Source organism: Ranitomeya variabilis, chromosome 1, assembly GCF_051348905.1.
Source record: "Ranitomeya variabilis isolate aRanVar5 chromosome 1, aRanVar5.hap1, whole genome shotgun sequence".
NCBI lineage: Eukaryota > Metazoa > Chordata > Amphibia > Anura > Dendrobatidae > Ranitomeya > Ranitomeya variabilis.
Genome location: NC_135232.1, coordinates 459,965,795 through 460,254,152, shown reverse-complemented (window position 1 = coordinate 460,254,152; position 288,358 = coordinate 459,965,795). Strand labels below are relative to the sequence as shown.

At 42.9% G+C, this 288,358-nt stretch overlaps 1 protein-coding gene across 3 annotated transcripts; it reads right to left on the bottom strand.

The window, feature by feature from the left end:
• Positions 1-87,143: 87,143 nt before the first annotated feature.
• Positions 87,144-250,480, bottom strand: LPAR1 (lysophosphatidic acid receptor 1). Of its 3 annotated transcripts, XM_077250441.1 has the most exons (5): positions 249,998-250,480; positions 182,440-182,506; positions 140,729-140,860; positions 123,570-124,317; positions 87,144-88,224 (listed from the first exon to the last, which is right to left on the bottom strand). In XM_077250441.1, exons 3-5 carry the CDS (start codon positions 140,783-140,785, stop codon positions 87,923-87,925), a joined length of 1,107 nt encoding a protein of 368 aa, XP_077106556.1. In that variant the 5' UTR covers positions 140,786-140,860; positions 182,440-182,506; positions 249,998-250,480; the 3' UTR covers positions 87,144-87,922. The 3 variants fall into 3 exon arrangements, with proteins under 3 accessions (XP_077106556.1, XP_077106572.1, XP_077106565.1); XM_077250457.1 differs by lacking the exon at positions 182,440-182,506 and having other exon boundaries at positions 249,998-250,453; XM_077250450.1 differs by lacking the exons at positions 182,440-182,506; positions 249,998-250,480 and adding an exon at positions 143,824-144,207.
• Between the last annotated feature and the right edge of the window lie 37,878 nt (positions 250,481-288,358).

Below are 288,358 nucleotides of genomic sequence, written 5' to 3'. Positions count from 1 at the left end.
ATAATTAGGGGCTCTGTATATGGAGTCCGCAAACTGTTCTAGGAAAATCTGCACTCCATGAGGCAAATAGGGCTCCGCCCCACCCGAGTCTCGTCATGTAGCTTAAAGCAGTACTGTAAAGCCACATATGAGGTATTTCAGGTTCAGTAAAAGTTGTGGGACAAATTTTGGTGGCAGTTTTACTCACTTCTTGAGTGAAAATGTAAAATCTGGGGCTAAAGCAACATTTTGGTGGTAAAAATTTAATTATTTTTTCTTCACAGCACAATGGTATAAAACTCTGTAGCACCCCTAGATGAATTCACTGAGAGGTGCAGTTTCTTAAAATAGGGTCACTTATGTGGGGTTCTGCTGTTCTTGCACCTCAGAGGCTCTCCCAGTGGGTCATGGTACTCGCAAACAATAACATTCAAATCTGCTGTGTACTACGGTGCTAATTCTGAGCTTTGCACTGTGCTTGAAAAGTATTTTGCCGATTACATGTAGGGTATTGGCACACTTAGGAAAAAATGAACCTCAGTTTGCTGTAAAAATTTCTCCAACTAGCCCTTAGAAAAATTAAAAACTTGGGGCTAAAACAACATTTTAGTGGTAAAAATTTAATTTATTCTTTCTTCACTGCTCAATGGTATAAAATACTGTGAGACACATGTGGTGTCAATATGATCGCTGTATCCCTAAAAGAATTTATTGGGGGGTGTAGTTTGTAAAATTAGTTCACGTATGGGGGGTTTCTGTTGTTCTGGCAACTCAGGGGCTCTGCCAATGTGACATGGCATCTTGAAACCATTCCAGCAAAATCTAAACTCCAATATGGCGCTTCTTCCCTTTTGAGCTTTGCACTATGCCTCAAAAGTAGATTTCCTCCACATATAGTAACATAATAACATAGTGAGCAAGGTCAAAAAAAGACATTTGTCCAGCCTATATTCCGTCAGAATAAACCTCCATATCTATGTCCTTCTAAAGAACCTAACAACTGTAAGATACAATATTGTTATGCTCCAGGAAGACATCCAGGCCTCTCTTGAAACCCTCAACTGAGTTTGCCATCACCATCTCCTCAGGCAAGGAATTCCAGATTCTCACTGCCCTAACAGTAAAGAATTATCTTCTATGTTGGTGGAAAAACATTCTCTCCTCCAGACGCAGAAAATGTCCCCCTGTGACCATCACCTTCTTTGGTATAAACAGATCCTCGGAGAGATATTTTTATTGTCCCCTTATATACTTATACATGGTTATTAGATCACCCCTCTGTCATCTTTTTTCTAGACTAAATAACCCTAATTTTGCCAATCTCTCTAGGTATTGTAGTTCCCCTATCCCCTTTATTAATTTTGTTGCCCACCTTTAGACTCGCTCTAGTTCCATTATATCCTTCCTGAGCACCGGTGCCAAAAACTGTACACAGTACTCCATGTGCTGTCTAACCAGGGATTTGTACAGAGGCAGTATAATGTTCTCATCATGTGTATCCAGACCTCTATTAACCCCTTCCCGACCTTTGACGCCATGCGTCATGAAAGTCGGTGCCAATCAGACCCATGACGCCTATGTGGCGTCATGGAATGATCGCGTCCCTGCAGATCGAGTGAAAGGGTTAACTCCTATTTCACCCGATCTGCAGGGACAGGGGGAGTTGTACTTCAGCCCAGGGGGGGTGGCTTTGCCCCCACGTGGCTACGATCGCTCTGATTGGCTGTTGAAAGTGCAACAGCCAATCAGAGCAATTTGCAATATTTCACCTATGAAAATGGTGAAATATTGCAATCCAGCCATGGCCAATGCTGCAATAGCATCTGCCATGGCTGGAAATCATGTTCTGCCCCCCCCACCACCCCCGATCTCCTCCCCAGTCCTCCGTTCTGTCCGGTACCCCCCTCCATCCCCCTATCCGCTCCCCCGTGCTCCTGTCCGCTCCCCCCGTCCTCCGATCCCCCCCCTGTGCTCCGATCCACCCCCCCACCACCCCCTCATACTTACTGAGCCTCCCGAAGTCGGTCCGTCTTCTCCCTGGGCGCCGCCATCTTCCAAAATGGCGGGCGCATGCGCAGTGCGCCCGCCGAATCTGCCGCCCGGCAGATTCATTACAAAGTACATTTTGATCGTTGTGGTAGGTTCTATCACAGCAATCAAAATAAAAAAGTAATAAATAAACCCCCCCTTTAATACCCCCATAGGTAGGGACAATAATAAAATAAAGAAAATATTTTTTTTTTCTTTTTCCACTAGGGTTAGGGTTAGAACTAGGGTTAGAACTAGGGTTAGGGTTAGGGTTAGGGGTAGGGTTAGGGTTAGGGGTAGGGTTAGGGTTATGGCATGTGCACACAGTGCGGATTTGGCCGCGGATCTGCAGCGGATTGGCCGCGGATCCGCAGCAGATTGGCCGCTGCGAATTCATAGCAGTTTTCCATCAGGTTTACAGTACCATGTACACCTATGGAAAACCAAATCCGCTGTGCCCATGGTGCGGAAAATTCCGTGCAGAAACGCTGCGTTGTACTTTCCGCAGCATGTCAATTCTTTGTGAGGATTCCGCAGCGTTTTACACCTGTTCCTCAATAGGAATCCGCAGGTGAAATCCGCACAAAAAAACACTGGAAATCTGCTGTAAATCCGCAGGTAAAACGCAGTGCCTTTTACCTGCAGATTTTTCAAAAATCGTGCGGAAAAATCTCACACGAATCCGCAACGTGGGCACATAGCCTTAGGGTTAGGGTTGGAATTAGAGTTAGGGTTGGAATTAGGGCTAGGTTTGGAAATAGGGTTAAGATTAGGCTTGTGGTTAGGGTTACGGATAGGGTTAGGGGTGTGTTGGGGTTACAGTTGTGGTTAGGGTTGGGATTAGGGTTAGGGTTGGGATTAGGGTTAGGATTAGGGTTAGGGTTGGAATTAGGGTTACGGGTGTGTTGGGGTTAGGGTTGTGGTTAGGGGTGTGTTGGGGTTAGGGTTGTGATTAGGGTTATGGCTACAGTTGGGATTAGGATTAGGGGTGTGTTGGGGTTAGTGTTGAAGTTAGAATTGAGGGGTTTCCACTGTTTAGGCACATCAGGGGTCTCCAAACGCAACATGGCGCCACCATTGATTCCAGCCAATCTTGCGTTCAAAAAGTCAAATGGTGCTCCCTCCCTTCCAAGCCCTGACGTGCGCCCAAACAGTGGTGTACCCCCACATTTGGGGTACCAGCGTACTCAGGACAAACTGGGCAACAACTGTTGGGGTCTAATTTCTCCTGTTACCCTTGCAAAAATAAAAAATTACTTGCTAAAACATAATTTTTGAGGAAAGAACAATTATTTTTTATTTTCACGGCTCTGCGTTACTAACTTCTGTGAAGCACTTGGGGGTTAAAAGTGCTCACCTTACATCTAGATAAGTTCCTTCGGGGGTCTAGTTTCCAAAATGGGGTCACTTGTGGGGTGTTTCTACTATTTAGGCACATCAGGGGCTCTGCAAATGCAACGTGATGCCCGCAGACCATTCCATCAAAGTCTGCATTTCAAATGTCACTACTTCCCTTCCGAGCCCTGACGTGCGCCCAAACAGTGGTTTACCCCCACATATGGGGTACTAGCACACTCACAACAAACTGTGCAACAAATATGGGGGCCCAATTTCTCCTGTTACCCTTGTGAAAATAAAAAATTGCTTGCTAAAACATCTTTTTTGAGGAAAGAAAAATGATTTTTTATTTTCACGGCCCTGCGTTGTAAACTTCTGTGAAGCTCTTGGGGGTTGAACGTGCTCACCACACATCTAGATAAGTTCCTTGGGGGGTCTAGTTTCCAAAATGGGGTCACTTGTGGGGCGTTTCTACTGTTTAGGCATATCAGGGGCTCTGCAGACTTAACATGATGCCCGCAGACCATTCCATCAAAGTCTGCATTCCAAAACGTCACTACTTCCATTCCGAGCCCTGGCATGTGCCCAAACAGTGGTTTACCCCCACATATGGGGTATCAGCATATTCAGGAGAAACTGGACAACAACTTTTGGGGTCTAATTTCTCCTATTACCCTTGCAAAAATAAAAAATTCTGGGCTAAAAAAATATTTTTGAGGAAAGGAAACACATTTATTATTTTCACGGCTCTGCGTTATAAACTTCTGTGAAGCACTTGGGGGTTCAAAGTGCTCACCACACATCTAGATAAGTTCCCTTGGGGGTCTAGTTTCCAAAATGGAGTCACTTGTGGGGAGTTCCTACTGTTTAGGCACATCAGGGGCTCTGCAAATGCAACCTGACGCCCGCAGAGCATTCCATCAAAGTCTGCATTTCAAAACGTCACTACTTCCCTTCCAAACCCCGACGTGTGCCAAAACAGTGGTTCACCCCCACATATGGGGTATCTGCGTACTCAGGAGAAACTGGACAACAACTTTTGTGGTCCAATTTCTCCTGTTACCCTTGGGAAAATAAAAAATTGTGGGCTAAAAAATCATTTTTGAGAAAAGAAAAAATATTTTTTATTTTCATGGCTCTGCATTATAAACTTCTGTGAAGCACTTGGGGATTCAAAGTGCTCACTATGCTTCTAGATAAGTTCCTTGGGGGGGTCTAGTTTCCAAAATGGGGTCACTTGTGCGGGAGCTCCAATGTTTAGGCACACAGGGGCTCTCCAAACGCGACATGGTGTCCGCTAATGATTGGAGCTAATTTTCCATTCAAAAAGCCAAATGGCGTGCCTTCCCTTCTGAGCCCTGCGGTGCGCCCAAACAGTGGTTTACCCCCACATATGGGGTATCATCATACTCAAGACAAACTGGACAACAACATTTGGGGTCCAATTTCTCCTATTACCCTTGGGAAAATAAAAAATTCTGGGCTAAAAATCATTTTTGAGGAAAGAAAAATTATTTTTTATTTTGACGGCTCTGCGTTATAAACTTCTGTGAAGCACCTGGGGGATATAAGTGCTCACTATGCATCTAGATAAGTTCCTTGGGGGGTCTAGTTTCCAAAATGGGGTCACTTGTAGGGGAGCTCCAATGTTTAGGCACACAGGGGCTCTCCAAATGTGACATGGTGTCCGCTAACGATTGGAGCTAATTTTCCATTCAAAAAGTCAAATGGCACGCCTCCCCTTCCAAGCCTTGCCGTGCACCCAAACAGTGGTTTACCCCCACATATGAGGTATCGGCGTACTCAGGAGAAATTGCCCAACAAATTTTAGGATCCATTTTATCCTATTGCCCAAGTGAAAATGAAAAAATTGAGGCTAAAATAAATTTTGTGTGAAAAAAAGTACTTTTTCTTTTTTACAGATCAATTTGTGAAGCACCTGGGGGTTTAAAGTGCTCACTATGCTTCTAGATAAGTTCCTTGGGGGTCTAGTTTCCAAAATGGGGTCACTTGTGGGGGAGCTCCAATGTTTAGGCACACAGGGGCTCTCCAAACGTGACATGGTGTCTGCTAGCGATGGAGATAATTTTTCATTCAAAAAGTCAAATGGCGCTCCTTCCCTTCCGAGCCTTACCATGTGCCCAAACAGTGGTTTACCCCCACATGTGAGGTATCAGTGTACTCAGGAGAAATTGTCCAACAAATTTTAGGATCCATTTTATCCTGTTGCCCATGAGAAAATGAAAAAACTGAGGCTAAAATAATTTTTTTGTGAAAAAAAAGTACTGTTTCATTTTTACGGATCAATTTGTGAAGCACCTGGGGGTTTAAAGTGCTCACTATGCTTCTAGATAAGTTCCTTGGGGGGTCTAGTTTTCAAAATGGGGTCACTTGTGGGGGAGCTCCAATGTTTAGGCACACAGGGGCTCTCCAAACGCGACATGGTGTCCGCTAAAGATTGGAGCCAAGTTTTCATTGAAAAAGTCAAATGGCGCTCCTTCCCTTCCGAGCCCTGCCGTGCACCCAAACAGTGGTTTACCCCCACATATGAGGTATCAGCGTACTCAGGACAAATTGGACAACAACGTTCGTTGTCCAGTTTCTCCTTTTACCCTTGGGAAAATAAAAAAAATTTCGCTAAAAGATCATTTTTGTGACTAAAAAGTTAAATGTTCATTTTTTAGTTCCATGTTGCTTCTGCTGCTGTGAAACACCTGAAGGGTTAATAAACTTCTTGAATGTGGTTTTGAGCACCTTGAGGGGTGCAGTTTTTAGAATGGTGTCACTTTTGGGTATTTTCAGCCATATAGAACCCTCAAACTGACTTCAAATGTGATGTGGTCCCTAAAAAAAATGGTTTTGTAAATTTTGTTGTGAAAATGAGAAATCACTGGTCAAATTTTAACCCTTATAACTTCCTAGCAAAAAAAAAAATTGTTTCCAAAATTGTGCTGATGTAAAGTAGACATGTGGGAAATGTTATTTATTAACTATTTTGTATCACATAACTCTCTGGTTTAACAGATTAAAAATTAAAAATGTGAAAATTGCTAAATTTTCAAAATTTTTGCCAAATTTCCGTTTTTTTTCACAAATAAACTCAGAAATTATCGACCTAAATTTACCACTAACATGAAGCCCAATATGTCACGAAAAAAAAATCTCAGAATCGCTAGGATCCGTTGAAGCGTTCCTGAGTTATTACCTCATAAACGGACACTGGTCAGAATTGCAAAAAACGGCAAGGTCATTAAGGCCAAAATAGGCTGGGTCATGAAGGGGTTAATACAGCCCATGATCCTGTTAGCCTTGGCAGCTGCTGCCTGGCACTGGCTGCTCCAGGTAAGTTTATCATAACTAGGATCCCCAAGTCCGTCTCCATGTCAGATTTACCCAGTGGTTTCCCGTTCAGTGTGTAATGGTGACATTGACTCCTTCTTCCCATGTGTTTAACCTTACATTTATCATTGTTAAACTGCATCTGCCACCTTTCGACCCAAGTTTCCAAATTAACAAGATGCATCGGTTGCAGAATACTATCTTCTTTTGTATTGACTGCTTTAGGCTGGTTTCACATTTGCGTTCAGGAGGGATGCGGATGGCTGAGTACTTCATCCCTTCTTCCTCCCTGAAGCTCCACCTACTTCTGTATGCATCCTGCATTTCCCTGCGCACCTATCTTTAACATTGGGTACGCAGGGACATGATTTGTATGCGGATGGTTCCGCATGCGGTGATTTGACGTGTGCGGCGACCGCATGAAAACGCAAGATATTACTTTTGTCAGTTTCAAGTTATTTCTGTGACCATTGTGGGTTTTTCTGTTATTAAACGAGGGGTACCAACAATTTTGACCACGTGTGTATCTACTTAAACTTAGCCTAATAAGGAAAATACAAATTAATAATAAAGCAAACTGTGCTGTGGTGCCGCTGTAAATAAATCTCTACATATATCAGGAGGATAAAAATTACAAAAAGTTAGTTTCTAATGTGACAGATGAAAGTCTGCAACTGTAGCATATTTGATGATCCGGAACTGCAGGTAACAACAGCGTGATGTTGCTGTAAATCAATAGCTTGAGTAATGGATCTGTACAGTACTAGATCAAAGTCCTTCGGTAAGGCTGGTTTCACACTTGCGTTTTTATCTGCATGCGTTTTTTAAAAAAACGCATGTGTGAAAAACGCATGTAAACGCGGTAAAACGTATGCGTTTTTTAGACGCATGCGTTTTTATAGAAAAACACAAGAAAACACAAGAAAACACAAGAAAAAACAAGAAAACCCTAACCCTACCCCTACCCCTAACCCTAACCCTAAACGTGACTGAAATACGTGGCACTGAAATACGTGCAACTGAAATACGTGGTACTTAAATACGTGGCACTTAAATACGTGACACGTGGCACTTAAATACGTGGCATGTGGCACTTAAATACGTGGCACGTGGCACTTAAATACGTGGCATGTGGCACTTAAATACGTGGCATGTGGCACTTAAATACGTGGCACGTGGCACTTATATACGTGGCACGTGGCACTTAAATATGTGGTACTTAAATACGTGGCACTTAAATACGTGGCACTTTAATACGTGGCACGTGGCACTTAAATATGTGGCACGTGGCACTTAAATATGTGGCACGTGGCACTTAAATATGTGGCACGTGGCACTTAAATATGTGGCACGTGGCACTTAAATATGTGGTACTTAAATACGTGGCACGTGGCACTTTAATACGTGGCACGTGGCACTTAAATATGTGGCACGTGGCACTTAAATACGTGGCACGTGGCATACGTGGCACTGAAATACGTGATACGTGGCACTTAAATGCGTGGCAATATGACTGTCAGAAAATGTTCATTAAACGGTTAGGGGTGAGGTTAGGGGTAGAGTTAGGGTTAGGGTTTGGATCCCTTTATCACCTTGATGGTGGTGGGTGGCTCTTCAGTGTGTTTTCTGGTTTTTTTCTATAAAAACGCATGCGTTTTTAGCGCAAACAAACGCATGTGCTTAAAAACGCATGCGTTTACATAGACAGCAATGCATTTTTTTGCCGCGAAAAAACGCATGCGTTTTTTCGCGGCAAAAAAACGCGCAAGAAAATACTGCAGGTAGCATTTTTTAAAATGAACGCATGCAGACAAAAAACGCATGCGTTTGAAAACGCGACCAAACGCATGTGCAAAAAAACGCATGCGTTTTCAATGTTAAATATAGGAAAAAAAACGCATGCGTTTTTTGTGCAAAAAACGCTGCAGACAAAAACGCAAGTGTGAAACCAGCCTAATGGATATGATCCGACTTGAGAGCCTCCTTCACTCTGACTTCCGACAGTCCATGTGGAAGTTCTGCAATATCTATTAGTCTTTCCTTGCAGTACTCCATCAGGTAGCACAGTGGTCAGCAGTTTGCCGATGAGCAAGCTGTTTTGTGCACTGTGAAGTAACTTGGGTATGGTGGGTCTGTGAAGCAACAGAGAAAATAGCTGAGCGTACATGTTTCGAAAGTAGCTTCCTTCTTCTTCCTTGAGGAAGTTTGCATTATTTGCTTCAAATACCTGTTTTCGCCTTTGTAATGGTATTTTAGCACCTGCTCTTGCTCTCTTAGGCTACAGTCACACTATCAGTATTCGGGCCATATTTCACATCAGTATTTGTAAGACAAAATCAAGAATGGGTCAGATATGCAGAAGTGGTGCACGTGTTTCCATTATACTTTTTCTCTGACCTGGTTTTGGCTTTCAGATACTGATGCAAAATACTGACCAAATACTGATAGTGTGACCGGAGCCTTAATCCAATGAATTTGTCTGGCAGAAACCATCCTCATTATGCCTTTATTTGCTTGAACCCATCTGTGTTTTGTATCAGCCATAAATCTTTCCACAGTACGATGATCAGGCTTAAGTTTTCGTGAAATATCTGAGGCTCTTCACACTTTGTCCAAGGCATTGCACTATTTGATGCTTTTCTGCAGCAGAGAGATTCTTTTTCTTTCCCATATTGCTTGAAACGTAATAATGTGGAATGTCCTTCTTATGTACGCTCAACTGGCAAACTAATTATCACAGGTGTTTGAGATTGATTTTAGTGATCCAAAGAGCCCTGAGAAATAATACCAACCATGAGATTATTTGAATAAAAACAAAGAATTACATTTTTATGACACTTAATTCCAAATTGTAAAACAATTTGGAATGGGGTATAGTATTGAACTATTGCCTAAAGGGAGTATGCAAGAAAAAAGAAATACAACACAGTTACATTAAACAGAGAAAAACTAGTGTGTTTCATTTTCTGTGCTGTGGATATTATTCTTTTGTAGTAAAAAAAATATAAATATCCACAAAGCACCCTTTCTGTGACACATAAGCCTTGGTTTCAATAATTTTCTATAGTAGCAAAATTAGAAAAGAGGGGTTTAAAACTGTTTCTTGTTTCTGTAATGAAAGTTCTGTAATGAAGGTGCTGTTACTTAAGAAGATCTCGGATCATTCAATTCACAGGTACACGTACTCTACAGGTTCAGCACCTCCCTGTCACTTAACACTTTGGATTATTATTCATAGATCGAGACTACCGCTCCTATTTCCTACTTCAGAACTTCAGTCGTGCACCAGAGTCATGTTAGGCCTTTTTCTATCCTTATGTGTAATGGCAGAAATAGTATTATTTCTCATGAACACAAACTTGACAACTTATTCTGAAAAGTCACCTGAACGTGTAGTCACACTTTGTTGACCTAGCAAGTGTTTTTGCTTATTTATGACCATAAAATAACAGATCTCAATTCTTGTTCTGTGTTCCTATTCAATATTGAATAACAGATGCAATATTCTCCTTCTTTTCAACAATCTATTTTATTTTTTCACTCCATCTTTCAAATCATATTGAATTTCCTCTAATGCAATAAGGCCAGATGTATGATTTTCTCATGCAATGTTGCAATCATTCTCACAGTCCTCTCAATTCCCTATTGTATATTGAATACAAAACATTTCATTCAAAATGGCTGGGAGAACAAGTGATTTTCACAGATGCCAGTAACTGTTTATGTCTAAACATTCAGATAATATCTTGGCTAAAACCACATTTTGTGAATTTGAAGAATCCATTTTTGTATATTTCCATAGTTACGTAATACTACAGCATGAGGATGTTCATAATGCTAGAAAAAAATAACAATTTGTGATATCAGATTAAATCTATTCAACATGAGTATCATTTTTCCAGTAAAATGGAAAACAACCAGGAAAACAATTCTTGGTCTTCAATTTAAAATATCGTGTGGAAGATGGGGCAATGATAAATTTTATAAAATTCTTTATGACTCCTTGAGAAAGCCAAGGTGAAACGAACATCTGAGTCTTGTGGTCTTAATAACTGTGTTGGTCCCTCTTTAACTCATGATATGTTTGCAAATTGACTTTTCTGTATTATCTATGCTACTTTCAATCCACCTGGTGAACATACAGTATATATACATAGCACTCCCTATTCTTATGCTCTATTATTTCAATATCATATCTTTTACATACTGTCGTTTCAATTATTAGAGAATTATAAAATATACTATTTCCATACCTGTTGCGCTTGTCATAAACATTCTTTTGTGTATTGTCCACATATTTTTAATGTAGATTTTAATATTTGTATGTATCAATCAAATTATGTTCATGGATATATTTTTTGTGGCTATTCACTTTTTGTAGGTTTATATCTACAGTATATATATAAAGCTGAGTGCATGTATGTGTGTGCATGTATCAAGCTATGCCCACTCCACATAGCCCCGCCCACTCCACATAGCCTCGCCCACTCCACATAGCCACACTCATTCCACATGCAAAGCCCCATCCACACGGCCCATGTTGTTAGCACACACGGGCGGAGACACGTTCACCTCGAAAGCCACCCTGCAAAACTCATCGACTGTGAAGTGCCAGCCACTGCAATCTACAATCAGAGTATCAGTACATGGCAGGCACAGGCCACATCTAGCTCTGTCGTTTCTAGAATGGAGTTGCTCCTGTGAGGCATGATGGAAAGGGAGGAGCCTCATGGATTACACCGCTGTGCTCATAACAGGAAGTTGCTGTGCATGTGTGAGAGGAAGAGAGGAGTGAGGTGAAAATGAGAGGAGTAAGGTGAAAATGAGAGGCATGATGGGAAAATGAGAGAGTGAGGGGAAAATGAGAGGAGTGAGGGGAAAATAGTGGAGTGAGGGGAAAATAGTGGCGTGAGGGGAAAATGAGAAGTGTGAGGGGAAAATGAAAGGTGTGAGGTGAAAATGAAGAGGTGTGAGTGGAAAATGAGAGGAGTGAGGGAAAAATAGTGGAGTGATCGGAAAATGACAGGTGTGAGGCAAAAATGACAGGTTTGAGGGGGAAAATGAGAGAAGTGAGGGGGAAAATGAGAGGAGTGAGGAGAAAAATGAGAGGTGTGAGGGGGAAAATGAGAGGTCAGTATTTAATCACAGTATTTATAAGCCAAAACCAAGAGTGGGAGAAAAATACAGAAGTGGTGACATGTTTCTAATATACCTTCCCTGTGATTGTTATACTCCAAGTTTTAGCTTACAAATATTGAGGTTAAAATACTGACCAAATAACATATGAATGAGGTCTAAAGGAGAAATGTGTGGTGCTGCAGAAGAAGTAGGCTGTGTATACGATACGCTTTATTGCAATTAGTGCAATTTCTCTTGGGAACAAGTGTTTCCAATTGTATATGGAAGAGGAGTGTGTGGTGTTGCCGGAGGAGTCGACTAAAAAGCAGAAAAGCTGTGCTGCAAAAAAATGCTGTGTATAAATGAGGAACGTGAGGTGCAGGAGGAGGCTGTGTAAAAAGAAGGAGCATGAGGTGCAGGAGGAATAAGTCCCCTTAACTGCCACCGTTAAAAGTCATATTGGCAGTCATTAAGGGGTTAATAATGTATTTAAAAAACCTTTTGCTTCAACAAAATGGCGCCAGTTGTGTTCCGTGTACCAGAGCAGGTGCGTTGCTATGTTCAATGGCAACAATTTATTTTTCTTGTGTACGTTCCCACACTGGTCCTCGGAACACAGTGGGCTGCGCATGTGCAGATTGAGAGCATTGCCTGCCGATAGATGCTATTGCGCATGCACCAGCACTGTTTTGTTGAAGCACAATTTTTCTTTCTTAAAGACCACAATATTACACTGTGTTTCAAATTATTATGCAAATAATATTTCCTCATATTTTCTCTAAATTACCTATCTGAATTGCAGTCATTGTTATTTTCCAGTCATCTACTATTCTAGTATAATTGCAATGTTTTGGAACAAACTGCCTATGAAAACAGTATCTTTTAAAAAAAAATAAACACTCAAAATGCATGTTCCAAATTATTATGCACAGCAGAGTTTTCAACCTTTTTTTTTTATTTTGAACAAAAAAATGGTCAATTGTGAAGTTATAAGCATTATCAGCTTATTGCAAAATGAAATCAAACAGTTTTCAAGTGAAAACTTTATTCTAAGTGATGTTATATTTGCACATAGGACCCCTTGTTCAAAAGAAGCTTCTGAACTCTCTCGTCCATTGAATTTGTCAGTTTTTGGATGGTTTCTGCTTCAATTGTTTTGCATGTGGACAGAATACCCTCCCAGAGCTGTTGCTTAGATGTGAACTGCCTCCCGCCATCATAGACACTGCTTTTGATGATGCTCCAGAGGTTCTCAATGGGGTTGAGGTCAGGGGAAGATGGTGGCCACACCATAAGTTTGTCCTCTTTTATGCCCATAGCAGCCAGAGATGCAGATGTGTTTTTTGCAGAATGAGACGGTGCATTATCATGCATGAAAATGATCTTGCTGCGGAAAGCACGGTTCTTCCTTTGAACCATGGCAGGAAGTGTTGTTTTAGAAACTCCACATAGAATATGGAGTTCATCTTTACCCCTTCAGGGATCATAAAGGGGCCGACAATCTCTCCATGATTCCAGCCCAAAACATTACTCCACCTCCTCCTTGTTGGCACCTTAACTGTGTTTTCATGGGATGTCCATCAACCAGCCATCCTCCACTCCATCCATCTGGGCCATCGAGCGTTGCACGGCACTCATCGGTGAACAAAACAGTTTGGAAGTCAGTCTTCATGTATCGTTTGGCCCAATGGAGCCGTTTCTGCTTGTGTGCAGTGGCTAGAGGTGGTCGACAGGATGGCTTACGCACAGCTGCAAACCTCTGTAGGACCCTGCATCTTGTTGTTCTGGGGACGTTGGAGGCACCAGCAGCTTCAAAAACTTATCTGCTGCTATGACAAGGCATTTTTGCAGCTGCTCTTTTAACCTTATGCAATTGCCTGTTGGAAAGAGTCCTCAATTTTTCCTTATGAGCATGCACACATGTGTGCTGGGAATCAGCTACATACTTCTTGATTGTGCGATGATCACGATGAAGTGTCTTGGCAATGTTGATTGTAGTCATGCCTTGACCTAAATACTCCACAAATTGTTGCCTCTCAGCAGCCGACACATCCTTTATCTTTACCATTTTGGCAAAAAATGTCAGCTGCTTAATAATGTGGAACAGTCTTCTTAAGTAGTAGGTATCTGCAATTGCTTTCAGTGATATAAAGAGCCCTGACACACATCACCATCAATGAGTTTAAATGACAAACAAAAAAAATCTAACCTTATCTAAACTCTTTGTGCTTAATAATTTGGAACACAGTGTAAATGCACAGGCGCAGTATTTAAAATAGGGAGCATGTCACTGAAGGTTCAGTGACCTGTCATTCAAGCCCAGAATGATCATAATGAGGCCAGATCACCAAAAAAGATCCACATACCAGTACGCCCCTAGCATCTCATTAACTTAAAACTTCAAACACAGATTAAAAAAAGAAACATAAGACAGATTTCTCCAACCCAGGTATCATTTAAATCTGTGTAACAATGGCAATCTAACAATGCCTGTAGTTTACTTAGCAAAATCCTGATGACAGGTTGTGATCTACCAAAGTGCTACACTTGGAAACCATCCAGAAAAACATTGGAATGGAGGAAACGGGCTTGATGTTGAAGGCCATCCAGGGGTCAAAGGAAATGGTGGATGGCCATGCAACAAGGAGGTGGAATAAGATTCTGCAGGTGAACAACTGGCTACGCCGATGGTGCCGTCAGCAAGGATTTGGATTTCTGGATCACGGAGTGAATTATCTATACGATGGACTACTTGCTTGAGATGAGGTGCACCTTACGAAGACTGGAAAACATGTATTTGGAAGTCGCCTTGCTACACTCATCAGGAGAGCTTTAAACTAGAACAAAGTGGGAAGGGAAGCAAAAGGCCAGAAAAAGCCATACACCTGAGAAATACTATTGAGAACTCCACTGTTAGAAGTGGAAAGGAAGAACAAAGACAAAACAATCTAAATAATAAAAATATTGGAGGAAGAGAAACCAATCACAAACCAAAATGTTTCTATACGAATGCACAAAGCATGGGCAACAAACAAGGAGAATTGGAACTACTAACGCAGTAAAAGAAATATGATGTCATTGGAATTACTGAAACATGGTGGGACGATACACATGATTGGAATACAAGGCTAGAAGGATATAACTTATTTGCAAGAAACAGACTTGATAAACGAGGAGGAAAAGTGTATATCTGCACAGAGATTGAGATTGAAGCTTCAGAGACTGGGAGTTCTGTGGAAACTGTTTGGGTAAGAATACAAGGACAGAACAATGGAAAGGACACAATTGTAGGCATTTACTACAGGCCGCCTGTGCAAGCTGAGGATACTCTTTATGCATCAAATGGCCAAGTTCTCCAAAAAACATGACATAGTTGTCATGGGAGATTTCAACTATCCAGACATTTGTTGGGAATCACTCTCAGGCAAAACTAACAGGTCAAGCATATTCTTATCCTTTCTTGCTGACAATTTTATCTTCCAAAAGGTAGGAGAGAAAACAAGGGAATCTGCTACTTTGGATTTAATCCTTATAAACAGGGAGGAAATAATTGAGGAGGTAAGAGTGGCTGAGACCCTAGGAGGCAGCGACCATGATTTTTTAGAATTTTGGATAACTAGAGGAGGAAGACCTATGAAGACTCAGACATCAAGGTTAGATTTCAGAAAGGCAGATTTTAGGGGATTCCGAAAGTGAATCGGAAGGATCCAATGGCTGGATATCCTTAAGGGCAAAAATGTCCAGGAAGGATGGGAAATCTTGAAAAATGAGATTCTCAAAGCACAATCATTAACAATTCTGAAGAGAGGGAAGAATGGGAAGCATTTAAGGAAACCAGGATGGATGAACACAGAACTTAAACACATGCTAAAAAGGAATAAAGAAATGTTTATCAAATGGAAAAAGGGAGGCATATCTAAAGAAGAATATAATGCTGTCTGCAGAACGTGCAGGGCACAAATCAGATTTTCTACTCTTTAGACTTAGGCTTGCAAAAGACATCAAAAGCAATTTTTGAACCACTTTCCGTAATCTTTGAAAATTCTTGGAGAACAGGAGAAGTCCCAGAAGCCTGGAGAAGATAAAATGTTGTTCCTATCTTCAAAAAGGGGAAGAAGGTAGACCCAGGGAACTATAGGCCGGTGAGTCTGACTTCTATACCAGGAAAGATATTTGAACAAATTATTAAACAACATGTATGTAAGTACCTGGATAAGAATTAAGTGATTAAATGGAGTCAGCATGGGTTTGTAACTAATAAGCCATGTCAGACTAACTTAATTTCCTTCTATGACAGAATCACTGACTGGGTGGATCAGGGAAATGCTGTAGATATAGCATATCTTGACTTCAGCAAAGCATTTGACAAAGTATCTCACACAATCCTTATTGAAAAAATGACTAAGTATGGAATGGACAAGGCAACTGTTAGGTGGATTTATAACTGGCTTAGTGATCGGACCCAAAGAGTGATCGTAAATGGCTGCACATCCAGTTGGAAGAATGTCTCAAGTGGGGTACCACATAGCTCTGTCCTGGGCCCTGTATTGTTCAACATCTTTATCAATGATTTAGATGAAGGAATTGAGGGTACACTGATTAAATTTGATGATGACACAAAGCTAGGAGGGATAGCTAATACTAAAGAAGAGAGAGAGGATTCAAAAATATATAAACTGGAGTAGTGGGCAGCAACTAACAAAATGGTTTTTAGCAAGGAAAAATGCAAAGTACTACATCTGGGCAATAAAAAGGAAAAAAGCATATACAGAATGGGAGGAATAGGGCTAAGCAACAGCACATGTGAAAAAGACTTGGGTATACTAATTGATCACAGACAGAACATGAGTCAACAGTGTGATGTAGCAGCAAAAAAGGCAAATTCAATTCTGGGATGCATTAACAGAAGCATACAGTCTAGATCATGTGAAGTCATTATTGCCCTCTACTCCTCTTTGGTCAGACCTCATCTGGAATACTGTGTCCAGTTTTGGGCACCGCATTTTAAAAAATACATCAACAAACTGGAGCAAGTTCAGAGAAGAGCGACCAGAATGGTGACCAGTCTGCAAACCATGTCCTATGAGGAACGTTTACAGGATTTGGGATTGTTTAGCTTGTAAAAAAGAAGACTGAGAGGAGACTTAATAGCTGTTTCCAAATATCTCAATGGCTGTCACATTCTAGAAGGATCATCTTTATTCTCATTTGCACAAGGAAAGACTAGAAGCAATGGGATGAAACTGAATGGGAGGAGACACAGATTGGACATTAGAAAAAACTTTTTGACAGTTAGGGTGATCAATGAGTGGAACAGGCTGCCACGAGAGGTGGTGAGTTCTCCTTCAATGGAAGTCTTCAAACAGAGGCTGGACTGACATCTGTCTGAGATGATTTAGTGAATCCTGCTTTGAGCAGGGGGTTGGACCAGATGACCCAGGAAGTCCCTTCCAACTCTACTATTCTGATTCTATGATTCTAAATGATACTCTTGATCACGTTTACACTATTCATCCGTCATATGTAGAGTCCAATTGTAGCATTTTGGTTCTACCTGCGCATGTTACTTCATGCTGTCAAGGGTCCAACATCATTTTCTGAATTGAAGACTGACGGAGGCCATGTTTGTGAAACATACAGGGAAGCTTGCCAAATAGGAGGACTTCTGGAAAATGATGCACACTGGCACATGACTCTCAGTGAAGCAGCAGCCACACAAACCCCGAAGCAACTAAGGCTGGTTTCACATTTGCGGTTGTGTCCACAGCATTTTGGGCGCATACATACGCATACGTCTTGATTTCATATCTTTAACATTGTAGATGCAGGTACATGCGTTTGCATGCGTTAGGCCGCGTTTGCTTACACATGCGTATTTTGGAGGAGTGCGGCCGGGCACGGCACGGCTGACGCACCATGTTAGAATTTTTGTGGCTGCAAATTTCTGCCGCCATATGCATGCAGACGCTTTAGGAAGGAAATCGAAAAATGCATTACAGTTTATGGGAACACATGGGAACACATGCGTAAGCAAGTGCTTGCGTTCACTTGCTTTTGTGTACGCATGCGTTCTTTCGAGTAAACATGTCTAGGAACTTGTTTGAAGCCACCCCCCAAACAAACCTTATAAAAGTAGATGTGGGCAGTGGAAGTCCATTACTCTCAAGACTCCTGAAGCGAGAAAGGCATTGCAGCCTGATGTGTGGAAGACTCTAGCAAAATGTGAGTATACAAGCTATATGTCTGCCTGTCTGTTTTTCTCCCTGCAGTCTGTAATCATTTCTATCTTTCTTGCAGCATTCCTCATTATGTCCTCCAGTGCAGAGCAGATTTCACAGAGTGGACAGGAAACTGAAGTGAGTACATTTGCTGCTGATTGGTAAGTATTCACTGTCACTATTATACACATGTGGCAAAATATTTATTTTTATTTCTACAGAACCCTTCCTGTGCAGATGAACAGGAGCAGCAGACTCAGACCCAAGCTCCGGTGGCAAGACGGCGTGTAAGTATTTTTATTTATTTTTGACTGATGTTGGTACTCTTGCCTTCTTGACTGTTTTTGGGATGCTTGACTTTTTTTTATTTTTGACTGTTTTTGTTTTAAGGGCAAAGACTCACTGCTGTATTCCTCTTGCGATAATCGCATCACACTGCATGGACTGGCTGGCACCTCTCCTGACCCAAGCATGACAGCATGATGGATTACCATGCAGCTGTCAAGCTCAGGTCAGGAGTTTTACAATTGCAATTTTCGCACGAGAAATACGGCAGTGTGTCTCTGCCCTAGTGTTTTATCTTTCTAACATTTTTTTTTTCATCTCTAGGTCCCACAATGTGAGGAGGACTTTACTGACAATGACCTCCTCATCACCTTGGTGCAGGAGCGAGTTGCGTTGTGGGACACCCGGGAGCAGCAGCACTCAGACGCTGTGGTGATTTGGCGGCTGTGGAATGAGGTGGCCCAAGTGCTGTTGGATGAGAGGGACGATGACACGTCACGTGTTAGAAAGACTTTTCATAAGTATTGCAGTGTGGTCTGTTGCGGCAGTGAACCTGAATGCTGGGTTAGCGTTCGATGAAGGATCGCTTCAACAAGGACCTGAGATAGAAGATCAAAGTTTGCAGTCGTGCTGCAGCAAGGATCGGGAAATACAAATGCCACCGGGTGCTGGATTTCCTGAGGCCTGTCCTTGCTCAGAGAACGTAAGTATTTTTGTGTGAAAATCAACGAAAGAAAGAAAAAAAAGGGGTCAGACGCACTATCAGCACCGCTGCACCTGTGCTCCACCTCCAGGTTACTGCGTGTTTATTTTAGCCACTGCAGAATGGGGTGCTCGTGAAAACAGATGAAAGTCTGTGACAACAAAAATAAACAAGAGAACGAGCACTCACCATCTGTGCAAACAAAGTCTTCCTTTTATTGAGGCTTCATGTTTAAAAAAGCAGGATATTTACAGGGAGAACCTACGGTTCCAAATGTCGACGATCGTTTCGCTCTTCTGAGCTTCAACGGGTCTGCTAGTGACGTCAAAAAGGAGGGGTTATATAGCATATCTGTCTCAGCAGCACACCCACTCCTGTGAACGTCACCGAACTATGGAAATCCTACCTATTAAAACTTCTTAAAAACAAATGAGAATGGAACAATAATAATAGAGACACATTTTACAATAAATATCTAACAAAAGTTACTATAAGAAAACTGACATGTCGGTCCGATCATTAAGACCTAGAGGGCCTGTTGCTTTTAATTTCAGTATCCATCTCTCTTCTTTCCTTAATAATAATCTATGAAGATTACCCCCTTGTTCCGGCAATGTAACCTGCTCCAGACCCGCAAACCGCAAACAAGCCGCATCTCCTGCATGACAGGTACGGATGTGGCTAATGAGTCTAGGAGCACCCTTGCCTGTACTGATGGACTTGAAATGTTCTCTGATTCGAATGAATAGAGGATGTATAGTCTTACCCACATAGTAAAAACCGCATGGGCAAAGCAATACATATACGACAAACTTCGTTCTACATGATATAAAATCTTTGACCATGTGTCTGACCGGACCAACTTGGATCATTTTACCCACCAAGTGAAAAGAACAAAAATTACAATGTCTGCATTTTACATTACCTTGGGGGATGCTGGCTGTCAACCAGTCAGTCTTTTTAGAAACCACCCTGTTGCGTACCAATACATCTTTCAAGTTTTTGCCACGGCGACTTGCAAATAACGGACCCTTACTGACTGGACCGGCTAAACCGGGATCTCTCTCCAAGATATGCCAGTTATGTCTTATAGCTGACCTTATACTTTGATCCATGGGGCCAAATTTAAAACTAAAGACAAATCTTTTATGCGCCGGTTCCATATAACCCGATTTTTTGCCCCACTTGTTAGTACCTCCCATTCTGGCTTGTATTAAAGCCTCATCCAATACTTTAGGGGGATATCCCCTTTCTCTGAATCTTGTATATAACTCCTGTGATTGTCAAGTAGAACCTGCTTGGCTACTATTTACTCTCAAAACTCTAAGGAATTGACTGTAAGGGAGGGATTTTTTGGTATAATTTGGGTGGGCGCTCTGGTAATGTAACAATGAATTCGTTGCCGTGGGTTTACGAAATACTTCAGTTTGTAATGATCCCTGCTTTTTTAAACATGAAGCCTCAATAAAAGGAAGACTTTGTTTGCACAGATGGTGAGTGCTCGTTCTCTTTTTGTAAGTATTTTTGTGTTGTCTTCCATTGTGTTGTATTCCCTAATCTGAATTTTTCTATTCCACAGGAGTTGGTTCTTTTACAATTGTTATTTTTTGGTAGCAATGTTTATCTTTTCTTTTCACAGAACCTGTAGGAGCATCCTCGAACCTGGATCTTCCTCTGGAGTGGTCCCTCATCGAACTGCCAAGGACCAGTCCCAGCCATCCACCAGCGAAGCAGCAAGTGGGTCGGTGTCACAGGCTGGAGAACAGGCAGTTGGTCCTTCAGGTGTTTCCCTGTCCCAGTCTTCTTGCTCCTGCTCCAGAAGGCCTCGGACAGGTCACTCATGCCTGAGTTTATTCACTTGAGCTCGGACTTCCAGAATGGCTTAAAGGCGCAGGGAGATAGACCGGAAAGTGGTCTGACTCATATTAACACACTTTTCCAGGATGTCAACCAGTGCCTTAACCATCTGGAAGCCGACCTTCAGAGACCAGCACACCATTTTTTTTAACAAGATAGAGCAGGGCATGTCGGAAAACCTTGCGCCTGAACTCCAGCTCAATGTGATGCAGGCCTGCAAAGCTGCTTACGTTCAGGCTATGCAGCAGACTCGGTACTACCACCAGGCACAGGTTGTATTTCCACCTGTGCCACCAATTACACATTTAACCTTTAGACTGAGTCCTGCTGCATACCACTGTATGGCCACCACCATGCCCAGTCCTGACTCAAACCACTACACCGACACCACCAGCCGGGTGCTGCTCAAAGCTACTCCACCACCACCACCATACCGAGTCCTGCTCCTGCACAGCCGTCCACCTCCACCACCATGCCCGGTCCAGATACTGCATGGCCATCTGCCTCCACCAACAGGTCGGGTCTAGAACCTGCATGGCCGTTCACTGCCTCAACCAGGCCGGGTCCAGATCCTGCACGGCTGTCCACTCCCAAGCTCCCAAGGAGAAACAAAACAAGGAGGATCTCACAAAAAAGTGGACATAAATTAAAACAAACTAAAGCCAGCAAAAGTGTCGTGCTACCTCCACCCTCACCTCCCAATGTGTCTGTGTTGTCCAGTTTTTCTCTCCCTTCCAATGTGTCTCTCCCTTCCCATATTTCCACTCCTAATGTGTCTACTTCCATCCTTAACCTTCCAGACCCCACAAGTTTAGATACATCTTCCCCTGGAATCCCTTCTTCGTCCACCCATAGCCAATCCTCCCAGCTCCACACACCCCAGGTCCATAACATTTCTCCCTCAGTACGTAAAAGTAAAAAAATTTTTTAACCCCTTCACCACCAAGGGTGGTTTGCACGTTAATGACCGGGCCAATTTTTACAATTCTGACCACTGTCCCTTTATGAGGTTATAACTCTGGAACGCTTCAACGGATCTTGGCGATTCTGACATTGTTTTCTCGCGACATATTGTACTTCATGATAGTGGTAAAATTTCTTCGATATAACTTGCGTTTATTTGTGAAAAAAACGAATATTTGGCGAAAATTTTGAAAATTTCGCAATTTTCCAACTTTTAATTTTTATGCCCTTAAATCACAGACATATGTCACGCAAAATACTTAATAAGTGACATTTCCCACATGTCTACTTTACATCAGCACAATTTTGGAACCAAAATTTTTTTTTGTGCCGGAGTTATAAGGGTTAAAAGTTGACCAGCAATTTCTCATTTTTACAACACCATTTTTTTTTAGGGACCACATCTCATTTGAAGTCATTTTGAGGGGTCTATATTATAGAAAATACCCAAGTGTGACACCATTCTAAAAACTGCACCCCTCAAGGTGCTCAAAACCACTTTCAAGAAGTTTATTAACCCTTCAGGTGTTTCACAGGAATTTTTGGAATGTTTAAATAAAAATGAACATTTAACTTTTTTTCACACAAAATTTATTTCAGATCCAATTTGTTTTATTTTACCAAGGGTAACAGGAGAAAATAGACCCCAAAATTTGTTGTACAATTTGTCCTGAGTACGCTGATACCCCATATGTGGGGGTAATCCACTGTTTGGGCGCATGGCAGAGCTCGGAAGGAAAGGAGCGCCATTTGACTTTTCAATGCAAAATTGACTGGAATTGAGATGGGACGCCAAGTTGCATTTGGAGAGCCCCTGATGTGCCTAAACATTGAAACCCCCCACAAGTGACACCATTTTGGAAAGTAGACCCCCTAAGGAACTTATCTAGATGTGTGGTGAGCACTTTGACCCAACAAGTGCTTCACAGAAGTTTATAATGCAGAGCCAAAAAAATAAAAAATCATATTTTTTCACAAAAATGATCTTTTCGCCCCCATTTTTTTATTTCCCCAAGGGTAAGAGAAGAAATTAGACCACAAAAGTTGTTGTGCAATTTGTCCTGAGTACGACGATACCCCATATGTGGGGGTAAACCACTGTTTGGGCGCATAGCAGAGCTCGGAAGGGAAGGAGCGCTATTTTACTTTTCAATGCAAAATTGACTGGAATTAAGATGGGATGCCATGTTGCGTTTGCAGAGCCCCTGATGTGCCTAAACATTGAAACCCCCCACAAGTGACACCATTTTGGAAAGTAGACCCCCTAAGGAACTTATCTAGATGTGTGGTGAGCACTTTGACCCAACAAGTGCTTCACAGAAGTTTATAATGCAGAGCCGTAAAAATAAAAATTCTTTTTTTTTTCACAAAAATGATTTTTTAGCCCCCAGTTTTGTATTTTCACAAGGGTATAAGGATAAATTGGACCTCAAAAGTTGTTGTCCAATTTGTCCTGAGTATGCTGATACCCCATATGTGGGGGGGAACCACTGTTTGGGCGCATGACAGAGCTCAGAAGGGAAGGAGCGCCATTTGGAATGCAGACTTAAATGGATTGGTCTGCAGGCGTCACGTTGCATTTGCAGAGCCCCTGATGTACCCAAACAGTACAAACCCCCCACAAGTGACCCCATATTGGAAACTAGACCCCCCAAGGAACTTATCTAGATGTGTTGTGAGAACTTTGAACCCCCAAGTGTTTCACTACAGTTTATAACGCAGAGCCGTGAAAATAAAAATTCTTTTTTTTTTTCACAAAAATGATTTTTTAGCCCCCAGTTTTGTATTTTTACAAGGGTATCAGGATAAATTGGACCCCAAAAGTTGTTGTCCAATTTGTCCTGAGTATGCTGATACCCCATATGTGGGGGGGAACCACTGTTTGGGCGCATGACAGAGTTCGGAAGGGAAGGAGCGCCATTTGGAATGCAGACTTAAATGGATTGGTCTGCAGGCGTCACGTTGCATTTGCAGAGCCCCTGATGTACCCAAACAGTACAAACCCCCCACAAGTGACCCCATATCGGAAAGTAGACCCCCCAAGGAACTTATCTAGATGTGTTGTGAGAACTTTGATCCCCCAAGTGTTTCACTACAGTTTACAACGCAGAGCCGTGAAAATAAAAAATCTTTTTTTTTCCCACAAAACTTATTTTTTGGCCCACAGTTTTGTATTTTTCCAAGGGTAGCATGAGAAATTGGACCCCAAAAGTTGTTGTACAATTTGTCCTGAGTACGCTGATACCCCATATGTGGGGGTAAACCACTGTTTGGGCGCATGGGAGAGCTCGGAAAGGAAGTAGCACCGTTTGACTTTTCAATGCAAAATTGACAGGAATTGAGATGGGACGCCATGTTGCGTTTGGAGAGCCACTGATGTGCCTAAACATTGAAACCCCCCACAAGTGACACCATTTTGGAAAGTAGACCCCCTAAGGAACTTATCTAGATGTGTTTTGAGCACTTTGACCCACCAAGGGCTTCACAGAAGTTAATAATGCAGAGCCGTAAAAATAAAACAAAAATTTTTTCCCACAAAAATTATTTTTTTAGCCCCCAGTTTTGTATTTTCCCGAGGGTAGCAGGAGAAATTGGACCCCAAAATTTGTTGTCCAAGTTGTCCTGAGTGCGATGATACACCATATGTGGGGAGAACCACTGTTTGGGCGCATGGGAGGGCTCGGAAAGGAAGGAGCGCCATTTGGAATGCAGACTTAGATGGAATGGTCTGCAGGCGTCACATTGCATTTGCAGAGCCCCTAATGTACCTAAACAGTAGAAACCCCCCACAAGTGACACCATGTTGGAAAGTAGACCCCCTAAGGAACTTATCTAGATGTGTGGTGAGCACTTTGACCCACCAAGGGCTTCACAGAAGTTTATAATGCAGAGCCATAAAAATAAAACAAAAATTTTTTCCCACAAAAATTATTTTTTAGCCCCCAGTTTTGTATTTTCCCGAGGGTAACAGGAGAAATTGGACCCCAAATGTTGTTGTCCAATTTGTCCTGAGTGCGCTGATACCCCATATGTGGGGGGGAACCACCGTTTGGACGCATGGAAGGGCTCGGAAGTGAAGGAGCGCCATTTGGAATGCAGACTTAGATGGAATGGTCTGCAGGCGTCACATTGCGTTTGCAGAGCCCCTAATGTATCTAAACAGTAGAAACCCCCCACAAGTGACACCATGTTGAAAAGTAGACCGCCTAAGGAACTTATCTAGATGTGTGGTGAGCGCTTTGACCCACCAAGGGCTTCACAGAAGTTTATAATGCAGAGCCGTAAAAATAAAACTAAAAATTTTTCCCACATAAAATATTTTTCAGCCCCCGGTTTTGTATTTTCCCTAGGGTAACAGGAGAAATTGGACCCCAAAAGTTGTTGTCCAATTTGTCCTGAGTGCGCTGATACCCCATATGTGGGGGGAACCACCGTTTGGATGCATGGGAGGGCTCGGAAGGGAAGGAGCGCCATTTGGAATGCAGACTTAGATGGAATGGTCTGCAGGCGTCACATTGCGTTTGCAGAGCCCCTAATGTACCAAAACAGTAGAAGCCCCACACAAGTGACCCCATTTTGGAAACTAGACCCCCCAAGGAACTTATCTAGATGTGTTTGAACTTTGAACCCCCAAGTGTTTCACTACAGTTTATAACGCAGGGCCGTGAAAATAAAAAATCTTTGTTTTTCCCACAAAAATTATTTTTTAGCCCCCAGTTTTGTATTTTCCCAGGGGTAACAGGAGAAATTGGACCCCAAAGGTTGTTGTCCTATTTGTCCTGAGTACGCTGATACCCCATATGTTGGGGTAAACCCCTGTTTGGGCACACGGGAGAGCTCGGAAGGGAAGGAGCACTGTTTTACTTTTTCAACGCAGAATTGGCTGGAATTGAGATCGGACGCCATGTCGCGTTTGGAGAGCCCCTGATGTGCCGAAACAGTGGAAACCCCCCAATTATAACTGAAACCCTAATCCAAACACACCCCTAACCCTAATCCCAACAGTAACCCTAACCACACCTCTAACCCTGACACACCCCTAACCCTAATCCCAACCCTATTCCCAACCGTAAATGTAATCCAAACCCTAACCCTAACTTTAGCCCCAACCCTAACTGTAGCCTTAACCCTAGCCCCAACCCTAGCCCTAATGGGAAAATGGAAATAAATACTTTTTTTTTATTTTTCCCTAACTAAGGGGGTGATGAAGGGGTGTTTGATTTACTTTTATAGCGGGTTTTTTAGCGGATTTTTATGATTGGCAGCCGTCACACACTGAAAGACGATTTTTATTGCAAAAAATATTTTTTGCGTTACCACATTTTGAGAGCTATAAATTTTCCATATTTTGGTACACAGTCATGTGAGGTCTTGTTTTTTGCGGGACGAGTTGACGTTTTTATTGGTAACATTTTTGGGCACGTCACATTTTTGATCGCTTTTTATTCCGATTTTTGTGAGGCAAGATGACGCTTTCAGCGGTAACATGGTTATTTATATCTGTCTTTTTGATCGTGTGTTATTCCACTTTTTGTTCGGCGGTATGATAATAAAGCGTTGTTTTTTGCCTCGTTTTTTTTTTTTTTTTCTTACTGTGTTTACTGAAGGGGTTAACTAGTGGGCCAGTTTTATAGGTCGGGTCGTTACAGACGCGGCGATACTAAATATGTGTATCATGTTTGATCGCGGCGTGCCGGGGGTTAATGTGCCGGGGGCGGTCCGTGACCGCTCCTGGCACATAGTGCCGGATGTCAGCTGCGATATGCAGCCGACACCCGGCCGCGATCGGCCGCGCTCCCCCCGTGAGCGCGGCCGATCGCGTATGACGTACTATCCCATCCGTGGTCATGGGGGCCCACCCCACCTCGACGGGATAGTACGTCAAATGTCGGGAAGGGGTTAAATAAATTTGTGTTTTCCCCCAATCACTGCTTGATCTTTGTCTCTTTTGTCACTGTGTGCCATCAACACAGATGTCGCCGTATACACACACTGTGTTTTTGCCACCTCATATCTCCATGACACACAATATACAGCTCCTCTTTTTTATTTGCTTTACCAGCAGCATTGCTTCTTGTTTGTGTAATGGAGCTATGAGGTGGCAAAAAGACAAAGAGGAATGAAAATCCTCCAAAAATAAATATATTAATACAGCAAAAAAGGTCAGGGGTCAACAATGCTCACCTGCCCAGGTGTCAGCACTAGTGCACTCAGGATGCAGTGTTTTCTGCATCCTGAGTGCGCTAGTTCTGACACATGGGCAGGTGAGTAAAGACATGAGGTGGATTAGCTCCATCATCTCTTCAGTCTGCAGAAATATATAGAAATAGAGAAATGCAGACTGAAGAGACTATGGAGCTAATCCAATGTCACCTACCATAGCACTGACCTCAGAAAGAAGAAGTGTAGTGTAAAGCATGGGTTACATAACCCAATTTGGTTATAATCCAATCCCTGTATCATGCGATCTGCATGATAAAGAGAGTGAACTATATAAAAACTGTAGTTGTAAACCGGTGATCACCTTATTAACCTTTAATAATTATTATTCTAATAGAAAGGACACTTGGAACAGATGTTTAACTATAGGTGTTTTATTGTCAGCAAACAGTAAAGTAAATTTTAAAAATTACAGGTACATAACATTGCATAACATTACAAGAACACTAAACCATGTCACCTTGCCAGGACAGATGTCCATTCTCAGAAACAAAAGTAGGACGGAAATGTATCCCTCATTTGGGCAACTTCAACAGTTGTCCCGAAAGGGTGATGATGGTAATCTGGCAATGGGTTAGAAACAGGTTCATCAACTTCAATGTTGGTTCGCTCTTTAGCCATTAAGTAGCTGTGTAGAACCACACACGCCTTGACCACCTCATCAACTGTCTCAATTTTTAGATTCAAAAGATACGATGGCTGGCACTCAACTTCAAGATTAGAATGACGGTGCTAGTGAAAGGGGCCAATGGTCCCATAAACAATAGTTCAAAAAACTCACTGCACACATACGAGTTGAAAATTATGCTTCAAGTGAGAATTTATTAATAGTGATTGCTGAAGCGACAGGCAAAATGATGTTTCGGTCAGTTAATAGCCTTGATCACATAGTCGCCCATCTTAGATCAAGGATTCAAAGGTAATTACCTGTTGTGAATTTGCTTTTTGCTCCCTCTAGTGGTTACTAGTTTTTTGACTCTGGTTTTTCTGTCATTCCTTTTATCCGCACCTGGGTCGTTAGTTAGGGGTGTTGCTATATAAGCTCCCTAGACCTTCAGTTCAATGCCTGGCAACGTAGTTATCAGAGCTAGTCTGCTGTGCTCTTGTCTACTGATCCTGGTTCCAGTTATATCAGCTAAGTCTGCCTTTTGCTTTTTGCTATTTGTTTTGGTTTTGTATTTTTGTCCAGCTTGTTCCAAATCTATATCCTGACCTTTGCTGGAAGCTCTAGGGGGCTGGTGTTCTCCCCCCGGACCGTTAGACGGTTCGGGGGTTCTTGAATTTCCAGTGTGGATTTTGATAGGGTTTTTGTTGACCATATAAGTTACCTTTCTTTATTCTGCTATCAGTAAGCGGGCCTCTCTGTGCTAAACCTGGTTCATTTCTGTGTTTGTCATTTCCTCTTACCTCACCGTTATTATTTGTGGGGGGCTTCTATCCAGCTTTGGGGTCCCCTTCTCTGGAGGCAAGAAAGGTCTTTTGTTTTCCTCTACTAGGGGTAGCTAGATTCTCCGGCTGGAGCGTGTCATCTAGAATCAACGTAGGAATGATCCCCGGCTACTTCTAGTGTTGGCGTTAGGAGTAGATATATGGTCAACCCAGTTACCACTGCCCTATGAGCTGGATTTTTGTATTCTGCAGACTTCCACGTACCTCTGAGACCCTCGCCATTGGGGTCATAACAGTTTGCCAGGCCAGTATTAAATGTTTAATGCGTTGCAGAAGAGGGATTATAAGAAAGAAGATTCTGAGTTTTTTTTTTTTTTTTTTTCTTTCTTCTTCCCCTTTACCTCAGAGTGGCTATGCTTGCTGCAGACATGAATGTCCAGACCTTGATTACAAGTGTGGACCAGCTGGCTACTCGTGTGCAGGGCATACAAGACTATGTTATCAGAAATCCTAGGTCAGAACCTAAAATACCGATTCCTGAACTGTTTTCCGGAGACAGGTTTAAGTTTAGGAATTTTGTGAATAATTGTAAATTGTTTTTGTCCCTGAGACCCTGTTCATCTGGAGACTCTGCTCAGCAAGTAAAAATAGTTATTTCGTTCTTACGGGGCGACCCTCAGGATTGGGCTTTTTCGCTGGCGCCAGGAGATCCGGCATTGGCTGATATTGATGCGTTTTTTCTGGCGCTCGGTTTACTTTATGAGGAACCCAATCTTGAGATTCAGGCAGAAAAGGCCTTGCTGGCTATGTCTCAGGGGCAGGACGAGGCTGAAGTGTATTGCCAAAAATTTCGGAAATGGTCCGTGCTGACACATTGGAACGAGTGTGCACTGGCCGCTAATTTTAGAAATGGCCTATCTGAAGCCATTAAGAATGTTATGGTGGGTTTTCCCATTCCCACAGGTCTCAATGATACTATGGCACTGGCTATTCAAATTGACCGGCGGTTGCGGGAGCGCAAAACCGCAAATTCCCTCATGGTGTTGTCTGAACAGACACCTAATTCGGTGCAATGTGATAGAAAAACCGCAAATTCCCTCATGGTGTTGTCTGAACAGACACCTGATTTAATGCAATGTGATAGAATCCTGACTAGAAATGAGCGGAAAATTCATAGACGCCGGAATGGCTTGTGCTACTACTGTGGTGATTCTACACATGTTATCTCAGCATGCTCTAAACGTATAGCTAAGGTTGTTAGTCCTGTCACCGTTGGTAATTTGCAACCTAAATTTATTCTGTCTGTAACTTTGATTTGCTCACTGTCGTCTTATCCTGTCATGGCGTTTGTAGATTCAGGTGCTGCCCTGAGTCTTATGGATCTGTCATTTGCTAAGCACTGTGGTTTTACTCTTGAACCATTAGAAAATCCTATTCCTCTTAGGGGTATTGATGCTACGCCATTGGCAGCAAATAAACCGCAGTATTGGACACAGGTTATCATGTGCATGACTCCTGAACACCGCGAGGTGATACGTTTCCTGGTTTTACATAAAATGCATGATTTGGTTGTTTTAGGGCTGCCATGGTTACAGACCCATAATCCAGTCCTGGACTGGAAGGCTATGTCAGTCTCAAGTTGGGGCTGTCGTGGTATTCATGGGGATTCCCTGCCTGTGTCTATTGCTTCTTCTACGCCTTCGGAAGTTCCGGAGTATTTGTCTGATTATCAGGATGTCTTCAGTGAGTCTGAGTCCAGTGCACTGCCTCCTCATAGGGACTGTGACTGTGCTATAGATTTGATCCCAGGCAGTAAGTTTCCTAAGGGAAGACTGTTTAATCTGTCGGTACCTGAACATACCGCTATGCGTTCATATATCAAGGAGTCTCTGGAGAAAGGACATATTCGTCCGTCTTCTTCCCCCCTTGGTGCGGGATTCTTTTTTGTGGCAAAAAAGGACGGATCTTTGAGACCTTGTATTGATTATCGGCTTTTAAATAAGATCACTGTCAAATTTCAGTATCCTTTACCGCTGTTGTCTGACTTGTTTGCCCGGATTAAAGGTGCCAAGTGGTTCACCAAGATAGACCTTCGTGGTGCGTACAACCTTGTGCGCATTAAGCAAGGTGATGAATGGAAAACCGCATTCAATACGCCCGAAGGTCATTTTGAGTACTTGGTGATGCCTTTTGGGCTCTCCAATGCGCCTTCAGTTTTTCAGTCCTTTATGCATGACATTTTCCGGAAGTATCTGGATAAATTTTTGATTGTTTATCTGGATGATATTTTGGTTTTTTCTGATGATTGGGATTCGCATGTGGAGCAGGTCAGGTTGGTCTTTAAAATTTTGCGTGAAAATTCTTTGTTTGTCAAGGGCTCAAAGTGTCTCTTTGGTGTACAGAAGGTTCCCTTTTTGGGGTTCATTTTTTCCCCTTCTGTTGTGGAGATGGACCCAGTCAAGGTCCGAGCTATTCTTGATTGGACTCAGCCCTCGTCGGTTAAGAGTCTTCAGAAGTTCTTGGGTTTCGCTAACTTCTACCGTCGTTTTATCGCTAATTTTTCTAGCATTGTGAAACCGTTGACGGATATGACCAAGAAGGGCTCCGATGTAGCTAACTGGGCTCCTGCTGCCGTGGAGGCTTTCCAGGAGTTGAAGCGCCGGTTTACTTCGGCGCCTGTTTTGTGCCAGCCCGATGTCTCACTTCCCTTTCAGGTTGAGGTGGATGCTTCAGAGATTGGAGCAGGGGCCGTTTTGTCGCAGAGAGGCCCTGGTTGCTCTGTTATGAAACCTTGTGCCTTTTTCTCCAGGAAGTTTTCGCCTGCCGAGCGAAATTATGATGTGGGCAATCGGGAGTTGTTGGCCATGAAGTGGGCATTTGAGGAGTGGCGTCATTGGCTCGAGGGTGCTAAGCATCGTGTGGTGGTCTTGACTGATCACAAAAATCTGATGTATCTCGAGTCTGCTAAACGCCTTAATCCGAGACAGGCCCGCTGGTCATTGTTTTTCTCCCGCTTTGATTTTGTTGTCTCGTATTTACCAGGTTCAAAGAATGTGAAGGCCGATGCTCTTTCTAGGAGCTTTGTGCCTGATGCTCCTGGAGTCGCTGATCCTGTTGGTATTCTTAAAGATGGAGTTATCTTGTCAGCTATTTCTCCGGATCTGCGACGTGTGTTGCAGAGATTTCAGGCTGATAGGCCTGAGTCTTGTCCACCTGACAGACTGTTTGTCCCGGATAAATGGACCAGCAGAGTCATTTCCGAGGTTCATTCCTCGGTGTTGGCAGGTCACCCGGGAATTTTTGGCACCAGAGATCTGGTGGCCAGGTCCTTTTGGTGGCCTTCCTTGTCAAGGGATGTGCGGTCATTTGTGCAGTCCTGTGGGACTTGTGCTCGAGCTAAGCCTTGCTGTTCTCGTGCCAGCGGTTTGCTCTTGCCCTTGCCTGTCCCGAAGAGACCTTGGACACATATCTCCATGGATTTCATTTCTGATCTTCCGCTATCTCAGGGCATGTCCGTTATCTGGGTGATATGTGATCGCTTCTCCAAGATGGTCCATTTGGTTCCTTTGCCTAAGCTGCCTTCCTCTTCCGATCTGGTTCCTGTGTTTTTCCAGAACGTGGTTCGTTTGCACGGCATCCCTGAGAATATTGTGTCAGACAGAGGATCCCAGTTCGTTTCTAGGTTCTGGCGATCCTTTTGTAGTAGGATGGGCATTGATTTGTCGTTTTCGTCTGCTTTCCATCCTCAGACTAATGGACAGACGGAGCGAACCAATCAGACTTTGGAGGCTTATTTGAGGTGTTTTGTCTCTGCTGATCAGGACGATTGGGTGACATTCTTGCCGTTGGCTGAGTTTGCCCTTAATAATCGGGCTAGTTCCGCCACCTTGGTTTCGCCTTTTTTCTGCAACTCTGGTTTCCATCCTCGCTTTTCTTCGGGTCATGTGGAGCCTTCTGACTGTCCTGGGGTGGATTCTGTGGTAGATAGGTTGCAGCGGATCTGGAATCATGTGGTGGACAACTTGAAGTTGTCACAGGAGAGGGCTCAGCGCTTTGCCAACCGTCGCCGCGGTGTGGGTCCCCGACTACGCATTGGGGATTTGGTATGGCTTTCTTCCCGCTTTGTTCCTATGAAGGTCTCCTCTCCCAAATTTAAACCTCGTTTTATTGGGCCTTACAAGATATTGGAAATCCTTAATCCTGTATCTTTTCGTCTGGATCTTCCTGTGTCGTTTGCTATTCACAATGTATTTCATAGGTCCTTGTTGCGGCGGTACATTGTGCCTGTAGTTCCTTCTGCTGAGCCTCCTGCTCTGGTGTTGGTTGAGGGCGAGTTGGAGTACGTGGTGGAGAAGATCTTGGATTCTCGCCTCTCCAGGCGGAGGCTTCAGTACCTGGTCAAGTGGAAGGGCTATAGTCAGGAGGATAATTCCTGGGTGGTCGCCTCTGATGTTCATGCGGCCGATTTAGTTCGTGCCTTTCATGCCGCTCATCCTGATCGCCCTGGTGGTCGTGGTGAGGGTTCGGTGACCCCTCACTAAGGGGGGGGTACTGTTGTGAATTTGCTTTTTGCTCCCTCTAGTGGTTACTAGTTTTTTGACTCTGGTTTTTCTGTCATTCCTTTTATCCGCACCTGGGTCGTTAGTTAGGGGTGTTGCTATATAAGCTCCCTAGACCTTCAGTTCAATGCCTGGCAACGTAGTTATCAGAGCTAGTCTGCTGTGCTCTTGTCTACTGATCCTGGTTCCAGTTATATCAGCTAAGTCTGCCTTTTGCTTTTTGCTATTTGTTTTGGTTTTGTATTTTTGTCCAGCTTGTTCCAAATCTATATCCTGACCTTTGCTGGAAGCTCTAGGGGGCTGGTGTTCTCCCCCCGGACCGTTAGACGGTTCGGGGGTTCTTGAATTTCCAGTGTGGATTTTGATAGGGTTTTTGTTGACCATATAAGTTACCTTTCTTTATTCTGCTATCAGTAAGCGGGCCTCTCTGTGCTAAACCTGGTTCATTTCTGTGTTTGTCATTTCCTCTTACCTCACCGTTATTATTTGTGGGGGGCTTCTATCCAGCTTTGGGGTCCCCTTCTCTGGAGGCAAGAAAGGTCTTTTGTTTTCCTCTACTAGGGGTAGCTAGATTCTCCGGCTGGAGCGTGTCATCTAGAATCAACGTAGGAATGATCCCCGGCTACTTCTAGTGTTGGCGTTAGGAGTAGATATATGGTCAACCCAGTTACCACTGCCCTATGAGCTGGATTTTTGTATTCTGCAGACTTCCACGTACCTCTGAGACCCTCGCCATTGGGGTCATAACAATTACCCCTGTGGTGTAGTTGTCATGGTTAGGACAAAGTTAATGTCCTGTTCTCTCAGGGTTAATGTTGTTAGCCTTTCTTTCAAGATGGGCTATTTATACTCGCTCCTAACCTGGTATCCTTGTCAGCTATATGTTTTCTGCAGTCTGTATGCTTGACCTCTGGAGTGTGTACAGTCAGTCTCACTTACACCATCTTCATACAGTTCTTGTGAGACTCAGGGAGAACCATTTATACACAAAACTGGAAAAGTGCTCCTTATTTGTGCAAGAACTGTCTTTTCTGGGATTAATTGTATTTGGGGAGGGGTTCAGCATGGATCCAGGGAAGGTTCAGGCCATTTCTGATTGGTTGCAACCTCTTGACCTGATGGGGTTGCAGCGATTTCTGGGCTTTGCTAACTATTATAGGAAGTTTATAAAAGGGTTTTCGCAGGCAGTGAAACCCTTAACGGACCTTACACTCCAAGGGGCAGATCTAAAAAATTGGTGCGTGGCCGCAAAAAATTCCTTCCAGACACTGAAGAAATGTTTTATTTCAGCCCCCGTGTTGATACAACCCGATCAGAGGTGGGGGCAGTGCTGTCTCAGGGCCCATCCACCCTTACTAACCTAAAACCCTGTGCCTTTTTCACTAAAAAATTCTCTTCGGCTGAGAGAAATTATGATGTTGGCAACAGAGAATTGTTGGCAGTTAAATTGGCCGACGAAGAATGGAGGCATTTTTTGGAGGGTGATGTTCATCCCGTTACGGTCATCACTGATCATAGAAATTTGGCCTATATCGAGTCTGCTAAGACATTGACCCCCAGACAGGCTCAGTGGGCACTTTTTTTTCTCAGTTGCATTTTACCATTATGTTCCGACCAGGGTCTAAATATGTAAAGGCGGATGCCTTATCCCAAAGTTTTGATTATGTGTCCCCTCCAGACCCTCATTATGTGTCCCCTCCAGACCCTCCTTCCTCCATTTTTCAACCTGGAGTGGTTGTGGCTGAAATCTCATCTGAGTTACAGAGAGAGATTTTAGAAGCACAGTCACAAGCTCCCAATAATAAACCCTCTGGCAAATTGTTTGTACCCGATCATTTCCGTCTCACACTTCTGCAAGAATTTCATGACTCTGTGTTGAGTGCACACCCTGGGATTGCAGCTACCCATGGGGTAGTAGCTAGGAATTTTTGGTGGCCTTCTATGGGTACTGATATTAAAAAGTTTGTGAATTCTTGTGGGGTGTGTGCTCGCTCTAAGAGCTCTCTGGTCCGGCCGGCCGGGGAATTGGTACTTTTGCCAATTCCGGATAAACCTTGGACACACCTGTCCATGGACTTTATCACTAATCTTCCTCCTTCAAAGGGCAACTCTGTAGTCTGGGTAGTGGTTGATAGGTTTTCTAAGCAAGCCACTTTGTGATGTTACCTGTGTTACCTTCTGCTGAAACCTTTGCTCATTTGTTTATTCAACATATAGTTTGGTTGCATGGGGTCCCTGTGAATGTGGTGTCTGACAGGGGTGTGCAATTTTTTGCTAGATTTTGGAAGGCTTCTTGTAAGAAGTTGGGGGTTACATTGTCTTTCTCCTCTGCTTATCACCGGGAATCTAATGGTCAGACTGAATGCACCAATCAGTCATTGGAACAGATTTTGAGATGCCTTGCCTCCTCCAGACAGGAGGACTGGTGTGAGGTATTACCCATGGTAGAATTTGCATTCAACTGTCGTATTAACCAATCTACTGGTAAATCTTCTTTTCAGGTCAATTATGGGTTTGTTCCACAATTTGGAGAGTTTTCCCGCATGGATTCTGGTTGCCCTGGTGCTGAGGGTCTGGTGCAACAGTTAAGAATCCTTTAGAGGGAGGTTCAGGATAATATTTCCAAAGCTCAAAGGAGGTACAAACATTTTGCGGACAGGAGGAAGGGGTCGGCTCCTACACTTACTGTGGGGGAGAAGGTGTGGTTGTCTACCTGTAACATCAAACTTAAAGTACCCTCTATGAAGTTGGGCCCCAGGTTTATAGGTCCATACAAGATTATAGAGGTGATCACCTATAGATTACAGTTGCCCATCTCCTTCAAAATATCTAATGTCGTCCACAGGTCCCTATTATAACCTGTGGGGACAGTTAGAGAAGATTCCCCATCCAATGTTCCACCAGTGTTGGTAGAGGGTCTGCCGGAGTATGAGGTAGGGCGCATCATTGATTCCCAGTGGATGCGTCGAAGGCTTCAGTACTTAATACATTAAGGAGGGGGTACTGTCATGGTTAGAAAAAGGTTAATGTCTTGTTCTCTCAGGGTTAATGTTGTTAGCCTCTCTTTCAAGATGGGAGGGCTATGTATACTCGCTCCTAACCTGTTATCCTTGTCAGCCATAGGTTTTCTGCAGTCTGCATGCTTGACCTCTGGAGTGTGTGCTGGCTTGCATAGTGTCTTGCTTCACGTGCTTTATTTGTTTTCCTGTATTACTGACCCCTGGCTTGGCTTCTGACTATTCCCTGACTCTCCCTGTTGGTATCTTGTAATCTCCTGGCTACGACCTCTGCTTGTTTCACTATTCTTTTATGCTTATACCTTCTCTGTTTCCCGGCATCTGGCTCCACCCCCTTACCGCCTCCAACTCTGTCACATGGTCTAAGGCCCTGTTGCTTTACCTGATCACTCTGTCACATGTGTAAGGTCCCGTTGGTGATCAGGTTAGTACTCGGCATCTAGTCCAGCTCTGTTGCTGCTGGGTGCAGTTTCCCCAGCAGCAGCAATACTCGGGTATCGTGACAGTAGTATTTCATACAATATGATATGGTGTATCCCCACAAAGAGAGATACAGGCTTAGAAACTGAAGTGTCAGCATCTACCACTCTGCCACCAACGGATAGCGACAGCTCCACACCAGAACCTATTGTGTGGAACCTTCTTTTGTCAGCACCTGTCAAAAGATCCCTGCATCTCTACTTGTGGGGATACACCATATCATATTGTATGAAATACTACACCACAGGGATAATTATCTTTGAATCTTTGACCTAAGATGCTTCATTAAATGGGCGACTATGTGATCAAGGCTATTAACTGGCTGAAACTTCATTTTGCCTGTCGCTTCAGCAATCACTATTAATAAATTCTCACTTGAAGCATAATTTTCAACTTGTACGTGTGCAGTGATTGTTTTGAACTATTCAATTTTTAGATTAATGGCTGTCCCTAAAATGCACCATTTTGAGACAAGGATACCAAAGGCACACTAAACAGTTCTCCTTGCCCTGGTCAATCGGTAATTAAAAATCCTTTTAGTGTGGTTCAAGTCCCGACTGGAGTATGGCTTCAGGAGGTTTCCACACATCTGAAAAGCCTCATCCCCAACCACAACAAATGGCATTGGCAGGCCTTGAGTGTTGGGAAGAGGTTGTGGCAGAGGGAAATTAAAATGATTCCCATGCAACCTCTGGCCCATGTCCGAGTTTTTAAATGTCTGTGAGTCATTACCATGGCCAAAAGATCCAATGTCCACGGAGAAAAAACCTACAGTCTGCAGCTGCAAAAGCCATGAGCACTATGGAAAAATATTTTTTATAATTAAAGTACTTGGATCCAGTTCCAGCCGGTTTGGTAATCCTGATATGTTTTCCGTCCACTGCTCCCAACCAGTTGGGGAAATCACCAACTTAAAAAAATTGGTCTGCAGTTTGCTGCCAGATTTCCGTGGTGGGTAGGGGGATAAATTCCACACGGAGAACATCCCACAAAGCCCCGCAGGTCTCTGCGACACTCCCAGAGAGTGTGGAAATACCTATCCGAAACTGGAAATGGAGCTATGATAGGCTCTCTCCGGTAGCCAAGAATCTGCCGAAAACAGAAAGAAAAATATAAATCAGAACAATAATTTTTATGACTTGGGGTTTTGAAAAAAAGAGAAAGAAAGAAAGAAAGAAAGAAAGAAAGAAAGAAAGAAAGAAAGAAAGAAAGAAAGAAAGAAAGAAAGAGAAAGAACATGGCTTTTAGAACAATAATATTTAGGACAGTATTTCAGCAAAAGGGGATAATATTAAGTACATTGCAGAACAATAATAATTATGACAGGCGTTAACATTTACATATTACGTACCTTAGTGTCACCAGAAGATGTTTCTCAGCAGGAATTGCTCTTTGGAGCTGGGTGTCCTGCCTCCTGATGGCTCCTTGTACACTTTCCAGCAATTCCATAAAGCCATCTTGAGACATCCTCCTGTACTCGAAATATTTCTGTGGGTTTTCACGGAGTGAATAAGGAGTGGTAGGCTCCACGGCTCTGTCGTAGTTCAAAAATTGGGTGCTGCCAAAAGCACTGATGCCGTCATCTCTTTTGTTCTCTTTTCTGTTCTTGCTCACAAGCAAATGCAAAGGAAAGAAACAAGTTGACATCTAAATCCAGATTCCGATAGAAACTCTCCATGCAAAGATCCATCTTGACACAGGATACAGGAACAAAATGTGAGGATTTCATCTGTACAAAGGTTTATATAGAGAAATCCCATGAGCTGCACCCATTTGGCGTGGCTTGTTTCAAGGAAATTCTTCTTGAAACAATGTTTCCTTTCAAACGCATGTTCATAAAAATGCAAACGCATGCAAAAACGCGTGAAAACGTTATGTTTTTTATCCATTATGCGTAAGTTATTGTGGGAAAAAAATTCAGCGTTATCATTAGTGTTGAGCATTCCGATACCGCAAGTATCGGGTATCGGCCGATACTTGCGGTATCGGAATTCCGATACCGAGATCTGATACTTTTGTGGTATCAGGAATTGGTATCGGGATTAATATCAATGTGTAAAAGAAAGAATTAAAATAAAAAATAGGGATATACTCACCTCTCCGGCGGCCCCTGGACTTTACCGCCGTAACCGGGAGCCGTTGTACCTAAGAATGCGCGCTTGAAGGGCCTTAGATGACGTCACGGCGCTCTGATTGGTCCGTAGCGGTCGCGTGACCGCTACGCGACCAATCACAAAGCTGTGACGGTCACCTAAGGTCTTTCAAGCGCTTGAAAGACCTTAGGTGACGTCACGGCTTTGTGATTGGTCGCGTAGCGGTCACGCGACCGCTACGGACCAATCAGAGCGCCGTGACGTCATCTAAGGCCCTTCAAGCGCGCATTCTTAGGTACAACGGCTCCCGGTTACGGCGGTAAAGTCCAGGGTGCGTCAGAGGGTGAGTATATCCCTATTTTTTATTTTAATTCTTTCTTTTACACATTGATATGGATCCCAGGGCCTGAAGGAGAGTTTCCTCTCCTTCAGACCCTGGGAACCATACAGGATACCGTCCGATACTTGGTGTCCCATTGACTTGTATTGGTATCGGGTATCGGTATCGGATTAGATCCGATACTTTGCCGGTATAGGCCGATACTTTCCGATACCGATACTTTCAAGTATCGGACGGTATCGCTCAACACTAGTTATCATGTGTTTGCATGCGTTTTGCATTGCGTTTGCGGTTGCGAACGATACGCTGCAAACTCAACCGTAAATGTGAACCTAGCCTAAGACACCTCTTTGCTATTCTTGTAACAACCTGTAACATTTCAAATCCCCTTGAAATTTGGACAAAGTTTAAAACTGATCTCAGTGAGGACATGCTCATGCAGGTTAAAAAGGAAAATCCTCAGCAACTTATCAATAGTGATGAGCGAATATACTCGTTACTCGAGATTTCCCTAGCAAACAGGCAACCCCCATATGTACTTATGCTGGCTAACAGATGTAAATCATTCAGCTGCAGGCGCCAAAAGCTAAAACTCCGAGCACTAAAAAATACTCGGAGGACACCCAAGCGTGCTCGGGAGATCTCGAGTAACGAGTATATTCGCTCATCACTAGTTCTCAACTTCACTGAATACATTTTCAACAAAAGCTTAATTCTCCTTGAGGACCACTGCATGGAAATGTCTGGAAAAGCATTACACCTATTTGGCTTGCCTACTCCAACAAGAAACCAGGAAGCTAACCAAATGTGCAGGGAGATTTTCAGAGAAACAAACTACAACATTGATGAACTCACAGCACTTGTCTCTTACAATGCGCCACCAGACCAAAGAAGTGCCTACAGCCAAATTTTAAGTTTCACTGCAACCAACAATAGTGTGATTGTCGTCTTAGATGCTCCAGGTGGAACAGGAAAGACATTTTTAATCAACTTGCGCCTAGCAAAATTTTGGCAACAATAAAAGATTGCACTTGCAGCGGCATCTTCTGGAATTGCACATACACTTTTAACTGGTGATGGGACGGCACATTCGACATTCAAGCTATCACTTAACCTGTCTCACAGTGACAGCCCAGTTTGCAACATTGCTAAAGGATCAGGACAGGCCAAACTGCTTCAAAAGTGAAGTGCCATCATTTGGGATGAATGCGTGATGTCACACAAGAGGGCTCTGGAAGCAGTGGACAGACTGCTGCAAGACTTGTGTGGGAACAATTCTATCATGAGAGGTGTAGTTGTTGATTTGGCAGGTGACTTTCGACAAACTCTACCCATTATACCAAGCTCAAACCCTGCAGATGAACTCAATGCCTGCCTACAAGCATCATACCTTTGGAGACAAGTGAAGAAAATGTCGCTGAACACAAACATGAGGGTCCTCATGACAGCCGATGTTTCTGCTGGACTGTTCTCCAACCAGCTGTTGACTATTGGAAATGGCAAGGCACCAGTAAACTCAACCACTGGACAGATCACGTTTCCAAGCAACTTTTGCTACATTGTTACATCAAGTGAGGAGCTAAAAGAAAAGGTTTTCCCAAACATTCAATGCAACTTCAGAAAGTCTGGCGGGCTGAGTGAAAGGGTTATTCTAGCTCCGAAAAATGATAGTGTCAACAAGATCAATCTTCAAATTTTAAGTCTCCTTCCTGGTATATGCATGACCTACAAGCCTGTGGATACAGTAACAGACCCTGATCAAGCATTATTTTATCCAATAGAGTTCTTCAACTACTTGGAACAAAAGGGACTTCCTCTCCATAAACTCTTTCTAAGAGCAGGATGTGCCAAAAGAGAGGTCATTTTCATTCCAAGATTTCCACCCATTCCATTTGAATTGCCTCCAGTTTCCAGTCGAACCGGCATTTGCAATGTCCATTAACAAGACTCAGGGACTGTCCTTGAAAGTAGAAGGGATCGATTGGCAATCTCCATGCTTTTCTCATGGTCAACTTTACGTGGCCTGTTGAAGAGTTAAGTCCCCGTCACACATAGCGATTTACCAACGATCACGACCAGCGATACGACCTGGCCGTGATCGTTGGTAAGTCGCTGTGTGGTCGCTGGGGAGCTGTCACACAGACCACTCTCTCCAGCGACCAACGATTAGGGGAACGACTTCGGCATCGTTGAAACTGTCTTCAACGATGCCGAAGTCCCCTGCAGCACCCGGGTAACCAGGGTAAACATCGGGTTACTAAGCGCAGGGCCGCGCTTAGTAACCCGATGTTTACCCTGGTTACCAAAAAAAAACAAACAGCACATACTCACCATCTGATGTCCGTCAGGTCCCTTGCCGGCTGCTTCCCGCTCTGACTGAGTGCCGCCGTACAGTGAGAGCAGAGCGCAGCGGTGACGTCACTGCTGTGCTGTGCTCTCACTGTACGGCGGCACTCAGTCAGAGCGGGAAGCAGCCGGCAAGGGACCTGACGGACATCAGATGGTGAGTATGTACTGTTTGTTTTTTTTACATTTACGCTGGTAACCAGGGTAAACATCGGGTTACTAAGCGCGGCCCTGCGCTTAGTAACCCGATGTTTACCCTGGTTACCAGTGAAGACATCGCTGGATCGGTGTCACACACACCGATTCAGCGATGTCAGCGGGACCTCAACGACCAAAAAAAGGTCCAGGCCATTCTGACACGACCAGCGATCTCGCAGCAGGGGCCTGGTCGCTGGTACGTGTCACACATAGCGAGATCGCTACTGAGGTCGCTGTTGCGTCACAAAACTTGTGACTCAGCAGCGATCTCGCTAGCGATCTCGCTATGTGTGACGGGGCCTTTAGAACTGCAAAAAATCTTTTCATTTTTGCAGCGGAAGGAAAAACTAAAAATGTTATTTATCAAAAGGCTCTTGAATGAGTTGAAAATAAAATACTATCAATACTTGGATAATCATTAAGTTAATTTATGTTGCAAATCTGTAGTGTTGAATATATGATGTGAAATGTTTTTGTGTGCAATATAATCATTCTAATTTGTTATAACTAACGACAGTTAGCTACTATGCCCGGGCAAGGCCGGGCTCTTCAGCTAGTACAATATATATTTAAGAATATCCACTTATTCTCTATATGCATTTTTTATATTTTTGTGTCTATTTCTAAATTTTATAAAGTGTATAAAATTATGATAAAATTATGTTGCCAGTGCCATTCCTGTATGTAATAGCAACCTTTACGTAATCATTTGAGCTGGTAGAATATATTCCCTTAGCATACAGAATTCCCTCATTATAAGGGTTCGATCACATCTGCGTTTAAAATCTGCAAGTACAATGTGAGAAAAAAATCACATTGCACTTGCAACAACGTTATTCAGTGAGGCAGTGTCCATCTGTGAGTTTTCTTTCACTGGAGTGAGGATACAATTGCAGCATGCTGCCTATGGCCGAGTAAAACGGCCGAGATTCACCAATGCAAGTCAATAGATGCGAGAAAAAAATTAATGTGCCGTCCAATTTTTATGCACCCATCTCAAGGGAAACTTGACATTTTAAAGATGTCAGTGAGATATATAATTAGTGCAGTGAGTGTGTAGCTTACTGTACATGCATTTAATTAATAAAGAAAGAAATAAAAGAAAAAAATAGTGAGGTGTCCCCCTTATTTTTAATACCCAGCTGAGGGAAAGCAGACAACTGGGGGTTCGGTGTTATTATTCTGGGCCAATATTCATGAAGCTTCCCAGGCTATTCATATCAGCTCACAGCTGTCTATTCAATCAGAAAGGAAACCAAATGTATGCAAAATCAAATTTGTCATGCACAAATTAGCAAAGAAATCCTCCCAAAAAAATCTGCAATAAACGACAATATTTTACTAAATAATTTTTATACTTTATTGAAAATAATAATAGTATTGTATATTAAAATATTATACAGCTTATAATAGAAGCAACTAAAATAAAGGTACAAAGCAAGCCCAACAATTAATAACAAATGTATCAAAATACCTTACTGGATAATGCATAAAAAACATATGAAAAAGTGTATACGAGAATAAATGAAAAAAACCTTGTGAAATAAACTAAAATGTAATTCACTATAATACCTATTAATGTTTCAAATATCCAGGGTATAAACCTAGATAAGTATCAAAATTTCATAAAAGGGATAGAAAATACTATCAAATGTACAACAGTGCAAAAATGTGCAAAAAGTGCTAATGCCACAATATCAGAGGAGTATAACCCAAATAAAGTGCAATAGTGCTGATATTAAAAATTAAACTAGGTATATCCCAATCAAAAGATCACTTAATCAAAGCACTGCCTGCAGTGAATATATAAAGTGCCACAGTGCCAAAATACTAATTAAGCATAAATCCAGCAGGTAGATACTAACAAATATATAAAGGGCTTCTCATACCTAAGCGTGCTCCTGGGCCCTACACGCGTTTCGGCGCTTGCCTTTTTCCAGGGGGAATGTACAATATAACAAGGAGGCGTGCATAATTATATATATATATATATATATATATATATATATATAGCCATGCACCAATCAATACCAGGTATTGCATGCTGAGTGATGTGTAATGGTGCATTCGCAGCCACCCGGACCGCCAATCGCATGCACCCGGCGTCACCCTGATAATGCACAACAAGGTCCGCAACCACGCCCACGTAGTCACGTGGACGGGGAAAGGCCGAGAGCACGTCGCCAAGGAGACAGAAGCCGAAATGGATGCAAACAGCAGCCGGGAAGACCGCGCTAGCGCACCGCCACCCGCATGCAAGTTAGGTCTGTCACTCATATAGAACAAAAAAACTCTAGTAAAAACAATGCCTACCATAACCTATGTAAGAAGTTGAAACCAAGACGGATGGCATCAAATCAAATGGAAGAGAGAATATATAGTATAACCTATTAATACAGCAAATGGACCAAAAATTCATGTAATATTAAATATTACAATAAGGGTGAATCATAAAGAAATACATGATAATTAATGTGATATATAAGTATATATTATATTAAGACAAAATATATATATATATTAAAAAATAATATTAAAGAAATAAAATTGTACTAACAATGATAATAAAGAGTGATGCGTATATATGCGTACATATATTAATGAATAAATAAATAATGAATATTACACAAAAAATATCTGAAAAATAAAACAATAATATATGAATAATAATACTCAGAAAATTAAATGAAAAGTTAAAAAATAATAATTAATAAAAAATAATAATGAATATTAATGAAATAATGATAATAGTAATAATAATATGAGTGACATTTAAGTACATATATAAGTTAATAATTAATGAATGTTACACAAAAAGTGAATAATAAATGTATACACAAAGATAATAATCACGAATACATATAAATATTTCTTATTTCCTGTATGTCCATCAAATTAAAGCCCATCAAACTAAATCGACATCAAACAGATCAAATTGTTGATGTTAACATCTTCTGATTGTTTGATAGCTGAAATAGGTCGTCAAAATCTTCTTATTAGTCATAAACTAAAGTTGGTCCCAGAGTGAAGAATATAGTATCATGGCATGATATGCTAAAAAAATAAAATAACATAAATTAATATATCATAATAATAAGTTAAAATATGCATACATAATAAAAATGGAATATAAAAATAAAATATAAAATATATAATTAATAAAATTTAATCATGATCAGAGAAATGATGAATAACTTAGAGTCTCATTAAGACCCAGAGGTTGAAGTGTACGGAGAGTCCAAATCCATCTAGTTTCTTTTTGGGCAAGTCTGCGGCTAATATTGCCGCCACGTAAATCTGTAACGATTCGGTCAATACCAATTATTCGAAGGCCAGTTTGATCACATTTGTGATGGATCTTAAAATGTCTTGGTAATGTTTTTAAATATTCAATTGTTGTTTCTTTCTCAGCAGCAATAATTTCTCTCACATGCTCACGTACGCGTATTTTCAAGGATCTCGTTGTAAGACCAACATAAATTTTACCGCACGGACACGTTGCATGATATATTACTGCTTTGATTTGCACGTAATGGTCTGTGTAATTTTATAAGATTTACTATCAGATCCAACAAACATAGTAGCATAGTCAAAATTAGAGCAGGCAATACAATTGCATTGTATTGGAGTTGATGTCAGCTGTCTAATGTCTGCTGACATCAAGCCCAGTGGTAAGTAATGCACAGATGTCTATCAGACATCCCCATTACTAAACCCGTGGTCAACAGCAATAAACGCACACAAACACAGAAAAGTCCTTTAATTGTACAAAGTACTCCCCGACCCTCTTTTACCCATTTAATACCTTTAAAAAATAAAATAATCCAAAGGGTTGGTGGGCGGCTCTCTCTCGGTGGTTTTGTTTTATTACCGTATCATGTTCTTTCCACTTGATGATAATGGATTTAATGGTGCTTTGGGGATCATCAGAGACTGGGATGTTTTTTTTATAACCCAACCCTGACTTGTACTTCTCAACAACTTTTTTTTTGTTCCTGACTTGTTTGGAGAGCTCCTTGGTCATCATGGTGTTTAGCTAGTGATGCCTCTTGCTTAATGGTGTTGCAGCCTCTGTGAACTTTCAGAAAAGGTGTGTATATACTGACACACTATGTGGCACTTATATTGCACACAAGTGGACTTCCCTTCTTAAACCATGTGACTTAGGAAGGTAAGGGGTAAATACATATGCACATGACAGTTTTTACATGAATGTAATTTATGCCTTTATTTTTCTCACTTCACTGTCGGTCCCTATTATACTATTTCTACTCTCGCGAAATGTATGCCACTTCTGTGTTTGTTTAAATGTGAACACTCCTGGTTGGGTGTAGTGAAAGACCTGTCGGTCCCTATTAAACTATCTATACTGTGGTGATATTGATGCCACTGGTGTCTGCCAATAATTTTTGGAAATGTGAACACTCCTGATTGGGTGTCCATCTGCTGGATTGGGCGCAGTGGAACACCTGTCGGTCCCAATTATACTATTTCTACTCTAGTGATAATTTACGCCTCTTCTGCGGTGTAAGGCCCTCATTTGTTTAAATGTAAACACTTCTGGTTGGGTGTGCATCTGCTGGATTAGGTATAGTAGAATATCTGTTGGTCCCTATTATACTATTTCTACTGTGGTGAAATTGATGCCTATTTGGTGGTGTCTGCCAATAATTTTTGGAATTTTGGGGTCTGCTTCATGCTTGTTACCTGTAGCAGGAGGCCTCCAAGACCATCAGGCCTCCACTTCCTTGGACTCAACTACCCGTGTTACTATCCTTAAATTTGTCTGATAATGGTAGTCTACAAGACTAATATTTGTTCAACCGGAGTGTGGCATGAAAGCAGGTAGAGGTGTTGCATGTGGCATCAAGGCTCCCAGCAAAGGAGGCCTACACCGATCCCTCACCCACCTGATCTTACTGTGACGCTCAATTGAAAGCTGTAAATGATGTCCCAGACCCCGATGCCTCATGCCTGGCTGATTGCTGCAGTGCCATGCTACAATTTGTACTGTGGGTGAATTGAAGCCATTTTCCTGGTGTCTGTCCCTCATTTGATGTGTTTTGGCAGCATTTGGGGCCGTTATAAGGTGTTGTGCATGCGTTTGTTTTTGCCTCCCATTGGACATGAATGGCGTTCAGTTATGTTTGGCGAATATTCGATGAACTAATCATCGAATATTGCAAATTCGTCAATCGTAATCCAAACCAAACATTGAAATGTTTGCTCATCTCTAGTTATGACAACATTTGCTACATTTGTAGCTACAGTCTTTCTCAATTTTGTGTGTGGGCTGTGTCTTGTTTTGTGGCTATTGTGGCTATGTACTGCTTCTAGAAGTAAAATACTGTGGCCCCAATTCACCAAGACTGCCATTTTGCATGGCATTCTTGATAAACAATGTCCTAGAGTAAAATGTGTCTAATTTATTAATAGGCAAGTGTTGCTTGGGGAATTTTGCCACCACAACAAATGTACTCCAGTCAGAGACAGGGACTGAAGTACATTTCTATTGTAATTTATGCCACTTTTGTGCCATAAATTGTGATGAATTTGCCACCCACACTTGAACATGTTCTCTCGTATTGGTTGAAGCATCTTTTTATTCATCTTTACAGAATGTGTGGGAACATTTTATCTTTAACACTGTCAAATAAAATTTGCTTTCTAAGGAAAAAAAAAATACTTTAGAAAACATTTTGTTGCCAGGTATAATGGCATGTTTGCTGAGGTTAAGTTTTCCTGTAAATGCTTTGTAGTAGTATGTTTGTTTGCATAAGAAGCAGCTTGAGAACTATTTGTATTAAGTACATAATCTTTAACCTCAGTACTTAATTAAAAGATTAAAATTTTGAGTGCGGAATATACTGGTACTGCATATAATCTACAAATATGCTGTGGTGAAATGTCAAGATCAATTCTTATTTCTAAAGAAAACAGCCAGCATTTAGATTGAGATCTCAGAAACTAGTTAACCTCCAGCATGCAAGTACTTTACTTCAATAAAATTAATGTGCATGTTAAGAGCAACATAATAGAAACATATGCACCACTTCTGTATTTATCACGCACTCCTGATTTTGGTTTACAAATACTTAGACAAAATATTGACCAAATACTGAATGTGTGAACATGGCCTTAGAAAAAGTGATTACTTGTTTTCACTGTAAAACCCCTATAAATACAGTTGGCTCAAAAGTTTGCATGCCCAGGCAGAATTTTTGCTTCCTTGACCTTTTTTCAGAGAATATGAATGATAACACCTAAACTTTTTCTCCGCTCATGGTTAGTGGTTGGGTAAAGCTATTTATTGTCACAGTATTGTACTCTTTTTGGCAAAAAGCCTCCAGTTCCTGTAAATTCCTGGGCTGTCTAGCATGAACTGCTACTACTTGAGATCTCCCCAGAGTGGCTCAATGATATTGAGTTCAGGAGACTGAGATGGCCACTCCAGAACCTTCACTTTCTTCTGCTGTAGCCAATGACAGGTCGACTCGGCTTTGTGTTTTGGATCGTTGTCATGTTGGAACATCCAAGTACGTCCCATTCCTATGAGCAGCTTCTGGGCTGATGAGTGCAAATTTGCCACCAGTATTTGCTTTTAACGTGCTGCATTCATCTTTCTTTCAACTTTGACCAAGATTCTTGTGCCTTTGCAGCTCACACATCAACAAAACATCGGCGATCCACCTCCGTACTTTACAATAGGAATGGTGTTCCTTTCATCATAGGCCTTGCTGACCTCTCTCCAAATGTAACACTTATGGTTGTGGCCAAAAAGTTCAATTTTGGTCTCATCACTCCAAATTACCTTGTTCCAATAGTTTTGAGGCTTGTCTCTGTACTGTTTTGCATATTGTAGGCAAGATACTTTGTGGCATTTGCGCAGTAATGGCTTTCTTCTGGCGACTCGACCATGCAGCCCATTTTTCTTCGAATAACTCCTTATTATGCACCTTAAAACAGCCACAATGCTAGTTTTCAAAGAGTCCTGTATTTCAGCTGATGTTATTTGTGTTTTTCTTTGCATCCCGAACATTTTTATTGGCAGTTGTGAATGAAATTTGTGTTGGTCTACCTGACCATGGGTTTTGATTTTTCAGGGTCCCTGATTTTCCATTTGTTGATCACAGTTTGAACGCTACTTACTGGCATTATCAATTCCTTGGATATCTTTTTGTATCCCATCAGCAGCTGGATGAAATATGGCAGAGCCTGTCTGGATCCTAGAAACTCACTCAGCTTTTATGCACACACATACTGATTGCAAGCAAACAGGTCACATGTGAGGATGTTACCTTTAGTAGCCATTCAAACCCATTTGTGTCAACTTTTGTGCATGTTATTAGACCAAAATCACCAGTGTATGTGAACTTTTGATCAGGGTCATTTGGATGTTTTGGGTTGTCATTATGATTTTAAAAGCGAAACCACAGTAGTTTGACAATAAATGGCTTCACCCAACCACTAACCATGAGTGGAGGAAAGCTTTTGGTGTTATCATTCATATTCTCTGAAAAAAGGACAAGAAAGCAAAATTTGTTCAATATGACTTGCGTATATTTCTGAAGATATCGGAAATTTGGTACAATTTTCAAATTTTTAACTTTTATGCCCTTAAACCAGAGTTATGTCACACAAAATAATTAATAAATAACATTTCCCACATGTCTACTTTACATCAGCACAATTTTTGAAACATAATTTTTTTGTTATGAAGTTATAAGGGTTAAAAGTTGATCAGCAATTTCTCATATTTCCATAAAAATTACCAAACCATTTTTTTAGGGACCACATCACATTTGAAGTGACTTTGAGGGGCCCATATGACAGAAAATACTCAAAAGTGACACCATTCTAAAAATTGCACCCCTCAAGGTGCTCAAAACTGCCTTCAAGAAGTTTATTAACCCTTCAGGTGCTTCACAAGAATTAATGGAATGTGGAAGGAAAAAATAAACATTTAACTTTTTCTCACAAAAATTTAATTTTAGCGTCATTCTTTCCATTTTCACAAGGGTAACAGAAGAAAATGTACCATAAAATTTGTTGTGCGATTTCTCCTGAGTACACCTATACCACATATGTGGAGGAAAACTATTGTTTCGGCACACAGCAGGGCTTGGAAGGGAAGGAGCGCCATTTGACTTTTGGAATACAAAATTGGCTTGAATCAATAGCCGTCACCATGTCACGTTTGGAGAGCCCCTGAAGAGCCTAAATAGTAGAAACCACTCACAAATGACGCCATTTTGGAAGCTAGACCCCTCAAGGACTTTACCTAGATGTGTGGTGAGCACTTTGAACTCTCAGGGGCTTCACAGAATTTTATATTGTTGAGGTGTGAAAATTAAAAAAACACATTTTCCCAACAAATAATGTTGTTTCAGCCCCATTTTTTAAATTTTCACAGGTAACAGGAGAAAAGGGATGACAAAATTTGTTGTGCAATTTTTCCAAAGTGTACAGGTTCCCCATATTTGTTGAAAAATAACTGTTTGGGTGCATGGTAGGGCTGGAAAGAGAATGAGCACTATTTTGACTGAAATAGGTTGCTGATACCATGTCACAATTGAGGTGCCCCTGACATATCAAAACAGCAGAAACCCTACCAGGTCATCCCATTTTTTAACCCCTTAGTGATAGAGCCAATTTGCAGCTTAATGACCAGGCCAATTTTTACAATTCTGACCACTGTCAATTTATGAGGTTATAACTCAGGAACGCTTTAATGGATCACGCTGATTCTGAGAATGTTGTTTCATGACATATTGTTCTTCATGTTAGTGGGAAAAAATCCTTCAATATGACTTGCATTTATTTATGGAAAAAATCAGAAATATGGCAAAAATGTTTAGAATTTCACAATTTTCAAACTTTTAATTTGCATGCCCTTAAATCAGAGAAAGTAGTCAATAAATGGAATTTCTCACATGTCTACTTTACATCAGCAGAATTTTTGAAACTCATTTTTTTTGTGTTAGGAAGTTATAAGGGTTAAAAGTGGGCTAGCAATTTCTCATTTTTAGAACACCTTTTTTTAGGGTCCACATGAAATATGAAGTCACTTTGAGGGGTGTACATGACAGAAAATACCCAAAAGCGACACCATTCCAAAAAATGCACCACTCAAGGTGCTCAAAACCACATTCATGAAGTTAATTAACCATTTGTGTGCTTCACAAGAACTGAAGCCATGTAGAAGGAAAAAATGAACATTTAACTTTATAAACTTTATATTTCAGAACCAGTTTTTTTTATTTTCTCAAATGTAAAAAGAAAAAAGGAACCACAAAATCTATTGTGCAATTTCTCCTGAATACGCCGATACCCCATATGTGGGGGTAAACCACTGTTTTGGCGCACCACAGAGCTCAGAAGGGAAGGAGCATTGTTTGACTTTTTCAATGCAGAAATTGGCTGGAATTGAGATCGGACGCCATGTCACGTTTGGAGAGCCCCTGATGTGCCTAAACGGTGGAAACCCCCCACAGGTGACACCATTTTGGAAAGTAGACCCCCCAAGAAACTTATTTTCTTTTCCTCTTTCAGTTATTTTTTTTTTAATTTAGAGAAGGGTTTAGTGTAGGACTCACAAGATAATGAGGATCCGTGATGTGGGTTGCGAGCTTGTGTATTTTGGCCAAAATAATGACAAATACCTCAATCATTATTTACATCTTTTTTGCACATTTTTTTTGCAGGGTGCAGACCGGGTCTTTCCAGTGGAGGCTGGGTAATGTGAGTTGTCTAGTATGTGTGCACATATGGTATTGGCACCCCGTCTGATGTAATAGTAGGGGCGTCGGTAATAGGCTGCTATACTGATCGGTGGTCCGCTGTCAATCAATACAAGGAACTAGCTTTAATATGCAAATATTAGGGCATATCAGTGCACCAAGGCTTAGACCACGCCAAGAGAGCACTGCAGCGCACTCCTTTGCACATTCAATAAAAGTGGATTTTTCAGCAAATGTTAACTTAAACTGTACTGTATACACCTGGTATGGTTTTTGCATGGGCTACATTCATTATTATAAATGCTTATGCAGTTTAGTTGGCATTTTGTGGGTGACAGACTTCCTTAAAGTAAGCTTAAAACTTTCACCCTATGAACAAATATTTTGATCCTGCATCAGGTGATTGACAGCCTGTTTAATCGGCTGTACTGTGAAAGCATCTTAAAGAGTAAACGCTATTTTAAAGGCTTTAGGGTTATTAATTCTCAGCAAATCTTTGGAGAACATTGTTCCGAGTCCCCCACAAATTACTCAGAAGACCTCTTAGAAAAGCGCAGCTCATGAATCAGGAGAGCACACAGAGCAGAACAGATGCAGTAAAAAGTCATAGTCCTGTCTCCTGAACTGTGCACTTCTTAGAGGACTTTTTAGCAATCGATGGGGGTCTTAGCACACATTGCTGCACCAGCCTGCTCAGAAGTAATGGATCTGGATCTAAAACATATATCTCTCAAACGTTAAAGGAGTGGTCTAAAGGCAAAGTAATTTTCATTCTTAAACCCCTATCTATTTATTGCCATAATCTTAACTATTTTCTAATAGATCCCTAATGAAGGAGCACGTCTGTCTCCGAAACGCGTAGGATTTGGTCCCACACGCTCTCCTTAGCCTGTCATGTGAGTAATCACGTGACCGTGACGTCACGAAAGGTCCTGCAACAGCAGAGTACCGAGCGGCTCAGCCCAGCAGCGCTGACATACCTCATAGAACGTGCGAGCGCAGGATACTTTGCCGCCGGCCGGGGCAGTTCCTGCAGCCCGCAGCCCTGAAGGCAAACACTCGGCATTTATTTCCTCTGGCAACGCAAGCAGACGGAACTATTGAAGATCGCTTGTCACTGCGGCAGCTTTACCGGACATCTCTTGAAGCACCACATGGCACTCATTGGACTTCATCCTTCCTGGGCCACGTGGGTGTATTTAATCACACAAAATTGTACTCCACATTGGCAGCCCTACCAGGTATATACTATATCCTATAGTGCCATCTTTTATCCACGCTCCACGTGTTCATTTCCTACGGTGCATTTAACACATTTTTATATTTTCATACGGTGGTTGTACTATTTTCCCACATTTTGCAACCCCCATTTACTACTGGGAATTTATTTATTCACCTTTTTATACGGTTATTTTTTAGCAGCTATCACCGTTTAGTCCTCTAAAGGGGTTTAAAAATCTGGACTCCAGCGCAGATATTTTTTCTTCTTCTTTTTTTATTCTTCTATTTTCTAATATACTTACTTAAAAATTCTCTATCCTTCCCTAAATACAGTATCTACCGTATTTTTCGGACTATAAGATGCACTGGACCATAAGATGCACCCACAAATTTGGTGAAGAAAAAGAGAAAAAAATATTTTTTTATGTTAAATGGGGGTCTGTCTTATAATACCAGTGTCCGTCTTACAATTCATATGTCCCTCATCCTGGCATCTATATAACCCCCATCTTTATGCTGGCACATGCCTCCCTGTGCTGCTGGCAGACACATTCCCCCGGGTCACTATATGCCCCCTTGTGCTGCTGGCAGGCACATGCCCCCCGGGTAACTATATGCTCCCCTGTGCTGGCAGGCACATGCCCCCCTGGTCACAATATGTCACCTTGTGCTGCTGGCAGGGACATGCCCCCCCAATCACAATATGCCCCCCTGTGCTGCTGGCAGACACATGCCCCCATGCTGCTGGCAGACACATGCCCCCCTGTGCTGCTGGAAGACACATGCCCCCCTGTGCTGCTGGCAGACACATGCCCCCATGCTGCTGGCAGACACATGCCCCCCCGTGCTGCTGGCAGACACATGCCCCCCTGTGCTGCTGGCAGACACATGCCCCCCTGTGCTGCTGGCAGACACATGCACCCCTGTGCTGCTGGAAGACACATGCCTTCCTGTGCTGCTGGCAGACACATGCCCTCCCCCGTGCTGCTGGAAGCCACATGCCCCCCCGTGCTGCTGGCAGACACATGCCCCCCCCGTGCTGGCAGACACATGCCCCCCTGTGCTGGCAGACACATGCCCCCCCATGCTGCTGGCAGACACATGCCCCCCTGTGCTGCTGGCAGACACATGCACCCCTGTGCTGCTGGAAGACACATGCCCCCCTGTGCTGCTGGCAGACACATGCCCTCCCCCGTGCTGCTGGAAGCCACATGCCCCCCCGTGCTGCTGGAAGACACATGCCCTCCTGTGCTGCTGGAAGACACATGCCCCCCCGTGCTGCTGGCAGACACATGCCCCCCTGTGCTGCTGGCAGACACATGCCCCCCTGTGCTGCTGGCAGACACATGCCCCCCTGTGCTGCTGGCAGACACATGCCCTCCCCCGTGCTGCTGGAAGCCACATGCCCCCCCATGCTGCTGGAAGACACATGCCCTCCTGTGCTGCTGGAAGACACATGCCCCCCCCTGTGTTGCTGGCAGACACATGATAAAATAAACACTTATCACACCTTCCGATGATGGCTCCATGCTCACAGCTCCTCGGTTGTGCTTCCTGTTTCCCAGGCATTGGATCATGTGACCTGGGCACACAGTGATGTCATCACTGTGCTGTGCCGATCACATGATCAGATGTCAGCACAGACACAGGAAGCAACCGAGGAGCTGTGAGCACGGAGCCATCATCTGAAGGTTAGTTTAGTGTTTGTTATTTTATCATGTGCCTGTCAGCAGCACAGGGGGGGTCATGTGTCTTCCAGCAGCACAGGGGGGCATGTGTCTTCCAGCAGCACAGGGGGGCATATAAGAGTGTCCGGGGGGCATATCCATGATGGGAGGGGGGAGATGCAGGCACTTGTAATATTCGCTGCTCCACTGTGAATCAACTCGGGCAGCTTCAGCACCGAGGTGATGGACAGCAGGTGCAGTGAATATTACATGAGGCTAATGAGCGGGAGCACAAAACCTCCTGCTGTCTCTGCAGCCGGCAGCTAGCACACTCCAGCCCCCTGACACCACTCCAGTGCCGCCCCCTTCCTCTACAGCACAGCACAGCACAGCACACAGATTCGGATTATAAGACGCACCCCCCACTTTCCCCCAAAATTTGAGGGAACAAAAATGTGTCTTATAGTCAGAAAAATACGGTAATTTCTTTTCTATTTTTTTCCTACTTCCTTTTTGATTTTTTGATGACACTTAGTTTTACAATCCCAGTGCTGGCAACAGAGCAGTGTCACGATACCCTGTATGCGGAGACCAGTGATGTCACTTGCGGGGACAGTGCTAGTCTCTGCACACTGCGCATTCTGACACCACTCTGTTGCTTGCTCATTACCACTGATGACACTTCATTTCAGGGATGGGTAAGAGGCTGCAGGATTAAACGCAGTCTCTGCCCCCTGATGACGTTATCAAACAAAAGTCCAAAAGAGGTTGTGGTTATATCAAAACATCAAAAAATCCAAACATACAGCAATAACCACTAATATCAATGTGTTCGTTTAAAAATGACAATACTTTATTAAACATTTATTTATTAAACATTTTTTTAAAAACACATGAAATGCATTGCAAATATTAGCATGGTGCCTCTTGTGTGAGGGGAGACGTGCCAGACACCGCATATATTATTCTGACATAAATGCCCACATGAACTAAGCTGGACAATATCCTATTTGCCTATCAAGAGGCTTATCTACCATATAGTGAGAAACAGTGAGAAGGTCCTAGGCCAAATTCATTATGGTCAATAGTCTAATTTTAATATAATGGCAAAGAACAAAGGGTACAAGTGCCCATGTGACATTGTTGATATAAGCCTAAAAAACCTATAATGCGATCAGCGGCAAATATAAAAGGTGAAAGAGAAAGGTAGATATACCTATGGAGATAAGGCTCCAAGTATAGGGTCCAGGGAGTTAATGCGGGATCTGGCAGTGCTTCCCTCCACCCCAAATGTTTCATGATTTCTTCTTCAGGGGCGTGTAAGGGGAAGGAGAAATGCTGGCTCTTTTATATTGCTGTCAGCCAGTAGGAAAACAGATGCGCTAGTCACGTGGGAGCTACGTATAATGTTCAAATGACTCATTGGCTGAGTGAATGTTGGCGCGCCGCCCGCTAGGCACATGACCTGCGAATTCAGGTAGTTGGAACGCAAGCCCACAGCGCCGTCAGGGTAGTGACTGCGGTGCGTTCCAGTGGGCCGCTGGAACCGGAAGTCAGCGAGGCCAAAGTCTGTGCACAGATAGGTGCGCACTCCACTCTGACAAAAGATACAGAGAGGGATACTATACATGGGGGTGTGTCTTACATGCCACGTAATGAGTGACGGGGAGTGTGAAGTGCCGGTAAGTGCCCTGTATATGCAAAATGCATATACAGCTTAGTGAAAGTGAATCAATGCCCTATTCTTAGAAAAAATGCATATAAAGTGATGAGTGCCAAGTATAAATATTTGAGTATTGCATATTAAATATCATGAAAAAGATATATGAAAAATGTTAAAAGACTTATTAAAAATGATATTAATATAAGAGCCATATATTAATCAAAGTGTCAATGATGGGTAATAATTCTATTATTAAATATATGATTTGCATCTGCAATGTGACATGTGCATAACCAATGAAAAAATAATAAAGTAATAAATAGTGAGCATTCCAATTCGTTATTTAAGCACAATGAGGTAATACACGTTTCGATGCATATAATGCTATGTCATATAAACAGTATCAATTAATGTTTATAAAGATTAAGCTCATATTTTCAGGTTTTTTAGGCTTATATCAACAACGTCACTTGGGCACTTGTACCCTTTGTTCTTTGCCATTATTTTAAAATGAGACTATTGAGCATAATGAATTTAGCCTAGGACCTTCTCACTGTTTCTCACTATATGGTAGATAAGCCTCTTGATAGGCAAATAGGATATTGTCCAGCTTAGTTCATGTGGGCATTTATGTCAGAATAATATATGCGGTGACTGGCACTTCTCCCCTCACACAAGAGGCACCTTGCTAATATTTGCAATGCAGTTCATGTGGGTTTTTTTTAAATGTTTAATAAAACACTGTAATTTTTAAACAAACACATTGATATTAGTGGTTATTCCTGTATGTTTCCGGTAACGTGATTGAGCTAGGTCATACTGTTGGATTTTTTTATATGCAGCCTGTAAATATTTTCATTGTTGCTAAATTAAATGTATTAAACATATATAACATGATCATTGTTACTTTCAAAGGGTATGTAGAGTTATATGAAAAAGTTTTGCCCCTTCCTGATTTCCTATTGTTTTGCATGTGTTTGGCAGTGAGGTAAATTGTATGCGGGGGACAGTATGTGTCCCCCAGGATGCTCATAGAAGCATATTGAGGCCGCTGGAGTGCATTGCAGTTACAGACATAGCTGTGATTGCAGTGAGGGATAAAAGTAAGTTTGGACTTGGTCAAGCTATTTGACCAAGGTAGATTTAAGAAAACCCAGCATGGGATTTTATTTTTGTAGTGAACTACAGGATCGCAGCGGAGTGGTTCACTTCCTCCAGCCGAGACTTACAAGTGGCCACAGATCCCATCTAAAAATCCTGGAGCAAAAGTTTGCAAGTGTTGGTTTGCAAGCTGCAGAGCAAGTTGCTCTGCAATATCCAACTTGTGTGAAGTCAACACAGAGCCAAGGGAAGCAAAACTCCTGGCGCCCCCTCAGCATGACACGGTGGTGCAGTTGCCCACGGCAACAGGTCACGGATATGGACTCATTTTGACACCCTGGCTACAATTCAGAGGATACTGTTTGCCTTTCAGTTGTGAGTTTTTGAACAACAAAGACATTTGTTGTTGAACGTTAGTGGGTCACTGCCTCATTACCGCACTACATGTTTGTCACACTTAAATGTTTCAGATCACTAAATATATTTAAATATTAGACAAAGATAACACCAGAAAGCACAAAATGCAGTTTTTGAATCAAACTTTTTATTATTAAGGAAAAATAAATCCAAACCTACAGGGCCCTGGGTGAAAAAGTGATTACCACGTAAACCTAATAACTGGTTAGGCCACCCTTAGCAGCAACAACTGCAATCAAGCATTTGCGATAGCTGGCAATGAGTCTTTTACAACTCTCTGGAGGAATTTTGGCCAACTCATCTTTGCAGAATTTATTAGTTTTTTATTTGTTTTTACTTTAGCCACTGTGGACTGCCATTTTCATTTGTGGGTGTGTAAGGGCCTGGGCAGGACACTTGCACACCTCACTTACATCATCCCCTGGGCTTAAGAGCCTGTGGTCAGATGCCGACAGCATCTCTTGCATTGGGGCTGCTCCTCCTGCCTCTAGCTGTGACCTCGGCACACCCCCTGGGCTGTCGAGGTCACAGTTGTGGGAGGAATGTAGAGTAGCTGCGGAGACACCATCACGTGGAGCAGTGCCTAGTAAAAAGGCTATAAAGGTACAGATGATTGACCTCATGGAGACCAAAACATCCAGCACCGCGGAGACACCATCACGTGTTTCTCAACGCAGTGATCCAGAACACTGCCCCAATATGCAAATGCATGTAGAGTAGCTGCGGAGACACCATCACGTGTTTCTCAACGCAAGCAGTGAATAGCCAGGCCTTTCCCCAGGAAGGAACAACCATGGGAAGGGCAGCATCCGATAAAGGAAAACATCCAATAAAGGAAAACCACCTATGCCAAGCATGGTATCCATCCACAGACAGCTGTTTCCGGGTTTTTGCCCCTCATCACAAAGGTTTTTTTTATTATTATTTACTTTTTTACAGTGCAGGCGGTGGCTGATGAACACTCCCATCAGCCGTCGCCTGATCTCCCTGTTATAAGCTGAATACAACTCTCAACATTGTCCCCTGCTAGCGCTGATCACAGCGTGAGCAGAAGAGAATGATCAGAGAACAGAGTGAACAGTACTGCTGATTCCCAAGCTCCGGGACGTGTCACACTGATGACACACGGATGCTATCTGTGAGTCATCAGTGTGCACATATGGGGGATACTTTGTGGACCATGCTGCTGTTAAAAAACGGACATGTCAGTGTGTTTTTCCCATAGACACATGGTCAGTGTAAACACACTGATATGTAAACAGAACCATTCACTTGAATGTGTGTTAAGGCCCCGTCTCACATAGCGAGATCGCTAGCGAGATCACTGCTGAGTCACAAGTTTTGTGACGCAACAGCGACCTCAGTAGCGATCTCGCTATGTGTGACACGTAGCAGCGACCAGGCCCCTGCTGCGAGATCGCTGGTCGTGTCAGAATGGCCTGGACCTTTTTTTGGTCATTGAGGTCCCGCTGACATCGCTGAATCGGTGTGTGTGACACGGATTCAGCGATGTCTTCACTGGTAACCAGGGTAAACATCGGGTTACTAAGCGCAGGGCCGCGCTTAGTAACCCGATGTTTACCCTGGTTACCAGCGTAAAAGTAAAAAAAAAAAAACAGTACATACTTACATTCCGGTGTCTGTCCCCCGGCGCTGTGCTTCTCTGCACTGTGAGCACCGGCCAGCCAGAAAACACAGCACAGCGGTGACGTCACCGCTCTGCTTTCCGGCCGCTGTGCTTACACAGTGCAGAGAAGCAGAACGCTGGGGGACAGACAGCGGAAGGTGAATATGTAGTGTTTGTTTTTTTTAACTTTTACGCTGGTAACCGGGGTAAACATCGGGTTACTAAGCGCGGCCCTGCACTTAGTAACCCGATGTTTACCCTGGTTACCCAGGGACCTCGGGATCGTTGGTCGCTGGAGAGCGGTCTGTGTGACAGCTCCCCAGCGATCAAACAGCGACAAAACAGCGACGCTGCAGCGATCAGCATCGTTGTCTGTATCGCTGCAGCGTCGCTGTGTGTGACGGGGCCTTAAGTGTCTCTGGTATGTGTGAAAACTGTCACCACACATATTAGAAACACTGACGTGTGAAAGAGCCCTCATGCACACTTAAAAAGAGAGACATCCTTTGACCAGGATTACAGGCCAAGAGGCAACCACAGTGCCTCCATCGATTTCATTATAGGGAATCTAGTGCTGGGGGTTCCGTCTGAATTACGTATTTCAGAGATTTATACAGAAACCTTGGTGTAAGCGCTCAGCGAAGAGCACAGGATAAAAGTGAGCTGAGCCTTACTGCAATCCTGATAGAGAGCGTGTAATCCAAATTGCAAGCCCTCTATCAGCCAGACATTCTTGTACAGGATTGACGTCACTACCCCTATCCATCAGCAGTTTAGCACCGCTGAGGTTAACTGGCAGCGATTTCCTCTGCGCTCGCCATTTTTTAATCACTGCACTGCAGTTACATACAAATTTGTACATACACATTTCTCCACATCCCACAATTTTGTAGGTTCTCTGTCCAGGATCAATACACCATGGCATCTTTGCAGATCTGTCTGACGGACTATTGAGAGAAAACAGTCACGGCTCACCTCCAGGGTGAGTTTCCAGCAACAGTCAAAAGATTGTGTCCTCTCACCAACATCCGCGGCTTGACTACTGCTTGTGCAGAACCGCAGGCACCTTGGATTCCTTCACCTTACACCAGCTGAACCTCCAGCGACCCCACTGCAGGATCACTACTATATGACACGTCTTGTACATCTCTGCCGAAACCCAGACATTGGAACAGCACACACGACGCTTCCCTCATACAGCAACAGGAGTAGGCAATACATCTGCACACTACTTTCAGTTGGTCCATACAGATTACCAACTTCTATTGCAGACATTGGTATGTGCATATTACTACTGTATTATACCGCCATATGAAATCCACGAAAGGTATTATAGATTTATATGATCCTGGTCCTAAGTGCCTTTTGGACAAACTTTTTAATTCTCACTTATAACTTTTGACAACAGGTGGTAGTTGTCCACCAAACTAGGCAGCTAATACCATGTAGCAGTTTGGAGCACCAGTGGGCTTGAGATTTGTATAAAATAAACAAATCAACAGCAGGTGAAGAATTGGTTTTATTTATTTTTTACGCCGTTCCTCATGTGCTATAATGGATAATATGACTTTATTCTACGGGTAGGTGCAATTACAGCGATATCAAATTGATATCTTTTTTTATTTTTGGCTGCTATCAAACACTAAAAATTTTTTTTTTGTACCAATGTTTTTGCATCATATTTTAAGAGCTATAATTTTTCGATATTTCTGCCAATAGAGTCATGTGGAACGAGTTGTCGTTTAACATTGGTACCATTTTCGGGCACACAACTTTTTTTTAATGCCTTCTGTCAAACAGGCCAGGGCGGTGTGGGCACTGCACCTTGCAGTGACAGCAAGATCTCAGCTATCATTTAATCTGAGCTCCTGGTAGCGATTGTGCGGGCACCTCTCCTGTGCCCGTATGACTGCCAGGACATACCAGTATGTCCATTTGCAGGAATACACTGCAAAATAGGATGTACAGATACATGCAATGTCAGGAAGGGGTTAATAGATTTTTTTTTTATCAAACCAAGCATCTGTGTTAAAGAATGACCACGTGCGCTATTTTCTTCTGAGTATTGATTAAAAATTACTATACAGATCCATGGGCAAATACCATTGCTATATTTATACTCTAGTCTTATATGTCCATCTGAGGTGTGCAAATTTCCCTGTAATATTAATACTACAATTTTTTTTTTAGCAGTGAAATTTTATACAGCTTTTATCATGCTAGATTTGGGCTTCAAAACACACAAAAAAATTGTTTAGCTACAAATACCATTGTTGTTTTCATACGGCAGTCTTATACGTCCATGTGAATTGGGTAAATTTTCCTGGCAATGTAATATTGCAATTTTTCTCAGCAGTGACATCTTATACGGCACTTATTGTGCAAGAGTTGGGCCTCAACCCCCTCCAAAAAATTGTTTGTAAAAACATATTGCATTGCTATATTGATCTGAGCCTCAAAACACCAAAATATTTTTGGGCCTCTAAACACAAAAATAAAAATCATTTAGTTATATATAGCATGGCTATATTGATAATGCAGTCTTATATGTCCATCTGAAGTGGGCACATTTTGCTGACATTGTAATACTGCAATTGTTTTCTGCAGTGACATTTTAGTCTGCATTTATAATGCTATAGTTGGGCCTCAATTTCCCCCAAAGAAAAATTGTTCGTTAAAGTTTACATTGCTATATTGATCTTGCATTTTTTTATGTCCATATGATGTGGACAAATTTTGATGGCATTGTAATACTACAATTTTTATCAGCAGTGAAATTTTATACGGCATTTACCATGCGAGAATTGGGCCTCAAAACACAAAAAAAAGATGAAGAAGCCAGACTTGTGCAAGTCGACAATTCTCTTCCTAATATCTTGGCTGATTTTTTTTTAGACCTTCCCATGATGCTACACAAAGAAGCAATGTGTTTCAGGTGTGCATTAAAATACATCCACAGGTTTGTCTCTAATTAACTCAATGTTGCCAAAAAACCTCAGAAGCTTCTAAACACATGACATCATCATATGGGCAGTCCAGAATTGTTTAAAGGCATAGTAATCTTACTGTTTGCAAACTTTGCAGTGAGTAATAAAAATGCCTTAAAACAATCCCTCTCTCATTATTTTGGCATTTGGAAAATATTAATAATCATGGTAATCCTAATTAACCTAAAACAGGAAAAGTTTATTCTGATTTCTTGGCAGATATTGAGAAAAACATGCATATGTGTCTTTTTATATAGTGTATGTAAACTTCTAGTTTCAACTGTCCATCTGAAGAAGGCAAATTATGCTTTCATTGCAATACTACATTTTCGATGGCATTTATCGTGCTAGAGTTGGGCATCAAAGCCCCCCCAAAAAATTGTTTGTTAAATAAATCAAATTGCTGTATTGATACAGCAGTCTTATTATACATCCATCTGAATTGGCCAAATTTTCCTGACATTGTAATACTGCAATTTTTTCAGCAGTGACATTTTATTCGTAATTTATCATGCTACGGTTGAGTCTCAAAACCCCACCAAAATTTGTTTGTTAAATAAATTGCATTGCTATATTGATACTGCAGTCTTTTGCATTCATCTGAAGTGGGCAAATTTTGCTGGTATTGTAATGCTGCAATTTTTTTCCAGCATTTACATTTTTTATGTAATTTATCATGCTAGAGTTGGGCCTCAAACATCCCCACCCCCAAAAAATTGTTAAATAAATCACATTGCTACATTGATACTGCAGTCTTATACGTCCATCTGAAGTGGGAACATTTTGCTGACATTGTAATACTGTAAATTTTTGAGCAGTGGAATTTAACACAGCATTTATTGTGCTACAGTTGGGCCTCAAAACCCAAATACTGTATAAGAAAAAAAATATTTGTTTACAAATAGCATTGCTATATTGATACTGCAGTCTTATACATCCATCTGTAGTGGAAAAATTTTGCTGGCATTGTAATACTGTCTGCAACATTTTTTCAAGGATATATGATATGTAATCAACACGTGGTAAGTGGGCGTGATGTTGATAGTGAGCGCAGAGGCCATGGACAAGGTGAAACTGTGCCTGTTCCACTTGCACTCCAGGAAGAATGGAACGCAGGTTTAGACAACTTATTTGATATCGAGCATATGGATACAAGAATACCGAAAGACAAGAATTTTTTGCTTGCTCAGAGACAAACTGGACAGACACCACGAAAAAATGGGAAGTGTTGACAAAGAGCTTGAGAGAGACAAGAAAGAAGTGCTAGACAGGAAAAGGTGGTGTTGCTGGCATCATGAAACATATTAAACATATTAAACTTTAAAATACTGCTATCAGCAAAATGATAAAACAAACCAAAAGAAGAAGAGTCAGTGTTGTAGATGACAAGCCGTCAGTAAGCCTTGGCGTGGCAAAAGTTGGGGACAGAAGTTTCAGCCAACTTTACCTTTAAAAATTCACTGGGATGGAAATCTCTTAGAAGAAATCAGTGACATCAGTGACATGAAGTCTTCCCATTCTGGTATCAAGGGTTGGCATTGATCAGTTGATTGGAGTTCCAAAGCTTGTCAAAGGAACAGGTGAAGCTTGTGCTAATGCTTTATGCTGCAGCAGTGACCTGGAATGGTACTGATAATGTGAAGTGCATGTGTTTTGATGCCACATCTGTCTATACAGTTTTCAGAAATGGCACTTGCAAACTTCTAGAGGAGAAGCTTGGCAAGGACATGCTGTGGTTTGCATGCCATCATCATATTCTAGAAATAGTGCTGGAAGTAGTGGTTGTTCCTTTCCTTAGTCAGTTGAAAGATCCAGGAAGAAGAACAACTGGCATATCATTGACTAAACTACCTTTCAGACAGCACTATCAGACCAGATCTTGTCAGCAGCAGTTTCCCACATTGCAGTTGAAATTATAGCCTTTTCAATGATACAACTACTTCAGTACCAACCCAGCAAGCACTATCGAGAATTATTGGAGTAAACATTAATTTTCCTTGGTGGTGTTCCATCTAGAGGGATTTCATTCAGAGCTCCAGCTGGACTGCACTGAGCCCCACAGATGACAAAGTCCATCTATGTGCTAAAAATGTAGATGTTAAGGAGTCAGTTCATGCTGACAAATGAGGAAGAAAAGGTTATCACAGACATTTGTCAGTATGCTATTCAAATCTACAGGTACTTCTCACAAAATTAGAATATTTTCCAAAAGTGAATTTATTTCAGTTCTTCAATACAAAAAGTGAAACTCACATATTACATACAGTCATTACAAACAGAGTGATCTAATTCAAGTGTTTATTTCTGTTAATGATGATGATTATGACTTACAGCTAATGAAAACCCCAAAGTCGTTATCACAGTAAATTAGAATACTTTAACACACCAGCTTGAAAAATGATTTTAAAATCTGAAATTTTGGCCTACTGAAATGTATGTTCAGTAAATGCACTCAATACTTGGTCTGGGCTCCTTTTGCATCAATTACTGCATCAAAGCAGCGTGGCATGGAGGCGATCAGCCTGTGGCACTGCTGAGGTGTTATGGAAGCCCAGGTTGCTTTGATAGCAGCCTTCAGCTTGTCTGCATTGTTGGGTCTGGTGTCTCTCATCTTCCTCTTGACAATACTCTATAGATTCTCTATGGGGTTAAGGTCAGGCAAGTTTGCTGGCGCAAATCAAGCTCAGTGATACTGTTGTTTTTAAACCAGGTATTGGTACTTTTGGCAGTGTGGACAGGTGCCAAGTGCTCCTGGAGAATGAAAAAAGCTTGTCGCAGAGGGATGCATGAAGTGCTCTAAAATTTCCAGGAAGACGGCTGCGTTGACTTTGGTATTGATAAAACACAGTGGACCTATACCAGCAGATGACATGGCTCCCCAAACCATCACTTATTGTGGAAACTTCACACTGGACCTCAAGTAGCTTGGATTGTGTGCCTCTCTACTATTCCTCCAATCTCTGGGACCTTGATTTCCAAATTAAATGCAAAATTTACTTTCATCTGAAAACAACACCTTGGACCACTGAGCAACAGTCCATATCTTTTTCCCCTTGGCCCAGGTATGACGCTTCTGGTGTTGTCTATTGGTCATGAGTGGTTTGACACAAGGAATGCAACACTTGTGTCTTACCCTCCTTGTGGAGTGTGTCACTGACTGCCTTCTGGACATCTGTCAAGTCAGCAGTCTTCCCCATGATTGTTGAGCCTACTGAAACCAACTAAGAGACCTTTTTAAAAGTCTAGTAAGACTTTGCGGGTTTTTTTTGTTACTTATTCTAATTTACTGAGATAATGATTTTTGGGTTTTCATGGGCTGTCAGCCATAATCCTCAACATTAACAGAAATAAACATTTGAAATAGATCACTCTGTTTGTAATGACTCTATATAATACATGAGTTTCACTATTTGTATTGAAGACCTGAAATAAATTAACTTTTTAATGATCTTCAAATTTTGTGAGAGTCACCTGTATATGAAGGCGTGGTTCCTGGCACTGTCAGCACTATCAGATCCACACATTGATCTCCAACTGCTCAAGGACATCTACATATCTGTACAAGGAACAGTTAAACTCAGTGTCATGATGAAGATGAAAAGACACTTATGGTACTTGTGCAAGGAACTGATCGTTCGATCTTTGTTTGATGATGCGGTGTGAAATAACACAAAACGTTTGATGGTGGCAACCCTACAAACACCAGCTGGAAAACATCCTACCAAGAAGATAACTGGTGATTCAGCATCAGTTGTGACGAAGAACCTGGAAGACTTTGTCACTCAGAAAACCTACAGGTTCTTTTGCATGACCGGCATGTCATCAGTGTTCCTGTCCAAAGATGTAGGCTAACAGCCTGCCAAGTAAACAGTCAGTTGTAAGAGAGTAACTAATGATACTGCAGAATGTGGAGTAGCACTGATGGAAGAATATAACAAGATGCACACAACAAATGAAGAACAGAAGCAATTTCTACTGCTCGCAGACAAGGAGTTTTGAGAACGACATGGAGATAGAACGAAAAAGACACTCATGGCCTGCAAATAATAAGTTACACTATCAAACAAGTATTTAACTGGCAGGCAACAAAAATAACTATTTTGCTGAGAAATAAACATGATTTGTAATTGCCAATCATAATGGTTAATTTTTACCAAGATATGTTCAAATGACTACATATCTTAATTGGTAGGGACCTGTAAAATTTAAAATATTTTTAAAATGTTTATTTAGTTTTTTACCCAAATTAATCATTTCAAAGGTGCCCCATCAAAAAATTTAAAACATAACTTTTTTGCTTGGACTAAGGACCACCCTAGGGTATAGTCAACACTCTTTGTATAGAGAGCAGTGGCTGTAACTGCACCTCCGGCACTAACTGACAGCTGGCCCTAATGCTGATCCTAGTGTCAGTCAGTGCTGGGGTCACACTTAGAGCAGAAGTCACAATTGGGCCCTCCACTCAGAAAAAAATAAATAAATAATATTTGGCGCAGTCACAGAAGAGCACATCTCACAACTTTGTAGCCCTTACAAAGTAATTTTCCTCCTATTGAAGCCCCTGAGTGTAGTCCTTTCCTGGCCTGCATAAAGTATTATGCCGACCCCAAACAGTATCACACTCCCGTCATGACCCAACTCAGCATGATGGCCCCAACTCAGACCTCCATACAGTGTAATGGCCCTCCATACACTACACATACCCTTACACCCCTGCGCACAGTATGATGGTCACTACACAATTAAGATGGCCCGCATGGAGTATGAAAGACCCCACTAACCCTCAAAACAGTCTAATGGCCCCCACATAGCCCTCCAAATAGTACAATGGATATCACAAAAGCCTCCAAATATTATAATGGCCCACATAACTGTACAAATAGTATAATGCCCCCCACTTACAGAAGAATAAATCATATAATGACCCACATATAGCCCTACAATGGTAGGCCCCATATACAACTGCAAACTATATAATGGTTTCCAAATAGTCCTGAAAACTGTATAGTGGCTTCCACATAGACCTGTAAACTGTATAATGACCCCACATAGCCCTGTAAACTGTATAATGGCCCACACGTACCCCTGCAAACTGTCTTATTGCCCACACACAGCCCTGAAAATTATCCTAGGGCCTACAAACAGCCCTGCAAATCATATAATGGCGTTTACATAGCCCCGCAAACTGTATAATGGTCACTATATAGCACTATAAACTGTATAATGGCCCCCACTTGGCCCTGTAAAATATTTTAGGGCCCAATACAGCCTTTAAAACTGTACAATGGTGCTCATATAGCCCTGAAAACTGTATAATGGCCCTCACTCTGCCCTGCAAACTGTGTAATGGCCCCATATAGGCCTGAAAATTGTATAATTGCACCAATATAACTTTGTAAACTGTATAATGACCCCCACATTGCCACGCAAACTCTTTTAGGGGCCCCATACAGCTCCCCAAACTGTATAATGGCCCCCATTAAACCCTTTAAATTGTATTATGGCCTCCATATAACCCTGGAAACTGTATACTAGTCCCTATATAGCTCTGTTAGCTCTTTAGGGACCCCAAAATGCTCTCAAAACAATATAATTGCCCCATTGATTTACAAAATAATCAAAAAGTCAACTCCTTCCAGGATGCTGGTACAGGTGAAACTGCGATGTCAGGTTGGGGACTCGGGAGACAGCACTGGGACCCCCTGACTCATGGACCCATAGCTGCCACATGGTCTGACGCTATTAGTGGTACATCACTGGCAAAGCTTACAACTGCAATTGCGATGATTTTCTCTAAAGGCAGTGACCTCTATCAGCATCATAATGCGCTTTGCTTCACTGCAAAATTGGCTCATGAATAGTTTAACATGACACAGAGTTCCCCAAACCTTAATCGATTGAGCACATATTTGATGTGACAGAAAAACTAGTTCTATCTACGAAGGTCCAACTTGCAACCTAAAGTCCCTGAACCATATCTTACCATGTCCTGTGATGTAATAAAGAATTTATGAGTGTTGTAAACTAACTTAAACTGTATTGTTAAATTTTAGAATTCAATCTTGGTGTACACCAAGTATATTTCATGGCCAAAAGTATATTAAAATGTATTAATACCATTTCATACTGTGTCAGTGATGCTAATGACACCACCATCACCATAATGTCAATTTTAGCAGGCGTTCTAAGCAGATATTATATAGAGGCAGCCTGGATTGCTAAAGAGAAAGCATTTTTAAGCAATAATAAGCATCTGGAAGTCATTTTACTAAGTCGTTAGGACGTTGCCTTTCAGGCACATGCTAATAAGAGGGATTGTATGTTTGAGAGGGATACTCTTTATCAATGGCTAAGTTCATGAAGCTGATGAGTGTGAAGGGCAGAACAATATTAAAATTCATAGCCATGTATATTTTAAATAAACTGTGAAAAACATATAAAGTCACAAGTTTATGCAAGAACATAAATAACAATGTAACGTTACTGTAACGAGAAGTTAAAGGGGTGTTCTCATCCTCTGTTTATCTGTCTTTAGGACTGAACTGTTCCCCTGCCTTATGGCCTCCTGCTTCACTCCAACACCTCATATTGTAAAGTCCCTTTATCTATTACAGGTGGCTGATGGACAGGTCTGGTCACATTCTCCACCATCAGCAGCCATTGTATAGCTAAGGGGTCACAAACCTGTAGCTTGGGAACCACATTAGCTCCAAGTCTAGCAAACCGGTATGAAGAGCACATCTCAAAATGGTGAAGTTTGTGGGTAGCCCTGCTAAGAAGAGCAGATATGGATTCACATGTACTGGTCTTAGGGTTTAGAGATAATTTAAGGATGGTTAGATATAGACAGGCTTATACTACTTGCCAAAGGAGGTGCTTAAAGCTGGACGGTACATTGCGTGGGGGGTGATTAATGCGAGAATACTGAATGGAGGTGTTCTGTCTCTTCCTGATGGCTGCAAATCCCAAGCATTCTAATTATCAACTTTTTAGATAATTGTGTGACTCGTACTTACACCACCAAGCGACCACAGTTTAACTCCAGCTGCACTGCAACTGTAGAAAGACCAGGAGAAACGGTGCTGTTTCTTCCAAAATCTTGTATTAGTCACAATGAACAGTAGGTAAAAAGGAGTAATCTGTACAGGGCAGTACATATGAGTCTTGAGTAATGGCTGCTGTAGGCTAAACTGAGGAAGAAGGAAGGAGCAACCTAATACAGAGCCCAACTGGGTGAGGGACATAGGGGCAATCTTCACTCAATCTAATGCTGCCTAGCAACAACAGGGAATTTTGTTGATTAGAGGAAAAAACTAACACAGAGAAATATATATTACAGGTTGTTCCCATTCGTGGGACACAACAGGAGGTATTGTGGGAAACCCAGGATCTCGGTATACTGCTTTGTTGTGATTTCTGTGGAAAAACTTTGGTTATCATTATACCTCTAATAGGGGCTTTGGTTTCCACTAATGTGAGGGGGACGGAAGCTGAATGTGGCTAGTGACCCTCTCTCAGAGATGAATGTGGCTCTCAATGTCAGAAAGGTTGGGGACCACTGGTATAGATAGAAGTGCTGGACAGTTTGTAAGCTGCAGTATCAAAAAATAGCCGATGTCCAGGAAATCCATCAGAGATCTTATTCTCACAGTCTTATTCAGCTATCTTTTTTTCTGAGCTTCTCCCGGCTGATTTGTGGCCACAGACAGCATTAAAGTTGTTATTGAAAGGGATATATTTAAAATGAGATATGATTGGGGAAAAGAAGAAAAAATATAGAGAATGAATACAACTTAAACAATATCATACAATGTCAATCAGCAGCTTCTAAGGCCAGCAGGATATTGTCATGTATTAAAAGAGATATGAACTCGCAAAACAGGAATGTAATCCTACCACTTTATAAAGTGTTCATATGGCCTCATCTGAAATATGCAGTCCAGTTCTGGGCACCAGATCTCCGAACGGAGGGCCTGTAGCTAAAAAAGACATAACGAAGAGCTACAAAACTAGCTGGTCACAATGGAAAGCGTGGATGATCTTTAAAAAAGGCTTTGATCCTTTTTTATTATTATTATTATTATTATTATTATTTATTGTTATAGCGCCATTTATTCCATGGCGCTTTACAAGTGGGATTTTTTAGCAGAAAATAACAAAAACGTAGTGTGCATATGTGAAAAAATATATATTTCCAATAATGATCCAGTCTATTGACATTCAGGATCAAGAGTGAAAAATTTGCTCCCGTAAAATGGGGTTTTCAATTCCTTAAAAAAAGGGAAAGAGGAATAAAAATGCTCTAAAACGATAATAATAAAATCTGTATTCACCTCTATAATCACCTACCACTTTATCGCATATCCTCTGGCAGTGTCCCATTAGCAATGCTACATGCGTGTTACATGCACCCAACACTGACCTCAGTAGTCATGCGCCGTACGATTTACACCACTGGGGAATAATATGGTGCCTCCTCTGGATAAGCAGAAGAATGATGATATCAGAACTGTTTGCTTCTATTCATCTTTTAACTAGCAAGAAAACTTCATTTACGGTAACTTTTAGTCATGTAAAATCTTAAGCACAATTTCAACAATGAAGGACCAAACAATTAAGAAATAAATGAACTATAAGATCCAGAAGAATTAGGCTTTAATGTCAATAAGCACACAAAACAACATTTAAACAAGACTTGAAAAAAAAACAGTTTAGCATTTCAAAGTTGACTTTTATACTCATTTGTGAAACACAAGGCCTGTAGTCGGTTATTGATACAGCTTGAACTCGTAAAGAAGGGGTATTTCTGTCTAGATCCTTGTAAAAGACAAAAGGTTGCCATACACTTTTGAGAAATACTGGCCAGCCACATGATTTCCGTAGAATGGACTATGCATGTTTGGGCAGCCCAAATTCCTATCACTGGGGCATAAATAAGGAAAGTGTGGAGTGTTTGATTTGAACATGCCAATTCCATGGCTCCCGGGGGAGATGACCTTCTTTGAGATCTTTAGCTTTTGAAATAAAAATGAACACTGAAAACTAGTTCTTCTATACATTGATAACTAATTTGCTATATGCACTGCCATTGAGCACAGCAAGGAGATTATGTAGCACTGTGTAATGCCTTATTCACATGTCAATATTTTTAACAGTTATTTCATTAGTATTTGTAAGCTGAAAACCAGGAGTGATTCCAATACCCAGAATAGATGAGGCGCTTCCATAAGGCTAGTTTCACATTTGCGGATGAGGGCTTTGCAGAGGGCTGTGTAGTTCCTCAGTTAAGCCCCGCAACATGTTGCGTTCAAAGCAGGTAAGCACAGGGTGAAAACGACGCATGCGGAGCCATCCGCATACATCCGCATGGTCTGCGTAACCCAATGTTAAAGACAGGGTACACAGGACGCATGCCGATGTAGGCGGAGCTGAAGGAAGTGTGGCAATGGGCAGGGCTTAACAGAGAAACTACGCAGCCCTCCGCAAAGCCCTCATTCACAAACGTGAAACCAGCCTAAGGCCTTTTCTCTCTATAGATTCCACTACTGAATTTTGGCTTCCAACTATGCAGAAAAGCTGTCCAGAAAAAAACTGAGATGGAAAAAGGCGTTAGTATGCATTTACACTGGCTGATAACCGCTGTTAAACGACCCCTGATAGGCCATATTTACACAGGACAATGGAGCGGCAGAGAACAAGGAATTTTAAGCAGCAATTTACTTGTTGGTCAGATGACTGCAAGCCTGTGACTTACCAATCATCAAGAAACGAGCCCTCTCAAGAATGCTCGTTCACATTCGGACAATGTAAAATGCACCCTTAGTCATTCAAATCTATGTGAGGTTTATGTATTTGTGTCAAAAATGATAAGAATATTACAGGAGTAAGACCTTTGTTAGCTAACCAGAAAGGCCCCTTGACCAGGCAGGTTAGGAAAAAAAAATAAAAAATCATTAATTAAAAAAAAAAATAGCTTCTTCTACTTATTTAAAGCCTTCACCCAGAAGCCTGTTTCACCTTCCTGACCAGGCCAATTTTTACAATTCAGATCACTGTTATTTTATGAGGTTCTAACTCTGGAACGCTTCAACTGATCTCGGTGACTGAGATTGTTGTCTCATGACAATTGTACTTTATGATAGTGGTAAATTTCTTTGATATGACTTGCATTTATTTGTGAAAAAAAAATGGAAATTTGATCATTTTGAAAATTTTGCGATTTTCAAACTTTTAATTTTTATGCCCGTAATTTTGACATCATTTAACATTACATAGATGCAACGTTCTGCGTTATCTTTTTACTGTGCCTAGTGGCAATATATGAAATAACGTTTTTTCAAAATTATGGGTTTGGCTCATATTTTAAAGGGTATAGAAAAAGGTAAACATTTGTTCAAAAAGTCACAAAATTAATGCAAATTGGAAATATTTGTGTCACTAATAGTGTTGAGCGATACCGTCCGATACTTGAAAGTATCGGTATCGGAAAGTATCGGCCGATACCGGCAAAGTATCGTATCTAATCCGATACCGATACCAATACAAGTCAATGGGACTCAAGTATCGGACGGTATCCCTGATGGTTCCCAGGGTCTGAAGGAGAGGAAACTCTCCTTCAGGCCCTGGGATCCATATTAATGTGTAAAAGAAAGAATTAAAATAAAAAATATTGCTATACTCACCTCTCCGACGCAGCCTGGACCTCACCAAGTGAACCGGCAGCGTTCTTTGCTTAAAATGCGCGCGTTTACTTCCTTCCGTGACGTCACGGCTTGTGATTGGTCGCGTGCCGCCCATGTGGCCGCGACGTGACCAATCACAGCAAGCCGTGACGTAATTTTCAGGTCCTCAATGCCTAATTCTAGGCATTCAGGATTTTAAAATTACGTTCCGGCTTGTGATTGGTCGCGTCGCGGTCACATGGGCGACGCGACCAATCACAAGCCGTGACGTCACGGGAGGCAGGAGACGCGCGCATTTTAAAATTATGTCACGGCTTGTGATTGGTTGCGTGCCGCCCATGTGACCGCGACGCGACCAATCACAGCAAGCCGTGACGTAATTTTCAGGTCCTGAATGCAGAATTAGGCATTCAGGACCTGAAATTACGTCACGGCTTGCTGTGATTGGTCGCGTCGCGGTCACATGGGCGGCACGCACCCAATCACAAGCCGGAACGTAATTTTAAAATCCTGAATGCCTAGAATTAGGCATTGAGGACCTGAAAATTACGTCACGGCTTGCTGTGATTGGTCGCGTCGCGGCCACATGGGCGGCACGCGACCAATCACAAGCCGTGACGTCACGGAAGGAAGTAAACGCGCGCATTTTAAGCAAAGAACGCTGCCGGGTCCCTCGGTGAGGTCCAGGCTGCGTCAGAGAGGTGAGTATAGCAATATTTTTTATTTTAATTCTTTCTTTTACACATTAATGTGGTTTCGATACCACAAAAGTATCGGATCTCGGTATCGGAATTCCGATACCCGCAAGTATCGGCCGATACCCGATACTTGCGGTATCGGAATGCTCAACACTAGTCACTAACTTTAAATATGACACTCATATTGTATGTTTTTTTATCATTTGGGTAGCATGGTTTTTCAGTGGTTAGTATTGCGCTGGGGTCCTGGGTCCAAATCTCACAAAGGACAACATCTGCAAGGATTTTGTATGTTCTCCCCGTGTTTGCGTGAGTTTCTTCCCGGTTCTCCGGTTTCCTCTCACACTCCAAACACATACTGATAGGGAATTTAGGTTATGAGCCCCAATGGGGACATCAATGACAAAATTCGTAAAGCGCTACAGAATAAGATGCTGTTGTATATGGGAGTAAAATAATAAATTATATTTTACCTGGCGTATGCATAAACGGAAAAACCTTTACACGTGATAATAATGTAGTCTATACTAGCAATGCCATAGCCATCAAATTACATTCATAAATATTATACGGACTTAATCTGTAAACTTTCCATAGGTAGCTTCCACGGTCCTCTTGAATATTCATAAAACCAAACCAACTTCTCTATTACAGCCTCTGCACGCATCTACCAACATTCTTTGACGATCAAAAAACTAAACGTCATTTTATTTTTAGACATGTTTTATGAAGGACAAGCCATTATAATAGGGCACACATGTGCATTGTATGCTTTATTAGGATCTCCTATGGTGCATTCTAACCACCCTAAAGACATTAACTTACTGATTTATTTAGTTTTCAAGATCCTGGGACCTGAAATGATAATGGATAATACATTTGGATAGTGGGAGGACATCACAACAGAGATGGCAAGAGAAAGTTCTATAAACACTGACGAAACTGTACAGCACAGAAGTGACTATCATTAGCATGTGAGGAAAGAGAATAAAGCTAGTTCTACACATCATATTCTCCTTATATATGAAAATGGTCATTGTTTTTGTTTAAAAAAAATTGAGATTTTCACAGTTCAAAAATGATTATTTTGAAATTGATTTGGTGTAAGAAAATATTAGTGCTATAGAAATAATGCTGTTAGAAAAAAAAACACTGCTGTACTAATTTTCTTTTTTTACTCTCGGAAGGGTATCAGGAGAAAATGTACCATACATTTTGTTGTGCATTTTCTCCTAAGTACGTCGATACCCCATATGTGGGGGAAATCTACTGTTTGGGCACATGGCGAGCCTCAGAAGGGAAGGAGCACCATTTCACTTTTTGAATGTAAAATTTGTTGGCATAATTAGCGGACACTAATATTTGGAAAGACCGTGATGTGGGAGTTTCCACTGTTTAGGCACACGTGACACTATTTTGGAAATTAGACCCCTTAAGGCAGTGTTCCCCAACTCCAGTCCTCTAGAGCCACCAACAGGTCATGTTTTCACGATTTCCTTAGTATTGCACAGGTGATTGAATTCCTGCCTGTGCAGGTGATGCAATTATAACTTGGGCAATACTAAGGAAATCCTGAAAACATGACCTGTTGGTGGCTCTTGAGGACCGGAGTTGGGGAACACTGCCTTAGGGGAACTTATCTAGATGCGCATTGAGCACCTTGAACCCACAGGTTCTTCATAGAAGTTTATAACATGCCGTGGAAAAATAAATCTTGTTCAGCTCCAATTTTTGCATTTTCATAAGGGTAACAAGATAAATTACTCCATAGAATTTGTTGAGCAATTTCGAGTGAGTGCGCAGATACCTAATATGGGGAAAACAACTGTTTGGGCACACGGCAGGGCTTGGAAGGGAAGGAGCGCCATTTGATTTTTTGAATGTAAAATATGCTGGATTAGCGGTTGCCATGTCGCGTTTGGAGAGCCCAAGCAAAAAAGGCAGCACACTGCAGCGCTAACACATGCAAACATGAAACACGGAAATTGAACTGCATTACTGCACTAGAAATATGAAAAATGAGAGCGTTTAGCGCATAAAAAAGGCCAATTTTATGTGTACCTGGTAGCCACTTTACGGCATCTCTCTTATACCAGGTCCTACGCTTTCCTTTCCTCGCTGAGAATAAACGTCTTCATGTGAATGGGTACCTGTGAAAACCTCTTCTTAGACAACATTCTCTCTCTCTGTGGAGGGGTACTGGACCTGCTGCAATTAAAACACCTGTGACTAGGAGGAGGAGTGCTCGGTCAGAAGGCTAAATAATACATTTGAAAAAACTGACCGTCACATCCAAACATAGATTAAGTGTGAACAGGTGCTGAACCTTAGAGTCACCAACTCTTATAAGAGTTGGTGACTAAGGTTCAGCACCTGTTCACACTTAATCTATGTTTGGATGTGACGGTCAGTTTTTTCAAGCGTTTGGAGAGCCCCTGATGTGCCTAAACAGTGGAAACCAACAACAAATGACACCATTTTGGAAACTAGACACCTTTGGGACTTTATCTAGATTTTTATTGAGCACCTTGAACCCACAGGTGCTTCACAGTTTATAGCGTTAAGCCGTGAAAATAAAAAAATATCATTTTTCCCATACAAATCTTTTTTAGTTGCAAACTTTGTACTTTCACAAGGGCAAAAGGAAAAAACGGACCCCAAGTTTGTTTTACAATTGCTCCTGAGTTCATCGATACCCCTTATGTGGTCAAAAACTACTTTTGAGGCACAGTGCAAAGCTCAGAAGGAAAGTAGCGCCATATTACAGTGCAGATTTTGCTGCACTTGTTTGTGAGTGCCATGATACATTGGCAGAACCCCCCATCAGTGACCCCATTTTACCAATTAAACCTCTCAATGAAGTCATGTAGGGGTGCAGTGATTATATTGACACCACAGGTGTGTTACAGACTTTTATACCATTGAGCAGTGAAGAAAAAATCATGTACATTTTTACCACCAAGATTGTGTCTTAGCCCCAAGTTTTACATTTTTGCACTAGGAAATGGGTAAAAATGGCACCAGAATTTGTACTACAATTTCTGCTGAATGTAGTAATACCTCATATGTGGTTGTACAGTACTACTTTGCCATATGGAGTGACTCGGGAGGGACAGAGCGCTATTTGCTTCCTGGAGCCCAGATTTTCCTAGACTAGTTTGACAATTCCATACAAAGATCCCCTAAGTGCTAGAAAAGCAGAATCCCCCTCCCCTTAAGTGACCACATTTTGGAAATTATAACCCTTTGGGAATTTAGCTACAGATGTAGTGACGATTTTGACTCCATGAGTGTTTTCCAGAAACAGGCAGCAGTGGATATTGCTGAGTGAAAATTGCAAACTGCCGTTGTAATGACCAGTACGTTGCAGTCACCAGTACATTATGCCCAGCCGGTGCTTCTGGAGACATGCACCTGTAAATTAGGAAGGCTCTCATCACTGCAGAAATGCCAAACATGTGGACGCTACATGATGTTTAGGCACACTGGAGCTCAGAAGGGAGGGGGGCATTTGGATTTCGGAGCGGAGAATTTGCTGAATTTCTTTAGGGGAGCGAGGAGCCATTTAGCTTTTCCAGAGCCTTTGTGCTACCAGTAACATGGAAGCCCCCTATATTTCCATTAACAGATGACAGATCCGAGTGGGGACTTGCTTTTTTGTGGATTGAGTTGAAGCTTTTATTGAGAATATTTTACATAACGTTTAGGATCACATTTATCTGGCGCTCTATGCTGACCACTTACTTTGAGGTTTTCATCTAAATCTCCAAGTGACATGACAGATGAAACCCCCCCCCCCCCCCCCCGCAGGTTCCATTCACTATAAGGCAGCAAATTTACTCTGGACTCCGTCTGGCCTCTGTTCAGCAGTGTCCTTTTCAGAAGTGCACAAAACTGTGTCCGATGGCACTTTTATGCAATCCTAAAAAGACGGATACCGCCAGATCATAGGTCCTTTGGCATCCACAGTGCCTTCATCTGCCTCATTATTGGGAATTTTCCGTCGGAGTTCTGTCTGAATCATGTATTTCAGAGATTTACTCAGAAACACAGGATAAATGTGCGCTAAGCCTTACTGCGATGTTTGGGAGGCAGCATGAAAGAAACAACAGCAGGTGAAGAATTGGTTTCATTTATTTTTTACACCGTTCCTCATGTGGTCTAAGTTATTAGGCGACTTTATTCTTCGGCTCGGTGCGATTACAGTGATACCAGATTTATACCAGGTATTTGTGTTTGGCTGCTGTCACAAACAAAATTACACTTTTTATTGCGCAAACTAGTTTTGCATCACCATATTTTGTCGGGCAAAATATGAAAAAATTATAGCTCTCAGAGTCATGTGAGGGTTTGGTTTTTTTTGCGGGACGAGCTGATGATTTTATTGGTACCATTTTCAAGTATCATTTTTGATGGCTTTTTATTCTGATTTTTGGGAGGCAGCATGAACAAAAACCAGCAATTCAGGAATTTTAATACCATTCCTCGTGTAGTAAAATTGATAAGGCAGTTTTATTCTTCGGGTCAGTACAGATTACAGCGATACCTCATTTATATATGTTTTATGTTTTGGCGCTTTTACCCAATAAAAACTATTTTATTGAAATAAATAATTATTTTTGCATTGCTTTATTCTGAGAGTTATAACTTTTTTTTATTTTTCTACTGATGGAGCTGTATGGTGGCTTGTTTTTATGCAGGACAAGATAACATTTTCAGCGGTATCTATTTACATCCGAATTTTGTATTGTATTTTATTCCACTTTTTGGTCGGTGGTATGATGATAAAGCATTGTTTCTCTCCTCTTTTTTTTTACGGCGTTCACTAGAAGTTTTATAGACCGGGTTTTTATGGATGCGGCGATAGCAAATAAGTGCACTTTTATTATTTTTTTTTTATTTACTTAAATAAATGTATTTATTGGAAAAATATTTTTTTCTACAGGGATTTTTTTTTTACATAAATTTTAAACTTTGGAATTTTTTTTTAACTTTTTTACATTGACCCAGGATGGAACATTACTATATTATATCACATCAAGATCTGACAGGCAGGGAAGAAGGCATGCCGGCACCTGCTCTCCACAGGCGCTCGAAAGCCACCTTCCCTGCAGAACCCAGAAGGTCCCCACAGTCATCTTGGTGCTGGGGGTCTCCATGGAGACCCCCTCCCTACATGATGATCCTCTAAGCCGCTGTCACTATTGACAGCGACATCAGAGGGGTTAAATGCCCTCCATCGGTGCTAGCACCGATTGTGGGCATTGCTGCGGGGTGTCAGCTATCACATACAGCTGAGATCAGCACCTGATCACCACGCCACTCAGCGCGAGCAGCGCAATCGAAGTGCCATACTAATACTGCCATTTGTGGGAACACAGCTCCCGCAGAGCAGTACTAGAATGGCTCATGTCAGGAAGGGGTTAAATCATATAATTTGAACAGTACATAGATGACATTAGCATGTTTTTTTTCACAATAGCATTGACTTGCAAACACAGATCAAAGTGGGACATAACTCTGTTTTTTATGCTGAGGTCATTTTGACATCACCAAGACTGTGCTTGCAGTTAAGGGCATGAAAGGGGTTGGATACCATCCCAGGAGACCTCAGAGTGAAGCACACATCTTTTCAGGACAACTGGAGGCACTGCAATGCTTTCAATTTACGACAACGCTTTGCCACAAACAAAAATTTCCTAAGAAAATTCAGCAAATTTCACAAGGTTAACTCATCTTCATTGTGTGATTAGAACCACACCCCAATCTTGAATTTGAAGTAAACAATTGAAAAACAAGGCATTGAAATACCTAAATTGGCTAAGCAACCCATGTAACATATGGCACAAGCTGAAGTCTGTTGATATTGCTGGGAGAGGTTGTTTCAAATTAAGATTGCAGAGTTGAGTTGCTGATGATCCAGTGAGTGACCCATAAGTAGATCAGTTGTAATGATCGAAGAAGAGAGGCTGTCTGTGTTTAGTAAAATAAGAAGCATATCTAAGTTATAGAAAGCACAAAGACATATAAACTATCCAACTACGTGTTGTCAGGCACGAGGACTTGAGAAGACCGCTTGCTTGGCAAAGAAGATTATTGCAGACATTAAACATTTTCTGGTTCATTTTTTTAATTAAATCAATTTCCTTTCAAAATAAATATTGTGTAATTTCCCAAGTGTATCATAGAGAAGTAATTTGTCCCTGATTTCGCTGTGTTTTGCATTGGCATGTTATTCATGTCAACTACACTACATCCAAGAAAGGAAAAAATTGCTATGAAAATACACAGGACACAAAGCAAACCACATCCGTCTTCTCACTATTGACACCATGGTGACTCGCGCTCCATTTACACAAGTTGCCAATAAGATATATTGTGGCATTCGATAATACTTCTCGTTACACCTAAGTAAAAGAAATTTATGCCAAAAATGAGATGATTTAAAGTTTGAGGATAGCATTCAGTCTATCATGAGCCTCTCTTTTTTTTTTTTTCTTAATTGTGCAACATTTACTTCTTACTGTATCCAGAGAGCTAAGAACTCTTTGGTATTTTCTCTGTCCGGCATCCAGGCACTGCGCAACGAAATACAACATTCAAGTAAATGGTCTGCAGTTGCAGTACTTACTTTGTAGAAATACATTTAAAGGGAGCTCATTAGAGCCCCACATCCCCTTAAAGGGAATAAATCATCAGGAAAAAGATCTATTGTACCTCTTTTATGCCAAATCACGATCTTTATTTAAAAAAAATAAATATTGCAATTTTTGAGACGTTTTTAGACTAATTTCCGATTTCAAGAAATCAGCATGTACATTAGCCATAATGAAGGTTTAGATCACATAATTTTTTATTGAATCATCCAATGAGGGTGCTCAAGAGTCATTGTTAAGGGGGTGGAATGTAGGGGAGCAGGTTCAAATGTGACATTGCCTATTACGCTTGGTGGATCCTGTGTTACCAGTCATTCTAACCCGACCTCTGATGACAAGCAAATGGTGGTAAACTCTTCCAGGAAGAAGAGGACTAATGAGTTGAAAAAAGTCCCAGCCAGTGGGAATACTGCAGTTATTAATTTTGCTTTTTTGAGTAAGGATCGCGATTTAAAAAAAAAAAAAAATGATAACTTATAAGAAAAAAAATTAACACAAAAACCTCATAAAAACAGTAGGTTGTTTTCTGATGACACAATTTTTTATAAATCTAGAAAAATCGGTGGGATTCTCAGTGGTCAAATCTACACAATCCATTACTGTATATCCAAGCAATATGTCATCACTTTCATGGAACTGCCAACTTACAGTTATGTCCATATATATTTGGAAAGAGACAACATTTTTATAATTTTGATTATAGACATTACCACAATGAATTTTAAACAAAACAATTCAGATGCAGTTGAAGTTCAGACTTTCAGCTTTCATTTGAGGGTATCCACATTAAAATTGGATGAAGGGTTTAAGAGTTTCAGCTCCTTAACATGTGCCACTCTGTTTTCAAAGGGACCAAAATTGACTCCAAGGCTATTTCATGGACAGGTGTGAGCAATCCCTTCGTTATATCATTCTCAATTAGGCAGATAAAAGGCCTGGAGTTGATTTGAGGTGTGGTGCTTGCATTTGTAAGGTTTTGCTGTGAAGTAAACATGCGGTCAAAGGAGCTCTCCATGCAGGTGAAACAAGCCATCCTTAAGCTGCGAAAACAGAAAAAACCATCCGAGAAATTGCTACAATATTAGCAGTGGCAAAATCTACATTGGTACATCCTGAGAAACAAAGAAAGCACTGGTGAAGTCATCTATGCAAAAAGACCTGGGCGCCCACGGAAGACAATATTGGGTGGATGATCGCAGAATAATCTCGACGGTGAAGAGAAACCCCTTCACAACAGCCAACCAAGTGAACAACACTCTCCAGGAGGTAGGCGTATCAATATCCAAATCTACCATAAAGAGAAGACTGGATGAAAGTAAATACAGAGGGTTCACTGCACGGTGCAAGCCACTCATAAGCATCAAGAATAAAAAGGATAGACTGGACTTTGCTAAAAAAATCTAAAAAAGCCGGCACAGTTCTGGAAGAACATTCTTTGGACAGATGAAACCAAGATCAACCTCTACCAGAATGATGGAAAGAGAAAAGTATGGCAAAGGCGTGGTACAGCTCATGATCCAAAGCATACCACATCATCTGTAAAACATAGCGGAGGCAGTGTGATGGCTTGGGCATGCATGGCTGCCAGTAACACTGGGTCATTAGTGTTTATTGATGATGTGACAAAGGACAGAAGCAGCCGAATGAATTCTGAGGTATTCAGAGCCATACTGTGCGCTCAGATTTAGCCAAATTCAGCCAAACTGATTGGTCGTCATTTCATACTACAGATGGACAATGACCCAAAACATAAAGCCAAAGCAACCCAGGAGTTTATTAAAGCAAAGAAGTGGAATATTCTTGAATGGCGAAGTCAGTCACTTGATCTCAAGCTAATTGAGCATGCATTTCACTTGTTAAAGACTAAACTTCAGACAGAAAGGCCCACAAATAGTGTTGAGCATTCCGATACCGCAAGTATCGGGTATCGGCCGATACTTGCAGTATCGGAATTTCGATACCGAGTTCCGATACTTTTGTGGTATCAGAAATCGGAATCGGAAGTTCCCAGTGTATGGTTCCCAGGGTCTGGAGGAGAGTTTCCTCTCCTTCAGACCCTGGGAACCATCCAGGATACCTTCCGATACTTGTGTCCCATTGACTTGTATTGGTATCGGTATCGGGTATCGGTATCGGCGATATCCAATATTTTTCGGGTATCGGCCGATACTATCCGATACCGATACTTTCAAGTATCGGAAGGTATCGGTCAACACTACCCACAAACAAGCAGCAACTGAAAACCACCGCAGTGAAGGCTGGGCAGAGCATCAAAAAGGAGGAAACAGCGTCTGGAGATGTCCATGAGTTCAAGACTTCAGGCAGTCATTACCAACAAAGGGTTTTCAACCAAGTACTAAAAATAAACATTTTATTTAAAATTATTTAATCTGTCCAATTACTTTTGGTCCCTTTAAAAACAGGGTGGCACATGTTAAGGAGCTGAAACTCCTAAACCATTTATCCAATTTTAATGTGGATACCCTCAAATGAAAGCTGAAAGTCTGATCTTCAACTGCATCTGAATTGTTTTGTTTAAAATTCATCGTGGCAATGTCTATAACCAAAATTAGAAAAGTGTCTGTCCAAAATAATATATATATATATATATATATATATATATATATATATATATATATATATATATATATATATATATATATATATATATATATATACACACATACATACATATACACAGGTAAGCGATCCCTAATTTGTAATAACACTTTTACCTTGCCATTGTGCCAGCTACTTAACATACATAGCAATTACATTATCGCTGTATCACTCCCTTCACATTGCTAGTGCAATCATGCTCGACAATCATTTGGTTCCCCTCTTGACCAAATATTATGTCTAAATTAAAAATGACATTCATTAACTCTAGAAATAAACCGAAAGCATAAAGTAAAAGATCAATCCTAAAGAATAGCTTTCAAGGCAATTACTTACTACCTGCTCTATATCGTCTACAGTCAATAATAGATATTACTGGCCATTTTGGGATACAACGTTAATCTTTTTTTTTTTTTTAACAAAGACGAAGTGGTTACATAAATGCAGTGGGGGAAATAAGTATTTGATCCCTTGCTGATTTTGTAAGTTTGCCCACTGACAAAGACATGAACAGTCTATCATTTTAAGGGTAGGTTAATTTTAACATTGAGAGGTAGAATATCTACATTAAAATCCAGAAAATCACACTGTATAAATTAAATTTATTTGCATTTTGCAGTGAGAAATAAATATTTTTTCCCTCTGGCAAACAAGGCTTAATACTTGTTGGCAAAACCCTTGTTGGCAAGCACAGCAGACGTTGTTTGTAGTTTATGATGAGGTTTGCACACATGTCAGGAGGAATTTTGGTCCACTCCTCTTTGCAGGTCATCTCTAAATCATTAAGATTTTGAGGCTGCTGCTTGGCAATTCAGAGCTTCATCTCCCTCCATAAGTTTTCTATGGGATTAAGGTCTGGAGACTGGCTAGGCCACTCCATGACCTTAATGTACTTCTTTTTGAGCCACTCCTTTGTTACCTTGGCTGTATGTTTTGGGTCATTCTCTTGCTGGAAGACCCAGCCACCACCCATTTTTTATGTCCTGGCGGAGGGAGGTTGTCACTCAGGATTTTATGGTACATGGCTCCATCCATTATTCCATTGATGCGGTCAAGTAGTCCTGTGACTTTAGCAGAGAAACAACCCCAAAACATAATGTATCCACCTACATGCTTGACAGTGTGGACAGTGTTCTCTGGGTCATATGCAGCATTTTTCTTCCTCCAAACATGGCAAGTTTAGTTGAGGCCAAAGACCTCAATTTTTGTCTCATCTGACCACAGCACCTTTTCCCACTTACGGAATCATCCAGGTGTTCATTGGCAAACTTCATACGGGCCTGCATGTGTCTTCTTCAGTGGGGGGACCTTGCAGGCACTGAAGGATTTTAAACTTTTATGGTGTAATGTGTTATCAATGGTTTTCTTGGTGACTGTGGTCCCAGTTGCCTTGAGATCATTAACAAGTTCCCCCGATGTAATTTTAGGCTGATCTCTCAACTTCCTCATGATCAAGGATTCCCCACAAGGTGAGATTTTGCATGGTGCCCCAGATCGATGTCGATTGACAGTCATTTTGTATTTCTTCCATTTTCTTACCATTGCACCAACAGTTGTCTCCTGCTCACTTATAGTTTTGTAGCCAATTTCATCTTTATGCAGGTATATCATCTTGTCCCTGACATCCTTATAAAGCTCTTTGATCTTGCCCATGTTGTAGAAGTTAGAGTCTGACTGATTGAGTCTGTCGACAGAAGACTTTTGTGAAGGTGACTATAAGGCTGGTTTCACACTTGCGTTTTTATCTGCATGCGTTTTTAAAAAAAACAAAAAAAAACGCATGTGTGAAAAACGCATGTAAACGCGGTAAAACGCATGCGTTTTTTAGACGCATGCGTTTTTATAGAAAAACACAAGAAAACACAAGAAAACCCTAACCCTACCCCTACCCCTAAACGTGACTGAAATACGTGGCACTGAAATACGTGGCACTGAAATACGTGGCACTGAAATACGTGCAACTGAAATACGTGGCACTTAAATGCGTGGCACGTGGCACTTAAATACGTGGCACTTAAATACGTGGAACGTGGCACTTAAATACGTGGCATGTGGCACTTAAATACGTGGCACGTGGCACTTAAATACGTGGCACGTGGCACTTAAATACGTGATACGTGGCACTTAAATACGTGGCAATATGACTGTCAGAAAATGTTCATTAAACGGTTAGGGGTGAGGTTAGGGGTAGAGTTAGGGTTAGGGTTTGGATCCCTTTATCACCTTGATGGTGGTGGGTGGCTTTTCAGTGTGTTTTATGTTTTTTTTTCTATAAAAACGCATGCGTTTTTAGCGCAAACAAACGCATGTGCTTAAAAACGCATGCGTTTACATAGACAGCAATGCATTTTTTTGCCGCGAAAAAACGCATGCGTTTTTTCGCGGCAAAAAAACGCGCAAGAAAATACTGCAGGTAGCATTTTTGAAAATGAACGCATGCAGACAAAAAACGCATGCGTTTGAAAACGCGACCAAACGCATGTGCAAAAAACGCATGCGTTTTCAATGTTAAATATAGGAAAAAAAACGCATGCGTTTTTGGTGCAAAAAACGCTGCAGACAAAAACGCAAGTGTGAAACCAGCCTAAGGCTACGTTCACATTTGCGGTCAGCGCCGCAGCGTCGGGCGCCGCAGCGGCGCCGCATGCGTCATGCGCCCCTATATTTAACATGGGGGCGCATGGACATGCGTTGTGCTGCGTTTTGCGCCGCATGGCCGCAAGCGTTGGACGCAAGAAACGCATCAAGTTGCATTTTTTTTGCGTCCAACTTTCGGCCAAAAACGACGCATGCGGCGCAAAACGCAGCGTTTTAGCGTGCGTTTTGCCGCGTTTTTGTTTGCGTTGTGCGCTGCGGCGCACAACGCAAATGTGAACGTAGCCTAAGACAGCTGTCTTTAATGCAGGTTACAAGTTGATTAGGAGCATCTAACTGGTCTGTAGGAGCCAGAACTCAATGGTAGGGGATCAAATACTTATTTCTCACTGCAAAATGCAAATAAATCTATATAATTTATACAATGATTTTCTGGATTTTATTTTTGATATTCTATCTCTCAATGTTACAATTAACCTACCCTTAAAATTAAAGACTGTTCATGTCTTTGTCAGTGGGCAAACTTACAAAATCAGCAAGGGATCAAATACTTATTTCTCCCACTGTACAAATAAACAAATGTAGCTTATATCCAAGATTTAAGAGTCGCATACACCTACTTGGGAGAAAATTCTCAAGCATGTATTTATTTATTACAATGGGTGTGCACATAACCACTATGACTACGTCACAATGTGATGCCAATCAATATGCGCAAAAAGTCAACGCCAGGAACCATTGGATCAACCTACGTAAAAATTTGATCAGCACTTAGTGAGGAGAGCTCTTCCTATTAACTATGAGGAATAACAGAAAAACATTTTACTGGATGTTAATATTTTCTGTAGTGTAGTAAAATTATTTCTGCACATTAATGCAGTTCAGAATGACCTTAAGAAGAGATGTCTCCTTACAAATAAAGTAAACCAATTTTTAATTAAAATATTTAAAAAAAAATGTGAACTTGAAAATTTATTTTATAATTCCAAAATAATTGCCCGTTGTAGTATCCATTTAATCTCTTAATTGGGTTTTTATTTCCTTCATACAAAAGTTGTACCCCAGATAAAACATTTTACATATATTGGTAATTCATCAGCAATGTTGTAGCCAAGTTGCATCTATACATATTGAGCCCTTCATTAAAGACATGTGTTATATGATTATTCTGACCACAAGTCCAGTATAGGCTCCGATGGAAAATCAAGAGGTCTCTGACTTCTTGCAAACCACATCACTTAAGAAATCCCTCCTGGGGGTTTATCAGACACTTTCCCTCCACTAATTTTCACTCCCCTTATTCCTGTCTACTATTTGATACAGCATCACACTGTTCACCCCTGACTCCTCCTTGTGAGAGATAACAGGGAGAAACCTATCACAAGTAGGAAGCATAGGAGACAGGTTGAAGATACAGAATGTAGTATACAATGAGACAAAGTGAGTTCGCTATCACTGACATTTACTGCTTCCATCAGATAGAGCAAGTGGGTGATAATGGGACTCTTTACTTTGTTTCTGCAAAGCCAGAGGCATTATGGTAAGAGGTTACTGCCTATTATATCTTCTCTTTTCCTCTCTTGGTACTTTAAAACAATGACAAAAGATTTGGTTCAAGGGTGGCTTGAGGCAGAAGTATAGACTATGATCCTGACTCTCTGTGGAAATTCTGTAACAAGATCACCTATTACATGGGGGCAATCAGTTGGGGCAGAAGGACCTTTTAGACGCTCTTATACTCTGAATGCGTGTGCAGCCATCTTAGTACCCCCCTATAGTTATGCCACTGCAGTTAACAGTTTGGCAAAAAATGAAGAATGATGAGGACACCCAGAGTTTCTCTGTACTTTCTATTGGCACTAATTATGGTAGATTAATACTTCATATAATATAAACATAGAAATAAGCTTAGAAACAAACACCAAAAATCTCAACGTTAATACTGACATTGTATCAAATGTTTTGACGTTACAACAAAATAGAACATAGCTGTGTGAGAATCCTGGTTATTTTGAGTTTTTAATCCAGGTTGACAAGTAGGAAGGTGGTCCCTCAGAAACCTTTTTAGATATAAATATCAATGCTACATAAATTAGCATCTTAGTATTACAGTCCCCTTTATCACATTAGCACACATTACAAAGTTAATTTCGGCTACTTGGAATCCTGTTTATTTGTCTACCGGTTAAGACAGGCTTTGTGAATTTCTTTAAAATCGTACAAATGCCTCATCTAGGAAAAAATAAAAAATCTAAAAAAGAAAAATTTAAAAAATTACATATTTCTAAAATAAAGCCTCATATAACAGAAAAAGACTACACAAAAAAACTAGCACAATGCTTTTGTTTGTATTAGAAATATATCTATTTTTGTCTTTTTCTTTCCCTTAAGGCAGTGCAGCTAATGTTAACAAACCACTCCAAAACTTTGTCCATCACAGGCATGCTGATGAGACTAAAATGTAGGTTTTATTTCATGGATTATATTGGATTTTTTATATTTGTTTTGTAAATTAACTATTTTTTTTCTACAGAAATGGCAGTTTTAAATGTGGTAAGTTCATAAACATGTTCTATGTGGGTGAGCCGCTATTGTGTGGCATTAGACATTCATTTGTTAAGGTTGACAGTTTTCAGTATGATTGGAGTTAAGCCAGTTGTGTTGAGGAGTCGTAGTAAAATAGGCTCTTGTCCTTATGATGGCTCTGCAGCACTCAGCAGTGAGGCACACACTCCAATATGGTCCACATGGCCATGGCTTTGGCCGATTCCGTCCTAGTTCACACAACAGAATGGTCATTGCTGTGCACACCGGCCAAAATCGTGTGGTTGAGGGAGGATGCAGATCGGTCAGATCCCTCTTGAGGACCATTTGCATTTTCCGTTCTCTGGCAGCACAGGATCTGTTTGAATGTAGCGCTCATCTCCTTGTCCCGGTACGAATAAATGATGGGATTCATAGCAGAGTTAAATTCAGCCAGTAGTAGGAAAAACTTCTCGTAGTCCAGAATGTTACACTGTGGACAACATACGTCAAGTAGTAACAGAACCAGGCCTGGGGTCCAGCAAATAATAAAAGCTCCTGCGTAGACAGAAGAAAGATAAAACAATTAGAAAATAAGTTATATGGTAATGGATTTAAAGGGAACCTGTCACCACGTTTTTGGAAGATGGGATAAAAATAGCGTTAAATAGGGGCAGAGGTGGGCATTACATTAGTGTGTTTGTTATGCGTTTATTACCCACCTAAGTTGCCGAAATACCTTTGCAAAGTCTCCGTTTTCGCCTGTCAATCAGGCTGGTCTGGTCAAAAGGGCGTTGTCTTCCCCCAGATTTTGCGTAGTTTTCCGTTGGTGGCGTAGTGGTGTGCGCATGCCCAAGGTCCCGAATCCTCTGCCAGGGGATTTAAAAGAGCGCGCTGTTCGTTTTCATTGGTGATCGGTGGGCGCGGCCATCTTCCTTTGGCTGCGCGTGCGCAGAAGCGGCGCTCTGCTGGCCGCGGCTTCAGGAAAATGGCCGCGGGATGCCGCGCGTGCGCAGATGGATATCGCGGCGGCCATTTTCCTGAAGCCGCGGCCAGCAGAGCGCCGCTTCTGCGCACGCGCGGCCAAAGGAAGATGGCCGCGCCCACCGATCACCAATGAAAACGAACAGCGCGCTCTTTTAAATCCCCTGGCAGAGGATTCGGGACCTTGGGCATGCGCACACCACTACGCCACCAACGGAAAACTACGCAAAATCTGGGGGAAGACAACGCCCTTTTGACCAGACCAGCCTGATTGACAGGCGAAAACGGAGACTTTGCAAAGGTATTTCGGCAACTTAGGTGGGTAATAAACGCATAACAAACACACTAATGTAATGCCCACCTCTGCCCCTATTTAACGCTATTTTTATCCCATCTTCCAAAAACGTGGTGACAGGTTCCCGTTAACATGAAAGAGAAGGAAAAAGTCTGTGCACACGGTTATTGTATTATATATACACATCACCATACACCAAATAAATTAAATCAGTCACACAGAGCAACAAAAAGATGATATTTTCTTGCAGAAACAGTGCCACATCTGTACACGACTAGTATTGCAGATCAGCTTCATTTAAGTGAACAAGGCTAAACTCTTCACTCCTATAAATTCACTATAGGGGCAAATAATATCTAAAGTTTTATTTCAAGGGCAGAGCAGGAAGAAATCGATCTTCCTGCTCTGCCACCTGAATATGGGGCCCCTGAGAAGGAGGAGGGGCAGTGCTAGCAGTGCCCCCCCACCCCGATTGTCATCGCAAGTTCAATACAATATAGAGTGTGCCTATGGGGAATGCATTATACTGTATAGAGTATGCCTATAGGGAGTATATTATAATATACTGAGGACTATGGTACAATATACACTATACATGTGATAGAGATATATATATATATATATATATATATATATATATATATATATATATATATATATATATATATATATATATATATATATATATATATATATATATATGCTCTGTTACAGCTTCCGGAGATTGTGTCACTATCCCACAATCCACCGCAGCCGGAAGCCCATGAACTGTGCCTCCACAAGTGACAAAAACGGCACCGCTGATCTCCCGACGGTAGCTGCGGCTCATCTCCCGCCACAGGGAGGTCAGCGGCGAAGCTGCTGGGAGATGAGTGGTGCCAGCTCGCATCGGAACTACGGATTCATATTCCCCGCTAAGACGTTCAGCACCGCTCACTGGCTTAGCGCCCCTGGCGCTGGAGCCAATGAGCGGTGCCACGCGGGATTGAAATCCCCCACCAAGGCGCGCGGCACCGCTCATTGGCTGAGTAGTGCCGCTTGGCTTTGGTGGGGGATTTCAATCCCGTGCTGCACTGCTCATTGGCTGTTGCGAAAGTTGGAAAGCGCAAATGGAGTGACATGTCCACTGCTCCTGTTAGCACCACTAAGGATACACAGATGTTCATTTCACCGCACTCCTGATGCAATAGCATTGGGCCTATTTCTAGTGTGGAATAAGCACCAAACATTCACTAGATGTAGTTCACTAAAACACCTTCAACGCTTACACTGAGTGACCAATTATCTAAACACATGATTGCCTATTCTTAAAAATAAATAAGGAAAGGTTATAAGTATTTTGGCATTCTTGGGGAAAAAAAAAAAAAGCAAAACACAATACAAAAAACCTTAAGTAAATTACATATGCCGTTTCCTAAAAACATGTAGATGTAGACGTGTTTGTCAGTCAAACATTTCCCCTCCAGGCATCCTCCTTCTTATCAGATAATTGACAAACTTAAACTTAAGAGCATGAGAGGGTCATTCCCATTGGGGGGAAAAGTTCAATTAACTCACAGAAAACTCATCAAAACCACTGTGATCAAGTCATCTGCTACTATATTGTTTTTAGCATTTTTAAAGTCAAACATACTACGAGCTGCTACTAATGAGGATCTATGTATATATATATATGTAAATATATATATATATATATATATATATATATATATATATATATATATATATATATATATATATATATATATATATAATTTACTAGATATGCAAATTGTCTCTTCAGAGAGGAAGAGGACTTGGACTCTAGTGCCACCTGTTGGAACCTATTGTCACCGATTGCTATTTCTAATAGGTGGCACAAGCATTCAAGTCCGCTTCCTCTCTGAAGAGACAATTTGCATATTTAATTTCCCAGAGGAGCATGCAAGGCGTTTAAGTGTCCTCATACTGGCATGCCAGACCTGGCATGTCACTCTCCACATCCTTAAATCTATATTTTATTAGAGAAGTTATGCAGCACATAGGTCGAAAGAGTGTCTTTATAGCCTCCATCATGCTGGTATTCATTAATAAAAAAAAAGTAAAAAGTTAAAATCACCCCTTTTCATATGTCCCAACTTTTTCAAACAGTTTTCTAATACACTTCTATCACCTGTCGGCTCATCTCTATGCGAGTCATCTAGTATTCTGTTGTGAATCTGGCTCTGCGACTTCAAGTCTAGAAACCGGAATCTGATGAACTGAATAGCGCACATCATTGGTGGGGATGGGGCATCCTCTGTGAGAGACAGCAGTCTGAGAATGCATGCTCATATCAAGCTTTGCTCTCCTCTGTCTGGATCTTGCTGATGCTTTCAAGTGCCATCCCTTCAGCTGACAAGCCCTGTGATATACTTTCTAATAAGCAGCACATCACATGTGACACTTGTCTTATAGGGACAACTCTCCAAAGCATGAGCAGGATACACACAGAGGAGGAGAGTCAAGTCTGATCGGAGCATGCATACTCAGACTGCTGTCACTCACAGAGGTAGCCTGTAGAAGACTAGCTAGACCACAGATATGAGCTTACAGGAGAAGGGCAGGTGAAAAGTATGGTATATTAGAAAACTGATAGTTAGGAAAATCTCAATAACGTAGTAGACTATGCTGTTCAATACAACAGTATCCAGCAAAAAAAAAAAACACATTACAGAGTCTTAATTTTCACGATGCTGCATTGCACCGATTGATCAAAGGCCTCGATATAATGTAAATGTTAGGTGCTTATCCGTAGTAAGTTTAACACCCCAGGTAATCGGTTGTTATAGTGGTGTGGCTTTCCTCAAGGGGAGAGTGATGTCACGCTTGGAAGCGAGGAAGGATCCCTTTGACAGGTATTCAGCACATACTACACTGTTCTGACTCAAGGCCAGAAGGGGGAGCTCTACACCCAACTTCAGGGGAGCTGCTCTCTCTGGTCGGGAGGAGGAGTGAGTTGCTAGGCAGATGCTAGGCAGTTGGAGTTAGACAGTTGGTGAGAGGAGAGCAAGGAGAGAGGAAGGAAAGTTGCGGTCAAGGAGATGAGTGATTTTGCGGTTCCTGGGAAGGAAAAAGAAAGCAGAGCAGTCTGTAGGAGATGAGAGGGAAAAGAAGCAGAGGAGAGAAGAGCTGGAGAGAGAAACTGCGACTGGGCTTCCTCCATGCTGAGCGCAGATACCGGTAGCCAGAAGACCGAGGTTGTGGGGGTAACTTCATGCCCCACGGCAGAAACCGGCGGACAGCTGATTGCAAGTTACCTGCCCACCATTAATACCCAAGGACACAGTAGCAAATAGAGCCCAGGTCATTATAGAGATGATGCAAAAAGGCTCGAGCTAGCTGTCGTACGGGTAGTGTCCTACCTAAAGGGGGACCTTGTGTGAGGCTTAAGGCAGCAAGGGACTACAACACCACAGTGCTAGAAGGAAGGCTTCGAAACCCACCTGGTAAGAGGGATTCACAAATCGCTTCCAAGCCGGCCAGACCACACCAGCATCCGTGATCCGGTACCCTGGACTGTGGCTGCCTTGAACCAAGTAAAGAGGTAAAGAGACTGCAACCATGTGTCCTCCATTTCTTACTACACCACCTATCACCATCTTCATCTATTACACCGGGAGCCCTGGGGACCCTGCTTCACCTGTGGGAAGCCATACCATCCCTGCTGCCATAACATCACCCCAGTGGACCCCTTTAAGCAGCGTCGGTCACCCCTGACCGAATACCACAGGTGGCATCACAAACTTTTATTATTCAACCAACCCCTTTAAAGACTATCCCTTTAAACATGGGCACCCAGGGCCACAGACCAGGTTGCCGCGACACATCCCTTTAAGTACCGGACCCGGTACCGAGTACCCCACGGCCCTAGCGGGCATTCCATAGACATGAAAAAGAGGTTATAAATGAGATGTGAATATGGGCCAAGTTTGTATTTGAATAAATAGTGAAGAAATCAACATATACCAGCAATTCAAATTAGCCATATATTCATAAATTAGAAACTAAATCAGTAACCAAGGTCAGCTCATTATTAAATTTTTTAATAGTCACTTTCCTTATAATTGGTAGTGAATGAGCACAGAGCATGCGCAGATACAGAGCATGCGCAGATACAGAGCATGCGCAGATACAGAGCATGCGCAGATACAGAGCATGCGCAGATACAGAGCATGCGCAGATACAGAGCATGCGCAGATACAGAGCATGCGCAGATACAGAGCATGCGCAGATACAGAGCATGCGCAGATACAGAGCATGTGCAAACACTTGACTCAGCTGCAAGTACAAGATGGAGAACACTATGGCCTTGTGTACAGAAGTAGGAAAACAATTATTGCAAAAAGGGCAGGCACTTTTTTTGCACAACGTAGAAGAATTAGTTCAATTGTAAAAACATTTAAAAGGAATCTGTTACCCCTGGACGATTTTGATCTATTACAATGGGCATACAGGTAATAGAATTGTTAAACCAGTCTTACCTGTATGCATCATAGCTGCTGTATAGATCTTCATAAATTCATTTACAATGTTATAGGCTAAAGATTTCTTCCAGGCTCCGGGGCCTGGAAGAAATCCCGGCCCCTTGACTTCATTATAATGATACCCCCCTCCCATCAGCGTCACACTGACCTGTTCAGGGCTGTAATCCCATGCATGCGTGCGGTTACGCAAACCCTGTCCACCCTACTATGGGCAGTGATTGCATTGATCTTCTGAGCAGGCGCTGTGAGTCATTGCGCAATCGCAGAGACTCGCCAGTGCCTGTACAGAAGTTAAGGTATAAGTTAGTGTAAGGGTTGCATAGGAGTAATGATCATAGTTTTCGAAATAGGCAGAGGCTCCCTTTGTCATCTCACCATCAGTTCTAGCATTGCAGTCACTGGGGATGACCATTTTATCCAGGTAGCCTATACCCTAGCAAAAGGCTCACAGGGCTGTTTTATTATTAGTGCGGGAGTCTAAAATTTAGGTACACCCTAGCATACGTCATATAATAGGATATGGATATTACATTATTTTTGCTAAAGGGTACTTTTCTGCAAAACCATTTATATGACTGTGTAGCCCTTTAAAAGATAAGCCAGTCGATCTCATTATGACCAAATACAGCTTGAAAGTACATTGGAGTATGAGGATGCACTTCTAGCTTCTCAGTCTCATGCTGTATTCCCTACATAGCAGCATCTTCCTTTGGCTAATTGGCTGGTCACTGGTCAGTGGCTGTGTAGCAGAGCAAACAACTTGTCAATGAGCCAGAAGAAAGTCCTGCTAGTTAAAGAATACAAACTACACTGAGAAGCTGTAAGTGCATCGCAATGCCCCAAGGCACTTCCAGATTGATCTTCAAAACCGTGATTTCTCGCTGCCAAAGCAGCACTTTGGGGTCATAAAGGCATTGACTGGATAATCTGTTAAAGGGCTATAAAGTAATAGCAGCTTTGGGGTTTAAAAGTTGTGGGAATTTCCTTTAAAAAAAAAATCAAAATCAAGAAAGACTTTGCCTCTTTAAGTAGAAGATCGATAACATCAGACAAAGCTTTGGCCCTCAGCCCCTGATGCCTCTCCTCTTGACTGCTCAGCCCTGTTCTTCCAAAGCCAGCTTCTCCGCCATGACAGACGATCAGCTCTCCACCCTTTTGTCAAGATGACATCTCACCACTTGCACGCTTGACCCGCTCCCATCCCACCTCATCCCTAACCTCGCCAAAGTCTTCATCCCAACCCTAACACAACTCTTCAACCTCTCACTTACAAACTGTGTCTACCCCTCATCCTTCAAACATGCATCAATCACACCTATCCTCAAAAAACCCTCCCTCGACCCATCCTCTGTGTCCAGCTATCACCCGATATCCCTTGTCCCTTATGCCTCAAAACTACAGGAACAGCATGTCCATCTTTAACTGTCCTTCCACTTCTCCTCCTTCTCCCTCTTTGACCGGTTACAATCTAGCTTCCAATCACATCACTCAACTGAAACTGCCGTAACTAAAGTGATCAACGACCTACTAACCGCCAAGAGTAAGCGACACTACTCTGTCCTCTGCCTTCGACACTGTAGACCACTCCCTCCTGTTACAGATTCTCTCATCTCTTGGCATCACAGACTTGGCCCTATCCTGGATCTCATCATATCTAACAGACCAGACATTCAGTGTCTCCCTCTCCCACACCACCTCCTCATCTCGCCCCCTGTCTGTCTGTGTTCCCCAAGGCTCAGTTCTAGGACCCCTACTCTTCTCCATCTACACCTTCGGCCTAGGACAGCTTATAGAATCTCACGGTTGGCAATATTATCTCTACGCTGATGACACGCAGATCTACCAACTCAAAAACATTTCCCGGATCCGTGCATTCCTTGACCATGAAACCACAAAAATACTAGTGCATGCCCTTATTCTCCTGCCTCAACTACTGCAACCTCCTACTTTCTGGCCCCCCCTCTAGCACTCTGGCACCACTCCAATCCACCCTACACTCTGCTGCCCGACTAAACTACCTGTCTCCCCGCTATTACCCAGCCTCTCCTCTCTGCCAGGCCCTTCATTGGCTTCCTATTGCCCAGAGGCTACAGTTCAAAACACTAACAATGACATACAAAACCATTCACAACCTATCTCCTCCATACATCTGTGACATGGTCTCCTGATACCTACCTACACGCAACCTTCGATCATCTCATGATCTCCTTCTCTACTTCTCTCTCATTTCTTCCTCCCACAACCGCATCCAAGACTTCTCCCATGCTTCCCCTATACTCTGGAACTCTCTACCCCAACACATCAGGCTCTCGCCTACCACGGAAATCTTCAAAAAGAACCTAAAGACCCACCTTGTCCGACAAGCCTATAACCTGAAGTGATCCTTAGTCTGCTGAACGGCCACACGACCAGCTCTACCCTCTCCTAGTGCATCCTTACCCATAGCCTGTAGACTGTGAGCCCCTGTGAGCAGGGTCCTCTCTCCTTCTGTACTTGTGTGTGCCTTGTTTTACTCATGTTTATTGTACTTGTCCATATTTGCCCCATTCACATGTCAAGCGCCATGGAATAAATGGCGCTATGAAAATGTACAAATAATAATAACAATAAAGTACCACGATGGGACTTGAAATGTAGTGGAGTCATTTTAACCTTTTTTTTATTTGGTCCTAGTACAAATATGAAAGCATAAGGAGGCATAAAACAAATGCAGCACTGATAAAAAAAGTCTCCTGAAGCAACTGCTATGTCCTCCATAAACTGGAGTTTACTGAAAATGCAAACCAGATCTAACAGCAGAGAACACTTAACTGAGAAGTATGTTAAGCCCATGGCTGCAATTACAAGGTCAGGCAATTTAGACAGGAAAGCACTAAATGAGAATGGGCTTTGAAGATATTTTTGTTCTTGTGTTGATTTTGTGGAGAAACGTGTGACATAATCCAGACCGTGTACAACACTAGGCAAACACTTGCTGTACATTACTCAGACAGCCTAAAGATTTGTGTGTTTATCTGGGCATGTTAATCACATCTGAAATGTGTTGCATTATGCTCTATAGTTCTTAAGCTCTACAGAAAGTGGTCACCAGGATAGGTCACATGAACCAATGGAAAATGGAACGATTTGAATAGTTTATATCATATCTTCAAAATGTTCATATTGCATTCCATATTTTAATAGTAAACAGATTTACCAATTGAAACATACTGACCATCAGTAGAGTAGAAAGAGGGTAAAAAAGGAGAGCTTTAATAATCTCACTTGTTTCAATTCGTGTTCTTTTAAAGACCCGGTTAGACAGGGCGATAACAGGAGTGGAACCTCATTTTCTCTGGTCTGCCTAAATAGTCTAGCAAACAGAGCAAGCTCATTCAATTGGGATAATTTTTAGGCAGGAGTTACCCCAGAGTATAGCATCAGATGTGATATACTAATGATACTCAGCTTCAGCTCTGTTTCGAGAGGGAGCCGAGTGTCGGTGCACTGTGCTCCGGATCCTCTCGCAGGAGAGATTTGAAAAACAGGTGTGGAGAAGACTGAGAAAGCAATCTCTCCATCTCCTCCATCAGGTGACATATGAGTGCAGTGTGATGTTTACCCATAGACTTGTAAGGGAGCGTGCAATTTGATTCTGGCAGCCAATCTCAGCATGCTGCAATTATTTCTTCATGCCGATTCGGCATGAGAAAACAATTGCAGATGTGCACTGTTCCATAGTATAATACTGGGCCAAGTCCAATCCAATAAAAATTTGCTCGGGTCACAGAGCCCTTAAGCTAGCTCACAACTCATTGTTGTTTGCAGTTATTGTCATGTACAGCACCATGGAATTAATGGTGCTATATAAATAAATAATAATAATAATTGGCAGCACATTGTTATCGGCAGAACATCTTCTGTTTAACACAGGACAAAAAAATGATCATTTGTTGCATTAAACGACCGCCCATCAGGTTGCGTCTAGCCCATCAGTGGTCATTTAACAGCTGTGGTAAGCCCACCTAAATAGGCCCTTAGAGTGGAAACTACAATGCATATCCACATCTATTGCACATTAAACCACCCTTGACTTAAAGAATACGATTCATCGTTTCCATCATTTTGATGGGAAAAATATTGATGCATGCTGAGGCTATTGATGGAGACTCTAAATTGAGCTCCTGACCACAGAGTGAACACAGCCAAAGATGAATCTATTAAAAAGCCAAGAAGAATTTGCATTTCCACCAACATCTTGAGAGGAAACCACCAGGAAGTCTTCATGTTTTCTTCTTGGTTCCACAGAGATAGCCAGCATTCTATTTATGGGGTTGTCTGGAGAACATCCTAACACAAAACTATTGCGAAGATGAGCTGGTTGACTCATAAGATATTGTGCACACTAGTATTATTGATGCATACTTACATACCAATAACCACTCATAGGCATGAATAGTGTCAGAGAGCAGTTCAGTAAGAGCTTGGTAATCACAAATTCTGGGCAGCACTACAATGATGACATGATGCCCTCACCATCATGCGGTGGATAATTTAGCTATGAGGCACAAAAAAAAAAATCTGTTATTGCCATATCAGCATCAGTACTGGTGGTTGAGCTACCTCATAAACAGGGAGACTGTCACACCCCAGTGATTTTAAAAGGGTTGTACTTCTATTCATTTTTTCAGGCGCATACAGCTCTCCAGGCCTGCCGGGGAGTGGCTGCTTATGCTTGAAGTACAGTTCGGGCCAGCAGCATTGTTGCTGTGCTGTGGCAAGACAACATACACGCCAATGCTACTATATGAGATAGTGTCAAGGGTTACCGCGACCGAGAGGAGCCAATCTGATTTCTCCTACTCCTGCACTGATTAGAAGCACTTCACCTTCTTATTAAACGGTGTAAAATTCTTTTGCCAGTGCAGGGGTTAATTTGCTCTGTTGAGAGCTCCTAGAGATTTAACGCTCAGCTACGCACGGTTACCCGTTCCCATCTCCTATATAAACCAGGCCCTGGCTAGCACTCATTGTCAGAGGTAGCTTATGCTGCATGGCTGGAGGTTGTTGGTTACTATAGGAGTAGGCTTTTGTTGGGTTTATCTGTGACTGTTGCTAGGTTTTGAGTGTGTGGTAATTCCCTTTCTTCTTCTACTTTGGTTTAATTCCATACTCCACTCTCTGGTGCATTGCTCTGTTACATGTGAGTATATTTATATGATTGGTATTTTTCATTACCCTGTTTGTATTACCTTGTTAGTCTGGTTGATGTACTATGGTATACAACTACTCCCCTCTTCCCTGGGTGGGAGAAGAGTATAGACAGAGTGTAGATTCAGGAGCTGAGGCAAGGTACGTGGCCCCGGCATCCTCACCCTAGCGTTAGGGACAGGGAAGGAGCCCCTGGTCTCGGGACACCCGGGAACAGAGTCGTGACAGGATTCTGCAGCTTTGGAAACTCAGTGGGGCCGGAATCAGGAGCTAACCACGTTCTTCAAAGAGAATGACCAGTCTTAGTGCAGTGCTTACAAGCCCTGTATACAGCATTGTAAGAGCTGCGGTCTAGTGATCATGGCTGAGGTTCTTCCCAAAATAACAAGTTGCCCACAATCTATTAGGGAGGAGATCACTTGCGGATTGCTGGTCTGAGTCACTATACTCCACTTTCTCTGGCCAAGTACGGAGCATAGGTAGCACATGCACACTTCAGCTCCATTCAGGTCAGGACATTAATGTGCAGAGTCCGTTGTTGAGCTTCCTGAACTCCATCCTCAGATCAGCAAGATATCCTAGAGTAAAGAGTTATTCGCAAAATAAGTTAAAATATGGAAAGATGGGGGGGCAAATTTTAATACAAAGTTATTTGGAAAGTTACTTGTTTTTACAAGTACTATGCAAATAAACCAGTTTAATAAGATGGGGATAACCCTTTAAAGGACCATAATGGTCTTGATAAGGACACTAGAATATATATAAGTAGTGCTGTGCCACAACACAATTTTCTTTTGGTCTCTCCAACCACTGGATGTCCAAAAACATCCTTATTTAATAGCCTAGGATTATGTCAGTTTATGTGAATGATGCAATGAAGAACAGCTGATGGAAACTGCAAATAACTTGGACAGGAAAGCATTTCCTTCCTGTGCTGAGCAATCATTTCCAGAGCTTTAATGAGGCTCTAACCACACATATTATAATCAATGTAACAATTAAAGGGGTTTTTAATTCTTTACCCCAAATTTACAGGTGACAGAAGTTGCAAAATAATGAAGTCAGGTATATTTACCCGTTTTAACTCCCTGGATCTCGTGCAGACTATTCTGCTGGTCTGCACCAGACAGGAAGTGATCATTTACTTCTTTGGTCACTTGACCACAGAAGTCTGTAACTGGCTGCAGTGGATGTGACTGACACATATTAGTCTACGTAGCAATTCAAATTAGTCATATGCAGTCAATACTGGGAAAAGATACTGGGGGCCATGGATATGCCAATCAAGCTTGGAGGGTTCCAGGTGGAAATGCCTATCAAGATTGGAGGTTTCGGGTTGAATAAGGCAATCAAGATTGGAGAGTTGGGGTTGGACACCATACTGCTTGACTTGTCATACAAAATTTAAGAGCAGAAAGGAGTATGTTTAAAAAGACTGTCCGGTCATCATACGGCACATTGGTGGTTATAGTGGTAAAACGATAAGCAGTACCAAGACAAGTTCCAATATATTATTGCTGTTTGTGATGTGTACAGAAAAGAAAGTCATCAGTTTCCTACAGTGCTTATTCTTTTTCATGTGAGGAATTGCTATATCAGTATGTAAGGGAACCTATCATTTATAAAAAATAGGAATCTGCAGATATAGGGTTAATCTGCATAACCTCACCCTCTCTATAAAGTGTTTTTTCAGCCAATGAACATTATTAAAATACCTCAAACCAGTGAAAATAAGCTATCCATTTGCGGCAATGATCAACCATAACGCCTCATTCGGTGCTTATCCTGTCCACGCCGATATGTACTTACCGGACACACTGCAAATGGTCAGAGGTACCCACTCTACCAAACTTTAGCAGAGGCAGCCAGTGCTTAGCCGAGTAGGCATATGGAAACATTTCTGGTGCGCCAAGGATGGACCAATAGAAAAGATCAGCGGAGAATGACTGACAGCCAGAAGAGTAGCTGCGGGGTGAGTGAGTGTGTGTGTGTGTGTATGTATGTTGTGTGGGTGGTGTGTGGGTGTGTATATATATATATATATATATATATATATATATATATATATATATATATATATATATATATATATATATATATATATATATATATATATATATTTCCAACAGGTGGCGCTATAGAGTTTAAGTCCTCTTTTTCTCAGAAGAGGCAATTTGAATAATATATATATATATGTACGTGTGTGTGTGTGTGTGTGTGTGTGTGTGTGTGTGTGTGTGTGTGTGTGTGTGTGTGTGTGTGTGTATATATATATATATGTATATATATATATATATATATATATATATATATATATATATATATATATATATATATATATATATATATATATATATATATATATATATATACATATATATATACATATATACACACTCACCGGCCACTTTATTAGGTACACCTGTCCAACTTCTTGTTAACACTTAATTTCTAATCAGCCAATCACATGGCGGCAACTCAGTGCATTTAGGCATGTAGACATGGTCAAGACAATCTCCTGCAGTTCAAACCGAGCATCAGTATGGGGAAGAAAGGTGATTTGAGTGCCTTTGAACGTGGCATGGTTGTTGGTGCCAGAAGGGCTGGTCTGAGTATTTCAGAAACTGCTGATCTACTGGGATTTTCACACACAACCATCTCTAGGGTTTACAGAGAATGGTCCGAAAAAGAAAAAAAATCCAGTGAGCGGCAGTTCTGTGGGCGGAAATGCCTTGTTGATGCCAGAGGTCAGAGGAGAATGGGCAGACTGGTTCGAGCTGATAGAAAGGCAACAGTGACTCAAATCGCCACCCGTTACAACCAAGGTAGGCCTAAGAGCATCTCTGAACGCACAGTGCGTCGAACTTTGAGGCAGATGGGCTACAGCAGCAGAAGACCACACCGGGTACCACTCCTTTCAGCTAAGAACAGGAAACTGAGGCTACAATTTGTACAAGCTCATCGAAATTGGACAGTAGAAGATTGGAAAAACGTTGCTTGGTCTGATGAGTCTCGATTTCTGCTGCGACATTCGGATGGTAGGGTCAGAATTTGGCGTAAACAACATGAAAGCATGGATCCATCCTGCCTTGTATGGATCATCTTTGGGATGTGCAGCCGACAAATCTGCGGCAACTGTGTGATGCAATCATGTCAATATGGACCAAAATCTCTGAGGAATGCTTCCAGCACCTTGTTGAATCTATGCCACGAAGAATTGAGGCAGTTCTGAAGGCAAAAGGGGTCCAACCCGTTACTAGCATGGTGTACCTAATAAAGTGGCCGGTGAGTGTATATATAGCAAAAAAAGGGGAACAGCACAACACTTCTATATATACTTATTTTCGGGTGCAAGGCCCCAGGCAACCAGTCCAACGATTGCACCAAGTTTACAAAAGCTCAAAAAAGAGGCAGCACTCCATTTCTTTTGTGAAAAATGTGGAAGATTTAATCAACCCACTTCACTGGGCGACGTTTCGGCTCCATCTGAGCCTCTCAAGCCTTGAGAAAGGCTCAGATGGAGCCGAAACGTCGCCCATTGAAGTGGGTTGATTAAATCTTCCACGTTTTTCACAAAAGAAATGGAGTGCTGCCTCTTTTTTGAGCATGTGTGTGTGTGTGTGTGTGTGTGTGTGTGTGTGTGTGTGTGTGTGTGTGTGTGTGTGTGTGTATTTTGATGGTGATTTTTTAATCTACAATATCACTATTTGATGGAGCACGCTTAATCCAGACAGTTGATTAGTAGAAGTTCTAGATTATCTGCTCATGAACATTTTCCCTTGTGCCTGACTGGTCTATCTTCCTGTACTTTAACCCTTTAAATTTGGAAAATAAGAAGTGTATATCATAGAAGAATGTTGGAAACCTCTTGGAATGACCTAGATCTATACATTCAACAGCACAGGCACCAATAAATAATTGTGGAAAATTAAAACTTCCAGCAAAGAATTAATAACCAGAAAAAAAAATGGTTGGACAGCTCAGTTACTACATATAATGCCTCCAATAAATGGAAACCCTGTACCAAGCTTTTTCCTATGAGTCAATGATAAGTGACATACAATAAGCTGTGTCAGGAAGCAGACATGGCCTCTGTGAGATAAGCCACCTCTACAAGTATCCTCTCATGTATATCTGGTGACAAGACAGGCGACAGTTTGACAAATCTAAATACAGAAAAGGATGCTTTACATATTACAAAGGAAAGCTGCTATTTCTCAGAAAGCATAAGTATCAGACTTGACAGCACTAGGACACCGTGTCATCTTGGGCTGACATTGTAGGACCAAAAATATTTAAAAACTATTTCTGCTCAAATCTTGAAACAATTCACCGAGATGGGATAATTTTTAGGCTGGGTGTCTCCCGAGAGTATAGCATCGGATGTGATATGCTAATGATCTCGAAACAATTCATGTAATCATGATGACTTGATAAATAAGAAAAGCTGATGAAAGCTCTTGTTTTAATTGCACAATTTCTAAAAATCCCATTTGTCTGGACCAGCAAGTACACAAAACGTAAAAAGGTTATTCCATCAGGTAGAAGTTATCATTCAGCCACAGGAGCCCCAATGATCGCAAGATATCCTTTAAAATGAAGTGACCACTCTATTCACCGTCTATGAGACCACCAAAGCCCTATACTCAACCTTCGGCAGCCCCATAGGGAATAAATGTAGTGGCGATCATATGCGCGCTGCCTCTGCGATCTTACAGGAATAACGATGTTCCGTTCTAGCAATAAGTAGGGATCCTAGCGGAAGAATACCCATCAATCTAGAAGTAGTTATCACTGATCACCTAGGTTCTCTTTCATCTGTATTAAAATTTAGATTAAGTCACATAAGATAGTGTGATGAATAAACACAGACTGTTTCTTGGCTTGAAAGCACATCTCATTAGCCTAAATCCAAAACATGGCATCATGGAGCTCCGTAATCCCCTGAACACGTCAGCACCCTAGACCATAGCTCGCCCCTTCTCGTTTATGGTTCCTGATGTACATACCAAGGTCACGTCCTAATGGGAGACTTCTTTCATTCATCCACTCAGCCTTTAAACTTAGTTGTATTTACATCAGCATTTCATCTCGACTGTAACTTTATATACAGCAAATGGAGCGGGGGATCCCTAGAGTTTCCAGTTAGCAGCACTCATGAAAGGCTCTTTACAGGAAAACGCCATGTTAGTCAGGAAGAGAAACCTTCGGCATCAAGGAAAAAAACGCTTTCATTATGTGCAAGTGATCCCCCTCCAGATTTCCATATTCCTAGATCATCTACTTTTTTTCAACTTTAAAGCTTTTAAGGCCACAGTTCCAGCACCAGAGCATAAAGCAAAATCTGTCCCTTCCTGAGAAAGTGGTAGTTTAAAGGGACATCATAGAAAAAAAGCCATACTTTGAAGTGTATACTGCCGTCTCTAGTGCTGGCAATCATAGCAATGTAGGTCTGTTCCACATCTGAAAGGTGCTTTGTTCAAAGGTTCCTAGAACTGTGCTGCCACTGGGGGTGCTGTTTCCCTAACATTGTACAGCACAGAAAGGAGAAGAATCATTAGTTCCTCAGCAGATGCATCTATTTCTTAGAATAATCTTGAAAAAAAAATCATGAAACTGAATACAAAGTAGTAATACCTTCCTGAATCTTTATGCAGAGCACTTACGCTAAAATAAATTCATTTTAGTAAATCATATTCCTGTGCGGTCATAGTCAAGTGCAAGCATGCACAGCCAGAACATGTAAAATGCAATAAGTATCCATATGGCTGTATATATATTATATATATATATATATATACACACACACACATATATATATACATACATACACATATATATGTATACATGTATATAGTGTGTGTGTGTGTGTGTGTGTGTGTGTGTGTGTGTGTGTGTGTGTGTGTGTGTGTGTGTGTGTGTGTGTGTGTGTGTGTATATATATACATACACATATATATATATATATATATATATAAACATATATGTACACACACACACACACACACTACATATATCTCTCCACTCTACTCTCAAGATCGCATCTCACCACCTGTGCACTTGACCCGATCCCTTCCCACTTCATCCCAAACCTCGCCACAGTCTTCATCCCAACTCTAACCCATCTCTTTAACCTATCACTAGTGTTGAGCATTCCGATACTGCAAATATCGGGGATCGGCCGATATTCGCTGTATCGGAATTCCGATACAGAGTTCCGATATTTTTGTGATATCGGAAATCGGAATCAGAAGTTCCTATAAGTTCCCAGGCGTGTGCGGTGCGTATGGTTCCCAGGGTCTGGAGGAGAGGAGACTCTCCTTCAGGCCCTGGGATCCATATTCATGTAAAAAATAAAGAATAAAAATAAAAAATATGGATATACTCACCCCTCCGACGGACCCTGGCTCTCACCGGTGCAAGCGTCTGCCTCCGTTCCTAAGAATGCAGTGAGTGAAGGACCTTCGATGACGTCGCGGTCACGCGACCGCTCACGTGACCGCTCATGTGACTGCGACGTCATTGAAGGTCCTTCACTCACTGCATTCTTAGGAACGGAGGAAGACGCTTGCACCGGTGAGAGCCAGGGTCCGTCGGAGAGGGTGAGTATATCCATATTTTTAATTTTTATTCTTTATTTTTTACATGAATATGGATCCCAGGGCCTGATGAAGAGTTTCCTCTCCTTCAGACCCTGGGAACCATCCAGGATAGCTTCCGATATTTGTGTCCCATTGACTTGTATTGGTATCGGGAATCGGTATCGGCGATATCCGATATTTTTTGGATATCGGCCGATCCAATCCGATACCGATACTTTTAAATAACGGAAGGTATCGCTCAACACTACATATCACTAACAACTGGTGTTTTCCCCTCAAGCTTTAAACATGCCTCAATCACACCCATCCTCAAAAAGCCCTCTCTTGACCCATCCTCTGTATCTAGCTATAGCCCTATATCACTTCTCCCCTATGTCTCAAAACTACTGGAACAACATGTCCATCTTGAACTGTCCTCACATCTATCTTCCTGCTCCCTTTTCGACCGCTTACAATCAGGCTTACGGTCACACCACTCCACTGAAACTGCCCTAACTAAGGTCACCAATGACCTATTAACCGCCAAGAGCAAGCGACACTACTCTATCCTCCTCCTCCTGGACTTGTCCTCTGCCTTTGACACAGTGGACCATTCCCTATTACTACAGACCCTCTCATCCCTTGGCATCACAGACTTGGCCCTATCCTGGATCTCGTCATACCTAACTGAGCGAACATTCAGCGTCTCCCATTCACACACCACCTCCTCACCTCGCCCCCTATCTGTCGGAGTCCCGCAAGGTTCAGTTCTAGGGCCCCTGCTCTTCTCCATTTACACTTTTGGCCTGGGACAGCTCATAGAATCTCACGGTTTTCAGTATCATCTCTATGCTGATGACACACAGATCTACATCTCTGGACCAGATATCACCACCCTACTTAATAAATAAATAAACTTGTGCACTGCCTTTAAACTTGTGGTGCCCAGGTAGGTTCCAACACCATAATCATATATAATAAAACCTGGCACTCAACTTTTTGTCTGGAGATATTTTATTATCAGCAACAAAACGTTTCGGTCGCAAACCGGACCTTCATCAGTTACGTGCTGTGTAGAGTGATTAGAAGAAATGTGACCGTGTGGGCAAATGGTGGTTAGTTTCCACAAAGATGCAGAGTATTAGTCTGTATATGGCAGAATGAGCAACACCCGTGTGAAGATGGCGTGGCTGACGCGTTGTCCACCACAACATATCAGACTCTCACCTACCATCGAAACCTTCAAAAAGAACCTGAAGACCTACCTCTTCTGGCAAGCCTACAACCTGCAGTAACCACCGATCGACCAAACCACTGCACGTCCAGCTCTATCCTCACCTACTGTATCCTCACCCATCCCTTGTAGATTGTGAGCCCTCATGGGCAGGGTCCTCTCTCTCCTCCTGTACCAGTTGTGACTTGTATTGTTCAAGATTATTGTACCTGTTTTTATTATGTATACCCTCCTCACATGTAAAGCGCCATGAAATAAATGGCGCTATAATAATAAATAATAATATTATACATATATATATATATATATATATATATATATATTATAATATAATATATACAAGTGCATCTCACAAAATTAGAATATACTCAAAAAGTTAATTTTTTTCAGTTCTTCGATACAAAATGTGAAACTCACTATATAGAGTCATTACACATAGACTGATCTATTTCATGGGTTTATTTCTGTTCATGTTGATGATTATGGCTTACAGTCAATGAAAACCCAAAAGTCATTATCTCAGTAAATTAGAATACTTTATAACACCAAATTGAAAACGGATTTTAAAATCCAAAATGTTGGCCTACTGAAATGTATGTTCAGTAAATGCACTCAATACTTGGTCAGGTCTCCTTTTGCATCAATTACTGCATCAATGCGGCGTGGCATGGAGGTGATCAGCCTGTGGCACTGCTGAGGGGTTATGGAAGCCCAGGTTGCTATGATAGCAGCCTTTAGCTCATATGCAGTGTTGGGTCTGGTGTCTCATCTTCCTCTTGACAATACCTCATAGATTCTTTATGGGGTCAAGGTCAGGCGAGTTTGCTGGCCAATCAAGCACAGTCAATACTATTTTTAAACCAGGTATTGGTACGTTTGGCAGTGTGGACAGGTACCAAGTCCTGCTGGAGAATGAAACTTTCATCTCCAAAAGCTTGTCGGCAGAGGGAATCATAAAGGGCTCTAAAATTTCCTAGTAGACGGCTGCGCTGACTTTGGTCTTGATAAAACACAGTGGACCTACACCAGCAGATGACATGACTCCCCAAACCATCACTGATTGTGGAAACTTCACACTTGACCTCAAGCAGCTTGGATTGTGTGCCTCTCCACTCTTCCTCCAGACTCTGGGACCTTGATTTACAAATGAAATGTAAAATTAACTTTCATCTGAAAACCACACCTTGGACCACTGAGCAACAGTCCAGTTCTTTTTCTTCTTGGCCCAAGTGACGAATCTGGCGTTGTCTATTGGTCATGAGTGGCTTGACAAGGAATGTGACACTTGTAGCCCATGTCCTGGATACTTCTCTGTGTGTGGTGGCTCTTGAAGCAATGACTCCAGCAGCAGTCTACGCCTTGTGAATCTCACCCAAATTTTTGAATAGCCTTTTCTTAAATAATTTCAAGACTGCAGTTATCCCGGATGCTTGTACACCTTTTTCTACCACACTTTTTCCTTCTACTCAAATTTCCATTAATATGCTTGGATACCGCACTCTGAACAGCCAGATTCTTTAGCAATGACCTTTTGTGCCTTACCAACTTTGTGGAGGGTGCCAATGATTCTGGACATTGTCAAGTCAGCAGTCTTCCCCGTGATTGTGGAGCCTACTGAAACAGACTAAGGGACTTTTTTTAAACACCTAGGAAGCCTTTGTAGGTATTTTTTTTATTTTAATTATTCTAATTTACTGAGATAATGACTTTTGGGCCTTCATTGGCTGTAAGCCATAATCATCAACAGTAACAGAAATAAACATTTGAAACTCTGTTGGTAACGACTCTATATAATATATAGGAGTTTCACTTTTTGTATTGAAGAGTTGAAATAAATGAACTTTTTGATATTCTAGCTTCGTGGGAAGCACTTTATATACCGTACACAACAAAAATATATATATATATATATATATATATATATATATATATACATATATATATATATATATATATATATATATATATATATATATATATATACACACACACACCACATATATACACATATACACACACACATACAGTATATACGGTTTACTCACCTTAGACAAAAAAAAAAGGTCATATGTTGGATGGGAGAGGATTTGTCTAGTTTGTACTTTAGAATACATGTTTTTCTTCATTTTTTTTTTGCAATTCTTTTAAATTATTTTTTTTCTTTATAACTATACATTTTAGTCGTTAAGCCTTTCAAGTATTCAACCAGCTTAGCCACAATTTCATCTTTTCCAGGGCTGTCACTTATTGTCAGAGTAACAAAGTTCTAACGTACCTAATTAAAGTAAGCAATGTTACGTCCCCTGTTCCATATCATTGTGCAACTAGGAATACCTGTCATTCAGGGGTCTGGGGAAGGTAGGTGTTTCAGGGAACTTTTATGGTGGCTACATTGGATATTACCTTGCACTAAAAAGTGACTATCAGTGATGAGCGAACGTACTTGGATAAGGTGTTATCTGCTATGCTCTTATGCTAACTGAGTGACTTTGGCGTGCTTGAACATATTTTTCGAGCACGCCGAAGTCACTCGGTTAGCACACGAGCATGCTCATTTAACGCCTTATCCATGCACGTTCGCTCATCACTAGTGATTATACATATGTCATGTATAATCTCCGAGACTTTGTGTATTTCTCGCTGTCTCTCCACTGATGCTGGGATTTAAGCCATCCTGCATTGAAAATAGCCACCAACGTGGCTAGGCATAAACAGCGGTAATCCTGAACTACACCTCCCCCTGCCTTTCCTTTGCTGTGCAGAAGTGGTTCACACTTACCACTGAAAGTGGATATCCTGGATGCAGGAGGACCATAATGCTAGTCTCCTCAAAGTCAAAAGGAAGGCAACAAGTACTGTGACTATACATGACAAAATAGTCACTTTTTCATGCCAGGGATGAAGATTGATTTAAATAACCAAATATGATTCCGTGGGTTATTCCCAGGAAAACAAGTTATCCCCTATACATACGATAGGGAATAACTTGCGATTGCTGGAGGTCCAGCTATGGGTAATTATGACCTACAGCACCTCTGCAGCCCAGTCTTGAATGGAGCGAAGGTACACATGCTCCCCTCCATTGACTGTCAATCGGAATGCCAGAAATAGCCAAGTACCACGCTCTGCTTTCTGCAGCAGTCCATAGGCATTGAAAGGAGCTGAGGTCGATCACGTGCAACTCTGCTCCACTCAAGAAGGGGCTAGAGAGCCATTTTTTGGGGTTCCACAGCCTCCATTTCAGGATAGCTAGACCCTCATCCAGAGGCAGACAGCTGCACAGGGATCTAGAGGTGGATGGGGGACGGCAGTCCATGCAGGAATGGATTATAATGCAGATTATATGCTGGCCTGATGCTTGGGATCTGAGGCACCGGGGGAGGGGGCATGGCCACATTGCCCTCATATTTAGTGGTACGCCAGGAAGGGAGAATTCCTGCAGCTCAGCTGCTAACAGTAGAAAACCATCCTCTGCTTCCTGACGGCCGTGAAGGCAAAAGGGCCAACAAGTGCTGAGCATCTCTGGGAACTCCTTCAAGATTGTTGGAAGACCATTCCCGGTGACTAACTCTTGAAGCTCATCAAGAGAATGCCAAGAGTGTGCAAAGCAGTCATCAAAGCAAAATGTGGCTACTTTGAAGAACATATAATATATAGTATATAATATAAGACATAATTTCGGTTGCTTCACACTTTTTTGTTAAGTGTATAATTCCACATGTGTTAATTCATAGTTTTGATGCCTTCAGTGTGAATGTACAATTTTCATAGTCATGAAAATACAGAAAAATCTTTAAATGAGAAGATGTGTCCAAACTTTTGGTCTGTACTGTATATATATATATATATATATATATATATATATATATATATATATATATATATATATATATATATATATATATATATATATTTATCAGTGTGACAAGACTAGAGTGGCTGGAACATTTCGACATGAAGCCATTATCAGGTGAAGATGAAACAAGAGAGAAGTCTCTAATCAAATTAATCAAAATCAGAAGTCAGCTGTTAAGCCACTGAGCCACTGGATGTAAATGTTTATTCTGTATCTACATTGTATGATTCGCAGAGAGATAATGGGAGTAATACTGCCGCTTGTAAAACACCCTCCCTTAGGCTACATTCTCACATTCGCACGAAACGTCCGTATGCTGCCAGATTTTTGTTCGTTTGTTTTTTGTTTTTATTGTTTTTTTTAATCGGACGGCACACAGATTCAAGTTTATAGAACCATTCACGCATCTGTCAAGGTCACAGATCTGATTATGAGATTTGTGAGATTCAGAGCATGTCCTATTCTGATCCAATTTTGAAGATTGTAATAGGACATTCAATGGGCCTGTGCGATGTCTGGGAAGGAAAAACTGGGTAGCACACTGATGTGTCACATGGATGCGTGAATGTAGTGTTATGTATAGAGCTGTCCGTTAGTAAATAGTGTAATCTAGTCATGCATAGCAATGTCCTTAATTATATAGTTTCCTCCCTTAATACATCCATCACACTATAGCATCCTCCGTAGTTATGTAAAGCACCATCCTTTACAATTGTTACTTTTGTTATTCATAGCGCCCTCTCTGTTACAGAAAGTCCTTTCTTTTTAGGCCAGTCCATCAGCCTCCTCCATTATCCTGCCTCCTCCAATATTCGACCTGCTTTTTTTCTTTATATCTAACAAAAGAGGACGCTATGAAATAAAGACTCGGTGCTATTATTAACAAGACAGGACTATTACATAAAGGGTTCTATGACTATCAAGAACAACAAGAGAATCCGGGACGAGGTTTTACATAACAAGAGAGGGCACTACGTAATAAGGGATGGCGCTGTACATAAGAGATGATGCAATTCACTGTAACCATAAAATGAGTGGGACCCAGACATACTACTTGCACAGGGGCCCCAAGCTGTCAGTGCCTGCCCCTGACCCCAGCAACAGAAAGGGGATAACTTGTCATTTTTTGGGACTAACTCTTAAAAAGTTTACATCAAACTAATAAAAAAAGAACATAGTGAAGGAACGATCATAGTCCACTTCTTGTTAATGCAGTCATAAATAACAGACTAATTTCAGACAAGCATTGTTTACTAAGTGGGAGTTTTTCTTAGATAAGAAATTATTTCAGTGCTAGTCATTAATCATGTGCTTTATACAATGTAGAGTCAGACGAGCTCTGAGCACAGATTCTGTACCACAGGCTGGCTTGGCCAAAGGAAAAAGGAAGCCACCAATTTGAAAACCAAAACCCAACAGAACTTGCATGCAAGCTAAAAAAAATACCTCCTGTGTAAAACATGCTATTTAGTCTTTCTGGAAACACAGCATTTGGAAAATAATGTAAAGAATGCGTCTTAAAAACAATTTCTATTAGCTGTCACATAGGCACTTAATGACTGCTGGCCATTAATGTCAGCGGTATGTCGCAGTTCCACAGTATAGATGTTCACATGGAACTAACTGGTGGAAAACATCCGTGTAATGAACACCATCCTTGGCTTTTCTCACAAGCTCTTGCAAGGTTTGTTATTTGATCGTAGGAGCTTAGGTTGCCCTAATAGTTTCTAATATTGGTAGATCTTCACACTTCCGCATTGACCATTGACGAGGTGCCTACATGGACAACCTAAATTCACGGTCTACAAGAAAATCCAATGCACCACATGTAATCCAGAGGAGGAGAAGGAGATTTATTTATATAGTGCCAACATATTCCACAGCATTTTACAACCAAGTGGGAACATATACAGACAAAGAGAATACAAAGTAACACATAGTTAAAGGGAACCTGTCAGCAGATTTTGCCGCTATAAGGGTATGTGCACACATCCGGATTTCTTGCAGAAATTTCCTGAAGAAAACCGGAAATTTTCTGCAAGAAATCCGCATTTTTTTTTTGCGGTTTTTTTTGCGATTTTTTTAGCATTTTGCAAGCGTAATTAGCTTGCAGAATGCTAAAGTTTTCCAAGCGATCTGTAGCATCGCTTGGAAAACTGACTGACAGGTTGGTCACACTTGTCAAACATACAGGTCCTTCTCAAAAAATTAGCATATAGTGTTAAATTTCATTATTTACCATAATGTAATGATTACAATTAAACTTTCATATACTATAGATTCATTATCCACCAACTGAAATTTGTCAGGTCTTTTATTGTTTTAATACTGATGATTTTGGCATACAACTCCTGATAACCAAAAAACCTGTCTCAATAAATTAGCATATTTCACCCGACCAATCAAATAAAAGTGTTTTTTAATACCAAACAAAAAAACCATCAAATAATAATGTTCAGTTATGCACTCAATACTTGGTCGGGAATCCTTTGGCAGAAATGACTGCTTCAATGCGGCGTGGCATGGAGGCAATCAGCCTGTGACACTGCTGAGATGTTATGGAGGCCCAGGATGCTTCAATAGCGGCCTTAAGCTCATCCAGAGTGTTGGGTCTTGCGTCTCTCAACTTTCTCTTCACAATATCCCACAGATTCTCTATGGGGTTCAGGTCAGGAGAGTTGGCAGGCCAATTGAGCACAGTAATACCATGGTCAGTAATCCATTTACCAGTGCTTTTGGCACTGTGAGCAGGTGCCAGGTTGTGCTGGAAAATGAAATCTTCATCTCCATAAAGCATTTCAGCCGAGGGAAGCATGAAGTGCTCCAAAATCTCCTGATAGCTAGCTGCATTGACCCTGCCCTTGATGAAACACAGTGGACCAACACCAGCAGCTGACATGGCACCCCACACCATCACTGACTGTGGGTACTTGACACTGGACTTCAGGCATTTTGGCATTTCCTTCTCCCCAGTCTTCCTCCAGACTCTGGCACCTTGATTTCCGAATGACATGCAAAATTTGCTTTCATCAGAAAAAAGTACTTGGGACCACTTAGCAACAGTCCAGTGCTGCTTCTCTGTAGCCCAGGTCAGGCGCTTCTGCCGCTGTTTATGGTTCAAAAGTGGCTTTACCTGGGGAATGCGGCACCTGTAGCCCATTTCCTGCACACGCCTGTGCACGGTGGCTCTGGATGTTTCCACACCAGACTCAGTCCACTGCTTCCTCAGGTTCCCCAAGGTTTGGAATCGGTCCTTCTCCACAATCTTCCTCAGGGTCCGGTCACCTCTTCTCGTTGTACAGCGTTTTCTGCCACATTGTTTCCTTCCAACAGACTTACCATTGAGGTGCCTTGATACAGCACTCTGGGAACAGCCTATTTGTTGAGAAATTTCTTTCTGGGTCTTACCCTCTTGCTTGAGGGTGTCAATGATGGCCTTCTTGACATCTGTCAGGTCGCTAGTCTTACCCATGATGGGGGTTTTGAGTAATGAACCAGGCAGGGAGTTTTTAAAAGCCTCAGGTATCTTTTGCATGTGTTTAGAGTTAATTAGTTGATTCAGAAGATTAGGGTAATAGGTCATTTAGAGAACCTTTTCTTGATATGCTAATTTATTGAGACAGGTTTTTTGGGTTATCAGGAGTTGTATGCCAAAATCATCAGTATTAAAACAATAAAAGACCTGACAAATTTCAGTTGGTGGATAATGAATCTATAATATATGAAAGTTTAATTGTAATCATTACATTATGGTAAATAATGAAATTTAACACTATATGCTAATTTTTTGAGAAGGACCTGTACTGTTTGACAAGTGTGACCAACTTTTTACTATAGATGCTGCTTATGCAGCATCTATAGTAAAAGATAGAATGTTTAAAAATATTTAAAAAAAAAAAAAAAAATGGTTATACTCACCCTCTGCAGCCTCCGTTCCTAAGATGCCGGTGTGGTTCAGGGCCTTCGGTGATGTCACGGCTTGTGATTGGTCGCGAGCGGTCACATGAGCGGTCACGCGACCAATCACAAGACAGTGACGTCACCGCAGGTCCTGAACCACACCATCTATACGAACAGAAGCGGCAGCATGCAGCGGTGAGAGGCGGGAACACTCCGGGGACATGGTGAGTATAGGACTATTTTTTATTTTAATTCTTTTTTTTTGACCAATTATAAGGTGCCCAGTCCGTGGAGGAGAGTCTCCTCTCCTCCACCCTGGGTACCAACCGCACATAATCGGCTTACTTCCCGCATGGTGTGCCCAGCCCCGTGCGGGAAGTAAGCAGATCAATGCACTCCTAGGTGTGCGGAATCCCCGCAATTCCGCATTTTTAATGAACATGTTGCTTTTTTTTCCGCTATGCGATTTTTTCGCGGAAAAAATCGCAACATTTGCACAAAAAATGCGGAATACACTGTAAATAAAGGAGGCATAGGTTAGTGGTTTTTTCGCGTTTTTATCACGTTTTTTATAGTGAAAAAACGCGAAAAAAACACGAAAAATCCTGAACGTGTGCACATGGCCCAAGATGCAGCCACTGCCTTTCAGGGCTGATATACAGCATTATATAATGCTGTAGATAAGCCCCCAGTCCGACTTGCAAGTGCAGAAAAATAAGTTATATTACTCTCACTCAGGGGCGGTGCGGTCTGATGGTTGTCACAGGCCGGGGTCCAGCACCTCCCATCTTCTTGTGACGCCACCCTCCTGCTTCTTCATCGCTCCCCGGCATCGAACTCCTGCGCAGGCATACTTCTCTGCCCTGTTGAGGGGAGAGTAAAGTACGGCAGTGCGCAGGTGCTGGGCTTCTCTGTCCTTTCCCAGCACCTGTGCATTGCAGTACTTTACTCTGCCCTCAACAGGGCTGAGAAGTATGCCTGCACAGTAGCGCCTATGCTGGGGAGCGATGAAGAAGCAGGAGGGTGTCGTCGTAAGAAGATGGGAGGCGCCGGACCTGTGACACCCATCGGACTGGACCTCCCCCGGGTGAGTATAATATAACTTCTTTTTCTTCATTTGCTGGTCGGACTGTGGGCTTATCTACAGCATTATAGAATGCGTTAGATAAGCCTTGAAAGGCGGTGGCAGCATCTTATAGCGGCAAAATCTGCTGACAGGTTGCCTTTAAGGGAATCTGTCACCTCCCTTTTCATATATAAGCTTCAGCCACCGCCATCAGGGGCTTATCTACAGCATTCTGTAATGCTGTAGATAAGCCCCAATGTATCCTAAAAGATAAAAAAAAAAGTTAGATTATACTCACCTGGGAGCGGTCCGGCACCCCCCATCTTCATGCAATGACGTACTCTTCCTTGCTTCCTGTCGTGGCTCCGGCACAGGCGTACTTTGTCTGCCCTGTTAAGGGCAGAGTAAAGTACTGCAGTGCGCGGGTGCTGGGCTTCTCGGACCTTTCCCGGCGCCTGTGCACTGCAGTACTTTGCTCTGCCCTCAACACGACAAAGTACGCCTGCGCAGGAGCCGTGACAGGAAGCAAAGAGGACGTCATCACATGCAGATGGGAGGCGCTGGACCCGGACCTGCGACACCCATCGGACCCGGACCGCACCCAGGTGAGTATAATCTAACTTCTTTTTTTTATCTTTCAGGTTACATCGGGGGCTTATCTACAACATTACAGAATGCTGTAGATAAGCGCCCCTAATGGCGGTGGCCGCAGCTTGTATACGAAAAAGTAGGCGACAGATTCCCTTTAACAGTTAAAGTAGAAGGGCCATGCTCAGAAGCTTACAATCAATAAGGAAATGGGGGGAGATGCAATAGGCAGAACGTGCTTGTCATGTATGGTCCCGCCATCATTATAATAAATAGGGGTTATGGTATAAAGTTGCATGATAAGTTCATCAACCAGTATCTGCACAAGTACAGTTACCAAGTGCTATTGGGTTAATAAAAATAGAATTCGGCACTTCAAATTAGGTACAAACTTTAATTGCATGGCTATTCCACAAGCATGGTTGTATTCTTCCCTAGTGCCGTTTTTGGGCTAAAGGCTTATATACCACTCTAAGGTTCTCGTTCTTTCCACGCCACTCTGTCTGCACTGAGCGGTCTTATGTTCTGAAGAAGGCCAATAAAGGCGGAAAATAACACTGCAAACAGTGGATGTAGATAGTGAGCCCTTGTTGTCAGGATCCCCTCTCCTCCTGTACCAGTCGTGACTTGTATTGTTTAAGACTACTTTACTCGCTTTTATTATGAATACCCCTCCTCACATGTAAAGCGCCATGGAATAAATGGCGCTATAATAACAATAGTAATAATAATAATACTTCATGCAATAAAAGTTTGTTACTTTTGCACCTACTTTGGAGTGCTGAATTCTATTTTTATTAATCGTGGAATCATATTTGCGCACCCAATATGGAGTATAGGAGTACCACGCAGCCTTTGTTCAAATGCTATTGACTGCATGGAAGATGTGGACACAGATGAATAAGAGACCAGATTATGTGGAAAAATTAGAAGTGGGAACAGGGGAGAGTTAGATTATTGAAATGAAGTGATAAACCTGTCTAAACAGACGTGTTTTTAATACACGCTTAAAAATGTGGGGGCCTAGGTATTAATTGATTCTTGAAGGGTAGTACATTCCAGAAAAATGCATATTACCCAGAGGAGCATTGCGGCTTTAAGTCTCCTCATCTCGGCATGCTAAGCATGTCGATCTCCGCAAGGAGAAACGATACTTCATGGATAACGGTCAGACGCCTCTCACACAGCCAAACCAGATCTCCGCTTTGCACTGATGAGGGGCAGTACCCCGAAAAACAGTGTCTGCAAATTGAGATTCTGGTATGGCTTTTATCCTAAGCCATGCGACAAGGCTCGTCAAAGGGTCAACATTGACTTGTAGGATTGCTACCTTCCAATAGGTGGCACTAGAGTTCTAGCTCTCTTCCACTCTGAAGAGACAATTTGCATAATCAGCAAATAGATGGCACTGTATATCTAAAGGTACCTTCACACGAAGCGACGCTGCAGCGATAGCGACAACGATGTCGATCGCTGCAGCGTCGCTGTTTGGTCGCTGGAGAGCTGTCACACAGACCGCTCTCCAGCGATCAACTATGCCGAGGTCCCCTGGTAACCAGGGTAAACATCGGGTAACTAAGCGCAGGGCCGCGCTTAGTAACCCGATGTTTACCCTGGTTACCAGCGTAAAATCTAAAAAAAACAAACAGCACATACTTACATTCACGTCCCCCTGCGTCCACTTCCTGACTGACTGAGCGCCGTACAGTGAGAGCAGAGCGGTGACGTCACCGCTGTGCTGCTTTCACTTTCACTTTGCGGCGCTGAGTCAGAGGAGGAAGCAGACTGCAGGGGACGCAATGTGAGTATGTGCTGTTTGTTTTTTTTACATTTTACGCTAGTAACCAGGGTAAACATCGGGTAACTAAGCGCGGCCCTGCGCTTAGTAACCCGATGTTTACCCTGGTTACCAGTGTAAAATATCGCTGGTATCGTTGCTTTTGCTTTCAAACACAACGATACACAGCGATCGGACGACCAAATAAAGTTCTGGACTTTATTCAGCGACCAGCGACATCACAGCAGGATCCTGATCGCTGCTGCGTGTCAAACGAAACGATATCGCTAGCGAGGACGCTGCAACGTCACGGATTGCTAGCGATATCGTTATAATGTCGTTTCGTGTGAAGGTACCTTAAGGAGTTTAATGCCATGTTGGGTGTACACCTTAGAAGGCACCTCCTGCAGATAGCATAGGCACAGCTCCTGGGCTCAGTTCTCCCACAAAACTGTTTGTCATTTAAATTACTTCATATTACATCACAACCTACAGTTACGGTGTGAAAGGGGCTGAGGACCTTGAAATGACAACTTAAATAGCCTTTGCTTCAGACAACAAGCAGATTGATTTTTGAACAATAAGAAAAACAAAACTTCAACTTCTCTGATCTCAACCATACTATTGGATCACTTTTAAAGTCATTTAGACATGATCATCTGACAACCTAATGTGTAAGGAAGCATTCACACTGCACAATTATTGGGAACGTGCGTTCCTAGGAATGATTTTTTTGAGACAATCAGGCCGTGTAAACAGGCTGACAATTACTCAACGAACGAGCACTGGACAAACGCTTGTTCATCATGTGAAAAGATTTAAGCATGCTTGGAAATAATCGTTTGCGGTAGAGCATCGTCCTGTGTAATCAGATGTGCTGCCAAGAACAATGACAGTCTATGTGCACAACAATCCATTAAAGCGAATTCTGTGCACAGTGTAAGGGCGGTCAGCCGATCATTTCTCCTGACACGTTTGTTTTACTAGCAAGATCTGAAACATTCAGAACTGTGAAATGCATTGTAAAGGTACCGTCACACTCAGCGACGCTGCAGCGATATAGACAACGGGCCGATCGCCGGAGCGTCGCTGTTTAGGTCGCTGTAGAGACGTCAAACACAGCAGCTCCAGAACGATGCAGGAGCGATCCTGTGACGTAACGGTGACTCACTTATCGTTCTCACAGGTCGTTAGCTCCATGTAAAACATTGCTGACATCGTTGCTTTTGCTGTCAAACATGACGATACACGCCGACCTGATGACCAAATAAAGTTCTGGACTTCTAGCTCCGACCAGCGATATCACAGCGGGATCCAGATCGCTGCTGCGTGTCAAACACAACGAGCTCGCTAACCAGGACGCTGCAACGTCACGGATCGTTGTCGTTCTCGTTGTAGAGTTGCTGAGTGTGAAGGTACCTTTAGGGCTCATGCCCATACATGCGCTGACCGTGGGTCTCCTGACCAGAGCAGGCAGCCTCATAGAAATACATGCAGCTGTCAAACTCCGGTCTGGAGACTTGCGGCCAGTCCGTGCATTAGCCATCTGTGCTCAGACCGATTTGCACGGACGTTTGCTTAAGGCCTTATTCTGTTGATCCTTCTGGAAATGTATAATTAAATTAACATCTTGGCATTACAATTCCCATTGTATTCCTATACAGTCTGGCTCTGTTAGTACTGATTGGACAGTGTCAGGATTTGAGAGCAGATGCTCCAGTGTCGGTATTACATGTGGAATACATCTATTCACTAGGAGAAATGTGTCCAGAAAGTGATAAAATGCTTTGTAAAAGCTATAAAATGAACTGATGGCAGAACGATGGCTAGGTGTTTAACACTGTTGCTTGGCAGAACTGGGGTCCTAGATTTAAATTCCACCAAGGACAACATCTGCAAGGAATTTGTATGCTCTCCCTGTGTTTGTGTGGGTTTCCTCCGGGTTCTCCGGTTTCCTCCCATAGTCCAAAGACATACTGATAGGGAATTTAGATTGTGAGCCCCAGTGGGTACAATGACGATAATGTCTGTAAAGCGCTGCAAAACATGTAGTCAATAAATAATAAATGGATTGTGACATTATACAACTGAAGAAAGTGATAAGGAGATCTGACTCAAGCTAAAACCATGGATGGACACAAAGTTTAGTTGTACATATGATGTACCAGTGCCGACCAGTGAACGGTCTTATGTCATCTTGGAACTACTAAACAGATGACTCCCAGTGCCTAATCCCAGTTTCTCCGCTTAGTTGTGCGCGGGTCATCTAATTCACCAGCACAACAATACGCCCTGTTACTAATATCACTATGGTCATAGCTAAACAAAGGCGGACATTTACTGAACAGACTGCCTTCCTTCAATGTATAAAGATACATCTATGAAAACCATGAAAATGAAAATGCAAATCCATTACGATTGCCTATAACCATCATTTTTGGTCACTTTCTTTTACCCCTTTAACACATTAGCAGAACTGATGGCTTAGAAAGAGAACTTCTTTAAAAAGATTGAATTTTGCCTTGTCCTTTGTTTCCTGGGGTAGCTAATATGAAGAGAATTTTAATCATGTTCACGGACCCCAGTACTGACAGAACTGATGACTGTGCATCAAAAGTGTACCAATACTAATAAACTACTGTTTCACCCGAGTTACACAAATTATTTATATGACATATTGGTAATTTGTATAATTTTCTGAAACATTTAGGAGTTTAATATAATTTGCACAGAGGTCAATTACTATAAATACAGGAAAAAGAGAAATGTAAAAAAATGTGACTTCCTGCAGGAAATAAAGTGTTAAATAGACGATTTTACAGCAATAGATCATACTTGTCACATACTGTGGTAACAGCATAGTGCAACAAGCAGAGTTAGTGCCAAGGGAAATGCAGATATTGTAGTCATTTGCTTGTGTAAAGGTACCTTCACACTCAGCAACTTTCCAACGAGAACGACAACGATCCGTGACGTTGCAGCGTCCTGGTTAGCGAGCTCGTTGTGTTTGACACGCAGCAGCGATCTGGATCCCGCTGTGATATCGCTGGTCGGAGCTAGAAGTCCAGAACTTTATTTGGTCGTCAGATCGGCGTGTATCGTCATGTTTGACATCAAAAGCAACGATGTTAGCAATGTTTTACATGGAGCTAACGACCTGTGAGAACAATAAGTGCGTCACCGCTACGTCACATGATCGCTCCTGCATCGTTGTGGAGCTGCTGTGTTTGACGTCTCTACAGCGACCTAAACAGCGACGCTGCAGCGATCGGCTCGTTGTCTATATCGCTGCAGCGATATTTAGAGACTAACAATAATGGGACATATCCTTATCATGGGTCATCAAAGTCAGATTAGTGGGGGTCCAACATCACCACCACTCAGCTGATGACTAGAGCCACAGCAGCTGGTCTTTCAGTGTCTGAAGTTATGTATACTTTGAAATCAGGATTATCCACAATTACACAATTTTAGGAGGTCCCTCAAAACACATCTATTCAGAGCGGTCTATCATGTTCCCTAATCAAAGTCAGTGTGTGTGTGTGTGTGTGTGTGTGTGTGTGTGTGTGTGTGTGTGTGTATATGTGTGCGTGTGTGTATGTATATGTGTATATGTATGTGTGTGTGATGTATGTGATGTATGTGTGTGTGTGTGTGTGTGTGTGTGTGTGTGTGTGTATGTGTGCATGTGTGTATGTATGTGTGTGTGATGTATGTGATGTATATGTGTGTGCGTGTGTGTATATGTGTGCATGTATGTATGTATGTATATGTGTATATGTATGTGTGTGTGTGATGTATGTGATGTATGTGTGTGTGTGTGTGTGTGTGTGTGTGTGTGTGTGTGTGTGTGTGTGTGTGTGTGTGTGTGTGTGTGTGTGTGTGTGTCCCATTCACTATCTGAGAATAACCCTCCATCAAACTCCACCGCACCCAAAAGCACCACAAATACTGACTGCTGACTAGCTCATGCAACCTTTATATATCCCCCATTCCCTCAAGATGGCTGGACCATCATTGTAAATAAGCCTCTGTACTTTGTGTCTCCCCCCACCTCATTGTAGATTGTAACCTCTCACGAGCAGGGTCGTCTTATTTTGCATCAATTATTATATTATTTTGAATGTTGTTACATATGACTTGTGTATGAACGGTTAGACTGTAAAGCGCTGAGGAATATGTTGGCGCTATAAAAATCAAGATTATTATTTGTGGTGGGGTTCTGAGGTTCTGTAGCTCAAATCACTTTGAAGAAATAGTGGTGTTCTGACTCTCATTACCAAACCAAACTAAGTATCAACAGAGTGGAGGATTCAGACCTCCATAGATCGGATATTGATGACCTTGCTAAGCAATGGGTCATCAATATGCACACACTGGAAAATTCCTTTAGTCACCTGTAAACTTTATGATTTTGTGGGTATTTTATTTTTTATTTTCTTGTATGCTGAAGGCAAGATCAACTAAAGCATTATGATATTGGTGATTTCCATCTTCTTTCTCATGTCATGCACACTGCTATAGGAAATCAGAAAAGCCCCTCCATACACCTTAGATGCTTTGTCAGCCGATAGCCATCTCTCAAGTGCCATCGAACACTCTTGTATTTTCTAAGAGAAAGCAGCTGACAGACCTCTCTGGCGGTGGCTATTTCAGGGAGATCAAAAGGATCTGCAGTCCAAAAATTGGACAAGCTGAATATTTAGCTTTCCCAACAATCATCTGTCCAGTAGGGCCTTTACACATCGGATTGTCAAACAAACCATCAATATCAGCAGGTTTGGATTACTTTATTCTAATCTAGGTGGGGGCTCCATGTCCAACTCACATGTTCAATTCAGGCCCAAATCCAAATATTTCTATGAATGGGTTTGTGAAGTGAATGGATAAAACACATAGCCATGCGTATTTAATTATTATTATTATTTATATAGCACCATTAGTTCCACGGTGCTGTACATGAGAAGGGGTTACATACAGGGTTATACAGTAGATATCATTTACAGCACACAAATTTACGATGACAGACTGGTACAGAGGCGAGAGGATCCTGTCCTTGCGGACTCACATTTAATCTGTGTCCTTCGCTGGTGGTACAAGAGTGGGGACCACCATCGATCTATACGTTGCTCTGAAGAGCCTGTCTGAATGGAGCAGAGGTTGAGCATGCACACCTCTACTTTATTCATTACCAATGGCACTGCTGAAGATAGCCAAGTACTGTGCTCGACTGATGTTTGACACTTCCATTAAGAATGAATGTAGCGGACATGCGTATGCTCAACTTCCACTCTATTCGCAAAGGCTCTCAGGATTATTTTCTCACCATTGGCGGGGTACCAGTTGTCAGATCACAGCTCGTTTTATACTGTATTAAAATGTTTTGTTTGATTAATAGCATTTAGTTGTCTGAATGGTTTGGAGACAATCTACCATTTCCCCTCCCTAAAAATCTGACGCTGAGTAAACTGCCTAAAAGCAATAAGTAAACAAAAATCAATATAAAAACATAGAAAATAACATTACTCATTAGTAACCCTCAGTATAAAAAAGTGGCTTCTATCAGGAGAGCAGATTCCATCTTGCTGAGATATGTGGTGAGATTTGCTACAAAATAGTATAGCTTTACTACTGATTAGAAAAGGGAGCATATACAGCATTTGCCAAGATTGAAAATTTTTGCACATGGTATTTTATCATAATAAAAGGTTGACATATGGTTAAACTTGCTGAGGACGTGGGTACATGCTCCTGAGTAGGAAGATCTAAGCTCTACAATACACACCATCAACCTTACAATATCTGTCCATGATCTCCTGCTGTCCTTCAGGTGCCGTAGAATGCAGACCTTCAGAACCACAAAATAATGGACACTTTCAACTAATCATCTTCAGTAAATTACTGCATAGAAACATGAATACACTTACCTAAAACAATGACAACGGTTTTCAGAAGGCTCATCATAGTATCACGGTTTCTCCTGGGACCAGAGCTGTGCCTTGACATCCTCATAGTCCTCTGCCTGACATATACAAATATATGCGCGTAGAGAACCACCATAACCACGAAAGTGACCAAGTTGAAAATAGCCCAGAAGACCAAGTAGGAATCACTGTAGAGGGGAGCCATATTGGAACAGTGCTCAAGGTCGCAGATACAATTCCATCCAACGCTTGGTATTGCCCCCATCACGATTGCCATAGTCCAGATGACCACTATCACCACGACCACTCTTCTGTTGCTCATTCGTGTATGCAACTGCATTCTGAATACTGTAATGTGCCTTTCTATTGCGATGGCAAGCAAATTGGCTACAGAGGCGGTCAAGCTAGTGTCAATCAGACCCTGTCGGAGTAGCCATGTGCTTACAGTCAATCTTCTAGTGTTAGGACCCGTATTAAACATTAGATAAAAGTAAGCAAGTCCTGCAAAAAAGTCTGCAGCGGCCAAATTGGCCATTAAGTAATAAATAGGAAAGTGGAAACGCCGATTCACATAAATAGCCACCATAACCAGTAAGTTGGCTAACATGATGAATATACATACAGTGATGCCAAGTCCCATCACTAGCTTGTTGACAGTATGCCATTCGGTGGCAAGAGGTTTTCCACTTCGGTTGTAGAAGAAAGTTATTGTTTCATTGTAGTAGCACTGGTGCTCACTCACTGAAGAAGTCTGTTAGAAGAGAAAAAATATATATATATATAAAAGTTCAAAAAAGCAGAACACAATATACTAAATATTACAGTATTACAGAAAATAGAAGTCTATCCCATCTTCAACCTTATGCACAGCAAGATCATTTGAGCCATGTTAAGATAAAGGGAGCCCGTTAGGTGAGCCATTGCCTTTTAAACTACCATTATAATGCTTTAGAGCTTATACATATGTATAAAATACAACTCATAGAGCCATTCATTGTTTGCAAATTAAAAAGAATCTGTCAGCAGACTTTTGCTATGTAATTAAAGCAGCATGATGTAAGGGCAGAGATCCTGATTACAGTGATGTTTCGCTTACTAGGATGTGTTTTGCTATTTCAATAAAATCAGTGTTTTATCAGCAGGAGATTATCATTAGAGGACTAGGTGTCTTGTGCACTCTAGTCCAACTCTGCCCCCAGCACTGATTAGCAGCTATCTGCCACTATACTATGTACACTGAAAGCTGCCAAACAGTGACACGAATGGTGTTACACAGGGCTCAACATTTTGAGCTCTTATAGAACTATAGTAGAGAAAGCGATGATCCTATCACAACTGCTGCACCCAGTAAACTAAGTCATACATTGTTAAAATCAGGGTCTCGGTCTCTACCTCATGGTTCTTTCAGATTACACAGCAAAATCCTGCTCACAGAGGGCACTTAATCAGGACTAGTCCAGCATGGCGTCTACTCACCCAGACTAATATGGCTTTAGTTGCTGCCATTACACCCCCTTGGCATAACCAACATTCTCTACACTGCTCAGGGCGTCTCCTCAGTCCCAAGAACCTTGTGTACACGCACAACATCTTTGCTGCCTTGGTTTGTGTAATAAAGGAAAGCATATCTCAGGCTTCATTGTGCATGCCCAAGCGGGAAAGTCACTGGTCCAATCTGGGTCAGTAGATACCCCGCCAGACTAGTCCTGGCAAATTGGAATACAATAAGCAGCACTTCTATAACTTTTTTTTTTATTATTATTTTTTTAGATATATGAAAATTTATATAGAACACTAATGCAGAAATATGGCTTTAAAGCATTAAGGTGACAATTTAAAATAATTGGTGGACCCGACAGGATCTCTTTCAGGGTCTTCTGCGTTTACCTCAATCACGTAAAGCACCACTCCGATGTTCTTTTATTTCTTTCATTTCATCACCAAAGTGGTATCACTAATGTCCGTTCACTGCTCCCAGTAAAATACTTACCAGCCTCTGTCTTCGGCTCTTCTCTCACACCAATCTGGTCCCATTCCACCATCTTGTGACCACAGCTCCTAAATGACCAGAAGTCAGAGCCAATGTACACAAGCTCACAAAGCAAGTCTATGAGAGCCTTGTTGGGACTCTCGTAGACTTATATGGAGAAGTGACCTCTGGCTCATTCGGAAAACACTGTAGCGATCCGGCTAGTTACAACTAGAAGTTGACTGGAACAGCGAGGAGAACAGAAGAAGACAGAAGTGTATTACTAGGGGTTGGGAACTTAAATTTGTGATGCCAATCCATAGGTAAAATAAAAAAAGAATGCTTGAGCGCGGCTTTAATAAATGGTCACACCACCAAAGCTGATGAAAGCTTTTTGTTTAGGGTAAAGTGACACTTTGCAAATTGTCTAGCTCAGTATCACCTCCCACCTATGTTCTGAATAGTAAAGAAACATCTGGTATTTGCTGGCCAAAGAAAAGAAGATAAACAGTTTATGACCAGAAGAAACCAAAGCAATGTTTATTAGTCACCTATTGTGGCCAGGTCGTACGCAAACAGACAGTATACAGGAATTCCCACAAGTGAGTATAATTATGGGACTAGATGACCAAGACACACAGGTCCAAACAAATGTAGACCCAGTCGAGATCCTTATTCGACTAGACATAATTGTTAAAGAGCTCATGGTGGTATATTTTGTTAGGATTCTACGGAAACCTAGAGAAAAGTGAATAGAAAGTTCTTTGACCAAGAGAGAAAGATTCCTTGTTCTTTTCCAACCCAAGCTGTGACATCAAAATTCTGAAAATGTTGACTAGTTCATTTTGTTCCAGTTCGCGTTCTTCATGTTTGCTGTGCAAAGTGAACAAATGAATGCTCTAATTTAGCACTAAACATCCTTTGTGATCAAAGATGATCCGTGGGGGACTCTAAAATGGTCTCTTTAATAAAAGGCTAGCAAGCAAAAAAAAAACAACAACACAGAACTGGAGATGTGGAGGCTAAAAATATACAGCCAAGGAAGGTAACAAAACCGCAAGAGACTAGAATACTATGGGAAGCAGTCATTAACTTTTCCACAGGCGTTCAATATAAACGCAAGAGAAGGGAGTGGACTTTTTTTTTTTAAGCACAGTTATTGTTAACATGTATGCAAAAATAAAGCGAGACTAGATATGAATGTCATTTTAGGAGATGACTGGAAAACTCAGAAATAGTCTATGCACCCCGAGTATACCTCCCATACAGGAACATAAACATGCTAAAGCCTGCAGAACAGAAAGCTGGCCAAGATCAAATAATGTTTCGATATCGGTATTTCTGTTATACCGGTTGAATATTTACATTGCCCTATATGAAACAGTGTCTATGGGATAAACCAATGATCTAATGTGTGTGTGGGAGCAGCCCAAAAGTCTCCCAATGACCAGTGTTGAGTAAAGGAATAGCATGTCGAATGCTCAGCTCTGTCCAATTGAATTGAGACATCAGGAACAACATTTTGAACGATCAGTAAAGTCAACAAATTACGATCAAGATGAACTGTAAAAATAAAAAGCAACTTGAAGCAAAGAATTTTTTTTATTTTAAGGTTTCCTGCAAGAAACATCCAGATTTATAATATATTTCAACATTCGACTGTGCAAGGAATGTCAGCTATCTCAAGTTAGATCAAGGAATGCCAAGTATTCCATGACATGTAACTATATCCAGGTAGACAGATATGGATGCAGCACAGAAGTTTAATTCTAGACTCAAACTAAAAAAAGATCACTTTTTGCAGGGTTTCGGGTCAAATTCCTGGTGCCATAAATACTACTTATCAAGGGTTCCATGTTACGAAGGGGTCAAAAGGTACCCAGAACCTTCCTCCATGGAACGGCACGGGCTACTTCATTCCATGATCACGCGTTGATTTAATAAGCTGGTTGTACTAAATTTAGCAATAAAAGGATTGGATCATGACTATTTCTTTCCCCACTTCAACCTTAGTTTGGGATTTGTGCTCCAGACACATTCTAGGGTTTCCATGATGTCTAATACTCCGTGTATTTTAGTTTAGATTTTGATTACCTTTTTTCATTCATTATTTTACACAGTTTAAAAAAGGGTTTAGTTTCTGAAAACATATAAGTAGTTTACAGCTGACTTCCATTCCTTTCAGTCCACAAGTAATAAATATACATGTGGAACCCATCAACTGTTGACTTAGTAATAGATTCTTTCTAAACACTGGAGGACGAAGCTTGAGAGGCCCTGAAAGCTCAATTACCAAACCATCTGCATGTTACTATGGGAGCTCATGAGCCTTTCCAGCAGCTTGCAATCACTGCCGTTTTCAAGGGACAGGTATAAAATTACGCAGAAATCTTCACAGATGAAAATAAAGAATACGCAACTGCAGGAAATGATATAACCATCATTATTTTTTGTGTGAACTTCATATTTTAATTTTATATCACTATTTGATTCTAAATGTGGTGTTGAAGAGGCAATTTGCATGTATTTGATCCTAAACGTAGTGTTTTTCCCAAGTTTGATTGTTGGAGCTCCAAATGTTGGATTCCTTGTCTCAACCAAAAGAATGAGGCTCCAATGTCCTCTGCTACATGGTAGCAAACTAAAGACCCACCAAAATAATGGGGAAAATCTGAACTTATCACCTGGATCATCCAACAGTCTAATTGATATAGGGTGGGGGCTCCAGATTCTCATCCACCATATGAGAAGGATCTGGCCTATTGAATTTCAACAGATGATTCCTTTCTTCTCACTATAGATAAGAAGCTGCTGGAGGAGTCTGGCTCTTTCATAGACAAACAGAGAACACAGGAACATTCAGCCGAGCTTTCCTATGTATGTGGGAGTCGATAGGAATATTACATAGAAGCCAGTTGACAGCTATCTAAAATATAGGCCTTTACAAAAGTGGAGAAGAAAGATAAAGAGGCGACTGGTGTTGGATCTCTCCATTCTTCTATAATTAATGATGGCCATTACACCTACCACCAGCTTAAAGTGTATGTACTCTAAACAGAAAAGACGGCAAGACAAGGTCGTACAATCACAATAGCTGCAGATGATCAGCTTTTAGCTTACAATCACGTACACCATGGTTTACTCCAAACACCAGATGGGAATTTGCGGGGGAAACAAGGACCGATGACAACACTGTAAGCAATGAAATCTTAGTAAATAAACAATTATGTAAAAGCTAAGCATGACATCTAACCGGCATGGACAAGAGGGGGCTGAAAGTGGATGTAACCAGAGGGGCATAATGATCTTCCCTGTGGAGAAAGAAAGGGCTTTTTCACACCACGTCTGGAACTGCTCAAAGATTCTACACTTCAAAAGTGTCTGTGAAGAGTAAACCATGAGTAGTGTGAAACTGGGACAAAAGATCACTTTCTTGGCTAATTCTAATTCTTGGAAGAGATGGAAAAAGATTAGGAAATAGATTACAACATATTTAAACAAAACCTCCTATAAATATAACAACTTTATGACCGGAGAGATATAAATGGATACCAACAGTGCGTGTATAAGGGCTGGTTTCGGCCTGTTCTTGAGCGGCAATAAACTATATACTATTCAATCGACGCTTGTTTCCTGGCCGACAAATACTGATGGGAGCAGAGTGATGGTTGATATGATCGCTCTTTCCCCATACATTACAATCTTATTTGGCAGCACATTTTTACTCGTGTGATGTGTCGCCAATCAGCAAAAACCATCCAAATTACCCAACGAATCAGCAGCTTGTCAGACCATCGCATAATGCTTACAAGGGTGATACTTGGGGATGATGGTTCTTCTAAAACACTCACACCTTCATAATTTAGTCAGTGCGTTATTAGGCGGCAGAAATTTAAGTAATTATCCCAGATTATTGCAATTACACACGTTTTGTTATTCACATGTTTATTTCCTTTGCGTGCATTGGACAAAAAAAAAAAACACACACAAAAAAAAGATAAAGGCAAATTGGACGCAATTTCGCTCAAAACCCCCCAAAATGGGTAGAACAAAACTGTTGGCACCCTCCAGGTTATTAATGGTTGCACACCCTCTGGAATAAATAATTGCAATCAGATGCTTCCTATAACCATCAACAAGTTTCTTACGCATCAAGTGGAATTTTGGACCACTCTTGTATGGATAACTGCTCCAGGTTTCTCATATTTGAAGGGCGCCTTCTCCCAAAAGCAATTGTAGGATCTCTCCACAGGTGCTAAATGGGATTTACAGCAGCATGCAAAAGTATTCATCCCCTTGGCATTTTTGGCGTTTTGCTACCTCAACCAGGAATTTCAGTTTTTTGAGGGTTTACAACAGTTAATCTACAGAACATGTCTAGAACTGTTGACATTTTATTTTCTTTGTATCGTAAAGCAAACAGAAAATAACTAAAAACTTCCGTGTGAATGTAAGGCTTTTTTCACACTTCTGTCGGCAGGTGGCCGTCAGAATGCGTTGCTGTGACGTATCGACGGATGGCATAAAAATAGCGGAAACGGATGTAATGCATCCAGTTTTTTTACGGATGTGTCGAATGACGCGCTGCCTGAATTTTAATGTAGAAAATTCTGGAGAGAGAGCGAGCGAGAGCGAGAGACGGGATGTGAATTACCGTTATGTGAGAGTGATAAACAGTTATGTCCATAAATATTGGAACAGTTCATAGATAAGGAGTGTGAATGTTTTATTGATTTATGTCTTTTTACATCAATTAAGGAATTTGCTCCTCAGACCATGTGGGGGCATCATAACAGAACCAGACACCAACGACAACAATAAAACATTCACACTCCTTATCTATGAACTGTTCCAATATTTATGGACATAACTGTTTATTCCTCACATAATGGTAATTCTGCTTCACGTCACCTGTCTTATCCATGGCATTTTTCTGTGCTAGGTTGTGCATAAATGTGTGATTCTTCAGAATTTGTATTAGTCTATGCCTGGTGAAGAGACCTGAGTAGTCTCGAAAGCTTGCAATTTGTTACCATCTTTTCAGTTAGCCATTAAAGTGTATCAACCACTGAGGACTCTCAATTTTAAATATTTTTCTATCCACTGGCTAACACAGCACCAAGATATATATTGGACCTTGATCAGCATTACCTGGTTTCTGGGAATCGTCTGGCGCCACCTGGATTTTGCTTCCAGGCACGCTAAAACCCGCTGCCTCGTGCTTTCCATCAAGGCTTGTCACCTTGGCCTCAGCATCTGCCTTGACACACGTCCTGTCACTGTACGCCCCTTTACTTGGTGCCAAATCCTCTCCATTTTGGCATGCTTTTTATATGAGGGAACTGCATCATCAAGGTCAACGGACCTGGTGCTTCATCCAAACTCTTCCTGAAGCTCTCCATATCTGGTTGGTTCCACAGGGTCCCACTTGGACAGTAGATGGCAGTCTTCTTGCAGAAACGCTGCACAGTCTCATCTTTTCTGGCACACCTTCTTACATGCATAACTATAAACCCCCTAAAGTTAGTACGTTGTAGAGCCTCCTTTTGCGGCAATTACTTTTTTTTGCGCAAGTCGCTTTGGATAAGTCTCTATGAGCTATTTAGATTTTGCCACTGGGATTTTTGTCCATTCCTCAAGGCAAAACTGCTCCAGCTCCTTCAGGTTAGATGGTTTCCCTTGGTGAACTGCAATATTCAAGCCTGCCCACAAATTCTCAATTGGATTAAGGTCTGGGCTTTGACAAGCCCATTCCAAAACATTTACACGTTTCCCCTTACAGCACACTGGTGTTTTAGCAAAATGTTTTGGGTCATTGTCTTGTTGAAAGGTGAACCTTTGACGCAGTCTCAAATCACTGACAAACAGATTTTGCTCTAGAATATCATTGTATTTCACACTATCCATCTTCCCCTCAACACGGACTATTTTTTCTGCTGCCAAAAAAAACCCATCCCCACAGCAAGATGCTTCCACCACCATGTTTCACTGTGGGGGTGATGTCCTAGAGGTGATGAGCGGTGTTGCTTTGGCGCAATAGTGTTTACCTTGGTGGCTAAAAAGTTCAATTTTGGCTTCATCTGACCACACACCTTCCTTCATACAATTGGGGAGTCTCCCACATGTCTATTGGCAAACTCAAGGCGAGCATTACAATTTGTGTGTAAGTAAAGGCTGTTTTCTGCACACTCTTTCATAAAAACTAGCTCTATAGAGTGTTGCATGGACAGATACTACAGTCTTTGATTGGGAGCTCTGCTAATCCTTCAGGATTACCTTTAATTTTTGTGTTGCCTCTCTGACTAATGCCCTCCTTGCCCGAGCTTAGTTTTGGTTGGCGGCCTTCTCTTGGCAGGTTTGTTGTGGTACCATGTTCTTTCCATTCAATTGTGCTCCAGGGCATCAGAGATTGGCTTTTTTTTTTTTTTTTTTTTTAAATAACCCAACCCTTCTCAACAACTTTGTCCCTTACTTGTTTGGAGATCTGCTTGAAACAAGTGGTTTACCTATAATTTTGAAAAAGTATCAACAATTTTGTCCATCCTATTTTGGGGATTTAGTGTAAAATTATGTCCAATTTGCCTTTCTTTCCCTCTGTTGTTTCAATACACACAAAGGAAATAAATGTGGAAAACAAAACGTGTAATTGCAATAATTTTCAGAGAGAAACTCTTTTCGGGAACAATTAAAAAATCCTCAGGGTCTAAACCACACTTGTATGTGTAAAAACCACGTGGAAAAAAATGATGCTTTATGGAGGTACAGGTTGCACTCTGTCACAATTAATTCACTGTAAAAGCCCCACACTTTGTGCATTTATTTATTATGCTTACTTATATACTGCAGTGCCATCACATTCTGCAGCATTTTACAAATATTGTTATCGTTGCTCCCAATGGGGTTCACCAGTGAAATTCCACATCAGTATATCTTTGGAGTATGGGAGGAAATTGGAGAACCCGGCGTAAAGCCCCACAAACACGAGGAGAAAGTACAACCTCATTGCAGATATGGTCTTTGATGGGATTTGAACCTGGGACCCACATCAGAAGTTACCAAGAACCTCGAAATGTAGCTGCTAAACAATTTTTTTTACCCCTATGAGTATGACATAGGTTGACGGTTTGAGTACTAGGGTTCACTACAGCCACATCAGATTTTGGTGAGGGGTTTTTTAACAATTTTTACTTGTGTTTTTGAAAAGTAGAAATGTTGAGCATTACAACCAAGCAGTGACAGTGACTCTATAGGTATAAAATTTACATATAGTAAAAAAAAAAAAGCCAAGATAAAAAAAGTGCTTTATACAGAATAGCATGTTGATTCAATCAACATTTTAGTTTTAAAAGAAATACAGTGGCATGAAAAAGTTTGGGCACCTCGGATCAAAATTACAATTAACTGTTTACAGTAACAATAATATTCACCAGGTGTGCCCAAACTTTTACATGCAACTGTAAAGAGGTTGACAACGCATCTTTTAGTATTCATTCATCCTTCATACATTACCGATTTCTACGCTAGCCTGAAAGTGAAATAATGGCGGATTCTGTGTTAAGCCAAAGGTTCATTATCTGAAGGAATGTGTCTGGATCTCCCCCAGCTGCATGTGTCAATTTGTACATCAGTAGGAATGTTTCCATTAATAGCCACTCGTTGTCCATGGAAAGAACCTTACTCTGTCTCCAGGCTAGAAGTCCAGCATTGTTCTTGATGAATCCAGTGCGTCTGAAAAGTGGTGTGTGCCCCACCACAAATCCTACTCTAGTCAGGGACTGGAGTTAGATTTGCAGCATACAGTACACTGCAGATTACCACGAATTTGGCGAGCAAGGGTTGCCACACCACAGCTCCACCCAATTTATTGAAGCTGCGCAAAAATGGCATATGACCACCAAAAGTTGAAAAATGTTAGCAATGCCTCGCAGTTTTAGCTACATTTTACGACAAAGTTTTCCATGCCATAATTTTGGCATACAAGCCTTTATGAATCAGACACTGAGGCGCTGTTCAAATGTCCAATCCAGTGCAAACTGAGCTAATACAAAGTGGAATCGATTCATAAGAGACTTATTAAAGGGAAAAAAAAGTGAAAAATTTAAAAACGGTTTCCATTTTGCATCCATTTGTGACGGATCCGCTTTTACTAGAGGTATCCTTTAATGTTCTGGGCATAGTCAGTGCTATAAAAGAGATCTGTTAAAAGGATGACCATCATTAGGTTCCGATTTCCAGACACTTTGTTGGTAAACAAGTGGATCCAGTGGCAAACCTTTTTTTTGTTGTTGCTGAAGAGAAAAAGTTTTGCAGATTTTGGCCTCCATTCATCAATTGTTTACCACTGAAAACTGGCATTAAACACTTAAAAATCACCCAATTTTTGTGCCACATGAGGTTGCGAATTTTTTTTTGCATCTTTCGGCATTGTTATGCTAAAATTGGGGAACTGGGACAGAACAGAGGCAGATCGGGGCAAAGCTTGCTTGTAAAATTCATGATGAGAAGTGGCGCATCTTATGACACAAATCTTTACTCCAGTCTCTGACCGGAGTAAGATTTGTGGCGAGATGCAAACAGAGGCTCATGACACTTAAGACTTTCCTGATTTATTAGGGGTGCGTCTCTTAATGAATCAGATGCCTCTGACTCCAACACACCCCAACGTCAAGACCAGTATGAGCTACACCAGTTTTGATGAATAATGGACTGTGTGTTTTGATCCATGCAAAAAATATATATATAACAGCTTAAAAGGAGGCAAACGGAAGACAATTCATGATAATTTCCATTCAAATGAATTGTTCCCATACTGGAACATTTTATTTAAGTTTTTATGATCCCAAGAAGTATCCAAAAATCTGTACAAAATCTGCAAGTCCCAGTTAGCTGGTTCCTGAGGATTTCACAGTTTTCTATTTAGTAAAGTGTGGACCGTCGATCTTCATATTTAAGATTTGACTACAAGTAAAAGCCCCCAAACACATTAGAGGAAAGATGACCAAACCCGCTGATATTGGCAGGATTGGGCAACCGTTAAATGTGTACGAGATGCCTATGAGTAAGGACATGAAGTCCAAAATGCGCCAGGAGTGCGGGGGATGTTTGCCCTGGGCCCTGACACTTAATGACTAGTGATGAGCGAATATACTCGGTACTCGAGATTTCTCGAGCATGCTCGGGGGTCCTCTGAGTATTGTTTAGTGCTCGGAGATTTAGTTTTCAGCGCCGCAGCTGAATGATTTACATCTGATAGCCAGCATAAGTACATGTAGGGGTTGCCTGGTTGCTAGGGAATCCCCACATGTACTTATGCTGGCTAACAGATCTAAATCATTAAGCTGCGGCAAGAAAAACTAAATCTCCGAGCACTAAAAAACACTCGGAGGACCCCCGAGCATGCTCGAGAAATCTCGAGTAACGAGTATATTCGCTCATCACTATTAATGACATGTATGTTTTTAATTTTTTTTTTTTTTTGCTATGGATTAAATAAAAGAAAATGTAAATTTTTATGGAAATCACCTGGTGCTGTTTTTTTTTTCTTCTTTGCCCATTAAATCTGCATGGGGTCTTCCCCACAGATGATTTTTTAGGGAGAATATGGTCTAGCTTGCAGAATTTTAACGTCTGATCAATTTATTCTCCCTGAAGATACGCATCTGCCATGACAGTCTGGCAGTGGCTCTTTCTTAGAGAACACAGGAGGACACAGCGAAGCCCAAAATTTGTGAGTATGGTGGAGTTGGCAGAGATGGCTGTCAGCCAGAAGACTGTTCATCCACCTGCCATCTAATGTGTCAAATCATCCTGAACAGACGGATGTCTCCTATGGCTCAATGGTTGACACATATAGTAATTCACTCCAAGACACAAAATAGTCTCCTTTATCTGACTACTTCAGATTTCTTGTTCGTCACAGAGAGAATGAGACACTAGAAGAATTTCCCTTCCCTTTTAAAATATAGGCTCTCATGCATGACGTGGTTATTCTTGCTGTAGCAGAAAAATAATGGAGTCGTGCACATAATGGGTGATCTACACAAGAAGGCTTCACGCAGAAGGTAAAATGCTATATGACAGTAAAGAGTGCTGACCTATACACAAGACATCATGCTCAAGGAAAACATTAAAGGTCCATTATGAGCCGGATGCTACTGAACTAACACACGAACTTTGTCATTGTCTTACCGGCAGCTCTTCAGGTCAAGTCATCCGGAACTTGGTAAAACTTTGCTCAGGTAACACTACCAATATGTGAATAGTATACGCTGCGTGCACAGCCACACAACTGATCTTCCCCCAATAACCTATTAAATCAGACAATTTGTAGACTCCTTCACTATTTAGATGCAGGTGGAATTCTTGGCATCACCTTCTGCTATGATTTAAGTCAAAATCTTCAACAAATACACCAGGAATAAAACATGGCAGACAAAAACTACACTTCAATGTAGAGTTAAGAATGGTTAAACCACACACAGAGCCCTCTAACAAACCAGAAGAGTTTCACGTCAGCCCACCCTTATAGAGCCCAGAATATATGACACAATATCCAGTCACCAGAAAGTGATTCAAGGGCTTCTGTTTAGTCTGAAACCGGCACGGTCATCAACAGTCAGGCATTATGTACAAGAATGGAACAGAACAGCCTTGTGCTCCTTTACACAATTCAATAAATCACATATTGTGCATGTGCTGCGCGAAAAACAATGGCCATCACATCGCTCCAGAAGACAAAGCTGGCAAGAAGGCACATTGACGTGGAAGCCGGGTCAGATGGTAAATCAAGAAGAAGAAGAATTTAAAGAAACTTCCCCTTCTCAAACCCCCACTACAGCACAGCTAAACAATAAAAATCAAATGAATAAAAGAAAACTTATACATTGAGCTACTATTGATAACGGCTAAGACAGTGACCCCAAAAAAGTGCCCCTATCTGCCGCAGTGCCAACCTTCACTTACTGCCAGCCACAGAGACCGACCTGAGCACCAGCCAAAGCCCCCACATGATTGAGAGCTCCCCGCTGAATACCATCACGTTTTTTACGATCAGGGCAGGGTGCAGAGAAAATGGGGCTTGGCATCAGGCACTCGATGAATGGTCAGGGCATAGTTGACGTCCTATGTACCAATGCCTTTGGGTCACAATCGTCACATATTACTGTATGCATGAAGTGGCCTAGACTTTTATAAAACCTTCAGTCACCAACTTTAGTCTCTTTTATAGCTGAAGTATTTCCAAAAAAATAAGTAAATTAGGGAAGTGCTAGTGAAGCAAAGATGCCTAACTTGCAGCACTACAGTAAATGGTTGCCAATCAGCTATTTTTTAGCGGATCATTGGTCATTTAATAGCTTCCTCACACAGGAAGACCATGCTTCAGATGTGCACTTAAGGGTCTGTAATAGAACAGTCAGCGAGTATAGGCTTCCATTATACTCAGAAGGACAGGTCCTGCTTACTTAGAACTACGTGCTGCTGAGCACAATGATCTTTTGGGCAAACCTAAAGATCATTTTACCTGACGAGTGAGCGGTTTCCTTGTTCGTCAGGTGATCGTTAGCTAGTTTAGACTGTATGATTACTGATAACGAACATTTCTAATAATGCTTGTTGAAGGGGATTCCACTTTCATCAAACTACTTATATGCGCATATACTGTAGATCTTTCAAAGAAAAGTCCAGATACACTTTTACATGGTCGGTCCGTTCCTCTGTTACTAAGAAATCAGCATTTTAATTGATATGCAAATGAGGCTGTAGATCTGAAGCCTCTGTCATTCCAGCTCTATCCCACATCCAGTGGTGCCTCCTATTGCTTGACTGAAGGCTCCTTTGCCTGAAGTCACACAGCTAAAAGCTGCCAGTGAAGCAGCAAGAGGCAGCACCGGACCGGGAATAGAGCTGGAGTGACCGAGGCTTCAGATCTACAAATAGATAGTCAGCCTCATAATGCTGATTTCTTAGTAATGGAGGAAGGGACCGGCCATGTAAAGGTGTTGCTGGACTTGTCTTTGAAAGATCTACATGCGCATATCATACATAAAATCCATTGGTTATATTTTTTAATTTCAGAATAACTAAGAGTACACAATATTCTTAGTTATTAGTAGATTACATACATGTAAAATAATGCAGCATTGGAGAAATTATAAAATATACATATACATTATATATATATATATATATATATATATATATATATATATATATATATATATATATATATATATATATATATATATATACACACACACACACACATACATACATACACACATACACAGCATATTCATATAATAAGATATTCAGTACAAGCATTTTGGATTATCCTACCCAGGGCGTTATCCCAGAACTCAGTGTTACAGAGGAGAAAAACAATGAAGTTACATTTTGGCCTCAGGAAAGTTTACGCTTCAGTTTTCACTGCAGAGCAGCATAACCTTATATTATGGACATGGTGACATCACTTGGTATTCGAGAATCATCTATGAGTGAAACCACTCTTATGTTATGGGCAGCCATCAGCGGCACAGCTGTTCTCTAGTTAGGCAAGGCGACATTAGTTTGTTTATTCTGACTAAATGAGGCAGGCAGACCCATGGGTGGCCAGTTCACTAAGTAAAGGCCCTACTAAAGGCAAGGGTCACGTTGTGGGCTTGATGGCCGAATGGCTCTATCCTACAACTTTGCCAAATGTATACAAATATTGGAATTCTTTTTAAGCTATGAGGGATTCTGTGAGAATAGGAGATGGGTCAATGCCACTGATCGGGAACAGGTAGTGTGTTTATCTTCTTGCCATGGTTTTTTCTCCAGGAAAAGCAAATCTTATCCTATATTTAACTAAAGAACTAAAGAAAAGGTTCCTAATCAGAATATTCTTATATATGCTCTATATGAAGAACTGGGGAATGGCCTATATAGCTGCTCCCTAATAAATTATTTTAAGATTTAAGAATTTGTACTTTATTTTTAACATTTACTACTTGTAGGAAAGTGAACATTTCAATAGTAAGTGGCCTGATTGGCTGATATTACTTTTTGGGGTTACTACGGAGTATAATTAATACACAACATAACTTTAGCATTTATGAATCTGATACATGCAAGATTTTAATACAAAAGAATCCATTATATGATTGAAGAAATAACATTTTTATGTTACCACTGAGCCTTTGTGTATACAAAAACATCACGACCAAATTTTGGCAGTATATTGCTCTAGCCGGGGAGTTAAGCCCCACATACACTTTAGATGGTTCGGATGATTGTTCGGCCAGCAACTATCGGCTTACAACTATCTTACCCAACTCTCGCAACAAGGAAGCGCTAGTTCTGCTCTCTATGAGAGAGCTGCTGCTAGACATTTCAGGCAGTGGACTATCTCTTAGTGAACAAAAAGATCGTCAGTCCAAAATTAGACATGTCGTATCCTTATCCCCTCCAACATCATTTGTTGTGGGTCCATCATACACATTAGACTGTCCGCCGAACCTGATAATATCAGGGTGTCTTTACCCTGGACTCTTCAGCTTCTACAATATTCAATTTATTTAACTTAGAATAAAACCGATGTACAGAAACACTTCGGTAAGTAAAGGCACCCTGATGACTTTTTTTTAATCAAAAAAGTGAAAAAAAACATTCCATCACAACAAGGTATACTCCAATCAGGATGGTCCCCAATTCTAACATCTCATCTATGTGCCAACCTTTCCTCAAAAGAGATGGGGGGCCGAGCAAGACCTGCCTATGGAAATCTGAGTAGATAAGGTGCCCAATGCCCAGTAGTGATGAGCGAACGAGCTTGGCTAAGGCGTTATCCAAGCGTGCTCGGGTGCTAACTAAGTGTCTTTAGCTTGCTCAAAAAATATGTTCAAGTCCACGTGGCTGCATGTCTCGCAGCTGTTCGACAGCCACAACACATGGAGGGACTGCCTGTTTGACATGTAATCCCTCCAAGTGTTGCGGCTATCAAACAGCCGCGAGGCATGCTACGGGGACTCATGCATACTATTTGAGCACGCCGAAGTCACTTGGCTGCCGATCATGAATGAGCAATTCCCTCCTTCATTGGGTGAAGTATAAAAATGATCGTTCATGTTGGCATCTCATCCTGTGTAAAGAGGACCTGTGCTGCCAAAACAAAGGCAGCCTATGCGCACTGAACGACCTCTCACAGATCATTCAGTGGGCATCATTTAGCGCAGTATGCCAGGGTGAGTAGGCTTACTGCAGTTCGGTAAATATTTACCAATTTGTGGTCGTTTAGTGCCATCAGCCCGTACGTGGGATTGGACATTTAGTGACTGATGTACATCTCTGCTTGTTGGCCTGTGTAAGCAGGCCACTAAGGGAATACTAAACAATGTGTATATGAGTCGGTCAGTGCTCATTAATGGTTTATTGAAATCGACATGTCTAAATGTCCCATTACTCCTGCACTACTTAAAGTTCTCAAATTTAGCAATTAGGCTGCCATCACACTAGCAGTATTTGGTCAGTATTTTACATCAGTATTTGTAAGCCAAAACCAGGAGTGGAACAATTAGAGGAAAAGTATAATAGAAACATATGCACCACTTCTGCATTTATCACCCACTCCTGGTTTTGGCTTACAAATACTGATGTAAATTACAGACCAAATACTGCTAGTGTGACGGCAGCCTTATAAGAGAGTCCATAATCGAAGAACCCCTTCTTCACTATTAGCTACCCACATCCAGCTAGGAGGCCAAAACCAATACCCTCTTATATCTTCTCATCTGAGTGACTTTGAAAAACGAGTGACTATAAGAATGTTATCTGTCGCTTTATATGTATGACTAATGGTGATGGATCAGGTTAGATGCCAATACATTTCGTAACTCCAAGTAACTGCTGTCGGAGTAGCCAGGTGAGGTGTACATCTCCTCTACGTATGTTAATGCCCTCTCTTTTGGAGTAGAGCTAAAACATCAAAGTGATTAAGAACGTCAGAGTCTGGAGCTTGGCAAGTCGTAAATCTGGAAGAAAAAACTGTGTTCTCCATGGAGTTGGCAACAAAAGGGCACTGGATCAGCTGTGTAAACCCACCTACACGTTTATTTTGGAAGTCTAACAAGTAAGGCTCCTTGAAAAGAAACAGAGGGCACTTTCATCGGGCAATACATGGATCTCTGAATTGTTCCTTTTGTTAAGAAGACATTACCTGAGACGGAGACATCATGCCAATCGGGTCAGTAACAAATTCAGAAAGCGTAGCCATCTTGGGGCAGCAGGATGGATCTTGTCACACGTTGTCAGTCAAATTAGGTCAAATCTCAGTCATACTGGCAGGAAACTGTAGAAAAAGCACAAATAGAATGACTTATTCACTTGGAAGGCACAATGAGCTTTGCTTGGTGAAGTAATGGCACTTTGCTAAAACAGGAAAAACTGCTTTCCAGAAACCTGTCAGTTTTTGAGGTGTAAAAGCTCTAAGAAGAATATCAAACCTAAAAAAAGCAAAATGGAAAGAATACAGCTGTTAGTCTCCACAGGCGGCTCTCAGTCTCTCCAGCGATCAGCTGATTGTCAAGCGTCAATCCCTGGCCATCAGCGGTTACCACCGGGGGAGATTTATGATCTTATGTAATGCACGGCCATGCAGGGGCTTACACAGCGAGTGACACTTCTTGTTTCGATGGCTCTCTATATGATCAATGGGGCATAAGGACTGGTGTTGTCCAGTCTGGATATTTAATGGGTCGGTGTCAGCGGCCTCTACACATTAGCTGGAGCTGCACAATGACACGCCTTCAATATGTCCAAATCTAGCTGCCACTGGAGATTATAACATGGGTGGGAGTGCAGGGTGTCGGACCGCCACCATTCCGATATTGATGACCATCATTGCCAAATGACTGGTGTATAATTTCCGAGTACCCGTAAAGTCCCTTTCTGGACAAGCAGGGCTCAGACAGCACGGATTCTACTTTTGGATGCGTAAAACCTGCTTAATCTGTCAATATCCCAGATATGAACCAAGAACAGGAGAGATAGGGATCTATCCCTGCTTACTGTTTTGTGAGGGGGCGTTCACTGAATCTGGTTATTATCCGCTAGGACAAGGCAGCTATTTATCAAGACACTCATTGATGTGTCCGATATTTATCTCTCCAGGGAGCAGCTGCTTTATATTCCCCAAGAAGAAAATAGAGCTGACCTATCAGTAGGATATTTCACATTGGCCTGCGACTCCGACACCTAGATGTGAACACACTTGAAGCTGTCCATACAATGGGGCAGATATATTAGGACTGGTATACTGCCCTAATGTGTGCCAGTTACCGACTAGGATGTCCTACGTCCTCCAACAAGACTGACGCCAGGTGGGGGATAAGCTACTGAACTACGCCGCGCACAAGCACCAGAGATTTGTCATATCATGTGGATATGTACAGATTATAAAAAAAAATAAACATCCACCACCCCATAACAAACAAACATTAATAATAATTAGTGGTAAGCGAGCATGCTGGGATAAGGAGTGATCCGAGCATGCTCGTGTGCTAATCAAGTATCTTTGGTGTGCTCGAATACTATGTTTGAGCCCAGCAGAAGTTTGCTACGCAATCCATGAATGTGTTGGGACTTGAACATATTATTTGAGCACGCTGAAGATACTCAGCACCTGAGCATGATCAGATAACACCTTATCCGAGGACGCTCGCTTATCACTAATAACGTGTAATGTGAATGCCTGCATTTGAAATTGAAGGTGCAGATGTGATCCCCAAAGCTGAACCTACACAGTACCCACTGATGGGGTGATCCAGAGGCCATTCCTGCATCTGGCATGTACAAGACCTGGGCAGTGGATATAACATCTGTACGTGACAGCTTTGTAGCAAAATCCTCTGTGGCTGAAAAATGGGACAAACATCTGGATAGGGTTTTCCCGGCATGTCCATGGAGTTTTACAACCCCATTCTGATGTATGGAATAGTTGCGGAATTTTTCTAAAACATGCCTGATGTGTGTGACCATTGTCTCAGTGTAAGGCCTCATTCAGACGTGAGGGTTTTTTTGGCATCTGAAAAATCATGCAGATTTACATCAGAGCTTGGTTCGAGCTTCATCGATTTTTTTTCACACTGATGAGAAAAATAAATGTTTCTCGGACCCCCATAGTCAGACTGTGATCAGTATCAGACATGTCTTCATGATTTGGAGGGAAACATCCGACACGTGAACAGCCCATAGACCACCATAGGTACGGGTGATATCGGTGAACAACATGAACAGCACTAGTGAACAAGTCTCGTTCACACAATCAGATTTTCGATCTGAATACGGTCCATGAAAAAAAACAAAACAGATCAATGTTATTCAGTGGGGCAATGCAGATGAGTGATTTTTTTCCTCTGACCAAATCTACAAGTGGGGAAGAAAAAAAAAAAAAAAAAATCACAGCTTCTTCTGTAAATTGGATAATGCTCACCCATTAAAGTCTATGGGTGTGTAAAAAATCTAGGCTACCATAGGGAACCACAGTAGGGCATCCGACCTTTATGGGTCTGTAACATAGGAAACTGGGAATGGTCCGGTAAATGATTAATAGCTGCTGTAAAAAAAATGGATCACAAGTGAGGAAAAAATAATAATCAGCGTTTTCTGGATGAATGATTCTTAATACGCTGGTGTGAAACTTCCCTCGGAGCGCAATAATCAGGGGAATACACTGCGGAATTGGTGGTTATTTCTGAAACTTTTCCACATTCACCACAAGCCTATGCTGATGCAAATTTTGCATCGCAAAGGCAAAGTCTATGGCAACTGGGCACAAACACGACACATCGGGGGATTTAAAAAACAATCCATGGGTCGATTCACGCTAGGAAAGCTGGCGGAAAGTGTAGATGGCATTTGTAAACCATCACTGAGCTTGTTAGTTCCGCATGGGATTCCTGCACTGTCCACCCTAGGAAATGGCGGAATCGGATCGTTTTTAATTAGTTTGTGTGTGTGGATGGAAATCGCAAAATGCAATACATTTATGAAATCTCATCCACACAGTGGATTTTAACGAATGCAGCATTCCAGTTGTTTCAGAGATTTTACACATATAATTAATACATCTTCTTACTAGAGAGCAGCAGGTGAGAACACTTACTAGTAACCCAGAAGACTAAAGTAATGCGAAGTATTATCTAACAGTGGTCACAACATATTGTATAAACACTGGCTTACTATATAATAATAATACAGCAGACCCCAACTCCAGAGCCCCCAATCCCAGGGCTGCCCCGCTCTGCTACATACCACAGGAGCGCATATCCCGATGTCCAGCCTCGGAGTCCAGCTCATGCCAAAGCGCGCAGGGCAGCCCGGCTTCCATCCAAGTCGGGACCGGACTCATATCAGATTCAGGACATTAGGACAGTGGAACAGTAGCGTGCCGGCAGTGCGAGCTCCGGAGCCAGCGGGGACCATGACTCGGGCTCCCGGCGAGCTCAGCACTGCACACCGGCGAGCTCAGCACTACACACCGGCGAGCTCAGCACTACACAAGCTCACACGCTGCACCGGAGGCGCGGCAGCCGGCGAGCCTCTGCACACTGACCAATGGGGAGCCTGCTCACTGGGCGGCGCACACTCGGCTGCGGTCAGCTGGAAGCAAGAGGGAAAGTGCGAGCTGAGGGCCACATGCCTGGAGCCACAGACGAGCTAGCCATAAAGCAGGCAGCTATGTGGCATCTATCCTTCTACGGCTCTCACAGCCATCATGTGTAACTGGGGGCAGCACGGCCACGTCTAGTAGCGCCTCTCTCTGTGTTACCTGCCCAAGTGGGCTTTGTATACAACAGGTAGTAATGGCCGACTCTATAACAGCTTTTAAAAAAAAGGTTGGATGATTACACATATCATATAGAGTCGGCCATTACCACCGCTCTCTCTCCCCATCTCTCTCCCTCTCACCCCATCTCTCTGTCTCCCATCTGTCGCTCTCCCCCTCTCTCTCCCTGTCTCCCCATCTATCCTAATCTCTCTGTCCCCCAGCTGTCGCTCTCCCCATCTCTCCCCCTCTCTCTTGCTCTCTCCCCATCTCTGTCTCCCATCTGTCGATCTCTCCCTGTCTCCCCCTCTCTCTCCCTGTCTCCCCATCTATCCCAATCTCTCTCTCTCCCATTTGTCGCTCTCCCCATCTCTCCCTGTCTCCCCCTCTCTCTTGCTCTCTCCCCATCTCTCTGTTTCCCATCTGTCACTCTCCCCATCTCTCCCTCCCCATCTCTCCCTGTCTCCCCTTCTCTCTTGCTCTCTCCCCATCTCTCTGTTTCCCATCTGTCGCTCTCCCCATCTCTCTCCGTCTCACCCCATCTCTCTGTCTCCCATCTGTCGCTCTCCCCCATCTCTCCCTGTCTCCCCCTCTCCCTCCCTGTCTCCCCATCTATCCCAATCTCTCTGTCTCCGATCTGTCGCTCTCACCCATCTCTCCCTGTCTCCCCCTCTCTCTTGCTCTCTCACCATCTCTCTGTCTCCCATCTGTCGATCTCTCCCTGTCTCCCCATCTATTCCAATCTCTCTGTCTCCCATTTGTCGCTCTCCCCCATCTCTCCCTGTCTCCCCCTCTCTCTTGCTCTCTCCCCATCTCTCCCTCCCCCATCTCTCCCTGTCTCCCCCTCTCTCTTGCTCTCTCACCATCTCTCTGTCTCCCATCTGTTGATCTCTCCCTGTCCCCCCATCTATCCCAATCTCTCTGTCTCCCATTTGTCGCTCTCCCCCATCTCTCCCTGTCTCTCCCTCTCTCTTGCTCTCTCCCCATCTCTCTGTTTCCCATCTGTCACTCTCCCCATCTCTCCCTCCCCATCTCTCCCTGTCTCCCCCTCTCTTGCTCTCTCCCCATCTCTCTCCCATTTGTCGCTCTCCCCCATCTCTCCCTGTCTCCCACTCTCTCTTGCTCTCTCCCCATCTCTGTTTCCCATCTGTCGCTCTCCCCATCTCTCCCTCCCCCATCTCTCCCTGTCTCCCCCTCTCTCTTGCTCTCTCCCCATCTCACGCAGCATTTTTTATCTGCATCAGCTTACGCATGACGGCAAAAAAATGCTGCGTTTGCATACATTTGTATGCGTTTTTTGCATGCATTTGCGCTTTTTATTTCCAGGAGGGCGTGTCTAATCAGTTCCTGGACATGCGCAGAAGTAACGCATGCGTATGCATGTGTTCCCATAGACAGTAATGCGTTTTTTTAACACACTCATCCGCATGCGCATATTTGACAGAAATTCGCCACCTCAAAAATTGCAACATGGTGCATTAGCTGCTCCCCGCCGCACAGCGCGAAAAGACGCATGAGTAATCAAACGCAGGCGAACGCATGTACCTGCGTCCACAATGTAAAAGATATGAAATCAAAACACGTGCGGATGTATTCGTCAGAAACGCTGGGGACACAACCGCAAATGTGAAACCGGCCTAATAGATGCATGTCCATGTCAAACCAAGTGGGCATAAATGTGGGATGGGGGAGGGTACATCTTACCACAAGTGGCAAGGCTCAGGCTGGCAAAGATAAACCAGAAGGCAGGACCCTGACGCTTGTTTCACATGTAAAATACTGTGTGTGAAAATTATTACATGAAAGGGAATCTGTCACCCCATGGATGATTTTCATCTATTACTATGGGCATACACTGTGTCGGACTGGGGTGCCAAGGGCCCACCAATAACATTGACTTTGGGGGGCCCACTTTTCATCTGCATGCGAATATTACACTACCCTCGTTCACAAATGTACCTATATCTCTATATAATAATAAACTGGGTAGCGTGGCTAATGAATGATGAGATGCTGCTTTTTTCTCTACAGAGTGAATCAAGTGAATTATGCCAAGTACTGCCCATACAGTGGTGTTGGGGGGCCCAGATCTACACAGGGGCCCACCGGGGGATTCCCCGGTTACCCTACAGGCCAGTCCGAGCGTGGGCATACAGGTAATAGAATTGTTAAACCAGTCTTACCAGTATGCCTCATAGCTGCGGTATAGATCTTTAGAAACTAATTTATAATCTTGTATGTTAATGATTTCTTCCAGGCTGCCCCCTGACTTCATTATAATGGTACCCCACTACCATCAGCGTCACACTGACCTATTCGGCGCAGTAATCCTGCGCATGCGCCATTCACGCAGTTACGCGAACCCTGTCCGCCCTGCTATGGGCAGTGTCTGCGTTGGTCTTCTGCTCAGGCCCCATATAATGCTCCATACAGTATATGATGGGCCCCATATATTGCTCCATATATCATGGGCCCCATATAATGATCCATACAAAATGGGCTCCATATAATTTTCCATTATATGATGGGCCCCATATAATGCTCCTTACTTGCATTTTGTGGGAGAAGTGCAGAGACTGAAAACCAGCAATTCTGGTGTTACGATTTTTAACTATTTTTGACCTGTAACCTATGTGGTAAATAATTTTACATTTTGAGAGCTCAGACTTTCACGGATATGACAAAACGAAAGATAAATATATATATATATATATATATATATATATATATATATATATATACCGTATATACTCGAGTATAAGCCGACAAGAGTATAAGCCGACCCCCCTAATTTTGCCACAAAAAACTGGGAAAACTTAATGACTCGAGTATAAGCCTAGGGTGGAAAATGCAGCAGTTACCGGTAAATGTCAAAAGTAAAAATAGATACCAATAAAAGTAAAATTAATTGAGACATCAGTAGGTTAAGTATTTTTGAATATCCATATTGAATCAGGAGCTCCATATAATGCTCCATAAAGTTTATGATGGCCCCATAAGATGCTCCATATTAAAATATGCCCCATACAATGCTGCATAAAGGTTAATAAAGGCCCCATAAGATGCTCCATAGAGACATTTGCCCCATATAGTGCTGCACAAATGTTATGGCCCCATAAGATACTCCATACAGACATTTGCCCCATATAATGCTGCACAAACGTTGATTATGGCCCCATAAGATGCTCCATACAGACACTTGCCCCATTATAGTGCTGCACAAACGTTGATTATGGCCCCATAAGATGCTCCATACAGACACTTGCCCCATATAGTGCTGCGCAAACGTTGATTATGGCCCCATACAGACACTTCCCTCATATAGTGCTGCACAAACGTTGATTATGGCCCCATTAGATGCTCCATACAGACACTTGCCCCATATAGTACTGCACAAATGTTGATTATGGCCCCATAAGATGCCCCATACAGACACTTGCCCCATATAGTGCTGCACAAACGTTATGGCCCCATATGATGCTCCATACAGACACTTGCCCGATTTACTGTTGCTGCGATAAAAAAAAATCACTCACCTCTCCGTCGCTCAGGCCCCTGGCACTTTCAATATTCATCTGACTTCGTTCCGGCGCTGCTCCATCTTCAGCGTCTTCTGCACTGACTTTCAGGCAGAGGGTGCGCACTAACCACGTCACCGCGCCCTCTGACCTGAGCGTCACTGCAGAAGACGCTGAAGACGGAGCGGCGCCCGGAACGAGGGGCAGGTGAATATCGCGCAGCACAGCGCCCCCCTCCCCGTTATACTCACCTGCTCCTTGCGCTGTGCAGTCCCTGCTTCCCTCTACTGTAACTGTACTGAGCGGTCACCGTTACCGCTCATTACAGTAATGAATATGCGGCTCCACCCCTATGGGAGGTGGAGCCGCATATTCATTACTGTAATGAGCGGTACCATGTGACCTCTCAGTACAGGAAGAAGCCGGGGATCCAGGGACCACGCCTGGAGCAGGTGAGTATAATTAGACAGCCCCCACTCCCCCTCCCCTGCCGACCTGTTGTGAATTTGCTTTTTGCTCCCTCTAGTGGTTACTAGTTTTTTGACTCTGGTTTTTCTGTCATTCCTTTTATCCGCACCTGGGTCGTTAGTTAGGGGTGTTGCTATATAAGCTCCCTGGACCTTCAGTTCAATGCCTGGCAACGTAGTTATCAGAGCTAGTCTGCTGTGCTCTTGTCTACTGATCCTGGTTCCAGTTATATCAGCTAAGTCTGCCTTTTGCTTTTTGCTATTTGTTTTGGTTTTGTATTTTTGTCCAGCTTGTTCCAAATCTATATCCTGACCTTTGCTGGAAGCTCTAGGGGGCTGGTGTTCTCCCCCCGGACCGTTAGACGGTTCGGGGGTTCTTGAATTTCCAGTGTGGATTTTGATAGGGTTTTTGTTGACCATATAAGTTACCTTTCTTTATTCTGCTATCAGTAAGCGGGCCTCTCTGTGCTAAACCTGGTTCATTTCTGTGTTTGTCATTTCCTCTTACCTCACCGTCATTATTTGTGGGGGGCTTCTATCCAGCTTTGGGGTTCCCTTCTCTGGAGGCAAGAAAGGTCTTTGTTTTCCTCTACTAGGGGTAGCTAGATTCTCCGGCTGGCGCGTGTCATCTAGAATCAACGTAGGAATGATCCCCGGCTACTTCTAGTGTTGGCGTTAGGAGTAGATATATGGTCAACCCAGTTACCACTGCCCTATGAGCTGGATTTTTGTATTCTGCAGACTTCCACGTTCCTCTGAGACCCTCGCCATTGGGGTCATAACAGTTTGCCAGGCCAGTATTAAATGTTTAATGCATTGCAGAAGAGGGATTATAAGAAAGAAGATTCTGAGTTTTTTTTTTTTTTTTTCTTTTTCCCCTTTACCTCAGAGTGGCTATGCTTGCTGCAGACATGAATGTCCAGACCTTGATTACAAGTGTGGACCAGCTGGCTACTCGTGTGCAGGGCATACAAGACTATGTTATCAAAAATCCTAGGTCAGAACCTAAAATACCGATTCCTGAACTGTTTTCCGGAGACAGGTTTAAGTTTAGGAATTTCGTGAATAATTGTAAATTGTTTTTGTCCCTGAGACCCTGTTCATCTGGAGATTCTGCTCAGCAAGTAAAAATTGTTATTTCGTTCTTACGGGGCGACCCTCAGGATTGGGCTTTTTCGCTGGCGCCAGGAGATCCGGCATTGGCTGATCTTGATGCGTTTTTTCTGGCGCTCGGTTTACTTTATGAGGAACCCAATCTTGAGATTCAGGCAGAAAAGGCCTTGCTGGCTATGTCTCAGGGGCAGGACGAGGCTGAAGTGTATTGCCAAAAATTTCGGAAATGGTCCGTGCTGACACATTGGAACGAGTGTGCACTGGCCGCTAATTTTAGAAATGGCCTTTCTGAAGCCATTAAGAATGTTATGGTGGGTTTTCCCATTCCCACAGGTCTGAATGATACTATGGCATTGGCTATTCAAATTGACCGGCGGTTGCGGGAGCGCAAAACCGCAAATTCCCTCATGGTGTTGTCTGAACAGACACCTGATTTAATGCAATGTGATAGAATCCTGACTAGAAATGAGCGGAAAATTCATAGACGCCGGAATGGCTTGTGCTACTACTGTGGTGATTCTACACATGTTATCTCAGCATGCTCTAAACGTATAGCTAAGGTTGTTAGTCCTGTCACCGTTGGTAATTTGCAACCTAAATTTATTCTGTCTGTAACTTTGATTTGCTCACTGTCATCTTATCCTGTCATGGCGTTTGTAGATTCAGGTGCTGCCCTGAGTCTCATGGATCTCTCATTTGCTAAGCGCTGTGGTTTTACTCTTGAACCATTAGAAAATCCTATTCCTCTTAGGGGTATTGATGCTACACCATTGGCAGCAAATAAACCGCAGTATTGGACACAGGTTACCATGTGCATGACTCCTGAACACCGCGAGGTGATACGTTTCCTGGTTTTGCATAAAATGCATGATTTGGTTGTTTTGGGGCTGCCATGGTTACAGACCCATAATCCAGTCCTGGACTGGAAGGCTATGTCAGTCTCAAGTTGGGGCTGTCGTGGTATTCATGGGGATTCCCTGCCTGTGTCTATTGCTTCTTCTACGCCTTCGGAAGTTCCGGAGTATTTGTCTGATTATCAGGATGTCTTCAGTGAGTCTGAGTCCAGTGCACTGCCTCCTCATAGGGACTGTGACTGTGCTATAGATTTGATCCCGGGCAGTAAATTTCCTAAGGGAAGACTGTTTAATCTGTCGGTACCTGAACATACCGCTATGCGTTCATATATCAAGGAGTCTCTGGAGAAAGGACATATTCGTCCGTCTTCTTCCCCTCTTGGTGCGGGATTCTTTTTTGTGGCAAAAAAGGACGGATCTTTGAGACCTTGTATTGATTATCGGCTTTTGAATAAGATCACTGTCAAATTTCAGTATCCTTTACCGCTGTTGTCTGACTTGTTTGCCCGGATTAAGGGTGCCAAGTGGTTCACCAAGATAGACCTTCGTGGTGCGTACAACCTTGTGCGCATTAAGCAAGGTGATGAATGGAAAACCGCATTCAATACGCCCGAAGGTCATTTTGAGTACTTAGTGATGCCTTTTGGGCTCTCCAATGCGCCTTCAGTTTTTCAGTCCTTTATGCATGACATTTTCCGGAAGTATCTGGATAAATTTTTGATTGTTTATCTGGATGATATTTTGGTTTTTTCTGATAATTGGGATTCGCATGTGGAGCAGGTCAGGTTGGTCTTTAAAATTTTGCGTGAAAATTCTTTGTTTGTCAAGGGCTCAAAGTGTCTCTTTGGTGTACAGAAGGTTCCCTTTTTGGGGTTCATTTTTTCCCCTTCTGCTGTGGAGATGGACCCAGTCAAGGTCCGAGCTATTCTTGATTGGACTCAGCCCTCGTCAGTTAAGAGTCTTCAGAAGTTCTTGGGCTTCGCTAACTTCTACCGTCGTTTTATCGCTAATTTTTCTAGCATTGTGAAACCTTTGACGGATATGACCAAGAAGGGCTCCGATGTAGCTAACTGGGCTCCTGCTGCCGTGGAGGCTTTTCAGGAGTTGAAACGCCGGTTTACTTCGGCGCCTGTTTTGTGCCAGCCTGACGTCTCACTTCCCTTTCAGGTTGAGGTGGATGCTTCGGAGATTGGGGCAGGGGCCGTTTTGTCGCAGAGAGGCCCTGGTTGCTCTGTTATGAAACCTTGTGCCTTTTTCTCTAGGAAGTTTTCGCCTGCCGAGCGAAATTATGATGTGGGCAATCGGGAGTTGTTGGCCATGAAATGGGCATTTGAGGAGTGGCGTCATTGGCTCGAGGGTGCTAAGCATCGTGTGGTGGTCTTGACTGATCACAAAAATCTGATGTATCTCGAGTCTGCTAAACGCCTTAATCCGAGACAGGCCCGCTGGTCATTGTTTTTCTCCCGCTTTGATTTTGTTGTCTCGTATTTACCAGGTTCAAAGAATGTGAAGGCCGATGCTCTTTCTAGGAGCTTTGTGCCTGATGCTCCTGGAGTCACTGATCCTGTTGGTATTCTTAAAGATGGAGTTATCTTGTCAGCTATTTCTCCGGATCTGCGACGTGTGTTGCAGAAATTTCAGGCTGATAGGCCTGAGTCTTGTCCACCTGACAGACTGTTTGTCCCGGATAAGTGGACCAGCAGAGTCATTTCCGAGGTTCATTCCTCGGTGTTGGCAGGTCACCCGGGAATTTTTGGCACCAGAGATCTGGTGGCCAGGTCCTTTTGGTGGCCTTCCTTGTCAAGGGATGTGCGGTCATTTGTGCAGTCCTGTGGGACTTGTGCTCGAGCTAAGCCTTGCTGTTCTCGTGCCAGCGGTTTGCTCTTGCCCTTGCCTGTCCCGAAGAGACCTTGGACACATATCTCCATGGATTTCATTTCTGATCTTCCGCTATCTCAGGGCATGTCCGTTATCTGGGTGATATGTGATCGCTTCTCCAAGATGGTCCATTTGGTTCCTTTGCCTAAGCTGCCTTCCTCTTCCGATCTGGTTCCTGTGTTTTTCCAGAACGTGGTTCGTTTGCACGGCATCCCTGAGAATATTGTGTCAGACAGAGGATCCCAGTTCGTTTCCAGGTTCTGGCGATCCTTTTGTAGTAGGATGGGCATTGATTTGTCGTTTTCGTCTGCTTTCCATCCTCAGACTAATGGACAGACGGAGCGAACCAATCAGACTTTGGAGGCTTATTTGAGGTGTTTTGTCTCTGCGGATCAGGACGATTGGGTGACATTCTTGCCGTTGGCTGAGTTTGCCCTTAATAATCGGGCTAGTTCCGCCACCTTGGTTTCGCCTTTTTTCTGCAACTCTGGTTTCCATCCTCGCTTTTCTTCGGGTCATGTGGAGCCTTCTGACTGTCCTGGGGTGGATTCTGTGGTGGATAGGTTGCAGCAGATCTGGAATCATGTGGTGGACAACTTGAAGTTGTCACAGGAGAAGGCTCAGCGCTTTGCCAACCGCCGTCGCGGTGTGGGTCCCCGACTACGCGTTGGGGATTTGGTATGGCTTTCTTCCCGCTTTGTTCCTATGAAGGTCTCCTCTCCCAAATTTAAACCTCGTTTTATTGGGCCTTACAAGATATTGGAAATCCTTAATCCTGTATCTTTTCGTCTGGATCTTCCTGTGTCGTTTGCTATTCACAATGTATTTCATAGGTCCTTGTTGCGGCGGTACATTGTGCCTGTAGTTCCTTCTGCTGAGCCTCCTGCTCCGGTGTTGGTTGAGGGCGAGTTGGAGTACGTGGTGGAGAAGATCTTGGATTCTCGCCTCTCCAGGCGGAGGCTTCAGTACCTGGTCAAGTGGAAGGGCTATGGTCAGGAGGATAATTCCTGGGTGGTCGCCTCTGATGTTCATGCGGCCGATTTAGTTCGTGCCTTTCATGCCGCTCATCCTGATCGCCCTGGTGGTCGTGGTGAGGGTTCGGTGACCCCTCACTAAGGGGGGGGTACTGTTGTGAATTTGCTTTTTGCTCCCTCTAGTGGTTACTAGTTTTTTGACTCTGGTTTTTCTGTCATTCCTTTTATCCGCACCTGGGTCGTTAGTTAGGGGTGTTGCTATATAAGCTCCCTGGACCTTCAGTTCAATGCCTGGCAACGTAGTTATCAGAGCTAGTCTGCTGTGCTCTTGTCTACTGATCCTGGTTCCAGTTATATCAGCTAAGTCTGCCTTTTGCTTTTTGCTATTTGTTTTGGTTTTGTATTTTTGTCCAGCTTGTTCCAAATCTATATCCTGACCTTTGCTGGAAGCTCTAGGGGGCTGGTGTTCTCCCCCCGGACCGTTAGACGGTTCGGGGGTTCTTGAATTTCCAGTGTGGATTTTGATAGGGTTTTTGTTGACCATATAAGTTACCTTTCTTTATTCTGCTATCAGTAAGCGGGCCTCTCTGTGCTAAACCTGGTTCATTTCTGTGTTTGTCATTTCCTCTTACCTCACCGTCATTATTTGTGGGGGGCTTCTATCCAGCTTTGGGGTTCCCTTCTCTGGAGGCAAGAAAGGTCTTTGTTTTCCTCTACTAGGGGTAGCTAGATTCTCCGGCTGGCGCGTGTCATCTAGAATCAACGTAGGAATGATCCCCGGCTACTTCTAGTGTTGGCGTTAGGAGTAGATATATGGTCAACCCAGTTACCACTGCCCTATGAGCTGGATTTTTGTATTCTGCAGACTTCCACGTTCCTCTGAGACCCTCGCCATTGGGGTCATAACACCGACCCCCGCGTATGACTCGAGTATAAGCCAAGAGGGGGACTTAAAAATGGGCTGAAAATCTCGGCTTATACTCGAGTATATACGGTATATATATATATATATATATATATATATATATATATATATATATATATATATATACTGTATATATATATATATATATATATATATTTCATTGTTATTGAATCTTGAAAAAATAGATGTTTTTCTGTTTTAAATCTCAATTTGTTTCTTTTCGTCCCCCTATAAATTGTAGCTACAGGTCCTTCTCAAAAAATTAGCATATAGTGTTAAATTTCATTATTTACCATAATGTAATGATTACAATTAAACTTTCATATATTATAGATTCATTATCCACCAACTGAAATTTGTCAGGTCTTTTATTGTTTTAATACTGATGATTTTGGCCTACAACTCCTGATAACCCAAAAAACCTGTCTCAATAAATTAGCATATCAAGAAAAGGTTCTCTAAACGACCTATTACCCTAATCTTCTGAATCAACTAATTAACTCTAAACACATGCAAAAGATACCTGAGGCTTTTAAAAACTCCCTGCCTGGTTCATTACTCAAAGCCCCCATCATGGGTAAGACTAGCGACCTGACAGATGTCAAGAAGGCCATCATTGACACCCTCAAGCAAGAGGGTAAGACCCAGAAAGAAATTTCTCAACAAATAGGCTGTTCCCAGAGTGCTGTATCAAGGCACCTCAATGGTAAGTCTGTTGGAAGGAAACAATGTGGCAGAAAACGCTGTACAACGAGAAGAGGTGACCGGACCCTGAGGAAGATTGTGGAGAAGGACCGATTCCAGACCTTGGGGAACCTGAGGAAGCAGTGGACTGAGTCTGGTGTGGAAACATCCAGAGCCACCGTGCACAGACGTGTGCAGGAAATGGGCTACAGGTGCCGCATTCCCCAGGTAAAGCCACTTTTGAACCATAAACAGCGGCAGAAGCGCCTGACCTGGTACTTTTTTCTGATGAAAGCAAATTTTGCATGTCATTCGGAAATCAAGGTGCCAGAGTCTGGAGGAAGACTGGGGAGAAGGAAATGCCAAAATGCCTGAAGTCCAGTGTCAAGTACCCACAGTCAGTGATGGTGTGGGGTGCCATGTCAGCTGCTGGTGCTGGTCCACTGTGTTTCATCAAGGGCAGGGTCAATGCAGCTAGCTATCAGGAGATTTTGGAGCACTTCATGCTTCCATCGGCTGAAATGCTTTATGGAGATGAAGATTTCATTTTTCAGCACGACCTGGCACCTGCTCACAGTGCCAAAACCACTGGTAAATGGTTTACTGACCATGGTATTACTGTGCTCAATTGGCCTGCCAACTCTCCTGACCTGAACCCCATAGAGAATCTGTGGGATATTGTGAAGAGAAAGTTGAGAGATGCAAGACCCAACACTCTGGATGAGCTTAAGGCCGCTATTGAAGCATCCTGGGCCTCCATAACATCTCAGCAGTGTCACAGGCTGATTGCCTCCATGCCACGCCGCATTGAAGCAGTCATTTCTGCCAAAGGATTCCCGACCAAGTATTGAGTGCATAACTGAACATTATTATTTGATGGTTTTTTTGTTTGTTATTAAAAAACACTTTTATTTGATTGGACGGGTGAAATATGCTAATTTATTGAGACAGGTTTTTTGGGTTATCAGGAGTTGTAGGCCAAAATCATCAGTATTAAAACAATAAAAGACCTGACAAATTTCAGTTGGTGGATAATGAATCTATAATATATGAAAGTTTAATTGTAATCATTACATTATGGTAAATAATGAAATTTAACACTATATGCTAATTTTTTGAGAAGGACCTGTATATATTGTTCCACATACAATAATTACTGATCCTCTATGTAGCTTGGCAAAAATACTGCGCTTTGTGGGAACTACAAGATGGCGGTGCTGGAGCTTTCAAGCCTTCAGCAGGCCTCTAGTTACCATGGTAATCAGTTGGTTAATATCTCATCACCGGCCATATAGATGCTGCTGTCAGATCCTGGGAGCAGCATTTAAATGGTTAAATTACATATCTCATATACATATCCATTGAATTACATAACGAGTTCCATGTATCACAGTGCACATAATCATATCCATCCTCTCATCTGCGTGAGCCAACATGGCTCTGATATACCTTGACTTATAATGGGCGAGACTGATCCAAAATGCTTATTAAAGTAGTGCCTGCTGCGTAACCATGGATACCTAAGCTACTGCAATGCCCTGCACATGGGCTACGCCACATAGCGAATCAGAAGAACTATACTACATGTCTAATTGGAGCAATTTGCTAATATTATTATCATTACACCTACTACTTATTGGGGTAGGATCTTGGAGATAGGAATACCCCATTAAGACGCACAATCTTAGATGTGCATTAATTCAGACACATTGCTTCCCTCACACCAAAAATAAAAAACGTGATTCCACCATTACATTTAGGGGCCAGCTTAAGGCCCACGTCAACACCATCTTGGTACTCCAGTGAGACTGCAAAAAAAAGTGCTGAAAAACTTGGCTTATACTCGAGCATACACGGTACTTTCTAGGGGGCTAAATGTCGACACTGTTGCTTTCTGTCAGTGCCCAAGAAAGTAAAAATATTTTCTAGGAGGCAATTTTACTATCTACAAGACAGGAAGAGGGCAAATTACTATGCAAGAGGCACAGTGGTGGGCATCATTACTATATGGGGCGCTTGAAGAATACTGTTACTGTGCCACCTAGCAAGTCCAGTATGGCCACATTCTTTGGTTCAGCATTTGGTCAGTTTTTTACCTCAGTATCTGTAAGCTAAAACCAGGAGTGGGTGATAAATACAGAAGTGGTGCATATGTTTCTATTATACCTTTCCTCTGATTGTTCCACTCCTGGTTTTGGCTACGAATCATGAGGTAAAATACTGAATGTGTGAATGTGGCCTAATTAGGAAAGATACTGCAGTAGCAGCTCAGCATTGTGGTATCAGCAGGATGGGGAGTTTGTGTAGATTTCGAATAGATGGGGACGATGCTTCAAATGTGAAAAGTCAAAGGTGCCTTTGCTATAAACTCTGCAGACAAGTCGGGGATGTAAGAAGTTGTCATGGAGGTCTGGGCCAGATTGAAAAGACTGGAGAAGTGAATGACTGCAATACAAGGAATGTCTCCTGTAAGTCACTTGCAGAACTGTACAATAATCTGTTAATATATTCTGCAGGACTGGTATCCTGGACTAGTATGCTAGTAAGGCAATAATATCGGTTTGGACTTTCTAAAGTGTTTTTTGATCAATGACAGCATGGTCTTCTGCTGAGGTTCCCCTTTACCCATCATATTTAGGGTGCACCACCATAGTTGTAAACATGGTTACCTAGTTTTTGAACCCACTCAGATGTGTTCTGCACCCCAATCCTTGTGCTGAGCCTCAAACAATGCTTCCACACTGACTACAAAAACAGTGCAAAAACCTGTATACATCTATAGCCTAATCGGTTTGTCATGCCCATACTGTTAGAAGCATGAAAATGACACTAGTGCATACACACATTTTCTTGACATGCTTCATGGTAATCTCCCATGATATCTACGGTATTAGGGATAATTCTTCTACTGTTCATTCCATTTTTATTTTGGCTTTTTCAATCAAGTTCAACTGAACTGTTGATGGAAAAGGTCAAATCCCTCTCTCATCAATGTCTTTTATTTCCTCATTTGTCTTTCATTCCTTAATTGTTAATTATTTCAAGATCTACAGTTGATCATTACTTGCGACGGCGGGCTATTCTCTTTATACTGTTTCCAGCCGATAGTTAAAATATTTACTAGGGGGCAAATACTTGTATAATAAGCTCAAATCACACTGCATTTACATTTACATTAATTTCTTTTCATGTTTCATCCAGGCAAAGTCCATCATAGCTCATTACAATCCAGTGTTTGGAGAGATCAGTTCATTGCTGGAACAAGGAAAATAACCTAGTGGGAAAATTAGGAAAGCTTCTTTCTCCTATTATGTGATCTGTTCCTATGTTGGAATGAGCTAAAAAGTGTATAAAAGCAGTATATACTGTGACAAAGTCACTGGCAAAGTAATGGAGAGGAGATATGTTTCACTGAGGCTATTAGCTTCAGTGATTTGAAACCCAGAAGTTTGCTCCAGCACACTAAGTGTTGAGAGGAGTTTAGCAGCCATTTTAAAAGGGCTGGGTTTTCGTGAATAACCATATAGTGGGTGGGAGGCTATCCACCATGTCTCACCCCAGGGTGTGGTCTGGGATTTAAATAGTCTGGTTTCTAAGTCATTAAGTGTTCAGTAGGGCTGGAGAGAGGAACTCCAGCGCTTTGTTTCCTGATAAGGAAAAGCTGAACCAGTGTTTGGTTGTTCTCATGAGTGGGTGGATCCCGCAACAACATGGACTGTGCTGTTTGCTATGTTTTGTTTTTCCTTAGGCCAGAAAGGCCGTGTTTATTTTTGCAAACTTTGCACTGGCTTATACAGCATCTGTAAATAAACCAGTAAGAAATTTAAAGAGACAGCTTTTCAGGGTCTACCTTTGTGTGCAACTGAGTGAGACGATCTATCACAATACGTTTACGAATACAATTAAACAAGAACTCCAGTAAGATGTTTCTCTGATGCAAAGGTCCATTTAGATGGGCTGATAATTGTGGAATGAGCTTGTTCCTCACGTGCAATAAGTATTTAGCTTCCTTAAAGAAGATCGTTATCGGCAGCACATCGCCCCATGTAATCAGGAGTTGTGTTGTTGATAACATGATATTCTATGAACACAGAGCAGTTGTATCATTGCTCATAAAGCTGTGGTCAGCTTGTTTAACTGCCACCAAACTACGCCAATCACCATGCATCTAGCCAGTTGGTGATCATTTAATTACTGTAATCATGCCATCTAAATCCAGTGTAACCACAAAGTGAACTAATGATATCATGGTCTAAGTATACCAAGCAGTTTCTGAATATGTTGGTGAGTCAATAAGTAAGTATGTGTAATCTCCTGGCATTGGACAGTACAATTGGCTTAGGAGTTGGGGTCATGTGATGGCTCCAGTAAATCTAAATAGATTAGGGCCCCTGTGCAAGACCAACATTTAGGCCCTTTCGGCGCTAATAGTTCATCAGAATGCACAATTCCAGCTGCTCTGGAAGTATTAATGGGTCCCCTTACTCCATTTTTGTATTTGAGACTTTTCATTCTGAATGGCTGCATTTTTCTCTCTCAAACGTTTTTTGTACACCCTAACTAAAAAGGCTATAAACATCAAAGACTATAGAAGCCTATGGGCCATGGCTTTATAGAACAGGACTTAAGAGCCTGAGTGTATCAAGTGCTCAGTCTGTCCCTGGGGTGCTGGCTTTAAAGAAGAGTGATGGAAGCTGGACCTTAAATTAGACAAAATAACCCCACAAGCGTTAAGTAAAAAACAAAACATAAAAACAATCTAGAATTGTAATCTTGATTACCATGTGGTAATGATGACTCTAAACCAGTTAGTCCGACCACCCACACTAAACTCCGGGCTGACTGTGAGTTTCATATTATAGGTTTCATTGCATGGGATGATATGTGATTATATTCTGTTATGTTCTTGTTACAGTTCTGCTGTGTCAGTTTTATTTTCGGGTGTTGCCTTTTTCAGCAGCTGTTCATTTCATTTCCAACATTACGCAAAATTGATGTTTTATATTAAAAAAAAACCCAGCATCTTGCGACATGGAGCGAAATCCACATATCTGTCAAACCCTTCACTGTTTGTCTATGCGGTTTAAGTAATTATTTATCTGAGGTCATAAATATTATTTTTGTGGATGGAATTCAGCAGTTAAGTCCGTTGTTTGTAGAAACCCACATTTACCATATTGGTGTGCTATCCACAGCCAGATGTCTAAGAAATGATTCTAAACAAGACACATCATCAAGCAGGACTAAAAGAAGATCCTTCACTTCCAAATCTAACACAGTATGAATAGCAGATGTGGAATCGGCTGATTATGAAGGCCCATATACAGTACATTAGACTAACTTGTGCCGAACCCGCTGATATCGGCAGGACTGACAGATGAAGTCGGAGGAGAGAAGAATCCAACATGCCCAATTTTGGACTTTTGATCCTTTTTTTCCTTCCTGAGATTAGCCACCACCAAAGATATCTAGCAGTGGCTTGCTCATAGAAAAGACAGGAGTGCCCGGATGAGCCTAGCTCTCTTATGTTCTCACTGTCAGAATTCTCTGAGCTGAGCAGTTGACCAATCTGCTGAACTGTCTTTCAATAGTTTAGAGGCTCCTGTGCGTGCCTTGAGTATGCCTATTTTAGTTGACGTGCTATGTCTGGGTTTTCTGCCATAGTGATTCCTCGTTCCCTCTGATATGGTTCCTTTATGGAATCTATATTTTTCATGATACTAGAGTATTGTCATAATGCTCTTGCTCTTATTTATTGATAGCCAGTAACAGAGTAGCCAGTCTCAGTGTATTCTTTGTGATGTATACAGCAGTCACAATGTATGATATGCAATGTATACTGCAGTGTCAGTGTATATTATGTGATGTATACAGCACAGTCTCTGTGCATTCTCTGTGATGTATGCAGCACAGTCTCAATGTAACATTTTTGATGTATACAGAAGTTTCAGTTTTTACTATGCGATGTATACAGCAGAATCTGGATATGATATATAATGTATACTGCAGTCCCAGTATATCTTATGTGATGTATATAGCAGTGTCAGTGTATTCTCTGTGAAGGTACAGCAGAGTCACAGTGTATAATATGTAATGTAAACTGCATTGTCAGTGTATCTTAGGTGATGTATACAGCACAGTCTGTGTAATGTGTGATGTATACAGCAGCCTGGTTGTCCTGTGTGATGAATAGAGCACAGTCGTAATGTAACCTTTGTGATATATACAGAAGTTTCAGTATATACTATGTGATGAATACAGCTGAGTCTCAGTGTGTGATATGTAATGTATACTGCAGTCTCAGTGTATTCTCTTTGATATATACAGCGTGATAACAGTTGAGTCATCTAGTGTCATTGCTGTCCTATACTTCTTGTGTATAGTATGTCACTGAATCCGTCACTCCAGGGTGAGTGGTTACCTTACGCTAATAGTATAAGACTATGTTAGAGCTGCTATAGATCTTATTCAAGTGAAGATCGCCTCAACGAAAAGTGCAGAGTTGTACCCCATAAACAAAAACGGCACTTAATGAAGCATTGCAGCCACTAAAGTCAGATGACTGACGGGCTGCTGAGAGATGGACTTCCTGTCCTTTTCCAGTTCACATAAAGGAATCTTTTACCAAGCTTTTGCTACCTAATGTAAGAGCAACATAATGTAGAGCTAGAGACCCTGATTCCAGTGATGTGTCACCTACTAGGCTCCTTGTTGTAGGTTTGATAGAACCACTGTTTTATCAGCAGGAGATTATCACTAGAGGACTAGTAAACCTGTTGCCTTAAAGTCCAACCACCCCCCACTTCTGATTGACAACTTTCTGCCTATGCACAGTGTACACAGCTGTCAATCAGAGCTATACAGAGCTGACCATTCAGAAAACTGGTAAATCTGCAGCAGATAAAACAATTGTTTTATCAACACTGCAGAAGACAACAAAGTAAGTAAAATATCACTGGAATCAGGGTCTATTACTGCTCTCAGATGGGGTAGCAAAAACCTGCTGACTGATTTTGCTTAAAGGGAACCTGTCACCCCGTTTTTTCAGTATGAGATAAAAATACTGTTAAATAGAGCCTGATCTGTGCATTTCAATAGTGTATTTTGTGGACCCCGATTCCCCACCTATGCTGCTGAAATACGTTACCAAAGTAGCCGTTTTTGCCTGTCAATCAGGCTGCTCTGGTCAGATGGGCGTGGTGTCTTCCCCCAAATCTTGCTTAGTTTTCCGTTGGTGGCGTAGTGGTTTGCACATGCCCAAGTCCAGAATCCACTGCACAGGGGAGGGAAAATAGCGCGATCTGCGCTATTCCCCTGGTGATCGGTGGGGGCGGCCATCTTCCTGTGGCCGCGCGTGCGCAGATCGAGCGCTCTGCTGCCCGGGGCTTCAGGAAAATGGCCGCGGGATGCCGCGCGTGCGCAGATGGAGATCGCGGCGGCCATTTTCCTGAAGCAGAGATGCGAACTCTGCTTCAGGAAAATGGCCGCCGCGATCTCCATCTGTGAACGCGCGGCATCCCGTGGCCATTTTCCTGAAGCCCCGGGCAGCAGAGCGCTCGATCTGCGCACGCGCGGCCACAGGAAGATGGCCGCCCCCACCGATCACCAGGGGAATAGCGCAGAAGATACCACGCCCATCTGACCAGACCAGCCTGATTGACAGGCGAAAACGGCTACTTTGGTAACGTATTTCAGCAGCATAGGTGGGGAATCGGGGTCCACAAAATACACTATTGTAATGCACAGCTCAGGCTCTATTTAACCGTATTTTTATCTCATACGGAAAAAACGGGGTGACAGGTGCCCTTTAATCCTCTTGGAATAGCCAAGGTTTGGTGACTACTCAGCACACCCCTGACCCAGCTAGCTGTGCAAAGTCACAGCCCTTTTCCCTATATACAAGCATGGCTCATATGTATGAAGGAACAGTAAAATACTGTATGTGTCAGTCTCCTCTGACTACAATATGCATTTCTTCTAAAGATCTGCTTTGCTTTTTCCATACTATTCAGCACAAATAAACACAACCCACAAAAATAACTAGTATTATGTACTAAAAGTTGGAGTAATCTAAAAATGAAAAATGTAGATACATGAGAAACATACAACTACTAATATAGAAGCACATTGATTAGCACATGGTGCTTCCATCTGATACCAATAATGTGACTAGCATGTTGGTCTCCCAGACTGCCACCTTTATCTCCTGTAGATCTTTCCCAGGAAGACATTGGAATGTTGCACAGGCCTTTGTTTAGAGGCTCACACCTCTGCTTTCATGAAATGGCATGGCTTACAGATGTCCAGTCTATAGCTCTGCAGTTTACCACTTTTATGATAGCTTTTCATATGATTACTATAAGGTCTCGTTCAGACTAGCCTTTCTTTTTTAAGTATTTTTATTCTTCGCCAAAAACGAAATGAGCTGGGTTATGTTACACTTTTGCTAAAACTGCTTGCTTTTGAAAATCACATGTTGGATGCTATGTACAGGATGGAATAAATTAGGAATACCCCTTTAACCCCTTAGTGACAGAGCCAATTTTGACCTCAATAACCAAGCCACATTTTTTAAATCTGACCACTGTCACTTTTTGTGGTTATAACTCTGGAACGCTTCAACGGATCCCACTGATTCTGTTTTTTCGTGCCATAGTGTACATCATAATAATGCTAATATTTGTTCGATATGACCTGCATTTATTTGTACAAATATTGGAAATTTGGTGAAAATTTTTGAAAATTTTGCAATTTTCAAACGTTTAATTCTTATGCCCCTCGATCAGAAAGTTATGGTACACAAAATAGTTAATAAATAACATTTCCCACATGTCTACTTTACACCTGCATCATTTTGTTAAACATATTTTTGGTTAGGAAGTTATAAGGGTTAAAAGTTGTTCAGCAATTTCTAATTTTTCCAACAAAATTTACAAAACCATCTTTTTAGGAGCCACCTTACATCCGAAGTGACGCTATTCTAAAAACTGCACCTCTCAAGGTACTCCAAACCACATTCAATAAGATTTTTAACCTTTCAGGTGCTTCACAGGAATTTTTGGAATGTGGAAAACAAAATGAACATTTAACTTTTTTTCACAAAAAATTTACTTAAGACCATTTTTTTTATTTTCACAAGAGTAACAGGAAAAAAAAAATGACCCCTAAAGTTGTTGTGCAATTTTTGCTGAGCATGGTGATACCCCATATATGGGGGAAAACCACTGTTTGTGCGCATGGCAGAGCTCGGAAGAGAGTGAGTGTAAAATTTACTGAAACAATTAGCAGACGCCGTATCGTGTTTGGAGAGCCTCCTTGTACCTAAACAGTGGAAACCCCCCACAAGTGACACCTTTTTGGAAACCACACCCATCAAGGATTTTATCCAGGGGTATAGTGAGCATTTTTATCCCACAGGTACGACACAGAATTTGACATTAGGTCGTCATATTGAATATGTTGTCATTAGTATTGAGTGCTCGCTGCTCGAGTTTGCATCGGGTGTTCGAGTATGCACAAAATATCATGGATGCTCGGATGACATGCTCAAGTCCCTGCCCTGCATGTTTCACAGCTGTTAGATTCCCCCCAAAAAAACGTGGGGATCCGCATTACTCCGTGCATACCAGAGCACCCGATGCAAACTCGAGTAGTGAGCATTTGTGCTCAACACTAGCCTTCATATCATCATTTTTTACTTTTGAAAAAACCCCAATTCTAACCCTAAACCCAACCTTAACACAACCCTAACCCCAACACTAGCCATAACACACCCCTAACACAAACCCAACCCATAACCCCAATCCTAAGCCCAACTGCAAAGAATGGAAAAATATATATTATATATATATATATATATATATATATATATATATATATATATATATATATATATATATATATATATATATTTTATCATTTTTATCTAACTAAGGGGTTGACATAGGGGGGTTTGGTTTATTATTTGTTTTGATCACTGTGATAAGATCAAAAGGAGCCAATAGGAAAAATTTCCAATAGTTGCCAGGTACCGCCAGCAGATCTCAGTGGGCGCACTGCACATCTGCCCACTATATTTTCTTCTAGTAAGATGACGCCTGGCTGGAGGATGGCAGAGGTATTGGGGTGTCTCGAGGGCATCATTTCTCTCTCCTCTAACGTATGTCAAGTCAGAAGAGAGAGAAATCATTGAAAGAGCCGGCACACTTTTATTGTGATCGGACAACGGAAAATGTGGCCCTGATTGCACTTTCCGTGGTCACGGCTACCAACTCTGATGGGTGCTAAAGCCTTATTTTCGATCACCGTTTTAAAATGGTAATGAGGGAACTGCCATTTTAATGCTTATCAGCAGACGCTAAGGGGTGAAAAGACCATTTACCAGTAAACATGTTGCCAGTTGGTGCTCGTTTATTGTTGCGAATCGGGTAGCGCTTTAGAAAACATTGTTTTAATTTTTAGTTCATAAATTAGTAGTACACATGAAAATAAGCAACTTTGAAATATATGTTATCAGAGAAATCTGCTTCTTTGTCTGCCAGGATAGATCAGCCATTATCAAAATTCTCAGTTCTGAGGTAAAATCTGTATTCAGTAAAGACTTTCCCATTACTGAGATAGGAGATGGCAGTTGGTGCTGATGAGATTCTATGTAGATGGGAGGAGCTAGAAGCAGAGCTCCTCCCTCTTTTAGCTAGATAGAATTCAATTAGTAGCAGCTGCCATCTCCTATCTCAGTAATGGGAAAGTCAGTCTTCGCTGAATACAGATTTACCTCAGAATTGAGAATTTTGGTAGAGAAAGAAACACATTTCCTGATGACATATATTGCAAAGTTGCTTATTTTAATGTGTACTATTGATATATGAAATAAAAATTAAAACTGCATTTTCTTTATCTTTTACAACTTGGTACTACGTTCAGAAAGTCTGATCTTCTAATGATATAATTTGTAAAATAAGGTTTTGATTTAAAGAGAATTTGTCACTAGGTTTGTCCCATATGAGTTAAAGCCTTGACCTTTCAGCAGTGATATACAACATTGTAATATGCTGCATTTGTTATCGATCCGGCCTGCAAGACAAGAAAAAGACCTCTTATTATACTGACCTACGGTCCGGTCCGGTCCGGTCCAACGGGCATTGCAATTTTGGTCCGGCGCCTCCTCTCCTCTTGTGATGCCGTCCTCCTCTTCTTTGTATGGATGTGCAGAGACCAAAGAGACCGGCCGCATGAGCACTGCCGTACTTTAGCAGAAAAGTACACCTGCGCAGGAGTGCAATGCCGGGAGACTTTGTGGATGACGTAGGACGCATCATCCACACGAAGCAAGAAGGAGGACGGCGATCGTAAGAAGAAAGGAGGCATCAGACCAAGACTAGCAATGCCCATTAGACCGGAAAGCCCCGTGGGTGAGTATACTAAAAGCTCTTTTTCTTGTCTTGCATGTCAGTTTGGGGGCATATATGGAGCATTATAGAATTCTGTGCATCAGCCCTGAAAAGTGGTGGCCGTATCTCATATCGGTTAAATTTGGTGACCAGGAAGAGCGGAGTATGTTGCTGTCAGACACATCTAGTGCCATCTCCCCTTACAACAAAAGTATCAGCCATTAAAATTCAGTAGCATGATTCCTCTATAAGATAGTAGACCAATTTGGTTGAAATACATAAATATAAAATACAAAATGTCAGATTAAAATTTTCACAGGTTACCTGCATAAAACCTAGACAAATTAATGGCGAACATTACAAAAAAAGCTTGGAAGCTTGCTCCTTAGGTGGACATTTATCTCATGCCTTTGAATATTTGACAAGTTCTTCCATTTTTAACTAGTTCCCAGTATTTTCTTTTGTTTTTGACAAACCACACAATGGTTTACTTAGTGATAACGTTCCTTTGACGCTCTGTCTTGTGATGATAAAATTCTAAGGTCTAGAAAGTTCATTACAATGATCTTTGTCAGTGAAAGCGTCTGTTTCCCATAGAGTATTTTCTCATTGTCTCAGAATCACAAACAATTCATGATCTGGATGTGAATGAGATCTGTTAGCGTACAATGAAGTACTTCGCACTCAGACACCAATGCGGGAGAATCCAAGAGGCTGAGAGTATTTCTCCTCTCAAGGAGTATAAGGGTATGTGCACACGTCCGGATTTCTTGCAGAAATTTCCTGAAGAAAACCGGAAATTTTCTGCAAGAAATCCGCATTTTTTTTTTGTGTGTTTTTTTTCCGTTTTTTTCGCTTTTTTTTAGCATTTTGCAAGCGTAATTAGCTTGCAGAATGCTAAAGTTTTCCAAGCGATCTGTAGCATCGCTTGGAAAACTGACTGACAGGTTGGTCACACTTGTCAAACATACTGTTTGACAAGTGTGACCAACTTTTTACTATAGATGCAGCCTATGCAGCATCTATAGTAAAAGATAGAATGTTTAAAAATAATAAAAAAAATAAAAAAATGGTTATACTCACCCTCTGCAGCCTCCGTTCCTATAGATGCCGGCGTGGTTCAGGGCCTTCGGTGACGTCACGGCTTGTGATTGGTCGCGAGCGGTCACATGAGCGGTCACGCGACCAATCACAAGACAGTGACGTCACCGCAGGTCCTGAACCACACCATCTATAGGAACAGAAGCGGCGGCATGCAGCGGTGAGAGGCGGGAACACTCCGGGGACATCGAAGGTGAGTATAGGACTATTTTTTATTTTAATTCTTTTTTTTCGACCAATTATATGGTGCCCAGTACATGGAGGAGAGTCTCCTCTCCTCCACCCTGGGTACCAACCGCACATAATCTGCTTACTTCCCGCATGGTGTGCACAGCCCCGTGCGGGAAGTAAGCAGATCAATGCATTCCTAGGTGTGCGGAATCCCCGCAATTCCGCATTTTTAATGAACATGTTGCTTTTTTTTCCGCGATGCGATTTTTTCGCGGAAAAAATCGCAACATTTGCACAAAAAATGCGGAATACCCTGTAAATAATAGGAGGCATAGGTTAGCGTTTTTTCCGCGTTTTTATCACGTTTTTATAGCGAAAAAACGCGAAAAAAACGTGAAAAATCCTGAACGTGTGCACATGGCCTAAGGCCGTACTCGGACGAGCGTGTTACCCGGACAAGTGTAATCTGATAAAAAATCGTACTGCACTGGGCCCAATGTTATTCAGTGAGACCGTGCAGATCTGGGTATTTTTCTCAGCTGTATTTGGCATGATAAAAACTGAAATTTCACTCCGAAATCGGTGTAATGTGAGAAATAAATTGGATGCCATACAGACCATAATAGTGGTATCCAAATTTTACAAATACATTACAATTCTGTAACAGGAAACTGTAAATGATTAATAGCTGCTGATTGAAAAAACGGATTACATACAGACTGCACACGGATGACAAGAAAAATCGTCCCACTTTTCTGGATGAAAATCAGACTCATTTTTCTATACGCTCCTGTGACCTTGTTGGCTGACCATGCTTCTGCCGATCTTCCAGCTGACAGCCATCTCAGCCGACCGGCACATGGGCAGGAGAACTTGTTCAGCTGGGCACTCCCGTGTCCAAAATCGGACATGTGCGATCAACATCACTCCCGACCATCAATCGGCTGGCACCCCTATACACATTAGAGTGTCAGCCAAACCCATCGATGTTGGTGGGTTCAGCCGACATTACTCTAATGTGTATAGGGCCTTAAGGGCTCATGCAGGTGAGCATATAAATCAGACGTGTGCAGTCCGATTTTTGATCAGACAGTACTCTGACCATTGTTATTCAATAGGGCTGTTCAGGTAAGCTCTGCATGAGCTCTTAAGCTGGTGATACACATTAGATGACTATCTGCCAAATGTTGCTTTGGCCCATTGTTCGGCTGACAGCCATCTTGGCTGACTCTCCTATTACACAAAAACGCTCAATCGGCCAAGCGCTCTTGTGTTCTATACATGAAAGTCACCAACTGACATGTCAGCCGGCAGCTTTTCTTAGGGACAACAATGTGATAAGCATTCCAAAATCGGACATGCATGATTGACTTTTCTCCCAAACATCAGTCGGCCGATGCCCCCTCACACATTAGACCATGAGTTGAACCTGTCGATATTGGCACGTTCAGCCGACATTAGTATAATGTGTATGTAGGCTTTAAGGGAACTTTAAAACTGCATTCTAGCACCCATTTGTTGGTCCCATCAAGGCTTACATTGGGATTCGGGTGTAGGCACTGATGGGCCATAGACTATAATGGTGCCGGCAGAGCAAATGTGCAGACATGCATCATTTTTGGGCGTATACACTTACTGAAGGCGGACACTCCAACATAGTAGACTGCATCTGGGTGTCCGTCTCCAGTAGGCGTACACACCCAACAGTGATGCATGACAGAGCATATGTTCAGAAGACACAGCACAAGTCCAGATCTTGGTGCCTGGGTTAAAGTGTGAAGGCTAGTGTTCCCCAAGGATCTTCTACATAGAGTGGGTAGCACAAAGTCTGTCTGAGTCTGAGTTCATCCATTTCTAAGCACTCTTGTAGACCCGCACTGCCCTGTACATGTAACTGTGGCCATAGTAGTCACCTAATATCTTTTCATCATGGATGTCACAATGAGTTTGTGATTGTTTTTTTTGTTTGCTTACTTTTCCCCTGAATCGCTCAGTTTCTGTGTGTGAGTAATAGGGCTGTTGTGCAGATCTAAACTGAAGCAAACTGGATTGGTCATTCCACAGCACTTCTGTACAATATTCTTAGCATGACCATAAGTTTGAAATTGAAGGCTCTTTTATAATGTTGGCTATGGGACATAACATATGCTGTGCATGCAGTGGCGAATTACAGTGTGTAACCCTATGTATACATTGTTGAATTCCGGACTCTGTAACAACGCTAGTTTGCTCCAACAACACATTACTATATGATTTCTGACAGTTATTAAATGTTATCTGTTCCAATTAACTGTAGTTCTGAGCTGAGATCTCTTGGCAGTACGTTGAGGAACGCAGCTTCAAAGAGGAAATGTGCCCCACACTTGACCCAGGTCATCTATCATACGCCCTTTTGTCAACAGACTAGGAGAATTTATAAAATCAACTTTTCCTTCTCCTGTAGGGATGTAAAATGAATGAAATACAGAAGAATAACATTCTAGTGTCTCACGTATCCTGACAAGTAACCTTCTTCCATTGGCAGGTGGCTGTTCCCTCCACTATTGTGAATACAGCATATGGAAACAGGTTAATAAATGGTCCATCGGATCAATACCAATCAGTGATTTATGTCCCGCAGCTATATCATGAATGTTAGCGATGAAGAAAAACCTTTTTCATCCTCCCTAGTTAAAGAGAAGCTAGCACCAGAAATTAACCTTTTGTTTAAATCAGATCTTGAATTACCGGTACGTGTATTTTTGGGGCATTTTTTTCAAATCACAATTTTTATTAGAAAACAAAATTAGTCATATTGCAACTTTCACACTGGCCACTGGGGCTTTTGCAAACTCATACTTCCTACTGTTTCTAGAAAAGTTTTCATCAAGGCTCATCATCAGAAGCTGGATTACAATGAAAGGTAACATTTCTATTCACAACTGATAACACATAATCAACCAATCACAATAGGCAAAATGACAGCTGACCCTGCTCTTCCTCCCTTCACGATGACACATGCACTTCCTCATGCTTCAGTACAAAAGATAGGGTCAGAGTTTGGTCATTGTGCCTAATGTTCATGTCTTGCTTCCTGAAACAACAGGAAGTTGGAGTCTAAAAAAAGCCCCAGTGGTCAGTGTGAAAATTGCAAGATTTCTATAATTTATTTTTTACTACAGATTTGGTATGGGAAGAAAAAACATCAAAATAAAAATACAGGAAAAATCTATCTTGGTACCGTGTTACCCAGTAGATAGAAAAAAAATATTTAGAATTGAGAGTCCTCAGTGGTTGATACCTTTTAATGGCTAACTGAAAAGATGGTAACAAATTACAAGCTTTCCAGACTACTCAGGTCTCTTCACCAGGCTTGCTATTTGTTACTATATTTTTAGTCAGCCATTGAAAGGTATCAACCACTCTCAAATTGAAATATTTTAAAAAATACTGTACATTTAACACAAAATGCTGATCCTGTTCCCTTTAAGTAATGAATGTAGTTCTGTTAGATTGAGGGTCCCAGTGCTGAGATGCCCATTGATCGTGAGCACAGTCATGTCCTCTTATGACCGCATTACCACCCTAAATATTCTTTATACAAACTACTATAACATTACTGTAGAGCATATCATTTTCAAATTAAGAAGTCTCAAATTTTTAATAGCGCACCCTAGACACATCACTCCTGAAATTTTTGAAGAAATGCGGTACCTGGAAATGATTGTGTAAAATATGAATCTACATGGAAAGTTATTTCTCTTTCCCTATCAATTTAATCTCATAGACAACAACACTCATCTTCATCACTGCTGCATTTGCATAAATAACTGTAATATTCATCCAATGTTTTAGTGCATTATTTTCCTGTCTGTATTGTTAAGCTGTGAGCTCTGATGTGCTCACTCTATCATAACTCATCCAAAACTAGCTGCTTGATTCCCTGCCTTGACTTTTACACTGGCTATGATAGTCTCTCCTGATTGGTCACATTATACTATGTGATAGATGTAAGGTATTTTGGAGAATAATAATAATATAGATTCAAAACAGATAGCTGGTGAAGTACTCGGCAATGTGTGGCCATGACAAGGGTGCGTTTGGTTTGAGCAGTCACTCTCACTAAAGACTGGATAACCCCATTTTAATTTTTCTTGAACTGTATTGTAATTCAGGGAAAAAAATAGAAACAGACTATGTAATAACTAGTATTTACCTCATGATACCTATCTACATAAACCAGAGTTTAACTCATGTACACTACTTCAGGCATAACTTGGCAAATCAGTCGATGATTACAATCATTAAGGAAGTCATCATTCTGTAAACATTCTGTCAAGTCAGCACAACCTTACTCCAAATTTCCACTAATGGAATGAATCCTGTGCCCTGATCTCTGGAAGAATGGACAATTCTTTCCAACTTAGAAAAACTCCTGTCAACACCATATAAAATCAAGGAGTCTGTCCTGACTAGCAGTAAGCTGTTTTGCAGACAGAAGAATACATGTTTGGTTTTTCCGCTAGTATTTGATTTTACATCTGATAGTTGAACTGCCAAGAAACACGTGAAGTTACCCATGGTTGTGTATTAAGTATTATTTTAGAAACAGAGAAATCCATAACTTGTTGCATTGGGATGGTCTCCCGGTATGCATCATTATACTTGGCCAGTTTCTGTTATTCTGATCTCTCGGCTCAGTTCTGTAAATACCCCCTAAAGGTCATGGTATAAATATGTCCTTAATCATAGACTGCCTCCTTAATCTGAAAGACGCCTCAGAGAACATCTACACTCCAGCACACAGCTGATTTAACCAGGGCAAGCCATAGCCTGCCAGACATGCAGTATGTAAATCAATGTCCCTTTATGTAACACATGGATGGCATAAATCCCCCAACGCCTGATCTACTGTTCCATAATGCACAGGTCTACCATGTTGTCTGCCCAAATGTGTGCATCTTTTATTGCTTTCTTGAAGTGATTGCCCTGTGTCCCAACATGGACCACCTATCTTTAGGCTAGATCATCAATACCAGATCAGTGGGGACCTGATCCTCTACATCTCCACCGCTCAGCTAGTTCCTATTTAACCAGCCAGATCTCCATTTAATGTTTTTCCATCCAGCCACTGTCGCAGCTTATAATAGCTGATCCATGGCAATACCCTTACCGATCTAACCTTGATAGGTCATCATCTTGATAAGCCAACCTCTTTCATTGTGACACCCTTTTTTTACTTAAATGGAATCTGTGAGTAGGATCAATCATCTCATTCGCCTGTTATGGAATTTAGGTAATGGAAAGTTGAATAAAATGATACCTTGGTATCTGCGAACCAATGTTTTATTCCCAAGAGATCTACGTTTTTCTTATAGGTAAATAAGCTGTTATGATATCGGGGCTGGACATAGATCTCCCTGAGAATCTGTCTCCAGGGCTTATTGTACATGACAGTGGTCATTACCAGTGTGAGATATGTAGACCAGGAGAGCAGACTGTCAGTCATTACATGTCTCACACTAGTTACACCCCTCTTCATTTAAAATAAGTTCTGGAGACAGATTCTCAGGGAGCAAATCCAAAAAATAGGTTAAACCGCACCCTATGTCCCTTATAGCCTTCCTAGGCCTGTGGACGCAAGTCCTTGCCAGGGGGTCAACCCAGCTAAAAAGTCCAATCCATAATGTAAAAAAGAGGACAGCGCCACAACGGTCAGTGATAAGAAAAAAAACTTACAGCTTTAATCTGCCAACTGCGGCGACGTTTCGGTATAAACCTTTATCAAGCAGATTCTCAGGGAGATCTTTGTCTGGCCCATAGATTTTAACAGCACATATACATGTTAAAAAATATTACATAATATTACATAATAAAGATTTATCTGGAATAAGACATTGTATCGCAGATATCAAGTTACCATTTTATTCAGCTTCTTATGACCTTTAGGAGGGTTGATCCAACTGACACAATTCCCATTAAGGGTATGTGCACATGTTGAGTAAAATTTCTGCACCATTTCTGCATTTCCTAGCAGGAAAAATTCAGCTGCAAAAAAAATGCATTTTTGGTGTGTTTTGCCTGCATTTTTTTCCATGCCTTTTCCCCCTGCATTTTTGATTGATTTGAGTGTAGTCAGTGGTGAAAACCACAGGGCAAAAATGCACAGAGAATTGACATGGAGCAGATTAAATTCTGCACCAAATCTGCAAGTCAAAAAGACTCAACGTGTGCAGGACACATCATTCACTTTGCTGGCATCAGGATTGCTTCAGGTTTTGTCACAAATTTGAGCCTAAAGAACATGACAAAAATTTACCAAATTTTGCTTAGCTTTTGCTGCGTTTTTTTTTTTGTGTTTTTTGTTTTTGCTGCATTTTTGTCAGGGTACATTTGTCTCTTGTACATGCCGGTAAAATCTATTGACTAAAAAAATGTGATTCTACTTCATCAGGTTTTGATACCATCCATTGTTTTCAATGGGTGAAAAACGCTGAAAGAAGTGACATCCTGCTTTCGGCAAAAAACAATGTCTTGCACAAAATACTGAGGACAAAAAAAAACAAGCTGTGTGCATGAGATTTCTGAAATAGACTTTGCTGGTACAGTAAAATGCAGCTGAAAATTAGCATGAAAAAACGCAATGTGCGAACATAACCTAACTGTCCCCATTTCTACATGGCCCCTTAGTTCTTGATTTAGGGCCCCCCAAATAGCCCTAGCTAAGGACAGGCTGAGACAGTACAACTTGAAAGGGATTTTCTTTTGTTGATAAAAATGACATGGAAGAAGGAAGTTGGGTGGAGTACACTACCAATACTACGTATTCATTGTATATTACATTGAACTGCAATAAAAATGCCAAAATCAAAATCTCAGCTCAAATTTCTGCATTAAAGAGTTCTGCGAAAAAAAGCATTGCCATACAGTAAAGACCAAAGACACTTTTTTTAGGTGCTTCGTATTGACCCAGGTGTTACTGTTTGTATTCTGTACATTCGTTTGGTTAAGACTAGCTTAGAGCCAGAGTTCTTCCTGATGCTGTTGTGACATCATTTATAAGAACAATGTCAGGAATGAAGCCTTTGACAGATCCTATTTATTTCTATTAGATCTAAAGTAATGCCAAAATGCATCTGTTTTGTGTCACTTTCACACAGTCAGGATCTGTTTTTCACAGGGTTCAAAATGTTAAGTAGACAACTATATTTGTGGTTTGTGAAAAACAGCGAAATCTACAAAGCTATGTATCCATGCTTGATAATATAGTATTAACGGAGCCCTGTGTGCACACCTTAGTGGTGGCTACTTTGTAGAACCTAGAATATAAGACATATTTTCAGTTGTTTCACACTTTTTTGTTAAGTATATAATTCCACATGTGCTAATTTATAGTTTTGATGCCTTCACTGTGAATGTACAATTTTCATAGTCATGAAAATATAGAAAAATCTTTAAATGAGAAGGTGTGTCCAAACTTTTGGTCTGTACTGTACAAACTCCTTGCAGATGTTGTCCTTGGTGGGATTTGAACCCAGGACCCCAGGGCTGCAACGCAACAGTAATAACCACTGAGCCACCGTGTGCTATTTATGCCACTTTGATTTACATTTCACTTGACAATTATATAAAGGAGTAGGCCGACTACGCTAATGACACTCGGATCAAACTCATTCAAAGTTTGAACCAGATGTCATCTAACTGTGATCTGATTCTCTCGCATGAGAGAATCTTATCACAGGTGCGGAGTAGATGGAGGACTAAATTTCTCCATTGTTTCTGGGCGTGTACATCGGACTGCACTCGGATGAAATCCGAGTGCAGTCAAATGTTTCACATGCATTGATAGACTCGCATGGGTGTGCGTGATCCAATATCAGATGCCCTCTTGGCATGCTGCAATTGTTTTCTCATTACAAATCGGCATGAGAAAAAAAAAATCACAGATCTTCACTGCCCCTCAGTATAACATTGGGCCGAGTACTATCAGATAAAGTATCACATAGCACTCGGCCATGTTATATGCTCAGGTGAGCAAGCTCTTAGATTCCTTTGTAGGGTTATTCGTATTTTCTGGAATATCCCTAGCGTATGCCACAGCTTCATTACAAACAGGCATGCAAAATCTGGAACTTGCTTCGTTCTGAGGATCTCTGACCTCCCATCTCTCAGGAAGTAATGACATCACTTTTTCTGGTAGGCAAACTGTTTTAAAGGGAACCTGTCACCAGCTTTATGCCTTATAAACCCTGCCCATCACTTTTTAAAGCATATAAATTGGGTCACACAACCCCTTTATAGTATCCCTGAATGCCTCCATTAAAGTGTATTATTCATGTCCCACGATGCATGCAATTTCTCTGGTCCGATGGGCAATTCCAGATCGCACTCGGCGCCAGCTCAGATTCTTCACACTCTGCCTTTCCAACTTGACCTCTCCTACATCATGCACATAATGCTCAAAGTCTCGCATCTGCGCAGTTCATTCAGAGACCTGAGGAGGCGCCCTAGAGCGGAGTGAAGTCATGTGATGTAAAGGCATCGGCTTCACTTCTATGTCACCAGCTCACTGACTGCTCAATAGGGCAGAGGGAGGCATGTTCTTGATTCCACTAAGCTGGAGCGAGACTTCGAGCACCATGTGAATAATGTCATCCACTTTCACCCAGATAGAAGAGACAACGGTTGAAGGGACCGGGGTGGCGTTGCATGCATTCTGGAGACACCCATTGGACTGGGTCATACAAATTGCATGCAGCGGGGACATAAAACACTTTTTCAAAGGCAGGGCACCTATGAAGGGGTTGCAGGAATCCAATTTTCATGCTGTCAAATGTAATGACATAAAACTACTGGCAGGTTCCCATTAATGCTACAGAAATGGGATTTGATCGGTAGCTATCCAGATTAACAAAAATTCTCAATTATCAGACAGGAAAAACGTCGCTCTCAGCCAAGCCATGGGCAGAGTGACTTGGTTTTTGGCTTGGTTTTTAGGGCAAGCAGGGGTTTAAAGATAAATGTGGGTGGAAGCTTGGGCTCTGTGGGGTCAAAAGTTTATAGGGATTGGACAATAGGGTGTGTTTACAATTAAGCAGGCTTTATCTGCCTTGGGAGGGGTGTGGGCTAGCAAACGGCACCAGGCACAAAGAGCGAAGGTCCCGCCCTTTAATTTAGGGGCTCAAGCAAAAGGTAAAATATCAAAATGTTTGATGATGATGTCATTGGGTCATTTCGAAGTGCTGTGGTGAGGGTGCTCTTGGAATTGGGGGCAAAATTGTGGTGGGGGTTGCACATTATGTGGATGGTAACCTCCCCTTTATGTTTTCATTTTGGTTGATTGCCTGCCAGATTTGGGGATTTTACAGGATGGGGTCCCTGGGAGTCGGTGTTATGGAAAAGGTTTTCGGGCAGCAAAGGTGCCCCTGAGCCTGTGGTCGCAGTTGGGGGTAATTCTGGATGGTTAATTATTATTTACTGGTTCCTGCCAGGTTTTGGAGCTCCAAGAACCTCCATCCAAAAAGTTATTTATTGTAATAGTTAATAAAAGGCCCATTTTGCCAATTTATCCAAATAAAAAGGTGTTCGAGTGTTCAATTGGGAGAAAGGGAGGTGTTCCGTGGGAGCAGGGCAGGGTTGTAAAAGCTTGGGGTTGATATAGAAGAGGGTCAGTTGGAAGGTCACAGTTAGGTTATGGAAGGCGAAAGAAATTCACTTATTAAGGGAAACAAGCTAAAATATCGTGTAGAGCAATTACTTCCATGCAGTTATTTGCAGAGTGACAAGTGCTGCATTAATGGGATTGCAATGTGAATCGGGAATGTAGGTGACAACGTCACACATCTGTCTAGTACCGAACGTCACACATCTGTCTAGTACCGAACGTCACACGTCTGTCTAGTACCGAACGTCACACGTCTGTCTAGTACCGAACGTCACACGTCTGTCTAGAACCGAACGTCACAAGTCCGTCTAGTACCGAATGTCACAAGTCCGTCTAGAGCAATTTTTCTCATGTACACACACAGGTAAGAATATAGACATGCAGTTAAGTAAGATCTCGCCCTTTCCTTTTGGTTGTAGACATTTACAAAATTGTATTCTTGCTTTGCTTCCTCTTATTATAGCGTGGGGTTTTCCTGCAGCCTCTTTGTTTCCTGTAGTGCCATGGGAACAAGTGAACAGATTTCTCAAAGTGGTCCGACATGTCCACCACTTATTACCTAAACCTTATTGTCTGTTATTTCTAGATTCCTCATCTCAGTGGTTCTGTCTTCTTAAATGGGAAGTACAACATTTTATTACCTGGTTTGTACAGTATCTCAGCACAAATACTTAGCCAGCGACCCGTGCTAACCATATTCTGCAACATTTTCCTAACGTTCGTAAAGCCGCCCATAAAACTATCAGACTTGCTGCTTATGGAATGAAAACAGGAAAGGCTAATTGTTTCAAGAAGACCAGAGCTATTAGTTTTCGAGTACAGAGTATTACTTTCCGTTTTTTGCCATGATTATACAATGAATGGGATTATACAATGAGGGAAGTATTTACTTAAAGTCCACATAATAGGTAACTGGAAAAACTGAGGCTCATTAGTCTGTTGTCTTGTAAGAAGGACAACTAAGGGGCAGACTTACTAATGCGAATAAATTAGTTTTCTGGTGTAAAAATATTGCAAATTATAGCGCATGTTAGATGTACGCCTCATTTGCAACTTTTTTAACCCACTGCCACTAACGGCAGTTTTCTTTAAGGAGGGTTAGTGGAAGAGGTGGTTTCACACACAGCCTAAATAATTAGTTTCATTTAACCCATAGATTTGACTTTCTGGCGCAAGCACAGAAAATGATCGCCCCTAATCTTGTATGAAGTATCTGCTTTTTTTAACAAATCAGACATATTTTATGACACCCTTTTTTATTCAAATTGGGGTAAAAAATGTGGAGTAATCAAGGAAGGAGGGAGAAGGGAAGGAAGGGAAAACTTCCAGCACCTATGAATAAGGACTAAAGTCTTCTGTATGAATGAAGCTTTAGTGAGTACGTATGACCCATTTCTCTAACTCCTATTAACAGATAATAGTGCAGAGGCTGCACATGCTCACTAATGCTTAATGGACAGGGAACTTTGGGACAATCATTCCCAGATCGGTGAACTTCTTGGCAACAGACCCCCAGCAATCTTACATTTATCCTAAAACCTATGAATAGGTGATAAATGTTTATAGCACCGCTCTTTTATCTCAGGACATACTAGGCACAATTATCACATTCCAGTAGCATTTTTATTTGCCTGAAAAGTTCCAACTTGTTAATTGACTCCCATCGGTGGTTATTTCGCCTCACCTTCAATTTTCACATTATACATGTCATCAAACAAGATTACAGTGGTTTTCCACATTGCTGAAGGGGGTTGTCTGGCATTTGATAGCCTATACTTAGGATATGTCATGAAAGTCTGATCAGTGGGGGTGCAACACCCGGCACCCTTGTCGATCAGCTGCTCCAGATGCCAGTAGTAGCTGGAACTGCTCTTTAGAAGTGTACACCATGTTTTCACTGGCATACTCCTCAACTAGTATTGCAGTCTTCCTAAATGTCCCCTTTTGCCTTTCTTTACTGTTACATCTCATTTTCAAAATGTGCCCCTGGGGACACTGTGCATAGAAGGCAGTGCATCCAAACTGAGAAGGTGTAGTCCACATCGAGCAGGAGATCTCACTTTTCTTTTATAGGTTATAAAATAAAAGCAATGATCATATTAGTATAGGTATTTGCTCCACCTATGGTTCATGCTGGTTTTAATGCATAAGACATATTATATACAGTATACGGTGTCTGGTAGAACTTCATATGGTTAAAGAGGACCTGTCACCAGGCCACAATTGCCATTTTTTTCTCTTCTATTTTCACTGCTCCCTGGAGTATGCCATTTTTTATTTGGTATGGGCCTTTTGATTTATTACTTGTTTCTATGACCTTTACCCAGCAGGGGGGCATGGCTCACTAGGAAATAATACAAAACAGATTAATGGCATGCCCCCAGAGAATCATGTCAGCAACACCCCTTTGTAAAGACCACGAAAAAGTAGCAGTGAATCAAAGGACCCAAATAGTCTGGAACCATTTACAGAATGCTCAGGTAAAATCAGGACGAATTAAAGACGGACAAAAATTGGATAATTTTGACCAGGTGACAGGTCCTCTATAAATATGAAAGTAGTTATTACTACATTGATTGTATAACAATGTTCAGCTAGATCAGTGTTTGGCAAATGATTATTTTGCTGTAGTAGTTAAGAAATATTGCTAACTTTATAAAAATTCTGCACAAAAGCCATTCAGCATATTGTCCTGCTTGACAATAAAACCCACTAGATAAACTGACACATTTCTGAGTCACCAGTGTGAAAGATGGAAGCGGACATTCACTGACCACAAAGACAGCTGACGCTTCACACACGTTTATGAGTCCATGTCAGATGTGACCACTATTCTAACTTTCTGGTTTCCTTTCCTATCTGCAGTCTGTAATTCTATATATTAGGGCAGAATTATTAATTTGACGCCATTGTAAAATAGGAGTTACAGGCCTCTCACATGCAAAGCTTTTTTAAAAATGAAAAACTGAATGCCTAGAGATCCATATTACAGATTCATACCCAATTTTTTATTTGTTTCAATGTAGATAATTACAGAAGAGTATGACAGCTGGAGATAAGCAAACACATTCAAGTGGACTTGAACTGTACTTGAATATTTCAAAAATATTCATCCACCAAAATGTGATTTAATAAGGAGTTTGCTTCCACACAGAATCAGCAATATAGAAGCTTCTGGCCGACATTTGTCTTAACCGTAAAAAGCCAACAGTAGGTTATAAGCTAAAAAAATGTTCTATTCACCTGTCTGGTCCTTCTGCTTCTCACCGTCGCCCGTCTGGTCCTCGTTGCTGAAATCCCCAGACCTCTCACACTACATAGGGATTTCTGGCTCTGATAATGCCCATGTCATATCGTTATGACGTTTCACACATTTGTACAGAACCCTCAGCACTCACGGCCTTGATGAGAAGACTGGCAGGTGATGGTGAGAAGGAAAAGGGCCAGAGGTGAGTGGTGAGGTTGGTATATGGATATATACATATTTTTTACATCTGACGTTTATTATTCTCTAGGGTCTGGAAATTCCCACAGCATAATAAGGGATGTTTAATTTGAATAATATAACTTCTAATCTAATTTTCTGGCCAAATTTATGTGAGCAGGTAAATTTTATTTTTGCCATGTCCACTCATCACTGATGAGTAGTGTTGAGCATTCCGATACTGCAAATATCGGGTATCGGCCGATATTCGCTGTATCGGAATTCCGATACCGAGTTCTGATATTTTTGTGATATCGGAAATCGGAATCAGAAGTTCCTATAACTTCCCAGGCGTGTGCGGAGCGTATGGTTCCCAGGGTCTGGAGGAGAGGAGACTCTCCTTCAGGCCCTGGGATCCATATTCATGTAAAAAATAAAGAATAAAAATAAAAAATATGGATATACTCACCCCTCCGATGGACCCTGGACCTCAGCGGTGCAACCGGCAGCCTCCGTTCCCAAGAATGCTGTGAGTGTAGGACCTGCGATGACGTTGCGGTCTTGTGACTGGTCGCGTGACCGCTCATGTGACCGCTCACGTGACCGCGACGTCTTCGAAGGTCCTTCACTCTCTGCATTCTTAGGAACGGAGGCAGACGCTTGCAGCTGTGACAGCCAGGGCTCGTCCGAGGGTGAGTATATCCACAATTTTTATTTTTATTCTTTATTTTTTACATGAATATGGATCCCAGGGCCTGAAGGAGAGTTTCCTCTCCTTCAGACCCTGGGAACCATCCAGGATCACTTCCGATATTTGTGTCCCATTGACTTGTATTGGTATCGGGTATCGGTATCTGCGATATCCGATATTTTTTTATATCGGCCGATCCAATCCGATACCGATACTTTCAAATATCGGAAGGTATCGCTCAACACTACTGATGAGCACTATTTTCTGCAGTTGAGTTATATAGGGACATTTATAAATAGCAAGGTATATTATTTTCCAAATTCCTTATCATATTAGTAATAGTTATAGTAAGGAATATCCCTAATATGTTATCACAATGATAGGTCAAAATTGCATTAATTTTCTATGGACCAGAGGATAATCTAGTAATAATATAAAATAGCATATAAAATCTAAGGATCAAATGAGCTAACATCCTTATGTTCAAACCAAATCACATTCTTATTTAATTAAGCCCTTCACGACCTTGTGATTTTCCTTTTTGTTTTTTGTTTTTTTTTGTCTTTTCCTCCCCCTATTCCAAGAGTCATAACTTTTTATATCTCCATCGCCATAGCCGTAAGAGGGCTTGTTTTTGTGGGCCAAGTTGTAGTTTTGAATGGCTTCATTCATTTATCTTGTGATACACTGGAAAACGAGAAAACATTTCCAAGTGCGTTGAAATTGCAAACAAAGCGCAATTCCCCAATTATTTGGGGTTTTTATTTAGCATGCTCACTATATGGTAAAATTGACCTGCCAATATGATTTTCCAGGTTAGTACAAGTACCCAGATGCCAAGGTCAAAGGTCGTGAAGAGATTAAAGGGATTGTCCGGAACTCGCATATAGATGACCTATTCCTATGAAAGGTCATTTGACGTGTGTCTGACACCCACTAAATCATGTAAATGATGTATGGAGCTGTGGTGTTCCAATCCATACATTGCACCTTTGGAACAGATATTAGAGGAGTTGGGAGTTTGGGTGCCAGACCCTCACAGATCTCATATTGATAACCTGTTCCAAGTGATTGAGTCTAGGAGGCAAGCATCAAGTGAAGGCTTCTCTCGTTCACACTATTGAATCATCCATAAACACATTTATTTCGACCCTCTAGAATAGCATTTAGTCTCTGGTGGCTCAGTGGCCAAGAACGCTGTGTAGATAACACATTGCTGGTGTCTATATGGCTTATAGTAGTGTACACAGTAATAAAAATGTAACTTACATTTAGAGCTGCCACATTGATCTTGTATAGATCACCATTCACCACTATTCTTTCCAGGTGACCTGTCCTAAAATATAAAGGTGATAAATAGGGTTGAGCGACTTTCATTTTTTTAAGATCGAGTAGGGTTTTGGGAAACCCGATTTTGTCCAGAGTCGAGTCGAGTGCAGTCGGCCGATTATCGCTAAAAGTCGGGGATCGACCGAAACACGAAACCCAATGCAAGTCAATGGGGAAGCATAGTCGGCAGTGAGTGGAGGCCAGGAAAACACCTACAGTGCCCATTTTAATGCCAAAAACATCCATTCTTGTTTCTGAAGCTTGCCAATCTTAATTAACTGTATAATAATAGTTGGGCATAGGGAATTGGGTGAAAGTTGTGGGGGGAGTAGGGCTGGCTCAAGTTTTTCGTGGGCCCAGGAAATGCGGACTACGTCACGGCGGTGTTGCAGGGAAAGGTAAGTATTTAAAAGTTGCAAGTGCTGTGATCCTGAGCAAGCAGGGGGGGGGCCCACTCGTTCGCATTGCCACTGGCACAGGGCCCCTCAAAGTACGGCGGTGTGTTTGCATGGCGGGGGCGCCTCCCACCAGCAGCGACACTTTTGCGTACTCTGAGGGGCCCTGTGCCAGTGACGTCGCCAACGAGTATGCCCCCCCACCTGATGAAGGAACCTGCACTTTCATCTGCACCTTCCTCTTTGTCCCTGTGTAAGGTGGTATAACATGCGGGAAGGGGAACCTTACTTTCAGCAGGGACAGATTCTGGCTGTGTAGAGTACAAGGGGAATGTAGTGGTCTAGGTCAATGTACCAGCAGACTCATTTAGCAGTGGCTGGGCAATGGGCAGGATGAGGAGGAAACAGATATAGGGCCAAAGAATAAAGTAGGCTACATGCAGTTCAAAATTGGTAACAGGACTAAACAGGCGGCATTGCTTTGTTCAGTGGAGTAGCAAACCCAAGAGCAGCAGACACTGTTTCAAGGGCCTAACCACACTAGTAGGCCAAATGCAGTTTAATATCTGATAGTATAGGGCGAAAGCCAGAATGTGGAAGCTCAGCTTTGTTCAGTTGAGGACAACACCAGGGAGGGGCAGACACCTTTAGTAGGCCGGAAAAGCCTATTGCATTTTTTAAAATGGTAATTTGGAGCAGAAGGTTGAAGCTCAGCTTTATTTACTTGAGGGCAACACCAGGGAGGGGCAGAAGCCGTTAGTAGGCCCTAACCACCATTTTTTTTTTTTAAACCACATAATGAGAGCCGGAAGGTTGAAGCTCAGCTTTATTTAGTTGAGGACAACACCAGGGAGGGGCACACAGACAGACACCTTTTGTAGGCCTGAAAAGCCTATTGCATTTTTCAAAATGGTAATTTGGAGCAGAAGGTTGAAGCTCAGCTTTATTTAGTTGAGGGCAACACCAGGGAGGGGCAGAAGCCGTTAGTAGGCCCTAACCACCATTTTTTTTTTAAAACCACATAATGAGAGCCGGAAGGTTGAAGCTCAGCTTTATTTAGTTGAGGACAACACCAGGGAGGGGCAGAAGCCGTTAGTAGGCCCTAACCACCATTTTTTTTTTTTAAACCACATAATGAGAGCCGGAAGGTTGAAGCTCAGCTTTATTTAGTTGAGGACAACACCAGGGAGGGGCACACAGACAGACACCTTTAGTAGGCCTGAAAAGCCTATTGCATTTTTCAAAATGGTAATTTGGAGCAGAAGGTTGAAGCTCAGCTTTATTTAGTTGAGGGCAACACCAGGGAGGGGCAGAAGCCGTTAGTAGGCCCTAACCACCATTTTTTTTTTAAAACCACATAATGAGAGCCGGAAGGTTGAAGCTCAGCTTTATTTAGTTGAGGACAACACCAGGGAGGGGCAGAAGCCGTTAGTAGGCCCTAACCACCATTTTTTTTTTTAAAACCACATAATGAGAGCCGGAAGGTTGAAGCTCAGCTTTATTTAGTTGAGGACAACACCAGGGAGGGGCAGAAGCCGTTAGTAGGCCCTAACCACCATTTTTTTTTTTAAAACCACATAATGAGAGCCGGAAGGTTGAAGCTCAGCTTTATTTAGTTGAGGACAACACCAGGGAGGGGCACACAGACAGACACCTTTTGTAGGCCTGAAAAGCCTATTGCATTTTTCAAAATGGTAATTTGGAGCAGAAGGTTGAAGCTCAGCTTTATTTAGTTGAGGGCAACACCAGGGAGGGGCAGAAGCCGTTAGTAGGCCCTAACCACCATTTTTTTTTTAAAACCACATAATGAGAGCCGGAAGGTTGAAGCTCAGCTTTATTTAGTTGAGGACAACACCAGGGAGGGGCAGAAGCCGTTAGTAGGCCCTAACCACCATTTTTTTTTTTAAAACCACATAATGAGAGCCGGAAGGTTGAAGCTCAGCTTTATTTAGTTGAGGACAACACCAGGGAGGGGCAGAAGCCGTTAGTAGGCCCTAACCACCATTTTTTTTTTTAAAACCACATAATGAGAGCCGGAAGGTTGAAGCTCAGCTTTATTTAGTTGAGGACAACACCAGGGAGGGGCAGAAGCCGTTAGTAGGCCCTAACCACCATTTTTTTTTTTAAAACCACATAATGAGAGCCGGAAGGTTGAAGCTCAGCTTTATTTAGTTGAGGACAACACCAGGGAGGGGCAGAAGCCGTTAGTAGGCCCTAACCACCATTTTTTTTTTTAAAACCACATAATGAGAGCCGGAAGGTTGAAGCTCAGCTTTATTTAGTTGAGGACAACACCAGGGAGGGGCAGAAGCCGTTAGTAGGCCCTAACCACCATTTTTTTTTTTAAAACCACATAATGAGAGCCGGAAGGTTGAAGCTCAGCTTTATTTAGTTGAGGACAACACCAGGGAGGGGCACACAGACAGACACCTTTTGTAGGCCTGAAAAGCCTATTGCATTTTTCAAAATGGTAATTTGGAGCAGAAGGTTGAAGCTCAGCTTTATTTAGTTGAGGGCAACACCAGGGAGGGGCAGAAGCCGTTAGTAGGCCCTAACCACCATTTTTTTTTTAAAACCACATAATGAGAGCCGGAAGGTTGAAGCTCAGCTTTATTTAGTTGAGGACAACACCAGGGAGGGGCAGAAGCCGTTAGTAGGCCCTAACCACCATTTTTTTTTTTAAAACCACATAATGAGAGCCGGAAGGTTGAAGCTCAGCTTTATTTAGTTGAGGACAACACCAGGGAGGGGCAGAAGCCGTTAGTAGGCCCTAACCACCATTTTTTTTTTTAAAACCACATAATGAGAGCCGGAAGGTTGAAGCTCAGCTTTATTTAGTTGAGGACAACACCAGGGAGGGGCACACAGACAGACACCTTTTGTAGGCCTGAAAAGCCTATTGCATTTTTCAAAATGGTAATTTGGAGCAGAAGGTTGAAGCTCAGCTTTATTTAGTTGAGGGCAACACCAGGGAGGGGCAGAAGCCGTTAGTAGGCCCTAACCACCATTTTTTTTTTAAAACCACATAATGAGAGCCGGAAGGTTGAAGCTCAGCTTTATTTAGTTGAGGACAACACCAGGGAGGGGCAGAAGCCGTTAGTAGGCCCTAACCACCATTTTTTTTTTTAAAACCACATAATGAGAGCCGGAAGGTTGAAGCTCAGCTTTATTTAGTTGAGGACAACACCAGGGAGGGGCAGAAGCCGTTAGTAGGCCCTAACCACCATTTTTTTTTTTAAAACCACATAATGAGAGCCGGAAGGTTGAAGCTCAGCTTTATTTAGTTGAGGACAACACCAGGGAGGGGCAGAAGCCGTTAGTAGGCCCTAACCACCATTTTTTTTTTTAAAACCACATAATGAGAGCCGGAAGGTTGAAGCTCAGCTTTATTTAGTTGAGGACAACACCAGGGAGGGGCAGAAGCCGTTAGTAGGCCCTAACCACCATTTTTTTTTTTAAAACCACATAATGAGAGCCGGAAGGTTGAAGCTCAGCTTTATTTAGTTGAGGACAACACCAGGGAGGGGCAGAAGCCGTTAGTAGGCCCTAACCACCATTTTTTTTTTTAAAACCACATAATGAGAGCCGGAAGGTTGAAGCTCAGCTTTATTTAGTTGAGGACAACACCAGGGAGGGGCACACAGACAGACACCTTTTGTAGGCCTGAAAAGCCTATTGCATTTTTCAAAATGGTAATTTGGAGCAGAAGGTTGAAGCTCAGCTTTATTTAGTTGAGGGCAACACCAGGGAGGGGCAGAAGCCGTTAGTAGGCCCTAACCACCATTTTTTTTTTAAAACCACATAATGAGAGCCGGAAGGTTGAAGCTCAGCTTTATTTAGTTGAGGACAACACCAGGGAGGGGCAGAAGCCGTTAGTAGGCCCTAACCACCATTTTTTTTTTTAAAACCACATAATGAGAGCCGGAAGGTTGAAGCTCAGCTTTATTTAGTTGAGGACAACACCAGGGAGGGGCAGAAGCCGTTAGTAGGCCCTAACCACCATTTTTTTTTTTAAAACCACATAATGAGAGCCGGAAGGTTGAAGCTCAGCTTTATTTAGTTGAGGACAACACCAGGGAGGGGCACACAGACAGACACCTTTAGTAGGCCTGAAAAGCCTATTGCATTTTTTAAAATGGTAATTTGGAGCAGAAGGTTGAAGCTCAGCTTTATTTAGTTGAGGGCAACACCAGGGAGGGGCAGAAGCCGTTAGTAGGCCCTAACCACCATTTTTTTTTTTTAAACCACATAATGAGAGCCGGAAGGTTGAAGCTCAGCTTTATTTAGTTGAGGGCAACACCAGGGAGGGGCAGAAGCCGTTAGTAGGCCCTAACCACCATTTTTTTTTTTTAAACCACATAATGAGAGCCGGAAGGTTGAAGCTCAGCTTTATTTAGTTGAGGGCAACACCAGGGAGGGGCAGAAGCCGTTAGTAGGCCCTAACCAAAGTTGAAGGCCAAATGCAGTTTAATTTCTGATACTATAGGCCGAAAGCCAGAAGGTGGAAGTTCCGATTTAGACAGTGGAGGACAATTTGAATTAGGGACTGCAGACAGACTTAGTAGGCTGTCCCCTGTGGACCATGCATCCACCACATTAACCCATTGCGCCGTAATGGACACGTAATCTTCCGTGGCCATGCCTACAGGTCCATGCGTCTGTTGTCAGGTGCACCTTTGTACTCACAGATTGCCAGAGTGCATGGACAATGCGGTCTTCTACATGCTGGTGGAGGGTTGGGATGGCTTTTCTCGCAAAAGAAGTGTCGACTGGTTAGCTTGTAGCGTGGTACAGCGTAGTCCATCATGGCCTTATTAATAGTAAATAAAATATATAACTAGGCTCTATGAACTTTTAAATAGGTTCCAGGGGTACACGGGCAGCATTGGTGTGGTCAGTGGAGGAGTATTGCAAGTAGGGGCTGCAGACAGGCTATCAAAGGCCTAAAATAACAAACAGTAGGCAGTCATGGCAGTTTTACATCGGTTACATGGATACACAGGCAGGCACTCCAGGCAGCATTGTGGTCAGTGGAGGAGTATTGCAAGTAGGGGCCGCAGACAGGCTATCAAAGGCCTAAAATAACAAACAATAGGCTCATGGCAGTTTTACAGCGGTTACATGGATACACGGGCAGGCAGCTTGGTGGTCAGTGGAGGAGTATTTAAAGTAGGGACCGCAGACAGGCTTCAAAGGCCTAACATAAGAAAATGGGCTGGCTGTAGGCACTTTATAATTGGTTCCAGGGGTACACGGGCAGCAGTGGTCTGGTCAGTGGAGGAGTATTTAAAGTAGGGACCGCAGACAGGCTATCAAAGGCCTAACATAACAAACAATAGGCTCATGGCAGTTTCACAGCGGTTACATGGATACACGGGCAGGCAGCTTGGTGGTCAGTGGAGGAGTATTGCAAGTAGGGGCTGCAGACAGGCTATCAAAGGCCTAAAATAACAAACAGTAGGCAGTCATGGCAGTTTTACATCGGTTACATGGATACACAGGCAGGCACTCCAGGCAGCATTGTGGTCAGTGGAGGAGTATTGCAAGTAGGGGCCGCAGACAGGCTATCAAAGGCCTAAAATAACAAACAATAGGCTCATGGCAGTTTTACAGCGGTTACATGGATACACGGGCAGGCAGCTTGGTGGTCAGTGGAGGAGTATTTAAAGTAGGGACCGCAGACAGGCTTCAAAGGCCTAACATAAGAAAATGGGCTGGCTGTAGGCACTTTATAATTGGTTCCAGGGGTACACGGGCAGCAGTGGTCTGGTCAGTGGAGGAGTATTTAAAGTAGGGACCGCAGACAGGCTATCAAAGGCCTAACATAACAAACAATAGGCTCATGGCAGTTTCACAGCGGTTACATGGATACACGGGCAGGCAGCTTGGTGGTCAGTGGAGGAGTATTGCAAGTAGGGGCTGCAGACAGGCTATCAAAGGCCTAAAATAACAAACAGTAGGCAGTCATGGCAGTTTTACATCGGTTACATGGATACACAGGCAGGCACTCCAGGCAGCATTGTGGTCAGTGGAGGAGTATTGCAAGTAGGGGCCGCAGACAGGCTATCAAAGGCCTAAAATAACAAACAATAGGCTCATGGCAGTTTTACAGCGGTTACATGGATACACGGGCAGGCAGCTTGGTGGTCAGTGGAGGAGTATTTAAAGTAGGGACCGCAGACAGGCTTCAAAGGCCTAACATAAGAAAATGGGCTGGCTGTAGGCACTTTATAATTGGTTCCAGGGGTACACGGGCAGCAGTGGTCTGGTCAGTGGAGGAGTATTTAAAGTAGGGACCGCAGACAGGCTATCAAAGGCCTAACATAACAAACAATAGGCTCATGGCAGTTTCACAGCGGTTACATGGATACACGGGCAGGCAGCTTGGTGGTCAGTGGAGGAGTATTGCAAGTAGGGGCTGCAGACAGGCTATCAAAGGCCTAAAATAACAAACAGTAGGCAGTCATGGCAGTTTTACATCGGTTACATGGATACACAGGCAGGCACTCCAGGCAGCATTGTGGTCAGTGGAGGAGTATTGCAAGTAGGGGCCGCAGACAGGCTATCAAAGGCCTAAAATAACAAACAATAGGCTCATGGCAGTTTTACAGCGGTTACATGGATACACGGGCAGGCAGCTTGGTGGTCAGTGGAGGAGTATTTAAAGTAGGGACCGCAGACAGGCTTCAAAGGCCTAACATAAGAAAATGGGCTGGCTGTAGGCACTTTATAATTGGTTCCAGGGGTACACGGGCAGCAGTGGTCTGGTCAGTGGAGGAGTATTTAAAGTAGGGACCGCAGACAGGCTATCAAAGGCCTAACATAACAAACAATAGGCTCATGGCAGTTTCACAGCGGTTACATGGATACACGGGCAGGCAGCTTGGTGGTCAGTGGAGGAGTATTTAAAGTAGGGACCGCAGACAGGCTATCAAAGGCCTAACATAACAAACAATAGGCTTATGGCAGTTTTACAGCGGTTACATGGATACACGGGCAGGCAGCTTGGTGGTGAGTGGAGGAGTATTTAAAGTAGGGACCGCAGACAGGCTATCAAAGGCCTAACATAACAAACAATAGGCTCATGGCAGTTTTACAGCGGTTACATGGATACACGGGCAGGCAGCTTGGTGGTGGTGAGTGGAGGAGTATTTAAAGTAGGGACCGCAGACAGGCTATCAAAGGCCTAAAATAACAAACAATAGGCTCATGGCAGTTTCACAGCGGTTACATGGATACACGGGCAGGCAGCTTGGTGGTCAGTGGAGGAGTATTGCAAGTAGGGGCCGCAGACAGGCTATCAAAGGCCTAAAATAACAAACAATAGGCTCATGGCAGTTTTACAGCGGTTACATGGATACACAGGCAGCTTGGTGGTGAGTGGAGGAGTAGTGCAAGGAGTGTCTGTCCCAGTACTCCCAAAATATAAATAGATGTTAATGTCTCGCAAAACAACCAAAACAAAAAAAAAAGGTGGCATACTTAGGTACAGGGGTGGGCTCATCTACTGAGTTTCTGACATAGTAATTTGGCAGTAACTATTTAATGGTGCCAATATAGGACACAGACACAGACTACTTTAAGTTGCATCATAGATGTCTACAAATTTGTATTGTCAGTGCCAGACATTGAATGATGTCAGCGAATAGACTAAAGATTGGTGGAGCTGTGCGACATAATTTTGCACGTGGTAGAGCACATTTTGAGCTGGGGTAGGGGGGAACTCTCTTGAGGCCGGCGGGACCGCCCCAGGGCCCCTCATGTTACAACGGTGTGTCTGACGTTGGGTGCGCACCACCACCGCCAGAGACACTACATTGTACTATGAGGGACCCAGTAGCAATGCCGTCAACCAAAAGCGAGCACACCCACCTCTTCAGACAAACAGCAGTCTCACGGGTGCTTGCGCCAAGTCGCGATACCACGGCCCCGTGTGGGGAGTTTTGCCATTTAGGGAGGTGTAAACATGTCGTATGCTGTACAATCAGCTGCAGCAAATTAGACATTAGAAAAGTAATTCACAGGCAAGAGCTTTTCATAGGAAAGCTAGGTGTCGGCCGGGCAAGGTGGGGCAAAAGATTTCGAAATCCAGTTGTGGTTCATTTTAATGAATGTTAGATCGTCAACATTTTGGGTAGCCAGACGAGTCCTTTTTTCGGTTAATATTGAACCTGCAGCACTGAATACTCTTTCTGATAGGACACTTGCTGCCGGGCAAGCAAGCTCCTGCAATGCATATTCTGCCAATTCTGGCCAGGTGTCTAATTTGGAGGCCCAGTAATCAAATGGGAATGACGGTTGAGGGAGAACATCGATAAGGGATGAAAAATAGTTAGTAACCATACTGGACAAATGTTGTCTCCTGTCACTTTCAATTGATGCAGCAGTACCTGTCCTGTCTGCGGTCATAGCAAAATCACTCCACAACCTGGTCAGAAAACCCCTCTGTCCAATGCCACTTCTGATGTGTGCACCCCTAACACTCCTAGTCTGCTGCCCCCTGGAGCTCGTGTGAGAACGATCACGTGCGCTGTGTGCTGGGAATGCCTGAAGCAAACGGTCAACAAGAGTTGATTGTTTGGTTGCTAATATTAGTTCCAAGTTCTCATGTGGCATAATATTTTGCAATTTGCCTTTATAGCGTGGATCAAGGAGGCAGGCCAACCAGTAATCGTCATCGTTCATCATTTTCGTAATGCGTGTGTCCCTTTTTAGGATACGTAAGGCATAATCCGCCATGTGGGCCAAAGTTCCAGTTGTCAAATCTCCGGTTGTGATTGGTTGAGGGGCAGTTGCAGGCAAATCTACGTCACTTGTGTCCCTCAAAAAACCAGAACCCGGCCGTGACACGCAACCAAATTCCTGTGCCCCCGGGAAAGGTTCGGCATTAAAAATATACTCATCCCCATCATCCTCCTCGTCCTCCACCTCCTCTTCGCCCGCTACCTCGTCCTGTACACTGCCCTGACCAGACAATGGCTGACTGTCATCAAGGCTTTCCTCTTCCTCTGGTGCAGACGCCTGCTCCTTTATGTGCGTCAAACTTTGCATCAGCAGACGCATTAGGGGGATGCTCATGCTTATTACGGCGTTGTCTGCACTAACCAGCCGTGTGCATTCCTCAAAGCACTGAAGGACTTGACACATGTCTTGTATCTTAGACCACTGCACACCTGACAACTCCATGTCTGCCATCCTACTGCCTGCCCGTGTATCCTCCCACAAATAAATAACAGCACGCCTCTGTTCGCACAGTCTCTGAAGCATGTGCAGTGTTGAGTTCCACCTTGTTGCAACGTCTATGATTAGGCGATGCTGGGGAAGGTTCAAAGACCGCTGATAGGTCTGCATACGGCTGGCGTGTACAGGCGAACGTCGGATATGTGAGCAAAGTGCACGCACTTTGAGGAGCAGGTCGGAGAACCCAGGATAAGTTTTCAATAAGCACTGCACCACCAGGTTTAAGGTGTGAGCCAGGCAAGGAATGTGTTTCAGTTGGGAAAGGGAGATGGCAGCCATGAAATTCCTTCCGTTATCACTCACTACCTTGCCTGCCTCAAGATCTACTGTGCCCAGCCACGACTGCGTTTCTTGTTGCAAGAACTCGGACAGAACTTCCGCGGTGTGTCTATTGTCGCCCAAGCACTTCATAGCCAATACAGCCTGCTGACGCTTGGCAGTAGCTGGCCCATAATGGGACAACTGGTGTGCAACAGTGTCATCTGCCGATGGAGTGGTTGGCAGACTGCGTTCTGTGGAAGAGCTGTAGCTTCTGCAGGAGGACGAGGAGGAGGAGGAGGAGGGGGTGCGAACGCCTACAGCCAACTGTTTCCTAGACCGTGGGCTAGGCACAACTGTCCCTAAATTGATGTCGCCTGTGGACCCTGCATCCACCACATTCACCCAGTGTGCCGTGATGGACACATAACGTCCCTGGCCATGCCTACTGGTCCATGCATCTGTAGTCAGGTGCACCTTTGTACTCACAGATTGCCTGAGTGCATGGACGATGCGCTGTTTAACATGCTGGTGCAGGGCTGGGATGGCTTTTCTGGAAAAAAAGTGTCGACTGGGTAGCTCGTATCGTGGTTCAGCGTACTCCATCAGGGCTTTGAAAGCTTCGCTTTCAACTAACCGGTAGGGCATCATCTCTAACGAGATTAGTCTAGCTATGTGGGCGTTAAAACCCTGTGTACGCGGATGCGAGGATAAGTACTTCCTTTTTCTAACCAGAGTCTCATGTAGGGTGAGCTGGACTGGAGAGCTGGAGATCGTGGAACTTTCGGGTGTGCCGGTGTACATGGCAGACTGAGAGACGGTTGGAGACGGTATTGTTTCCGCCGGTGCCCTAGATGCAATATTTCCTCCTACAAAACTGGTGATTCCCTGACCCTGACTGCTTTTGGCTGGCAAAGAAACCTGCACAGATACTGCCTGTGGTGCGGAAAATGGTGGCCTTACAGTGACGGAAGGGATGTTGCGTTGCTGACTAGCTTCATTGGCCGAGGGTGCTACAACCTTGAGGGACGTTTGGTAGTTAGTCCAGGCTTGAAAATGCATGGTGGTTAAGTGTCTATGCATGCAACTAGTATTTAGACTTTTCAGATTCTGACCTCTGCTTAAGCTAGTTGAACATTTTTGACAGATGACTTTGCGCTGATCAGTTGGATGTTGTTTAAAAAAATGCCAGACTGCACTCTTCCTAGACTCGGATCCCTTTTCAGGGATTGCAGACTGAGCTTTAACCGGATGGCAACGCTGTGCTCCAACAGGTTTTGGCTTTGACACGCGTTTTGGGCCAGATACGGGCCCGGCAGATGTAACCTGTTGCGATGTTGATGCCTGCTGCGGCCCCTCCTCCACCTCCGCTTCTGAACTACTGCCGCCTGCACCCTGTTCCCCCAATGGCTGCCAATCGGGGTCAATAACTGGGTCATCTATTACCTCCTCTTCGAGCTCGTGTGCAACTTCGTCTGTGTCACTGTGTCGGTCGGTGGTATAGCGTTCGTGGCGGGGCAACATAGTCTCATCAGGGTCTGATTGTGGATCTGTACCCTGAGAGGGCAATGTGGTGGTCTGAGTCAAAGGAGCAGCATAGTACTCTGGCTGTGGCTGTGCATCAGTGCACTCCATGTCAGAATATACTTGTAATGGGCATGGCCTGTTAAATGTTTCACTTTCTAAGCCAGGGACGGTATGTGTAAAGAGCTCCATGGAGTGACCCGTTGTGTCGCCTGCTGCATCCTTCTCTCTTGTTGTAGTTTTTGCTGAGGAGGACAAGGAAGCGACTTGTCCCTGACCGTGAACATCCACAAGCGACGCGCTGCTTTTACATTTACCAGTTTCGGAAGAGGAGGCAAAAGAGCTAGAGGCTGAGTCTGCAATGTAAGCCAAAACTTGCTGTTGCTGCTCCGCCTTTAAAAGCGGTTTTCCTACTCCCAGAAAAGAGAGCGTTCGAGGCCTTGTGTAGCCTGACGACGAAACTGGCTCCACAGCTCCAGACTTAGGTGGAATATTTTTATCCCCACGACCACCTGATGCTCCTCTACCACTACCATCATTACCAGCTGACAATGAACGCCCACGACGACCTCTTGCACCAGACTTCCTCATTGTTTTAAAATCTTAACCAAAGTAACTTTATTTGTTGCTGTCAAACAACTTACACGGTGAGCTATAACTTCAGTATGATTTCAATATCCCTTAACAGGTTGGTGAGACCACAAGGAAAATCAGGCACAATGTTACACACTCTGTTTTCTGTGGCACAAAATCACAGAGATGACACACACGCAGGACTGTCACTCAAGCACTAATGTCAATATTAATCTCCCACCTAATTTATTTTTTTTTTTTTCTCAGGGAGACTTTAGAAACCAAATAATATTAAAAAAAAAAAAAAAAAAGGCTTTCTATGGCCCACAATTAGAGAGAGAGAGGTGGCACACCCAGGAGTCAAGACTGGCACACAAGCTGAGAGGGCAATATTACTCTCCCACTGTTTTTTTATGTATTTTTTGTTTTTTCAGGGAGACTTTAGAAACCCAATAATATTTTAAAAAAAAAATAAATAGGCTTTCTATGGCCCACTGAATGAGAGGGAGAGAGGTGGCACACCCAGGAGTCAAGACTGGCACACAAGCTGAAAGGGCAATATTACTCTCCCACTGTTTTTTTAGGTTTTTTTTTTTTTTTTCAGGGAGACTTTAGAAACCCAATAATATTTTAAAAAAAAAATAAATAGGCTTTCTATGGCCCACTGAATGAGAGGGAGAGAGGTGGCACACCCAGGAGTCAAGACTGGCACACAAGCTGAAAGGGCAATATTACTCTCCCACTGTTTTTTTAGGTTTTTTTTTTTTTTTCAGGGAGACTTTAGAAACCCAATAATATTTAAAAAAAAAAATAAATAGGCTTTCTATGGCCCACTGAATGAAAGGGAGAGAGGTGGCACACCCAGGAGTCAAGACTGGCACACAAGCTGAAAGGGCAATATTACTCTCCCACTGTTTTTTTATGTATTTTTTGTTTTTTCAGGGAGACTTTAGAAACCCAATAATATTTTTAAAAAAAAATAAATAGGCTTTCTATGGCCCGCTGAATGAGAGGGAGAGAGGTGGCACACCCAGGAGTCAAGACTGGCACACAAGCTGAAAGGGCAATATTATTCTCCCACTGTTTTTTTAGGTTTTTTTTTTTTTTTCAGGGAGAATTAGAAACCAAATAATATTAAAAAAAAAAAATAAATAGGCTTTCTATGGCCCACTGAATGAGAGGGAGAGAGGTGGCACACCCAGGAGTCAAGACTGGCACACAAGCTGAAAGGGCAATATTACTCTCCCACTGTTTTTTTAGGTTTTTTTTTTTTTTTCAGGGAGACTTTAGAAACCAAATAATATTAAAAAAAAAAAAAAAAAAAAAAAAAATAGGCTTGCTATAGCCCACTGAATGAGAGATAGCACACACAGCAGTGGCACACAAGCCCTGACTGAGGCCAATATTTTTCTCCCACTGATTGATGTAGTGTTTTTGTGTTGAGGTAGAATTTAGAACACAAATCACGGAAAAAATAAATAGGCTTTCTATGGCCCACTGAATGAAAGGGAGAGAGGTGGCACACCCAGGAGTCAAGACTGGCACACAAGCTGAAAGGGCAATATTACTCTCCCACTGTTTTTTTATGTATTTTTTGTTTTTTCAGGGAGACTTTAGAAACCCAATAATATTTAAAAAAAAAAATAAATAGGCTTTCTATGGCCCACTGAATGAGAGGGAGAGAGGTGGCACACCCAGGAGTCAAGACTGGCACACAAGCTGAAAGGGCAATATTACTCTCCCACTGTTTTTTTAGGTTTTTTTTTTTTTTTTCAGGGAGACTTTAGAAACCCAATAATATTTTAAAAAAAAAATAAATAGGCTTTCTATGGCCCACTGAATGAGAGGGAGAGAGGTGGCACACCCAGGAGTCAAGACTGGCACACAAGCTGAAAGGGCAATATTACTCTCCCACTGTTTTTTTAGGTTTTTTTTTTTTTTTCAGGGAGACTTTAGAAACCCAATAATATTTAAAAAAAAAAATAAATAGGCTTTCTATGGCCCACTGAATGAAAGGGAGAGAGGTGGCACACCCAGGAGTCAAGACTGGCACACAAGCTGAAAGGGCAATATTACTCTCCCACTGTTTTTTTATGTATTTTTTGTTTTTTCAGGGAGACTTTAGAAACCCAATAATATTTTTAAAAAAAAATAAATAGGCTTTCTATGGCCCGCTGAATGAGAGGGAGAGAGGTGGCACACCCAGGAGTCAAGACTGGCACACAAGCTGAAAGGGCAATATTATTCTCCCACTGTTTTTTTAGGTTTTTTTTTTTTTTTCAGGGAGAATTAGAAACCAAATAATATTAAAAAAAAAAAATAAATAGGCTTTCTATGGCCCACTGAATGAGAGGGAGAGAGGTGGCACACCCAGGAGTCAAGACTGGCACACAAGCTGAAAGGGCAATATTACTCTCCCACTGTTTTTTTAGGTTTTTTTTTTTTTTTCAGGGAGACTTTAGAAACCAAATAATATTAAAAAAAAAAAAAAAAAAAAAAAAAATAGGCTTGCTATAGCCCACTGAATGAGAGATAGCACACACAGCAGTGGCACACAAGCCCTGACTGAGGCCAATATTTTTCTCCCACTGATTGATGTAGTGTTTTTGTGTTGAGGTAGAATTTAGAACACAAATCACGGAAAAAATAAATAGGCTTTCTATGGCCCACTGAATGAAAGGGAGAGAGGTGGCACACCCAGGAGTCAAGACTGGCACACAAGCTGAAAGGGCAATATTACTCTCCCACTGTTTTTTTATGTATTTTTTGTTTTTTCAGGGAGACTTTAGAAACCCAATAATATTTTTTAAAAAAAATAAATAGGCTTTCTATGGCCCACTGAATGAGAGGGAGAGAGGTGGCACACCCAGGAGTCAAGACTGGCACACAAGCTGAAAGGGCAATATTACTCTCCCACTGTTTTTTTAGGTTTTTTTTTTTTTTCAGGGAGACTTTAGAAACCAAATAATATTAAAAAAAAAAAAAAAAAATAGGCTTGCTATAGCCCACTGAATGAGAGATAGCACACACAGCAGTGGCACACAAGCCCTGACTGAGGCCAATATTTTTCTCCCACTGATTGATGTAGTGTTTTTGTGTTGAGGTAGATTTTAGAACACAAATCACGGAAAAAATAAATAGGCTTTCTATGGCCCACTCAGTGAGAGATGGCACACACAGGGATGGCACTGTAGCAGAAATGCCAATCTTAATCTCCCACAAAAAAAAAAAAAAAAAAAAAAAAAAACTGTCCTACAATTACTATCTCCCTGCAGTAATGTAAGCCAGGTATGGCAGGCAGCAATAGGAGTGGACTGATGCACAAATTAAATAAAAAGTGTGGACAAACAAAAAAGATAGCTGTGCAGAAAGGAAGGAACAAGAGGATATGTGCTTTGAAAAAAGCAGTTGGTTTCCACAGTGGCGTACACACAGCAATACAGCTATCACGGAGCCTTCTAGGGCAGCCCAATGAGCTACAGCGCTGAGGGGAAAAAAAAAAAAAAATAGCTTCCACAGTCCCTGCACACCGAAGGTGGTGTTGGACAGTGGAAATCGCTGCAGCACAAGCGGTTTGGTGGTTAGTGGACCCTGCCTAACGCTCTCCCTGCTTCTGACGAAGCGGCAGCAACCTCTCCCTAAGCTCAGATCAGCAGCAGTAAGATGGCGGTCGGCGGGAACGCCCCTTTATAGCCCCTGTGACGCCGCAGACAGCAAGCCAATCACTGCAATGCCCTTCTCTAAGATGGTGGGGACCAGGATCTATGTCATCACGCTGCCCACACTCTGCGTTCACCTTCATTGGCTGAGAAATGGCGCTTTTCGCGTCATTGAAACGCGACTTTGGCGCGAAAGTCGCGTACCGCATGGCCGACAAGCACAGGGGTCGGATCGGGTTTCATGAGACGCCGACTTAGCCAAAAGTCGGCGACTTTTGAAAATGATCGACCCGTTTCGCTCAACCCTAGTGATAAAGAATCCATTAATTTCCATTATCCATCTGCAACATTAGGTAGTGAAATCACAATAATATACTAGCAGGCTAACGTATTACTATTACTAATGTAAGTGAAAGGTCAATGTGCAAAAACTGGAATGAGCTACAGTATATGATTTTTATTCCCTTGTTTTCGGTTGTACTATGCTTATTATAACACAACAGTTAAAATAAGAGAAAACAGATGGAAGACACAGCGCTGTGTCAACTTTCTGGCTGTCCATAAGGAAAAAACAATTTTTTTTGGCTAAAACAAGCAGTACTGTTTTATGTTAAATATCTATCAGAATCCAAAACACGAAATACGTATCATGATTCTGCAATAACAGCATAATAGAGTAGAAAAATATATATACATATGAGTGTATACAAGAGAAAGCTTTGTCATACTCAAGTCTTCTTAACTCCTTGGTGTCAGAGCCAATTTTAACCATAGTGACCAAGCCTCATTTTTCACATTTGACCAGTGCCACTTTATGTGGTAATAACTCTGGAATACTTCAACATAGTGATTCTGAGATTTTTCGTGACACATTTTACTTTATGTTAGCAGTAAATTTAATGCAATAAGGTTTTAGTATGTTTGTGAAAATATCTGAAATATGATGAAAATTTTGAAAAATTATCAATTTTTAAACTTTGAATATCACACAAAATAGCTAATAAATAATATTTCCCATATGTCTACTTTATGTCAGCATCATTCTTCAAACATCCTTTTATCGCCTTACAACGTTAAGAGGGTTAAAATTTTGAAGCTGTTTTTTGTTTTTGTTTTTTCAAGAAAATGTACAAATCCAATTTTTTACAGACCTACTCAGTTTTGAAGGGTCATTGAGGGGCCTATATATCGGAAAACCCCAGAAGAGATACCAATTTAAAAACTGCACCCATCAATTTATTCTAAATTGCTGTTAGGAATTTTGTCAACACTTCAGGTGCTTCACAGGAATTGAGGTAAAGTGGATTTTTTTTTTATTCAGTTTTTTGTGTGTCAGTTTGTTGAGAAATACACATTTTTGGTGTGTTTTTTATTACCTTTTATTCGCCATGCAGAATACATAACGTGTTTTATTATTTGAGTCTTTCCAGAAGCGTTGATACTAGTGATGAGCGAATATACTCGTTACTCGAGATTTCTCGAGCACGCTCGGATGTCCTCCGAGTATTTTTTAGTGCTGAGATTTAGTTTTCAGCGCCGCAACTGAATGACTTACATCTGTTAGCCAGCATAAGTACATGTGGGGATTCCCTAGCAACCAGGCAACCCCCACATGTACTTACGCTGGTTAAGAGATGTGAATTATTCAGCTGCGGCGCTAAAAACTAAATCTCCGAGCACTAAAAAGTACTCGGAGGACCCCCGAGCATGCTCGAAAAATCTCAAGTAACGAGTATATTCGCTCATCACTAGTTGATACCAATTATGTGTACATTTTTTTAATGCAAACATTGCATTTTTAGTGGCAAAAAGGTTTTGTGTGCATTTTTATTTTATTTTTTACATATTTTATTCCATTTTTTTACTTTTTCACTTAGTCCCACTGTGGGACATAAATATTTTTCATTTTCAGAGTTAGACTAATGCTCTGCAGTACTCATTTTATTATTTGCGCTTCATATCTGGATTTACAGCTATTCTGACATGGATTTTCAAAAACTACACTAGCAGTTTGCAGTGTTATATCAGATGACAGATCCGATTAATGTTACTCAGTTGTTGGTAATGGTTCCTTTAGTCTTGTCTCTGTCCTTGATTTGGCAGTGGGCATTTATTTCTAATGTAGAGCAAGTTAAAATCACATTTTTGTCTTTCTTATTTATTGCATTATCATTTGTATAAAGGTATATTGTTTATCTATATGTGTGTAAGCGGTTATTTGTGTTGTGGATACAGTATCATACAAGATTGTGAGCCCTCGCGGGCAGGGTCTTCTCTCCTTCTGTACGAGTTGTGTCTTGTATTGTTTAAGATCACTGTACTTGTTTTTATTATGTATACCCCTCCTCACATGTAAAGCGCCATGGAATAAATGGCGTACTAATAATAATAATAATGCAAGATTATACATGTAATGGAAAAAGAAACTGCAGGTGTATAATATTTGCAGCATGGCAAATATGTTGCCGAAATGCCACAATTTTCAATTGTTATTTAACCTCTTAAATTTATAGAAGTGAAATTCATCATAAACCAGACATTCAAATGATATTAACATTTGCCTCACAATAGTCCTGTTCAATACTCAAATTAAATTACTACTTAATGTCCAAATAATAATGTGACATTATGTGTATATAGTAAAAGAGCTGAGTGACATCACAGGGATTCTAGAGTGAAGAGGTTAATAGCAACCATTATCATTCCATCCGTCATTTCACTTTTCACTAGCACATCTTTTTAAGGTATAAATATTCACAAGTTTGGTATTTTGAGGATTTGTCCACTTTAATGTGGTTTCTATGGCCTGATTGGGCGCAAGCCACTATGCGTCACAGGTGCATGAAGTGCTCTAGTTTTCACCTGTTCACCCTTTTTCTAGGATTTGGCCTTCACTGTAATTGCTCCAGGGTAAATCCAAGGACTAGCTTCTGGTTGGTGAAAAGACTTGAAGATTGTCAGCAAGCTAGGTCAGTGCTATAGAAGCCGGGGCAATGAGAAAGCTAGTAGCCAATTACATGATCAGGGAAACACATGGAATCAAGTCCATTGGACCAGGAAGTAAGTAAGTCAGAATAGATGTCAATGTCAAATAGTTCAGGGTCAAACCAAACGAGGTGTCCAATGTGTTAATCCGTAGGTTCAAGAGCTAGGTTGGGACATAGAGCCTCAACCAGGGTTAGTGCACCAGGCGTAATCGGGACAATACAATAACTGGAAATGGACAGGTGCCAGGTGGAGATTTAAATAAGACACTATGCATCCCGATTGGGTGCCAAACCTGTCCAGCAATTAATCTGCTGAATAACCCCAGCTATCAGTTGGTTGCCAGACCTAATTTACACGTATTAGAACATGAAACCCAATAGTTAAGTGGTATTCATGCTACCCAGGATGACAGATCACTCCCCTAGCAGGAAAGTCAGGCTGCGTAAAAGCTGGGCGGCAAGTATGAACAGGGGCAGGTGAGTATGTTGCATTTAACAACTTAGCTTGATTGCTATGGACATTGCCTTGCTAGTGAGCTAGTCTCTGTACACGATGCTTTATGTTTTTGTGCCAGCTGGACTTGTCTATTAGCATGTATTGCTGCGATAACTTGCAGGCTATGCTAATAGTTACAATATATCTTACCATGTCAATACCATCCAGTAATAAATTCTGCTTTCCTGATTACAGGCCTTGCTTCCTGTACAGCTGCTGCTTTATCTATTACCATTTTATAGCTGTTCACCGATATCTGTAAGCAATTCATACTATTATTATTATGTCATAGTCTTCTTGGATTATAGACACTGAAGAATAAAAAATTAAGGGAGGTTACAATGACAAATAGATGTTTCCCATTAATTTTTTTGGGCCACCTTGACATCACCCACTGTCAAGGAGATACAGGAAGAAGACATTGCAATGATTTATTTATTGAGGAGTTGTCAAGGATATATTTTTTTCTACAATAGGCCTAAAAATTAACAAGCATGTAGTTACTAACAGGCAACTATCGGCTTGTTCTCCCTGGTCACTGACTTCTCCTACCAGTGATTCAGCGTGTCCACATCAACAGAGCCGCTCTTCCTCTATTGAGCTGGTCTGTCATCGGGGAGTAACTGCGGATGTCATGCTGATTGACACCTGGCTCCCTGCTGTTAGGTAGCTGGGAGTTGGCTTTCAATCAGCAAGACGTCGGCAGTCATAACTTTTCAACGGAGCAGAGCAGAAGAAAAGCCACTACTCTGTCAACGTGACATCAGCGGAAGCAGGAGTGGTCATTGACCACGCTGTGCTAGCAGAGATTGGTGCTGGGCAGAACAGGCAGGTAGTTAGCAATTATTAGGTGCGTAGTAACCAAAATTAAATAATAATGGACAACCCTTTTAATTTTGTGGAGGGACTAGATGGTGACTAGTTCTCTGGAGTAGGGGAGGAGAGGATTGCTTATTTTTATAGTCACATCAGGCCTCTGCTGATATGGTTTATTTTCGCTAATGCTTTTTATACATAATTAAATCCTACAATCAATGTGTTTTTTATGACCTTTATTCCAACAGTAACCAGTGGTTACTGTTGGAATAAAGGTCATAAAAAACACATTGATTGTAGGATTTAATTATGTATAAAAAGCATTAGCTTTACTAACCACATACCTAGCAAGCTAATTCAGCATCTTGTTAGTATTGATTATGTAATACTTCTAACCAAGGTGTGAATAAAGATAAAAGCCTTTGCAAGGGCAAGTGTGGAAAGCCAACCCATTGTTCAAACCTTCCATCTATCAAATGTGAAATCCTTTGTAGGGAAATGGCAGGGTATCAAAGAGATTCCAGACTTTTGCCATATGAAAAGTTAGTTTTGTGAAAAGAAAGATTTAAAGTTAACTTGGCACTTGACATATTAATTTCATGGACTGTACATTATGCAGAAAAAACAAGTCAATGCAATGAAAATGATGAAGGTGGGGTTGGTATGCTTTAAATGGGATTTTCCAAAACAGAATAGAATATAATGGCCTATATGTGGGTGGTAGCATTCTGAATTGATGCCAGCAAAAATGAGCAAACACAAGTGGCTGTGGTACTCACTTTACCTTATACATACACATTTCCATAGGCATCTTTTATTGTATGCTGCAAGTATGACCAAGTATGCTAACTTATTACACAGTCTTGAGGACCTTTGTCAAATCCATAGTTTATCATTATCACCACTACTCCACCTTTCCATTGTACAGCGCTAATCATGTGCGATTGAAGCATTTAATAGGTTCTCGCACTTTTCTGAAAGCCACCCATTATGAAGATGTTCATCATGGGGCAGCAAGTGGCTCAATGAGATCCAAATATCCAAAGGGATAGAAAACCAAAAGAAATAGCAGCACAGTCCACAAAAATGGAGACAACACTTCAAGCATAGAATTCAGCGATTCTGATTGCACCATGAAGTTTTTCCCAAGGACTGGATATTGGATAAATTGACTTGCATTGGATTATAGTACAGTGCCTGGTATAAAGCCAACTCTTCCAACTCTCCCAAGAATATATATATATATATATATATATATATATATATATATATATATATATATATATATATATACATATATATGGGTGTTTTCCCACAAGCAAAGCTTATATTAATCAATAAATCTTGAAATAAAATTAGGTTCCACAATGTCATGTGATAAAATTAAAAAATGTTCCTGTGCTGAGATAATCTTATAAATGTGTCCCTGCTGTGTACTGTGTAGTGGCTGTGTCTGACCATGCAGGAATGGGTCATATATACTACATCTCCTGGGCAGGGGAGGAAGCAAGAGTATACAGATATTACAGTATGGGGTCACAAATCAGTTTTTCTATGAGGTAAAACATTGCCCAAAAACAGGCAGGGAAATGTCTTACATCACAGAAAGAATCATTTACGATCCCATGCTGCCCTGTCTGTATGTATACACTCTTTTGCTTCCTCCCTTGCCCAGGAGCTGTGGTATGATCAGACCTGTACGGTCAGACAGAGCCATTACACAGTACACAGCAGGGACACATTTATAAGATTATTACCACACAGGAACATTTTTTTCAACACATCCAATTGTGGAACTTATTTTTAATCCAAAATCTATTGATTTGGTAAAAAAACAAAACCCTTTTACCCATCATACATACCAATGCTTACATAGCAGAATCCAGTGCCTCCCTCAAAATGTTCATGACCACCTTTAACCAACCCCTTGTGGTCTTACAACTGCTCATATCCATTTACCTATATAACTATCATGTCAGTTTGACCCATTAGTGGTGGACTTGAGGAAGACATGTGTCTGCCAGATAAATTTTAGGCCTACAATTATTTTATACAACTGGTGAATTTTGAACAATTTGAATCCAAGAAGGATGTGAATCCAAAGGATAGTACAAATAATACAAACATTTCGGTCAAACAATAACGACTTTCATCAGTGTACCGACTGCAAGTAGAAATGTTGTGCTGGGGATGTATAATGATAACGTGACCCAAAAGTACCTTGTGACTAGGGCTTGCAGGTGGTGGATTCCACATCTTAGGAGATACCCGAGCACACGCACCGATTTACTGCTATGTTCCACAGCACACCTGTGGTTGTATGATTTGTTCGCCCCACCACCTGTAAGCCCTAGTCACAAGGTACTTTTGGGTCACGATATTGTCCCGATTGTATCATTTGTACTATCCCTTGGATTCATATCCTTCCTGGATTAAAATTGTTCAAAATTCACCAGTTGTGTGCCAAGCTTCATTCAGCTAAGTATAAAGGTCTGGAACCCTACTTGTGCACCAACAAAATAACGGTTGTGCCACGCTATATATATATATGTACAATTATTTTATGTCTTGCCAGCTTTACTGAGATGGGTATCAAGCTTGGCAACTCACTTACAAAGTGTTCTGTATAGTGCAGAAAGCAACTCAAGAGCCAAGCAACTAACAAATTCTACAATGACTGCATTTTAATTGAGTTCAGTGGTACATTCTACTGGATTTTTTAACATGAAGTCATTGAAGTAAAGAATAGTCATGCTTTGCAAGAATTAGAAGAAATATGATCCTTTATGACTCTGTTTTAAGTACGCAATGTCCCAAGGAGATGATTAGCTAAAAGAGATGTTAGCATGACATGTACTGAACTCTAAACCATGCCTACTAGAGGATGGGGCCATTATTTATGGGCAGTGAGCTGGGGGATTTGCTGGCATGAACACAGCAGGATCTCTTTATTAGTCTGCAGAAAAATAGCATTTGCAGACAATTAACAGGATGATGTAGTAAAATGAAAATGCAGTGTTTTAGAAGAAAGAGGACACACTGACGCCATGAAAACTGGAAAATATGACAATATGTGGAGGGAGGTTATAATAGTAATGATCCACGATGACCTATGGAAAATTTCACTAATGTCAATGGTATTTTCTAGGCTAAAATAGTCAGGACATAAAAATTATTCCCACTAGAAAAAATATACATGTTTTAAAAAGACAAATTGATGAAGTTGTTTTGACTGGACAATCCATACTAAATAGCTACAGTAAAGTTTCCCATAAAAAAATACATACTTACTTCCCGGATGGGTGGTGTTCCTCCAATGTTAGACTTGTGTCCATCAGCAGTCTCAAGACATTATTACAAAAGGTTGGCCACAGGTTGGCTGCAATAGACACATAGCATAACAGTGTCCTATAGCCACCAGGGTTTAGAGCACCAATGGACATATTTTTTATTCCATATAGAGCACTTTAGCTGATAAGAGGTTGTGCAGTTGTGAATAACGCCTTAAGGGATATTAACTAACCCATACATTATTTAAATGTGTCCAAAGATGAGTCAGTCAGTGTTCTTCTGTCACCAATCACCCATAATGCTCCTTTTATGTTACCTAGTAGTAATGGTGACAGCTGCTTTGATTATGTCTATCTTATGGAAATGTAAAGAATGATAGTTGAAAACACTGTTGCATTGCAGCGCTGGAGTCCTGGGATCAAATATGACCAAGGACAATATCTGGAGAAACATCTCCCAAACTGAAAAATATACTGATAGGTAAATTGTCTCCCTTAGTGATATGAATATCTGAGATTTGGAAATAAGATTGTGAGCCTTACTGAGTACAAGGTATGTTGTGAATGATGACAACTTCTCTATCTACAGAGCAGCATGATATGTGGACAATCTGGGTATCTAAATCTTAACATGCATTTAGATGTAAAGTCAATCTGTGTTAAAAAAAAATTGCATATAATAGCTAAAGTCGTGCTCCCATGCAATGACCACATAATAATACCACTATATGAAGCCTAAATACTACTCTTATACAGTGACCATCTAATACTACTACCATACGTTGCCTAAATAATACTTTCATATAGTGACCACATAATAATACTGCCATACTGGGCAGCACGGTGGCTCAGTGGTTAGCACTGCAGCCTTGCGGTGCTGGAGTCCAAGGTTCAAATCCCACCAAGAACAACATCTGCAAGGAGTTTGTATGTTCTCTCCGTGTTTGCGTGGGTTTCCTCCGGGTTCTCCAGTTTCCTCCCACATTCCAAAGACATACTGATAGGGAATTTAGATTGTGAGCCCCATCGGGGACAGTGATGATAATGTGTGCAAACTGTAAAGCGCTGCAGAATATGTTAGGGCTATATAAAGATTATTATTATATGCAAAACAGGAAATAGAAATGACCGTGTTTCTGTATAAGGCCGGAGACACACTGGTGCGAGATACGGCCGAGTCTCGCTGGTTAAAAGCAAGCTGTGGCACCTGCACTCCGGAGCGGAGCGTGCAGCTCCATGTATTGCTATGCAGCTGCACGCTCCGCTCCGGAGTGCAGGTGCCACAGCTTGCTTTTAACCACCGAGACTCGGCCGTATCTCGCACCAGTGTGTCTCCGGCCTAAGGCTTTAAGTTTGGGATGAAAGACCCGCGGTCAGTCCAGGCTTAGTGGTCCACATATGGACTGTGAAATACGCCTGTCTGAACCCTGTCTAAAGTGTGTTACAGACTACTTAAAGTCTGGGGGAAGTATGATTTTTTGCTCCTCTGAAAGAGTCCCTTTCTATTTCTAATTTTTATTCCCAATTTGTTTTCACTAACTTGATAATGGCTGATGGAGTTTAAAATTTTCCATTATTTCCTGTAAGTTGCAATGATCTAAATGCAATACTGGTGTCATTGTGCTGTTATTTGCATTATTTTTCCGTTTCCTATGTCTGTGAGGAGTGGTCTTAGTAGTAACGTTCCAGCAAAAGTGGCTCTTAGTGAATACCACTGTATTTTAATACTGCTTATCATCTTCATGATATTAAACGTACTAGTAAGTCCAATGTCGGACCCCCGTATATGATGTGGACACAGCAGCAGAGCCTGTAATAACTTAACTAGCATCTGCCTCTAAAAGCAACGAGTTGAGCTGAGCATTGTTAATTGCTGTTTAACTCTTAAATGCCACTGTCAGCATAATCCAAAGCAAGTGGTCCAGGAGACATGTCATTCCACACATCCATTGTCACCCTTATGATACGCTCACGGCCTCAGTAAAAGACTGATCTATCTAAATATAAAATTGAGCTTTACTTACCTTTCTATGGTCCATTAAAGTGTCTCTGTCACTGCCTTGGTCTCTGTTGCTTGTATGCAGTGGTAACATCTGAACGCCTCATGCCATCTATATGGGCATAGCCAATGAACTTAATTGTGATTGGCTGCAACAATTTTGACATGACATCAGAGACCGGGGCAGTGATGGAAACACCGTACTGGACCCTGGAGGGTATATGCAGCATAGGTTTCTTTTTTACAACAAACATACAGTATACAAGTTGTAGTGTTGTGGTGACCTCGCTGTGCAGTGATAAGTCAGTGACCCAGCAAAAGTTAAAAATAAAGTCTCGTTTAATGTACAGCGTACTCACAAACAGAAAGTAAAACAGATCCTCTGGATCGCAGCCAGGAAAACAGACAGTCCGTGACCTGTTTCCGTGGGCAACTGCACCACTGTATACACTGGGGTGCCAGACTTTTGGCTCCGCTTGGCCCTGTGTTGCCTCACACAGGAAGAGCTCTGCAAAGCCTTCTGCTCGTTCTGCTCCCAAGACCAACACTGACACACCCAAACCCTTCCTGTAATGTTTTTTTTCTCTCCTCTGGAATCTGTGGCCATGGACCACTGATAAGATCTGACCTGGAGGAAACGGACCGGCCCCACTACCTTCCTGCAGTCCGTTTAAAAAATAAAAGCCCATACCAGGTTTTCCTGAACAATTCCTTGGCCACATAATCTGACCAGGTTCATGCTTACTTTTACTCTGCCTTGTGACTCGCAGGTATTCTATGGTGACCGCAAGGCACTCCAGCAGATCTAATATGCTTCTGCGTGCATCCTGGGGGACACATTGCGACCCTTGCAAATAACACCAGTCGTTGCCTCACAAAGTACATATCAGGCAAAGTTTTCTGAAATGTGACGACCGCTTTAAATAAAAACATTACCTTACAAGTTTGCTACTATTGTAATCATACTGACCTGCAGAATGATATTGCCATGTCATTTTTACCTCATAATGAATGCTATAAAAAGAAAAAAAACAAAAAACAAAGGTGAAATTGTTATTTTTTCTTTTCAATTTCACTGGACTTGAATTGTTTTCTGTTTTCCAGTACATTGTATGTTAAAATAAATTGTTCCATTTAAAACTACTACTTGTCTCACAAAAAAACAAGCCTACAGTCATCTATTTTGACGGAAAAATGAAAAAAAGTTATGGCTCTTGGAAGAAGAGTGAAAAAAACCCCAAAGCACAAAAATAGAAAATCTCCCAGTTGAGACGGGGTTAAACTTCACGACTTGAAAATTAAAATCAACAGGAAATGTTTGTGTTTCCTATTAGAAATCAGTAGGATGTAGATATCATCAAGATAACATCTAAACTACATACCCCCAGGGAAGTGAACTAATTAAATGGATAGTAAAAAAATGGCCATAATAAATTATATTTTGGAGACATGGCTGCACATTTTAGCCAACACATATTTAAAAGGAGGCTGCTAATTATGGTGGTGAATATAAGACGTGAGTAATATTATCACAATGAGTCATTCAGACAGCTTTATGTGCACAGAAATGTATTACTTCACCTTTCATTTCCACTTGATTCTCAGGCACACACATTTACAGGCATGGATAGTGTTCTGCAATGGACCTAAAGCTTCTGGCCATATTGACTTGACAAAATTAGACTCCTCAGACTTAATTTTAATGTAAACTTCATCTGACAGTGGGCAGATCCAAGCGTCACGGTATGCGAGTCGATTGCATGTCCCTACTGTCTTACATGCGCTGCTCGGAGTTTAGATGAAAGAGATACACTGAAGAGGTCCAGGTATTACGGTAAATCCAACATATGCAGAGTGAAGGTCTCATTTAGAAACTGAAAATGCTGCTCTGCTCCTAATTCTCTTCATTTCTGTTGGTACAAAGAGAGTTTTTATTGGATTCCTGGAAAGAATGATCGTGAAAACATTATCCATGCTGCCACTTCCTGCTATTTCCTCGGCCTCTTGCTCATCATGTATATTGCAGACTATGTATTAGTTAGGCGGGTTATCTGGTCTAATGGTAAAAGTCTGCAGTCACTTTCAGAACCCTTACAGTGTATGCACTACACACTGATTCTACGGCATTGCTGGCGGTCACATGTATGCACTTTGCATACTTATGGTTACTAGGGTTGAGCGACTTTTACTTTTTCAGGATCGAGTCGGGTTTCGCGAAACCCAACTTTGTCAAAAGTCGGGTCGGGTGAAATCGGCCGATTATTGCGAAAAGTCGGGGATCCGACCGAAACACGAAACCCAATGCAAGTCAATGGAGAATCAAAGTCGGCAGTGAGTGGAGGACAGGAAAACACCAACAGAGCCAATTTTAATGCCAAAAACATCAATTCTTGTTGCTTAAGCTTGTCAATCTTAATTTACCTTATAATAATAGTTAGCCATTGAAAATTTGGGGGTCATTTGGCAACAGTTGTGGGGGGAGTAGGGCTGGCTCAAGTTTTTCGTGGGCCCAGGAAACGCGGACTACGTCACGGCGGTGGAGCAGGGAGAGGTAAGTATTTCAACTTTGCAAGTGCTGTGATCCTGAGCAAGCAGGGGGGGCACACTCGTTCACATTGCCACTGGCACAGGGCCCCTCAAAGTACGGCATTGTGATTGACGGCGGGGGCGCCTCCCACCGGCAGAGACACTTTTACGTACTATGAGGGGCCCTGTGCCAGTGACGTCGCCAACGAGTATGCCCCCCCCCACCTGTTGAAGGAACATGCACTTTCATCTGCACCATCCTCCTTGTCCCCGTGTAAGGTGGTATAGTATGCGGGAAGGGGAACCAGACTTTCTGCAGGGTCAGATACTGGCTATGTAGAGTGCAAGGGGAATGTAGTGGTCTGGGTCAATGTACCGGCAGACTCATCTAGCAGTGGCTGGGCAATGGGCAGGATGAGGAGGAAACACAGATATAGGCCCAAAGAATAAAGTAGGCTAAATGCAGTTCAAAATTGGTAACAGGAGTAAACAGGCAGCACTGCTTTGTTCAGTGGAGGAGAACAGCAAGGAGCGGCAGACACCATTAGTAGGCCCAACCAAACCAGTAGGCCAAATGCAGTTTTAAAATTCCTATAGGCCGGAAGCCAAAAGATTGAAGCTCAGGAGAAAAACACAGGAGAATACCAAGGAGCGGCAGACACAACGTTAGTAGGCCCAACCAAACTAGTAGGCCAAATACACTTTAATATGTGATATCGGCTGCAAATTGAGGCTCTTCTTTGTGCAGTGAAGGACAGCTGTATTGAGTGGCGCAGACAGACACACGTAGTAGGCCTCATTTTAAAAAGTTGGCTCAATGCAGTTTAAAATTGGTTACAGGGGTACACAGGCGGCAGAGCGTTGTTAAGCGGAGGACGATTGTCAGGACTGGAGTGGCCCAGACAGACTTAGTAGGCCTAAAATAAAAAAGTAGGCGCAATGCAGTTAAAAATGGGTAACAGGGGTACACAGGCAGCATTGTTTTGTTAGGCGGAGGACGATTGCTAGGACTGGCACAGACAGACTTACTAGGCCTAAAATAAAAAAGTAGGCTCAATGCAGTTCAAAATGGGTAACGGGTACACAGGCAGCATTGTTTTGGTCAGCGGAGGATGATTAGTAGGACTGGCGCAGACAGACTTACTAGGCTAAAATAAAAAAGTTGGCTCAATGCAGTTTAAAATGGGTAACGGGTACACAGGCAGCACTGGTTTGGTCAGCGGAGGACGATTGCTAGGAGTGGCGCAGACAGACTTACTAGGTCTAAAATAAAAAAGTAGGCTCAATGCAGTTCAAAATGGGTATCGGGTACACAGGCAGCATTGTTTTGGTCAGCGGAGGACGATTAGTAGGACTGGCGCAGACAGACTTACTAGGCCTAAAATAAAAAAGTTGGCTCAATGCAGTTTAAAATGGGTAACAAGGGTACACAGGCAGCACTGGTTTGGTCAGTGGAGGACGATTGCTAGGAGTGGCGCAGACAGACTTACTAGGCCTAAAATAAAAAAGTTAGCTCAATGCAGTTCTTAACTGGTAACAGGAGTAAACTGGTGGCACTGCTTTGTTTGGTGGAGGACAACTGGAATAAGTGGCTGACACAGTACGTTGGCCTAAATAGTAAAGCGGGCTAAATGTCTGCAAAAAAATGTTCGTAAGTAAACAGGTGGCAAAGCAACGTACAGGGGTGGGTTCCTCTGCTGAGTACCAGATAGTGGTAGTTCGCGCACAGTATTCACAGGTCAAAATGGAGGGCATGGTCCCTGTATATATTTACTATCATCTCTCAATTTGTATTGGCAACGCCATTGAAGGATTTAACAGCACCGACTAAGCAGCGGTGGAGCAGTGTTTGAGCTGGGGGGGAACACTCTGTCATGGGCGGCGGTTCTGGCCCAGGGCCCCTCATATTACGACGTTGTGTCTGACATTGGGTGTGCACCCCCACCACCAGAGACACTTAATTGTACTATGAGGGACCCTGTGCCAGTGCCGTCGGCCAAAAGTGGGCACACCCACCTGTCCAGGCAAACGGCACTCGCACGGGTGCTTGCGCCAAGTGGTGACCACGGGCCCGTGGGGGGAGTCAGCCCATTTAGGGAGGTGTTAAAAATGGCCTATGGTGGACATTCAGCAGCAGCAAATGGAGGAATTGGAGCAGTCAGTAAGAGGAGGCCAAAAGCAAGACCTTTTTAAAGGAAAGCTACGTGTCAGCAGGGGAAGGTGGGGCAAAAGAATTTGAAATCCATGATTGGTTCATTTTAATGAAGGTTAGATCATCAACATTTTGGGTAGCCAGACGTGTCCTTTTTTCGGTCAGTATTGAACCAGCAGCACTGAAGACTCTTTCTGATAGCACACTGGCAGCAGGGCAAGCGAGCTCCTGTAATGCATATTCTGCCAATTCAGGCCAGGTGTCTAGTTTAGATGCCCAGTAATCAAAGGGGAATGACCTGTGAAGGAGAACATCGATAAGGGAGGAAAAGTACTTTGTAACCATACTGGACAAATGCTGTCTCCTGTCACTTTGAATCGATGCAGCTGTCCCTGTCGTGTCAGCGGTCATTGAAAAATCACTCCACAACCTTGTCATAAAACCCCTCTGTCCAACGCCACTTCGGATTTCTGCACCGCTAGCACCTCTGCCATGTTGCCCCCTACGGCTCGTGTGAGAACCATCACCGCCGCTGTGTGCTGGAAATGCCAGAACCAAACAGTCTACAAGAATTGCTTGTTTGGTTGCCAATATTTGCTCTAGGTTCTCATGTGGCATGATATTTTGCAATTTCCCTTTGTAGCGTGGATCCAGTAGGCAGGCCAACCAGTAATCGTCATCGGTCATCATTTTGACAATGCGGGGGTCCCTTTTTAGGATACGCAAGCCATACTCAGCCATGTGGGCCAATGTTCCAGGTGTCAATTCACTGCTTCTGCTGGGTTGAGGAGCACTTTCTTGCAAATCTACATCACAAGTGTCACGCAAGAAACCTGTACCAGACCTTGCAACGGCACCAGTTTCTATTGCCCCCTGAGAAGCTCCCTCCTCCCATACATATTCATCCCCATCATCCTCCTCCTCATCCTCTTCATCCGTCACCTCGTCCTGGACAGTTCCCTGACCAGACAATGGCTGACTGTCATCAAGGCTTCCCTCCTCCTCGGCTGCAGACGCCTGCTCCTTAATGTGCATCAAACTTTGCATCAGCAGACGCATAAGTGGGATGCTCATGCTTATGATGGCGTCGTCTGCACTTACCAGCCGTGTGCATTCCTCAAAACACTGAAGGACTTGACAGAGGTCTTGTAGCTTCGACCACTGCACACCAGACAACTCCATGTCTGCCATCCAACTGCCTGCCCGTGTATGCGTATCCTCCCACAAATAAATGACAGCACGCCTCTGTTCACACAGCCTCTGAACCATGTGCAGTGTGGAGTTCCACCTTGTTGCAACATCTATAATTAGGCGTTGCTGTGGAAGATTTAGCGATCGCTGATGGTTCAGCATACGGCTGGAGTGTACGGGCGACCGGCGGATGTGCGAACAAAGTTTTCGCACCTTCAGGAGCAGGACTGGTAACTCCGGATAATTTTTCAGGAAGCACTGCACCACCAGGTTCAAAGTGTGAGCCAAGCAAGGTATGTGTTTAAGTTGTGAAAGGGCTATGGCAGCCATAAAATTCCTTCCGTTATCACTGACTACCTTGCCTGCCTCAAGATGTACACTGCCCAGCCATGACTCACTTTCTTGCTGCAAGAACTCGGCCAGTACTTCCGCGGTATGTCTGTTGTCGCCCAAACACTTCATTTCCAACACAGCCTGCTGACGCTTACCACTAGCTGTTCCATAATGAGACACCTCGTGTGCAACACTGGCAGCTGCGGATGGAGTTGCCAGGTGACTGCGCTCTGTGGACGAGCTGTCGCTTCTGGAGGAGGAGGAGGAGGAGGAGGGGTGTCGAACGCCTACTGCCAACTGTTTCCTAGACCATGGGCTAGGCAGAACTGTCCCACTATGGCTGTTCCTTGTGGACCCTGCATCCACCACATTAACCCAGTGCGCCGTGATGGACACATAACGTCCCTGGCCATGCCTACTGGTCCATGCATCTGTGGTGAGGTGCACCTTTCCATTGACAGACTGCCTCAGTGCATGGACAATGCGGTCTTTGACATGCTGGTGGAGGGCTGGGATGGCTTTTCTCGCCAAGAAGTGGCAACTGGGTAGGTCATAGCGTGGTACTGCGTAGGCCATCAGGTCTTTGAAAGCTTTGCTTTCGACCAACCATTAGGGCATCATCTCTAACGAGATTAATCTTGCAATGTGGGCATTCAAACCCTGTGTACGCGGATGAAAGGATGAGTACTTTCTTTTCCTCACTAGAGTCTCTTCTAGGGTGAGCTAGACAGGAGACCTGCAGATGGTGGAACTAGCGGTGGTGGTGGTGGTGGACATGGCGGATTGAGAGACAGTTGGTGATGTTGGCCTACATACAGTGCTTCCTCCCAATAACCTTCTGATTCCCTGCCTGCTTTGGCCTTGCGACGATCCCTCCACATTTGCTGCTGGTGGTGTCCGAACCGGTGGGCTTACAGTGAGGGAAGCAATGTAGTGTTGCTGACTACCTTCATTCTGACCAGGTGCACCAATGGTACAGGACGTTTGGTAATTAGTCCAGGCTTGCAAGTGCATGCTGGTTAAATGTCTACGCATGCACGTTGTATTTACATTTTGAAGAATCTTCCCTCTGCTAAAGGTCTTTGAGCATTTCATACAGATCGCTTTAGACTGATCATTGGGATCTTGGTCAAAAAAATGCCACACTGCACTCTTCCCAATATGGAATTCCTTTTCAGGCATTGCACGCTGTGCAACTTTCAGCGGTTGGCCACGCTGTCCTAAAACTGTTTTTGTCACACGTTTTGGGCCTGATACGGGCCTGGCTGATGACAGCTGTTGCGATGTAAATTGGTGTTGCTGCGGATAACCCTCCTCCGCTTGTGAGCTAGTGCCAGCGGCACCCTCTTCCCCCAATGGCTGCCAATCTGGGCCAAGAACTGGGTCATCTATCACCTCCTCCTCCACAATGTCATGTGCACCTTCCTCAGTGTCACCGTGTAAGCCGCTGCTATAGCGTTCGGGACAGGGCACCATAGTCTCATCAGGGTCAGATTCTGGCTCAGGAAACTGCGAGGTCAATGTAGTGATCTGAGTCAATGGAACAGCATCATAATCTTTCTGTGGCTGTGCATCAGTGCACTCCATGTCCGATTCTTCTTGTAATGGGCAGTGTACAATTTCCCTTTCTAACCCTGGCATGGTATGGGTAAAGAGCTCCATGGAGTAACCTGTAGTGTCGCCTGATGCATCCTTCACTTTTGGTTTGGGAGAAGGACACAAGGAAACGTCTTTTTCCGTACCGGAAGCATCCACTGACGACTGGCTGCTCTTAGATTTTGAACTTTGGGAAGAGGAGGCGAAAGAGCCAGAGGCTGAGTCAGCAAGGAAAGACAAAACTTTTTCCTGCTGCTCCAGCTTTAAAAGCTGTTTTCCTACTCCCAGGTAAGGGAGCCTTCGAGGCCTTGTGTAGCCAGACGATGACGCAGGCTCAACACCTCCAGCCTTAGGTGCTACTGTGCTTTTGCCACTACCACCAGATGCAGCACCACCACCACCATCAGTACTAGCTGGCAACCCCCGCCCACGGCCACTTCCACCAGACTTCCTCATTTTTTGGGTGGAGACACTGAACCACAACTCTGTCCCAGTGGTATAACACAACACTATGAACGTGGCAGAAAGTGGCTGCCTGATATACGACACACTACCAGTACAGCAGAATATAAACTGTGTGAGAATTACTATCTCACTTTTGGGGGGGAGACACTGAACCACAACTCTGGCCCAGTGGTATAACACAACACTATGAATGTGGCAGAAAGTGGCTGCTTGATATATGACACACTAGCAGTACAGCAGAATATAAACTGTGTGAGAATTACTATCTCACTTTTGGGGGGAGACACTGAACCACAACTCTGGCCCAGTGGTATAACACAACACTATGAACGTGGCAGAAAGTGGCTGCCTGATATATGACACACTAGCAGTACTGCAGAATATAAACTGTGTGAGAATTACTATCTCACTTTTGGGGGGAGACACTGAACCACAACTATGGCCCAGTGGTATAACACAACACTATGAACGTGGCAGAATGTGGCTGTAATTATTATTATATAAAAAAAAATCACTGCAATAACAAGCTTCCTACAATGATCTCAGGACAAGTATGGCAGCACTAAAAATGACTGCTGAACAAAAAAATTGGTAGACAAATAAACAAGACAGGTAACTGTGCAGAAAGGGGCAACAGGATTTTTGCTTTGAAAAAAGCAGTTGGTTTGCACAGCACCGTGCACACAGCTATGCAGCTGCTGCACTAAAATACGACCTCCACTGTCCCTGCACAAAAAGGTGGTGTGGGACAGTGAAAATCGCTCCAGCACAAGCGGTTTGGGGGTTTATATTTCCTCCCTAACTCTGTCCCTGCTTCTGACGAAGCGGCAGCAACCTCTCCCTATGCTCAGATCGGCAGAAGTAAGATGGCGGTCGGTGTGCACACCCCTTTATAGCCCCTGTGATGCCGCAGACAGCAAGCCAATCACTGCCATGCCCTTGTCTAAGATGGTGGGGACAGAGACCTATGTCATCACGCTGCCCACACTCTGCGTCCTCCTTCATTGGATGAAAAACGGCGGTAACAGCGTCATACAAAACGCGACTTTGGCGCTCTGATCGCCGACCGCATGGCCGATCCCACACTAGGATCGGTTCGGGTTTCATGAAACCCGACTTTGCCTACAAGTCTGCGATTTATGAAAATGACCGATCCGTTTCGCTCAACCAGGGGCGGATTATAAGAGGGTCAATCTGGGCGGTAGCCCAGGGCCCAGTGGTGTGGGGGGGCCCTGGGCTACCGCACAGATTGCCCGCCGGCCGCCGCCATCAGGGCATTATTACATACCCGTCCCTTACTGATTTATGGCCCCCCCCCCGTCAGTTTCAGAAACCGCAGCGATGTGAGGAGGGAGGAGGAGGAGCGTCACTGTGACAGATGGCTGTGCTGAAGCAGCCAGTGCTGAGCCACAGGAGGGCGGGACTCCACCGTCCAATCCCTGCTGAGCGCGGGCTCAGTGCATCATTCTCTCTCCACAGTCAGTGAGCAGCGCAGCCCCCGGTGAGTGTGTGAGCAATGCGTGTGCTGGTGACACTGGTGAGGTGTATGGACGGTGTGAGGACAGGCTGCAGTAGTCCAGTCCCTGCAGCAGACGCATCATCAGTGAGCTGGCCGCTGTCCATACTATCAGCACAGGAGCCGCTCACTGAGGATTACTATGTCCTGACCCCTGTCTATAGATGGAGATAAGAGCACAGCGCAGTCTGTGCTGGTGACCCCCTCCCCCACCTCCTGCAGAGAAGCCTAAAGGTACCTTCACACGAAACGACGCTGCAGCGATAGCGACAACGATGCCGATCGCTGCAGCGTCGCTGTTTGATCGCTGGAGAGCTGTCACACAGACCGCTCTCCAGCGACCAACGATGCCGAGGTCCCCGGGTAACCAGGGTAAACATCGGGTTGCTAAGCGCAGGGCCGCGCTTAGTAACCCGATGTTTACCCTGGTTACCTGCGCTCAACGCTAATGGTTACATGTCAACTAGACATGCTTGGCCTCATTCAATACAAGTTAATTGAGCACGTCTAGTTGGGAATATGGCCGGAAGCATACAAATCACGTAACCTCCAGCTTTCACAGCAATACCTGAGGATCTTGACAGTGTGTGATGCAAAAATTATTTGACCCTTAGGATATTTTGAAATATGGAATATGACTAAATACATACGGTCTCCTCCTGTTCTTTAGGTTTGATAATGTGTAATTCATGCACCATTTATATAGGAGTATTGCTGGCCTGTGCCAGGAAATATATAAAACGCTGGCAAAAATTAAGAGACCACTGCAAAATTTTCAGTTTGTCTGATTTTTCTCTTTATAGGTATATTTTTGAGTAAAATGTTAATTTTTCCTTTATTCTATAAACTATTGACAACATATCTCCGAAGTTCCAACCAATACATTTTGTATTATTTTCCGAAAAGAAGAAATGATTAAAATTACAAAAAAATGCAGTGCTTTCAAACCTTAACCCCTTCCCGACCTTTGACGCCACGTAGGCGTCATGAAAGTCGGTGCCAATCCGACCTGTGACGCCTATGTGGCATCATGGAAAGATCGCGTCCCTGCAGATCGGGTGAAAGGGTTAACTCCATTTTCACCCGATCTGCAGAGACAGGGGGAGTGGTACTTCAGCCCAGGGGGGGGTGGCTTCACCCCCCCGTGGCTACGATCGCTCTGATTGGCTGTTGAAAGTGAAACAGCCAATCAGAGCGATTTGTAATATTTCACCTATGAAAATGGTGAAATATTACAATCCAGCCATGGCTGATGCTGCAATAGCATCTGCCATGGCTGGAGACCCCGATCTGCCCCCCCCCCCACCGCCACCGATCGCCCCCCCAGTCGTCCCTTCTGCCCCGATCTCCTGTCCGCTCCCCTCCTCCCTCCTGTCCGCTCCCCCGGTCCTCCGATGCCCCTCCGTGTTCTGATCCCACCCCCCCATACTTACCTAGCTTCGATGTCCCTCCCGATGTCCGACCGTCTTCTCCATGGGCGCTGCCATCTTGGAATATGGCGGGCGCATGCGCAGTGCGCCCGCCGAATCTGCCAGCCGGCAGATTCATTACAAGTACATTTTGATCGCTGTGGTAGGTTCTATCGCAGCGATCAAAATAAAAAAATAATAAATAACCCCCCCCCTTTATCACCCCCATAGGTAGGGACAATAATAAAATAAAGAAAATATTTTTTTTATTCTTTTTCCACTAGGGTTAGGGTTAGAACTAGGGTTAGAACTAGGGGTAGGGTTAGGGTTAGGGGTAGGGTTAGGGTTACGGGTAGGGTTAGGGTTAGGGTTATGGCATGTGCACACAGTGCGGATTTGGCTGCGGATCCGCAGCGGATTGGCCGCGGATCCGCAGCGGATTGGCCGCGGACCCGCAGCGGATTGGCCGCGGATCCGCAGTGGATTGGCCGCGAATCCGCAGCGGATTGGCCGCTGCGAATTCGAAGCAGTTTTCCATCAAGTTTACAGTACCATGTACACCTATGGAAAACCAAATACGCTGTGCCCATGGTGCGGAAAATTCCGTGCAGAAACGCTGCGTTGTATTTTCCGCAGCATGTCAATTCTTTGTGCGGATTCTGCAGCGTTTTACACCTGCTCCTCAATAGGAATCCGCAGGTGAAATCCGCACAAAAAAACACTGGAAATCTGCTGTAAATCCGCAGGTAAAAAGCAGTGCCTTTTACCTGCAGATTTTTAAAAAATCGTGCGGAAAAATCTCACACGAATCCGCAACGTGGGCACATAGCCTTAGGGTTAGGGTTGGAATTAAGAGTTAGGGTTGGAGTTAGGGCTAGGGTTTGAAATAGGGTTAAGATTAGGCTTGTGGTTAGGGTTACGGATAGGGTTAGGGGTGTGTTGGGGTTACAGTTGTGGTTAGGGTTGGGATTAGGGTTACGGTTGGGATTAGGGTTAGGATTAGGGTTAGGGTTGGAATTAGGGTTACGGGTGTGTTGCGGTTAGGGTTGTGGTTAGGGGTGTGTTGGGGTTAGGGTTGTGATTAGGGTTATGGCTACAGTTGGGATTAGGATTAGGGGTGTGTTGGGGTTAGTGTTGAAGTTAGAATTGAGGGGTTTCCACTGTTTAGGCACATCAGGGGTCTCCAAACGCAACATGGCGCCACCATTGATTCCAGCCAATCTTGCGTTCAAAAAGTCAAATGGTGCTCCCTCCCTTCCAAGCCCCGATGTGCGCCCAAACAGTGGTTTACCCCCACATTTGGGGTACCAGCGTACTCAGGACAAACTGGGCAACAACTGTTGGGGTCCAATTTCTCCTGTTACCCTTGCAAAAATAAAAAATTACTTGCTAAAACATAATTTTTGAGGAAAGAACAATTATTTTTTATTTTCACGGCTCTGCGTTATAAACTTCTGTGAAGCACTTGGGGGTTGAAAGTGCTCACCACACATCTAGATAAGTTCCTTCGGGGGTCTAGTTTCCAAAATGGGGTCACTTGTGGGGTGTTTCTACTGTTTAGGCACATCAGGGGCTCTGCAAATGCAATGTGACGCCCGCAGACCATTCCATTAAAGTCTGCATTTCAAATGTCACTACTTCCCTTCCGAGCCCTGACGTGTGCCCAAACAGTGGTTTACCCCCACATATGGGGTATCAGCGTACTCACAACAAACTGGGCAACAAATACTGGGGTCCAAATTCTCCTGTTACCCTTGTGAAAATAAAAAATTGCTTGCTAAAACATCTTTTTTGAGGAAAGAAAAATGATTTTTTATTTTCACGGCTCTGCGTTGTAAACTTCTGTGAAGCACTTGGGGGTTGAACGTGCTCACCACACATCTAGATAAGTTCCTTGGGGGGTCTAGTTTCCAAAATGGGGTCACTTGTGATGGGTTTCTACTGTTTAGGCATATCAGGGGCTCTGCAAACGTAACATGATGCCCGCAGACCATTCCATCAAAGTCTGCATTCCAAAACGTCACTACTTCCCTTCCGAGCCCCGGCATGTGCCCAAACAGTGGTTTACCCCCACATATGGGGTATCAGCATACTCAGGAGAAACTGGACAACAACTTTTGGGGTCCAATTTCTCCTGTTACTCTTGCAAAAATAAAAAATTCTGGGCTAAAAAAATATTTTTGAGGAAAGGAAACACATTTATTATTTTCACGGCTCTGCGTTATAAACTTCTGTGAAGCACTTGGGGGTTCAAAGTGCTCACCACACATCTAAATAAGTTCCCTTGGGGGTCTAGTTTCCAAAATGGAGTCACTTGTGGGGAGTTCCTACTGTTTAGGCACATCAGGGGCTCTGCAAACGCAACCTGACGCCCGCAGAGCATTCCATCAAAGTCTGCATTTCAAAACGTCACTACTTCCCTTCCGAACCCCGACGTGTGCCAAAACAGTGGTTTACCCCCACATTTGGGGTACCAGCGTACTCAGGACAAACTGGGCAACAACTGTTGGGGTCCAATTTCTCCTGTTACCCTTGCAAAAATAAAAAATTACTTGCTAAAACATAATTTTTGAGGAAAGAACAATTATTTTTTATTTTCACGGCTCTGCGTTATAAACTTCTGTGAAGCACTTGGGGGTTGAAAGTGCTCACCACACATCTAGATAAGTTCCTTCGGGGGTCTAGTTTCCAAAATGGGGTCACTTGTGGGGTGTTTCTATTGTTTAGGCACATCAGGGGCTCTGCAAATGCAATGTGACGCCCGCAGACCATTCCATCAAAGTCTGCATTTCAAATGTCACTACTTCCCTTCCAAGCCCTGACGTGTGCCCAAACAGTGGTTTACCCCCACATATGGGGTATCAGCGTACTCAAAACAAACTGGGCAACAAATATTGGGGTCCAAATTCTCCTGTTACCCTTGTGAAAATAAAAAATTGCTTGCTAAAACATCTTTTTTGAGGAAAGAAAAATGATTTTTTTATTTTCACGGCTCTGCGTTGTAAACTTCTGTGAAGCACTTGGGGGTTGAACGTGCTCACCACACATCTAGATAAGTTCCTTGGGGGGTCTAGTTTCCAAAATGGGGTCACTTGTGGGGGGTTTCTACTGTTTAGGCATATCAGGGGCTCTGCAAACGTAACATGATGCCCGCAGACCAATCCATCAAAGTCTGCATTCCAAAACGTCACTACTTCCCTTCCGAGCCCCGGCATGTGCCCAAACAGTGGTTTACCCCCACATATGGGGTATCAGCGTACTCAGGAGAAACTGGACAACAACTTTTGGGGTCCAATTTCTCCTGTTACTCTTGCAAAAATAAAAAATTTTGGGCTAAAAAAATATTTTTGAGGAAAGGAAACACATTTATTATTTTCACGGCTCTGCGTTATAAACTTCTGTGAAGCACTTGGGGGTTCAAAGTGCTCACCACACATCTAAATAAGTTCCCTTGGGGGTCTAGTTTCCAAAATGGAGTCACTTGTGGGGAGTTCCTACTGTTTAGGCACATCAGGGGCTCTGCAAACGCAACCTGACGCCCGCAGAGCATTCCATCAAAGTCTGCATTTCAAAACGTCACTACTTCCCTTACGAACCCCGACGTATGCCAAAACAGTGGTTTACCCCCACATATGGGGTATCAGCGTACTCAGGAGAAACTGAACAACAACTTTTGGGGTCCAATTTCTCCTGTTACCCTTGGGAAAATAAAAAATTGTGGGCTAAAATATCATTTTTGAGAAAAGAAAAATTATTTTTTATTTTCATGGCTCTGCGTTATAAACTTCTGTGAAGCACTTGGGGGTTCAAAGTGCTCACCACACATATAGATTAGTTCCTTGGGAGGTCTAGTTTCCAAAATGGGGTCACTTGTGTGGGAGCTCCAATGTTTAGGCACACAGGGGCTCTCCAAACGTGACATGGTGTCCGCTAATGATTGGAGCTAATTTTCCATTCAAAAAGCCAAATGGCGTGCCTTCCCTTCCGAGCCCTGCCGTGCGCCCAAACAGTGGTTTACCCCCACATATGGGGTATCATCGTACTCAGGACAAACTGGACAACAATATTTGGGGTCCAATTTCTCCTATTACCCTTGGGAAAATAAAAAATTCTGGGCTAAAAATCATTTTTGAGGAAAGAAAAATTATTTTTTTATTTTCACGGCTCTGCGTTATAAACTTCTGTGAAGCACCTGGGGGTTATAAGTGCTCACTATGCATCTAGATAAGTTCCTTGGGGGTCTAGTTTCCAAAATGGGGTCACTTGTAGGGGAGCTCCAATGTTTAGGCACACAGGGGCTCTCCAAACGCGACATGGTGTCCACTAACGATTGGAGCTAATTTTCCATTCAAAAAGTCAAATGGCACACCTCCCCTTCCGAGCCTTGCCGTGCACCCAAACAGTGGTTTACCCCCACATATGAGGTATCGGCGTACTCAGGAGAAATTTTCCAACAAATTTTAGGATCCATTTTATCCTGTTGCCCATGTGAAAATGAAAGAATTGAGGCTAAAAGAAATTTTGTGTGAAATAAAAGTACTTTTTCATTTTTGCGGATCAATTTGTGAAGCACCTGGGGGTTTAAAGTGCTCACTATGCCTCTAGATGAGTTCCTTGGGGGGTCTAGTTTCAAAAATGGGGTCACTTGTGGAGGAGCTCCAATGTTTAGGCACACAGGGGCTTTCCAAACGCGACATGGTGTCCGCTAACGATGGAGATAATTTTTCATTCAAAAAGTCAAATGGCGCTCCTTCCCTTCCGAGCCTTACCATGTGCCCAAACAGTGGTTTACCCCCACATGTGAGGTATTGGTGTACTCAGGAGAAATTGCCCAACAAAATTTAGGATCCATTTTATCCTGTTGCCCATGTGAAAATGAAAAAATTGAGGCTAAAATAATTTTTTTGTGAAAAAAAAGTACTTTTTCATTTTTACGGATCAATTTGTGAAGCACCTGGGGGTTTAAAGTGCTCACTATGCTTCTAGGTAAGTTCCTTGGGGGGTCTAGTTTCCAAAATGGGGTCACTTGTGGGGGAGCTCCAATGTTTAGGCACACGGGGGCTCTCCAAACGCGACATGGTGTCCGCTAAAGATTGGAGCCAATTTTTCATTCAAAAAGTCAAATGGCGCTCCTTCCCTTCCGAGCCCTGCCGTGCGCCCAAACAGTGGTTTTTCACCCACATATGAGGTATCAGCGTACTCAGGACAAATTGGACAACAACATCCGTGGTCCATTTTCTCCTTTTACTCTTGGGAAAATAAAAAAATTGTTGCTAAAAGATCATTTTTGTGACTAAAAAGTTAAATGTTCATTTTTTACTTCCATGTTGCTTCTGCTACTGTGAAACACCTGAAGGGTTAATAAACTTCTTGAATGTGGTTTTGAGCACCTTGAGGGGTGCAGTTTTTAGAATGGTTTCACTTTTTGGTATTTTCAGCCATATAGAACCCTCAAAATGACTTCAAATGTGAGGTGGTCCCTAAAAAAATGGTTTTGTTAATTTTGTTGTAAAAATGAGAAATCACTGGTCAAATTTTAACCCTTATAACTTCCTAGCAAAAAAAAAAATTGTTTCCAAAATTGTGCTGATGTAAAGTAGACATGTGGGTAATGTTATTTATTAACTATTTTGTGTCACATAACTCTCTGGTTTAACAGAATAAAAATTAAAAATTGCGAAATTTTCAAAATTTTCGCCAAATTTCCGTTTTTTTCACAAATAAACTCAGAAATTATCGACCTAAATTTACTACTACCATGAAGCCCAATATGTCATGAAAAAACAGTCTCAGAATCGCTAGGATCCGTTGAAGCGTTCCTGAGTTATTACCTCATAAAGGGACACTGGTCAGAATTGCAAAAAACGGCAAGGTCATTAAGGCCAAAATAGGCTGGGTCATGAAGGGGTTAAATAATGCAAAGAAAACAAGTTCATAATCATTTAGAAACAACAATACTAATGTTTTAACTCAGGAAGAGTTCAGAAATCAATATTTAGTGGAATAACCATGATATTTAATCACAGCTTTCATGCGTCTTGGCATGCTTTCTACCAGACTTTCACACTGTTCCAGACGCAAAAATGTAAGCAGTTCTTCTTTGTTTGATGGCTTGTGACTATCCATCATTCTCTTGACTACATTCCAGAGGTTTTCAATGGGGTTCAGGTCTGGAGATTGGGCTGCTCATGACAGGGTTTTGATGTGGTGGTCTCTTAATTTTTGCCAGTGCTGTATATAGGGATTGCTAATTTATTTTTATTTAAAACTTGCAAGAATTTGTGTGGCGATCTTACAAATTTACTTCATTTGTAAAAAAGTATAAAAAACATTCTGTTGCAATCATTAAAAAAATAAATTGGAGCATATTTATCAAAACAGATTATTTTTTGGACAGTCTAATCTAAGACAAATAAATCACAGAACTTCCTGCTGTTTGATAAATCTGTAAAAGTTTAAGACTGTCTAGGATAAGTTTACACCAACTATTAGTTGACCAACTTTGTACCAGAAATATGCACCATAATTTTGATGCATTTTTGAGTACCTTTGATCACATATTACACAATTCCCCTTTCCAATGATGCCATACTTCCTAGGTGGAGATGTCATAAAAAGTGTCTAAAACACATGATAAATATGATGCAAGTCATTAAAGATAGTTTTTGGTGTAAATGAAAACAGAAGTCTGGTGCATTTAGCTTGATAAGTATGCCCCAGTGTGTTAACATGTATGTAACTGTATAGTGAAAGGGAACCTGTCACCCCCAAAATCGAAGGTGAGCTAAGGCCACAAGCATCAGGGGCTTATCTACAGCATTCTGTAATGCTATAGATAAGCCCCTGATGTATCCTGAAAAATGAAAAAAAGAGGTTAGATTATACTCACCCAGGGGAGGTCCCGGTACGATGAGCGTCGCGGTCCGGCCCGGGGCCTCCCATCTTCATACGATGACGTCCTCTTCTTGTCTTCATGCTGCGGCTCTGGCGCAGGCGTACTTTGCCCTGTTGAGGGCAGAGCAAAGTACTACAGTGCGCAGGCTCCGGGAAAGGTCAGAGAGGCCCAGTGCCTGCACACTGCAGTACTTTGCTCTGCCCTCAACAGGGCAGACAAATTACGCCTGCACCGGAGCCACAGCGTGAAGACAAGAAGAGGACGTCATCGTAAGAAGATGGAAGGCCCCGGACTGGACAGCGATGCCCATCGGACCGGACCGCGGTGGGACCGCCCCTGGGTGAGTATAATCTAACCTCTTTTTCTCATCTTTCAGGATACATCGGGGGCTTATCTACAGCATTACAGAATGCTATAAATAAGCCCCTGATGCTGGTGGGCTTAGCTCTCCTTCGATTTTGGGGGTGACAGGATCCCTTTAAAGAGGACTTGTCAATTGCTTAAAAAATGTATTTAAATGTCTATTAAAAATCTTTGATCCCCTCGATTCTGCAGTTTTTTTCTGTTTTACGCAGTGTTACTCCATTGCAGAGATATTCATATTTTTTGCTTTTGGAGGGCAGTATGTGACATCTCTTTTTGCTGTTCTATAGGGTGATTCTTCCGAGATTTTTCTGGTGGCTTGCACTTTCAATCTTCCCTCCCAGCAGCTGCCACTCACAGTTCTGCAGCTGATTTTGCAGTCCGATATGCTTGTGATTGGCAGCATCTGGAAAAGGGGTGAAAACACATGTCCCAAGAGAAGACTCTGAAGAAATGTCCAGTTAGACTACAAACAAAGATTTCACTTTATTTATTTTTACAGGAATTTTTCTACCAGGTATTTTAGCTGAGAGGTTTTATATTTCTAGTGTAGTCCCACTTTTTATTTAAATAACGTGCTCTTTTTCAAAAAGAAAATACACCTTGTTTCAGAATCCCCGCCATCTTTTTGTGGCGTATAATTTGAGTAAATCTCTAGAAGCCATCTCTTAGACAAACAAAACACCAAAGACAAGAACGTGTTTGAATTAGCTGCTCAAATATTGATCCTTCATTGCTCAGGATGATTCATTTTAAAGAACATGCTAGCTGCTGTTGGGCTTAGAAGGATTACTATAGTACTTCAGCTACTAAATGCATGTAAACAGAGGTATGCCCTACATTTTGTCACCTAGATTATACTCTGGGCAGGAGCTTTTTTAAAATGATTCATAAAAATTGGCAGCATTATCACAGTCAAGTAATATTACAAATATTGTGTAGATGTTTCTGTAAGTTGTCAGACTCAGAACAGGAGATATTTGAGTTAAAGGATACCTGTAACAGGTATATTTTTCTCTGAAACACTCCAATGTATCACAGAAGGTATGGTTAGAAGTAAGAGAGTGTCAATCCGGAATGGCACTGGGAAAATGTATTTTCTCCGCAATCGTGCAGCCAGGACCTGATTCATGTTGCCCAAAGCATATGACAAACCATTGACTAGTGGTGATGTCATCAAGGTTACCACTGGTCACTGAGGCTGCGTCCCCAGTCGGACCCCTGAACTGCGGTGACATCACCACTAGCACCATGAGAAAAGTTTGCAGAGGTGAGTTCACCGCAGTTCACCAGGAGAAATTTCTCATTTCTCCCAGTGAACTCTCTGAACTCATTACTGCGCGACTTTTTCTCATGGTGCAGCGCTGATCTCAACAATGTCCCAGCAGTTCAGGGGGGAAATCAAGATTTCCGATTATGCTTGTCTGTTCTACGACTATTTTGGGCGTGCTCAGAGATTTAATTTGTGTCTCCACAGCTGCTTGATTTGCGGCTGCTAGACAGCCTGAATACATGTAGGGATTTCCTAAGAAATAGGCATTTCCCACATGTATTCAGGCTCTCTAGCAGTAAGAGGATGCACATTCAGTTGCTTCCAGTTACCTGTGGGTAACCTCTACGTCCTGCTAACTGGCTTGCAAAGACCTGGGGCCCAAGGGAGAATCCACTGATGTTTCGCCGGGCCCGTCCAACTCTGGACCGAGGATGTGTCAAGAAAGCATCCCCAACAATTAATCTCCACCTCCACCAGCCTGAAATGCTGACAGATTGCCAGAAGGGTTTAAAATGCCTGCACCAACTTCTGACCCTCAGATTATGGTGTAACAGAAATCTGTATTCCTCTGACTAGGTACTGAGTTTTCATTTTTCAATGATGCAATTTTACACTTTTTTCCCACTGGGGTCCTTTTGGTTTTCCATGACACAGTGCCACTCCAACTTCTGTTATAGGCAATCCATGAAAACGAATGAACAATAAAGTAAAGGTACCTTCACACTCAGCAACTTTACAACGAGAACGACAACGATCCGTAACGATAGCAGCGTCCTGGTTAGCGATCTCATTGTGTTTGACACGCAGCAGCGATCTGGATCCCGCTGTGATATCGCTGGTCGGAGCTAGAAGTCCAGAACTTTATTTGGTCATCAGGTCGGCGTGTATCGTCGTGTTTGACATCAAAAGCAACGATACCAGCGATGTTTTACATGGAGCTAACGACCTGTGAGAATGATAAGTGAGTCGCCGTTACGTCACTGGATCGCTCCTGCATCGTTCTGGAGCTGCTGTGTTTGACGTCTCTACAGCGACCTAAACAGCGACGCTGCAGCGATCGGCTCATTGTCTATATCGCTGCAGTGTCGCTGAGTGTGACGGTACCTTTAGATTGGAGCACCAGTATTGTATTCAGGTGTCATTTGTTTGACTGCCATTTGCACTGTCTTTTTGTCAGAACAATTCTTAACACTCTCATATTGACCCCTTTTTGTCAACAGGATCCCCTTCTACTAATTGGCAGCTTTTGAAATACTCACCCTAGCTAGTCTAGCAATAATTGTGACACCTCCTCTAAAGTCTCTCAAATTGTTCAATATTACAGTGCATTAACATAATTAATCCATAAAAACTTGCTACCTTGATTTTTTTTCCCTGCATTAATTTCCAAATAAGGAAGCTCCAATCATAAAAAAGGCAAGTGTCGCTAATAAATTTGTGTAAATAACCAGCCATGTGTTCCCTTACACTAAAAGTTTCAATAAGAAATTGGCTGTGTAATATTGTATAAATTGATTGCTAACAGCAAGACAGTTGATGTAAAGAAATACCCTAAATTAAGGATCCCATACACCTTAGATAGCCGTTGGCTGAATGATTGGTCATCCAACAGCTATCCCACCTGAATCACTTATAGACATGGATGCTTGACTTGGCCGAGCTTTCCTTTGTTCTATATAAGGGAGCCACTGCGAGACTCCTCTGGCAGCAACTTATCTTCATGGAGAACAAAAGGATTGACTGTTGGAATTCCAATGTGATGATCCTTCTACTTGGAGGCACTCAGGCTAATGCCAAATAACACCTAGATTGATGGGTTTGGCTAACATTAGTCTAATGAATATGGAGGCCTCTATATGTTCCATCTTCCACAGCTCTTGGGCCAATGCACTCTGTGGCCAGCCACTGACCACAGTGGCAATGCTGGGATGTACATCACAAGACCACTGAGGCCAGTAACAGACTGCAGTGTTTCCATGGATGTATGTGACACCATCATTATTTGGAAAGCATAGGAAGACTAGCAAGGACCACCATGGATTTGTGGATAATTGAAGAAGTGAGTATTCATTACTATATACATCTATTACCATAATCCAAGATTGAATGAGCTTTGTTCTATAACAGCACGATCCTTTACATGGCTGCTAAGAGTTACAGCATTTTTGGAAATCCATTACAGGATTATGAAAATGGACAATGTGCAGCTGCAGTGTAAATAAGTGTTAAGTAACCATCAATATAATTTTCAACAATTATGTGTCGCTTTTTTTTTTCTATTTCAACTGGACAGATGTGCCCTGCAGCTATTACTAAATGTACAACTTTGTGAGGCATTGTACTGCACTTTGTATATCTAAATTGATATAATTAACCGTGACTGTGTTTAGAATTCCTTGGGGGATTTTCGCCCTTTTCCAATTTTCATGGTTCATTAATTTTCTACAAATCCACTGTAAAGTGACAACATGTATATATTCCTAATAAGACTAATGCCAAAATATGTAAGGAAATGGACCTACTGCCCACATACCCCCCTTAAAGAAACTGCGTACTATTGTATTGTGTAATGTGAAATGTGACATGCATTAATAGTGTTGGTATTGTGTTCTGTCCGACAGAAGGGACAGTTATAGTTTATGATTAGGACTAACCCAGGGTGGGAGGGTCTACCGTGAAGAGACAGAGACAGTTTCCTGGACATCAGTTGGGGGCCTAGTGTGCATCTGAAGTAGAGCTAAGGTGTGGACTGAATGCAGTGCCGCATGACGTGGGTATTCCAAAGTTAGGGGAAATTAGGAAGGTGTTTAGCGTGAAACAGAGTAAAAGAAAAGGAAAACCCACAGGAGGAAGGAGTGATCAATCGGAGATGGGTCCTGAGAGAAAACATCTAGCAGTCTAGGCCCAGAATTTATAACTCAGTGAGGTAGCAGGCCAAGAAGGGAAAGGGTAGGGGTAGTCAAGTTTTGCCTAAAATTTTTATTTTTTGCTTGTTTGTGTGGTTTTCAGTTAAAACATGGCAAAGAAAATGTCAAATTTATCACCAGATGTCAGGAAACTTATTATTTTGGGAATGACATCAGACAAATGCCAAAAAGAGGTAGCTATGGAAATCAACTGCTGTCAGAGTCAAGTGTCACGTTTAATAAATAATGAAAAAGAAGGCTATGGAACAGCTGACAAACCTAGAGGTGGACAACGTCGGAAAACGTCCTCCAAAGTTGATGACATTATTAAGGAAAAGTCAGTATCTGATGTCCATAAATGTGTTGTACATGTTCCACACAAAATGAACAAAGAATATGGGGTCATGGTGAGTTGCCAAACTGTGGTGTGATGACTAAGAGCAGTAGGGTTGAATGCACGAGTTCCAGTCAGGAAGCCTTTCATCTCTGCAAAGAACCGGATGGTTCAACTTGAGTTTGTCAAAGAACACAACGGATGGAAAGAAACATATTAGTCTAAGTTGCTGTGGTCGGATGAATCCAAGTTCAATCTGTTTGGTAGTGATGGCAAGTACTATATACTTGCTCAATTTGAAAACGTAATGATGTAAGGTACCAACCACCTATAGTGTAACATGGTGGTGGCAATGTCATGGTTTGGGGCTGCTTTTCTGCATCTGCCATTGGCCCTCTTAATAGAATTGATGGAAATATGAATGCTACCATGTATAAGGATATAATGGAGCATATAATGCTGCCACATGGTAAAACCAAAGTAGGCAGGGGCTGGAAATTCTACCAAGGCAATTATCCTAAGCACACATCCAGTTTAGTCAGAAATTGGTTAGCAAACAAAAATGTTCATCAGTTGCAATGGTCAAGCCAATCACCTGTTTTAAACCCTATGGAACACCTTTGGGATGAGTTATGGAGATGAGTTGTGGCCCGTACCCATAGGAATAAAGATGAATTGTTTGCATAATTGCAAATGGAATAGAGTAAGATCCCTCAACATTTCTTGAATACCCTAGTGGCTTCAATGCCCCTTCGGTCTGGTGCAGTAATTAAAGCAAGAGGTTATGCTACAAAATACTAAGTTATGGCGTTGTATCAATAAATAGTATATGCAAAACTTTTGGCAGTCAGTTTTCTGTAATTAAATGACCATACCTATATTCTAAAGCATTTTGGTTAAAATTAAGGTCTTGCATGATGACAACTTCATGCACTTTCAATTCATCACCAGGAAAATGGCATCACAACAACCAGACAGAAGTAGTCACACTTAAGAAAGAATGCAAAAGTTTTGGTCGCCACTGTATTGCTATAATATTCCACAGTGCTTTACGGACATCATCAATACTGTCCGCATTGGGGCTCAAAATTTAAATTATCAATCAGTATGTTTTTGGGGTGTGAGAGGAAAAACTTGACAGAAATTCCCAAACACATGCATAAAAGGAGCCTTAGATTTCATAGTTAAGTCCAGAAATATTTGAACAGTGACACAAGTTTTGGCATTTTAACTGCTTACCAAAACATATTCAGGATACAGTTATAAAATCAATATGGGCTTAAAGTGCATATTCTCAGCTTTAATTTGAGGGTATTCACGTCCAATAAGGGTTTAGGAATTACAGCTCTATAATATGTTGCTGCCTCTTTTTAAAGGGACCAAATGTAAGGTCTTTTAACAGAATCCGTCAGGCGTTTCTTGCTTTATAATCTGAAGACAATAGGAGATAGAGGCTGAAACACAGAATTCAGGAATGTGTCACTTGTCAATGTTCCTGCTGTTGTTTACTAACTGTGAAGGATTTATCACTAAGAGATTAACATTGCCGGACTAGTCCAGCAACAAAGCACCTCTGTCTATGGACTTTGTAAATGGAGAATCTGGTGTGGGCGGGGTTAGCTTTCTCAGCTCTGCTTCATTACTAAATCTAAAAGCTCTGATTGTGTAAGAGCGACTGCACCCAGTAATTTAAGTAATAAATCGTTGGATTCAGCTTCTATTTGGCTACATCATGCTACTCTTGGATGAGGTAGGAAAAACCTGCTGACAAATTCCATGGGCTAGTGAAGTCCCTTGTTAATCTGGAATTGCTCCATGTATAGACTGAAACAGAATTTGCATCTCTGACTTAGTGGGATAAGAACTATAGCGACTCATTAATCCTCCCTTGACTGTGGGCATTATACACAGAAAGATGAGTTGAACATGCACTCCTGGATATCTATTATGACCTAATGATCGACATCTACCACCATTTAATTCAAGCACTTTACTGCATAGAAATACATCTCATCTTCAAAGTGGAGCAGGATCATTTTTGCCACATATCACAAGGTCAGTTTTGTAATTTTGATACCTAGATTCATATCTGTACCATAGCACAAGAAGGTTATACAAGTTTTTGCAATGCAACTAGAAATACAAATAACTATGGACATACAACAGTGTCAGTAACGCTAATGTACACAAGGATGTACTCTGATCATCACACGAATGGCAAATCCCATACAATCACCAACTATCATTATCCATATTGGGGTTTATGCCCAAGTGGTATGCCAGTCATAAAACCCAATGCACATTTTGCATATACAGTTTCCTCAGGGGACATACAATGCGACTATAGAACTATGTAGAATTATAAAACGTCTCGAGGGTCACTAGAAATTTACTATATATGTTACAATATGAAATTACAGTATTTTATATCATCTACTGATGGTAAGTTACATAACATTAATGATCATAACTGGTCTTACCCTGTAATATATTATCATGTACTGTAAGCAATCACATCTTATCACATTGCTCTTTTACTGAGCAATAGAAGAACATATTATTGGAAAAGAAATGATGGATGGAAATATAATTTATGAGCTCACATTGAATTAAAATACATTAAAATTCTTGTAATTTTCTCTAACACATTTGGAAGAAATAAGAAGGGCATTGAGAGAATATGAGACTAAGAACCCAAGAGATCGGCTGCCTGACTACACAAAGTTCACTCAGCTTCTCCTATGTCTACCATACTTATTAATAGAGTGTGACTTTCTCGCTTGGCCAAATGTTTGCCCCCTTTTTCCCATTTTTTGGGGGATCAGACAGTAAGTGGAACAGATCAAACTGAAACGATATGTATTATTCCGTGTTTTCTGTCTCGTTCTCCCCCCGCCCTATATTGAATCTATAATAAAATTACTTTCTATAGAAATGTTGTCATATGGAAAAATGGCTCCTGGGACAATTTCATGCTTCCTTTTAAGAATGGTGTGAAGTGATTAATTCTGTATTGTAAGTGAAAGTAGACATCATATACCAAGTCGAAGACATCAAACAGAGTCTACACAAACCATCAGAAGACATTTCCACAACATTGTTATGAGCCAGATGTCCAGCAACAGGTCTTCCATTGACCTCATGCCTGCACTCTCAAAGGCTATCATGGTGCAGAGCAAGATGTCAATGGAGGTCTATCCTCTTCATCGATGAGTCCCACCTTTGCCTCGGACTCAATGATACCCATTGATTTTTCTGGAGACTACGTGGGCAAGCATGCCAAGGCATGTAAGTTCATGTATTTCTTCATACTCATTACTAAATAAATTGAATTGTTTTGAAATTTTGTAACTATTTTTTCCTTATTTGCACATCATCAACATGTCTTTCGATCCTGTGATTTTCATAATTCCAGGAATTTTCCATCCTGGTGTTGCAAAGACATTAAGATGTGTGTAATATACTGTATTACAACAAGACAACATATACCTACATTTTTATATCCATATAGTAGTGGATATAGCTATGGCGCGTACATAAGTAATGCCTACCAAATTACCAACCAGTCCCAATGCAAATTTCATACTTAACCATATGAGCCAAATAATTCAAAAAGTGTAGGATCTCTTTACATGTTTTTCATGAAGTCAATTCCTCGAGTTTAGTGGCAGGAAAGTAAAAAGCCAGCCATTATGCAAAAACATATTGAGTAAATTCATTATTACCAAATTTCCATAATGTATTCATATGCCAAGTATAAACAGTAGTAACATCAACAACATTAAGACTCAACCTAATAATACAACTAAACAACAAACTTTGAGGACGAAGCTTTCAGTATGCTTAGCACCTAAATTTGGCAAAGGTCTGTAATAAATTTACAAGGCTAATGGTTCAAACTTGTTTGGAATAAATACAGATGTCTTTTAGAAAAAAAAAAGTTAATTACGGTACATGTTGTATATTTTGTCTTTATTTCTAGGCTCCTGTATGTAAAGTATGTTATGCTTTGTTACCCTGGGACAATATTTTATTTAAATGCAATATTGAGGCATACTAATGGATTTTAACGATTAAAAAAGTGCCACAAATAAAGGAAAATAAAATTTTAATTCTGTTACTTGACTAGTACTAGATAAAGACGAGTGGATTGATCTGAGGAGGATCAGGTTTGAAATTAATTTCCTGATATTTATGGTTTTACGCAAAATCAAACACTTTGAGATTTAATTTGTGGTTCACAATAAAAAAAACTTTAACAGAACCATTTCTCACGCTGCTAAAGCATAAGAGAATGGGATAACATCAATTTGCCTTGGTGACCAGGCCTCCCTGTAATGCCCTGCAGATATCACATCTAGCGGATTATCATTTGTTGTATAGTAGTGGTCAGTACCTGGACCATCCCAGTTCAGCTCTGTTTGTACGGCAGAGTCATTTTCCATCTGAAGAGTCACTGGGTAAGTCTCTCTCTCCTGAAGAGTGTAAGCTCATATGGTCAGCAGGGTCCTCTCTCTCCTGTAGATTGTAAGCTGTTATGGTCAGCAGGATCCTCTCTCCTGTAGATTGTAAGCTCATATGGTCAGCAGGGTCCTCTCTATCTCCTGTAGAGAGTAAGCTCATATGGTCAGTAGGATCCTCTCTCTCCTATAGAGTGTAAGCTCTAATGGTCAGCTGGGTCCTCTCTCTCCTGTAGATTGTAAGCCGTTATGGTCAGCAGGATCCTCTCTCTCCTGTAGAGAGTAAGCTCTTATGGTCAGCAGGGTCCTCTCTCTCCTGTAGAGTGTAAGCTGTTATGGTCAGCAGGGTCCCTATCTCTCCTGTAGAGAGTAAGCTCATATGGTCAGTAGGATCCTCTCTCTCCTATAGAGTGTAAGCTCTAATGGTCAGCTGGGTCCTCTCTCTCCTGTAGATTGTAAGCTGTTATGGTCAGCAGGATCCTCTCTCCTGTAGAGAGTAAGCTCTTATGGTCAGCAGGGTCCTCTCTCTCCTGTAGAGTGTAAGCTCTTATAATCAGCACAGTCCTTTCTCTCTCCTATAGAGTGTATGCTCTTATGGTCAGCAGGTCCGCTCTCTCTCCTATAGAGTGTAAACTCTTATTGTCAACAGGGTCCTCTCTAATTTCAGTAGAGTATGAATTCTTAGGCTATGTGCACACGTTTAGGAATTTTCGTGTTTTTTTCGCGTTTTTTCACGAAACGCCTACATTAAGCAATCTATTTTTAGAATGCATTCCGCATTTTTTGAGAACATGCTGCGTTTTTTTCCACGCTGAATAAAATTCTGGAAAAAAGTGCAGCATGTTCATTAAAGTGCGGAATCGCGGCGATTCCGCACACATAGGAATGCATTGATCCGCTTACTTCCCGCATGGGGCTATGCCCATGGATCGCCCCCAGGCGCAGGGCAGTGGGGCACTCGGTACCGGGTCCCTCTGTCTCGGTTCTGGGGATGTCACGGTGGCCCGACCCAGTCCGTGGCCCTGCTAAGGGGCGCCCAATTAAAGGTGTAGTTTGTCAAGTGTTCGTGATGCCACCTGTGGTATTCGTTCTGGGTAACCGACGCTGCTAGGGGGTCCGCTGGGGTGATGGAATGGCAGCTAGATGGTATACCTTCCCATAGGTGAAGTATGTCCCCAGGGCTTCCCTTGATGAGTAGGTGGTAATGGTGGATGTTGTAAGGTGCGATGAATAACGAGGATACAAAGGTTGCAGTCTCTTTACCTTTTACTGTAGACTTCAGCATCCACAGTCCAGAGCACTGTTCACAGGGCTGGCTGAGTCCATCCGGTCCGAAGGCACATCCAGAGTTCCCTTTGCAGGTGGAAATCAGTAGCCTTCCTACTAGCGCCTGTGTATTGTAGTACCTCCCTGCTGAGCACCACGGGATAGTCCTCACAACTGTCGTGTATATTTATGATGTTTTCTCTCCGTCCCCCAGATGGTATGGCTAGGACGACCCGTATGATGGGGTAGGCCTGGAGCTATTTTATAGGGACCCTAGAGACGCCCCTCTGCCACAATTTGCCTCTGTTGTCTTCATTAGGTTAAAGGTTGGGCAGCCAACTTGGAATTAACTGTCCTGCCATTGTTTGAAGTAATGCGTAGAGCCTATTACTCCCTCGGTGTTCCGGCCACCGGCTACGCGCCTCAGAAGGATGTTGCCGATCTTAAGGCAGGACTCCTCCTGGTATTATCTCCTTGTGCTGTGATCTCGTTTCTCACTTCTCCACAATATACTTCGCTTCTTGTTCTTTCTTAGGATGCTGCCGCATTGAGGTGCAGGCACAGCTCCGTAACGTTCTATCTCTTGCTATGCCTCTGCCAGGATCCCACCCCTGACAGGGACCTCTGTCTACAGCTCAGATGTTCCTCCTTCTCCCCCTGTCTGCCTGACAGGTCTTCTCTGGGTCGAACCCAGGTAGCTTTCTGACTAACTTCCTATCCAACCCCCAGTTTTACCCGAGTGTGAGGAGTGGCCTAATAGATAGAACCTTTTGCTCCCCCTGGTGGCCGGAGTGTGAAGTGTAGTGTGTGACTGTGATACCTGGTCAGGTGAACTCCTTTAGTGCCATCAGACGTACCATCACTCCCCCTGGTGGAAGAGCGACAATACTGCAACGACCAGGACTCTGGGGCGCTGCACTCACCATGCGGGAAGTAAGCCGATCATGTGCAGTTGGTACCCAGGGTGGAGGAGAGGAGACTCTCCTCCAGACCCTGTGAACCATATAATTGTTAAAAAAAGAATTAAAATAAAATAATCATGATATTCTCACCTTCTGGCGTCCTGCGCAGCTTTCCCGATCCTCGCGACGCTCCCGTTCCCAAGAATGCTTTGCGAAAATGACCTGTGATGACGTGCGGTCTCACGAGACCACTACATCATCTGGGGTCATGCCACAAAGCATTACTGGGACTGGAAGGTGAGAATATCATGATTTATTATTTTTTATTATTATTTTTAACATTAGATCTTTTTACTATTGATGCTGCATAGGCAGCATCAATAGTAAAAAGTTGGTCAAACACTATATTTGACAAGTGTGACCAACCTGTCAATCAGTTTTCCAAGCGATGCTACAGATCGCTTGGAAAATGCTAGCATTCTGCAAGCTAATTACTCTTGTAAAATGCTAGTGTTTAGCGGGAGTACGCATGCCAATTCCGCATGCGATATACCCGCTGCAGGAGTTGCGGAATTGCCACGGAAATTTCCACTGCAATTCTGCAACATGTGCACTTAGCCTTAGGGTCAGCTGGGTCCTCTCTCTCTCTCCTGTAGAGTGTAAGCTCTTATCGTCAGCAGGGTCCTCTCTCTCCTGTAGAGTGTAAGCTCTTATGATCAGCAGGGTCCCTATCTCTCCTGTAGGTTGTAGGCTCTTATGGTCAGCGGGGTCCTCTCTCCTGTAGGGTGAAGGCTCTTGTCAGCAGGGTCCTCTCTCCTGTAGAGTATGAGCTCTTATGGTCAGCAGGGTTCTCTTTCTCTCCTATAGAGTGTAAGCTCTTATGGTCAGCAGGGTCCTCTCTCTCCTGTAGAGTGTAAGCTGTTATGGTCAGCAGGGTCCTCTCTCTCTCCTGTAGAGTATGAGCTCTTATGGTCAGCAGGGTTCTCTTTCTCTCCTATAGAGTGTAAGCTCTTATGGTCAGCAGGGTCCTCTCTCTCCTGTAGAGTGTAAGCTGTTATGGTCAGCAGGGTCCTCTCTCTCCTGTAGAGTGTAAGCTGTTATAGTCAGCAGGGTCCTCTCTCTCCTGTAGAGTGTAAGCTCTTATGGTCAGCAGGGTCCTCTCTCTCTCTCCTGTAGAGTGTAAGCTCTTATGGTCAGCAGGTCCTCTCTCTCTCTCCTGTAGAGTGTAAGCTCTTATGGTCAGCAGGTCCTCTCTCCTGTAGAGTGTAAGCTCTTATGGTCAGCAGGTTTCTCTCTCTCTCTCCTGTAGAGTGTAAGCTGTTATGGTCAGCAGGGTCCTCTCTCTCTCTCCTGTAGAGTGTAAGCTCTTATGGTCAGCAGGTCCTCTCTCCTGTAGAGTGTAAGCTTTTATGGTCAGCAGGGTCCTCTTTCTCTCTCCTGTAAATTGTAAGCTCTTATGGTCACTTGGTTTCTCTCTTTCTCTCTTCTCTCTCCACATGTATGGAGCATTTCGGAGCAATTACAAGCTTTCCAGTGTTGATATTTGCTTGAATTTATTTGCCGAAAATAGAATTTTGCGGAAAATTCAGCAAAGTCGGTGAATTTGAATTTCAAAGGATCCATCCACTTGTCTCTAGTGTTAAGCAATAACTGTGATTGATGTAGTCTTATATGCGACCTCCATGTACTAGTACATCATCTTTATACAAATGATTTGTATAAATCTTTGTACACTGTATTTTGAGCCAGTTGTGGCTGCAGACAGAGAGTTTTATAATTCAAAGAAAACTTTTCAGCTCTATAATTTTGTCCCTGAGCATCACAAGATGTAGAAGCAGAGACCCTAATTCCAGTGATATATCACTTACTTTGCTGCTTCCCGCAGTCTTGATAAAACCTCTGCTTTATCTGCTGCAGATATATCAGTATATCCCCGCCTACACTACTCATTGACACTTTCTGTGAATGCTGTGTATAGGCAGAAAGCTGCTAATCATTGCTAGAGGGGGGATTATACAGAGCTCATGAATATCAGGAATATGAAGGACTACCTGCCAGCAGATTTACTAGTCCTTTAGCGATAATCTTCTCATGATAAAACGGTGATTTATGGACATCCACATGATGGTGGAAATAAATAGATAGCCATCAAAGGTTCATGAGGCCTAATTACTTTTTCTGTTTGTCCCCAAGACTTCCATTTATTGCAGCAGCATTATTTCTCGGCGATGCTTCCAGCCTTCATGAATATAATATATTTTCCAGAACTATTGATACTTAGGGCAATGTACAGACAATGAGAAGCAGAAATGGCAGCTACCATTTTAAATATTAATAGGCAAATCGATGTTTCATTGTAAACACTGAAACATCTGTGAACTAAAATAAAAGGCATAAAATAAAAAATGGACCATATTATACCTTTAAGACACATCTGGTTAAAGTGTTCTAAGGCAAGAAAAGCTCAGAGGATGTGTGGATGTGTGGTGTGAGCTTCATCAGAAACTGCCTTTTCTTTACTATGCCTATCAGAAATTGTGGAACATTTATACAATGATTGTGCTTTTCTTTATTAATCATGTCATTTATCATTTTATCACACATTGGATAATACTATGACCTACATGTGATGTCTGTCGGGAGATGGGTGATTGCTAAAAAGTGCTTTTAAACAACCAAAACGCCAATACAAGTGATTTTTCTATATTGTCTGATACTGAATAAACACTTAGGATGAATTTGCAGATGACACATGCTATACTGCCCGGGGACGGACATACCTTGTACAGAGAGTCTCAGTAGGTTAAGGAGCCCACACACCGTCAGAGAAGCTTCCTATTGCTTAGTAGTTTTCATATACAGTGGGGGAAATAAGTATTTGATCCCTTGCTGATTTTGTAAGTTTGCCCACTGACAAAGACATGAACAGTCTATAATTTTAAGGGTAGGTTAATTTTAACATTGAGAGATAGAATATAAAAAATAAAATCCAGAAAATCACATTGTATAATGTGACTACTTCTCTAAGGTATAACTCAAGAAATATGTTAATAAATGATAAATTGGCTCCATTGTGGAGACTAATCTAAGTATGTTCATGACTATAATAACGGCAGACGACATATTGGCATACAGCCATAAATGCGACATTGGAAATGTGAAGTGTAACCCTGGATGTACCCTTTCAATGGCCATTAAATGCTACAGAAAGAGAACTGATTGTAGATGCTGCAGGCTATAAGAAGCTTGGGACTACTTGACCTTAAACCTTGCATCCTGGCAACTGGATACCGCTGTCTGAGAAAGTGACATTGTATGTAGGAAGAGAAGGGAAAGCATAAGAGCAACAGGTCATGCTTTGATGCTAGACATAAAACATGTAGTGCACTGGAACACTAGGCTAAAGTTATTAACAGAGGCTACAAATGTAATCTAATATATAAAGCTGAATGTGTGTGTGTGTGTATGTATGTATGTATGTATGTATGTCCGGGATTGGCATCTGAACCGTCGCAGCTACAGCCACAAAATTTTGCACAGTCACACGTCTGGACCCCGAGAGCGTCATAGGCTATGTTGTGAGGTGAAATTTTAACCCCGCGCTTTCCAATTCACCAAACAATTTTGCCCCTATCGACATAATGGGGAAAAAGTGAAAGGAAAAGTGTTGGAGGCGTCGCAGCTACAGGCACAAAATTTTGCACAGTCACACGTCTGGACCCTGAGAGCATCAAAGCTATGTTGTGAGGTGAAATTTTAACCCCGCGCTTTCCAATTCACCAAACAATTTTGCCCCTATCTACATAATGGGGAAAAAATGAAAGGAAAAGTGTTGGAGGCAAATTAACAGCTGCCAGATGTGAACAAGGGGGACTTAAAGAATGACAGCGATGGCGCCAAAGAGTATATACTGTACAGTTGCTAAGGTGGGGCCCCAACATGGGATAATCACCACACCACCACGGGGATATGAACACACACACAAAATGCGCCACATACTACCACGTGCTCGAACACATATACCACCCTCAGCGCACATTTCACCACACATACACCAACCTCGCCACATAAAAGTAGAAACACAAAAGTCGCCGCTCAAAACTCGCCACGCGCAAAACTCTCTACATGCAAAACTCGCCACACGTGCAAAACTCACCTCATGGAAAACTCGCCACACGCAAAACTTGCACACGCAGAAAAATTGCCACACGCAGAAAAATTGCCACATGCACAAAAGTTGCAACACATGCAAAAGTTGCCTCACACAAAACTTGCACATACTCAAAAGGCACCACACATAAAACTCGCCACGCGCAAAACTCGCCATGCGCAAAACTTGCTGCACACAACGCTAACCTGTCACATGCAACTCGACACACAAAAAGTTGCTACACGCATGTCGCCACACAAAACTCATCTCACAAAAGTCGCTACATGCATGTCGCCACACGCAACTCAACACACACAACTTGACACACGAAACTCGCCCTAAAACACACACAAGTCTGGTATTATCCTTCAAAAATAAAAATCTGATTAATAAGCAGACAAACTACAAGAGCAACAAATGTACCATATAGGAATCCGGCAGCTGTCAGTCACATGACCAGTCTATTATGTGTATGTGTGAGCTAATATATACTGCCAGGGGGTGGGCTTACTGTTGGCTGGGGATTTATCAGGCTGCCAATTTAGCTTACAAATACTGAGGTAAAAATACTGACCAAATAACGTGTGAACGAGGTCTAATACAGGAGGAGATGACATACAGATATATACTATATACAGGAGGAGATGACACACAGGTATATACTATTTACAGGGGAGATGACACACAGGTATATACTATATACAGGAGGAGATGACACACAGATATATACTATATACAGGAGAGATGACACACAGGTATATACTATATAGAGGAGGAGATGACATACAGGTACATACTACATACAGGACGAGATGACATACAGGTATATACTATATACAGGAGGAGATGACACACAAGTATATACTATATACAGGAGCAGATTACCTACAGGTATATAGTATATACAGGAGGAGATGACATACAGGTATATGCTATGTATAGGAGGAGATGACATACAGGTATATACTATATACAGGAGGAGATGACACACAGATATATACTATATATAGGCGAGATGACACACAGGTATATACTATATACAGGAGATTACATACAGGTATATCTAATATATAAAGCTGAATGTGTGTATGTATGTATGTGTGTATGTCCGGGATTGGCATCTGCACCGTCGCAGCTACAGCCACAAAATTTTGCACAGTCACACGTCTGGACCCCGAGAGCGTCATAGGCTATGTTGTGAGGTGAAATTTTAACCCCGCGCGTTCCAATTCACCAAACAATTTTGCCCCTATCTACATAATGGGGAAAAAGTGAAGGGAAAAGTGTTGGAGGAAAATTGACAGCTGCCAGATGTGAACAATGAGGACTTAAAGAATGAGAGCGATGGCGCCAAAGGGTATATACCGTACAGTTGCTAAGGTGGGGCCCCGACATGGGATACTCACCACACACGGGGATATGAACACAAACACAAAATGCGCCACACACTACCACGTGCTTGAACACATATACGACCCTCAGCACACATTTCACCACACACACACCAACCTCGCCACTTAAAAGTCGAAACACAAAAGTCACCACTCAAAACTCGCAACGCGCAAAACTCGCTACATGCAAAACTCGCCATATGCAAAACTAGGCTCACGCAAAACTCGCCACACGTGCAAAACTCACCTCATGGAAAACTCACCTCATGCAAAACTTGCACACACAGAAAAATTGCCACATGTACAAAAGTTGCACCACATGCAAAAGTTGCCTCACACAAAACTTGCACATACTCAAAACGCACCACACATAAAACTCGCCACGCGCAAAACTCGCCATGCACAAATCTTGCTGCACACAACTTGCTACACTAACCTGTCACATGCAACTCGACACACAAAATGTTGCTACACGCATGTCGCCACACAAAACTCATCTCACAAAAGTCGCTACATGCATGTCGCCACACGCAACTCAACACACACAACTTGACACATGAAACTCGCCCTAAAACACACACAAGTCTGGTATTATCCTTCAAAAATAAAAATCTGATTAATAAGCAGACAAACTACAAGAGCAACAAATGTACCATATAGGAAATACGGCAGCTGTCAGTCACATGACCTGTCTATTATGTGTATGTGTAAGCTAATATATACTGCCAGGGGGTGGGCTTCCTGTTGGCTGGGGATTTATCAGGCTGCCAATAGCAACCAATCACAGCTCAGCTTCTATTTTGCTACAGTTAATTAACCTGAGCTCTGATTGGTTAATATAGGCAACAAAGACATTCTCAGTATGACAAAGCTAATATATGTTGTGAAATGCTTCTATTAGCTTAGTTTTTGCCTTTTAATAATTACATTTCTATCTATTTGTTTTGTGGTTTTTGTGTGCAGAATACATTTTTGTTAACACATTCTATTTTGCTAACAGCAGTCATTAACCCGGGCGAAGCCGGGTAGTACAGCTAGTATTATATAGAGTGAATAATAGTGAAGGTAGAATAATATAGATGAATCCATACATTGATAATGCTGCACTTGGTGAGATTGTCCCATTTATAGGAGAGCACATAAAGCTGACAATTGCAACACCATGCGTTTTCCATGAGATCCAAAGACATGGTCATATCTCACCAGACAATGACTGTCAGCATACTGTTGAAGTCGTAGACTCATTGGAGACTTATAAAGACCCACATGGATTTCATTTTTAAAATGGTAAACCCGTTTAACAAGACTATGTCCCTCCCAAAGCTGAATAAAGGGCATCCCATTCTGCCAGGGAAACCATGCTCTAAACCAGTGTTTCTCAACGTCATTCCTCAAAGCTGCTCAACAGATCATGATTTGTCGATATCCTACAGAGAACTTGTGTCAGGTTCTGATGCCTTGTGAATAATTCCATCACCTGTGCAATACTAAGGAAATCCTGAAAACATGACGTGATGGCAGCCGCAAGGACTGGGTTTGAGAAACACTGGTGCAAAGCAAAGTGGGGCACATATCAAGCAACAGCTGACAGTATGTTTCTGGCTTAGCTAACAGTCCTAGTTAAAGGAGTTATCCAGGACTATTTTATTGTTTACTTATGGGTCTAAGAACTTACAGGCAGGTAGTTGCTAACTACTGGCCTGTTCTGCTCAGCACTGATCTCTGCCAGCTCAAAGCAGTCATGGACCGCTCCTGCCAGCGTTTCTGCTGCTTCTGATATTGTCACGTCGATTGAGCAGCTGCTTCTCCTCCGCTCTGCTCAGTTGATGGACTGTCAAAGTTGATGTCTTGCTGATTGACAGCTGGCTCCCCACTGCTTAACTGTGAGGAGTTGGCTGTCCAACAGCATAGCAGAAGAGCTGTTCTTTGACGTGACTGCTAATGAAGCAGAATTGCCTGCAGGAGCTGTCCATGACTGCTCTGATCCAGGGTAGGGCAGGACAGGCAGGTAGATAGCAATCCAAAAAAACATATGAAAAGGACACACATCTGAATTATTTTCAGAGCTGCTATTATTTAACTGTAATAAGCATTCTACGAAGATAGTGTAAGTACAAGAAAAAATACTTCATGGATAATTGTATTGATGCAAGGCCAATACTGGCTGCTCAGAATAGTCTTCAGAGCTGGGATCACCAGTAAGTCCTGTGAGACACAGCAAATTTGTGGAGTAAGCTTCATCAGCTGTAGATGCAACCAGCCTTTCCTGGAGACATCATAGATTGGGAATTGGCATGCAATCACACACCTGTTGCAACGTTTCGGGGGTAGGCCCCTTTTTCTAGCATCGCTTAAATTAATCAGACTAATCCTTTTCATTACACCTTGCACGTGCAGTTTTTTGAGTACATTGTCTATGGGGTTTTTGAGAACCATTTTGCCTGCCCTTTGCTGTATGGCTATTGCGTCACTTTTCATAGATTGCTTAGGTAGTTAGCACCTACCTTCATGTTAGTTTTTAGCCCCATGAGAACAAATATAAAATGGTACTAGGTAACTCCTGTGAACTGTCAGTCATTGAGTTTATAGGTAGCTACCTCCCATAGGTGGCACTTGTGATATAATTTCTCTGTTCTGGAGAGAAGTAATTTGTATACAATTTTCCTGTGGAGCATTGGTAGTTGGACTGCATATTACGCCACATTCACACTATCAGTATTTTACCTCAGTATGTATAAGCCAAGTACAATAGTAAGTGATAAATACAGACGTGATGACGTGTTTCTATTATACTTTTCCTCTGATTGTTCCACTTCTGGTTTTGGATAACAGATACTGAGGTAAAATACTGACCAAATACTGAACGCGTGCACATGGCCTTAGGCCAGTCTCCTTAAATAGTGCCATTTCCCCCAAATCTTCTCACAAGACAAAGAAAGACATTTATAATTGTGCCATTCATCTATATATATTTGTGCCATTTTTTTGAGCAACAGTGGTACTTAAACCAACAACTATGTGCCTTCGCCACAATATCAGGAGATAATGCAAATGGTGAAAGATGAAGCAAGTTATGTTACAAGAAGAATACAGTAATTCAGATGAACAGGATATTGACACAATGCTATTTAAACACTATCGTCTTATTATTACCGTTAAACAACAGTTATTATCAGTGAGGCCTTAGTCTTAATACCCTAGCCAAAAGGGTGTCACTACTATCACTACCGGGCCTGTCACTATCATCACTCTCTAGGCAATGCAAAATGTCACTCAAGCCCTAACGAGGGGTCAGCGATAATACCCGCTAGGATGCAAGTACCAGATTCAGCACACTGGCCACCTTCTTTTCCTGAAGCACCGCCGCTGTCCCCACTTTGTGCAGTACGTCCTTCCTCTGAGGCCTAGTTGTCTCTCTCTGCTCACTCGGCTAAGCTCTCCCATCTCTGGTCTCTCTCACTTCTTTACTCTGGTTTGGTCTTGGTTTCTTTACTCAGACCTAGCCTCTCAGCTCCTTTACTCGGATGTCATCTATCTCAGGTCCTTTACTTGAATCTGGTCTCCATCAGCTCCTTTATTCAGATCTGGTCCCTCAACTCCTTTACTCGGATATGGTCTCTCAGTGTTTTTTACTCATATCTGGTCTCTCTCAGCTCCTTTATTCAGATCTGGTCCCTTAACTCCTTTACTCAGATCTGGTCTCTCAGTGTTTTTTACTCATATCTGGTCTCTCTCAGCTCCTTTACTGTGATCTGTTCTCTCATTAATAGCTTTAAGCCAGCTTGCCGTACTGCACGTCCATCCTGGTACAGGTTCAGGCACCAACCCCTCCTCTTCTTGTCCCTCACAGGACTTTTATAATTATTAACTGTGCTACAGCTGTCACTTGACCTGGCGTCTCCTCTAATCTCTTCCTCCGGGGACATGTATTTCGTCCTTCAGTTCCTTACTACTGTAGCTTTCTCAGCTCTTTCCTTCCTTGTCACCTTTGGCCAGCAGATGACAATGTTCATTTGTAAGCACTCAGTTATGGTACTGTATAGTGGCTAATTAGTTAACACTGTTGCTTTGCCCATCAAGGACAACATCTTTAAGAAGCTTGCGTTTGTGTGTGTGTGTTTCCTCTCAGACTTCAATTAACAATTTTTGGTCACCTGCTTTTATCTAACATTGGGAAGTTTACTGCCATGCTTGAAAAGTTGTGTGGACATAATTTGTGCCAAATTTTGCATTATGCTGTGACATTTCATAAAGATAGAGTGGAGGAGTTGGCTTGACACTAAGATTTGCTGCCACTTTTGATAAATGTAGGATAATTTTCAGATCACTGCTATTATTGTGTCTAAATGCTGTAAACTGGCCAAGGCAAAACAAAAATTTGGCATGACAACCTGTCCGCATCACCTGGAAACTTGGGCACATGCACAGTGTGGCCACTGTTACACCATTTTTTAAAAAGCTTGTTTCAACTGAGCGCTAATATGTTTAGGGATATGGTCACATGGGGTATATTTGCTGTGGAAATCCCACAGCAAAATTACAGTACTGTGCAAACCTTTTAGGCAAGTGTGGAAAAAATGCCGCAAAGTAAAAAATAATTTCAAAAATGGAAGTGCTTCTTTATTTTTTATCAAGTAAAATTCAAAGTGAATGAACAGAAGAGAAATCTAAATCTAATCATTATTTGGTTTGATCACACTTCTCTTTCAAAACTGCATCAATTCTTCTAGGTATGCTTGCACTAAGTTTTTGAAGGAACTCCGCAACATCTTGGAGAACTAACCACAGATCTTCTGTGAATGTAATGCAAATGCTTCTGTCTCATCATGTAATCCCAGACAGACTTGATGATGTTTAGATCAGAGATCTGTGAGGGCCATGTCATCACTTCTAGGACTCCTTGTTCTTCTTTAAACTGAAGATAGCTCTTAATGATATTGGCTGTATGTTTGGGGTTTTTGCCCTGCTGCGGAATGAATTTGAAGCTAATCAGATGGTATGCACCTGCACATCTGCAAAACCTGCCATGGTTTAATTGTTGTGGTTTCCACTGGGCAAAAGCTGTAGATGTGCCACCAACTTCACCCTTTGCATTACCAAGGGAGAATTCCAGGGTGAACCTCTGCAGCACAAATTGACAGGCCTAGGATGTGAAATCTGCAGCACTGGTCTATTTACACTGTGCGCTTCAGCCAGGTCAAATACTGTGGCATATAATACTGTGGGTTTACTGTCTAGAAATTCTGCAGTAAAACCTTCCTTTATAAATTTCAATATAATAATAGCAATAGATATTATAGAAAATAAATATATTAGCTTGGAAAGTGAAATATTGGTTGAAGTGACTTTCACTAAGTACTGTTGAGTTAATCCTTACACTATCTATACTATGTATTGTCTAATGCATACACTATAAATGTATGAAGCAAAGTGATTGTTGAAATTTGCAGAAGGAATGGCTGCAGGGCTCTCAGATACAAGTAGGTGGCACCAGCAGTAACATCCATGTGCAAGGAAAGCAGTAGTGGGAAACACACAACCACTACAAAGCGCAGGCAAAGAACGTGTGGTGGAGCGTGAGGCTGCCTCTATTCAAACTGGGGAGAGACGCAAATAAAATTGTCCAAGATGCAGCAGACAGACATCAAAGTGCACACTACATCAAAGTCAACACACTGAACATATTAACACTACAGCACAGCCAAGCATAAGGAACCTTAACGTTGCCCAAGCAGCACAGACTTTATCAACTCTCTTCATAAATACCCCTGAAAGGTCAGTTTATAATTGTTTTCATTGATTTTGGAAATGAAACTTCAGTCAGTATCTGGAAACTCCGAAAACATTTTCCTCTTTCGATGTTTTTTTTTACTAATTCCCAGTGGCCATGCTAAAAATAAGAAACTCATCTGCTACTCATCCTCCTCAGGTCCAGCACTGGGTCTTTGCCTCTGCTCTGATATGGGGTAGAGGCTGCAGCAATGATAGAGTGTCAACAGCGCTGCAGTTAATCACTGGGGTCAGCGGTTAGGCCAAATTGTTAAATCACTGGCTGATTGCCTGCAGCGCTGTTGAGGTGACATCACCATTGCACCCTTTACAAAAGCATCAGAGCAGTCGTGGAGACGCAATGCTGGACTATGGCAGCTTAACAGATGACTTTATTATTTTTAGCAACAAAAAAATTCTTTTAGAAATTCAATCTATGCACTTTATAAGGCTAATTGATCTTTTGGAAAATCAGTGGTAAAGATGCTCTTTAGGACAAATCACCAGATTTACAGGAATTGAGACAGATTTACATCTTGGAGAATCAGTGGAAAAAAAAAAAGTGTGAAATGCATCTGAAAGGGAAATAATTCTTCAGAATTGAGGTTTTTCACAATGTTGGGGAGAGACAAATCTAATATTTTCTCATTTCTATTACTGATCATCTGTGCCCCCTTGTTTTTTATCTACAAGATATACTTGAATGGAGGAGTTATTTCTGTCCTCAAACAAACGTTCCCTCTGTTCACGAGACTGTTGATCACCATCAATAGCTGAGAGTGATCATCAACTTAGGTCCAATTCTGCAATACAGATATTAATCCAATATAACAATTTGCCTAGTATTCATGCGTGCTTGAGGAATGAGTGAAGAAGAACCAACCCTGAACCAAGGTAACGATGAAGATTTTAATGAAGATGATCCAGTTGTTATCAGGGCATCTACATTGTGGCCATACATGTATCAAACGTTCTCCTCACATAATCACCTCTAATTCTGATTGTTACATCTCTGGTACTAAGACTCTTGTTTCCAACCAAGAAAAACATGGTCTGAAAAGTTTCTCGCTAATCGATACCACCACTATTGTGCCAGAATTTTAATGCACGGTAATTAATGTAGAAATCAAATAATTTTCCAATCATGAAATATTTACTAGTCGCATTGTAAAAATAATCCATCTTTTCTTTACTCCTCATTTGTGTTACTAATGAGGAACAGACAAGTTAATTAACGGTCTATCAACATCAAACGTTCCCAAGCCAACATCTATTAAGAGTTAGCAAACTCATAACATTATATAATGACTGATGTGACACATGTAGCATTGACTTGTGGACTTATAAAAAGTTAAGGACTTTACCTGTTCTTGTCCTCTGCTTAGTGATCCACGTTGCAATATTTCAACCCAAGGAATCAAGCCAAAAAAGCAAAACCTCAGTAGATCTTTTTTTCCCTTCTCCAAGTCCCTCCAGACAAACTGTCTCCCAATTCCGTCACTGCGAAACAGATCCACAAACTATTTGGAACATCATTGTAGAGCACGAAGCAGAGCTGAACAATGAGAGAATAACTAATGGTACTGCAGATTCTACAAATTCTAGGACCCTACTAAAAGAGAAGGCACTGCCAAGTGTGATTGTGTATCTGGGTGAAGGACAAGGTGAGACCCAACTTCTTTCTTCTTTGCTATTCCTTCTTTCCTGTAGAATAAGGAATCCCTTTCAGTCCAGGTTTAGTAGAGATTGTGCTGCCAGCCCTGGGATTAGGGAGTGTGGGATGATAGCACAGTGGCTGCCTGTGCTGTAATGTCTGGGGTGTGTGGAAAGCTTCTCACTCTGAATATGAGTCCCACCTATGTCACTCCCACTCTCTGCTAGTTTTCCTGTGTGTACTCCCAGGCAATCAGGCAATGCCTCCACCTCTCGAGAAAGTCTTATGAATGAAGAGGCTCATGACATTTGTTATCGCTGGCCCAGGGGCTATTTAAATAGTGGTGGCACTTTTGAAACACAACATAGTGAGTCTTCTAAGCATGGCTAGATGTATGGTGTAGATAACGACATATCCTTCAGTCTGTCAATGGGTTGCTGAACAATGTACCACCTCTTACATTACTTGTAAGGCTATGTTCACATCAGCATTAGGATTTTTGTTTTCTGTTCCTTTATAGGCACAGAAAACCAGAATTAATGACAGGGCTGGTCAGAACTGTCTGAACCAAATGGCCCTCAATGGACCATTTGACTATTAGGGTGCATTGTAATTCTGTTATGGTGTCTGTCATTTTACCTGTTTTTTTTGTCATCAATTGAAAACCGATCACAACGTGTGCTGCAAAATGACTAATTATGACAAGACTGATGTATTTTGTGCCCCATAAGTGTGAATAGGATCTGTCAAAAATACACTTTTTTGTATGATACAGGAAAGATATATATCTTGGTACCGTGTTAGCCAGTAGATAGAAAAATATTTAGAATTGAGAATCCTCAGTGGTTGGTACCTTTTAATGGCTAACTGAAAAGATGGTAACAAATTGCCAGCTTTCGAGACTACACAGGGGTGTGTGGAAAGTGTAGTCTCGAAAGCTTGCAATTTGTTACCATCTTTTCAGTTAGCCATTAAAAGGTATCAACCACTGAGGACTCTCAATTCTAAATATTTTTCTACTTTTCTGTATGTACACTTCAGAATTAATCCAGCTGCTTCTGTCTTCAGTCACATCATCAAAAAACACTAGTAACTGAGTGCTATTGGAAGCCATGCATGCCCATGTCATCACACTGTCTCCACCGTGTTTTACAGAGGATGTGGTGTGCTTTGGATCATGAGGTGTTCCCAGCTTTATCCATACTTTTTTCTTCCCATCATTCTGGTAGAGGTTGAACTTAGTTTCATCTGTCCTAAAATGCTTTTCCAGATATGGGCAGGCTTCATTATATGTTTTTTTGACAAATTCTAATTTAACCTTTCTATTTTTCTGACTGGTTTTCACTTTGTGAACTCTCCGTATTTGCTCTCATTAAATCTTCTCTTTAGGACAGACTGAAACATCTACTTCCTGGAGAGTGTTCTTCACATGGGTGGATGCTGTGAATGTTTTTTTTCACCATGGAAAATATTGTGCAATCATCCACCACTGTTATTTTCTGTGGTTGTCCAAACCTTTTTGAGTTCCCAAGCTCACCAGTGTGCACTCCTAACATTTCTGCTATCTCTATGATGGATTTATTTTTTTCACCTTAATGATGGCCTGTTTCTCTTGCATTAAGAGATCCTTCGACTGCATATTGTGGGTTCACAGGAACAGCTTCCAAATGCAAATGCCACACCTGGAATCAGCTCAAGGAATTAGCTTGATTAATTGATGGTGGATTAATGAAGGAGTTGCCAATGCGGCCCTTTAAAGAGCTTTTGAAATAATTGACAAATTACCTTTTGTCCCTTTAAAAAAGGCAACTACATATTAAAGAGCTTTAATTCCTAAACTCTTACTCCAATTAGAATGTGAATACCCTCAAATTAAAGCTGAGAGTTTCCACTTTAAGTTCATATTGATCATATAACTCTATCTTCAACATGTTTTGGTAAACAGCTAAAACTTGTGTCACTGTCCAAATATTTCTGGACCTAACTGTACATCACATAGGAGACACCGGGCTGGAGTATGTAAATCACATAGGAGACATTGGGGCTGGAGCATATAAATGACATAGGAGTTACTGGGGCTGGAGTATATACATTACATAAGAAATAGTGGGGTTTGAGTATATACAAAATAGGGATGCAGGGGCTCAAGCATATATATATATATATATATATATATATATATATATATATATATACTAGATGGTGGCCCGATTCTAACGCATCGGTTATCCTAGAATATGTATGCATGGTGTATAGCACAGCCCACGGAGTATAGCCCACATTGTATATTGCGCAGCCCATATAGTATATTGCCCAGCCCACGTAGTACATTGCGCAGCCCACGTAGTACATTGCGCAGCCCACGTAGTACATTGCGCAGCCCACGTAGTACATTGCGCAGCCCACGTAGTACATTGCGCAGCCCACATAGTATATTGCCCAGCCCACGTTGTATATTGCGCAGCCCACGTAGTATATTGTGCAGGCCACATAGTATATTGTGCAGCCCATATAGTAGATTGCGCAGGCCACGTAGTATATTGTGCAGGCCACGTAGTAGATTGGGCAGCCCACGTAGTAGATTGCACAGGCCATGTAGTATATTGCGCAGCCCACGTAGTATATTGCGCAGCCCACGTAGTATATTGCCCAGCCCACGTTGTATATTGCCCAGCCACATAGTATATTGCGCAGCCCACTTAGTATATGCACAGCCCACGTAGTATATTGCGCAGCCCATGTAGTATATTGCCCAGCCCATGTAGTATATTGCCCAGCCCACGTTGTATATTGCCCAGCCCATGTAGTATATTGCCCAGCCCATGTAGTATATTGCCCAGCCCACGTTGTATATTGCCCAGCCCACGTTGCATATTGCACAGCCCACGTAGTATATTGCACAGCCCACGTAGTACATTGCACAGCCCACGTAGTATATTGCACAACCCACGTTGTATATTGCCCAGCCCATGTAGTATATTGCCCAGCCCACGTTGTATATTGCCCAGCCCACGTTGTATATTGCCCAGCCACATAGTATATTGCGCAGCCCACTTAGTATATTGCCCAGCCTACGTTGTATATTGCGCAGCCAATGTATTATACTGCGCAGCTCACATAGTATATTGCGCAGCCCATGTAGTATTTTGCGCAGGCCACGTTGCATATTGCGCAGCCCACGTATATAGCAATGTGGGAATGATATCACTGTTAAAAAAAAAAAAAAAAGAATTAAAATAAAAAATAGTTATATACTCACCTTCCGTTGGCGCCTGTATCCAGGAAGCGGTTACCGACGTTTGGGATCCACCGAAGCTCCGCCGAGCCACTGCTGCCGCCGCCATCTTCCTTTGCGAGGATGTATTGCGAAATTACCCAGAACACTTAGCGGTCTCGCGAGACCGCTAAGTCTTCTGGGTAATTTCGCAATACATCGCCGGGAACGGAAGATGGCGGCCGGCGCCAGCGGCTCGGCGAACTACGGAGGGTGAGTAGCAGTTTTTTTGTTTTTTTATTATTTTTAACATTACATTTTTTTTACTATTGATGCCACATAGGCAGCCTCAATAGTAAAAAATTGGGGACACACAGGGTTAATAGCGGCGGTTACGGAGTGCGTTACCCGCGGCATAACGCGGTCCATTACCGCCGGCATTAACCCTGTGTGAGCGGTGACCGGACAGCGCCGGGCAGTGAGTGCGGGGAGTAAGGAGCGGCCATTTTCTTCTGGACTGTGCGAGTCGCTGATTGGTTGTGGGCGTTTTGCCACGACCAATCAGCGACTTGGATTCCATGACAGACAGAGGCTGCGACCAATGAATATGCGTGACAGACAGAAGGACAGACAGACAGACAGACGGAAGTGACCCTTAGACAATTATATAGTAGATATATATATATATATATATATATACAGTACAGACCAAAAGTTTGGACACACTTTCTCATTTAAAGATTTTCTGTATTTTCATGACTATGAAAATTGTACCTTCACACTGAAGGCATCAAAACTATGAATTAACACATGTGGAATTATATACTTAACAAAAAAGTGTGAAATAACTGAAATTATGTCTTATATTCTAGGTTCTTCAAAGTAGCCACCTTTTGCTTTGATGACTGCTTTGCACACACATGGCATTCTCTTGATGAGCTTCAAGAGGTAGTCAACAGGAATGGTTTTCACTTCACAGGTGTGTACTGTCAGGTTTAATAAGTGGGATAAGTGGGATTTCTTGCCTTATAAATGGGATTGGGACCATCAGTTGTGTTGTGCAGAATTCTGGTGGATACACAGCTGATAGTCCTACTGAATAGACTGTTAGAATTTGTATTATGGCAAGAAATAAGCAGCTAAGTAAAGAAAAATGAGTGGCCATCATTACTTTAAGAAATGAAGGTCAGTCAGTCCGAAAAATTGGGAAAACTTTGAAAGTGTCCCCAAGTGCAGTGGCAAAAACCATCAAGCGCTACAAAGGAACTGGCTCACATGATAACCGCCCCAGGCAAGGAAGACCAAGAGTTACCTCTGCTTCTGAGGATAAGCCTCAGAAATCACAGGTTAACAGCAGCTCAGATTAGAGACCAGGTCAATGCCACACAGAGTTCTAGCAGCAGACACATCTCTACAGCAACTGTTAAGAGGAGACTTTGTGCAGCAGGTCTTCATGGTAACATAGCTGCTAGGAAACCACTGCAAAGGACAGGCAACAAGCAGAGGAGACTTGTTTGGGCTAAAGAACACAAGGAATGGACATTAGACCAGTAGAAATCTGTGCTTTGGTCTGATGAGTCCAAATTTGAGATCTTTGGTTCCAACCACCGTGTCTTTGTGCGACGCAGAAAAGGTGAACGGATGGACTCTACATGCCTGGTTCCCACCGTGAAGCATGGAGGAGGAGGTGTGGGGGTGCTTTGCTGGTGACACTGTTGGGGATTTATTCAAAATTGAAGGCATACTGAACCAGCATGGCTACCACAGCATCTTGCAGCGGCATGCTATTCCATCCGGTTTGCGTTTAGTTGGACCATCATTTATTTTTCAACAGGACAATGACCCCAAACACACCTCCAGGCTGTGTAAGGGCTATTTGACCAAGAAGTAGAGTGATGGGGTGCTACGCCAGATGACCTGGTTTGGGGTAAGCTGGACCGCAGAGTGAAGGCAAAAGGTACAGCAAGTGCAAAGCATCTCTGGGAACTCTTTCAAGATTGTTGGAAGACCATTCCCAGTGACTACCTCTTGAAGCTCATCAAGAGAATGCCAAGAGTGTGCAAAGCAGTCAACAAAGCAAAAAGTGGCTACTTTGAAGAACCAAGAATATAAGACATAATTTCAGTTGTTTCACACTTTTTTGTTAAGCATATAATTCCACATGTGTTAATTCATAGTTTTGATGCCTTCAGTGTGAATGTACAATTTTCATAGTCATGAAAATACAGAAAAATCTTTAAATGAGAAGGTGTGTCCAAACATTTGGTCTGTACTGTATATATCAGAGGAGACACTGGGACAGGGGTACGGGGGCCAGTTTAATGCCCTGCACGCCTTGCATACCTCCCTGGTGTATTTCATATGTCATTTAATGTTTACATATTGCATTGTGGTTATGTTCATGTGTTGCAAAGATATAGGGATAGTGTAGGACTTAGGCCAGTAGGGGGAGCACAGTAGAATAGAATAGGGATTAGTTAAAGCAATAAGATTTTGTCTGGTTAGGAGGGGCTAGAAAAAAGAGTAGTTGGGGAGATTCCTGGAGTTAGGGAGTGTGAGCCGGGAGCAGGGACAGGATGGTTGTGTCCAGGGGAAGGTTCAAGCAGAAGAGCCCAGCGTTGCAGGGCCTAAAAGCTGACAGTCACATGGTAGCGGAAAAATATCAGGGCAGCATAAAGATGGTAGCAGCTAACTTCGTGGGAACAAGCCCAAACAGTTATTGAAAACTTTTAACTCCCTCCTCCGCCCACCACTGCCCCCTTTAATCTTTCTCATGTCTGTTGAAGACTTTAAAGGCCCCGTCTCACATAGCGATTTACCAACGATCACGACCAGCGATACGACCTGGCCGTGATCGTTGGTAAGTCGCTGTGTGGTCGCTGGGGAGCTGTCACACAGACAGCTCTCTCCAGCGACCAACGATCAGGGGAACGACTTCGGCATCGTTGAAACTGTCTTCAACGATGCCGAAGTCCCCCTGCAGCACTCGGGTAACCAGGGTAAACATCGGGTTACTAAGCGCAGGGCCGCGCTTAGTAACCCGATGTTTACCCTGGTTACCAAAAAAACCAAACAGTACATACTCGCCTTTCGGTGTCCCTTGCCGTCTGCTTCCTGCTCTGACTGAGCCGCCGTACAGTGAGAGCAGATCACAGCAGTGACGTCACCGCTGCGCTCTCACTGTACGGCGGCTCAGTCAGAGCAGGAAGCAGACGGCAAGGGACACCGAAAGGCGAGTATGTACTGTTTGTTTTTTTTGGTAACCAGGGTAAACATCGGGTTACTAAGCGCGGCCCTGCGCTTAGTAACCCGATGTTTACCCTGGTTACCAGTGAAGACATCGCTGGATCGGTGTCACACACACCGATTCAGCGATGTCAGCGGGACCTCAACGACCAAAAAAAGGTCCAGGCCATTCCGACACGACCAGCGATCTCACAGCAGGGGCCTGATCGCTGGTACGTGTCACACATAGCGAGATCGCTACTGAGGTCGCTGTTGCGTCACAAAACTAGTGACTCAGCAGCGATCTCGCTAGCGATCTCGCTATGTGAGACGGGGCCTTTACACATACTGTACTTCAAAGATAAGATAGACCAAACAAGGCAAGTCTTCATTGTTCAACCATCACCAACACCTTTGTATACCAGACCAATGCCCAAACCCCATAACCTCCCTCTCCAACATCACTGAAGGGGAGCTTAATTGTCTCCTCTCCAAATCACACCTCCTCCCCAACCTCACCAGCACTCTTATCCTATCCCTAACCCACCTCTTGAACCTATCACTAACTTCTGGTACTTTCCCTTCTATCAAACATGCCACAATCACGCCTATCCTTAAAAAGTCAACCCAAGCGCTATGTCCAGCTATCGCCCAATTTCGCTGTTCCCTTTCACTTCCAAACTCCTGGAGCAGCAAGTCCACGCTGCACTTTCCTCCCATCTCTCATCTAACTTGCTCTTTGACAATCTACAATCTGGTTTCCGCCCCCATCACTCCACTCAGACAGCCCTGACCAACATTACTAATGACCTTCTTACAGCCAAAGCTAATGGACAATGCTCTATACTCCTCCATCTAGACCTGGCCTCTGCTTTCGACACAGTTGACCGCTGCCTCCTACTACAAATCCTCTCCTCCTTTTGCATCAAAGACTTTGCCCTATCCTGCATCTCCTCATACCTTTCCAACCGCACATTCAGCGTCTCCCACTACCACACTACCTCCTCATCCCACCCTCTCTATGTTGGAGTCCTCCAAGGTTCTGTTCTTGGACCCCTACTCTTAATCTATACACTTGCATTCAGGCAACTCATAAAGTCCCATGGATTCCAGTACCACCTTTATGCTGATGACACTCAGATCAACCTCTCTGACCAAAAAGTCACCTCTCTGCTGTCCAGAATCCCGAAGTGTCTATCAGCCATATCCTCCTTCTTCTCCTCTCGCTTCCTCAAACTCAATGTGGACAAATCTGAACTCATCATCTTTCTTCCATCTCATAGATCTTCCTTACCTGACCTATCTATCACAATCAGGGCCGGACTCGCCATCGGGCAGTTCTGGCAAATGCCAGAAGGGCCGGTGGCAGTAGTGGGCCGCTCGAGCACTCCCCCGCTGTCAGCACACTCCCGGCCCCGCATTCAACTATACCAGCATCATAGACGCTGGTACAGTTGAATGCAATGATGGAGGAGAGAGCGTCTGCTGACGCTCCCTCTCCCATCATTCCCCGCTCTGCCTGCCGCTGACACTGCGGGTGCGCGATGACATCATATCATTGCGCAACTGCTGTTTGACCGGGCGGGCAGACTGCAGCTGCTGAGACCGGAGCCAGGAGCAGCACAGGGCAAGAGGAAAGGTGAGTAGAGTGTTTTTTTTTATTATTATTATATATCAATGAGTGATAACTGGATTGTGGGGCTATTGGGGGGGGGGAGCTGGCTGCATTACATTCTATGGGACAGTGCTGCATTACATTCTATGGGGCAGTGCTGCATTACATTCTATGGGGCAGTGCTGCATTACATTCTATGGGGCTGGGCTGCATTACATTCTATGGGGCTGGGCTGCATTACATTTTATGGGACTGTGCTGCATTACATTCTATGGGGGTTGTGCTGCATTACATTCTATGGGGCTGGGCTGCATTAAATTCTATGGGGCTGGGCTGCATTACATTCTATGGGGCTGGGCTGCATTACATTCTATGGGGACTGGCTGCATTACATTCTATGGGGGCTGGCTGTATTACATTCTATGGGGGCTGTGCTGTATTACATTCTATGGGGGCTGTGCTGCATTACATTCTATGGGGCCTGGCTGCATTACATTCTATGGGGGCTGTCTGCATTACATTCTATGGAGGCTGGCTTCATTACATTCTATGGGACTGGCTGCATTACATTCTATGGGGGCTGGCTGCATTACACTCTATGGGGCTAGGCTGCATTACATTCTATGGGGGCTGGCTGCATTATATTCTATGGGGGCTGTGCTGTATTACATTCTATGGGGGCTGTGCTGCATTACATTCTATGGGGGCTGGCAGCATTACATTCTATGGGGGCTGGCTGCATTACATTCTAAGGGGGCTGTGCTGCATTACATTCTATGGGGGCTGGCTGCATTACATTCTATGGGGCTGGCTGTATTACATTCTATGGGGGCTGTGCTGTATTACATTCTATGGGGACTGAGCTGTAATGCTGGATACAGCTGTAATTATATGTTATATAGTCGTGTTACACTCCCCTCACTTCTTGTAACCTACAAGTGTACAAAGATATTATACAGTCACCTGGCGACAAGTGGGCCTGTGTGACTTCAAATGCCAGGGCTGAATTTTAGTCCCAGTCTGGCCCTGATCACAATTAAAGACATCACGCTTTCCCCCGTACCAGAAGTCCGCTGCCTCGGAACAACTCTTGATTCTGCCCTGTCCTTCAAACTGCACATCCAAGCTCTTTCCACCTTCTGTCGCCTCCAGCTCAAAAATATGTCCAGAATCCATCCTTTCCTCAACCCTCAATCTACTTAAATGCTAGTGCATGCCCTCATCATCTCCTGCCTCGACTACTGCAACATCCTTTTCTGTGGCCTCCATGCTATCCCTCGCACCTCTCCAGTCCAGGGTCGGGCTGGGCCAGGTGGCAAAGATGCAAGTTCCCCTCGGGCCGCTCCCCCAGCAGCTGCTCAGGGCCGGCCACCTGGTGGTGGCTGTGCAGCCGCACATCAAATTGTGCGCGGCTGTGTGCGCTGCACTGTGACGCGGCCGGCAGCAGTCACAGTCGGCGCTCACATCCACGCCGGGTCCGGGAGCTGTGTGCGTGACTGTCACCTTGATGGCTGCACATATCCTGCTCCCTCCATGATCTCTCTATGCTTCCGGGTCAAGTGTCGGGCTTGCGCGATGACGTCATCGCTCAAGTGCCGACATGTCCCGACCAGGACGCTAGAAGCAGAGAGGCGCTGCAGGGGAGCGAGTGGTGATGTAAGTATAAAATTTTTTTTTTAATGAAATGGTGGGTGAAAGGAGGGGTGAAAGGAGGACTGCACATGATGGAATTTGGGGGGTGAAAGGAGTACTGCACATGATGGAATTTGGGGGGTTAAAGGAGGCTGCACATGATGGAATTTGGGTGGTTAAAGGAGGCTGCACATGATGGAATTTGGGGGATTAAAGGATGCTGCACATGATGGAATTTGGGGGGTTACAGGAGGTTGCACATGATGGAATTTGGGGGGTTAAAGGATGCTGCACATGATGGAATTTGGGGGGTTAAAGGAGGACTGCACATGATGGAATTTGGGGGGTTAAAGGAGGCTGCACATGATGGAATTTGGGGGGTTAAAGGAGGCTGCACATGATGGAATTTGGGAGGTTAAAGGAGGCTGCACATGATGGAATTTGGGGGGTTAAAGGAGGCTGCACATGATGGAATTTGGGTCGTTAAAGGAGGCTGCACATGATGGCATTTGGGGGATTAAAGGAAGACTGCACATGATGGAATTTGGGGGGTTAAAGGAGGCTGCACATGATGGAATTTGGGGGGTGAAAGGAGGCTGCACATGATGGAATATGGGTGGTTAATGGAGGACTGCACGTGATGGAATTTGGGGGGTAAAGGAGGCTGCAAATGATGGAATTTGGGGGGTTAAAGGAGGCTGCACATGATGGAATTTGGGGGGTTAAAGGAAGCTGCACATGATGGAATTTGGGGGATTAAAGGAAGACTGCACATGATGGAATTTGGGGGTGAAAGGAGGACTGCACATGATGGAATTTGGGGGGTTAATGGAGGACTGCACATGATGGAATTTGGGGGGTTAAAGGAGGCTGCACATGATGGAATTTGGGTCGTTAAAGGAGGCTGCACATGATGGCATTTGGGGGATTAAAGGAAGACTGCACATGATGGAATTTGGGGGGTTAAAGGAGGCTGCACATGATGGAATTTGGGGGGTGAAAGGAGGCTGCACATGATGGAATATGGGTGGTTAATGGAGGACTGCACGTGATGGAATTTGGGGGGTAAAGGAGGCTGCAAATGATGGAATTTGGGGGGTTAAAGGAGGCTGCACATGATGGAATTTGGGGGGTTAAAGGAAGCTGCACATGATGGAATTTGGGGGATTAAAGGAAGACTGCACATGATGGAATTTGGGGGTGAAAGGAGGACTGCACATGATGGAATTTGGGGGGCTAATGGAGGACTGCACATGATGGAATTTGGGGGGTTAAAGGAGGCTGCACATGATGGAATTTGGGGGGTTAAAGGAGGCTGCATATGATGGAATTTGAGGGGTTAAAGGAGGCTGCACATGATGGAATTTGGGGGGTTAAAGGAGGCTGCACATGATCGAATTTGGTGGGTTAACGGAGGCTGCACATGATGGAATTTGGGGGGTTAAAGGAAGACTGCACATGATGGAATTTGGGGGGTGAAAGGAGGCTGCATATGATGGAATATGGGGGTTAAAGGAGGACTGCACATGATGGAATTTGGGGGGTAAAGGAGGCTGCAAATGATGGAATTTGGGGGTTAAAGGAGGCTGCACATGATGGAATTTGGGGGTTAAAGGAGGCTGCACATGATAGAATTTGGGGGTTAAAGGAGGCTGTACATGATGAGGAGAGTGGGACCACAAATGATGGAATTTGGGGGTTAAGGAGACTGCACATGATGGAGGGAATTGGGGCCAAACATGATGGAATTTGGGGGTTAAGGAGAATGCACATGATGAAGGGGAGTGGGGCCGCACATGATGGAGTTTGGGGGTTAAAGGAGGCTGCACATGATGAAGGGGAGTGGGGCCGCACATGATGGAGTTTGAGGGTTAAAGAAGGCTGCACATGATGAAGGGGGAGTGGGGCCGCACATGATGGAGTTTGGGGTTAAGGAGACTGCACATGATGAAGTGGGGGAGTTGGGCTGCACATGATGAAGTGGGGGTAAGGGGGACTACACATGAAGTGGGAGGTAAGGGGGACTGCACATGATAGGGGACTTGTAAGCTTGCAATCTATAAGGTTGCATAATAACCAATTATATTTTGATTGTGGGTGGACCTCTGTATTCAGATGTGTAGTGTAGAAGAAAGGGAAAAAGTGGGGAATGTGCTCTGGAAGCGGTGCTCTAGGTATCTGTGGAGTAAGCTCGGTTCTGCTCCCATATCTCAGTAGTAAGCTCGGTTCTGCTCCCATATCTATGCAGCAAGCTCCGTTCTGTTCCCATATCTATGAACCAGCCTGTTTTTAAAGCCGGTTATCTCTGCTACTTTTATGCAGTGGCCAGAGATTATTAGGGAAAAGGAGGGCAACTGCAACTGAAGGGCCACTGCCTTGTGATTGCCCCCCAGGCTGAAAAATGCCAGCCAGCCCCTGCTCCAGTCCATCCTTAACTCTGCTGCCCAACTAATTTGTCTCTCTCCTCACTACTCCTCCACTTCTCCCCTTTGAAAATCTCTTCACTGGCTCCCATTCACTCAGCATATCCAGTTCAAATGACTAACACTGACCTACAAGGCCATCTATAACCTGTCTCCTCCATATATCTCTGAACTAATCTCCCAATATCTTCCCTCACATAATCTCTGGTCCTCCCAAGACCTCCTTCTCTCCTCCACACTTATTGGCTCCTCACCGAACCACCTCCAAAACATCTACAAAATATCCCCCATCCTCTGGAATTTTTTGCCCCAACACGTCTGACTATCAATCACATTTGGATCCTTCAGACGGAACCTGAAAACCCACCTCCTCAGGAAAGCTTACAGACTGCAATGACCCTGCTGCCTCCTCACCACTACCGGAGCTACCTTCTCACCAACACAGAACTGCTGCAATCCTCCGAACCTACTGTCTCCTTCCACACCATCCTGTAGAATGTAAGCCTGCAAGGGCAGGGTCCTCTCCCATCTGTATCAGTCTGTGATTGTTAGTTTGTTTACTATAAGTGATATCTGTAATTTGTATCTAACCCCTTCTCATGTACCATGTAATCAATGGTGCTATATAAAAAAATAATAATATTAATAACCTTTAACATCCGAGACCTATGGCCTAGTAAGGAATGGAAGAGACATTCTTCGACTTCACCTTTGGAGACGGAAGCGGACAGAGAACTCCTGAAGCAGGTTAGTCTGACCAGTCAGGAAGCTGCGGTGCCTGTGGATCTGGTGGATATTCCTGGAGGAGTGAGGAACAGTACAGGAAGCAGAATGGTGAAATTCTGCGAAGACTCTAGTGCTGTTTCTGTGACTAAACTGGACGAGTTGATAAAAATTGTTTTGTTGAAGATGACCCTGAACTCTGACTATCATTGCGTGGTGCTGAAAGAAAAGGAACCCCGGCAGTGTGGAATGGACCCTGAATTACAAGTGAGTGGACTGCAATATTTTAATGTGACAGAGGACCCGGGTGTGTCAGTACTGCCGCCCTCAGCCACGACTACCCCCCTGGCCTATGTTTCACTTGGCACAGTACGGCAGGATCTGGGTACCTAGCATTCAGAAGGCAGAGGTACCCTTACTATATTACTATGGCAAAGATGGTGGAAAATGGCACAGAGACTGAGGGCAACTCTAGGTCCGCCCCTCTTGGGCATCCTAACCTGAAAATGGTGCAAAACTTCGCATGGCAGAGACAGTGGCTGGTGTTATGGCAAGGATCACAGGTCGGACTAGCTAAGTAACTGAACAGACTACTAGCTCTGGGGAAGTGGTAACTAGATTGACCGCAACCTGATCCTATCCGCAAACAACTATAGGCAGCCGTGGAACGTTACCTAAAAATCCTAGACGTCTCGTCACGGCCTGAGAAACTGACTATTCCTGGAGGGAAAGTAAGTCCTCACTTGCCTCAGTGGAAGACCCCAAAGATATAGAATAGCCCCCCACAAATATTAACGGTGAGTTAAGGGGAAAGCACAAACGCAGAGATGAAATCAGATTTAGCAAATGAGGCCCGCTAATACTAGATAGCAGAAAATAGGAAGGAAACTGTGCGGTCAATAAAAAACCCTATTCAAAATATCCACGCAGAGATTGCTCGAGCCCCCGCACCAACTAACGGTGCGGGGGAAGCAACTCCGTACCCCAGAGCTTACCAGCAAAAAGAAATCACATGTTAGCAAGCTGGACTAGATTCATCATACACAGAAATCATATTGCAGGCAGATGAGCAAAAAATATTCAAACAGAACTTAGCTTATCCTGAAGAGGCAGAAAACGAGATAATCAGGAGTAATCAGAATAGCACTGAATACATTGACAGCCGGCAACAAGTGGAAGTGAAGCAGAGTTAAATAGGAGCCTCCCTGGTGAATAACGAGGCAGCTGATCCAGCAGACCCGCAGGATAATAAACCAAACCACCAGGGGGAGCCAAAAAACCAAAGTCACACAATACCATCTGTGACCACAAGAGGGAGCCTGAAAACGGAGTTCACAACAGTACCCCCCCCTTGAGGAGGGGTCACCGAACCCTCATCAAAACCCCCAGGGCGATCAGGGTGAGCCACATGGAAGGCACAAACCAAATCGGCCGCATGAACATCAGAGGCGAAAACCCAGGAATTATCCTCCTGACCATAGCCTTTCCACTTAACCAAATACTGAAGCCTCCGTCTAGAAATACGAGAATCCAAGATCTTCTCCACCACGTATTCCAATTCTCCCTCAACCAGCACAGGGGCAGGAGGCTCAACCGAAGGAACCACAGGCACCACATACCTCCGCAACAACGACCGATGGAACACATTATGAATAGCAAACAATGCCGGGAGGTCCAAACGAAATGACACAGGGTTAAGGACTTCCAAAATCTTATAAGGACCGATAAACCGAGGCTTAAACTTAGGAGAGGAGACCTTCATAGGAACAAAGCGAGAAGACAACCACACCAAATCCCCAACACGAAGTCGGGGACCCACACAGCGACGGCGGTTGGCAAAGCGCTGAGCCTTCTCTTGTGACAGCTTCAAATTGTCCACCACATGATTCCAAATCTGATGCAACCTATCCACCACAACATCCACTCCAGGACAGTCAGAAGACTCCACCTGACCCGAGGAAAAACGAGGATGAAACCCTGAATTACAAAAAAAAGGCAAAACCAAAGTAGCAGAACTAGCCCGATTATTAAGGGCAAACTCGGCCAATGGCAAAAAAGTCACCCAGTCGTCCTGATCAGCAGAAACAAAACATCTTAAATAGGTTTCCAAAGTCTGATTAGTTCGCTCGGTTTGGCCATTCGTGTGAGGATGGAAGGCCGACGAAAAAGACAAATTAAGACCCATCTTAGCACAAAAGGTCCGCCAAAATCTAGACACAAACTGGGATCCTCTGTCGGAAACAATATTTTCAGGGATCCCGTGCAAACTAACCACATTTTGAAAAAACAGAGGAACCAACTCGGAGGAGGAAGGCAACTTAGGCAAGGGCACCAAATGGACCATTTTAGAAAAACGATCACACACCACCCAAATGACCGACATTCTCTGAGAGACAGGGAGATCTGAAATAAAATCCATGGAAATGTGCGTCCAAGGCCTCTTCGGGACAGGCAAAGGCAACAACAAGCCACTGGCACGAGAACAGCAAGGCTTAGCCCGAGCACAAATTCCACAAGACTGCACAAAGGAACGCACATCCCGTGACAAGGAAGGCCACCAGAAGGACCTAGCCACCAAATCTCTGGTACCAAAAATCCCAGGATGGCCTGCCAACACCGAAGAATGAACCTCGGAAATAACTTTGCTGGTCCATCTATCCGGGACACACAGTCTCTCCGGTGGACAACAGTCAGGTCTATCCGCCTGAAACTCCTGCAGCACTCGTCGCACATCTGGGGAGATGGCAGACAAAATCACCCCTTCTCTGAGGATACCAGCTGGCTCTGAATCACCAGGAGAGTCAGGCACAAAACTCCTAGAAAGAGCATCAGCCTTCACATTCTTCGAACCAGGCAGGTATGAGACCACGAAATCAAAACGAGAGAAAAACAACGACCAACGAGCCTGTCTAGGATTCAGCCGCATGGCCGACTCAAGATAAATCAAATTCTTGTGATCAGTCAAGACCACCACACGATGCTTAGCTCCCTCAAGCCAATGTCGCCACTCCTCAAATGCCCACTTCATAGCCAACAACTCCCAATTACCAACATCATAATTCCGCTCGGCAGGCGAAAACTTTCTTGAAAAGAAAGCACATGGCTTCATCACAGAGCCATCAGAGCTTCTCTGCGACAAAACAGCCCCCACTCCAATCTCAGAAGCATCAACCTCGACCTGGAAAGGAAGGGAGACGTCTGGCTGACATAAGACCGGAGCGGAAGAAAATCGGTGCTTCAGCTCCCGAAAGGCCTCCACAGCCGCAGGAGACCAATTAGTAACATCAGAACCCTTCTTGGTCAAATCCGTCAATGGCTTAACAACACCAGAAAAATTAGCGATGAAGCGACAGTAAAAATTAGCAAAACCCAAGAACTTCTGAAGACTCTTAACAGATGTAGGCTGAGTCCAGTCATGAATAGCCTGAACCTTGACTGGGTCCATCTCAATAGCAGAAGGAGAAAAAATGAAACCCAAAAAAGAAACCTTCTGGACTCCAAAAAGACATTTTGAGCCCTTCACAAATAAAGCATTGGCACGCAGGACCTGAAACACCATCCTGACCTGCTTAACATGGGACTCCCAATCATCTGAAAAAAACAGAATATCATCCAGATACACAATCATAAATTTATCCAGATATTCGCGGAAGATGTCGTGCATAAAGGACTGAAAGACAGAAGGAGCGTTAGAAAGTCCAAAAGGCATCACCAAGTACTCAAAATGGCCTTCGGGCGTATTAAATGCAGTTTTCCATTCATCACCCTGCTTAATACGCACAAGGTTATACGCACCACGAAGATCTATCTTGGTGAACCAACTAGACCCCCTAATGCGAGCAAACAGATCAGATAACAATGGCAAAGGATACTGAAATTTGACCGTGATTTTGTTTAGAAGGCGATAATTGTTATGGTTCCCAATGGCAAGGGAACGTAAGAAACATATAAGTAACGAACGAGCTCTCGGGTGATGGAAACTCGAGTTGACCGTGAGCTAAATCTACCACACAACTAACAGTAGCCAGGGAGCATACCTACGGCTTCCTATATGCCACGCGCCAGCCGGAGGACTAACTACGCCTGGTAGAGGAAGAAACAGACCTGGCTTACCTCTAGGGAAATACCCCAAAAGATGATAGCAGCCCCCCACATGTAATAACGGTGAATTAAGAGGGAAAGACATACACAGTATGAAAGTAGATTTAGCAAAGAGAGGTCCACTTACTAGATAGCAGAAGGATACAAAAGAGGACTTCACGGTCAACTGAAAACCCTTTCAAAAACCATCCTGAAATTACTTTAAGACTCCTGTGTCAACTCATGACACAGGAGTGGCAATTTCAGCCCGCAAGAGATTCCAGCTACAGAGAATTACAAAAACTGCAAATTGGACAAAAGGTACAAAACAAAAGGACAAAGTCCACTTAGCTGATCAGCAGACTAGTAGCAGGAACATGCAACCGAAGGCTCTGGTTACAATGATGACCGGCAAGGAAATGACTGGAGAGCAAGGCTAAATAGGAAACTCCCAAACACTGATGGAAGCAGGTGAACAGAAGAAGCAAAGTGCAAACAAGTCACCAGTACCACCAGCAACCACCAGGGGAGCCCAAAAAGCGGATACACAACAGTACCCTCCCCTTAAGGAGGGGGCACCGAACCCTCACAAGAACCGCCAGGGCGATCTGGATGAGCCCTATGAAAGGCACGAACCAAATCCGAGGCATGAACATCAGAGGCAGTTACCCAAGAATTATCTTCCTGACCATAGCCTTTCCATTTAACCAGATATTGAAGTCTCCGTCTGGAAATACGGGAGTCCAAGATCTTCTCTAAGACGTACTCCAATTCACCCTCCACCAGCACAGGAGCAGGAGGTTCAGTAGAAGGAACCACCGGTACCTCATATCTCCGCAACAATGACCGATGGAACACATTATGGATAGCGAAAGATGCCGGGAGGTCCAAACAAAAGGAAACAGGGTTAAGAATCTCCAAAATCCTATAAGGACCGATGAACCGAGGCTTAAATTTGGGAGAAGAAACCCTCATAGGGACAAAACGGGAAGACAACCACACCAAGTCCCCAACGCGAAGGTGGGGACCAACACGACGACGACGGTTAGCAAACTGCTGAGTCCTCTCCTGGGACAATTCCAAATTATCCACCACTTGTCCCCAAATCCGATGCAACCGATCCACCACCGCATCCACTCCAGGACAATCCGAAGATTCAGCCTGACCAGATGAAAAACGCGGATGAAACCCTGAATTGCAAAAGAAAGGAGAAACCAAAGTGGCAGAACTAGCCCGATTATTAAGAGCAAACTCCGCCAACGGCAGAAAGGCAACCCAATCATCCTGATCCGCAGACACAAAACACCTCAAATAAGTCTCCAAAGTTTGATTAGTTCGCTCCGTCTGGCCATTGGTCTGAGGATGGAATGCAGACGAAAAGGACAAATCAATGCCCAACCTGGCACAGACTGCCCGCCAAAATCTAGACACGAACTGGGTACCCCTGTCAGAAACGATGTTTTCCGGAATACCATGCAAGCGAACCACATTTTGAAAAAACAGAGGGACCAACTCAGATGAGGAAGGCAACTTAGGCAATGGCACCAAATGAACCATTTTAGAAAAACGGTCACACACCACCCAGATGACAGACATCTTCTGAGAAACAGGGAGATCCGAGATAAAGTCCATAGAGATGTGCGTCCAAGGCCTCTTCGGAATAGGCAAGGGCAACAACAACCCACTAGCCCTAGAACAACAAGGCTTGGCCCGAGCACACACATCGCAAGACTGCACAAAAACACGCACATCTCGAGACAGGGAAGGCCACCAGAAGGATCTAGCCACCAAATCTCTGGTGCCAAAAATTCCCGGATGACCTGCCAGAGTAGAAGAATGAACTTCCGAGATGACTCTAGTGGTCCACTCGTCAGGAACAAACAGTCTACCAGACGGACAACGATCAGGTCTATCCGCCTGAAATTCTTGCAAAGCACGTCGCAAATCCGGAGAGACAGCAGACAAAACCACTCCATCCTTAAGGACACCAGCAGGTTCAGAATTCCCAGGAGAGTCAGGCTCAAAACTCCTAGAAAGAGCATCTGCTTTCACATTCCTAGAACCCGGTAAGTACGAGACCACAAAATTAAACCGGGAAAAGAACAACGACCAACGTGCCTGTCTAGGATTCAGGCGCCTGGCAGACTCCAAATAAATTAAATTCTTGTGATCAGTCAAAACTACCACCTGATGTCTGGCACCCTCAAGCCAATGACGCCACTCCTCAAATGCCCACTTCATGGCCAAAAGCTCCCGATTACCAACATCATAGTTTCGCTCGGCGGCCGAAAATTTTCGCGAAAAGAACGCACAAGGTCTCATCACTGAGCAGTCGGAACTTTTCTGCGACAAAACCGCCCCCGCTCCGATCTCGGAAGCATCGACCTCAACCTGAAAGGGAAGAGAAACATCAGGCTGGCGCAACACAGGGGCAGACAAAAAGCGGCGCTTAAGCTCCCGAAAGGCCTCCACGGCAGCAGGGGACCAATTGGCAACATCAGCACCCTTTTTAGTCAAATCCGTCAGAGGTTTAGCAACGCCAGAAAAACCAGCTATAAATCGACGATAAAAATTAGCAAAGCCCAAGAATTTCTGGAGACTCTTCAGAGAAGTAGGCTGCGTCCAGTTGTAAATAGCCCGAACCTTGACAGGGTCCATCTCAATAGAAGGAGGGGAAAAAATATACCCCAAAAATGAAATTCTTTGAACCCCAAAAACACACTTTGAACCCTTTACACACAAAGAATTCTCCCGCAAAACCTGAAAAACCCTCCTGACCTGCTGAACATGAGACTCCCAGTCATCAGAAAAAATCAAAATATCATCCAAGTACACAATCATAAATTTATCCAAATATTCACGGAAAATATCATGCATTAAGGACTGAAAGACAGAAGGTGCATTAGAAAGGCCGAAAGGCATTACCAAATACTCAAAATGGCCCTCAGGCGTATTAAATGCGGTCTTCCACTCATCCCCCTGCTTAATTTGCACCAAATTATACGCCCCACGAAGATCAATCTTAGAGAACCACTTAGCCCCCCTTATGCGAGCAAACAAATCAGTCAGCAAAGGCAACGGATACTGATATTTGACTGTAATTTTATTCAGGAGACGATAATCAATACAAGGCCTCAGAGAGCCATCCTTTTTAGAGACAAAGAAAAAACCGGCTCCTAAAGGTGATGAAGAAGGACGAATATGTCCCTTTTCCAGGGACTCCTTAATATACTCGCGCATAGCAGCATGTTCAGGTACAGATAGGTTAAACAAACGACCCTTTGGAAATTTACTGCCAGGAATCAGATCTATGGCGCAATCACAATCCCTGTGAGGAGGGAGTGAACCAATCTTAGGCTCTTCAAAAATATCACGATAATCAGACAAAAATGCCGGAATCTCAGATGGAATAGATGACGAAATGGACACCATAGGAGTGTCCCCATGAGCCCCCTGACATCCCCAGCTTAACACAGACATAGCCTTCCAGTCAAGGACTGGGTTATGAGACTGTAACCATGGTAATCCAAGCACCAAAACATCATGTAAATTGTACAACACAAGGAAGCGAATCACCTCCTGATGGTCTGGAGTCATACGCATAGTCACTTGCGTCCAGAACTGTGGTTTATTATAAGCCAAAGGTGTAGAATCAATACCCTTCAGAGGTATAGGGACTTCCAGAGGCTCTAAATCAAACCCACAGCGCCTGGCAAAGGACCAGTCCATAAGACTCAGAGCGGCGCCCGAGTCCACATAGGCATCCACGGTAATAACTGATAATGAACAAATCAAGGTTACAGACAAAATAAATTTGGACTGTAAAGTGCCAATTGAAATGGACTTGTCAACCTTCCTAGTACGCTTAGAGCATGCCGATATAACATGAGCAGAATCACCACAATAGAAGCATAACCCATTTTTACGCCTATAATTCTGCCGCTCGCTTCCGGACATAACTCTGTCACATTGCATTTTCTCTGGCGTCTCTTCAGAAGATACCGCCAAATGGTGCACGGGTTTGCGCTCCCGCAAACGCCGATCAATCTGAATTGCCATTGTCATGGACTCATTCAGACCTGTAGGCGCAGGGAACCCGACCATAACATCCTTAACGGCATCAGAAAGGCCCTCTCTGAAATTTGCCGCTAAGGCGCACTCATTCCACTGAGTAAGCACAGACCACCTACGAAATTTTTGGCAGTATATCTCCGCTTCATCTTGCCCTTGAGATAGGGCTATCAAAGCTTTTTCAGCTTGAATCTCCAAATTAGGTTCCTCATATAGCAACCCTAAAGCCAGGAAAAACGCATCCACATTGAGCAACGCAGGATCCCCTGGTGCCAATGAAAATGCCCAATTTTGAGGGTCACCTCGCAGCAAAGAGATTACAATCTTAACCTGCTGGACAGGATCTCCTGAGGAGTGAGGTCTGAGAGAAAGGAATAATTTACAATTATATTTGAAATTCAAAAACCGAGATCTATCTCCGGAAAACACCTCTGGTGTAGGGATTTTAGGTTCAGAAATAGGAGCATGTATAACAAAATCTTGTAAATTTTGAACCTTCGTAGCAAGATTATTTAAACCTGCAGCCAAACTCTGAGGAGCCATCTTTAAACAGGTGAGCTCAGAGCCATTCAAGGATTATAAGGAGAGAAAGGCAAAGGCTGTAATTAAAGCTGAAATACAACAGATCCAACTATGGAGCAAGCATAGAGGAAAAAGGGAAAAAAAATAAAAAAATTTACAGACTTCTTTTTTCTCTCCTTTCTTCTGCCAATAAGTTTTACTCTGGCCGGTCATACTGTCATGGTTCCCAATGGCAAGGGAACGTAAGAAACATATAAGTAACGAACGAGCTCTCGGGTGATGGAAACTCGAGTTGACCGTGAGCTAAATCTACCACACAACTAACAGTAGCCAGGGAGCATACCTACGGCTTCCTATATGCCACGCGCCAGCCGGAGGACTAACTACGCCTGGTAGAGGAAGAAACAGACCTGGCTTACCTCTAGGGAAATACCCCAAAAGATGATAGCAGCCCCCCACATGTAATAACGGTGAATTAAGAGGGAAAGACATACACAGTATGAAAGTAGATTTAGCAAAGAGAGGTCCACTTACTAGATAGCAGAAGGATACAAAAGAGGACTTCACGGTCAACTGAAAACCCTTTCAAAAACCATCCTGAAATTACTTTAAGACTCCTGTGTCAACTCATGACACAGGAGTGGCAATTTCAGCCCGCAAGAGCTTCCAGCTACAGAGAATTACAAAAACTGCAAACTGGACAAAAGGTACAAAACAAAAGGACAAAGTCCACTTAGCTGATCAGCAGACTAGTAGCAGGAACATGCAACCGAAGGCTCTGGTTACAATGATGACCGGCAAGGAAATGACTGGAGAGCAAGGCTAAATAGGAAACTCCCAAACACTGATGGAAGCAGGTGAACAGAAGAAGCAAAGTGCAAACAAGTCACCAGTACCACCAGCAACCACCAGGGGAGCCCAAAAAGCGGATACACAACAGATAATCAATACAAGGTCTCAAGGAACCATCCTTCTTAGCCACAAAAAAGAACCCCGCACCAAGAGGGGAGGAGGAGGGGCGAATAAGTCCTTTCTCCAAAGACTCCTTTATATAACTCCGCATAGCAGCATGCTCCGGCACTGACAAATTGAAAAGTCGTCCCCTAGGAAACTTACTACCAGGAATCAAATTTATAGCACAATCACAATCCCTATGAGGAGGTAGAGAACTGAGTTTGGGCTCATCAAATACATCCTGGTAATCTGACAAAAACGCAGGGACCTCAGAAGGAGTGGATGAAGCAATTGACACCACAGGAGCGTCGCCATGAATTCCCTGACAACCCCAACTTGACACAGACATTGCTTTCCAATCCAGGACTGGATTATGAGTCTGCAACCATGGCAGGCCCAACACGACAACATCATGCAAATTATGCAATACAAGAAAGCGAATCACCTCCTGATGAACAGGAGTCATGCACATGGTCACTTGTGTCCAGTACTGAGGTTTATTCGTAGCCAATGGTGTAGCATCAATTCCCCTTAGTGGAATAGGGAATTTTAAAGGCTCCAAAACAAAACCACAGCGCCTGGCAAATGACAAATCCATCAGACTCAGGGCAGCACCTGAATCCACAAAAGCCATAACCGGGTAAGATGACAGGGAACAAATCAGGGTAACAGACAAAATAAACTTAGGCTGTAAAGTACCGATGGTGACAGATTTATCAATCTTTTTTGTGCGCTTAGAGCATGCTGAGATAATATGAGCTGAGTCACCACAGTAAAAGCACAACCCATTTTGCCGTCTATAATTTTGCCGTTCACTTCTGGTCAGAATTCTATCACATTGCATAGACTCAGGTGTCTGTTCAGAAGACACCGCCAAATGGTGCGCAGGTTTGCGCTCCCGCAAACGCCGATCAATCTGAATGGCCAGAGTCATTGACTCATTCAGACCTGCAGGCGTAGGGAACCCCACCATGACATTCTTAATGGCTTCAGAAAGACCTTTTCTGAAATTTGCAGCCAGGGCACACTCATTCCATTGAGTAAGCACCGACCATTTCCGAAATTTCTGGCAGTACACCTCTGCATCATCTTGCCCCTGAGAGAGGGCCAACAACGCTTTTTCAGCCTGGTTCTCAAGATTAGGGTCCTCATAGAGCAATCCTAGGGCCAGAAAAAATGCATCCACACTGAGCAATGCAGGATCCCCTGGAGCCAATGCGAAAGCCCAATCTTGAGGATCGCCACGCAAGAAAGAAATAATAATCTTAACTTGCTGAACAGAATCCCCAGAGGAACGAGGTTTCCAAGAAAGAAACAACTTGCAATTGTTCTTAAAATTCAGGAACCTAGATCTATCTCCAGAAAACAACTCCGGAATAGGTATTCTAGGCTCTGACATAGGACTGTGCACAACAAAATCCTGAATACTTTGTACCCTTGCAGCAAGATGATCTACACTGGAGGCTAAACTCTGGATATCCATATCAGCAGCTGAACTCAGAGCCACACCAAGATTAAGAGGAGGAGAGAAGCCAGACACACAGCAGCTAGACACACGGCAGCAAAAAAAAAAATATCTCCAAGCTTCTTTTCTCCTGTTTCTGCCATGCAATTAACACTTTATAGGCCGGCTGTACTGTTATGATCCTAGTGGCAAGGATCGCAGGTCGGACTAGCTAAGTAACTGAACAGACTACTAGCTCTGGGGAAGTGGTAACTAGATTGACCGCAACCTGATCCTATCCGCAAACAACTATAGGCAGCCGTGGAACGTTACCTAAAAATCCTAGACGTCTCGTCACGGCCTGAGAAACTGACTATTCCTGGAGGGAAAGAAAGTCCTCACTTGCCTCAGTGGAAGACCCCACAGATATAGAATAGCCCCCCACAAATATTAACGGTGAGTTAAGGGGAAAGCACAAACGCAGAGATGAAATCAGATTTAGCAAATGAGGCCCGCTAATACTAGATAGCAGAAAATAGGAAGGAAACTGTGCGGTCAATAAAAAACCCTATTCAAAATATCCACGCAGAGATTGCTCAAGCCCCCGCACCAACTAACGGTGCGGGGGAAGCAACTCCGTACCCCAGAGCTTACCAGCAAAAAGAAATCACATGTTAGCAAGCTGGACTAGACTCATCATACACAGAAATCATATTGCAGGCAGATGAGCAAAAAATATTCAAACAGAACTTAGCTTATCCTGAAGAGGCAGAAAACGAGATAATCAGGAGTAATCAGAATAGCACTGAATACATTGACAGCCAGCAACAAGTGGAAGTGAAGCAGAGCTAAATAGGAGCCTCCCTGGTGAATAACGAGGCAGCTGATCCAGCAGACCCGCAGGATAATAAACCAAACCACCAGGGGGAGCCAAAAAACCAAAGTCACACAATACCATCTGTGACCACAAGAGGGAGCCTGAAAACGGAGTTCACAACAGGCTGGGGTCTGAGATGCATCCTCCGGTGAGCGATGCCAGCCCATGGTGGGAGCGACAAAATAAAAGGAAACCTCGCCCCTTACAGCAAATTCACCAGGATGGGCTGAACAGCTGGAAGCGGCTTCACCCTGAAACAGGTGGGGCCCGGAAGAAAACCTTGTATGCAGTTGCACGGCGCCATTGCGAGGCATGGCACTGGCATGATGGCCCACTCTTGCGCCCATTGTTGCGGCGGTGTTGGCCGCATAGAGTGGAAGTGGTGGCAGGTGGAGGAAAGGACCCAGCCGGGAAGGCTGTAGGGAGCGTCTGATGTTGGGAATGAATCGCTCAACAGGTTCCCACTATATTTTGGAGAGCAGCACTGGCGGTTGTCTGACCCAGAACATCATCACGTATCTGAAGAGGTCAGTGATCCAGAAGAAGCTGCCCCAGAGGAACCTGACCCAGAAGAGGCAGAACTGGAGGAGCTGTAGATTGAGCCGGAGGGTGCGGTAGCTGTGTCAGTGGAATCTGACCATCACAGAGCGATCGTGGGCGGGATGCCGGAACAGTGGGAGCGGGACGACGAGCAGGCACTGGAACTCGATCCCACACCCTGAAGCACAGGCCCACCTTCATAGACATTCCATCCCTGGGGCTATTGTTGTGAATTCCGTTCTCGGGCTCCCTCCTGTGGTCATGAGTGGTACTGTGTGGGTTTGTTCTTGGGCTCCCTCTGGTGGCCTTTAGCGATATGGCTGGGCTCAGCTGCTTCAATTCCTTCTATGCTGGGCCTATTTAACTCACCTGGACCTTCATTTGTTGCCTGCTGTTGGTGTATTCAGTCCTGATTCTGAGCTCTCCTGAATATTCCTTGTGACCAGTCTCCTGCTGGAGAAGCTAAGTTTGCTTGTTCATTTTGCTCATTATTTCCTTGAAAACATTTCTCAGTATATGATGAGTTCAGTCCAGCTTGCTTTTATGTGATTTTTTGCTTGCTGGTTAGTTCTGGGTGCAGAGTGCGCCCCTCACATCGTGAGTCGGTGTGGGGGTTCTTGTATTCTCTGCGTGGTTTATTTTTGATAGTTTTTGTACTGACCGCACAGATTCCTATCTATTTTCTGTCTATCTAGTGTTAGCGGGCCTCATTTGCTAAACCTGTTTCATTTCTATGTTTGTATTTTCCCCTTAACTCACCGTTATTATTTGTGGGGGGCTGTCTATAACTTTGGGGTTATTTCTCTGAGGCAAGTGAGGTCTTTGCTTTCTCTCTAGGGGCAGTCAGTTTCTCAGGCTGTGAAGAGGCGTCTATGTTTTTAGGTAACGCTCCACGGCTGCCTTTAGTGTGTTGGATAGGATCAGGATTGCGGTCAGTATAGCTTCCACATCCCCAGAACTTGTCCTAACATTCTGGTTATATGTATCAGGTCAGTTTTGAGATCCTACCACCGGATCATAACAGTACAGCAGGCCACAAAGTGTTCATGCAGCAGAAGAGGGAGAAGAGAAATCCTGAAGTCATTTTTTTTTTCTTCTCTGCACTGTGTTTAGCCTCTCTCCTCCCCTTAATCTCTGGGTGGTTCTGAACTCAGCTGCAGATATGGACATTCAGAGTCTGTCTTCTAGTGTGGATCATCTCACTGCAAGGGTACAGGGCATTCAGGATTATGTAGTCCGCAGTCCTATGTCAGAGCCTAAAATACCAATTCCTGAGCTGTTCTCCGGAGATAGATCTAGGTTTTTGAACTTTAAGAATAATTGTAAGTTATTCCTTTCTCTGAGACCTCGCTCCTCTGGTGATTCTGTTCAGCAAGATAAAATTGTTATTTCTTTGTTACGTGGTGACCCTCAAGATTGGGCATTCTCTCTGGCGCCAGGAGATCCGGCATTGCTAAATGTGGATGCCTTTTTTCTGGCGCTTGGAGTGCTTTATGAGGAACCTAATCTGGTAGACCAAGCAGAGAAGGTTTTGCTGGCTCTCTCTCAGGGTCAAGATGAAGCAGAGGTTTACTGTCAGAAGTTTAGGAAGTGGTCTGTGCTCACTCAATGGAATGAGTGCGCCCTGGCGGCGATTTTCAGAAAGGGTCTTTCTGAAGCCCTTAAAGATGTTATGGTGGGGTTCCCCACGCCTGCGGATCTGAATGAGTCAATGTCTTTGGCCATTCAGATTGATCGGCGTTTGCGGGAGCGCAAACCTGTGCACCATCTGGCGGTATTTTCTGAGCAGAAACCTGAGCCTATGCAATGCGACAGGATTCTGACCAGAGTTAAACGGCAAAACCACAGACGTCAGAATGGGTTGTGCTTTTACTGTGGTGATTCTACTCATGTTATCTCAGAGTGTTCTAGGCGCACAAAAAGGTTCGCCAAGTCTGTCACCATTGGTACTGTACAAACTAAATTCATTTTGTCTGTTACTTTGATTTGCTCTCTGTCATCCTACAAAGTTATGGCTTTTGTGGATTCAGGTGCCGCCCTGAATTTGATGGATTTGTCATTTGCCAGGCGCTGTGGTTTTATCTTGGAGCCTTTACAATTCCCTATCCCACTAAAGGGAATTGATGCTACGCCATTGGCCAAGAATAAACCTCAGTACTGGACCCAAGTGACCATGTGCATGACTCCAGCACATCAGGAGGTGATTCGCTTTCTTGTGCTACATAATTTGCATGGTGTTGTAGTGTTGGGTCTGCCATGGCTGCAGGCTCATAATCCAGTCCTGGATTGGAAGGCAATGTCTGTGTCAAGTTGGGGTTGCCAGGGAATTCATGGCGATGCTCCTTTGGTGTCAATTGCTTCTTCTACTCCTTCTGAAGTCCCTGAATTTTTGTCGGACTACCAGGATGTATTTGATGAGCCCAAATCCAGTGCCCTACCTCCTCATAGGGATTGTGATTGTGCTATAAATCTGATTCCTGGTAGTAAGTTCCCTAAGGGATGACTTTTTAATTTATCTGTACCAGAACATGCCGCTGCGGAGTTATATAAAGGAGTCCTTGGAGAAGGGGCATATTCGCCCGTCCTCATCCCCTTTGAGTGCGGGGTTCTTTTTTGTGGCCAAGAAGGATGGTTCTCTGAGACCCTGTATTGATTATCGCCTTCTAAATAACATCATGGTCAAATTTCAGTACCCCTTGCCACTGTTGTCCGATCTGTTTGCCCGGATTAGGGGGGCCAGTTGGTTCACCAAGATAGATCTTCGAGGAGCGTATAATCTTGTGCGCATAAAGCAGGGCGATGAATGGAAAACAGCATTTAATACGCCCGAAGGCCATTTTGAGTACTTGGTGATGCCTTTTGGGCTTTCTAATGCCCCCTCTGTGTTTCAGTCCTTCATGCATGACATCTTCCGAGAGTATCTGGATAGATTTATGATTGTGTACCTGGATGATATTTTGGTCTTTTCTGATGATTGGGAGTCTCATGTGAAGCAGGTCAGGATGGTATTTCAGGTCCTGCGTGCCAATGCCTTGTTTGTGAAGGGCTCTAAATGTCTCTTCGGAGTCCAGAAGATTTCCTTTTTGGGCTTTATTTTTTCTCCTTCTACTATTGAGATGGATCCAGTCAAGGTCCAGGCTATTTATGACTGGACTCAACCTACATCTGTGAAGAGTCTTCACAGAGAAGCTCTGATGGCTCTGTGATGAGACCATGTGCTTTCTTTTCAAGGAAGTTTTCGCCTGCCGAGCGGAATTATGATGTTGGTAATCGTGAGTTGTTGGCAATGAAGTGGGCATTTGAGGAGTGGCGACATTGGCTTGAGGGAGCCAAGCATCGTGTGGTGATCTTGACGGATCACAAGAATTTGACTCATCTCGAGTCTGCCAAACGGTTGAATCCGAGACAGGCTCGATGGTCGCTGTTTTTCTCTCGTTTTTCGTGGTTTCATATCTTCCGGGTTCGAAAAATGTGAAGGCTGATGCCCTTTCTAGGAGTTTTGTACCTGACTCCCCGGAAGTTTCTGAACCGACTGGTGTCCTCAAAGAGGGGGTGATTTTGTCTGCCATCTCTCCTGATTTGCGACAGGTTTTGCAGGAGTTTCAGGCCAATAGACCTGACCGTTGTCTGTTATGATCCTTAGTGGCTGAGGATCACAGAATGGACTAGCTATGTTACTGAACATAGAACAAGCTCTAGGGAGGTGGTAACTGGACTGACTGCAACCTGATTCTAACCAAACACACTAAAGGTAGCCGGTGAACGTACCTAAATTCCTGGACGTCTCGACGCAGCCTGAGAAACTTGCTACCCCTATAGAGAAAGTAAGACCTCACTTGCCTCAGAGAAATGACCCCAAAGATATAGGAAGCCCCCAACAAATAATAATGGTGAGGTAAGGGGAAAATACAAACGTAGAAATGAAAACAGATTCAGCAAATGAGGCCCACTAATACTAGATAGCAGAAGACAGACAGGGAACTGTGCGGTCAGTAAAAAACCCTATTCAAAATATCCACGCTGAGAGTTCAAGAACCCCCACACCAACTAACGGTGTGAGGGGAGAAACTCAGCCCCCTAGAGCTACCAGCAAGCAAAGAAATCACATATTAGCAAGCTGGACAAGGACAAATAAATAACCAAGAAACATATTGAACACTGATGAGCAAAAAATAACCAAACAGAATCTTAGCTTCTCTTGGTGAGACTGATAACGAAGGAATTCAGGAGAGATCAAAATAGCACTGAATACATCGACAGCAGGCAACAACTGATAGTCCAGGTGAGCTAAATAGGAAACCAGCTAACAGATAACGAGACAGCTGATCCAGCCCCAGACCTGCAGAATGACACAAAGAGCCACCAGAGGGAGCCCAAAGACAGCACTCACACAGTACCACTTGTGACCACAAGAGGGAGGCCAAAAACAGAGTTCACAACAGTACCCCCCCTTGAGGAGGGGTCACCGAACCCTCATCAAAACCCCCAGGGCGATCAGGATGAGCCACATGGAAGGCATGAACCAAATCGACCGCATGAACATCAGAGGCGACAACCCAGGAATTATCCTCCTGACCATAGCCCTTCCACTTAACCAAATACTGAAGCCTCCGTCTAGAAATACGAGAATCCAAGATCTTCTCCACCACATACTCCAATTCGCCCTCAACCAGCACTGGGGCAGGGGGCTCAACAGAAGGAACCACAGGCACCACATACCTCCGCAACAAAGACCTATGGAACACGTTATGAATGGCAAACGACGCTGGGAGGTCCAGACGAAATGACACCGGGTTAAGGATTTCCAAAATCTTATAAGGACCGATGAAGCGAGGCTTGAATTTAGGAGAGGAGACCTTCATTGGAACATACCGAGAAGACAGCCATACCAAATCCCCAACATGAAGTCGGGGACCCACACCGCGACGGCGGTTGGCAAAGCGCTGAGCCTTCTCCTGTGACAACTTCAAATTGTCCACCACATGGTTCCAAATCTGCTGCAACCTATCCACCACAGAATCCACCCCAGGACAGTCAGAAGGCTCAACCTGACCCGAGGAAAAACGAGGATGAAAACCAGAATTGCAGAAAAAAGGCAAAACCAAAGTAGCAGAACTAGCCCGATTATTAAGGGCAAACTCGGCCAATGGCAAAAAAGTCACCCAATCATCCTGATCAGCAGAAACAAAACATCTCAAATAAGTTTCCAAGGTCTGATTAGTTCGCTCGGTTTGGCCATTCATCTGAGGATGGAAGGCCGACGAAAAAGACAAATCAATGCCCATCTTAGCACAAAAGATCCGCCAAAATCTGGACACGAACTGGGATCCTCTGTCAGACACAATATTTTCAGGGATGCCGTGCAAGCGGACCACATTCTGAAATAATAGAGGAACCAAATCGGAGGAGGAAGGCAACTTAGGCAAGGGCACCAAATGGACCATTTTGGAAAAACGATCACACACCACCCAGATGACAGACATTCTCTGAGAGACTGGAAGATCCGAAATAAAATCCATGGAAATGTGTGTCCAAGGCCTCCTCGGGACAGGCAAAGGCAAAAGCAAACCACTGGCACGAGAACAGCAAGGCTTAGCCCGAGCACAAATCCCACAGGACTGCACAAAGGAACGCACATCCCGCGACAAGGAAGGCCACCAGAAGGACCTAGCCACCAAATCTCTGGTACCAAAAATCCCAGGATGGCCTGCCAACACCGAAGAATGAACCTCGGAAATAACTTTGCTGGTCCATCTATCTGGGACAAACAGTCTCTCTGGTGGGCAACGGTCAGGTCTATCCACCTGAAATTTCTGCAGCACTCGTCGCAAATCTGGGGAAATGACAGACAAAATCACTCCCTCTCTGAGGATACCAGCCGGCTCTGAAACTCCCGGAGAATCAGGCACAAAACTCCTAGAAAGAGCATCAGCCTTCATGTTCTTCGAACCAGGCAGGTACGAGACCACAAAATCGAAACGGGAGAAAAACAACGACCAACGAGCCTGTCTAGGATTCAGCCGTTTGGCAGACTCGAGATAAATCAGATTTTTGTGATCAGTCAAGACCACCACACGATGCTTAGCTCCCTCGAGCTAATGTCGCCACTCCTCAAATGCTCACTTCATAGCCAACAACTCACGATTACCAACATCATAATTCCGCTCGGCAGGCGAAAACTTTCTCGAAAAGAAAGCACAAGGCTTCATCACAGAGCCATCAGAGCTTCTCTGCGACAAAACAGCCCCTGCTCCAATCTCAGAAACATCAACCTCGACCTGAAAAGGAAGAGAGACATCAGGCTGACACAAAACTGGAGCCGAAGAAAACCGGCGCTTCAGCTCCCGAAAGGCCTCCACGGCCGCAGGAGACCAATTAGTCACATCAGAACCCTTCTTGGTCAAATCCGTCAAGGGTTTAACCACGCCAGAAAAATTAGCAATGAAGCGACGGTAAAAATTAGCAAAACCCAAGAACTTCTGAAGACTCTTAACAGATGTAGGCTGAGTCCAGTCATGAATAGCCTGGACCTTGACTGGGTCCATCTCAATAGTAGAAGGAGAAAAAATAAAACCCAAAAAGGAAACCTTCTGTACTCCGAAGAGACATTTTGAGCCCTTCACAAATAAGGCATTAGCACGTAGGACCTGAAATACCATCCTGACCTGCTTCACATGGGACTCCCAGTCCTCAGAAAAGACCAAAATGTCATCCAGATACTCAATCATAAATTTATCCAGATATTCTCGCAAGATGTCATGCATGAAGGACTGGAACACAGAAGGAGCATTAGAGAGTCCAAAAGGCATCACCAAGTACTCAAAATGGCCTTCGGGCGTATTAAATGCTGTTTTCCATTCATCCCCCTGCTTAATACGCACAAGGTTATACGCACCACGAAGATCTATCTTGGTGAACCAACTGGACCCCTTAATCCGAGCAAACAGATCAGATAATAATGGCAAAGGATACTGAAATTTAACCGTGATTTTATTTAGAAGACGATAATCAATACAAGGTCTCAGAGAACCATCCTTCTGGGCCACAAAAAAGAATCCTGCACCAAGAGGGGAGGAGGACGGGCGAATATGTCCCTTCTCTAAAGACTCCTTTATATAACTCCGCATCGCGGCATGTTCTGGTACAGACAAATTAAAAAGTCGTCCCTTAGGGAACTTACTACCAGGAATCAAATTTATAGCACAATCACAATCCCTGTGAGGAGGCAGGGCACCGGATCTGTGCTCATCAAATACATCCTGGTAGTCCGACAAAAACTCAGGGACCTCAGAAGGAGTGGTAGAAGCAATTGACACCAAAGTAGCATCGCCATGAATCCCCTGGCAACCCCAACTTGAAACAGACATAGCTTTCCAATCCAGTACTGGATTATGGGCCTGCAACCATGGCAGACCCAAAACGACAACATCATGCAAATTATGCAGCACAAGAAAGTGAATCACCTCCTGATGTACAGGAGTCATGCACATGGTCACTTGAGTCCAATACTGAGGCTTATTCTCAGCCAATGGTGTAGCATCAATTCCCCTCAGTGGAATAGGGAATTCTAAAGGCTCCAGGACAAAACCACAGCGCCTGGCAAACGACAAATCCATCAGGTTCAGGGCAGCACCCGAATCCACAAAAGCCATAACCGAGTAGGATGACAGAGAACAAATTAAAGTAACAGACAAAATGAATTTAGGCTGTATAGTACCAACGGTGACAGTTTTAGCGATTTTTTTTAAGCGCTTAGAGCATGCTGAGATAACATGAGTTGAATCACCACAGTAAAAGCACAACCCATTTTGACGTCTATGATTTTGCCGCTCAATTCTGGTCAGAATTCGGTCACATTGCATAGACTCAGGTCTCTGTTCAGAAAACACCGCCAGATGGTGCGCAGATTTGCGCTCCCGCAAACGCCGATCAATCTGAATGGCCAAAGCCATTGAGTCATTCAGACTTGCAGGCGTGGGGAACCCCACTATAACATTCTTAATGGCTTCAGAAAGACCTTCTCTGAAATTTGCAGCCAGGGCACACTCATTCCATTGAGTAAGCACCGACCATTTCCGAAATTTTTGACAATACACCTCAGCTTCATCCTGGCCCTGAGTGAGAGCCAGCAAGGCCTTTTCTGCCTGTTTCTCAAGATTAGGTTCCTCATAAAGCAAACCAAGCGCCAGAAAAAACGCATCCACATTCAGCATTGCAGGATCTCCTGGCGCCAGGGAGAAAGCCCAATCTTGAGGGTCGCCACGTAACAGGGAGATAACAATTCTAACTTGCTGAGCGGAATCACCAGAGGAACGAGGTCTCAAAGAAAGAAATAATTTACAATTATTCTTAAAATTCAGAAACCTAGATCTATCTCCAGAAAACAACTCAGGAATAGGTACTTTTGGCTCAGACATAGGACTGCGAACAACAAAATCCTGAATGCTTTGCACCCTTGCAGCAAGATGATCCACACTAGAAGTCAGACTCTGAATATCCATGTCTGCAGCTGAACTCAAAGCCACCCAGAGATTAAGGGGATGAGAGAAGCTGGACAGACTGCAACAAAGGGAGAGGAAAAAAAAAAAATTGTACTCAGGACTTCTCTTATCCCACTTCTGCGATGCATTAAACACTTTTAGGCCTGCTGTACTGTTATGATCCTTAGTGGCTGAGGATCACCGAATGAACTAGCTAAGTTACTGAACATAGAACAAGCTCTAGGGAGGTGGTAACTGGACTGACCGCAACCTGATTCTAACCAAACACACTAAAGGTAGCCGGTGAACGTACCTAAATTCCTGGACGTCTCGACGCAGCCTGAGAAACTTGCTACCCCTATAGAGAAAGTAAGACCTCACTTGCCTCAGAGAAATGACCCCAAAGATATAGGAAGCCCCCAACAAATAATAACGGTGAGGTAAGGGGAAAATACAAACGTAGAAATGAAAACAGATTCAGCAAATGAGGCCCACTAATACTAGATAGCAGAAGACAGACAGGGAACTGTGCGGTCAGTAAAAAACCCTATACAAAATATCCACGCTGAGAGTTCAAGAACCCCCACACCAACTAACGGTGTGAGGGGAGAAACTCAGCCCCCTAGAGCTACCAGCAAGCAAAGAAATCACATATTAGCAAGCTGGACAAGGACAAATAAATAACCAAGAAAAATATTGAACACTGATGAGCAAAAAATAACCAAACAGAAACTTAGCTTCTCTTGGCGAGACTGAAAACGAAGGAATTCAGGAGAGATCAAAATAGCACTGAATACATCGACAGCAGGCAACAACTGATAGTCCAGGTGAGCTAAATAGGAAACCAGCTAACAGATAACGAGACAGCTGATCCAGCCCCAGACCTGCAGAATGACACAAAGAGCCACCAGAGGGAGCCCAAAGACAGCACTCACACAGTACCACTTGTGACCACAAGAGGGAGCCCAAAAACAGAGTTCACAACAGTTGTCCACCGGAGAGACTGTTTGTCCCGGACAGATGGACCAGTAGAGTTATTTCCGAGGTTCATTCTTCGGTGTTGGCGGGTCATCCTGTGATTTTTGGTACCAGGGATCTGGTGGCGAGGTCCTTTTGGTGGCCTTCCTTGTCGCGGGATGTGCGTTCCTTTGTGCAGTCCTGTGGGATTTGTGCCCGGGCCAAGCCTTGCTGTTCTCGTGCCAGTGGATTGCTTTTGCCTTTGCCTGTCCCGAAGAGGCCTTGGATGCATATTTCCATGGATTTTATTTCGAATCTTCCTGTCTCTTAGAGGATGTCTGTCATCTGGGTGGTTTGTGATCGTTTTTCTAAAATGGTCCATTTGGTGCCTTTGCCTAAGCTGCCTTCCTCCTCCGATTTGGTGCCACTGTTTTTTCAGAATGTGGTTCGTTTACATGGTATTCCGGAGAACATCATGTCTGACAGAGGATCCCAGTTTGTGTCCAGATTTTGGCGGTCCTTTTGTGCTAAGATGGGCATTGAATTGTCTTTTTCGTCGGCCTTCCATCCTCAGACGAATGGCCAAACCGAACAAACTAATCAGACCTTGGAAACTTATTTCAGATGTTTTGTTTCTGCTGATCAGGATGATTGGGTGACTTTTTTGCCATTGGCTGAGTTCGCCCTCAATAATCGGGCTAGTTCTGCTACTTTGGTTTCACCTTTCTTTTGCAATTCTGGTTTTCATCCTCGTTTTTCCTCGGGTCAGGTTGAGCCCTCTGACTGTCCTGGGGTGGATTCTGTGGTGGATAGGTTGCAGCAGATTTGGAACCATGTGGTGGACAATTTGACGTTGTCCCAAGAGAAGGCTCAGCGCTTTGCTAACCGCCGTCGCTGTGTGGGTCCCCGACTTCGTGTGGGGGATTTGGTGTGGTTGTCTTCTCGTTATGTCCCGATGAAGGTTTCCTCTCCTAAGTTCAAGCCTCGTTTCATCGGTCCTTATAAGATTTTGGAAATCCTCAACCCTTTGTCATTTCGTTTGGACCTCCCAACATCGTTTGCCATTCATAATGTGTTCCATAGGTCATTGTTACGGAGATATGTGGTGCCTGTGGTCCCTTCTGTTGATCCTCCTGCTCCTGTCTTGGTCGAGGGGGAGTTGGAGTATGTGGTGGAGAAGATCTTGGATTCTCGTATTTTGAGACAGAAGCTTCAGTACTTAGTTAAATGAAAGGGCTATGGTCAGGAGGATAATTCCTGGGTTGTCGCCTCCGATGTCCATACGGCCGATTTGGTTCGTGCCTTTCATTCGGCTCGTCCTGATCGGCCTGGGAGCTCTGGTGAGGGTTCGGTGACCCCTCCTCAAGGGGGGGGTACTGTTGTGAATTCCGTTCTCGGGCTCCCTCCTGTGGTCATGAGTGGTACTGTGTGAGTTTGTTCTTGGGCTCCCTCTGGTGGCCTTTAGCGATATGGCTGGGCTCAGCTGCTTCATTTCCTTCTATGCTGGGCCTATTTAACTCACCTGGACCTTCATTTGTTGCCTGCTGTCGGTGTATTCAGTCCTGATTCTGAGCTCTCCTGAATATTCCTTGTGACCAGTCTCCTGCTGGAGAAGCTAAGTTTGCTTGTTCATTTTGCTCATTACTTCCTTGAAAACGTTTCTCAGTATATGATGAGTTCAGTCCAGCTTGCTTTTATGTGATTTTTTGCTTGCTGGTTAGTTCTGGGTGCAGAGTGCGCCCCTCACATCGTGAGTCGGTGTGGGGGTTCTTGTATTCTCTGCGTGGTTTATTTTTGATAGTTTTTGTACTGACCGCACAGATTCCTATCTATTTTCTGTCTATCTAGTGTTAGCGGGCCTCATTTGCTAAACCTGTTTCATTTCTACGTTTGTATTTTCCCCTTAACTCACCGTTATTATTTGTGGGGGGCTGTCTATAACTTTGGGGTTATTTCTCTGAGGCAAGTGAGGTCTTTGCTTTCTCTCTAGGGGCAGTCAGTTTCTCAGGCTGTGAAGAGGCGTCTATGTTTTTAGGTAACGCTCCACGGCTGCCTTTAGTGTGTTGGATAGGATCAGGATTGCGGTCAGTATAGCTTCCACATCCCCAGAACTTGTCCTAACATTCTGGTTATATGTATCAGGTCAGTTTTGAGATCCTACCACCGGATCATAACAGGCTATCAAACCAATACCAGGAAGGAGAGAGTCCCTTCCCATCCCCGGGCAGGCAGCGTCAATAGCAGGGGTGATTGAAGGAAAGAAGGAGAGATGGAGATCTGGGCAGAGCTGCACCGACCAGGAGGGGGCAAATGGCCGGATGGCGGACCAGTGGGGTGTTGATGCACACTAACCCATCTCGCGGGTATGGCTGTATCTCCGAGGACTACACCGATGACAAGGTGTACATAAACGCCAGCTCTAACAAGTTCCAGAGGCCCCTGAGGGAAGGAAATTGGGTCAATTTTTTTTTAAAGAAGATGGACCTCGGAGGTACATTGCTGTTGCGGTTGCCCTATTACTCCTTGAGTATGACCCTGTACGAGCGCCAAGAATGGGCGCAGTCGTCCTCACGCTTCCTGTCTGTTACACGGCCGAGTTCTGTATCTCCCTGCTGTTGGCGATGGTGGATGTGACACCTGCGGTGGCCCCAGATCTACTGTCACCTCTGGGAGCACAGGCATGGAGCCCGATGACGGACAGAGCGGCACTGGACGTGTGCCGCTGAGACAGTGAGTGATGAGGAGTACTTAAAAAAAGGAGGTTGTGCTTGCTGCACCTGCTGAAAAAAATGGAGAATAGGACTGTTCCTTGTTTTATGGGCAGAGGAGCCCTGTAGCACCAAAGCCTGGTGCAGAGTTGAGGAAAAGTGTGGCCGTTGTGGCCATGGTTGAACGTTGATGAGGAACATTGTTTTTTCTTCCCCCCAAGTTCTGTTGTGCCCATTGTGCCTCCCCTGCTGGACTGCAGGATCCTGACCCTGAGGGATTGCGTGCCCTTAGACCAAAAACGGACTGTGTGTGGCTGCTGCAAAGGACTGTGTTTTAATTTCCTATGTGTAACTGGAACTTTAGAACAGCACACGTGTGTTAAAGGGCCATACTCTGTGCAAAGGAGGGAGGGGGAATAACTCAAACAGAAGGACCTGATGAAGGAGCTGGGTCAACATAATGTGGACTGTAACCCAGCACCTGCCCAAAGCATATTGCTGGCCAAAAGGTCAGATGTGGACTTTAAAAGAAAAATGGACTCTAACTTAGAGCAATGAGACTTTTAGTACAGTTAAGAAGCGTTTTCATGAAAAAGCAGTATGTGT

Coding starts and splice junctions, on each gene's coding strand:
- LPAR1 (XM_077250441.1), bottom strand. CDS start 140,785: ATGGCTACGCTTTCTGAATTTGTTACTGACCCGATTGGCATGATGTCT. Junction 124,318..140,728: donor GCATGATGTCTCCGTCTCAG/GTAATGTCTTCT, acceptor CTCTTCTAACAG/ACTTCTTCAGTGAGTGAGCA. Junction 88,225..123,569: donor AACCGTTGTCATTGTTTTAG/GTAAGTGTATTC, acceptor CTGTCTACGCAG/GAGCTTTTATTATTTGCTGG.